Source organism: Moschus berezovskii, chromosome 13 (genome assembly GCF_049115385.1).
Source record: "Moschus berezovskii isolate FMDL1 chromosome 13, NW_MosBer_1.0, whole genome shotgun sequence".
Lineage (NCBI taxonomy): Eukaryota > Metazoa > Chordata > Mammalia > Artiodactyla > Moschidae > Moschus > Moschus berezovskii.
The window spans coordinates 81,181,234-81,469,591 of NC_142472.1; positions in this window are offsets into that span (position 1 = coordinate 81,181,234).

The following is a 288,358-nucleotide window of genomic DNA, read 5'->3' on the forward strand; positions in this document are numbered from 1 at the left end:
TTTGTTTATGATGTAGTTTCTGTTATGTGGTTTTCCTATAATGGGTATATGGAGATAAATTATATGCTGAATATATTTATTTGGCTTAAATATATTTAATATATCAATTTTAATTACAGTAATTTGGAAAATGTGATCATTAGTAAAAGGCTAATCTTGTGTATTTACTCCTATACCTTAAATCACATAGTATAGGTGTTTTTAATTTATTCCATTATGTTAACTTTCATGTTAAAGAAAATATATAATTTATACAACAGATATTTATTTATTGTTGCCTATTAGCAAATAACTCCACTAGGTGCTATGGATAGAAAATTATAAAAACTGTCCCTAGCTCTTAAATAACTAATAGCATATGTTTTTGTTTGTTTTAAATGAAGCTTTATATTTTTCAAAATGTGAGTTTATTTAGTGAGATAATTAATATTTAAAGGTGTAAACTAAGCCAAATTTCAAAGAGGTAAATTGATAGACATGTCTGGATTAATTCCTCTGATAAAGCTAAACAGCTTTTCATCGATCTTTTAATTTTTAAAAAAATTTTATATAGCTGTTAAAGGCTACTTTCATTTACAATTATTATAAAATATTGTCAGTGTTCCTCATGTTGTACAATGCATCCTTGAGTCTATTTCACATGCAGTAGTTTGCACCTCCCACTCCCCAACCTACCTCTACACCTTCACTCCCCACCTGACCAGTAACCACTAGTTCGTTCCCCGTATGTGTGAATCTGCTTCTTTATTGTTATCTTCACAAGCTATAGTTGTTTTTTTTTTTTAAAGTTAGTGTAAACTGTTGACTTCTTTCCTCAGAATCACTACAATCAAAGACTGAAATCATGGGAATAAGAATAAACTGAGCAAAAGCCTGGGAAATATATGTGTATTTTTTGAAATATTTCAATGGGGAAGGTACGTCCATTAGAGAATGGACTAGATATGTCCATTAGAGAATGATACAGGAAATGAACTTCTAATTCTGCTTATATTTCTCTCCTACCTTGTTTTAGGATAGTGACAGCTTGTCTTTCAAGTGCTATTTTATCCTTCTGCTTTTAGAACAGTATATAGTTAAAATGAGAAAAACTGAGAGTCTGGACAAAATGAGAAATGAAAAAAGAATTTGTGGATTAAGCTGAGAAATCTTAATCATGGACAGTGATGCTTGCACTTGGATGTACATTGACAGTACCTAGAAAGTATTTTTCTTTTTTTTTAATCCATACAAATCTAAGAGAACAAAATAAGATCAAAGAATCTCTAGATGAGATACTATTATCAGTATCATTTATACTTCTCCAGGGAATTCACTGGTGGTCCAGGGGTTAGGACTTAGCAATTTCACTGCCAAAGACCCAAGTTGAATCTCTGGTCTTGGAACTAAGATCTCCTAAGCCCTACAGAGTGGCCAAAACAAAATAGACTTTCCCATACAGATCCAGGATTCACTGGAAATTTGAGAAGCACTTATAAGAAGTGCCTCTTCTTAATGTTTTTTATCCCTGGGAAACTGAGTGTAAAACTTCCTCCCAAGAAGTTATTACGTGATATGAGGAACAATGAATATTTTTCCTTTGTATCTATAGTTCTCTACCCTAGAAATTATTTTAACCAAGCCTATCTTCCTGGCTACAGACTTGATGCAGACTATAGTGTATGCTTTGGACCTTAACTAATCTTTTGCAAGAAATAGCAGCTTATAAATAAATCTGTAGGCCATCTAAGGTATACATTTGTTTCAAAAGAAATCAGCAAACTGATTACAGATTCAGTGAGAAGCAAACTTTTGTTATTTTGAAGAACAAATAATAATAAAGCTTCATATACTTAGCACAGTAAAATACATGGGGTAAAAAAAGAGCTGAAATAAACATCTCAGTAGATAGGGCAGGTAAAGAATATTTGTCCACGCATGGAAAACAAACTTAAAAAAATAAATAAAAATTAAAAAAAAGAAAATTGGAATAGCAGAGAATTGAAAAATTCTTGCAGATGTATTAAGGAAAGATCTATCAATAAAAATTATATAAGATAATTGAAGGGAAATAAAATATAAGACAGAAGTTTTAATATCTGGATTACAGGATTTATAGAATGAGAGAAAAAAAATGGTACTCAGAAGGATTTGAAATAAATGTCCCAGAATAAAAAAGAAATATAATATACTTATAAACTTTCAAAGTTAAAGATGCCTTAAAATACTAAAAAGGAATGATAAGGAACATTTCAGAGCTCCCTGGTGGCACAGAGGTTAAAGCGTCTGCCTCCAGTGCGGGAGACCCAGGTTCGATCCCTGGGTCGGGAACACCCCTTGGAGAAGGAAACGGTAACCCACTCCAGTATTCTTGCCTGGAGAATCCCATGGACGGAGAAGCCTGGTAGGCTACAATCCACGGGGTCGCAAAGAGTCGGACACAACTGAGCGACGGAACGGAATGACTAAAATAAAATTACAAAATTTCTTCTTCTGTAAGAAAATAGTATTTTTATTAAACATAAATCAAAATTAGAATGTCATAAGATTTTTCAGTAACAACATTGACTAAATGAGAGCAAATTGTATAATTATAGGAGAACAAGATTTTAATAGAATTGTCATTTAAATATGAGGTTATATTAAAAGTGTTAACAAGCCTATAAGTTGTAGAATATTTAATATATATGAAAAATTATTGGAAAACAATTTTAGATATCTACAAAAGGAGATAAACATTCAAGAGATATTTGAAGCAAATTGATCACAAAATTTTTAAGCTTAATGATTATGCTAAAAATAAGCTGAGATCATAGAAAAAATACATAATAAACAAAAACAACTTCTAATATATATCAATCTATATCAGTGTCTGGGAAAAACAAAGGATGTGAGAGTATGCTAATTTCTTTTCTGGAATGTAGAAAGAAAAAATGTAACTTTTTAAAAATGGAAAGCAATTGGCATTATTTTGTAAAGTTAAAAAGCACGTACCTTGATTCAGCAATTATTTCTCTGAGGTACACTCTAAATAAGCTTTCTTAAGCTCACCAGAAAGCCTGTAAAAGGATGATTTTATAAATACTGTTCCCAATAGCAAGACACAAAAAGAGTCCAAATGAGAGAAGATTATATGTCTCATTTCATTCATACAACTGAAAATGATAAACTGGTGGAAATAAACAAAAAATAAACACTATAGTCAGAAGCGTAGACAAGTCTCAATAACTTAGTATCAGTTCAGTTCAGTTCAGTCGCTCAGTCGTGTCTGACTCTCCGCGACCCCATGAATCACAGCACACCAGGCCTCCCTGTCCATCACCAACTCCTGGAGTACACTCAAACTCATGTCCACAGAGTTGGTGATGCCATCCAGCCATCTCATTCTCGGTCGTCCCCTTCTCCTCCTGCCCCCAACCTTTCCCAGCATCAGAGTCTTTTCCACTACGTCAACTCGTCGCATGAGGTGGCCAAAGTATTGGAGTTTCAGCTTTAGCATCAGTCCTTCCAATGAACACCCAGGACTGATCTCCTTTAGAATGGACGGGTTGGATCTCCTTGCAGTATAAGGGACTCTCAAGAGTCTTCTCCAACACCACAGTTCAAAAGCATCGATTCTTTAGTGATCAGCTTTCTTCACAGTACAACTCTCACATCCATACATGACCAATGGAAAAACCATTGCCTTGGCTAGACAGACCTTGGTTGGCAAAGTAATGACTTAGTATAGGGAGAATAAAAAACATATTGCAATACAGTAAGTTTGATAAAATTTTATTACAAAGCTATGTACAGCTGAATAATATATTGTTTAGAGACATACACTTACCATGTAAGTGGTAATGCAATGAATAATATCTAAGGAATGATACACACAATTATGGGATTGAATTACTACTGAGGAATGAGGAAGGTAGGCTCCTTCAAAAATATGGGATTTCTAACAATAATGATAAAAGTTTATTTCTTGGGATTAGTGGTATTTATTAATTTAAATGTTGATGTACTTTTATCACATGTATTTTAAGTCAATTGAACAATATACATGGAGAGATATTCTTTGGAAATGCATTCAGAAAAAAGAAGATGTGAGAAAAATATAATAAAATTATAAAATGCTGATGGAGGACGGTTCTGGAGGGGGAACTCATGTTCACCCGGGGCGGATTCATGTCAATGTATGGCAAAACCAACCAATATAATATTGTAAAATAATTAACCTCCAATAAAAAATAAAATAAAAGTATATATATAAAATGCCTATATTCCTTTTACTAAGACTCAGTAGACAGTAATCAGTTTTCTTCTTCATTTACCTGGAAGACTATGGACACTCAGTATAACGTTCATTTTACCGAATCACTGTGAGTTAAGAACACAAAAACACTATGTTTCTTTTACCACATTCTGAGTTTGAGCTTTGGGGCTCAGACTGGAGGTATGTACATGGGACACAGTACAAGCTTTTCAAGTGTGGGCATCTATGACTATACGCAAGGAGAGCCACCATCAGCAGACCAGTGATCTAAAATATAAAATAAACCTTAGGAAATTTTCTCCAGGCTACATTGCTGATTACTGTACTTCTTTCATATATTTACTGTGTTCCCTGCATATACTTGGGCTTCCCTGGTGGCTCAAAGGTTAAAGCGTCTGCCTCCAATGCGGGAGACCTGGGTTCAAACCCTGGGTCGGGAAGATCCCCTGGAGAAGGAAACGGTAACCCACTCCAGTATTCTTGCCTGGAGAATCCCATGGACGGAGAAGCCTGGTAGGCTACAGTCCACGGGGTTGCATAGAGTCGGACACGACTGAGTGACTGGACGGACTGCATATACTTATTATTGCTCATCCCATTTATTTTGGCTTAGGTAAGACAATCATTGTTTTCATAGGTTTTGACAGTGCACCCATTTATTTTTCTTCATAATTTCCTAGTACATATGTAAAGAGGAAATAACAAAATCACATATAGAATAATCTTTGAAAATAATGGTAAAAGACATATTAAGCTTTCTAGGGCTTCCCTTGTGGCTCAGCTGGTAAAAATCTGCCTGCCAAGAGGGAGACCTGGGTTTGACTCCTGGTTTGGGAAGATCCCCTATAGAAAGGAAATGCTACCCACTCCAGTATTCTGGCCTGAAGAATTCCATGGATTGTATAGTCCATGGGGTCACAAAGAGGCAGACACAACTGGGCAACATTTAAGCTTTCTAAACCAAAGTAAGTTGGTAAGAGGTTAATATTATCAAGGACCTTAATTTTTAATTCAATACTGAGTAAATTTCATAGAATAAATGAAAGATGAATTTTTACGTAACCTAAAATATTTTCTTGAAATAACTCTAATTCCTAGAAAAATTATGATTAAAATTATTTTTGAAATTAATTTTACTTTAAAAATAAAATGAAATTTAACCACAAAGTAATATTTTATTGGAAGGATTTTCATGAATTAGCTGTCATTTAGATATTGAGTATGAACTATGGTGTTGGAGAAGACTCTTGAGAGTCCCTTGGAATGCAAGGAGATCAAGCCAATCAATCCTAAAGGAAATCAGTCCTGAATATTCATTGGAAGGACTGATGCTGAAGTTCCAATACTTTGGCCACCCGATGCAAAGAACTGACTCATTTGAAAAGACTCTTATGCTGGGAAAGATTGAAACTGGGAGGAGAAGGGGACAACAGAGGATGAGATGGTTGGATGGCATCATCGAATCGATGTATATGAATTTGAGTAAGCTCCGGGAGTTAGTAATGGATAGGGAAGCTTGGCATGCTGCAGTCATGGGGTCGCAAAGAGTCAGATGTGACTGAGCAACTGAACTTAACTGAACTGATGTTTTCTAACATAAAATTAAGCTTTAACTGACTTCATAAATGACTATTGATAAGGAGAGTAATGTGTAAGGTATTCAGCCTGTGCTCAAATTTTAGACTTGCTGGAATATAGAAGAATTACCTGGCATAGAAGCTCTCCAATGAAACCAGAACATCTAGAGAAGTCACAACATTTGATCATAGTGTTGCAAGTTTTATTGCATTAAACTGAAGGTGGAAATAATAGGTACTGTGTGTTTGTGTGTGTGTGTAGCCAAAATGATAGAGAAGTGGGAAAGATGCAAATAATTGATTTCTCATCATGTGAAGATTATCACATTTTCTAAAAATTACTTGTAAAATTTTAATTAATGAAAAAAAATTAAATGACACCTGAGGATACTGTAAGCATGTCTTTGCCCTGTGGTTTATGTTGATCCAACTATGAGGTGACATTGGTGAGAATAACAGAATAAAATAATCCAAAATCCTGTCTTTCATAAAAGGACCAAGAACAATGGAAAAATGGAGAATCAATGTTTCCAAAATTCTAGAAATTAAATGAAGTCTTGTGGCAATCTGCCAGATTTATCAAGAAAATACTTGATATTTATATTATATCATATTTATAATGTATATTTATATATTTATATTATATCAAGACTATATCAAGAAAATACTTAGCAACAACAGTGTGGTACATGGCATTTTGCCTTGCCATATTCAAATTCCCTTAACCCTAACTACACAGTAACTTGAAAACCAAAAGCAGATAATCATGGTGAAAACCAACAGCCATCTTGCCACTGATAGGGCACAATGGGTTAAAATTTTTCAAAGCCCTCTGTTTCATTGAATTATAATCTCACCTGTTTACTGGTTTTCTGAATGACCTCACTTGTATTACTCTTTATTTGACTACATGAGTGTGTACTAAGTCGCTTCAGTCATGTTCAGTTCAGTTCAGTTCAGTCGCTCAGTCGTCTCCGACTCCCCGCAACCCCATGAATCACAGCACGCCAGGCCTCCCTGTCCATCACCAACTCCCGGAGTTCACTCAAACTCATGTCCACAGAGTCGGTGATACCATCCAGCCATCTCATTCTCGGTCGTCCCCTTTTCCTCCCGCCCCCAACCTTTCCCAGCATCAGAGTCTTTTCCAGTGAGTCAACTCGTTGCATGAGGTGGCCAAAGTATTGCAGTTTCAGCTTTAGCATTAGTCCTTCCAATGAACACCCAGGATTGATCTCCCTTAAAATGGACTGGTTGGATCTCCTTGCAGTCCAAGGGACTCTCAAGAGTCTTCTCCAATACCACAATTCAAAAGCATCAATTCTTCAGTGATCAGCTTTCTTCACAGTCCAACTCTCACATTCATACATGACCACGGGAAAGACCATAACCTTGACTAGATGGACCTTTTTTGGCAAAGTAATGTCTCTGCTTTTTAATATATTATCAAGGTTGGTCATAACTTTCCTTCGAAGGAGTAAGCGTCTTTTAATTTCCTGGCTGCAATCAGCATCTGAGGTGATTTTGGAGCCCAAAAAAATAAAGTCTGACACTGTTTCCACTGTTTTTCCATCTATTTCCCATGAAGTGATGGGACCAGATGCCATGATCTTTGTTTTCTCAATGTTGAGCTTCAAACCAACCTTTTCACTCTCCTCTTTCACTTTCATCAAGAGGTTTTTGAGTTCCTCTTCACTTTCTGCCATAAGGGTAGTGTCATCTGCATATTTGAGATTATTGATATTTCTCCCAGCAATCTTGATTCCAGCTTGTGCTTCAATGTTACAGTAATCCAGGCCTATGCCCCAACAAGTAACCCTGAAGAAGCCAATGTTGAACGGTTCTATGAAGACCTACAAGACCTTTTAGAACTAACACCCAAAAAAGATATCCTTTTCATTATAGGGGACTGGAATGCAAAAGTAGGATGTCAAGAAACACCTGGAGTAACAGGCAAATATGGCCTTGGAGCACGGAATGAAGCAGGGCAAAGGCTAATAGAGTTTTGTCAAGAGAACACACTGGTCATAGCAAACACCATCTTACACCATCTTCCAACAACACAAGAGAAGACTCTACACGTGGACATCACCAGATTGTCAACACCGAAATGAGATTGATTATATTCTTTGCAGCCAAAGATGGAGAAGCTCTATACAGTTAGCAAAAACAAGACAAGGAGCTAACTGTGGCTCAGATCATGAACTCTTTATTGCCAAATTCAGACTTAAATTGAAGAAAGTAGGGACAACCACTAGACCATTCAGATATGACCTAAATCAAATCCCTTATGATTGTACAGTGGAAGTGAGGAATAGATTTAAGGGACTAGATCTGATTGATAGAGTGCCTGATGAACTCTGGACGGAGGTTCGTGACATTGTACAGGAGACAGGGACCAAGACCATCCCCATGGAAAAGAAATGCAAAAAACAAAATGGCTGTCTGAGGAGGCCTTACAAATAGCTGTGAAAAGAAGAGAAGTGAAAAGCAAAGGAGAAAAGGAAAGATATAAGCATCTGAATGCAGAGTTCCAAAGAATAGCAAGGAGAGATAAGAAAGCCTTCCTCAGTGATCAATGCAAAGAAATAGAGGAAAACAACAGAATAGGAAAAACAAGAGATCTCTTCAAGAAAATTAGAGATTCCAAGGGAACATTTCATGCAAAGATGGGCTCGATAAAGAAAAGAAATTGTAGGGACCTAACAGAAGCAGAAGATATTAAGAAGAGGTGGCAAGAATACACAGAAGACCTGTACAAAAAAGATCTTCACGAGCAAGATAGTCACGATAACGTGATCACTGAACTAGAGCCAGATATCTTGGAATGTGAAGTCAAGTGGGCCTTAGAGAGCATCACTACGAACAAAGCTAGTGGTGGTGATGGAATTCCAGTTGAGCTATTTCAAGTCTTGAAAGATGATGCTGTGAAAGTGCTGCACTCAATATGCCAGCAAATTTGGAAAACTCAACAGTGGCCACAGAACTGGAAAATGTCAGTCTTCATTCCAATCCCAAAGAAAGGCAATGCCAAAGAATGCTCAAACTACCGCACAATTGCACTCATCTCACACTCTAGCAAAGTCATGCTCAAAATTCTCCAAGCCAGGCTTCAGCAATATGTGAACCGTGAAGTTCCAGATGTTCAAGCAGGTTTTAGAAAAGGCATTGACACCAGAGATCAAATTGCCAACATTCGCTGGTCATGGAGAAAGCAAGAGAGTTCCAGAAAATCATCTATTTTTGCTTCATTTGACTGTGTGGATCACAATAAACTGTGGAAAATTCTGAAAGAGATGGGAATACCAGACCACCTGACCTGCCTCGTGAGAAACCTGTATGCAGGTCAGGAAGCAACAGTCAGAACTATACATGGAACAACCGACTGGTTCCAAATAGGAAAAGGAGTGCATCAAGGCTGTATATTGTCAGTCATGTTCAGCTCTGTGCAATCCTACAGACTATAGTCTGCCAGACTCCTCTGTTCATGGGATTATCCAGGTAACAATACTGGAGTGGGTTGCCACGCCCTTATCCAAGGGATCTTCCCCACCCAGGAATTTAACCCACATCTCTTATGTCTCCTGTATTGGCAGTGATTTCTTTATCACTAGCACCACATGGAAAGCCCCATTTGACTGATTAGGTCTTGCCAAATATCACATTACATCACATTTATTATTGTTGAAAATAATAAAAGGCAATTGATTTATACCATGGCTGTCTGAGATTGCAGACAACAGTCTGAGCACACAACTGGCTAATCAAAATACTTAATAAGAAATACCAGGTAAAGAGCAATGACCACAATAACACATTTCTCTGAAGAATATATGTATATCAGTTCAGTTCAGTTCAGTTCAGTCGCTCAGTCGTATCCGACTCTTTGCAACCCCATGACTCACAGATTGAGCCTGGGTCTCCTGCATTAGAGGTGGATTTTTTACCATCTGAGTCACCAGTGAATAACCATCATCAATATATCTATAAACAATGATTGCTGGAGAGGATGTAAAGAAGATGGAACCCTCTTGCATTGTTGGTGGGAATGTAAATTGGTACAAACACTATAGAAAACAGCATGGAGAACTTTAAATATCTCGGAATAAAACTATCGCATGACTCAGCAATCCCACTACTGACCATATACTCTGAGAAAACCATAATTCAAAAATACACATGTACCCCAATGTTCACTGCAGCACTATTTACAATAACTAAGATATAGCAGCAACTTAGTGGTCCATTGACAGATGAATGGATGAAGAAGCTGTGGTACATATACACAATGGAATGTTGCTCCGCCATAAAAGGAGCAAATTTAAGTCAGTTCTACTGAGGTGGGTGAACCTAGAAATTGTCATACAGAGTTAAGTAAGTAAAAAAGAGAAAAATGAATACAGTGTATTAATGCCTATAAATGGAATCTAGAAAAATGATATAGATGAACCGATTTGCAGGGAAGGAATAGAGACAGGCATAGAGAACAAACTTCTGGACATAGCAGAGGAAGGAGACAGTGGGAGGAATTGAGAGAGCGGCCTTGAAACATACGCTTTACTGTATGTAAAGTGGAAATCTAGTAGGAAGTTGCTGTGTAACACAGGGAGCTTCATCTGGTGATCTGTGACCACCAGGGGTGAGATGGGGTGGCAGGTGAGAAGGAGGTTCAACAGGGAAGAGGCATAGATACACTTACGGCTGAATGACATCATCATGTGGCAGAAGCCAACACAACATTGTAAAGCAATTATCTTCCGGTTTAAAAAAAAAAATGAAATAAAAAAGAAATGCCAGGTAACGAGATGCTCTTCAGGGGCTTTCAAAACTCTGAAATATTCCTGGGAATCTAGACAGCCATTATTATTAACAGATTCGTGATCTTAAATAGGATGGTGCTCATGCTTAGAAAATCCAGAAAAGTCCCTACATTCTTACCTCTGGCTTAAATTGAGGGTCTGTAAAATCACAGAGTAAATCTAAGGCAGAAGGGTAAATTGCTTGCCAGAGTGTAAAATGGGGGCCTAACAAACAAACTGAGACCCTCAGTTTCTAAGAAACTTACTGACGACAAACATTTGAATGAAATCCCTATCTTTGGAAATGGACATGGAAAAACAGACTGGTTCAAAATTGGAAAAGGAGTATGTCAAGGCTGTATATTGTCACCTTCCTTATTTAACTTCTATTCAGAGTACACAATTTGAAATGCTGGACTGGATGAAGCATGAGCTGGAATCAAGATTGCCTGGAGAAATATCAATAACCTCAGATATGCTGATGACACGACCCTTATGACTGAAAGGGAAGAAGAACTAGAGAGCCTCTTGATGAACGTAAAAGAGGAAAGTGAAAAAGTTGATTAAAACTCAACATTCAGAAAACTAAAATCATGGCATCCACTCCCATCACTCAAGGCAAATAAATGGGGAAACAACAGAAACAGTGACAGACTTTATTTTCTCAGGCTCCAAAATCACTGTAGGTGGTGACCACAGCCACAAAATTAAAAGACACTTGCTACTAGGAAGAAAAATTATGACCAACTTGCTGCTGCCAAGTCACTTCAGTCGTGTCCGACTCTGTGTGACCCCATAGACGGAAGCCCACCAGGCTCCCCCGTCCCTGGGATTCTCCAGGCAAGAACACTGGAGTGGGTTGCCATTTCCTTCTCCAATGTGTGAAAGTGAAAAGTGAAAGTGAAGTCGCTCAGTCGTGTCCGACCCTTAGCGACCCCAGGGACTGCAGCCTACAAGGCTCCTCCATCCATGGGATTTTCTAAGCAAGAGTACTGGAGTGGCTTGCCATTGCCTTCTCCGATGACCAACTTAGACAGCATATAAAAAAACAGAGACATTACTTTGCCAACAAAGCTCTGTATAGTCAAAGCTATAGTTTTTGCAGTAGTCATGTATGGATGTGAAAGTTGGACCATTAAGAAGACTGAATGCTGAAAAATTGAGTTTTTTTCAGCTGTGGTATTGAGAAGACTCTTGCAAGTCCCTTGGGCTGCAAGGAGATCATACTAGTCAGTCTTAAAGGAAATCAATCTTGAATATTCATTAGAAGTACTAAGCTGAAGTTGAAGCTCCAATATTTTGGCCACCAAATGTGAACACATAGCTCATTAGAAAAGACCCTAATGCTGGGAAAGATTGAAGACAGGAGGAGAAGGGGAAGGCAGAGGACAAACGGTTGGATGGCATCATTGACTCAATGGACATGAGCTTGAGGAAGCTCCGGAAGATGGTGAAGGACAGGGAAGACTGTCGTGCTGTGGTCCATGGGGTAGCAAAAAGTTGAACACGACTGAGCAGCTGAACAAAAACAACGATCTTTTCACTAGCAGACTACTAAGCTAATCGAGAGACTTTTAGTGACCTGGGTTGGGAAGATACCCTGGAAAAGGAAATGGCAACCCACTCCAGTATTCTTGCTTGGAGAATACTAGGGACAGCAGAGCCTGGATTGCTGCAGTCCAAGGGGTCACAAAGAGTCGGATATGACTGAAGCAACTTAGCACTTGCACCATGCCAACAAAAAATAACAAAGAGCAACCATAGAAAATCCTGATTTGCAGAGGGGTCACATTATAACATTTTAAATGTCTAGTTTTCAAGAAAAAATAAAACTGCAAAGCAACAAGAAAATAAAGTTATATATAACGACAAAAAATAAACCATACAAGTCATGAAAGCAAATCCCTGCAAAAGACCAGATATTGGACTAGCTCTACAAAGATTTGAAATAATCTGTTTTAAGTATTATCGAAAAAATCGAAGGAAATCATGTCTAGAGAAATAAGCTATGTATGTGACAATCTCACTAAGTAGAGAATATCAGTAAAGATGTAGATATTATAGAAAGAAATAAAATTGAAATTATGTAGTTGAAAAGTACAATAAATGAAATTAAGAATTTATTAGAAGTTCAACAGCAAATATAACCAGACAGAAGAAAAAAAGAAGCAAATGTCAGATTGAAGATCAGCTCAAATGATCATATCACAGGAGAAGAAAATATAGTGAAGAAAATGAAAGGATCCCTGAGACTTGTGGGAAACAATGAAGCACATTAATCTATATAAATTGAATGTCTCAGGTGAGGGAAAATAAAAAAAAAAAAAGAAAGAGAGAGAATATTGGAACAAATAATAGCCAAATAGTCTGAATTTCAAGTAGAATAGTTACAAAGAGATCCACACTTAGATAGACTATAATCAAAATTTTTCAAGTACAAAGAGAAACTTGAAAGCATCAAGAAAGAAAGAATTCATTTTGTACAAAGTATACTCAGAAAGATTAACAAAGATCATTTTCCAAGAAAGACTATATGTTAGCTAACAAAAACTATTAATAAATATAAGGAACTAAATTAGACAAAGTGTGTTCTCAGATCTCAATGAAATAAAATTAGAAATACAAAACAAAGAGATATAGATTGACAACTATATAAACACTAAACAGTACTCTTCTAAATATCAAGTATAACAATAAATGACAAGGAAAATTATAAAATATTTAGAGATTAATGAAAATGATTAGAGTAAAGGTGAAAAGAAAAATATGCCCACCTGAATGCAGAGTTCCAAAGAATAGCAAGGAGAGATAAGAAAGTCATCCTAAGTGATCAATGCAAATAAAAAGAGGAAAAAGAATGGGAAAAACTAGAGATTTCTTCAAGAAAATTAGAGACAAAAAGGGAATATTTCATGCAAAGATAGACATAATAAAGGACAGAAACAGCATGGATCTAACAGAAGACAGACATTAAGAAGAGGTGGCAAGAATACACAGAAAAACTGTGCAAAATAGATCTTAATGACCCAGATAACCATGATGGTGTGATCACTCAGCTGGAGCCAGACATCCTGGATTGTGAAGTCAAATGGGCCTTAGGAAGCATCACTATGAACAAAGCTAGTGGAGGTGATGGAATTCCAGTTGAACATTTCAAATCCTAAACGATGATGTTGTGAAAGTGCTGCACTCTATATGCCAGCAAATTTGGAAAACTCAGCAGTGGTCACAGGAATGAGAAGGGCAGTTTTAATTGCAATACCAATGAAAGACAATGTCAAAGAATGTTCAAGTTCAGTTCATTTAATCAGTCATTTCCGACACTTTGCTACCCCCATGGACTGCAGTACACCAGGGTTCCCTGTCCATCACCAACTCTCTGAGCTAGCTCAAACACGTGTCCATTGAGTCAGTGATGCCATCCAACCATCTCATCCTTATCGTCTCCTTCTCCTCCTGCCTTCAATCTTTCCCAATATCATGTTCTTTTCCAATAAGTCAGTTCTTCACATCAGGTGGCCAAAGTATTGGAGTTTCAGCTTCAGCATCAGTCCTTCTAATGAATATTCAGGACTGATTTCCTTTAGGATGGCCTAGTTTGGTCTCCTTGCATTCCAAGTGACTTTCAAGAGTCTTCTTCAACACCATAGATCAAAAGTATTAGTTCTTGGTGCTCTGCTTTCTAAGGGTTTCCCTGACAGGTCATTTGGTAAAAAATCCGCCTGCAATGAAGGAGGCAAACCCAGGTTTGATTCCTGGGTGGGTAAGATCCCCTGGAGAAAGGAAAGGCTACCCACTCCAGTATTCTGTCCTAGCAAATTCCATGAAGTGTACAGTCCATGGGGTCACAAAGAATCATACACAATGAGTGACCTTCACTTTAGTTCAACTTTCTTTATATTCCAACTCTCACATCCACATATGGCTAGTGGAAAAACCATAGATTTGACTAGATGGACCTATGTTGGCAAGGTAACCTCTCTGCTTTTTATATGCTGTTTAGGTTGTTCATAGCTTTTCTTCCAAGGAGCAAGTGTTTTTTTAATTTCATGGCTGCAGTCATCATCTGCAGTGATTTTGGAGCCCCCAAAATAAAGTTGTTCACTGTTTCCATTGTTTCCCCATATATTTGTTATGAAGTGATGGTACTGGCTGCAATCAGCATCTGCAATGATTTCGGAGCCCCCCAAAATAAAGTCTGACACTGTTTCCACTGTTTTTCCATCTATTTCCCATGAAGTGATTGGACCAGATGCCATGATCTTTGTTTTCTGAATGTTGAGCTTCAAGCCAACATTTTCACTCTCCTCTTTCACTTTCATCAAGAGGCGTTTTATTTCCTTATAGGGTGCCTTAACGGTGCCTGACAGATGACAGGGGGCGTGGCCAAGGCACCTTACATGTGTTCACAGTAAGATGGCGCCTGACAGATGTCAGGGGAGCGTGGCCCAGATAACCCCAAAAGGTTCTGAGTGGCTCCTAAACACCCCCACCCTTTACATGCTTTGATGTGAGTGGAAAGCCTCTTTTAAAAGTCCCATGCTTACCCCATGCTTGCATATATATATGAGAAGCTTACACCAATAAAACGGGAACTGCCTTGCCAGAACCCCCCACTGCGTCTGAGTGTCTCTCTCCGGGCGAGGGAGGCTGTGGGGCGGGAGGTTCGCTCACTTCCTCTTTGGGGTTTGCTCCTTCAGACCCAGTCCCCTGGAGGAGCTAATCTTGGGTGGCTTTCTTGCCAAGGCTGAGGCTCCCCTCAGTCTCTGGCTCCTGCCTTGGAGCGATACAGAGCAGAAGAGAAAAGGGAAGAGAAAGAGGAAGCCAGGCCGGACGCCGGGGAGGAAACCCCACATCTGGTGCCGTGACTCGGATCTTCTCGGTGAGAGCCACCCCCACTGCACGGTCTTAAGAGAGAGACTACGAGACAGCTCCCCAGCTTCAGTGCAGCGGTCCCACTGAGGACCACAACCCCAAGGTAAGTGTCTGCGGGTTGAAAAGAAACCCCCTGGAGTGAGCACAGCAAGTGACCCTACTTCTCCACGTTTTCATATTTTCTTCATTTTTCTCTCCTCCTGTTTCTTCCTCTCCTTCTTTCTAAGGAGTTCAGTGAACGGCAATCACTCAGAGGAGCAACTGAAGTTTCCCGCCCAGGGCACTCCCTGGGGGATAACTGAAGGCTCCCTGAGTTGGTGGTCTAGTAACGGGAGCCCAATCGGGTGAACTCCCTCCTTTCCTTTCATTGCCAGGGGCAAGGCCTATACCACCCTGTGGGCACGGGTCGGGCACTTAAGAGCCACTAGGGCGCCCGCCACTAAAAGACTCCCGTGATAGGATAAGGAGGTCACGGAACGGGCCAGAAGCCACCAGGGCGCCCGCCTCCCGGAAGCAAATTTCCGTGCAACATTCAGGCACACCATTGTTAAAGCATACCACAATCCCAAGACACAGGCCGCCACCGCACCCCGTGAGGTTTTTACGGTGGATATCCCTGGCAATCTTTCTAACTATCCACGCTCTCTCCCTTAGATCATGGGAAACTCTGTAAGCAAGGCAGATGAACCTACCTTTAAGGTGCTACGTTATATGCTTAAAAGTAGGGGACTAGAAATTTCTGATACCTAGGCCATTAAGGTCTGGGGAACTATCACCCGGTTAGCCCCATGGGTAGATTCGGCCGACCTATTCGCCTGGGACACTTGGGATAGAATACATGTCATAGCGAGAAAGAGGGAAATACAAGATGGGGAAGACCCACCCCTAGGGTTTTATCCCACCATTACTGCCCTTAAGAGTTGTTTTTCTACTAAATCTAGATCCCCCAGTGGAAAAGGGGCATCTATACCTGATTGTGATAAACAGTGGGAGCAAGTTAAAAAAGAGCAGCTGACCCCCGGTAGTGAGAAGAGAGAGAAGGACATCACCATAAATAATAACCTATGGCCACCAATGTGGGGGGAAGATAAACCTGATAACGGCGAAAGCCCGCCTAGCTCACCTGAGCCTGAGGTTCCCAAATCCCACCTCTACCCTCCACTAATGCCCATCCATAAAAAGGAGGCTAATGGAGCCCAGCCCCATCTGGTAGGAGAGTCCCCTTGGAGAAAAAAGACTTACCCAGAGGACCCTTGGGGAAGGCCACCACCTTTCACAAACTCAATACAAGCCTTCCCTGTTAATGTAAACCCTGGGGGCAATCGACCCACAGCTTGGTACCCCTGGGAGCCAAATGATCTCAAAGAGCTTAAAAAGGCAGTAGCAGAAGATGGCCCCAACTCCCCATGGGCAGAGACCATTCTCCAGGGCCTAGCCCACCAACCTTGTACGACACAGGATTGGAAAATGTTATGCAAAGTGGTCCTTCCTAGTAACTGAGAGGAATCAGACCGCCAATCCTGTTATCCCCATAACGTTTGGATGTGCCTCCATAGCTACCTCCCCTAGTTGGAATGATGGCTCAAAGTGGCTTGTCCCAAAAGACGGCGGGTGGTGGGTGTGCACCAAGACAGGCCTCACCCTGTGCCTCTCAACTTCAGTTTTTAATGTCTCTAAAGAGTTCTGCATTTTAGTAACTGTGATTCCCCGCATTATCTACCACTCTGAAGAAACCATGTATTCTCATTGGAGTAGAGGTACAAGTGGGAGAAGTAAGAGGGAGGCCATCACTGCACTAACCATTGCCACCCTGTTTAGCTTGGGAGTAACTGGGGACGGGACCGGCATAGCGTCCCTGATCAATCAACAAACAGGCATGACCTCCCTGAGGGCAGCCATCGATGAAGATCTAGAAAGAATAGAGACCTCTATTAGTCACCTAGAAAAATCCCTCACTTCTCTATCTGAAGTAGTACTCCAAAATAGAAGAGGGCTTGATTTGTTGTTCCTCCAACAGGGGGGGCTATGTGCCGCGTTAAGAGAAGAATGCTGCTTTTATGCTGACCACACGGGAATAATAAAAGAATCTATGGCCAAGGTTAGAGAGGGATTGGCGAAGAGAAAACAGGAGAGAGAAGCACAAAAAAACTGGTTTGAGACTTGGTTTAATAACTCACCCTGGCTGCTCTCCATCCTGGGACCGATAATGATCATTGTTGTACTTCTTTTGGTTGGACCCTGCTTTGTTAACCTTTTCCAAAAGTTCCTACAGGAGCGGATTCAGACAATATCCCGGGAACAAGTGAAGACCGTCCTCCTCGCTCAATTGCGGGGGACAGACCCAAAACCCCAACGAACCTCTGGAGACCGTCTGCCTCCTTTAGGCTACAAGCCTAAAATGGGAGGCACTCCAGCGGTCCCAATGAGCCAATCTACTCGCCCAGGACACAGAGGGCCCCAGAACCTCAATACCTGGTGGGTCTAGGGCCAAGCCCCTTGCCATAGAGCCTGGGTCCTGCCAGCCCTCCAAAAGACCTTCAAACAGGTCTCAAGCTGCCAGAGCCTATGCTTGACTGGATAGCCAATGACAGGTGAGATCCCCAAAGGGGGACGACCTAAGACAGGCACAGTCACTGAGTCTCTGGCGAGGTCATGCGGTTGGCCCCCGATGGCTCCTCCCCCCAAAAAAAACAAATAAAAAAGGGGGATATATAGGGTGCCTTAACGGTGCCTGACAGATGACAGGGGGCGTGGCCAAGGCACCTTACATGTGCTCACAGCAAGGTGGCACCTGACAGATGTCAGGGGGGCGTGGCCCAGATAACCCCAAAAGGTTCTGAGTGGCTCCTAAACACCCCCACCCTTTACATGCTTTGGGAAGTCCCACGCTTACCCCATGCTTGCATATATATATGAGAAGCTTACACCAATAAAACGGGAACTGCCTTGACAGAACCCCCCGCTGCATCTTAGTGTCTCTCTCCGGGCGAGGGAGGCTGTGGGCTGGGCGGCTTGCTCACTTCCTCTTTGGGGCTTGCTCCTTTAGACCCAGTCTCCTGGAGGAGCTAATCTTGGGTGGCTTTCTTGCCGAGGCCGAGGCACCCCTCAGTCTCTGGCTCCTGCCTTGGAGCGCAACAAGGCAGTAGAGGAGAAAAGGGGAAGAGAAAGAGGAAGCCAGGCCGGACGCCGGGGAGGAAACCCCACAGTTCCTCTTCACTTTCTGCCATAAGGGTAGTGTCATCTGCATATCTGAGATTATTGATATTTCTCCCAGCAATCTTGATTCCAGCTTGTGCTTCTTCCAGCCCAGGGTTCCTCATGATGTACTCTGCATAAAAGTTAAATAAGCAGGGTGACAATATACAACCTTGACGTACTACTTTTCCTATTTGGAACCAGTCTGTTGTTCCATGTCCTGTTCTAACTGTTGCTTCCTGACCTGCATACAGGTTTCTCACGAGGCAGGTCAGGTGGTCTGGTATTCCCATCTGTTTCAGAATGTTCCACAGTTTATTGTGATCCACACAGTCAAAGGCTTTGGCATAGTCAATGAAGGAGAAATAGATATTTTTCTGGAACTCTCTTGCTTTCTCCATGATCCAGCGGATGTTGACAATTTAATCTCTGGTGCCCTGGCATGCTGTGGTTCATGGGGTTGTGGAGAGTCAGACACGACTGAGCAACTGAACTGAACTGAACTGAGGGTACTGGATGCCATGATCTTAATTTTTTTAATGTCAAAACTACAGTACATTTACAGTCATTTCACATGCTAGCAAGGTCATGCTCAAAATCCTCCAAGCTAGGCTTCAACAGTACGTGAACTGAGAACTTCCAGATATACAAGCTGGATATGAAAAAGACAGAGGAACCAGAGATCAAATTGCCAACATCCGTTGCATCTTAGAGAAAGCAAAAGAATACAGAAAAGCATTTACTTTTGCTTCATTGACTATACTAAAACCTTTGACTGTGTGAATTACAACAAACTTGTGGATAATTCTTCAAGAGTTGGGATTATCAGACCACGTGTCCTACCTCCTGAGAAATCTATATGGAAATCAAGAAGCAACAGTTAGAACCAAACATGGAACAACAGACTGGTTTAAAATTGGGAAAGGAGTGTGTCAAGTCTGTATATTGTCACCCCTCCCTTATTTAACTTATATAGAGAGTACATTATGTGAAATGCTGGGATGGATGAAGTACAATATGGAATCAAGATTGCCAGGAGAAATATTAATGACCTCAGATATGCAGATAACACCACCCTTATGTCAGAAGAGGAGGAGGAACAAAAGAGCCTCTTGATGAAGGTGAAAGAGGAGAGTAAAAAAGCTGGCTTAAAACTCAACATTCAAAAATGAAAATCATGGTATTTATCTCATCACTTCATGGCAAATAGATGGGTAAACAGTGGAAATAGTGGTAGATTTTATTTTGGGGGCTCCAAAATCATTGCAGATGGTGACTGCAGCCATGAAATTAAGACACTTGCTCCTTGGAAAATAAGCCATAAAAAACCTAGACAGTGTGTTAAAAGGCAGAAAAATTACTTTTCTGAGAAAGGTCCATATTTTCAAAACTGGTTTTTCCAGTAGTCATATATGGATGTGAGAGTTGGACCATAAAGTAGTCTGGACTCTGAAGAATTGATGCTTTCAAACTGTGGTTCTGGAGAAGACTCTTGAGCATCTCTTGGACTGTAAGAAGATCAAACCAGTTGATCCTAATGGAAATCAATCCTGAATATTCATTGGAAGGACTGATGGTGAAGCTGAAGCTCTGATACTTTGACCACCTGATACAAAGAATGACTGACTGGAAAGGACCCTGATGGTGGGAAAGACAGAAGGCAGGAGGAGAAAACGACAACAGAGTATGAGATAGTTTGATGGCATCATGACTAAATGCACATGAATTTGACAAAGGTCAGGGAGATGTTGATAGACAGGGAGGCCTGGTGTACTGCATTCCATGGGGTCGCAAAGAGTAGGATATGACTGAGTGATTGAACAACAAAAAAATGAAAATACAACAAGGCCAACTTATGCAGTAGCTGGGCAGTATTTATGGGAAAATCTGTATTTAAAAAGAAGAAATATGTTCATGAATGACATAAACTTTTACATTTAATACATTATTTTTAAAAGCAGAGTAACTACAAACCATACAGAAGGAAGGGAAAAGTAAATAATACAACTTACATAATTAAAGTATAGAATTTAAAGATTAATAAATGAACTAATACAACCTGGTTCTTTGAAAAGATGAATAAAAGGAATATGAATTCACTATGAAAAATTATATGACAAGAAATTAGATAACTGAGGATATTAAAGTATTCCTATAAAAACTCAAATTATTAAAATGGCACACAAAATAATGAAAAATTTGAATAGATTTATAACAAGTAAAGAATTAAAATTTGTAAGCAATCTCTTTTTTCTTCATGAATGAAAGCACAAAGCCAGGTGGATTCACTGCTCAACTCTTTCAGTAAATCCAATATTACTCTGATACTAGAAACAGAGAAAGACATTACAACAAAAGAAAGTGATGAACTGGTATCCTTCATGAAATTAGATATAAAATTGCTAATCAAAATATTAGTAAAGTGAATCCAGGAACACACAAAATGTCTTATACACCATGGCCAAGTAGGATTTACACCAGAAATGCATGTTCAACATACATATGGAAAACAGTAAATAAATATTTCATATTATTGAAATAATTAGAAAAAAGACATAATTTCTTCAATAATTACATCAAAAATTTGGTAAAATCTAGTAACTTTCATTATCAAAATAACAACTCAAATAGGATTACAAGGAAATGTCTGATACATTGTGCATAAGAATACCCTCACCTAACATATTCAGTTCAATTCAGTTCAGTGGCTCAGTCGTGTCCGACTCTTTGAGACCCCATGAATCACAGCACGCCAGGTCTCCCTGTCCATCACCAACTCTCAGAGTTCACTAAAACACCTCCATAGAGTAGGTTATGCCATCCAACCATCTCATTCTCTGTCGTCCCCTTCTCCTACTGCCTCCAATCCCTCCCAGCATCAGAGTCTTTTCCAGTGAGTCAACTCTTCGCATGAGGTGGCCAAAGTATTGGAGCTTCAGCTTTAGCATCAGTCCTTCCAATGAACACCCAGGATCTCCTTTAGAATGGACTGGTTGGATCTCCTTGCAGTCCAAGGGACTCTCAAGAGTTTTCTCCAGCACCACAGTTCAAAAGCATCAATTCTTTCGCAATCAGTTTTCTTCACAGTTCAACTCCCACAACCATACAAGACCACTGGAAAAACCATAGCCTTGACCTGACGGACATTAGTTGGCAAAGTAATGTCTCTGCTATTTAAAAGATTGAAAATTGGATGGCGAGAATAAGATGGCAGAGGAATAGGACGGCGAGACCACTCTCTCCCCCACAAATTCATCAAAAGAACATTTGAACGTGGAGTAAAGTCCACAAAACAACCTCTGAATGCTGGCAGAGGACATCAGGCATCCAGAAAAGCAGCCCATTGTCTTCAAAAGGAGGTAGGAAAAAACATAAAAGACAAAAAGAGAGACAAAGAGGTAAGGACGGAGCTCCGTGCCAGGAAGGGAGGCTTTAAAAAGAGAGAAGTTTCCAAACACCAGGAAACACTCTCACTGCTAAATCTATAGAGAGCCTTGGAACCTCAGAGGGTCACATAACTGGGAGGAAAAAGAAAGAAATAATTAAAAGCCAAGGATTACCCACCAAATGATAACTCCCAGCGGAGAAGCAGCGCAGATGCCTGCATACGCCATTAGCAATGGGGGCTGGGCAGGGAGGAGCGGGCAGAACTGCTTAGAGAGAGGACTGGGCTTGAATGCTGTGAGAACAATCTGAGAGATATAACAGGGGATAGCAAAGCAGACTGGGATAGCTTCCCCACGAAAAGGCAGAAAGCTCTAACCTAAGACTCTGCCAGCCACATCACAGAACAAAGGACTGAGGAGAGCGAGCCATCCCCCATCCCCCGCCGAGACAGGCAAGGGAGGGCAGACAGAGCCAGAGGGGCAAACGCGGCCCAAGAATGGCATCCAATACCAAACTGCAGGCAGGCTTCGTTGCTAATCAAGACTTCTTGGTCTCAGGCTGGTCAATATTCTCCTGAGAAGGTGCACTGGTTGTACAACCAGAAAACCAAGTGGCAGGACTGGAGAGGCAATAAGTCACAGCGATCGTGGTTGCCAAACACCTGGTCACCTGAGCTACTCGGACTGGGGACGGCACAAAACGCAGGCCCAGCCAAGTCTGCGCCTTTGTGGAGTACCCAAGAACCTGAACTTGAGCCACTCAGGACTGGGAAGTGCATACAAACCAGTGCCCGGCTTGGACAGTTCCCGGCAGAGCAACCTACAGCCTGTGCAGTGTAGACTGGGACAGCACACGTGCTGTGAGCGGGAGCAAACCCACTGTGGCCGAGACGCTGAGAGCACTCCCCACAGATGACGGAGATATTTGTCCGCAGTGTTCCTCCCTTCCCAGAACAGGACTGAACAACTGAGCCTTAAAAAGCGTCCACCCACACCCTAGTGTCAGGGCAGAAATTAGACACTGAAGAGACCAGCAAACAGAAGCTAAAACAGAGGGAACCACCTTGGAAATGACAGATAGAGAAGCCTAGAGGCTACTCCAGGAATAAGACCAAAAACCAGAGTCAAGAGGCTTAACCCGAATCCTGAGAACACCAGAGAACTCCCGACTCCAGAGAACATTAATCGATAGGAGCTCATCAAACACCTCCATACCTACACTAAAACCAAGCACCACCCAAGGGTCAACAAGATCCAGAGCAAGACATACCACGCAAATTCTCCAGCAACACAGGAAAAGAGCCCTGAATTTCAATATACAGGCTTCCCAAAGAAACTCCAAACCAACTGACATCTGATAACACATTACTGGACATTTCATTGCACTCCAGAGAGACGAAATCCAGGTCCACCCACCAGAACACTGACACAAGTTTCCCTAACCAGGGAACATTGACAAGTCCCCCGTCCAACCCCACACACAGCGAGGAAACTACATAATAAAGAGAACTCCACAAACGACCAGAAGAGGGAAAGGCCACCCCAAGCAAAGCAATATAAGCAAGATGAAGAGGCAGAGAAATACCCAGCAAGTAAAGGAACAAGATAAATGCCCACCAACACAAACAAAAGAGGAAGATATAGGGAATCTACCTGATAAAAAATATCAAATTTGAAGATGAAAATGATTCAAAATCTTGAAAGCAAAATGGAGTTCCAGATAAATAACCTGGAGCAAAGGATTGAGAAGATGGAAGAAGGGTTTAATAAAGACTTAGAGGAAATAAAAATAGTCAATATACAATGAATAATGCAATAGATGAGATCAGAAACACTCTGGAGGGAACAAACAGTAGAAAAACAGAGGCAGAAGACAGGATAAGCGAACTAGAAGATAGAATTGTAGAAATAAATGAAACAGAGAGGAAAAAAGAAAAAAGAATTAAAAATAAATGAGGACAATATTAGAGACTTCCGGGACAGTGTTAAACGCTCAAACATTCGAATCAAAGGAGTCCCAGAAGAAGAAGACAAAAAGAAATACCATGAGACAATACTTGAGGAGATAATAGTTGGAAACTTCCCTAAAATGGGGAAGGAAATAATCACCCAAGGCCAAGAAACCCAGAGAGTCCCCAACAGGATAAACCCAAGGCGAAATACTCCAAGACACATATTAATCAAATTATCAAAGATCAAACACAAAGAACAAATATTAAAAGCAGAAAGGGAAAGCAGCAAATAACACAAAAGGGGATTCCCATAAGGATAACAGCTTATCTTTCAACAGAAACTCTTCAGGCCAGGAGGGAATGGCAAGACATACTTAAAGTGATGAAAGAAAATACCTGCAGCCCAGATTACTGTACCCAGAAAGGATCTCATTCATATATGAAGGAGAAATCAAAAGCTTTACAGACAAGCAAAAGCTGAGAGAATTCAGCATCACCAAACCAGCTCTCCAACAAACGCTAAAGGATCTTCTCTAGACAGGAAACACAGAAAGGGTGTATAAACTCAAACCCAAAGCAATAAAGAAAATGGCAATGAGATCATACTTGTCAATAATCACCTTAAACGTAAATGGGTTGAATGCTCAACGAAAAGACAAAGGCTGGCTGAATGGATACAAAAACAAGACCCCCATATATGTTGTCTACAAGAGACATCCTGACCTGCCTCTTGAGAAACCTGTATGGAGGTCAGGAAGCAACATTTAGAACTGGTCATGGAACAACAGACTGATTCCAAATAGGAAAAGGAGTATGTCAAGGTTGTATATTGTTACCCTGCTTATTTAACTTATATGCAGAGTACATCATGAGGAATGCTGGGCTGGAAAAAGCACAAGCTGGAATCAAGATTGCTGGGAGAAATATCAATAACCTCAGATATGCAGATGACACCACCCTTATGGCAGAAAGTGAAGAGAAACTCAAAAGCCTCTTGATGAAAGTGAAAGAGGAGAGTGAAAAGTTTGGCTTGAAGCTCAACATTCAGAAAACGAAGATCGTGGCATCTGGTCCCATCACTTCATGGGAAATAGATGGGGAAACAGTGGAAGCAGTGTCAGACTTTATTTTTGGGGGCTGCAAAATCACTGCAGATACTGATTGCAGCCATGAAATTAAAAGACGCTTACTCCTAGGAAGGAAAGTTATGACCAAACTATATAGCATATTAAATAGCAGAGACATTACTTGGCCAACCAAGGTCCATCTAGTCAAGGCTATGGTTTTTCCCATGGTCATATATGGATGTGAGAGTTGGACTGTGAAGAAAGATGATCCCAGCAGAATTGATGCTTTTGAACTGTGGTGCTGGAGAAGACTCTTGAGATTCCCTTGGACTGCAAGGAGGTCCAAAAAGTGCAATCTAGATGAGATCAATCCTGGGTGTTCATTTGAAGGACTGATGCTAAAGCTGAAACTGCAATACTTTGGCCACCTCATGCGACGAGTTGACTCACTGGAAAAGACTTTGATGCTAGGAGGGTTTGGGGGTGGGAGGAGACAGGGACGACAGAGAATGAGATGGCTGGATGGCATCACCGACTCGATGGACATGAGTTTGAGTGAACACCGGGAGTTTGTGATGGACAGGGAGGCCTGGATTGCTGTGATTCATGGGGTTGCAAAGAGTCGGACACGACTGAGCGACTGAATTGAACTGAAAAAGAGACCCACCTCAAAATGAGGGACACACACAGACTGAACGTGAAGGGCTGGAAAAAGGTTTTCCATGAAAATAGAGACCTAAAGAAAGCAGGGGTAGGAATACTCATATCAGATAAAATTGACTTTAAAACAAAGGTTGTGAAAAGAGACAAAGAAAGAAACTACATAATGATCAAAGGATCAATCCAAGCAGAAGATATAACAATTATAAATATTTATGCACCCAACATAGGAGCACCACAATATGTAAGACAAATGCTAGCAAGTATGAAAGAGGAAATTAACAACAATGCAATAATAGTGGGAGATTTTAATACTCCACTTACATCTATGGATAGATAAATAAACAGAAAATTAACAAGGAAACACAAACTTTAAATGATACAGTAGAACAGTTAGACCTAATAGATCTCTATAGGACATTTCACCCCAAAGCAATGAATTTCACCTTTTTCTCAAGCGCACACGGAACTGTTTCCAGGATAGATCGCATCCTGGGCTATAAATCTAGCCTTGGTAAATTCAAAAAAATTGAAATCATTCCAAGCATCTTTTCTGACCATGATGCAGTAAGATTAGCACTCAATTACAGGAGAAAAACCATTAAAAATGCCAACATATGGAGGCTGAACAACACGCTGCTCAATAATGAACAAATCATAGAAGAAATCAAAAGAGAAATCAAAATATGCATAGAAATGAATTAAAATGATAACAAAACAATCCAAAACCTCTGGGACACTGTAAAAGCAGTTCTAAGGGGGAAGGTCATAGCAATAATGGCACACCTCAAGAAACAAGAAAAAAGTCAACTAAATAACCTGACTCTACACCTAAAAAAACTAGAAAAGGAAGAAATGAAGAATCCCTGGGTCAGTAGAAGGAAAGATACCGTAAAAATTAGGGCACAGATAAATGCAAAAGAAACAAAAGAGACCATAGCAAAAAGCAACAAAGCCAAAATCTGGTTCTTTAAGAAGGTAAATAAAATGACCAACTACTAGCCAGACTCATCAAGAAACAAAGGGAGAAGAAACAAATCAATAAAATTAGAAAAGAAAATGGGGAGATCACAACCGACAACACAGAAATACAAAGGATTATTAGAGAATACTATCAGAAATTATATGGCAATAAAATGAATAACCTGGAAGAAATGGACAAATTCCTAGAAAAGTACACCTTTCCAAAACTGAACCAGGAAGAAATAGAAAATCTGAACAGACCCATCACAAGCACGGAACTAAGGGCTGTAATCAGAAATCTTCCAGCAAAAAAAGCCCAGGTCCAGATGGCTTCACAGCTGAATTCTAACAAAAATTTAGAGAAAAGCTAACTTTTTCTTCTACTTATTTTATTCTACTCAAACTCTTCCAGAAAATTTCTGAGGAAGGGAAACTTCCAATCTCATTCTATGAGGCCACCATCACCCTAATCCCAAAACTTGGTAAAGATCCCACAACAATAGAAAACTAAAGGCCAATATCATGAATGAACATAGATGCAAAAATCCTTAACAAAATTCTAGCAATCAGAATCCAACAACACATTAAGAAGACCATACATCATGACCAAGTGGGCTTTGTCCCAGGAATGCAAGAATTCTTCAATATCAGCAAGTCAATCAACGTAATACACCACGTTAACAAAGTGAAAAATAGAAATCATATGATTATGTCAATATATGCAGAGAAAGCCTTGGACAAAATTCAACATCCATTTATGATAAAAACCCTCCAGAAAGTGGGAATAGAAGAGACATACCTCAACAAAATAAAGCTGTATATGACAAACCCGCAGCAAACATTATCCTCAACATTGAAAAACGGAAAGCATTTCCCCTAAAGTCAGGAACAAGACAAGGGTGCCCACTCCTATCACTACTATTCAACATAGTTCTGGAGGTTTTGGCTACAGCAATCAGAGCAGAAAAAGACATAAAACGAATACAAATTGGGAAAGAAGAAGTAAAACTTTCACTGTTCGCTGATGACATGATCCTCTACACAGAAAACCCTAGAGACTCTACCAGAAAACTACTAGAGCTAATCGATGAATACAGTAAAGTTGCAGGATATAAAATCAACACACAAAAATCACTTGCATTCCTATACACTAATAATGAGAAAATAGAGAGAGAAATTAAAGAAACTATTCCATTCACTGTTGCAACGAAAAGAATTAAATACTTAGGAATATATCTACCTAAGGAAACAAAAGACTTCTACATAGAAAACTATAAAACACTAGTGAAAGGAAGCAAAGAGGACAAAAATAGATGGAGAAATATACCATAATCGTGGAATGGAAGATAAATATTGTGAAAATGAGTATACTACCCAAAGTAATTTATACATTCAATGCAATCCCTATCAAGCTATCAACGATATTTTTCACAGAACTAGAACAAATAATCTCACAATTTGTATGGAAATACAAAAAACCTCGAATAGCGAAAGCAATCATGAGGAAGAAGCATGGAACTGGGGGAATTAACCTGCCAGACTTCAGGGTCTACTACAAAGCCACAGTCATCAAGACAGTATGGTACTGGCATAAAGACAGAAATATAGATCAATGGAACAAAATAGAAATCCCAGAGATAAATCCACGCACCTATGGACAACTTACTTTGACAAAGGAGGCAAGAATATAAAATGGAGAAAAGACAGTCTCTTTAACAAGTGGTGCTGGGAAAACTGGTCAGCCACTTGTAAAAGAAAGAAAATAGAACAATTCCTAACACCATACACCAAAATAAACTCAAAATAGATTAGAGAGCTAAATGTAAGACCAAATTCTATAAAACTCCTAGAGGAGAACATAGGCAAAACACTTTCAGAAATAAATCACAGCAGGATCCTCCAAGACCCACCTCGCAGAATATTGGAAATAAAAGCAAAAATAAACAAATGGGACCTAATTAAAATCAAAAGCTCCTGCAGAGCAAAGGAAACTATCAGTTCAGTTCAGTTCAATCGCTCAGTCGTGTCCTACTCTTTGCGACCCCATGAAGCACAGTACGCCAACCTCCCTGTCCATCACCAACTCCCGGAGTTCACACAAAGTCATGTCCATTGAGTCGGTGATGCCATCCAGCATTTCTGTCCTTTATCGAGCCCATCTTTGCATGAAATGTTCCCTTGGAATCTCTAATTTTCTTGAAGAGGTCTCTTGTTTTTCCTATTCTGTTGTTTTCCTCTATTTCTTTGCATTGATCACTGAGGAAGTCTTTCTTATCTCTCCTTGCTATTCTTTGGAACTCTGCATTCAGATGCTTATATCTTTCCTCTTCTCCTTTGCTTTTCACCTCTCTTCTTTTCACAGCTATTTGTAAGGCCTCCTCAGACAGCCATTTCGCTCTTTTGCATTTCTTTTCCATGGGGATGGTCTTGGTCCCTGTCTCCTGTACAATGTCACGAACTTCCGTCCAGAGTTCATCAGGCACTCTATCAATCAGATCTAGTCCCTTAAATCTATTTCTCACTTCCACTGTATAATCATAAGGGATTTGATTGAGGTCATATCGGAATGGTCTAGTGCTTTTCCCTATTTTCTTCAATTTAAGTCTGAACTTCGCAATAAGGAGTTCATGATCTGCGCCACAGTCAGCTCCTGGTCTTGTTTTTGCTAACTGTATAGAGCTTCTCCATCTTTGGTTGCAAAGAATATAATCAATCTGATTTCGGTGTTGGCCATCTGGTGATGTCCATGTGTAGAGTCTTCTCTTGTGTTGTTGGAAGAGGGTGTTTGCTATGACAAGTGCATTCTCTTGACAAAACTCTATTAGCCTTTGCCCTGCTTCATTCCGTGCTACAAGGCCAAATATGCCAGTTACTCCAGGTGTTTCTTGACTTCCTACTTTTGCATTCCAGTCCCCTATAATGAAAAGGACATATTTTTTGGGTGTTAGTTATAAAAGGTCTTGTAGGTCTTCATAGAACCGATTAACTTCGGCTTCTTCAGCATTACTGGTTGGGGCATAGGTCTGGATTACTATAATATTGAATGGTTTGCCTTGGAAACGAACAGAAATCATCCTGTCATTTTTAAGATGTACCTAGTATAAGATACAGTTAAAATGAATTTTAGAAAATCTCTAGATAAAATAGTGCTTTGGAATCAATGTTTTAAATCCATGGAGCTTCAGCAGGACCTTTTACTTTTCTATTGATGTATATATATATATATATATATTATATGCTTTTGTTTTTTTTTTTTTATCTATCTACAGCATAGTCTTAGACAATACTTGTCAGAAATACAAAACATTTAAAAACAAACAAATGAAACAAAATAAATTGTTCAACAGTGTAAAACCTTTTATATGTCGCTGTACTTTCACTAGAATATGAACTTCTCTTTCAGATATATATATATACATACACATATATTTTCAAATAATAATGAAAATAGTACCACTGGGATATTTGTGTACATGTCTTTGTACTCTTAAATCTGTGAATGATTCATATTTTTCATTTTCTATTAAACAAAGCTGCTAAAGTTAGACATTTATTCAGTAAAGTATATTTAATTATGGTCTCAAATCATTACCTGTCATGCCTTCTTAAATATTGAAATGCTATAAATAAAAATGTAGCAGTATAGGCTAGTGAAAGAAGTCTAAATTAAACCAACAATGTTGATTTTGCTATCTTTGTTTTCCTTTTCTTTTTGATGTGTGTATTCCTTTTTCTTTTTCTTATTTGGTATCAAGCCCCACCCCACCCCCCTTTTATTGTGGGAAAACTTTGTATGGTGATGAAATAAATCTGGTAAAATATACTTTTCTTTTATACTTACTAGGCAGGGCCAATACTCGAATCCAGTTGTTTCTGGGAAAAGATAAATTGTTTTATCGTGTTAGTTGAGCTTATTTTGTATAACAACAGGTATCAGGTTAAAAACAAAAAGAAACGGAATGTTCTTATTTGATTTTGGATTTTATATTCTATACTTTTTCCCTAAAATGACTTGCACAGTTATGTTCAGAAATTCTTAAAAAAACACACACTTGGAAAGTATTATACATTTAATAATAAGACATTCAGATCAAATTTACAAATAGTAACAGGGGTCTGAATACTGGCTCCAAAAATGATTACATTTAAGCTATTGTATCTCCAGTACCTCTCATTTCTCAATCACACTATCTCTGAGACAACCACCAATATCCCCATGTCTTATATTAGAAATATTTCACTGAACAACGAAACTGTATTATTATAGTCAACTTTCATTTAGGGGAAAAATAATTTTACAATCAAAAGGAACAAAGAGTAGGTACAATATTAAAAGTAAAAAGTTATGAAGAATCCTAACTTATCCACATACACTTTTACATTATGCTTAACTCCAACTATAATATAAATTCCATGAATACTTTGATTAATGAACTAGTGAGTTGCATGGAACATGAAAGTGACTTCAATAGGCAAACACTGATACATCAGCATTCAATATCTTCCTACCAACAGAAACCTAATAAACAAAGGACTATGCAGAAAGAAGATAAAAGAAAGACAGCATGCATTGACACAATGTATTTTAAATCATTGGGACATTTTTCTAATTCTTGTTTTATTTAATGAAATCAAGGAACTGTTGTGACTCATTGCAAAGGAGCAAAAGTTATACTGGCATAGGGTTATTTCAAATTATTCACCTACAGCACGGTTTTGAAAACTAGTAAAACTGCTATATCAAACCTAAGAAAGTGGTTTTCCTGTTACTAATAAATGTCATTCTTAGAGCCTCATGGACTAAAACTTATCTTCTCAGGAATAAACTAAAAGTTTATCCTACAGAAATGTGCTTCACATTTTTCTGGTGTCAGAGAATGTGTGTGTGTATAATATAAATAAGGTAAAAAATTTTATATATATATATATAATACTATATACACTATTGGAGAAGGAAATGGCAACCCACTCCAGTGTTCTTGCCTGGAGAATCCCAGGGATGGGGGAGCCTGGTGGGCTTCCGTCTATGGGGTCACACAGAGTCGGACACGACTGAAGTGACTTAGCAGCAGCAGCAGCATATACACTATAATAATTTCATCGTATGATTTTTTATTAAATCCTAACTTTTTTGACAGACATTTCAAATTTATCTCACTTTAATGATGCTTTTGAACTGTGGTGCTGGAGAAGACTCTTGAGAGTCCCTTGGACTGCAAGGAGATCCAACCAGTCCATTCTAAAGGAGATCAATCCTGGGTGTTCATTGGAAGGACTGATGCTGAAGCTGAAACTCCAATACTTTGGAAACCTCATGCGACGAGTTGACTCACTGGAAAAGAGTCTGATGCTGGGAGGGATTGGGGGCAGGAGGAGATGGGGACGACAGAGAATGAGATGGCTGGATGGCATCACCGACCCAATGGACATGAGTTTGAGTGAACTCCGGGAGTTGGTGCTGGACAGGGAAGCCTGGCGTGCTGTGATTCATGGGGTCACAAAGAGTCGGACATGACTGAACGACTGAACTGAACTGAACTGAATGATGCCTCAGTTTTCAGTAATCTTATAATGTCATCATATTTTGTTAGCCTCTTTGCCTCCTTGTGTTTGACATAAGGCTAATAATGAAATCAGCACCTCTTCTTGCTCCCTCTTTTACACATGGATAGGTAGCCACTTGCAAATGGCTTTAACCTCCCTACAAATAGGGCTTTTCTTTCACACAGGGTGTTTCTATTTGTGGAAACTTTCCCTGATGATTTTACTAATCTTTCCACAACCTAATGGGAATTTTCGTACAATCTTTAATGGGAGCTGTGTTTGCATTTGTATGGAGTGGTTATGGGTGTTTTACTGGTTTTCCTGTGAGAGTTGGACTATAAAAAAAGCTAAGCGCTGAAAAATTGATGCTTTTGAATTGTAGTGTTGGAGAAGACTCTTGAGAGTCCCTTGGACTGCAAGGAGATCCAACCAGTCCATTCTAAAGGAGATCAGTCCTGGGTGTTCACTGGAAGGACAAATGTTGAAGCTGAAACTCCAATACTTTGGTCACCTCATGTGAAGAGTTGACTCACTGGAAAAGACCATGATGCTGGGAAAGATTGAGAGCAGGAGAAGAAGGGGATGACAGAGGATAAGATGATTGGATGGCATCATTGACTCAATGGACATGGGTTTGGGTAAACTCCAAGAGTTGGTGATGGACAGGGTGGCCTGGTGTGTTGCAGTTCATGGGTCCCGAAGAGTTGGACATGACTGAGAGACTGAATTGAACTGTATGTATAATCTGTGTATGATTCTGATATGACTCTTGGCTGTAAACCAAAGGGTACACAGTCACATACCAGCACTCCAAATGAATGAAGGTAGTGGAAGAGATCCACTTTACTGAAGGCTGGAGCTGAAGCATATAAAATGCATACACATCACAGTAGGCTGACTGATTGTTGTCTAAAGATACTGTGGTAACAATCTTCTCTCAGTTTTGATGTTTTCGAGAGAATCTATCAATCCAGTGTGTATTTGTTTTCATAATATTTAAAATGACAAATCCAGACAGTTTATTAAAAAGCAGAGACATCACTTGCTGATAAAGTTCTGTATAGCCAAAAGTATTGTTTTTCCAGTAGACATTTATGGATATAAGAGCCGGGCCATAAAGATGGCTGAAAGTCGAAGAATTGATGCTTCAAATTGTTCTGGAGAAGATTCTTGAAAGGCCCTTGGACAGCAAGGAGATCAAACCAGTCAGTCCTAAAGAAAATAAACACTGCATATTCACTGGAGGGACCGATTCTTAAGCTCCAGTGTTTTGGCCACCTGACGTGAAGAGCCAACTCATTGGAAAATACCCTGATGCTCGGAAACATTGTGGGCAGGGGGAGAAGGGCGACAGAGGATGAGATGGTTAGATGGTATCATCAACTCAATGGACATGAGTTTGAGCAAACTCCGGGAAGCTGGTGTACTACAGTCCATGGAGTTGGAGAGAGTCGGACATAATTTAGTGACTGAACAATAGCAACAGAATTATTTAAAATACATTTTATATGTAACAATTACGTGTGTTTCCCTTTCTAAAAATATATATAGAGAATGTTTTTATGGACAAAATATATATGCTTGGTCACTCAGTCATGTCTGACTCTTTGCAACCCTACTATAGCCTGACAGGCTCCTCTGTCCATGGGGATTCTCCAGGCAGGAATATTGGAGTGGGTAACCATTCCCTTTTCCAGGGGATTGTCCTACCCCAAGGATTAAACCCAGTCAACCACATTGCCAGAGGATTCTTTACAGTCTGCACCACAAAAGAAGCCCAAACAAAATACAGATATAAGCCAAATATAACATGTGAGCTCCTATTTGTTATTTCTCCCTTAGGATGTATTGAATAACTTCTATTTTATCAAGTTAAAACCCTTTATGATATTACATTGAGGTTCTCCATGATAACTCTGCCAAAGATTGCAAATTCATTTTAGCTAAAAATGTAATATTAGTTCAGTACTAAACATGTGGGATAAAATCTAAGATGCTTGGTTGTAAATCATTTCCGTAAATTCTCTCATTTTGTAGTTTCTATTAAATGATATGTTTGCATCTTAATGCAAAACTAACATTGACATTACTTACACTGATGAAACTAAGATTCCAGGAGGATAAGCAACATTTATCCTTTGCATCCCACAGCATCTGGTACAGTATGAAGGACTTGAATATGACTTGGATCTTACTTGGTTTGAGGCAATGATATCTACCAGATGATATCATATTTGCCATTGCGTACTGTGTGAAAAGTAAGCCATATGTGTTAGTTGCAATAAAATACCAAAGGACAAAACTTTGCCTTTTTGGATAATAGGTCAGGGATCCTGAATAGCACAAAAGTAACTGCAGTTTGTCCATTCTATAGAGAAAATTGCTTCTGGCTTATAGTACAGTCTCTTGAAAGAATCCACTGGCCAAGAATAAAATGGGAAAAGAGCCCCATTAGCAACCAGAAACCATGGGCAACTTTTACTTTACACCAATCCACCCTTCTATTACAGAGATAGTGTTACATTGATAATTTAGCTATATAAAATCCAATCTTTTCCTACAATGCTCAGATCTCTGAAAGCAGTATTACATTAAAATATTTCGTGTGCATTTTCTTCTTGGTTTTCATATCCAGTTACTTTAAGAATCCCTGAAATGATGACAATATGTCAATAATTTCAAATGACATCTTAAAGAAAATTAAAAATCAAGTTTCTCATTACTACAAATTTAAATTGAACTTATTTGGTCAAAAACATCTTGTTTACAGACAATTACAAGATAGAAACAGTGCGTTGAGGACATAGCTTCATATATTTATTTCAGTCCAGTCAGTGAAAATTCCTCATTTTGACTATAGTAATGAGTCCTTCAACTATTCCACTGCATTTCCTTTTCAGAATTTCCATTCATGGGTTCATTAATATTAACCTGGGGAAAATTGCTATAGAATATTTTATGTTCTACCTATTAAACAGGCAAGTATCACCTAGAAGAAGCCATTGTTTCACTCTAGTTATACCATTACACAGATTATTTCTCCCTCTTTTTTTTTCTGTTATTTGTTCTCTTTCTTTGTTTGCATATGTGTGTGTGTGCTTAGTCCCTCAGACGTGTCCCACTCTGAGACTCCATGGACTGAAGCCCGCCAGGCTCCTCTGTCCATGGGGTTTCTCCAGATAAGAAAACTGAAGTGAGTTTCTAGTTCCTCCTCCAAGGGATCTTCCCAGGTCTCTTGCATTTCAGGCAGATTCTTTACCATTTGAGCCACCAGGGAAGCTCTTGTTTGATTACAGGATACAAAATTCCTCCTTCTTTTAAAGGCTTTTAGAGTGTGCCTATGAAGACCACATTAAATGATTGTATATTTAGTTTAAAGCAAATGAAAAGCAAATTAAAATAGACTCAAAGAGTATGTGGTATTAATGAGCTTTCTAGAATCCATTTCATTGGTGGCTGTGGGGTTAGGGAAATCTCAGGAAAGGGGTTTAGGGAAAATCTGGCAACTTAGGAAATGTCTACTAGGAAATACACAAACTAATTTAATATATATAGTTGATTAAGTGTTAAGTAAACACTATCTAGAATGTGATTCCAGTGTTAGTTTTCTTTTTCAGTTCATATTGTTTCAATTTATCATCCGTGAGTTTAGTAATAGGTGTAATTTTGTTCCTGAGTAAAAATTTTAACATTGTTGAAACTTCATTGATTAGTTATTTTTTCTTTCAAACATTCTCATTCTGGAGGATGCAAAAACCTTAGATGTCAATTTTTCTCAAAGGGAAGACTGGATTCTAATGACTTGGAGTCCTTTGCTTAAGCTGACAATTCAGCTACATTTTATTTATTAATCAGTTTAATTTTGTTGTTATTTCAGTAGGTAAAAAATAGGTAAGTACATTTGTAAGAAGCAGTTTCTAAATGGTACCTATTATAAAGCTAAATTAAATTAGCTAAACTAAATTTTAGCAATACATTTGTGAAGTTAAAAGTAATTTAAAACAAATTCTAGCATGAGTAATGCTGCATAATCTCAATTTAGCTTTTGTTTTAAAACTAGTCATATGTATCAGTACTTGCATAAGTTTAAATTCATATATTTTCTTTATAATGAATATTTTCATTAAGTATCGCATTATGGTAAAACACCAATGATTGAATAAATTAAGCAAAATAAAAATATTTTTGTATAATATTCTACCCATATATCAGTTACTTGTGGGAGTTTATTAGAACTGAAATGGAATGGATAGCAAAGCCAGAATAAAATAAAGGTAGACATGCATCCACCTGAGTATAGAAGAAATAATATTTGATGTAAAAATCTTAGATGGGAACCAATATTTCATATAAAGGTTATCATAGGAAATAAATTAAATGGAATCCAGTTACTGAAACTGAATGAGAAATATATCTTTCCAAAACTTGTACTTTCTGTTGATTGCACTTGGATTGTACTTCAAACCATATTTTCCTCTCATATAATTAGATGAAAAGAAGGCCTACATACACTTCATAATTTGGCCAAGTCATATCTTTAGAATTAAAATCAGAGCAATCCAAATATGTGCATTCTGGTCCTTAAATATTTAAAAACCATGCTGGTCTAGATTTTCTTTTGAAAAGGACTAAAGAACAAGTGTTATAAAGGTAAATTTTACCTTAAAACTAAAAATATCCTGAAGCATCACCAATAATAGAATACGTCACAATGAAGTACAATGCATTGTAGTGGGTTATGAACACTAGTACAAAAGTGCTCCAATAAAATCAATTCAAATATTCTTATTAAGATTCTAGCATTATGTGACTTTAAAAAATAGTTTAAATTAAATATCCTGCTATTTAATTATATATACCTTTAATTAACAAAACTTCCAGAAATTGCACCTGATTATGTGTATATGTACAGAAGTTTTCACTGCATGGGTAGGGGAAGGGAACCAAATGCTAAAACAATTTCAAATTTTAAATTGAAAACTCCCTGGAGTATGTTGATATCTATATAGTTATATATACAGATACACCTTTATTTTAAAATTTCAGATGCATCTTTATTTTTATCTATATCTGTACCTATTTTTTTCTGCAAACACATATATGCTTGAATACATGTACACACAGAAACATATTTTACATCTTTGTTTCACAGTAGTTCCAGTTCTACAGACCTATTTTTCTTTTTCCCATTTTTCTTTAACCTTCATATGGCTACTTCAATAAAATCAAATTTATTTTCAATGATTATTTAGAGATAAACCTAATTATTAACTATTATGCTTCCTGTTAATTCAACTGCTAAAACTTAATTGTCCAGTCACTAAGATATGTCAAAATCTTTGTGACCCCATGGACTGCAGCACACCAGACTTCCCTGTCCTTCACTATCTCCTGAGTTTGCTCAAATTCATCTCCACTGAGTTGATGATGCCATCCAGCCATCTCATCAACTGTCATCACTTCTCCTCCTTCCTTTAGACTTTCCCAGCATCAGGGTCATTTCCAGTGAGTCAGCTGTTTGTATCAGGTGGCCAAAATATTAGAGATTCAGTTTCAGCATCAGTCCTCCCAATGAATATTCAGGATTGATTCCCTTTACGATGGAATGGTTTGATCTCCTTGCTTTTCAAAGGACTCTCAGGAGTCTTCTCCAATATCACAATTTCAAAACATTAGTTCTTCCACACTCAGCCTTCTTTGTGGTTCAACTCTCATAGCTGTACATGACTACTGAAAAGCCATGGCATTGACTATACAGAACTTTGTAGGCAAAGTGATGTCTCTGCTTTTTAAACTGTTGTCTAGTTTTGTCATAACTTTTCCTCCAAGGAGTATTGTCTTTTAAATTCATGGCTGCAATGAACATTGGAGTACATGTGTCTCTTTGAATTCTGGTTTCCTCAGTGTGTATGCCCAGGAGTGCGATTGTTGGATCATATGGTAGTTCTATTTCCAGTTTTTTGAGGAATCTCCACACTGTTCTCCATAGTGGCTGTACTAGTTTGCATTCCCACTAACAGTGTAAGAGGGTTCCCTTCTCTAGACACCCTCTCCAGCATTTATTGCATGTAGACTTTTGGATAGCAGCCATTCTGACTGGTGTGAAGCGGTATCTCATTGTGGTTTTGATTTGCATTTCTCTGATTATGAGGGATGTTGAACATTTTTCATTGTGTTTGTTAGCCATCTTTATGTCTTCTTTGGAGAAATGTCTATTTACTTCTTTGACCCATTTTTGATTGGGTCATTTATTTTTCTGGAATTGAGCTGCAGGAGCTGCTTTTATATTTTGGAGATTAATCCTTTATCAGTTGCTTCATTTGCTATTATTTTCTCCCATTCTGAAGGCTGTCTTTTCACCTTGCTTAGAGTTTCCTTTGCTGTGCAGAAGCTTTTGATTTTAATTAGGTCCCATTTGTTTATTTTTGCTTTCATTTCCAATATTCTGGGAGGTGGGTTTTGGAGGATCCTGCTGTGATTTATGTCAGAGAGTGTTTTGCCTATGTTCTCTTCTAGGAGTTTTATAGAATTTGGTCTTACATTTAGCTCTCTAATCCATTTTGAGTTTATTTTGGTATATGGTGTTAGGAAGTGTTCTAGTTTCATTCTTTTACAAGTGGTTGACCAGTTTTCCCAGCACCACTTGTTAAAGAGACTGTCTTTTCTCCATTTTCTATTCTTACCTCCTTTGTCAAAGGTAAGGTGTCCATAGCTGCGTGGATTTCTCTCTGGGATTTCTATTTTGTTCCATTGGTCTATATTTCTGTCTCTATGCAAGTACCATACTGTCTTGATGACTGTGGCTTTGTAGTAGACCCTGAAGTCCAGCAGGTTAATTCCTCCAGTTCCATTCTTCTTCCTCAAGATTGCTTTGGCTATTCGAGGTTTTTTGTATTTCCATACAATTTGTGAGATTATTTGTTCTAGTTCTGTGAAAAATATCGTTGGTAGCTTGTTAGGGATTGCATTGAATATATAAATTACTTTGGGTAGTATACTCATTTTTACAATATTTATTCTTCCAATCCACGAACACGGTATATTTCTCCATCTATTAGTGTCCTCTTTGATTACTTTCACTAGTGTTTTATAGTTTTCTATGTACAAGTCTTTTGTTTCCTTAAGTAGATATATTCCTAAGTATTTAATTCTTTTCGTTGCAACAGTGAATGGAATAGTTTCTTTAATTTCTCTCTCTATTTTCTCATTATTAGTGTATAGGAATGCAAGTGATTTTTGTGTGTTGATTTTATATCCTGCAACTTTACTGTATTCATCGATTAGCTCTAGTAGTTTTCTGGTAGAGTCTTTAGGGTTTTCTGTGTAGAGGATCATGTCATCAGCGAACAGTGAAAGTTTTACTTCTTTTCCAATTTGTATTCGTTTTATGTCTTTTTCTACTCTGATTGCTGTAGCCAAAACTTCCAGAACTATGTTGAAGAGTAGTGGTGAGAGTGGGCACCCTTGTCTTGTTCCTGACTTTAGGGGAAATGCTTTCAGTTTTTCACCGTTGAGGACAATGTTTGCTGTGTGTTTGTCATATATAGCTTTTATTACGTTGAGATATGTCCCTTCTATTCCCACTTTCTGGAGGGTTTTTATCATATATGGATGTTGAATTTTGTCGAAGGGTTTCTCTGCATCTATTGACATAATCATATGATTTTTATCTTTCAGTTTGTTAATGTGGTGTATTACATTGATTGACTTGCTGATATTGAAGAATCCTTGCATTCCTGGGATAAAGCCCACTTGGTCATGATGTATGATCTTCTTAATGTGTTGTTGGATTCTGATTGCTAGAATTTTGTTAAGGATTTTTGCATCTATGTTCATTCGTGATATTGGCCTGTAGTTTTCTTTTTTTGTGGAATCTTTACCAGGTTTTGGGATTAGTGTGATGGTGGCCTCATAGAATGAGTTTTGAAGTTTCCCTTCCTCAGCAATTTTCTGGAAGATTTTGAGTAGAACAGGTGTTAGCTCTTCTCTAAATTTTTGGTAGAATTCAACTGTGAAGGCGTCTGGACCTGGGCTTTTGTTTGCTGGAAGATTTCTGATTATTCCTCTAGTTCCATGCTTCTGATGGGTCTGTTCAGATTTTCTATTTTTTCCTGGTTCAGTTTTGGAAAGGTGTTTTCTAGGAATTTGTCCATTTCTTCCAGGTTATTCATTTTATTGCCATAAAATTTCTGATAGTATTCTCTAATAATCCTTTGTATTTCTGTGTTGTTGGTTGTGATCTCTCCATTTTCTTTTCTAATTTTATTGATTTGTTTCTTCTCCCTTTATTTCTTGATGAGTCTGGCTAGTGGTTTGTCAATTTTATTTACCTTCTCGTAGAACCTGCTTTTGGCTTTGTTGATTTTTGCTATGGTCTCTTTTGTTTCTTTTGCATTTATCTGTGCCCTAATTTTTACGATTTCTTTCCTTCTACTGACCCAGGGGTTCTTCATGTCTTCCTTTTCTAGTTCCTTTAGGTCTAGGGTCAGGTTATTTAATTGACTTTTTTTGGTTTCTTGAGGTGTGCCTGTATTGCTATCAACTACCCCCTTAGCCCTGCTTGTACAGTGTCCCAGAGGTTTTGTGTTGTTGTGTTTTCATTTTTACTCATTTCTATGCATATTTTAATTTCTCTTTTAATTTCTTCTATGATTTGTTCATTATTCAGCAGTGTGTTGTTCAGCCTCCATATGTTGGCATTTTTAATAGTTTTTCTCCTGTAATTGAGATCTAATCTTACTGCATTGTGGTCAGAAAAGATGCTTGGAATGATTTCAATTTTTTTGTATTTACCAAGGCTAGATTTATAGCCCAGGATGTGATCTATCCTGGAAAATGTTCCGTGTGCGCTTGAGAAAAAGGTGAAATTTATTCTTTTGGGGTAAAATGTCCTATAAAGATCTATTAGGTCTAACTGGTCTATTGTATCATTTAAAGTTTGTGTTTCCTTGTTAATTTTCTGTTTATTTGATCTATCCATAGATGTAAGTGGGGTATTAAAATCTCCCACTATTATTGCATTGTTGTTAATTTCCCCTTTCATACTTGTTAGTAATTGTCTTACATATTGCAGTGCTCCTATGTTGGGTTCATAAATATTTATAATTGTTATGTCTTCTTCTTGGATTGATCCTTTGATCATTATGTACCTTCCTTCTTCATCTCTTTTCACAGCCTTTGTTTTAAAGTCTATTTTATCTGATATGAGTATTGCTACTCCTGCTTTCTTTTGGTCTCTATTTTCATGGAATATCTTTTCCCAGCCCTTCACTTTCAGTCTGTATGTGTCCCTTGTTTTGAGGTGGGTCTTTGTAGACAAGATATATAGGGTTCTTGTTTATGTATCCATTCAGCGAGCCTTTGTCTTTTGGTTGGAGCATTCAACCCATTTACGTTTAAGGTGATTATTGATAAGTATGATCACGTTACCATTTTCTTTATTACTTTGGGTTCGAGTTTATAGACCCTTTCTGAATTTCCTGTCTAGAGAAGATCCTTTAGCATTAGTTGGAGAGCTGGTTTGGTGATGCTGAATTCTCTCAGCTTTTGCTTGTCTGTAAAGCTTTTGATTTCTCCTTCATATTTGAATGAGATCCTTGCTGGGTATAGTAACCTGGGCTGCAGGTTATTTTCTTTCATCACTTTAGGTATGTCTTGCCGTTCCCTCCTGGCCTGAAGAGTTTCTGTTGAAAGATAAGCTGTTATCCTTATGGGAATCCACTTTTGTGTTATTTGCTGCTCTTCCCTTGCTGCTTTTAATATTTGTTCTTTGTGTTTGATCTTTATTAATTTGATTAATATGTGTCTTGGAGTATTTCGCCTTGGGTTTATCCTGTTGGGGACTCTCTAGGTTTCTTGGACTTGGGTGATTATTTTTTTCCCCATTTTAGGGAAGTTTTCAACTATTATCTCCTCAAGTATTCTCTCATGGTCTTTCTTTTTGTCTTCTTCTTCTGGGACTCCTATGATTCGAATGTTGGAGCGTTTAACATTGTCCCAGAGGTCTCTAATATTGTCCTCATTTCTTTTAATTCTTTTTTCTTTTTTCCTCTCTGTTTCATTTATTTCTACAATTCTATCTTCTAGTTCGCTTATCCTGTCTTCTGCCTGTTATTCTACTGTTTGTTCCCTCCAGAGTGTTTCTGATCTCATCTATTGCATTATTCATTGTATATTGACTCTTTTATTTCCTCTGAATCCTTATTAAACCTTTCTTCCATCTTCTCAATCCTTTTCTCCAGGTTATTGATCTGTAACTCCATTTTGCTTTCAAGATTTTGAATCATTTTCACTATCAAAATTCGAAATTCTTTATCAGGTAGATTCCCTATATCTTTCTCTTTTGTTTGCGTTGGTGGGCATTTATCTTGTTGCTTTACTTGCTAGGTATTTCTCTGCCTCTTCATCTTGCTTATATTGCTTTGCTTGGGGTGGCCTTTCCCTCTTCTGGCCGTTTGTGGAGTTCTCTTTATTATGTAGTTTTCTTGATGTGTGTGGGTTTGGACGGGTGACTTGTCAAGGTTCCCTGGTTAGGGAAGCTTGTGTCGGTGTTCTGGTGGGTGGAGCTGGATTTCTTCTCTCTGGAGTGCAGTGAAGTGTCCAGTAATGAGTTATGAGATGTCAGTGGGTTTGGAGTGACTTTGGGCTGCCTGTATATTGAAGCTCAGGGCTCTTTTCCTGCGTTGCTGGAGAATTTGCGTGGTATGTCTTGCTCTGGAACTTGTTGACCCTTGGGTGGTGCTTGGTTTTAGTGTAGGTATGGAGGTGTTTGATGAGCTCCTATCTATTAATGTTCCCTGGAGTCAGGAGTTCTCTGGTGTTCTCAGGATTCAGGCTTAAGCCTCTTGACTCTGGTTTTTGGTCTTACTTTTGGAGTAGCCTCTAGGCTTCTCTATCTGTCATTTCCAAGGATGTTTCCCTCTGTTTTAGCTTCTGTTTGGTGGTCTCTTCAGTGTTTAATTTCTGCCCTGACACTAGGGTGCGTGTGGACACTTTTTAAGGGTGAGTAGTTCAGTCCTGTTCTGGGAAGGGAGGAACACTGCAGACAAATATCTCTGGCCTATGTGGGGAGTGCTCGGAGCATCTCGGCCACACTGGGTTTGTCCCCACTCACAGCGCATGTGCTGTCCCAGTGTACACTGCACAGGCTCTAGGTTGCTCTGCTGGGAACTGTCCGAGGCCAGTGCTGGTTTGTATTCACTTTCCAGGTCTGAGCGGCTCAAGTTTAGGTTCTTGGGTACTCCACAAAGGCGCAGACTTGGTTGGGCCTGCGTTTTGTGCCTTCCCCGGTCCGAGCAGCTCAGGCGACCAGGTGGTTGGCGAGTGTCGTGGCTGTGACTTATCACTTCCCCAGTCCCTGCCACTCAGTGTTCTGGGTGTACAATCGGCGCACCTTCTCAGACAGATATCGACTGGCCCTAACCCAAGAAGTCTTGATTAACAACGAAGCCTGCCTGCAGTTTGGTATCGGATGCCTTTCTGGGGCCAAGGTTGCCCCCTTCCGCTCTGGTTGCCCTCCCTTGCCTGTCTCGACAGGGGGATGGGGGATGGGCCAGCCACCGCAGGCTCGCTCTGTCCTTTGTTCTGTGAGTGGGGCTGGAAGAGTGTTAGGTTAGAGCTTTCTGCCTTTTCGTGGGGAAGATATCCCATTCTGCTTTGCTATGCCCAGTTACATCTCTCAGATTGTTCTTGCGGCATTCAAGCCCAGTCCTCTCTCTAGGCAGTTCAGCCGGCTCCTTCCTGCCCAGCCCCCACTTGTTAATGGTGGATGCAGACGTCTATGCTGCTTCTGCGCTGGGAGTTACCATTTGGTGGGTAATCTGTGGGTTTTAATTATTTCTTTCTTTTTCCTCCTGGTTATGTGGCCCTCTGAGGTTCCAAGGCTCGCCACAGATTCGCCAGTGGGAGTGTTTCCTGGTGTTTGGAAACTTCTCTCTTTTTAAAGCCTCCCTTCCCCGGACGGAGCTCCGTCCTTACTTCTTTTGTCTCTCTTTTTATCTTTTATGTTTTTTCCTACCTCTTTTTGAAGACAATGGGGTGCTTTCTGGGTTCCTGATGTCCTCTGCAAACATTCAGAAGTTTTTTTGTGGACTTTACTCCACGTTCAAATGTTCTTTTGATGAATTTGTGGGGGAGAGAGTGGTCTCGCTCTCCTATTCCTCTGCCATCTTGTTCTGGTCCTGCTACTCCCAGACTTTCTTTTCTCTCTCCCATCAATGGCCAGGTACACAAAATAGCAGATGACTTTTGTTCAGAATTCCCTTACCAGGAGACAATCTCCCCAAAATCTCCCACACCATCTGTAGCAATAAATCTTACCTTCATCTGCACATTTCTTAAAAATTGGTGGAGCTTGCACTTTTTCTTCTTGCTTATATCATTGCAGTAAGAGATTTAAATCTTGATGGTGACTTCAATTTGGTCTGTTGTTTTAACTGACTAATAAACACCTCTTTGCTCAGCTCTTCCCAGCTTAACTCAGCTCTTGAGAATTTATTTCTTTAAAATATCCTTGTGTGCGTGCTTGTTAGTTGTTCAGTCGTGTCTAACTCTTTGAGACTCCACAGACTGCAGCCTACTAGGCACCTCTGTCCATGGAATTCTACAGGCAGGAATATTGGAGTGGAGAAGATCCAGTTCTCCAGAGGATCTTCTCGACCCAGATGTCGAATCCAGGTAACCTACTTTGACAGATATTTTACCATCTGAGCCACCAGGGAAACCCAGTTAAAAGATCCTTAAACAACTTCAAAAAGGTACTATTGAATGCATAATCTGTTATAACAAAGATTTTTTGATGACAATTTTATGGATTAAAAAAGATATATAAAAATCCCATGATATTACAGTGAAAATAGTAAGGCTAATTGCACTCTTCTCACATACTAGTAAAGTCATGCTCAAAATTCTCCAAGCCAGGCTTCAGCAATATGTGAACCGTGAATTCCAAGATGATTGAGCAGGTTTTAGAAAAGGAGGAGGAGCCAGAGATAAAATTGCCAACATCCGCTGGATCATGCAGAAAGCAAGAGAGTTCCAGAAAACCATCTATTTCTGCATCATTGACTATGCCAAAGCTTTTGACTGTGTGGATCACAATAAACTGTGGAAAATTCTGAAAGACATGGGAATCCCAGATCACTTGACCTGCCTCTTGAGAAACCTGTATGCAGGTCAGGAAGCAACAGTCAGAACTGTACACGGAACAACAGACTGCTTCCAAATAGGAAAAGGAGTACGTCAAGGCTATATATTGTCACCCTGCTAATTTAACTTATATGCAGAGTACATCAGGAGGAACGCTGGGCTGGAAGAAGCACAAGCTGGAATCAAGATTGCTGGAAGAAATATCAGTAACCTCAGATATGCAGATGACACCACCCTTAAGGCAGAAATTGAAGAGGAACTCAAAAGCCTCTTGATGAAAGTGAAAGAGGAGAGTAAAAAGGTTGGCTTGAAGCTCAACATTCAGAAAACTAAGATCATGGCATCTGGTCCCATCACTTCATGGGAAGTAGATGTGAAAACAGTGGAAACAGTGTCAGACTTTATATTTTTGGGCTCCAAAATCACTGCGGATGCTGATTGCAGCCATGTAATTAAAATACGCTTACTCCTTGGAAGGAAAGTTATGACCAACCTAGATAGCATATTAAAAAGCAGAGACATTACTTTGCCAACAAAGGTCCATCTAGTCAAGGCTATGTTTTTTCCCGTGGTCATGTATGGATGTGAGAGTTGGACTGTAAAGAAAGCTGATCGCCAAAGAATTGATGCTTTTGAACTGTGGTGCTGGAGAAGACTCTTGAGAGTCCCTTGGACTGCAAGGTGGTCCAACCAGTCCATTCTAAAGGGGATCAGTCCTGGGTATTCATTGGAAGGACTGATGCTAAAGCTGAAACTCCAATACTTTGGCCATCTCATGCGACCAGTTGACTCACTGGAAAAGACTCTGATGCTGGGAAGGATTGGTGGCGAGAGGAGAAAGGGACGACAGAGAATGAGATGGCATCACCGACTCTGTGGACATGAGTTTGAGTGAACTCCGGGAGTTGGTGATGGACAGGGAGGCCTGGCCTGCTGTGATTCATGGGGTCAGAAAGAGTCAGACACGACTGAGCGACTGAACTGAACTGAATGCCATATTAAAGTTTCTCATATAATGATCAAATATATACACTCAGTTATGTTTGAAGTTTAATAAATTGATGTTTACTAAATAGCTAATAAATGTACTGATTAATGAAAGTACACATGGTAGAGAGTTAACTTTTCCCTGTTCCCTCTTAAAGAAGTCAGTAAAAGAGAGAATTTGTGGTCTTTCTTTGACTCTTCTTTCAAACTGAAAAGAATATATATGTGTTGATTTGTGACTGAATTTGAGTCACCATATTAAAATATGAGTGTCATTATGATATGCTAGGAACAAAGTCATTGATTAAAAAAAAAAGAATGTGTTTCCCTAAATGTTTAGTGAAACTGTCAGGAGCATTGGATTACATAATACCCACAACTCAACATTTTAAGCTATAGAATTGAATGTCTTTTAAAAATCACTGCTTATTAGGAATAAAAATTAATGCAATCCTCTCTCTCCTTGTTGCTATAAGTCTCTCTCTCACACACACACAGAGTAAATTTATACATATCACAGTTTCTGTACTATATTTTGCAATTTATTTTATTTTTTATTTTTAAATTATTAGAAGTCAGAATGTCCATGTTTAAATAGTGAAAGAACTGGACATACTTGTTATTGACTGGTCAATATATAAAATTTTCACTAGTAAATGGCTGGATGCAAGCATGCTAAGTTACTTCTGTTGTGTCTGACTCTGTGAGACCCCATGGAATATAGTCCACCGACTTCCTCTGTCTATGGGATTCACCAGGCAAGAATACTGGAGTGGGTTGCTGTGCCCTTATCCAGAGGATCTTCCCAACCCAGGGATACAACCCAAGTCTCTTACATCTAACCTGCATTGGCAGGCAGGTTCTTTATCATCAGCGCCCCCTGGGAGATGGAATAAAAAATGGATCTCAGTGAAATTTGAAAGAAAGTTCAATGACAACCAAGTTAAAAAATTATTTGAAAAAAAAAATGTTATTAAGCCCATTCACTTTATTTTGGAAAGTTGAAACTTTAATAACAAACTCACATAAGATTTTAAAAAGATTAGGTCTATGAGTGAGAAATAGCAGTGTTGCTTATGTTACAGATTTTATCAATTGACTCTTCTGTGGTTTTAATGCATCTCCCATCTTTACATATACTGGATATTTTAATAAAAATATGTTTAAATGGTGGCTTTAGGAATTGTTTGTGCAGATATTCCAATCATAAGTGATAAAAGCTATTGTTCAAAAAATACAGTAAACACTTTATCATAATTGCATTGTTAAAATGTTTTAATTGAAGATTGTTGTGTCGAGACTATATTATTAAAAACATTGAGAAAATAAATTAACTCAATTAATTATACTCTGATTTATATAGCAAGTGCTTTTGAGTCTCTATTATTAAATTATTTTAAATAAATATTTAAGAAAATATTACTTTATTGTCTATTTCATTGATGTTATAATGACACACATTAAATAATTTTAATGAATACTGAGTATTATATAAATTTTACTATGATGTTTGCAGTCTACACATCAACTTACTGAGTTGTTTGCTGATTGCTTATTTAGTGAACAGCATATCATTTTATACAGAAAAGGTGTTAACTCTTAACTAATAAAATTTGATCATTAAATAATTCATTATCTAAAATATTCTGCTGGTTAAACCAGTGATTGTAAGTATATAAAGAAATCAAGAAATGTTTTAATTATATAATTCACAGTGATATGAAGGATAAAAAATCAATTAATAGAAAAATCTTCTATATAGTTTATATAAAAATAAATATGATTTTATCTAGCTGCTCAGGAATCACAATATAAGAAACAAATTAATAATTTTGTCCAAAGTATAGTCAAGAATAATTCACACAATTTGGTTATCATACATTTTTGTTTTGATCTAAATTACATAAAATTGTGAGGTGAAAGTTTCAATATGTAACAGATACTTGGATATGTAAAAGTCTACATATGTAAATGATATTTGACTGATCAAAGCTACTAAGAAAAATCATATACTAATTTAGAATGCTTTAATTTGTGGAATATGAAGATATTTTCCCTTTAATATAAAAATATTGTGAATTGAATGAAATTTTATAATATTTAGAAGTGCTGAAATGTTACGAACTACTGTCGGAATGACATTAAAAGTTTAATCACAATTACTGAAAGTACTGACATTTCCTTTACATTATTTCTTGGCATACTAACTAAATTTCATGCTCCATTTTTTTGTCCATATATCAGTGTATTTATGGATAATATTTGCATACTTTCGGAGAATAGAATTCGTAGCTCAAATGATTGACGGAGCCATGTATGCAAGGCATTGAATGAAGATATGAAGGTTTGTTAAGAATTATGTCTTACTTTTGCTGTTTTAATGCAGACACATTGTTATTATTATTTACACAAGCTAAGCATGTCTGAGTATTCTACTCTCCCTGAGGAAATATTATACCCCTTTTTAAAATGCTATAGACTTCTTGGTCTATGTGTTGGTTTCAAACTTTTGGCAGAGATTATGTACAAAAATATTTCACTTTTGTCTAATTCTATTAGGATAAAATATATCAAGTGCAATGATGAATTTCAACTGAATTTATCACCAGGTCAGGGAAACTGCAAATAGTTATAAGAAGTATGATGAACTAGAGATCATGCCCTGTTTATGAGGGAAAACAGTTAACTGGACTCCTACCAATTATTATCTTTAAAGAATATTAGACCAGTATGGTCAGATAATCCAATGTTTCAAGAAAACCTAGAAAGCTTGATTCTTATGGGAAATATCTGAAACATTGGAAAATGTTTAATTAATCACTGATCACTAAGCTTCCAATGTTCTACCATCAACAGAGCACATGATTGACTGAATGCTCAGTTCTGCTGAGGAAGTGTGACCTCTGTGTCAAGGCTGCAAAGTTTATTATCCTTTATCACCTTTTAGAAAGAACCCTGACTTTAAAATTTTTGTTGATTACCCAACACTCTTTAACCTCACCCATGATGTTCATATTTTGAGATGAAATAGAGGCTAAATGACAATCAATAAATTCCCTAAGATTTTAAAATGTGTAAACTGTGGAGCCAAGAATGAATAAAGTCAATTTTCCTGATTTCACAGACTGATTTCCCATTGAGATGTGTTCTTCATTCAAAATATATTTGGCTATGCACATTCATTTATTTACAGGTAAATTGAGTAAATTGTGGAAAATTCTGAAAGAGATGGGAATACCGGACCACCTGACCTGCCTCTTCAGAAACCTGTATGCAGGTCAGGAAGCACCAGTCAGAACTGTACATGGAACAACATACTGGTTCCAAATAGGAAAAGGAGTACGTCAAGGCTGTATATTGTCACCCTATTTATTTAACTTATATGCAGAGTACATCAGGAGGAACACTGGGCTGGAAGAAACACAAGCTGGAATCAAGATTGCTGGGAGAAATATCAGTAACCTCAGATATGCAGATGACACCACCCTTATGGCACAAAGTGAAGAGGAACTCAAAAGCCTCTTGATGAAAGTGAAAGAGGAGAGTGAAAAGGTTGGCTTGAAGCTCAACATTCAGAAAACAAAGATCATCCATCTGGTCCCATCACTTCATGGGAAATAGAAAAAAAGTGGAGACAGTGTCAGACTTTATATTTTTGGGCTCCAAAATCACTGCGGATGCTGATTGCAGCCATGAAATTAAAAGATGCTTACTCCTTGCAAGGAAAGTTATGACCAACCTTGATAGTATATTAAAAAACAGAGACATTACTTTGCCAACAAAGGTCCATCTAGTCAAGGCTATGGTTTTTCCCATGGTCATGTATGGATGTGAGAATTGGACTGTGAAGAAGGCTGATCGCCAAAGAATTGAAGCTTTTTAACTGTGCTGCTGGAGAAGACTCTTGAGAGTCCCTTGGACTTTAAGGAGATCCAACCAGTCCATTCTAAAGGAGATCAGTCCTGGGTGTTCATTGGAAGGACTGATGCTGAAGCTGAAACTCCAATACTTTGGAAACCTCATGCGACGAGTTGACTCACTGGAAAAGACTCTGATGCTGGAGAAGGTTGGGGGTGGGAGGAGAAGGGGATGGCAGAGAATGAGACAGGGAGGCCTAGCATGCTGTGATTCATGGAGTCGCAGAGTGTCAGACACGACTGAGCGACTGAACTGAACTGAGTGAAATATGTTAATTATTTCTGTTCCCAGGGATCTTCCCTATCAAGCACTTCAACAAATACACCACTACTAGTTCTAAACTAGAACTACTAGTTCTAAAGCTACACATACTACTTTAAATAGTTATGCCACAAAATTATTAATATCTTATGATTTATTTTTCTAATGACCTTTAATAATACTGTAGTTATCAAAATTATTACAACCATAAAATCGCTACTCATTTATATATTGAAAACACATATGAATGCAAGCACAAATGTTTGTATATACACAATTATTCAATGCTATTTAGGCGGTGTTATACATTCTAAATAAATTATTCCTTAATTCTCATTTAATCCTTTAATATAATCTATATATGTACATATTATATAAAATTGTACATGATTATATTTGTCAGAAAAAGAGATAAAGTGGAGGGGAAGGTGAAGAACTTACCTATTTTTCAACTCGTCTCTTTATTTGAGTCCATGTGACAAGAAATAATTTTTGCTATCTTGTATTCAATATTTTTACTGCTTAATTCATAACTTGAGAGCAAATTTTTGCAGGATAGATTCAAACTACAGTATATTCTCCTTATGTAGAATGCAATCCTTGATTTTTTCAAATTTAAACCTGGTCAAGATACTTTAACAAATATGTAAAATAGCTTTATTTTGAATAAATGATATCAACAGTTTATTTATTTTCTAACCTTTAAATATTAATATCATACAAATGTATATTGTAGCTTTCACAAGTACTTCCAAGGACCTTTGAAGAAAACTCTGTGGAAGAATTCTTTATTGATTCTTGATGAAGCTCAGCTTACAGGCTCTTCTCTCTTGGGTTCACAGACATTTAGACATTCCACAAAAACTGCAGTATTTATTAAACATCTTGCTCCAGATTTTCAAGAAAGACAACTTTGCTGTCTCTGAAGTAATGTGCACAGTTTTTCTCTGGTGTGACTCAGAAATTTGAACCACACTTTTATACTATGTCTTACATCAAATTTTAAAAATTTTGAGAATAAATTTTTGATCATACTCTTACTTTTAGAAGTCCTACCATGCCATGCATTTTTTAGTAATCAGGCATTGTTTGTAGTCACTCTTAATCTACGTTCTTTCCCTGTTATTGTGCACTCTAAAGGCTTATAAAAATAATTTGTTTCTTTTGACATCTCGAAAAAATGTCAATTCCTTTATGAGAAATGTCATTATTTTAATATAGCAATTTATTTGCTGTGTCTTAAAAGAATGCCAATTTTCATTCATTTCTATGCATATTTTGATTTCTCTTTTGATTTCTTCTATGATTTTTTCATTATTAAGCAGCGTGTTGTTCAGCCTCCATATGTTGGCATTTTTAATAGTTTTTCTCCTGTAATTGAGATCTAATCTTACTGCATTGTGGTCAAAAAAGATGCTTGGAATGATTTCAATTTTTTTGAATTTACCAAGGCTAGATTTATGGTCCAAGATGTGGGGTTCAAGAAGGGGAACACATGTACACCCGGGGCGGATTCATGTCAATGTATGGCAAAACCAATATAATATTGTAAAGCAATTAGCCTCAAATAAAAAAATAATGCCAATTATAATTCAGTCAGTTCAGTTCAGTCGCTCAGTCGTGTCCGACTCTCCGCGACCCCATGAATCACAGCACGCCAGGCCTCCCTGTCCATCACCAACTCCCGGAGTACACTCAAACTCATGTCCACAGAGTCGGTGATGCCATCCAGCCATCTCATTCTCCGTCGTCCCCTTCTCCTCCCGCCCCCAACCTTTCCCAGCATCAGAGTCTTTTCCAGTGAGTCAACTCGTCTCATGAGGTGGCCAAAGTATTGGAGTTTCAGCTTTAGCATCAGTCCCTCCAATGAACATCCAGGATTGATCTCCTTTAGAATGGACTGGTTGGATCTCCTTGCAGTCCAAGGGACTCTCAAGAGTCTTCTCCAACACCACAGTTCAAAAGCATCGATTCTTCGGCGATCAGCTTTCTTCACAGTCCAACTCTCACATCCATACATGACCACGGGAAAAACCATTGCCTTGACTAGACGGACCTTGGTCGGCAAAGTAATGTCTCTGCTTTTTAATATACTATCAAGGTTGGTCATAACTTTCCTTCCAAGGAGCAAGTGTCTTTTAATTTCATGGCTGCAATTATAATTAGAATACTTTTAATAACCATTTGTTTTTCATGTTCTTCTCTCCATTATAGTTTAACAAACTTGTAGTTAGAGACTCTGTATTATTCATTTAAGCATCACCTTAGGCCCACATCTAATAAGTTTTCAATAAATGTTCCTTTAATTTAATTTGGGTTTTTCTTTTAAAAATATTCTTTCATTTCATAGGGACACAGTTCACAATTAAGTTGTTCTAATATAAATTGGAAATTAGTAATAATTTTTCTTTTAGTTTGGATGTCATCTTATAGAAAATAATAAAGTTTATTATGAAAAACATATTTCATTTGATGAGTAATCTTATTTGAAAAACTAATAATAAAATAAAATATTCATATTATTAGTACACAACCAGAAGATCTCATGTGCTACTACACTCCTGTATTAATCAAATATATCTCAGAATTGAAATAAACTTTTGAAGTTTATATTATTTTCTTCTATATAACATCTTATACCTTTTTCAGTAAAGTTGTTTAAATGAAAAATTCTAAAGAATAGGTGACAATTTACTCACTGTATATTTTCACAGATTAAAAATTGTAAAATTTGTTAGGAAATAATTAATGTCTTCTTTTGGATTAATAGCAACTCACTATTTCTTACATGGCATACAATTACTCCTTTAAGTAGAGGAAATGACTTAACTTATCCTATATGTATGTAAAATAATGGTACCAACAAATATACACAAGCTTTTAATAATTAGAACATTTCAAGTCTGTTATATTAATAATTACCATGTTCAAAATATTTACTGAAAATAATGTCAAGGATCAAATATATAACAAAATTTGTACTTGCTTTTATAACAGCTAATAATTTTCTAAAATTATAAGTTGCATGTGTACAAATATTCAGTATTTTATATTAAGTTGAACTTATATAACATGAATATTTGCCATAAACATTTATTTTATTATGAAGTAAAAATTAAAAGAAACAAACAAGAAAATGAAGCCCAGTGATAGGAGATACGGAAGTAAGATAGTATTTGGAAAAGTAAAGGAAGATGTTTTCATTTGCCAATTAACTAATAATTCAAAACAAAGTGTTTCATATATAAATTTAACTTTAAGTGGAAGACTGCACTGCAGCTTCCTAATTTAAATCTAAGAAGGAAGAAACTTTCCTGTCACATCATCATCCCCAAGCACAGGCTTGCAAATAAAAATGAATTTGATACTGTGTGACGTTCTTTTTAATCTGTAAAAAGAAACTCAGGATGAGAGCAATATATAATGCAACCAAATTCTGAGGCCATTCACCCAGTTACACATCTAAGAATTATAGACAATTTGCATTGTCACAAACAGCAAAAATCCTATGATAAAAATTATTAAAATGGTACTTGAAAATTTTACTCAATAAAAAATTTAAAAACATGAGACAAAATATCAAAGAAAGTAAAATAAGGATGAAAATGTATAACAAGTGCATGTCACTTAAATTTGATGTTTATTCATACACTCATTATCATCTCAAAAGAAATTTCTCATTTTATAAGCTATTATTAAATGTCATTAAAATCAGAAAGTGTGAATCTTTAACTATACTTCTATGATGAATATTTCAACTGTTTCTCAAGTTTGATTTAAGTATTTTGTTTATTATTTAAGTACAAAAGAGAATAGCTACTTGTTGAGTTGATAAACCGTAATATTAGTAGCTTACAACAATACTTATAGAGTTAATAAATAACTCATTCTTCACATTACATTACACTCTGCATTACGTTTTTATTTTAGAATGTTGTAAAGTCTCATGAACTATCTGTAAATCTATACGTACAGTATTTTTGTGATAGTTATAAGGATATACACATTTTTTTCTTTTTTTTTAAATTTTACAATATTATATTGGTTGGTTTTGCCATACATTGACATGAATCCGCCCCGGGTGTACATGAGTTCCCCTTCCTGTACCCACCTCCCACCTCCCTCCTCCCCTTATCCTCCCTCTGGGTCATCCCCGTGCACCAGCCCCGAGCATCCTGTATCATGCGTCGAACCTGGACTGGTAATTTATCTCACATATGATAATATACATGTTTCAATGCCATTCTCCCAAATCATCCCACCTTTGCCTTCTCCCACAGAGTCCAAAAGACTGTTCTATACCTGTGTCTCTTTTGCTGTCTCTTATACAGGGTTATCATTGCCATCATTCTAAATTCCATATATATGTGTTAGTATACTGTATTGGTCGGAGAAGGCAATGGCAAGCCACTCCAGTAATATTGCCTAGAAAATCCCATGGATGGAGGAGCCTGGTGGGCTGCTGTCCGTGGGGTCGCTAAGGGTCGGACACGACTGAGCGACTTCACTTTCACTTTTCACTTTCACACATTGGAGAAGGAAATGGCAACCCACTCCAGTGTTCTTGCCTGGAGAATCCCAGGGATGGGGGAGCCTGGTGGGCTTCCGTCTATGGGGTCACACAGAGTCGGACACGACTGAAGTGACTTAGCAGCAGCAGCAGCAGCAGCATACTGTATTGGTGTTTTTCTTTCTGGCTTACTTCACTCGGTATAATAGGCTCCAGTTTCATCCACCTCATTAGAACTGGTTCAAATGCATTATTTTAGTGGCTGAGTAATACTCCATTGTGTATATGTACCAAAGCTTTCTTATCCATTCGTCTGCAGATGGACATCTAGGTTGCTTCCATGTACTCGCTTTGAACATTGGAGTACATGTGTCTCTTTCAATTCTGGTTTCCTCAGTGTATATGCCCAGGAGTGTGATTGCTGGATCATATGGCAGTTCTATTTCCAGTTTTTTGAGGAATCTCCACACTGTTCTCCATAGTGGCTGTACTAGTTTGCATTCCCACCAACAGTGTAAGAGGGTTCCCTTCTCTCCACACCCTCTCCAGCACTTATTGCATGTAGACTTTTGGATAGCAGCCATTCTGACTGGTGCGAAATGGTATCTCATTGTGGTTTTGATTTGCATTTCTCTGATTATGAGAGATGTTGAGCAGTTTTTCATGTGTTTGTTAGCCATCTTTATGTCTTCTTTGGAGAAATGTCTGTGTAGTTCTTTTGCCCATTTTTTGATTGGGTCATTTATTTTTCAGGAATTGATCTCCAGGAGTTGCTTATATATTTTTGAGATTAATTCTTTATCAGTTGTTTCATTTGCTATTATTTTTACACATTTATTTTATTCATATTATTTTCCATTAAAATTACATATAGAATTATAACAAAACATTCAAATTTCATTAAATGTGTTTTTGAATATGCATTTCCTACATATTTCACTTTTATTGGAAGAGATTCTCATTAAGATGAAACTGAGAAACCCATATATAATATATAGAGAGGACCAGGCAAAGAAAACAAGTCTTGAGATCAATATTTATTATTTTACTGCACAGGAAGGAAAAAACTCATACTGTCTAGAGACTACTGATTTTTGTTCATTCTATCATATTTATTTTGAAAATGTTTTAGCAATTTCTCCTTATAATAGCATTTGTTATCAAGGCTTCTAACTCCGGATACAGTAGTATACCAGCCAAATAAAATATATTCTGGTAAATTTACACTTATAACCACAATCACCTAGATTATTTATTTAATATATATTATTATATATATAATATATATTTGATATATATACTAATATATATTATTTGATCTCTATTTTCTAAATATGACATAAAGCAAAGTATAGTGTACAATTTCAAAGAAAATACAAAAGATAGATAATCTTTGCTAAAAATTGGTTGAAGAAATATCTAATATTTATTTTCTAAAGGAAAATATTAGAAATAAGTGTTACTTTTTATATGGCAGAAATGTATTTTCATGCAATATTGTAGTTTGTTTAGAATTTGTATGCCACAATCATATTTTTTCAATTATCAATATTTTTGATTTGAATCATAGTAATTTGTCTATTTTTCTACAGACTGAATATAAAGAATATGATGTATTAGCTATATTTTGACACTTTGCAAAAAATATATATTTTAAAACAATCTAAAACTGTCAAAATAGTAGAAAGAAAATCCATGTATTGAGTGTTTTCTCAAGAATTCAAACCATATTTATGAAAAGTTGTTCTTGGAATGTTCTTTTATTTTGTGGAAACTAAATTAAGTTTGGCAATTGTTTTACTCACTGTAATATTAAAAATACAAACATGATTGAAGATAACTCAGTATTAATAGAAATCAAATGTATTTTACTCTTTAAAATATTTTTTCTTTAATCTTAAGTGGCATTTATCAATGTTGAGATTCATTCAGCTTAAATATTGCTTGTAAATAAAACCTGCCAAATACTTTTAAAAATTGTAGACTTTATATTTGGATAATAAAATCTGAAACACTTGTAAGGTGAGAGAAACTTGAACTACTTTAAGGAAACTAAGGGTCAAATTTTCTTATTAGAATTTTGGGGTAGGTGAAGTTATTTTATTATAACACACTTAGGTACCATTTCACACTCTTTCATTCCTCACAAATAAACTTTTGGGATGATGCAGAAAGGATCAAGAGCTGACAGATGTCTTCAAGGAAATATTTTGGTTTTAAAGTTGTTTTTTTTTTTTTTTTCTCTTTTAATTTATTTATTTTAATTGGAGGCTGATTACTTTATGGCTGGATGGCATCACCGACTTGATGGACTTGTGTTTGAGTGAGCTCCGGGAGTTGGTAATGGACAGGGAGGCCTGGCGTGCTGATTCATGGGGTTGCAAAAAGTCCGACACGACTGAGCGACTGAACTGAACTGAAATGATTGCATTGGTTTTGCCAAACGCTGACATGAATCTGCCCCTGATGTACATGTGTTCCCCATCTTAAACCTCCCTCCCATCTCGCTCCCCATCCGATCCCTCTGGTTCATCCCAGTACACCAGCCCTGAGCATCCTGCATCATACATTGAACCTGGATATGGTATACTAATGCATATATTTGGAATTTAGAAAGATGATAACGATAACCTTGTATACAAGACAGCAAAAGAGACACAGATGTATAGAACAGTCTTTTGGACTCTGTGGGAGAGGGCGAGGGTGGGATGATTTGGGAGAATGGCAGCATGATCACATTTAAGTAAAAATGTTAAAAAATCCAGTTGTTCAAGAATAGGAATAGAAATGATGTAGTTAACTCTGGAAAGGAAGAAAAGAGGGAAAGGAAGAAAAGAGTGAAAGGAAGGGTCTGATAGTGCATTAGTTTTATTTGTAACTTTTCTTTCAATGTTACAATATTCTGGGAAAATGAAATGTTTATCTCACTTTAGCTTATGTTGTATTAGTTTTATACATCTCTGTATTTGAACATTTTATTTTAAAGAAAATAATTTTTAAATGGTAATGCAAATTTTTAAACTATAAACATTATTAATAATATAAGAACACCCAAGAGTAAGAGCATTATTTTTTAATAAATGATGGAGCATTTACTTTCCAAAAGGAATTTTACTAAACACTTTACTTGCATTATTTATCAAATTGTTTCAATAATTATATGAGGTAGGCACTATTATAATACCTTTTACTGATAAAATTTTTGAGGGTTAAAATAGGGACCTTCTCCATCTTGCTAACTGCTATGTAAACCTGGCACTTAGAGATACATCCAGCTTTTAGGAAACGGATAAATATTTCAATTCAACTGCAAATATTTTATAAAACAAATATAACAAGGCTTAATTCTGGGGATATAAGAGTGAATAAAGCAAAATCTACTTTCCTAGATCTTGTGACCTGGGGGGAGTGACAGGCAACAAAATTGTGCCATACAGAAAAACAAAGCAACTTAAAAAGGAGAAAAAGTGAATGAATAAATAAATGAATGAAAATCATTTGCATATTAATGTGTTCGAAAAGACAGTACCCTGGGTCTTTGTGCTCTTACCCTTTTGCCAGGTATGCCAAATTGCAAGCCCTGATTGCTTTCCTATTTCTCAGATTTCCTTTTCAAGGTTGAGAACTAAGGAATCCTTCTCCTTGCCCTGCCTTGAAAGAAACCCAGACTTGCTAACTGACTTCTGTAAATGTAATGGATTCCCTGAACTGATTGCTCCTCAGCTGCGACACGAACTCTGTTTCTGTAGCTTCCATCTGGGTTCATCACACTGTCCTGTGACACATGGGTGCCAGAAGAATCAATGTAAATATGTTGACAGACTCCTTTTTGTACCATGAGGAGTAAAAGCTACTCTTCCTCCCCCAAGACTCTATGTTCTGTTGGCATCTATGAAACAGGAACAAGTTAAATTAGATTGTAAGCCCAGGAAAGTCAAGTTTCAGACTTAAAGTGTACAATTCAAGCTCTGTCACCAGGAGGATCTCCTTTTATCACGGTTTTTTATGGTCAAACTAGAATTTTAGGTCCTTAAGGAATGAATTGAGTTTCCCTGGTGGCTCAGGGGTAAAGACTCAGCCTACAATACAGGAGACTCTCGTTCAATCCCTGCAGGAAGATACCCTGCAGAAGGAACTCCAGGATTCATGCCTGGGAAATCCGGTGGACAGAGGAGCCTGGTGGGCTACAGTCCATGGAGTTGCAAGAGTCAGACAAGACTTAGCAATTAAACCACCACCACCACCACCACCAAAGAATGAATTGTATCTCTTGATGTACTCCTTACAACTATCTCAAGTAAAGTACTATATGATTGTATTATATGATTGTGCATATATGAATGCAGACAGAAAATGATATACTCAAGTAAAATACAATATGATTGAAAACAGTTTAAATTGTAATTCTAAATTTCTAACTGACAGGTTTCCAAAAAAGGAATTGATCAGTTAATTTGGCAGATTCCCAATTAAGATTTTGTTAACAATTTTTCTTTTGCCTGGAAAAGAAGATAGTCAGAAATATAATTTTACACTGATTCTGAGACTGTGATTAATGCTTTGGCTTTTAGTTATGAAGTTGGATATCAATGGAGAAGAGTGAATATCATCCAAAGACTGTATCCTTTTCTAAGCAAAGGCTTGTTATGCTTTTGATTGTATGATGGAAATTTATATCTTGTAAGTGGAAGTATTCATTTGTTATTGTTTATTAGGAGATTAGTCAGTCAGTCAGTTAAGTCTCTCAGTCCTGTCCAACTCTATGCAACAGCATGAATCGCAGCACGCCAGGCATCCCTGTCCATCACCAAATCCCAGAATTTACTCACCCATGTCCATCGATTCAGTGATGCCATCCAGCCATCTCATCCTCTGTCATACCCTTCACTTCCTGCCCTCAGTCTCTCCCAGCATCAGGATCTTTTCCAATGAGTCAACTGTTCACATCAGAGGGCCAAAGTATTGGAGATTAGCTTTAGTATAAGCCCTTCCAGTGAACACTCAGGACTGATCTCCTTTAGAATGGACAGTTTGGATCTCTTGCAGTCCAAGAGACTCTCAAGAGTCTTCTCCAAAGCCAAAGTTAAAAAGCATCAATTCTTCAGCGATCAGCTTTCTTCCTTCACAGTCCAACTCTCACATCTATACATGACCACGGGGAAACCATAGGCTTGACTAGACAGATCATTGTTGGCAAAGTAATGTCTCTGCTTTTTAATAAGCTGTCTAGATTGGTCATAAGTTTTCTTCCAAGGAGTAAGCATCTTTTATTTTCATGGCAGGAATCACCACCTGCAGTGATTTTGGAGCCCCCAAAAATAAAGTCAGCCACTGTTTCCCCATCTATTTCCCATGAAGTGATGGGGCCGGATGCCATGATCTTTGTTTTCTGAATCTTGAGCTTCAAGTCAACTTTTTCACTCTCCTCTTTCACTTTCATCAAGAGGCTTTTGAGTTCCTCTTCACTTTCTGCCATAAGGGTGGTGTCATCTGCATATCTGAGGTTATTGATATTTCTCCCAGCAATCTTGATTCCAGCTTGTGCTTCTTCCAGCCCAGCGTTCCTCATGATGTACTCTGCGTATAAGTTAAATAAGTAGGGTGACAATATACAACCCTGACATACTCCTTTTCCTATTTGGAACCAGTCTGTTGTTCTATGTCCAGTTCTATCTGCTGCTTCCTGACCTGCATACAGGTTTCTCAAGAGGGAGGTCAGGTGGTCTGGTATTCCCATCTCTTTCAGAATTTTCCACAGTTTGTTGTGATCCACACAGTCAAAGGCTTTGGCATAGTCAATGAAGCAGAAATAGATGTTTTTCTGGAACTCTCTTGCTTTCTGCATGATCCAGCGGATGTTGGCAATTTGATCTCTGGTGCCTCTGCCTTTTCTAAAGCCAGCTTGAACATCTGAAAATTCATGGTTCACGTATTACTGAAGCCTGGCTTGGAGAATTTTGAGCATGACTTTACTAATGTGTGAGATGAGTGCAATTGTGTGGCAGTTTGAGCATTCTTTGTAATTGCCTTTCTTTGGGATTGGAATGAAGACTGACCTTTTCCAGTCCTGTGGCCATTGCTGAGTTTTCCAAATTTGCTGGCATATTGAGTGCAGCACATTCACAGCATCATCTTTCAGGGGTTGAAATAGCTCAACTGGAATTCCATCACCTCCACTAGCTTTGTTTGTAGTGATGCTTTCTAAGGCCCACTTGACTTCACATTCCGAGATGTCTCGCTCTAGGTCAATGATCATGTTATCGTGACTATCTTGGTCGTGAAGATCTTTTCTGTACAGTTTTTCTGTGTATTCCTGCCACTTCTTCTTAATATCTTCTGCTTCTGTTAGGTCCATACCATTTCTGTCCTTTATCGAGCCCATCTTTGCATGAAATGTTCCCGTGGAATCTCTAATTTTCTTGAAGAGGTCTCTTGTCTTTCTTATTCTGTTGTTTTCCTCTATTTCTTTGCATTGATCACTGAGGAAGGCTTTCTTATCTCTCCTTGCTATTCTTTGGAACTCTGCATTGAGATGCTTATATCTTTCCTTTTCTCCTTTGCTTTTCGCCTCTCTTCTTTTTACAGCTATTTGTAAGGCTTCCTCAGACAGCCATTTTGCTATTTTGCATTTCTTTTCCATGGGGATGGTCTTGATCCCCGTCTCCTGTACAGTGTCACAAACCTGTGTCCATAGTTCATCAGACACTCTATCAGATCTAGTCCCTTAAATCTATTTCTCACTTCCACTGTATAATCATAAGGGGTTTGATTTTGGTTATAGCTGAATGGTCTAGTGGTTTTCCCTTTCTTCAATTTCAGTCTGAATTTGAATTTGGCAATAAGGGGTTCATGATCTGAGCCACAGTCAGCTCCCGGTCTTCTTTTTGCTGACCGTATAGAGCTTTTCCATCGTTGGCTGCAAAGAATATAATCAATCTGATTTTGGTGTGGACCATCTGGTGATGTCCATGTGTAGAGTCTTCTCTTGTGTTTTTGAAAGAGGGTGTTTCCTGTGACCAGTGTGTTCTCTTTGCAAAACTCTATTAGCCTTTGCCCTGTTTCATTCCATATTCCAAGGCCAAATTTGCCTGTTACTCCAGGTGTTTCTTGACTTCCTACGTTTGCATTCTAGTCCCCTGTAATGTAAAGAACATCTTTTTTGGGTGTTAGCTATAAAAGGTCTTGTAAGTCTTAGAGAACCACTTAACTTCAACTTCTTCAGCATTACTGGTCGGGGCATAGGCTGGGATTACCATGATATTGAATGGTTTGCCTTGGAAACGAACAGAGATCATTCTGTTGTTTTTGAGATTGTATCCAAGTACTGCATTTCGGAATCTTTTGTTGACCATGATGGCTACTTCATTGCTTCTAAGGGATTCCTGCCCACAGTAGTTGATATAATGTTCATCTGAGTTAAATTCACCCATTCCAGTCCATTTTAGTTCACTGATTCCTAGAAAATCTTCGTTCATTCTTGCCATTTCCTGTTTGTCCATTTCCAATTTGCCTTGATTCATGGACCTAACATTTCAGGTTCCTATGCAATATTGCTCTTTACAGCATTGGACTTTGCTTCGATCACCAGTCACATCCACAGCTGGGTATTGTTTTTGCTTTGGCTCCATCCTTTCATTCTTTCTGGAGTCATTTCTCCACTGATCTCCAGTAGCATATTGGGCACTTACCAACCTGGGGAGTTCTTCTTTCAGTTTCCTATCATTTTGCCTTTTGATACTGTTCATGGGGTTCTCAAGGCAAGTATACTGAAGTGGTTTGCCATTCCCTTCTCCAGTGGACCACATTCTGTCAGACATCTCCACTACGACCCCTCTGTCTTGGGTGACCCCAGGTGGCATGGCTTAGTTTCACTGAGTTAGACTAGGCTGTGGTCTGTGTGATCAGATTGGCCAGTTTTCTCTTATTATGATTTCAGTGTGTCTGCCCTCTGACGCCCTCTTGCAACACCTACCATCTCACTTGGGTTTCTCTTACCTTGGACGTGGGGTGTCTCTTCACGGCTGCTCCAGCAAAGTGCAGCTGCTGCTCCTTTCCTTGGATGAGTGCCCCTCCTGACCTTGAACGTGGAGTAGCTCCTCTCAGCCCTCCTGTGCCTGCACAGCTGATGCTCCTTGGATGTGGGGTTGCTGCTCTTGGCCGCCGCCCCTGACTTCAGGAACCGGGAAACTCTTCTTGGCCACGCTTCTGCGTGTATGAGTGCCAAACTGGCAAGAAGTGAGCTGTTAGTCAAAGTGACTAGGTTATCCTCTGTTCCTTATACTCTCTTCCTAGTGTGTCTGGATGCAGCTGCTGCTGCTGCTGCTAAGTAACTTCAGTCGTGTCCGACTCTGTGTGACCCCATAGACGGAAGCCCACCAGGCTCCCCCGTCCCTGGCATTCTCCAGGCAAGAACACTGGAGTGGGTTGCCATTTCCTTCTCCAATTTGTGAAAGTGAAAATTGAAAGTAAAGTCACTCAGTCATGTCTGACCCTCAGTGACCCCACGGACTGCAGCCTACCAGGCTCCTCCATCCATGGAATTTTCTAGGCAATAGTACTGGAGTGGCTTGCCATTGCCTTCTCCTGGATAAAATAAGCTATAATACATAGTTTTTTGTAAGTGCTGGAGGATAAAAGGGAATCAATCAGTAGTGTTTTGGTAGCACACACATGCTTCCCAATTACTCAAACACTAGTGTAAGCATTTCTAGGAAGGGATTTTTTTTTTTTTTTTAAGTGAAAGTAAACCAGTTTACCGGAGAAGGCAATGGCAAGCCACTCTAGTACTCTTGCCTAGAAAATCCCATGGATGGAGGAGTTTTGTAGGCTGCAGTCCGTGGGGTCGCTAAGGGTCGGACACGACTGAGTGACTTCACTTTGACTTTTCACTTTCACACATTGGAGAAGGAAATGCCAACCCACTCCAGTGTTCTTACCTGGAGAATCCCAGGGATGGGGTAGCCTGGTGGGCTTCTGTCTATGGGGTCACACAGAGTCGGATACGACTGAAGTGACTTAGCAGCAGCAGCAGCAAACCAGTTTACAGATATTGTGGGTTTAGTTTTAGACCACCACATTAAAGTGAGTCACATGAAAATTTTGGTTTCTCAGTGCTTTTAAATTTTGTTTCTTCTTTTTTTAATTTTTAAAAAATTAAAAATATTTAAATGCCTACATTATATTGCAGTCTATTAAATGTATAATGTCTTTATGTCTAGAAATGTACATATCATAGTCAAAAATATTCCTTGCTAAAAAGTGATAGCCATCATCTGAACCTGCAGTGTCATAATCTTTATGTAATATTGCCATCAAATATCATAGATTTCCATAACAAATACAAAAATAATGAAAAATATGTGAGAATGACCAAAAAGTGACACAGAGACATAAAGTGAACAAATGTTTTTTGAAAAATATCACCTGATACACTTACTTAATGTGGAGTTTGTGGGGTCATTGCAAGCCTTCAATTGGTGTGGGGGGAAGCAGTATGTGTGAAGCACTGTAAAGCAAAGTGTAATAAACCAAGGCATGTCTGCATTTTAAAACAGAGAGATTGTCCTGGGTGTATCTGTTTTAGTTATACATTTTAAAAAGTGTGAGTAGGCCCTTCTGATAGAGGAAGAGATAAACTCTCACCTGTTAAAACAGTTTTAGCCCATATCTGTGTGATTCCAAGGACTTCCCTGGTGGCTCAGAAGGCAAAGCGTCTGCCTATGATGTGGGAGACCCGGGTTAGATCCCTGGTTTGGGAAGATCCTCTGGAGAAGGAAATGGAACCCAGTCCAGTATTCTTGCCTGGAGCATTCCATGGACAGAGGAGCCTGGTAGGCTACAGTTCATGGAGTTGAAAAGAGTTGGACACAACTGAGCGACTTCACTTTGTGTGCTTCCAAAGCCTGGTCTTAACCTTTCCAGCTTTGGCTGAATTTTGATACCTATCACTAAGGATGCTGATTGCAGCCATGAAATTAAAAGATTCTTACTCCTTGGAAAGAAAGTTATGACCAACCTAGATAGCATATTAAAAACAGAGACATTACTTTGCCAACAAAGTTCTGTCTAGTCAAGGCTATGGTTTTTCCAGTGGACATGTATGAATGTGAGAGTTGTACTGTGAAGAAAGCTGATCGCCGGAGAATAGATGCTTTTGAACTGTGGTTCTGCAGAAGACTCTTGAGAGTCCCTTGGACTGCAAGGAGATTCAACCAGTCCATTCTAAGGGAGATCAGTCCTGGGTGTTCATTGGAAGGACTGATGCTAAAGCTGAAACTCCAATACTTTGGCCGCCTCACGCAAAGAGCTGACTCACTGGAAAAGGCTCTGATGCTGGGAGGGATTGGGGGCAGGAGGAGAAGGGGACAACAGAGAATGAGATGGCTAGATAGACATGAGTTTGAGTGAACTCCAGGAGTTGGTGATGGACAGGAGGCCTGGTGTGCTGTGATTCATGGGGTTGCAAAGAGTCGGACACGACTGAGTGACTGAACTGAACTGAAAGTCATTCCAGAGGAACAGAATCTTAAGTAAATGTTATTATAATTTTTTGTTTTTTCTGAAATGGACTTTCTAATATGAATAGATTGAAAGACAATAAAGGCCCTATTTCCAGTGTAAAGAGAACGTTGATAGTCCATGGTTGATATGATAAAGGAGTTACCCAAAGCGTTGCCTCTGGATACCTGTAACTGGTTCCCGGCAGAAGACAGGCTTATGTGAGGCATTTAAAAGAGAGGCTTGAAATTCAAAATGGAAGAAAACTCAAAGAGATTTGAAATAGGATAGATATTTTTCTTTGGATTTGAAGGAGGATGATTTTATGTTGTAGAGAGGCACACATGGGAGGGCCTTGAAGCTCCCTGCATCTGAGCACGCCAATCCTCTAACCAAAAAGGAGTTACTGCCAACGTTTGAGCTTTCAAGAGACCCCCAAGCATAATATGAACTTGCAGTCCTTTCCCAAGTGTTGATTTAAGCTTAATGAGACTGTGGACAGAGAACTCACCCAACTTGTGCCCAAAGTATTGACATAAACTGTGAAGCAATAAATTTGTATTATTTTCATGATAAGCTGTTTGGTTTGAAATAAGCATTATACAAGAATAGAAAGCTAATATTAAGGATAATATATGTATATTATTAATCAAATACTATATGCAAGATTAGGCCAATCGTATATATATATATATATTGGAGAAGGAAATGGCAACCCACTCCAGTGTTCTTGCCTGGAGAATCCCGGGGACGGGGGAGCCTGGTGGGCTTCCGTCTATGGCGTCACACAGAGTCGGACACGACTGAAGTGACTTAGCAGCAGCAGCAGCATATATATATATATACACTATATGATTTTATAATATAGTATATATATGTGTATAAATAAATGCACATATGATACATATATATTAGCAAGGAAGCACTAACTATGCACCAGTTATGTTTTATTTATTTTATATATTTATATACTTTATACAATATGGGGTCACAAAGAGTCGGACACGACTGAGCGACTGAACTGAACTGAACTGATGGTATATTTATATTATATTTTATGCTCCTGGACCAACAGGAAAATTGCATTCCCTAGTATCTTGCCAGGGAAGACAATGGCAACCCACTCCAGTACTCTTGCCTGGAAAATACCATGGGCGAACGAGCATGATAGGCTGCAGTCCATGGGGTCAAGTCAGACACGACCGAGCGACTTCACTTTCACTTTTCACTTTCATGCACTGGAGAAGGAAATGGCAACCCACTCCAGTGTTCTTGCCTGGAGAATCCCAGGGACAGGGGAGCCTGGCGGGCTGTCATCTATGGGGTCGCACAGAGTCGGATATGACTGAAGCGATTTAGCAGCAACAGCAGCAGCAGTATCTTGCAGTATGTGGAGACTATGCAGCTGGGTTCTGCTCAATAGAATACAAGAAGCTGTATATGCAATATCTAGTTGTGGCCATAAAAGATGTTTTGAGACAAAGTGGAATAACACAGGAGGAATAGCACAGTGTAAGAAATCTAGAGCTCTAGATTATCTTTTGTAGCTCTCAGTAGTGCATTCTCAGTTACAAAGGACTGGGATTTCGGGAAAATAAAACTTCTAAGCACATTAAGTCACAGAGAGTTGGGTTTGTTTGTTGTAGAAGCGAGGATCAATTTATTCAATCTACTATTGTATATGCGTTATCTAAAAGAAAATATGATACATAAAATCTGATTTTGAAACTTGAAATTCTGAATGAAATATAGGTATTCCATTTGCTAAATGTGGAACTTCGTACAGGGTGTTACACGACTACAAATTCTGCTTTCTGGAATATTTTTCATTCTCCATCTCCCCCGTTCCTTTTGCTCCTCTTCCTCTTCCTATGCCTTCCCCTCCCTCTTCCCCTCCCCCTCTTCGCCTCCTTTGTATCCACATCTCCTTCCTATTTTGCTGCTTCTCCTCCTCTCTCTTTTTTTCTCCTTTCCTTTCTTTTTCCACACTCTGTTCTGTTTGTCTGCAAGCATGTGTGCTAAGTTGTTTCAGTTGTATCCAACTCTGCAACCCCTATGGACTGTAGCCTGCTAGGCTCCTCTGTTTGTGGGATTCTTCAGGCAAGAATAATGGAGTGGATTGCATTTCCTGCTCCAGAAGATTTTCCCAACCCAGGGATCCAATGCCGCTGCATCGGCACACAGATTCTTTACCACTGGCACCACCTGGGAAGCCCATTTGTTTGCATAAGTTTTATCATCAACTTAAAGTTCACTGATTCTTTTCTCAGTCACATCACCCAGAAAGACATTCTTCATCTCTTTCTACTTTTGTTGATTTTATTGTCATTTGCAGAATTATTATTCTATTATTCCTCAAACTTACATTTCCTTGTTGAAATTTATCATCAGAACTTGTGTTATTTACCTGTTTCATCAGAGTTTTTTAACATATTATTTATTGTTATTTACAATTTTCTGTTTAGTTCTATCATCAGTGTCATAGCTGACTCTGGCCCAATGATTACATTATTCTCTCTTCAGTCCAATTGTATGTACTTTTTCATGTTTCCTTTTTGTTGTTGGTTTGAAAACAAAACACCTTGTAGTAGAGAGTAGTGTGATTTTTTTTAATTGAGATGTAGTTCACATATCAAGTAATTTATTCATTTCAAAAACATAATTTAGTGATTTGTGTTAACTCACATTTTTTTCAACCATCACTTCTATCTAATTCCAGCATATTCTTATAACTTGAAACTACCAGACCCATTAAGCTGTCACCATTCTCTCCTTTACCTTGTGCCTAGAAACCAATAACCCACTTTCTGTCTGTTGATTTGCATATTTTGGACATTATTTAAATAGAGTCATATAATATGTGCCTTTTTCTGTGTCATGCCTCTTTTACTTAACATGATGTTTTTAAGTTGTAACCACGTTGAAGCCTCCATGAGTACTTCAGTTCTTTTGTGTTAGTCATTCAGTCGTGTCCGACTCTTTGCGACCCCATGGACTGTAGCCCACCAGGCTCCTTTGTCCGTGGGATTCTCCAGGCAAGACTACTGGAGTGGGTTGCCATTCCATAGTGTAGATAGACTATATTTTCTTTATCAATTAGACTATTGATAAGCACTTTAATTGTTACCACATTACAGCTTATATGCTTAATGCTTCTGTGAACACATGTACACGTTTCTTGGATACAATATGTGGACACACGAGTTCATTTCTTTCTACTTATTTGTTTGGCTGCATCAGGTCTTGATTGTGGCACAGGGGATCTTAATTATATCATGCGAGATCTTTCCATTGTGGTGCATGGACCCTCTCATTGTGGTGTGCAGACTCAGTAGTTATGGCATGTGGGCTTAGTTGTTCTGCTGCATGTGGGATCTGAGTTCCCCAATCAAGGATCAAACTCACATTCCCTGCACTGCGAGGCAGATTCTTTACATTGGACTACCAGAGAAATCCCTGGACACACGTTTTCAATTCTCTTGTGCATATACCTGGAATGGAATTTCTGGGTCATATGGTAACATCTCTAGCAAGAGTTGTACAAGGCAGTTGTACCACTTAATATTCCCACTAGCAGTATATGAAAGTTCCAGTTTTTCCATATTCTTGTCTTTTCTTTTGTACATTCTGTTTTATTTACATTTCCAGGCAAATTTTCAGATCAGTTTGTTAATTTTGGCAACAAAGACATTTTGGATTTTGTAAGGAATTGTGTTGAAACTGCAGGTTAATTGGGATAGTCTTACATAGTTAACAATATTAAATATTCAGTTTTATAAACCTATAATATCTTTTCATTTACTTCTTTTTAATTTCTTTTCAAAATCATTATAGTTTATGTTCTATGAATTGCATTCCTTTTGCTTAATTTATTCCTATTTTATTACTTTGATGCAATTGTAAATAAATAAAGTTATTTTCTTGATTTCATGTTCAGATGTTCATTGCTAGGATCTAGAATTAAAATTGAGTTTTAAGTATTGATCTTCTAGCCTGCAACTGTACTGAATTTGCTTCGATCGAATATTTGTTGTATGCATGTGAATTCCTTACTATTTTCTCTATATACAATCATATTATCTGCAAGTAGAGTTAGTCTTATTTTCTCCTTTTCTATTTTGATGCAATTTTTTTTCTATTCCCCAATTCTTTTGACTGAAACTTCCATTATAATGCTGAAAAGAAATTTCAAGGGTGGACATTTTTGTCTTGTTCCTTATCTTAGCATGAGAGCTATGAGGCTTTCACTAGTAAGTCTAATATTAGATTTGGTTTTACATATATGCCCATTTGTTTTGCTTTGGGTCCATCACTTCATTCTTTCTGGAATTATTTCTTCACTGATCTCCAGTAGCATACTGGGCACCTACCGACCTGGGTAATTCCTCATTCAGTATCCTATCATTTTGCCTTTTCATACTGTTCATGGGGTTCTCAAGGAAAGCATACTGAAGTGGTTTGCCATTCCCTTCTCCAGTGGACCACAATCTGTCAGACCTCTCCACCATGACCCATCCATCTTGGGTGGCCCCACACGGCATGGCTTAGTTTCATTGAGTTAGACAGGGCTGTGTCCATGTGATCAGATCAACTAGTTTTCTGTGATTATGATTTCAATGAGTCTGCCCTCTGAGGCCCCCTCGCATTACCTACCAGGTTATTTGGGTTTCTCTTACCTTGGTCGTGGAATATCTCTTCACAGCTGCTCCAAGGAAGCGCAGGCGCTGTACCTTACCTTGGACGTGGGGTAGCTCTTCTTGGCCACGATTCTGCATGTGGATGGTTTCGTGTATCTCGCGGCTGCGCCACCAGAGCCAGAGTCTCAACTCCAGAAAGAATGAAGGGATGGAGCCAAAGCAAAACAAATATCCAGCTGTGGATGTGACTGGTGATAGAAGCAAGGTCCAATGCTATAAAGAGCAATATTGCATAGGAAACTGGAATGTTAGGTCCATGAATCAAGGCAAATTAGAAGTGGTCAAACAGGAGATGGCAAGAGTGAACACAGACATTCTAGGAATCAGTGAACTAAAATGGACTGGAATGAGTGAATTTAACTCAGATGAACATCATATCTACTACTGTGGGCAGGAATCCCTTAGAAGAAAAGGAGTAACCATCATGGTTAACAAAAGAGTCCAAAAAACAGTACCTATATGCAATCTTAAAAACTACAGAATGATTTCTGTTCGTTTCCAAGGCAAACAATTCAATATTACTGTAATCCAAACCTATGCTCCAACCAGTAACACCGAAGAAGCCAAAGTTGAACGGTTTTATGAAGAACTACAAGACCTTTTAGAACTAACACCCAAAAAAGATACCCTTTTCATTATAGGGGACTGGAATGCAAATTAAGAAGTCAAGAAACACCTGGAGTAACAGGCAAATTTGGCCTTGGAGCACGAAAAGAAGCAAGGCAAAGGCTCATAGAGTTTTGACAAAAGAATGCACTGGTCATAGCAAACATCCTCTTCCGAAAACACAGAAGAAGACTTTACACATGGACATTATCAGATAGTCAACACCAAAATCAGATTGATTATATTCTTTGCAGCCAAAGGTGGAGAATCTCTACAGTTAGCAAAAACAAGACCAGGAGATGACTGTGGCTCAGATCATGAACTCTTTATTTCCAAATTCAGACTAAAATTGAAGAAAGTAGGGAAAACCACTAGACCATTCAGATATAACCTAAATCAAATCCCTTAAGTTTATACAGTGGAAACGAGAAATAGATTTAAATGACTAGATCTGATAGACTGCCTGATGAACTATGGATGAAGTTTCGTGACATTGTACAGGAGACAGGGACCAAGACCATGCCCATGGAAAAGAAATGCAAAAAAGCAAAATGGCTGTCTGAGGAGGCCTTACAAATAGCTGTGAAAAGAAGAGAGGCGAAAAGCAAAGGAGAAAAGGAAAGATATAAGCATCTGAATGTAGAGTTCCAAAGAATAGCAAGGAGAGATAAGAAAGCCTTCCTCAGGGATCAATTCAAAAAATAGAGGAAAATAACAGAATAGGAAAAACAAGAGATCTCTTCAAGAAAATTAGAGCTATCAAGGGAACATTTCATGAAAAGATGGGCTCAATAAAGGACAGAAATGGTATGGACCTAACAGAAGCAGAAGATACTAAGAAGAGGTGGCAAGAATACACAGAAGAACTGTACAAAAAAGATCTTCACGACCAAGAAAATCATGATGGCGTGATCACTCACCTGGAACCAGACATCTTGGAATGTGAAGTCAAGTGGGCCTTAGAAAGCATCACTATGAACAAAGCTAGTGGAGGTGATGGAATTCTAGTTGAGCTATTTTAAATCCTGAAAGATGATGCCGTGAAAGTGCTACACTCAATATGCCAGCAAATTTGGAAAACTCAGCAAAGGCCACAGGACTGGAAAAGGTCAGTCTTCATTCCTATCCCAAAGAAAGGAAATGCCAAATATCGGGGTCCAGCCCCGATATGACCCAGGGTATCCTCGGGATGAACGGCGTCGGCGTCAGAGAGAGAGAGAGAAAGAGAGAGAGAGACAGGGGCTGATGATTCCTTGGTTTACGCTGAAAACCAATAAAACCCCAGCACGGGGCTTGCTCTGTTTACGTAGGCCGCAGGCGCCCTCTTGAATCACTTGAGGCACCCCACCAGGGCACCCCCTCGAGTGGGTCTTAGAAGCCCAGGCAGATAAGTAAACTCAGAGGGCCCAGTGCTCCAAGGATCTCAACCAGAAAAAGGAGAATAGAGAAAAGGATGGAAAAAGAGAAAGAACGACACGGGGAGACCAAGCTTCAGTGAGCAAGGCCCAAAACTTTATTTTCCAGTGTTGCTTTTATACCCTAAGTTATGCGCATAAGAAACAGAGAAAGGGAGGTATAGATTCACACCAAAATCACGTGGGGTCAGCAGTCTTGACCCTTATCAGGATCAGGGCTTATTTTTGTGTGATAAAAGTTTTAGGTGATTTACATCATCTTCTGGCCAGGGGGCCTGCTAACAGTTTTATGGCCCTCTCTCCTGACAATAGGTTAGTTAGCAAGTAAAAGACTTTTCTTTTAAGGTGACTTTCCTAAAGTTAGGTGGTAGACACATAACAAAGTTACATTCCTATAAGGCACCGGTGTAGTGAGCTGCAAGAAAGGAACTTATTAACTTAAGATCTGATGTGGTTAAGTCAAAGGATTAATATATTTCCAAGGATACAATAGATAGAGGAAACTGCAGCAAGCATTGATTCAACAATGAAATCTTTTCTAGTACTATTCTAATGATTTTAACTTCTTCAACAGATTCCTGTATTTTAGAATATTAGGCTTTCTGTCCTTGCATGGCTGGGAGGCTATAAACAGTCACACTCATAGTTGTAAGAGCCCAGACAAACTTGTCATGCAAGTTAGAATGCTATCAGAGGGGCTTGGATTGGAACACTCCTATTAAGCCGAGGAGAACTTTTAAACTACAGCTCTGAATTAATGTTTTCAGAGAAAGGTGATTGGGGGGAAGCCCCTGTAAGTATTAGAGGACTTGGTAAGAGGCGTAAGATAGTAAAGCAGTCAGATTCCGGTTTTCTTTGGGGTAGATGCTCAGGTAAGTTCAGGGAGTTCCTCGAGCCCTGATTAGCCTTTGCCCGTCAGGCCTCTTCCCCAATTGACCTTTGCCATGGGTAGGATTTCCCTCGCTGGCTCCCGGCAGCCAAAGAATGCTCACTACCGCACAATTGCAGTCATCTCACACGCTAGTAAAGTCATGCTCAAAATTCTCCAAGCCAGGCTTCAACAATATGTGAACCGTGAACTTCCAGATGATCAAGCAGGCTTTAGAAAAGGCAGAGGAACCAGAGATTAAATTGCCAACATCCGCTGAATCATGGAGAAAGCAAGAGAGTTCTAGAAGAAAAACATCTATTTCTGCTTCATTGACTATGCCAAAACCTTTGACTGTGTGGATCACAATAAACTGTGGAAAATTCTGAAAGAGATGGGAATACCAGACCACCTGACCTGCCTCTTGAGAAACCTGTATGCAGGTCAGGAAGCAACAGTTAGAACTGGACATGGAACAAGAGACTGGTTCCAAATAGGAAAAGGAGTACATCAAGGTTGTATATTGTCACCCTGATTCTTTAACTTATATGCAGAGTACATCATGTTAATGCTGGGCTGGAAGAAGCACAAGCTGGAATCAAGATTGCTGGGAGAATTATCAAAAACCTCAGATATGCAGATGACACCACCCTTTTGGCAGAAAGTGAAGAGGAACAAAAAGCCTCTTGATGAAAGTGAAAGAGGAGATTGAAAATGTTGGCTTGAGGCTCAACATTCAGAAAACAAAAATCATGGCATCTGGTCCTATCACTTCATGGGAAATAGATGGGGAAACAGTGGAAACAGTGTCAGGCTTTTTTTGGGGGGGATTCCAAAATCACTGCAGATGCTGATTGCAGCCATTTAAAAAAAGACACTTACTCCTTGGAACGAAATTTATGACCAACTTAGGTAGCATATTAAAAAGCAGAGACATTACTTTGCCAACAAAGACCTGTCTAGTCAATGGTATGTTTTTCCCCGTGGTCATGTATGGATGTGAGAGTTGGACTGTGAAGAAACTGATCGCCGAAGAATTGATGCTTTTGAACTGTGGTGCTGGAGAAGACTCTTGAAAGTCCCTTGGACTAGCAAGGAGATCCAACCAGTCCATTCTAAAGGAGATCAATCCTGGGTGTTCATTGGAAGGACTGATGCTAAAGCTGAAACTCCAATACTTTGGCCACCGCATGTGACGAGCTGACTCACTGGAAAAGACTCTGATGCTCGGAGTGATTGGGGGTGAGAGGAGACAGGGACGACAGAGAATGATATGGCTGGATGGCATCACCGACTCGATGGACATGAGTTTGAGTGAACTCTGGGAGTTGGTGATGGCCAGGGAGACCTGGCGTGCTGTGACTCATGGGGTTGCAAAGAGTCAGACACAACTGAGCGACTGAACTAACTAACTAATATGCCCATTATGAGGTTCTCTTCTTCTGAGAATGTCAAATATTTTTATCATGAAAGGGCATTAATTTTTTTTCATATCCTCCATTTCTGTGTCCATTGAAAAAATCATGTTCTTTTGTGTCTTTTTTTTGTCCCGACTTTGATATCTGAACACAACTTGTTTTATTATTCTATAAAACAACAACAAAAACTGTCTCCAATCTTACATGAATTAACTCTTGTTTAAACTTAGTGATTTTGAAAATCTTACCTTAGACCCATTTTGTGGTAAATATCATGCATATATTATATTCCTAGGTACAGTTTGAAAAATTAAGGAATATAATATTATTGCTTCAGTGTAATTATAATTAGCAGATCACTTTGCAAATAATGAACAGACTATAAGCTAAACTTCTTTTGATGCCCAAACCCATAGTTCCTTCCATTCTATCAAGATTTTCTCTATTGCATAATTTCTTTTCATTTTATATTTTTAAAGTTATTTTTAAAACAATTGAAAAGATAAATGAGACTAAAAGCTGTTTTTTTAAAAAATAAACAAAATTGATTAACCTTTAGCCAGACTCATCAAGAAAAAGATTATATCTTCAGAATTTACTTGTCTACTTTTATAACCTTAAATATTCCTCCAAACTTCTCCCAACTTCAAGTCCCTAGTAATCACCGTTCTACGCTCTGTTTTTACTGGTTCAAGCTTTTTAGATTCACATGTAAGTGACCTCATTGAGTATTTGTCTGACTGAACTTATTTAGCATAGTACCTTGTAGGCCCATTCATTTTGTCTCAAATGGTAGGATTTCATTCTTTTTTATAGCTGAACAGTATACCACTGTGCAGCATATATACATGAATATATAAAATTTATATATGTACATTTATATATATATTATATATAAAATCCTTCTTCATTCATCTATTGATGAACACTGGATACTTAGGCTGTTTATATATTTTGGTTATTGTGGATTATGCTGCAATAAGCATGATTGGTACATAATACATATTGATTTTTACACTTTGGAAATTTTATTTAGCACTTATTGTCATCTGAGTTGGGAGTGGTCACATATATTTAAAATATATTTTTCCTTGCTATATGATTTCCTCCTTGTGTTAAGCATTTGCATAGTAAGAAAATGTTTCTTATAAGCCTGGTAATTTGAGCTAGAATTTCTAAAGCAAAGTTCTACTCAGTTCAGTCGCTCAGTCGTGTCCGACTCTTTGCGACCCCATGAATCACAGCAGGCCAGGCCTCCCTGTCCATCACCAAATCCCGGAGTTCACTCAAACTCATGTCCATCAAGTCGGTGATGCCATCCAGCCATATCATTCTCTGTCGTCCCCTTCTCCTCCTGTCCCAAATCCTTCCCAGCATCAGACTCTTTTCCAGTGAGTCAGCTTATCCCGTGAGGTGGCCAAAGTATTGGAGTTTCAGCTTTAGCATCAGTCCTTCCAATGAACACCCAGGATTGATCTCCTTTAGAATGGACTGGTTGGATATCCTTGCAGTCCAAGGGACTCTCAAGAGTCTTCTCCAGCACCACAGTTCAAAAGCATCAATTCTTCGGTGCTCAGCTTTCTTCACAGTCCAACTCTCACAACCATACATGACCACTGGAAAAACCATTGCCTTGACTATACGGACCTTGGTTGGAAAAGTAATGGCTCTGCTTTTTAATATACTATCTAGGTTGGTCATAACTTTCCTTCCAAGGAGTAAGTGTCTTTTAATGTCATGGCTGCAGTCAGCATCTGCAGTGATTTTATAACCCGAAAAAATAAAATCTGATACTGTTTCCACTCTTACCCCCTCTATTTCCCATGAAGTGATGGGACCAGATGCCATGATCATTGTTTTCTGAATTTTGAGCTCAAGCCAACCTTTTCACTCTCCTCTTTCACTTTCATCAAGCTCTATTAGGTGGAGTCAAATATAAAGGACTCATCTACACTACTTATTTATTTCCACCATGTACTTATAGGTTGGGCTTCCAGGTGGCTCGATTATAAAGAATCCACCTGTCTAAAGCAGGAAATGAAAGCTGGATCCCTGAGTACGGAAAATCCCCTGAAGGAGGAAATGGCAACCCACTCCAGTATGCTTGCCTGGAGAATCCCATGGTTAGAGGAGCCTTGAGGGTTACTGTCCATGGGGTCGCAAGGTGATGGACACAACTGAGGTGAATGAACATGCCCCCACTTATGGATTAGCAATTTCTAATAGCTTTTTTATTATATTAAAATCTATGTTTTTTTCATTGAGTTAATTTCAAAAAATATTAATATACATTATTATTACTATATCATTCAGTTAAGTTCACTTCAGTCACTCAGTTGTGTCCGACTCTTTGCGACCCCATGAATCACAGCACGCCAGGCCTCCCTGTCCATCACCAATTTGACAGTATAAGAAAGAGCAATTAATCAATATTTATATTACCACCACAAGAAAATTCAGGTATTTTAATATTGAGTTAACTACATTTTATTTTCATGTTTAATACCCGAAATTAAAAGACTGAAAATCTTTGTAATTATATTCTGTAAATTGACTATCTTTCAGGATATCAAATGAAAAACATGAAATTTTGGAGACCCCTTCATTCCCATTTGTTATTTCACCTTACATAAGAGAATATCTAAAATTCTCAAAAGAAGTAATAAGAATGAAAAGAATCATTCAAGCAGACGTGCTTTAAATGGCTCCTCTTTTGCAAAAGGGATGGTTTAAAGATATACACCAAAATAAGGCAAAATCGTAAGATAATGAAACATAGAGGAGCTTAGAGAATGCATTTCAGAAATATGTTGGATCACATACAATGAAACACATCTTCAGTTTTAATTTTGGATTAGGATTTAGACAAGATCGTACTGCTATTGCAAAAATCACCCACTGAGTGAATACTACGCTGTGTGCTCCACAATCACCACCATCCCACAAAGTGCGGAAAGGCACAATTTTTTTTAGATGATTGAACTTTCATTTTTTCACACCTCCTTCACATGCAGCTGGAGTGGCTTAAAGTCTCAGTAATAGATTTGATTCATTGCTGCCGTGATAAAGACTTGGTTTTCATAATTTTAGATTTTCCTTTTGCAGGGATAAACCATATTAAGAGTTTATGTATTTCAGAAGGCAATTTACAGTAGTATTGATCTTTTAAATGTCTATGTATCATTATTTAAAATGTCCTTCCATGAAAGCAAAAATGGTCAAGTAATGTATTATATTGTACATATTATTTGTTTGTGTATATATATATATATATATGAGTGTGTACACACATAGGAAATTTAATATTCTACTAATTTAATATGTATGCCTCTATGTTGTAATATGTATGTATTTCAGGTCAATTTATCCCTCTTTCTCAATTCTCGTCTCATTACAAAACAACAACAAAAGAAGAGAACAACAGATTAAATGTTTTAAAGCAGCAGACATGCTATAGTTCAGTTAAACTTAAGCAGACAGATTTTTTTATTAGGCAGAGACTCCCAAGACATAGGGAGCACACCAACCCCAGAAGAATCATCCTCCTATTAACAATCCTTGTTGGCTTCTACCTTTTTATATATCCATTCCCTTTTGGTTGTTCAGTTCAGTTCAGTCATTCAGTCATGTCTGACTCTTTGCAACCCCATGAACCACAGCACGCCAGGCCTCCCTGTTGGAGTCTACCCAAACCCCTCTCCTTCAAGTCAGTGATGCCATCCAACCATTTCATCCTCTGTCATCCCCTTCTCCTCCTGTCCTCAGTCTTTCCCAGCATCAGGGTCTTTTCAAATGACTTAGCTTTTCTCATCAGGTGGCCAAAATATTGGAGTTTCAGCTTCAACATCATTTCTTCCAATGAACACTCAGGACTGATTTCCTTTAGGATGGATTGGTTGGATCTCCTTGCAGTCCAAGGGACTCTCAAGAGACTTCTCCAACACCACAGTTCAAAAGCATCAATTCTTCAGTGCTCAGCTTTCTTTATAGTCCAACTCTCACATCTATACATGACTACTGGAAAAACCATAGCTTTGACTAGACGGACCTTTGTTGACAAAGTAATGTCTTTGATTTTTAATATGTTGTCTAGGTTGGTCATAACTTTTCTTCCAAGGAGTAAGAGTCTTTTAATTTCATGGCTGCAATCACCATCTGCAGTGATTCTGGTGCCCCCAAAAAATAAAGTCATCCACCGTTTCCACTGTTTCCCCATCTATTTGTCTTTTGGTTGTGCCCTGTGCCAAACAGGGCTTGTACCCACCACCAGTCAATGCAAGAGAATGTAAATGGGCATGTGCTCAAGGCCAATTGACAATTGCAAGTTATATAAGAGCAGGTTCGTTTGTGTATGTCTTCTCATAGTTGAGTCTGTTATAATCAGATGTATATATGTGTAGAATATTTATGAACCCTTAATGAACTTAATGGAAACAGTGGCAGACTTTAATTTTGGGGGCTCCAAAATCACTGTAGATGGTGACTGCAGCCATGAAATTAAAAGACACTTACTCCTTGGAAAAAAAGTTATGACCAGCCTAGACAGCGTATTAAAAAGAGACTTTACTTTGCCAGCAAAGGTCTGTCTAGTCAAGGCTATGGTTTTACCAGTAGTCATGTATGGATGTGAGAGTTGTACTATAAAGAAAGCTGAGGGCCAAAGAATTGATGCTTTTGAACTGTGGTGTTGGAGAAGACTCTTGAGAGTCCCTTGGACTGCAGGGAGATCCAACCAGTCCATCCTAAAGGAAATCAGTCTTCAATATTCTTTGGAAGGACTGATGTTGAAGTTGAAACTCCAATACTTTGGCCACCTGATGCAAATATCTGACTCATTTGAAAAGACCCTGATGCTGGGAAAGATTGAAGGCAGGAGGAGAAGGGGACTATAGAGGACGAGATGGCTGGATGGCATCACCAACTCAATGGACATGAGTTTGAGGAAACTCTGGGAGTTGGTGATGGACAGGGAGGCCTGGCGTGCTGCGGTTTATGAGGTCACAAAGAGTCGGACACAACTGAGTCGCTGAACAACTGAACAACTGAACTGAAATGAAATGAATGGAGTCCTTGCTGTTTAGGCTTAAGCCCCTGTGGTTAGTTTGTATCCACTGTGTGCCTGGAAGGCATGTACAGGCGTTGGAAAAGTCTCTGTGGTTATTTTGCAGCATGTCTTTGGGTGTGTCTTGGGTGGGCTTTAGAGATCACCCTGCATCGTTTTGGACTAGACCACCCCTCTTTGCTTATGCCTAACTTCCTACCTACCCTGTACATGTGTATGTGCTCAGTCTCTCAGTTGTGTCTGACTCTTTGTGACCCCATGGACTATAACCCACCAGGCTCCTCTGTTCATAGAATTTTATGGGCAGGAATACTGGAGTGGGTTGCAAGTACCTATTCCAGTGGATCTTCCCAACCCAGGGACTGAACCTGTCTCTTCCATTTCCTTCATTTGCAGATAGATTCTTTACCACTATATCACTTAAGAAACCCTTATATTATATACACATATATGTTTTATAGTGATGTATATATATATATATGTACATATATGTGTCCATGTCTTATATATGTGTTTATGTCTATGTGTTTATAAACAATTTTAACTCCCAAGATATGGAATCAATGTGGAGTTAAATCTAGTAACAAAATATTGAAAGTGAAAAGTGAAGGTGAAAGTCGTTCAGTCCTGTCCGACTCTTTGCAACCCCATGGACTATACAGTCCATGGAATACTCTAGACCAGAATACTGGAGTGGGTAGACTTTCCATTCTCCAGGATATCTATCAAACCCAGGTCTCCCACATTGCAGGTGGATTCTTAACCAACTAGGCTATCAGGAAAGCCCTTAAACAAATATTAATCACATATATAAAATTGTACTCCAATCAGCTGCAAGTCTACATCTTGGTATACAGATAGAAAAATAAGAATTAACACAGTGTGGGGTAAAAGTAATGATATTTTTTTTCTTTTTTATCACAATTTATTAACCCTATAATCTAAATGTATGTCAATTACAAATGAATAGGATAATCAAGGTACCAAGTTAATGATTATATTTTTCTCTTCCATCAATGCACTTATTAATATGGAAATTTTGTCTTTTCTGGAAGCAGGCATAATTTATCTTCTTACGAATGATTGTGACTGAAGACTTTCCTAGCTAACAATTTCATTTAACATTAAATTTTCGTTCCTATTTTAGCACCCATATACAAATATTAAAACTAAAACTCTACTGAGAGAATGATGTTTTTAACTATTTGATCTAGAATGTTACTAACCTAATTGTATAATGAGTCTAAACGAAAATATTTTGTTAGGCTAACATTTATGAGCTAGATTATACTAAAATATTTTCTGTAATCAGTGACTTCTATCATATTATTTCATATGAATTATTTTACTCATGGTTCATATGTTCAAGTGTGTTATCATCATCCTAGAAAGGGGATGAAGCACCACCATGCAAATTTAAGTTCAAATGTCAGAACTAATGATGCTACATGCTTACCAATATATTATGAAGAGATTGCTCATATATTACGATTTCCTGAGGAGAACAGGACCAGCTCTTAAACAGCACTGAAAATGTTTGAGAGAGCTGGGAAGATCAGTTGGCTTTGGCTCCTGTTGCAGTTACAGGGCAGGGCTGACCTGAATTCCGATTGAGCAGAGGGTTGTGTGTATGTGCTTGGTCGCTCAGTCATGTCAAGCTGTTTGTGGTTTCATGGACTGAGGCCAACCAGGGTCCTCTGCCCATGGAATTTTACAGGCAAGAACACTGGAGTGGGCTACCTTCTCCTACTCCAGGTAATATTCCTGACCTTGGGATCTACTGGCACCTCTTGTCTCCTGCATTGGCAGGTGGATTCATCACCACTAGCGCCACCTGGGAAGCCTGAGCAGAGGCTAGCATAGTTTCCATTTCCCACTGGTGACATGAGTTTGAACAAATCCTGGGAGAGAGTGAAGAACAGGGAAGCCTGGTGTGCTGCAGTTCATGGGGTCACAAAGAGTCAGACACGACTTAGAGACTGAACAGGAACAACAGGTGCCCAAAGAAAGAGCACCCAGGCTCTCTTATTAGCTTTGCTAGATGTGGGAAAGAAGAACAAAAAGAAGTGATGGGGTGTGTGGTCTGTCAGCAGTCAAGCATCAAAAATGGAGTCAGACTCTACTGCAGTGTGATATAAATTAACTATCTGCGATAAAGTATTCAATATTAACAGAAAATTCTTTCTTAATTTAACTACAAAGAACATTCTTTAAAATAGTTATTGATTCAAAATATATAGTTATATTCCTTGTAATGAATAATATAGGATAATTTATGGATTCCACGCATCATATTTTAAACAAATTTGGTTAAAGAGCTTTGTCTATCACTGTAAAACTCTGTTTTTAACATAGGCAATATGTCTGTCTTGTTTGCTGCCAGTCTGCTTGGCATTTTCCAATTTTCTTAAGCATCTCTGAGTTTTGTCCTTAAGAAATAAAATTTTATTATTCCAGTTCCTTACAGGGTATCACCATCAAATGGATTTTCAATCTTATCTATGGGACTTCCTTTCAAAGCAGATGCTAACACCAAATACATTTTCTCTTCAACCTAAAATTATTTTTCTTGTCTTTTCATGTCTTTCATAGACCTCCTAATAGGATAAAAAATTGCTTTACCTGATGAATACTCAGTGATGTTTCTTCTTCTTCAAGATAGGCCAGGCATATCTTGCAGACATTTCAAAAAAAGAAAAAATGTTATCAAAGATATCAGAGTTAGTGTACTTATTCGTGAATTTTTTTCTTTTTCAATCTTCAAAATATATTCGATGCAATGTGTGGCATTTTAATATACTACTCCCCTTAATTAGGCTGTCAAACACAGCCTGTGGAATTGATATGTTTATAAATGCATAAAATTATCATAGTAATAATTTTAATGAACCTGAAAAAATTATTTATAGTAACATTAACTGTTAAATTAGTAAAAACGGTCAAAAGAGGCACTCAGACATAATTATCCTATACTCCTATTCTTATAAGGTAGTACTGTTTCTTAGACATATTTCCTTCATAACTTGTAGACCCATATATGTTTCAGAAAAACATTAAGGAGATATTACCCACTTAAGCCTTATGTTGTTAATAATAATAATTCTAATTTTTATCAACTCTTCACCTGAATTATCTTTAATTAGTATGAGAAAACTGATAATTTTTAGATTAAGAGCAGGTGTTGTTGAATTATCTTTTGTTGCTTTAGTCAGGGAGAAGAATATTTGACTAGACATGTAAAAGATTAAAATAAACCAGTGAATATTTCTAACTTTCTAAACAGGGGGCTTCAGGACAATCTTCTATTTGAACACCAGGAAAGATAGCACTGGTGGTACAGTCCTTAATTTATGTATAGAGTGTGGTCCTTTAGTGGATAAAATGACTATTTGAGATGGGAGAAGGGAAGGGCATTTGTTAAGATTATGAAATAAAAGGGTTCTGTATGAGAAAAGCCTGATATTATTCAACAATCAGTACTACAACAGGAAAATTCTCAGTATCATTTATGCTAAGTAGAAGCCTCCTCATTTGTTCTTTCCAGTTTACTCCAATCTCCCTGAAAATGGGCTTTACAAGGTATGTTGGGTAAAATGGATCTGATGTCCAACCAAACATAAATATTTCTATCATTTGGTAGATTTTATCAGCATCATGGAGGAGCATGGTTCTAAGATGTTCAACAGTTTAGTGAGGAATGAAGGCAGAAAAAAAGTTTTTATTTTTCTCACTTCTCTTCTTCACTAATCAAACACCACTTTAAATGGAAGGATTTAGGGAATTTGAACTTAGAAACTGAATGGCCTTCTGCCTAAAAAGAGACCATTAGAGTAGATATTTCCTTCAATAACCCACTTCCTTCTTCAGTTAGTGTTTTCCATTTATATATGTTCGAAAAATCTGATGGTTTTATATATGATACTCATCCTATGATTTAAGCTAATTGGTTCAGGTGTTAGTAATACACGTGAAGAGAAGGACATTAATTTGCTTTACTCAGATTTTAGAATATTGATTTAATAATGTCTTTTTTAGTGTTTCATTATGAGGTAAATATTTTGGGAATAATTAAAAATTATTTTTCTGACGTGTTCAAAGTCAGAAGAAAAATGAATGAAAGCAACAATTAGTTCAGAAGTGTAAAAATAACAAGATGGTTATCAAAATAGAGATATATATTAATATCAAAGTGAGGGGATAGAATAAACAGATACAGTGGAAGATTACTGAGCAGACAGTGTATTGGCCAGATTTTAAAGGATGCATATGCTTTTGCTGAGGAAACAAGAGAGATGGAGAACAAACTATTTACCAATATAGGAAATTTTGATAAAATGCTGTATATTCACAAGTAGTTTAGTATTGCAGAAATAAGAAATGTGTTTAAAGAAGTGACCGGAATTAAAGTCAAACAGGTAAGGAACTTTGACACTTTACATGAACCTGTATGAGAAGTGAAAAAACTTTACATTTACCTTGAAATGAGGAATGACATAAACATCACATGTGACAAATAACATCTTACACTCAAGGACCGAAAAAGATTAATTTAAATATTCTTAAAGGATAATATTCCATTATAAGTAGGTGATTTGGGGATAGAGATGAGTAAGGAATGTCTTAAACACTTAGAAATTTATATTTTGGAGGTTTTATTATGTGTTTGTGTGTGTGGAATTAGGATATAAGATGAGATAGTTGCTATGAGAGGGACAGATAGAGAAGAGGGAATCAGAGGATGAGATGGCTAGATGGCATCACAGATGCAGTGAACTTGGGTGAACTTCAGGAGATGGTGAGGGACAGAGAAGCCTATGTGCTGAAGTCCATGGTGTCATAAAGAGTCGGACACAATTGAGTGACTGATGAACACATTAACAGTTTGCATAATATTTATGGTTTTGGTGTTAAAATTTTAGAAATAAAGTTCCTAATCATGAGTCCAATGTTGGACATATTTAACTCTCAAAGTGTTAGTGGCTCAGTCGTGTCCAGCTCTTTGCAATCTCATGAATTGTAGCCCACCAGGCTCCTCTGTCCATGAGATTTCCCAGGCAATACTACTGAAGTGGGGTTGCCATTCCCTTCTCCAGGATTTCTTCCCAACCCAGGGAGTGAACCCAGGTCTTTGCATTGCATGTGGATTATTTACTGCCTGAGCCACGAGTGAATCTCATGTTTAACTTTAGTACTCACTAAGTTCTCCAAGAGAGTGTAATACACTCTTTTCATGCTCATAACATTTGAATTAGAAATTTGTAACAACTCCAACTACTACAGTCTTGACACAATGACATTTGTAACCAGATAATATGGCGCAGATGCGAGAGAAGCCAGCCCCAGCACAACGAACCACACAAAGAGGCGCGGCCTTGAGGAGCTACCCCACGCCTGAGGCGAGGGCCGGCGGCCGAGAGGAGCTACCCCACGTCTAACAGGCGGTGGATGCATGGGCGCAGGAGGGCCGAGAGGAGCTACTCCATGTTCAAGGTCAGGAGGGGAGGCCTTGAGGAGATACCCCTCGTCCAAGGTAAGGTACAGCAGCTGCACTTTGCTAGAGAGGCTGTGAAGAGATTTTCCACCACCAAGGTAAGAGAAACCCGAAAAAGACTGTAGGTATTGCGAGGGGACATCAGAGGGCAGACACACTGAAATCATAATCACAGGAAACTAGTTGATCTGATCACATGGACCACAGCCGAATGTGGTCCACTGGAGAGGGGAATGGCAAACCACTTCAGTATACTTGTCTTGAGAACCCCATGAACAGTAACAAAGGGCAAAATGATAGGATACTGAATGAGGAAATCCCCAGGTCGGTAGGTGCCCAGTATGCTACTGGAGCTCAGTGGAGATATAACTATAGAAGGAATAAAGGGAAGGAGCAAAAGCAAAACCAATACCCAGTTGTGGATGTGACCAGTGATAGAAGCAAGGTCCGGTGCTGTAAAGAGCAATACTGCATAGGAACCTGGAATGTTAGGTCCATGAATCAAGGAAAATTGAAAGTGGTCAAACAGGAGAAGATAAGAGTGAACATAGACATTCTAGGAATCAGTGAATTAAAATGGACTGGAATGGGTGAATTTAACTTGGATGACCATTATATCTACTACTGTGGGCAGGAATCCCTTAGAAGAAATGGAGTAGCCATCATGGTCAACAAAAGAGTCCGAAATGCAGTACTTGGATGCAATCTTAAAAATGACAGAATGATTTCTGTTCATTTCCAAGGCAAACCATTCAATATTACAGTAATCTAGGCCTATGCCCCAACAAGAAACGCTGAAGAAGCAGAAGTTAACCAGTTCTATGAATACCTACAAGACCTTTTAGAACTAACACCCAAAAAAGATGTCCTTTTCATTATAGGGGACTGGAATGCAAAAGTAGGAAGTCAAGAAACACCTGGAGTAACAGGAAAATTTGGCCTTGGAGCACGGAATGAAGCAGGGCAAAGGCTAATAGAGTTTTGCCAAGAGAATGCACTGGTCATAGCAAACACCCTCTTCCAACAACACAAGAGAAGACTCTACACATAGACATCAACAGATGGTCAACACCAAAATCAGATTGATTATATTCTTTGCAACCAAAGAGGGAGAAGCTGTATACAGTTAGTGAAAACAAGACCAGGAGCTGACTGTGGCTCAGATCATGAACTCCTTATTGCCAAATTCAGACTTAAATTGAAGAAAGTAGGGAAAACCACTAGACCATTCAGATATGACCTCAATCAAATCCCTTATGATTATACAGTGGATGTGAGAAATAGATTTAAGGGACTAGATCTGATTGATAGAGTGCCTGATGAACTCTGGACAGAGGTTCGTGACATTGGACAGGAGACAGGGACCAAGACCATCCCCATGGAAAAGAAATGCAAAATAGCAAAATGGCTGTCTGAGGAGGCCTTACAAATAGCTGTGAAAAGAAGAGAGGTGAAAAGCAAAGGAGAAAAGGAAAGATATGAGCATCTGAATGCAGAGTTCCAAAGAATAGCAAGGAGCGATAAGAAAGACTTCCTCAGTGATCAGTGCAAAGAAATAGAGGAAAACAACAGAATAGGAAAGACAAGAGACCTCTTCAAGAAAATTAGAGCTTCCAAGGGAACATTTCATGCAAAGATGGGCTCGATAAAGGACAGAAATGGTATGGACCTAACAGAAGCAGACGATATTAAGAAGAGGTGGCAGGAATACACAGAAGAACTGTACAAAAAAGATCTTCACAACCAAGATAGTTACGATAACGTGATCACTGACCTAGAGCCAGACATCTTGGAATGTGAAGTCAAGTGAGCCTTAGAAAGCATCACTACGAACAAAGCCAGTGGAGGTGATGGAATTCCAGTTGAGCTATTTCAAGTCTCGAAAGATGATGCTGTGAGAGTGCTGCACTCAATATGCCAGCAGATTTGGAAAACTCAGCAGTGGCCACAGGACTGGAAGAGGTCAGTCTTCATTCTAATCCCAAAGAAAGGCAATGCCAAAGAATGCTCAAACTACTGCACAATTGCACTCATCTCACACGCTAGTAAAGTCATGCTCAAAATTCTCCAAGCCAGGCTTCAGCAGTATGTAAACCCTGAACTCCCAGATGTTCAAGCAGGTTTTAGAAAAGGCAGAGGCACCAGAGATCAAATTGCCAACATCCGCTGGATCATGAAGAAAGCAAGAGATTTTCAGAAAAACATCTATTTGCTTCATTGACTATGCCAAAGCCTTTGACGTTGTGGATCACAATAAACTGTGGAACATTCTGAAAGAGATGGGAATCCCAGACCACCTGACCTGCCTCTTGAGAAACCTGTATGCAGGTCAGGAAGCAACAGTTAGAACTGTACATGGAACAACAGACTGGTTCCAAATAGGAAAAGGTGTACGTCAAGGTTGTATATTGTCACCTTGCTTATTTAACTTATATGCAGAGTACATCATGAGGAACGCTGGGCTGGAAGAAGCACAAGCTGGAATCAAGTTTGCTGGGAGAAATATCAATAACCTCAGATATGCAGATGACACTACCCTTATGGCAGAAAGTGAAGAGGAACTCAAAAGCCTCTTGATGAAAGTGAAAGAGGAGAGTGAAAAGGTTGGCTTGAAGCTCAGCATTCAGAAAACAAAGATCATGGCATCTGGTCCCATCACTTCATGGGAAATAGTTGGAAAAACTGTGGAAACAGTGTCAGACTTTATTTTTTTGGGCTCCAAGATCACTGCAGATGCTGACTGCAGCCATGAAATTAAAAGACGCTTACTCCTTGGAAGGAAAGTTATGACCAACCTTGATAGTATATTAAAAAGCAGAGACATTACTTTGTCAACAAAGGTCCGTCTAGTCAAGGCTATGGTTTTTCCCGTGGTCATATATGGATGTGAGAGTTGGACTGTGAAGAAAGCTGATCACCGAAGAATTGATGCTTTTGAACTGTGGTGTTGGAGAAGACTCTTGAGAGTCCCTTATACTGCAAGGAGATCCAACCAGTCCATTCTAAAGGTGATCAATCCTGGGTGTTCATTGGAAGGACTGATGCTAAAGCTGAAACTGCAATACTTTGGCCACCTCATGCGACGAGTTGACTCACTGGAAAAGACTCTGATGCTGGGAAAGGTTGGGGGCGGGAGGAGAAGGGGACGATGGAGAATTAGATGGCTGGATGGCATCACCGACTCTGTGGACATGAGTTTGAGTGAACTCTGGGAGTTGGTGATGGACAGGGAGGCCTGGCGTGCTGTGATTCATGGGGTCGCGGAGAGTCGGACATGACTGAGCGACTGAACTGAACTGAACTGAACTGAATACTTTGTTGTTCATGAGCAGTGAGGGTATCATACCTCTGTATTATAGGATGTTTGGTATCTTCCCTAGTCTCCACTCACTAAGTGCCAGTAGCACTGTCTTCTGGTTGCGGCAAACGAAAAATATCTATAAAGATTGCCAAATGTCCTCAGACATTCCAAAATATCCCTTGCAGGGAGGGGGGAGAAATTCTTTGGTTGTGAACCACTAATTTAGAGTAACAACAAAATAAGAAGAGTATATATCAAAAGGCATAACTCTGAAAAAAATTCATAGAATGGTAAAGAGAGGTGCCTTAGTCTGTTCAGGTTACTATTAAAAAATGACATAAACTAGGTGTTTGTAAACAGCAAAAATTATACTGCTCACTCTTAGAGGCTGAAAGTCTGAGACCAGAATGCCACTGTGTTAGGGCTCTGATGAAAACCCTGTTTCCTGCTACAGACTACTTGCAGGTACAGTTGCTCAGTTGTGTCTGATTCTTTGTGACTTCATGGACTTTAGCCCCTGGGTTCCTCTGTCCATGGAAATTTCCAGGTAAGAATTTTAAAGTGGGTTGCCATTTCCTACTCCCGGGTATCTTCTCAATCCAGGGATTGAACCCGTGTCTCTTGTGTCTCCTGCATTAGGAAATAGATACTTCACCACTTTGCACATCTCCTTACATCCTTGCATGGCAGAAAGGACAAAAGAATAGTCCAGGGTTTCATCCTAACAGCGCTAACATTAATTTCATTTATGGAGACTCCACCGTCATGAGATAATGACTTCCTAAAGGCCCAGCTCTTAACACTATCAATTTGGGCATTAAGTTTCAACACATGGATCTGGGAGGAACACGAAATTTCACTTTATAACAAGGAAGAGGAATCTGAAAGACTACTGAAAACAAGCAAATAGTCGTCTGAGATGGTTGAACAAAGAGATAACACAAAAACCAAAGGTTTTTGAGAGTCATCAGGAGACCAAAAAAAGAGCTACATAAATATTAAGTTAGAGATAAGACTCTGATAAAGTATGTAATGAAAATGTAACTTCAAAAGATATGCTATAGTCATATCTTTCAATTTCTAGATGTGATGATGGGATTCCCTGTGAGGAGGTAACCTGTGCTGAAAAGGAGGAAGAAGTCTCAAGATTATCATGATTATTTTTACAGCCTTGAAATGTTTAATTTATAATGTTTAGCTATTTTAGTGACATTTTAAAATTCTTAAACATATCTGCCTTATAAGAAGAATAATGCTACTTAATAATATACTCAGAAACAAGTGGGAGGAAATCATAAACAGCTTCAGTGAACATTTAGGTAGCATATAAAAATGAATGGATTTTTTCAAAATGTTGAGTTGATTTTTAAAATTAACTACAATTGCAAATAACTAAAATTAAATACATAAGCTAGAAATATTTCAGGTGAACATGTTATGTTATAAAAGACATAGCTTTGAATATTTATATTCAGACCGTACAAGTAGGTCTTTTAGAAGGAAACCAGGAACATTTCAGTATAACAAACACATGACATTTGAATATGTGTTTTTATGCTATGCTTTGTTAGAATCAATTTTATTGTTTTAAGAGAGTAGGAGTGAAAAACAAAAGTTTTCTGCATTAACTACCAGAAAAAGACAAAACTAGTTAAATAGCTTTAGCACCTATATTCATAGCAGGCAGTGAAGTAATGGGAACATCAGAACTTGCCATAAGCAGTCTCCTCGGATTTGGAAAAAGAATGGTCCCAGTAAAGAGTTTGGTGTCTCTCTGCTTATTTGGCACCAAGCAAAATATGAATCCCACATTTCTCCTTAGCCCGTTTAGTCATACTTAAAGCCCTCACTATTGGGCTTCCTAGGAAACATGGTGGTAAAGAATCCACCTGCCAACTCAGGAGATTCAAGAGATGTGGGTTTGAGTCCTGGGTCAGGAAGATATCCTGGAGTAGGAAATGGCAATCTATTCCAGGATTTTTCCCTGGAAAATTCTGTGAACAAAGAAGCATGGCAGGATACAGTCCCTGGAGTCACAAAGAGTCAGACAGAACTGAGAACACAGCACAACACATAGCCCTCACTGTGAGACACTGAAATATATTTCTACCCGAGTTGCCTAGTTCTTCTCTACACATTTGGCTGCATTCTCTTTCAGTATTGGTGGTTGTTGGAAAAATGTATATTGTATATAACTGTACCTCTTCTGCCCATGAAATAAGTGATTGAAAAGTCATTATCTCACATGAAAATATGTTTGTTTACATGTGTAGTAGATAATCTGCCATTTTATTTATGTGTGGCAGGGAGGAAGCTCTATCTTTTGCTTGGATTATAATTACGCATCTGGGGACTTCCATGGTGGTCCAGTGGTTAAGACTCTGCACTTTCACTTCAGGGAGTTCAGCTTACATTCCTGGAGAGTAGCTAAATCCCTCATGCTGTGCTGAAGAATCAGAATCAGACTTGATCCCTGAGTCAGCTCTACACCCCTCCCACCTTTTGTGGAGGAATTAGAGAAAAATGTCCTGGCCAAAAAAAAAAAAATCCCCAAACTAGCATTTCTTTTTGCCAAAAACCCCAAACCACCATTGCCATTTTAAGTACTTAATGAAACTTCTAGTGGGCATTCAGTTAAACATGGCCGATTGAATGTGTATATTGACCTCTGTGTGTGTGTGACTCCTAAGTCACTTCAGTCATGTCCAACTCTTTGCAAGCCTATGACTGTAGCTCACCAGGCTCCTCTATCCACAGGATTCTCCAGGCAAGAGTGCTGAAATGGGTTACCATGTCATCCTCCAAGGCATCTTCCCCACCCAGGGATTGAACGCGTGTCTTCTATATAACCTGCATTGGGAGGTTCTTTACCACTAGTACCACTTGAGAAGCCACATTGACCTCCACTACCTGCCAAAAGCATAAATAAATAAATATGTTCCCAACATTATTTAAGTAATGTGAGGTTAAAGAAGTAGTATATAGTTTAATTTTTATACTGTAATAGTTACAGATTTTTTTTGGTCATCTAATGGGCTTTAAAGCCAAGTGAGAATTATATTCTTTATAGTCAGCTTTTCTGTTCTAATGTAATATGGATCATTTTCTTAGCATATTGGTGGAGTGGGGATTCTTAGTGATTCATTATATCACATCAGATTTAGGAAGTTTAAATCATGGAAAAGTGCAAAGTGATTAAATTGGAATATTAATTAGATTGGATGAATATAGCAAATTAAGACTTGTAAGGGCTTATGACAGGTATGTAATTACTAAAGAAGTGAAATGCAGAATATGAGAGTCAATGTATACGCGGTGCAGACATGAGAGACGCCGGCCCCGGCGCATCTGACCACTCGAAGAAGCGTAGCCTAGAGGAGCTACCCCACATCCAAGGTAAGGTACAGCAGCTGCGCTTTGCTGGAGCAACTGTGAAGGGATATTCCACGACCAAGGTAAGAGAAACCTAAATAAGATGGTAGGTATTGCAAGGGGGCATCAGAGGGTAGACACACTGAAATCATAATCACAGAAAACTAGTTGATCTGATCACATGCACCACAGCCCAGTCTAACTCAATGAAACTAAGCCATGCTGTGTGGGGCCCAAGATGGACGGGTCATGACAGAATGTGGTCCACTGGAGAAGGGAATGTCAAACCACTTCAGTATACTTGCCTTGAGAACCCCATGAACAATATGAAAAGGCAAAATGATAGGATACTGAATGAGGAATTCCCCAGGTTGGTAGGTGCCCAGTATGCTACTGGAGATCAGTGGAGAAATAACTGCAGATATGAAGAGATGGAGCCAAAGCGAAACAAATACCCAGTTGTGGATGTGACTGGTGACAGAAGCAAGGTCCGATGCTATAAAGAGCAATATTGCATAGGAACCTGGAATGTTAGGTCCATGAATCAAGGCAAATTGGAAGTGGTCAAACAGGAGATGGCAAGAGTGAACGTAGACATTCTAGGAATCAGTGAACTAAAATGGACTGGAATGGGTGAATTTAACTCAGATGAACATTATATTAACTACTGTGGGCAGGAATCCCTTAGAAGAAATGGAGTGGCCATCAAGGTCAACAAAAGAGTCCAAAATGCAGTACTTGGATGCATCTTAAAAATGACAGAATGATTTCTGTTCGTTTCCAAGGCAAACCATTCAATATTACAGTAATCCAAGTCTATGCCCCAAACAGTAACGCTGAAGAAGCCGAAGTTGAACGGTTCTTTGAAGACCTACAAGACCTTTTGTAATTAACACCCAAAAAAGATGTCCTTTTCATTATAGGTGACTGGAATGCAAAAGTAGGAAGTCAAGAAATACCTGGAGTAACAGGCAAATTTGGCATTGGAGCACAAAAAGAAGCAGGGCAAAGGCTAATAGAGTTTTGCGAAGAGAACGCACTGGTCATAGCAAACACCCTCTTCCAACAACACAAGAGAAGACTCTACACATGGACATCACCAGATGGTCAACACTGAAATCAGATTGATTATATTCTTTGCAGCCAAAGATGGAGAATCTCTATAAAGTTAGCAAAAAGAAGACCAGGATCTGACTGTGGCTCAGATCATGAACTCCTTATTGCCAAATGCAGACTTAAATTGAAGAAAGTAGGGAAAATCACTAGACCATTCAGATATGACCTCAATCAAATCCCTTATGTTTATACAGTTGAAGTAAGTAATAGATTTAAGGGACTATATCTGATAGATAGAGTGCCTGATGAACTCTGGAAGGAGGTTCACCATATTGTACAGGGGACAGGGACCAAGACCATGCTCATGGTATAGAAATGCAAAAAACCAAAATGGCTGCCTGAGGAGGCTTTACAAATAGTTGTGAAAAGAGAGGCAAAAGCAAAGGAGAAAAAGAAAGATATAAGCATCTGAACGCGGAGTTCCAAAAATAGCAAGGACAGAGAAGAAAGCCACCCTCAGCAATCAATGAAAAGAAATAGAGGAAAACAACAGAATGGGAAAAACAAGAGATCTCTTCAAGAAAATTAGAGCTATCAAGGGAGCATTTCATACAAAGATGGGCTCGATAAAGGACAGAAATGGTATAGACATAACAGAAGCAGAAGATATTAAGAAGAGGTGGCAAGAATACACAGAAGGACTGTATAAAAAGATTTTCATGACCAAGATAATCACGATGGCGTGATCACTCACCTGGAACCAGACATCTTGGAATGTGAAGATAAGTGGGTCTCAGAGAGCATCACTATGAACAAAGCTAAGGGAGGTGATGGAATTCCAGTTGAGCTCTTTCAAATCCTGAAAAATGATGCTGTGAAAGTGCTGCACTCAATATGCCAGCATATTTGGAAAACTCATCATTGGCCACAGGACTGGAAAAGGTCAGTCTTCATTGCAATCCCAAAGAAAGGAAATGCCAAAGAATGCTCATTACAGCACAATTGCACTCATCTCACACGCTAGTAAAGTCATGCTCAAAATTCTCCAAGCCAGGCTTCAACAATATGTGAACCGTGAACTTCCAGATGATCAAGCAGGTTGTAGAAAAGGCAGAGGCACCAGAGATCAAATTGCCAACATCCGCTGGATCATGGAGAAAGCAAGAGAGTTCCAGAAAAACATCTATTTCTGCTTCATTGACTATGCCAAAGCCTTTGACTGTGTGGATCACAATAAATTGTGGAACACTCTGAAAGAGATGGAAATCCCAGACCACCAGACCTGCCTCTTGAGAAACCCATATTCATGTCAGGAAGCAACAGTTAGAACTGGACATGGAACAACAGACTGGTTCCAAATAGGAAAAGGAGTACGTCAAGGTTGTATATTGTCACCCTGCTGATTTAACTTATATGCAGAGTACAGTATGAAGAACGCTGGGCTGGAAGAAGCACAAGTTGGAATCAAGATTGCTGGGAGAAATATCAATAACCTCAGATATGCAGATGACACCACCCTTATGGCAGAAAGTGAAGAGGAACTCAAAAGCCTCCTGATGAAAGTGAAAGAGGAGACTGAAAAGGTTGGCTTGAAGCTCAAGATTCAGAAAACAAAGATCATGGCATCTGGTCTCATCACTTCATGGGAAATAGATAGGGAAACAGTGGAAACACAGTCAGACTTTATTTTTGGGGGCTCCAAAATCACTGCGAATGCTGATTGCAACCATGAAATCAAAAGACGCTTACTCCTTGGAAGGAGAGTTATGGCCAACCTAGATAGCATATTAAAAAGCAGAGACATTACTTTGCCAACAAAGGTCCGTCTAGTCAATGCTATGGTCTTTCCAGTGGTCATATATGGATGTGAGATTTGAACTGTGAAGAAAGCTCATCGCCAAAGAATTAATGCTTTTGATCAGTGGTGCTGGAGAAGACTCTTGAGAATCCCTTGTACTTCAAGGAGATCCAACCAGTCCATTCTAAAGGAGATCAATCCTGGGTGTTCACTGGAAGGACTGATGCTAAAGCTGAAACTCCAACACTTTGGCCACCTCATGCGACGAGTTGACTCACTGGAAAAGACTAGGAGGGATTGGGGGCGGGAGGAGACATGGACAACAGAGAATTAGATGGCTGGATGGCATCACCGACTCGATGGAGGTGAGTTTGGGTGAACTCCGGGAGTTGGTGATGGACAGGGAGGCCTGGCGTGCTGTGATTCATGGGGTCACAAAGAGTCAGACACGAATGAGTGACTGAACTGAACTGAACTGAGCAGATGAATACTTGGGAATAGTTGAGTGACTGTTGAAATAGATTTTGTATTATTTTTAGTTTTCAGTTTGGTTATGGATTATATGAAACATATGTTTGATTCTGTTGAAAAATTTATTTTTCAACAGAATCAACAAAATATTGATTAACCATTTTATTGTTCCTCTGTTCACCTTCTTTGCCTATTACCTTCTTGTTTCTTTGGAGAGCTCAGTTAATTTTACTAAAGCTATGTAAAGCCATATCTGAAATAAAAATAAATAAGTAATTGATTTTAAGTGAAAGTAATCTACATAACCAAAGAAACATCCTAAGCTTTGGCTATTACATCCTAATTGGATAGCACTGATTTTGGTCTGACTAGAATCAATAATTCCATTGACTTCAAGTTAAAGGTTATTAAGGTCTAGACTAGTGCGGTAAAATTAGTTATGACCTCCTATAAACATTTCCTCATTCTAATCCTTGGAACTTGCAAATATTATCTTATATGAATAAAATGAAAAAGAAAAAAAGATTTTCAGGTGTTAAAGATATTGATATATGGAGATGATCCTTGATTTCTAGGTGGGTTCTAAATGTAACCACATTTATACTTGGAAGAAGGAGATAGATTAGTGTTTGGTATTCAGGAGAGGAGAAGATAATGTGAACACAGAAGCAGAAAATAGACTGCTGTTTTCACAAACCAAGGGATGCCGCTGATCTCTAGAATTTATAAGAGAAGGAATAACTCTCCCCTATGATTTCAGAAGAAACCATGGCCTTGCTAATGCCTTGATTTTGATTGCTGAAACTTATTTGGGTTTTTTAGCATCCAAAATTGTGAGAATAAGTGCCTGCTTTTTAAGTTAGTCGTGTATGGTAATTTGTTAGCAATTTCAGGAAACTGATAGCAATAAGAGGGTTATTTAATTGCTGATTCAGAGACAATATTCACAATCTCTTATGACCACTATATCATTAATATAGTATTAAGGCATTCAAAAGTGGATACTTTGAAATATATCAGATATTTGAAAATCCCAACACACAACCTACCTTTGGAACTTGAGACAGGTTGCTTAATGTCTCTATTCAGTTCAGTTCAGTTCAGTTCATTTCAGTCTCTCACTCATGTCCGACTCTCCGCGACCCCATGAATCACAGCACGCCAGGCCTCCCTGTCCATCACCAACTCCCAGAGTTCACTCAGACTCATGTCCACAGAGTCGGTGATGCCATCCATCCATCTCATTCTCTGTCGTCCCCTTCTCCTCCCGCCCCCAACCTTTACTAGCATCAGAGTCTTTTCCAGTGAGTCAACTTGTCGCATGAGGTGGCCAAAGTATTGAAGTTTCAGCTTTAGCATCAGTCCCTCCAATGAACACCCAGGATTGATCTCCTTTAGAATGGACTGGATGCATCTCCTTGCAGTCCAAGGGACTCTCAAGAGTCTTCTCCAACACCACAGTTCAAAAGCACCAATTTTTCAGCAATCAGCTTTCTTCACAGTCCAACTCTCACATCCATACATGACCACTGAAAAAACCATAGCCTTGACTAGACGGACCTTTGTTGGCAAAGTAATGTCTCTGCTTTTTAATATACTATCAAGTTTGGTCATAACTTTCCTTCCAAGGAGTAAGCGTCTTTTAATTTCATGGCTGCAGTCAGCATCTGCAGTGATTTTGGAGCCTCCCCCCCCCAAAAAAAAAAAAAAAGTCTAACACTGTTTCCACTGTTTTTCCATCTATTTCACATGAAGTAATGGGACCAGATGCCATGATCTTCTTTTTCTGAATGTTGAGTTTCAAACCAACATTTTCACTCTCCTCTTTCACTTTCATCAAGAGGTTTTTTAGTTTCTCTTCACTTTCTGCCATAAGGGTGGTGTCATCTGCATATCTGAGGTTATTCATATTGCTCCCAGCAATCTTGATTCCAGCTTGTGCTTCTTCCAGCCTAGCGTTCCTCATGATGTACTCTGCATATAAGTTAAATAAGCAAGGTGACAATATATAACCTTGACGTACTCCTTTTCTTATTTGGAACCAGTTTGTTGTTCCATGTACAGTTCTGACTGTTGATTCCTGACCTGCATACAGGTTTCTCAAGAGCCAGATCAGGTGGTCTGGTATTCCCATCTCTATCAGAATGTTCCAAAGTTTATTGTGATCCACACAGTCAAAGGCCTTGGCATAGACAATGAAGCAGAAACAGATGTTTTTCTGGAACTCTCTTGCTTTCACCATGATCCAGCGCATGTTGGCAAAGTGATCTCTGGTGCCTCTGCCTTTTCTAAACCCTGCTTGAACATCTGGGAGTTCACTGTTCACATATTGCTGAAGCCTGGCTTGGAGAATTTTGAGCATGGCTTTACTAGCATGTGAGATGAGTACAATTGTGTGGTAGTTTGAGCATTCTTTGGCATTCCCTTTCTTTGGGATTGGAATGAAGACTGACCTTCTCCAGTCCTGTGGCCACTGCTGAGTTTTCCAAATTTGCTGGCATATTGAGTGCAGCACTTTCACAGCATCATCTTTCAGGATTTGAAATAGCTCAACTGGAATTCCATCACCTCCACTAGCTTTGTTTGTAGTGATGCTTTCTAAGGCCCACTTGACTCACATTCCAAGATGTCTGGTTCCAGGTGAGTGATCACGCCATCATGATTTTCTTGGTCGTGAAGATTTTTTTTGTACAGTTCTTCTGTGTATTCTTGCCACCTCTTCTTAATATCTTCTGCTTCTGTTAGGTCCATACCACTTCTGTCCTTTATCGCGCCCATCTTTGCATGAAATGTTCCCTTGGAATCTCTAATTTTCTTGAAGAGATCTCTTTTCTTTCCCATTCTGTTGTTTTCCTCTATTTCTTTGCATTGATCACTGAGGAAGTCTTTCTTATCTCTCCTTGCAATTCCTTGGAACGCTACATTCAGATGCTTATATTTTTCCTTTTCTCCTTTGCTTTTGCTTCTCTTCTTTTCACAGCTATTTGTAAGGCCTCCTCAGAAAGCCATTTTGCTTTTTTGCATTTCTTTTCCATGGGGATGGTCTTGGCCCCTGTCTCTTGTACAATGTCACGAACCTCCGTCGAGAGTTCATCAGGCACTCTATCAATCAGATCTAGTCCCTTAAATCTATTTCTCACTTCCACTGTATAATCATAAGGGATTTGATTGTGTTCATATCTGAATGGTCTAGTGGTTTTTCCTACTTTCTTCAATTTAAGTATTCTTTGCAGCCAAAGATGGAGAAGCTGTATACACTTAGCAAAAACAAGACCAGGAGCTGACTGTGGCTCAGATCATGAACTCCTTATTGCCAAATTCAGACTTAAATGTCTCTATTAATTTTCTCAAATGTGCAATGGAAATACTGATCCTATGCTCACAGTGTGTTGTTTCTGCTGCTGCTGCTGATGCTAAGTCACTTCAGTTGTGTCCGACTCTGTGTGACCCCATAGACGGAAGCCCACCAGGCTGCCCCGTCCCTGGGTTTCTCCAGGCAAGAACACTGGAGTGGGTTTCCATTTCCTTCTCCAATGTGTGAAAGTGAAAAGTGAAAGTGAAATTGCTCAGTCGTGTCTGCCTCCTAGCGACCCCATGGACTGCAACCCACCTCACTCCTCCATCCATGGGATTCTCCAGGCAAGAGTACTGGAGTGGCTTGCCATTGCCTTCTCCGCACAGTGTTAGGGATATTAAAATATATATATATGGTGTTCGATTTGCTACTAAAGATCTGTGGAGAAATGCCTACAGAAAGAATGAAGAGATGGAGCCAAATCAAAAAACAACACCAGTTGTGTATGTGACTGGTGACAGAAGTAAAGTCCAATGCTGTAAAGAGCAATATTGCATAGGAACCAGGAATGTTAGGTCCATGAATCAAGGCAAATTGGAAGTGGCCAAACAGGGGATGGCAAGAGTGAAGATTGATATTTTAGGGATCAGTGAACTAAAATCGACTCGAATGGGTGAATTTAACTCAGATGACCATTGCATCCATGAAATTAAAAGACGCTTACTCCTTGGAAGGAAAGTTATGACCAACCTTGATAGTATATTAAAAAGCAGAGACATTACTTTGCCAACAAAGGTCCGTCTAGTCAAGGCTATGGTTTTTCCCATGGTCATGTATGGATGTGAGAGTTGGACTGTGAAGAAAGCTGATCGCCGAAGAATTGATGCTTTTGAACTGTGGTGTTGGAGAAGACTCTTGAGAGTCCCTTGGACTGCAAGGAGATCTAACCAGTCCATTCTAAAGGAGATCAATCCTGGGTGTTCATTGGAAGGACTGATGCTAAAGCTGAAACTGCAATACTTTGGCCACCTCATGCGACGAGTTGACTCACTGGAAAAGACTCTGATGCTGGGAAAGGTTGGGGGCGGGAGGAGACGGGGACGACAGAGAATGAGATTGCTGAATGGCATCACTGACTCTGTGGACATGAGTTTGAGTGAACTCTGGGAGTTGGTGATGGACAGGGAGGCCTGGCGTGCTGTGATTCATGGGGTCACGGAGAGTCAGACGCGACTGAGCGACTGAACTGACCATTATATCTACTATTGTGGGCATGAATCCCTTAGAAGAGATGGAGTAGCCATCACAGTCAAAAAAGAGCCTAAAATGCAGTACTTGGATGCAATCTCAAAAACGACAGAAGTATATCTGTTCATTTAGAAGGCAAGCCATTCAATATCACAGTTATCCAAGTCTGTGTCTCAACAAGTAATGCTGACGAAGGTAAAGTTGAACAATTCTAGGAAGACGACAAGACCTTCTAGAACACCCAAAAAGATGTCTTTTTCATTATAGGGGACTGGAATGCAAGAGTAGGAAGTAAATACTTGGAGTAACAGGCAAATTTGGCCTTGGAGTACAGAATGAAGCAAGGCAAAGGCTAATAGAGTTTTACCAAGAGGATTCAGTGGTCATAGCAAATACTTTTTCCGAAATCACAAGAGATGACTCTGCACATGGACATCACCAGGTGGCCAACACCAAAATCAGACTGATTATATTCATTACAGCCAAAGATGGAGAAGCTCTATACAGTCAGCAAGAACAAGATTGGGATCTGACTGTGGCTCAGATCATGAACTCCTTATTGCCAAATTCAGGCCTAAATTGAAGAAAGAAGGGAAAACCACTAGATTATTCAGGTATGACCTAAATCAAATCCCTTATGACTACTGAGTGGAAGTGACAAATAGATTCAAAGGATTAGATCTGATAGACAGAGTTCCTGAAGAACTATGGACGGGAGTTTGTAACATTGTATAGGAGACAGTTATCAAGACCATTCCCAAGAAAAAGAAATGCAAAAATGTAAAATGGTTTTCTGTGGCAGTCTTACAAATAGCTAGGAAAAGAAGAGAAGAGAAAGGCAAAGAAGAAAAGAAAAGATATACCCAGTTGAATGCAGAGTTCCAAAGAATATCAAAGAGAGATAAGAAAGCCTTCCTCAGTGATCAATGCAAAGAAATAGAGGAAAACAAAAGAATGGGAGAAACTAGAGAGCTCTTCAAGAAAATTAGAAATACCAATGTATCATTGCATGCAAAGATGGGAAAAATAAAGGACAGAAATAGTATGGATCTAACAGAATCAGAAGATATGAAGAAGAGGCGGCAAGAATACACAGAACAACTATACAAAAAAGATTTTCACGACACAGATAATTAGATGGTGTGATCACTCACGTAGAGCCAAACATCCTGGAATGCAAAGTCAAGTGTGCCTTAGGAAGCATCACTAGGAACAAAGCTAGTGGAGATAGATCAAATTTCAGTTGAGCTATTTCAAATCCTAGAAGATGATGTTGTTAAAGTGCTGAACTGAATGTGCCAGCAAATTTGGAAAACTCAGCAGTGGCTACAGGACTGGAGAAGGTCAGTTTTCATGCTAATCCCAAAGAAGGGCAATGCCAAAGAACATTCAAACTACCATACAATTGCACTCAGCTCACACGCAACAAACTCATGCTCAAAAGTCTCCTAATTAGGTTTCAAGAGTATGTGAACCAAGAATTTCTAGATGCTCAAGATGGAATTAGAAAAGGCAAAGGAACCAGAGATCAAATTGCCGATATCCTTTGGATCACAGAAAAAGCAAGATAGTTCCAGAGAAACATCTATTTCTGCTTTATTGACTTTGCCAAATCCTTTGAATGTGTAGATCACAACAAACTGTGGAAAATTCTTAAAGAGATGGAAATCCAGACCACCTTACCTACCTCCTGAGAAATCTGTATGCAAGTCAAGAAGAAACAGAACTGGACACGGAAAAACAGACTGGTTTCAAATCGGGCACAGAGTACATCAAGGCTATATATTGTCACCCTGTTTATTTAACTTATATTCAGAGTACATCATGAGAAGTCCTGGACTGGATGTAGCACAAGCTGGAATCATGATTCCCGGGAGAAGTATCAATAACCTCAGATATGCAAATGGCACCACACTTATGGCAGAAAGTGAAGAACTAAAGAACCTCTTGATGAAAGTGAAAGAGAAGGATGAAAAAGTTGGCTTAAAACTCAACATTCAGAAAACTAAGATCATGGCATCTGGTCCCATCACTTCGTGGCAAATAGATGAAGAAACAATAGAAACTGAAAGGCTTTATTTTTCTGGGCTCCATAATCACTGCAGATGGTGACTGTAGCCATGAAATTCAAAGACACTTGCTCCTTGGAAGAAAAGCTGTGAGCCACCTAGACAGCATAACACCTAGAAAGAAGAGACATTACTTTGTTGCCAAAGGTCTGTCTAGTTAAGATATGGTTTTTCCACTAGTTATGTATGGATGTGAGTTGGACTATAAAGAAAGCTGAGCATTGAAGAATTGATGCTTTTGAACTGTGGTGTTGGAGAAAACTTTCAAGAGTCCCTTCAACTACAAGGAGATCCAACCAGTCAATCCTAAAGGAAATCAGTCCTGAATATTCTTTGGAAGGACTGTTGCTGAAGCTGAAACCCAAATAATTTTGCCACGTGATGGGAAGAACTGACTCATCGGAAAAGACCCTGATGCTGGGAAAGATTGAAGGCATGAGGAGAAGGGGACGACAGAGGATGAGATTGGATGGCATCACTGACTCAATGAACAAGAGTTTGAATAAACTCTGGGAGTTGGTGATGGACAGGGAGGCCTGGAGTGCTGCAGTCTGCGGTGTTGCAAAGAGTTGCACATGACTGAGTAACCAAACTGAACTGAACTGATGCTCACAGTATGTTAGGGAAATTTAAAATAAAATAAAAAAAAAAAAAGGTCTGTTTAGCCTTCACAGACAAAACAGAGCAAGCCTCTGACCTGGCTTCTAACCCACCTGGACACTGCCCCAACTGGGAGTGACTCTGAATGATTGCCTGCTGTGAGTACAAGACTTGCAGCACCATAGATAAGATGGGGGAGAAATTTTGAGGTTGCTAAGCCCCTGGAGGGTGCCTGGCCAACCAAGCCCCAAGTAGAGCGACATTCCAAGCTTTACACAACAGAACAAATAGCATTAACAGGATACCAGGCTTGTAATTTGGTCACAGATTGATGATGATATCAGTTAGCCTCTGTCCTGGGATTATAAGAGGGAACTCCTGAACTGCAGTCTTTGAAGTCTCACCCACAGGGTGGATGCACTGCCTTGGCTCTTGTCCAAACTTGGACTCCAGATATGCTGTGACACAGGACTTCCCAGCATTGATGAAGTCTGAAAGTGAAAGTTGCTCAGTCTTGTCTGACTCTTTGTGCCCCCATTGACTTCACAGTCCATGGGATTCTCTAGGTCAGAATACTGGAGCGGGTGAAGTGAAGTGACAATCCCTCGGTAGTGTACAATTTTTTTTGACCCCGTGGACTATACAGTCCATGGACCCCATGGACTATAGAGTCCATGGAATTCTCCAGGCTAGAATACAGGAGTGGGTAGCCTTTCCCTTCTCCAGGGCATCTTCTCAACCCAGGGATCGAACCTCAGTCTCCCTCATTGTAGGTAGATTCTTTACAAGCTGAGCCACAGGGAAGCCCAAGAATACTGGAGTGAATCGCCTATCCCTTCTCCAGGGGATCTTCCTGACCCAGGAATCACACTGGGGTCTCCTGCATTGCAGGTGGACTAAGTTTGGATTTTGATCAAAACCCAATTTGGTGATGTATTCTTTGCTCTTTTCCTTTCTTTTAATGTTAGTATATTGAAAATAAGATAGATAATTCTCTGATAAATATATGTATTATTTATTTGTATATAACAAGTGACTTGTTTTGTTAGCAAATTCTCTGAACTGGAGATGAAAGTGAAAACTTTCAGTAAAACACCGTATTATCATGAAAAGTAAATAAGAAAGCATATGTGACATAATTTGTAGAGCATAACTGTACCCCAGGTGGTTAAATATAATAATTGTATTATTTTTTAATCTATTTTCACTTCTAGATGCTTAATTTCACAAAAGCAGAATTTAGCTCTGCTTTTATTTATTGCATAGCTGATGTTCAATACATTTATTTTTTAATAGACAGATGAATAAGGAGAATGAATAATGTACATTTAATTTTTTTCATAATTTGCTTACAAACTAATATCAGGTGGTAGGTAAATATTTAAATTAGCTTTATTTCCATTTTGTTTTGCTTTAAAATATAGCTTTCTAATGATCCTGGGTTTTCATTGGAAGGACTTATGCTAAAGCTGAAAATCCAATACTTTGGCCACCTCATGCGACGAGTTGACTCACTGGAAAAGAGTCTGATGCTAGAAGGGATTGGGGGTAGGAGGAGACGGGTACAGCAGAGAATGAGATGGCTGGATGGCATCACCGACTCGATGGACATGAGTTTGAGTGAACTCCAGGAGTTGGTGATGGACAGGGAGGCCTGGTGTGCTGTGGTTCATGGGGTCGCAGAGAGCCAGACACGACTGAGCGACTGAACTGAACTGAATGATGGTTTAAAAAATTTTAATTGAATATTTCAAATTAAACATAGGGAAAGATTACACTGAGTTCTTGGTATATATTTGGTTTTGTGAATGGTGAAAATCTAAGGTGGGGGTGTAACAATACACAGATTGAGTACCTGGCAACAGATTTAAATCAAGTTTTAATCATCTAAGAAATGTAGAAATAGTTATTAAAATATGCATCAAAATCATGTTTCCTTTAGCACCTCTTCAAGTGATATTTTACTGTTTTTATAATGATTAGATTTGTTTCTGGAAAATTACCAGATGCTCATAACATTAAAGTCCGCTCAGTTTTTATTCCTTGTTGAGGGGGCCATGCGTCAATCACAATTTTCTGTATTCTTTTTTTGGGCTTCACTTGCATTTGATAAATTTTCCATCTACTGTTAGATTTCTAATTAGTAAATGTTTTGTCAACATTTACATTGCACGACTTCACACATTTAAGATTTTCTCGTGGCTCTCAATCAGATCCTGAACATATAATGCTACATGCTAGCCTTGTGAATGCACATGCTCTGTGTTATCAATCCCTTACTTGTTCAAGTTATCTCATTTTAGATTTACAGATAATGTCATGAAGCACTGGCTTTTCTTTTTCCACACAGTACTGTGCAGCAAGAGTTATTTTACCATCTTGGTGAAATGTTGTTAAGATGGAATGCAACTGTTTTGAGCTGTGTTATCAGCAGCAACCATATCTACCACAGTCAGAAGTGAAGTGGATAAAGATGACACACAATTATATTTCAAACAATTCAGATGGTTATTTAATAACTCCCTTTATCATTACCATATTTTTTTTGGTTCAGTCCTATATACAATTTTTCACATGCGTTATGACATGTGTCTTCTGCGCTGAAGTTCAGTTGAGTTCAGTTCAGTCACTCAGTCGTGTCCAACTCTGCTCTGAAGGGGCTAACATAAATGAATATCTAAAAATAAAATGCTGTCTTTTAAGTAGTCACATTACTTTACACTCAAAATATCACATATTAGAATTAATTCTAAATTAGATTAGCCAACCTGAAAAAATATTTATGTTAAGTCTTATATATAAGTCTATACAAAATATTACATGCCCTATAGAAATTTGATTGCAAATTATGGGTTAGATAAAATCTACAATGTATCCATTATAAAAACTCATTGTAGCTTTACTAAAAGTTGAATTTTTGCAAAATGACATTTCAGCTAGCATTAATATTTGCTGATTATCATAAGAAAATAGAGTAGTTTAGAAACTTGATTGCCAATTATAAACTGGTTAATTTACAAAGCATGCACTGCATTCCATCATTTACATGGAATCCTTACAACATATTCCTATCAGGGAAATTATACACTAAACTACTAATTCAGCTGGTTGAAATAAGCACTTTCGTAACACTAAGGCAAAATCCTTTTCGTGGTCTCAACCTCAGTTTTACACCTGCTTGACTCATTTGTTTGAACCAAAATGAAGTCATTTCAAAAAAATGTTGTCACATGATCAATATCTTTGAAATCATGCTTTGGCTGTGACTGAGCATTTTTGAAGAACCAGAGCCCATTATCTGGTGACAGGATGCCAGATCTGCTGACATTTACTTTCGTTTTAAATATCAGCATAACAATTTCCGCTGCTGTTGCTCACTAAATATTACACTAATGCTTTTGACATGTGAAACATTATTATTATGTCATTGAATTATTTATAGAACTATGAATCCTCAATATTATTTCCTTGTTCAGTTTCATATAATCACATGCACCAGAGTTTCTTATGAGTTATATAATTAGAGAATCATCAATATAAAATGTTTATAGGACAGTGATCACATGGATAATTTATAATCTAGATGAAGAGGAAATGGTGCAGGACACGAGTCCCTGATATCACTGCCTGGACACCTAAGGACATCTGATGTGACACTTAACTAAACATTACTGTGCTCAAATCGAGTTTCAGACTTAGCTTTTCATCACTCTTGATTCTCCTTGAAAATGCTGACTGGAGTGCCAGTGTTTTGTCTGGACATCTTGTATATGTTACTTGCAATCCTAAACCTAACTTTCCTTGGACCAAGATAACATTGCTATGTGGTTGTTGATACTCAGTCATTAAAGAAATTACAGGCCCTTAGATATCTGTTTGTTTCTGCTTCAAAAGATTTTCTTTCATCTTCTTGGTCATTTCTTTCCAAATCAGAGTCTGGCTTCTCACTTCTAGCCTCTTTTGTCTTGATCTAATCTAGGATTTTCATTCCATTATTAAGTCTCATTCTCATTCTCTTTACAGAAATGCCCTTCTCTTTCCATGCTTAATTAAAACTTGGCTCTCTTCCATTGATGGTTTTCTTCAGACTTGCCAATAGGAAACTGTGCTTTCTCCCATATCCTACTTAATAAAAAAACATAGAGGTGAAATTCGTTTACTATTATTTACAGACCACTACTTAGTTTACAAAAAATAAAATCTGGTCCTGTGGAATTTTATGCAATGTCATTTCATCACTTTTACTATGTGCTGTCCTTGACATCATTTAACTTTCAGGGTCAATTCTCTATATTCGTTGAGAATACAGGCAAAAAGAATTTCAGTTTTATTCCCTTCCACTAAGTATGTAATTACCCAATACTATTTGAAAATCCATTTAGAATACCAATTGAAATATAAAGGGAGAAGTTCCTGGGTTTCATTAAATTAGTTGCTTTCACTTAAATTCCGTAGCAATGATCACATTCTATACCTTTTCAATGAAAGCAACCAAGCTACTTTAAAAAATCAAAAATTTATTAGCCAAACATTTAATATAATTTCTTGTCTTTTGTTTTCTTTCTCTATATATGAAAACAACTGATCTTTAACTTTCTAAAGAAACTTTCTTTTCTTTTATTTTTGTCTCACAACTTCTTCTTGTACTTATATAAGGTCTAAGTTTCATGGACCCAATATTCAAATTCATGCATTAAGTTTTACATAGGAGAATGAGATAGACAAAGCTCAGGAAAATATAAGACCAATAACACTTCATGAGCTCATGAGATATACATTGGGAGAGAGTAGTCTATTGAAAAGTGAATTGATGATGAATGTGGACATTTGTGTTAATTTGGGTAAGGTAAAAAAAAAACAAAAAACAAACTGACAAAGTATTAATATTTCAGACATGTGTTTAATAAAGGGAATTAGATAATTAAATTTGTTGATATTTTAAAGCGCTGAAAGACCAAAAATGTTATGGTGGTTGCTGAAAGAGTAGACAAAAGGAAAAGTAATATTATCTGACCAGGCCTTACTTGTACCTTTCAACTGGAGCTCACCACCCCTACTGACCACTTCACTGGGAGCACTGATTTCTCAGTACTTGAACCACTGAATAATTGTTTTTTGTTTTTTTTTTTTCTGCCACTATTCTCATCTTCTCCATCAACTTCCTGCATCCATTTCTCTTACTGGAGTTACAGTTAAGACGTATTTCCTTTCTGATTTTTGATGTCTCCACAGAGTCTCAAATCCATAGAATCTAGTATGGAAATATTACACAGTGAAGACTGAGAAATGTAATTTAAATATTTTTCAGATCTAGCTCTACAAAATTTAGCAAACAGGGGTATGCATGAGGCTCAGTAGACACCAGAAAAATAACCAGCATAAGAGGTGATTGCAAAAGTGAGTAAAATATTAAAAAAAAAATAAAAATAAAATAATTAGTCCATATATACTATTATATTTTTCAGAGTTTAAATTCTCTCTCTTTTTCTATTTCTTAACCTAATTATTCATTTTGTGAGTGGTACTTCCTCTTATATAGGCATCATTTTTCATTTGAGAATCAATGAATTTGTGATTAGCAATTGGCACTTTTACAAGGCACAAAATCTTGAATCCTTTATTCTCTTAAATTGATAAATTATTCATAATAAAGTCATGGCAAATAGAACTAAACGTAACAACCTCTGCTTTGGATAAACACATTTGTGCAAAACAACACAATTTTGCTAAAAATTTCTTATAAATAAAATCCTATGGCATATTAATGAATAACTTTATGACAGCAGTAGAATTCACACTGATATATTAGAGCCTGGTGGATTTTGCTTGATACCAGGCATGAGAAAATAATAACTTCCAGTGCATCTAACTATTCCAGTACAAAATTCACTCTGATATTCCATTCTGATATTATTCTTATGAGAGAGATAATGATAAAGCTATCTTTTTAATTAGGCCAATAATTTACTAGAACCATTTAGTTTTACAGAATCAGTATAACTAATGTATGTATAATATTCCATTTTGTCTCTCTAACATTTTTCCAATTTTATTTATTTATTTTTGATTCATTCTTAATGTTTAGTATGTTTTCAAAGAATAATAAGGAATCAAAATAGCATCAGTGTCAACAATTAGATAATATAAATTATATACATATATAATTAAATAATTCAAAATTGTGTTTAGTTTTATTATCCTTAGAAGTAAAAACATTAAATGTTTCATATGCAAAGCTGATATTTTTCTCAATAGCATATGATCTGGTTGTTTTTCTACTAGAAATGACAGAATTACAAGGTCAATTGGATCTTTGGCCTTTGGTTATACAGAGAGAACTTTTCCTCCAAAAAGATTGGCTCAGTTCCTGAGGAAAAGGAGGAAATCATGCAAATCACAGTAATGAAAAACCATCAGAAATAGCTTCATTCAGAACCTTAGCTGTAACAGTACTTGAGGTCCTTGTAATCTCACTTATTCATGGATTTTTCCTTATTCATCTTATTCCAGGAATTCTGCTGAAAGAAACAGATCTGAAACTACATGAGAAACTCTTGCTTTCCAGGAAATAATTTTAAAATTCCATTCAAGGTCTAGAACTATTCTCTCTAATGCATTCACCAATAGCCACATGCAGCAACTTAAATTAATCTAAATTAAAGTACAAACTCCGTTGTGCAACTTACACTGTCATGGGTCCATAGTCATATGTGACTAGGGGTGATGACTATTGACAAGACAAATGAGGGAAGTCCATCATCTCTGATAGCTGTATTAGGTAGTGCTGGTCTGAAACAAGAAAAAGTGGGAGCATGGTAGTTTTACAGTTGCGATCCCAGGTACTCATTAGAGATGACTTTTCATGTAATAGCTAATAAACGTGTTGCCAAACAAAACATACCTGTTTTGAATACCTATCTAGAAAGGAACATATCTTTGAAGTAGACAGGAATAAAATAGGAGACATTACAGTCAGAATTTAGTTTGAAAACCTATAGCTTATTCTGAAAAAGTCATAACTTCCATATACTTTTTTTTTTTTTTTTAAGAAATAGAGACAACTTTTATTTAGTGGTCAGTTTTCATTCCAACCCCAAGGAAAGGCAATGGCAAAGCATGCTAAAACTACTGCACAATTGCACTCATCTCAAACGCTAGTAAAGCGATGCTCAAAATTTTCCAAGACAGGCTTCAGCAATACGTGAATCGTGAGCTTCCAGATGTTCAAGCAGGTTTTAGAAAAGGCAGAGTCACCAGAGATCAAATTGCCAACATACACTGGCTCATGGAGAAAGCAACAGAGTTCAAGAAAAACATCTGTTTCTGCTTCATTGACTATGCCAAAGCCTTTGACTGTGTGGATCACAATAAACTATGGAAAATTCTGAAAGAGATGGGAAACCTGTATGCAGGTCAGGAAGCAACAGTTAGAACTGGACATGGAACAACAGACTGGTTCCAAATAGGAAAAGGAGTACGTCAAGGTTGTATATTGTCACCCTGCTTATTTAACTTATATGCAGAGTACATCATGAGGAATGCTGGGCTGGAAGAAGCACAAGCTGGAATCAAGATTGACAGGAGAAATATCAATAATCTCAGATGTGCAGATGACACCACCCTTATGGCAGAAAGCGAAGAGAAACTAAAAAGCCTCTTTATGAAAGTGAAAGAACAGAGTGAAAAAGTTGGCTTGAAACTCAACATTCAGAAAACCAAATCATGGCATCTGGTCCCATCACTTCATGGGAAATAGATGGGCAAACAGTGGAAACAGTGTCAGACTTTATTTTGGGGGGCTCCAAAATCATTGTGGATGCTGATTTCAGCCATGAAATTAAAAGACACTTACTACTTGAAAGGAAATTTATAACCAACCTAGATAGCATATTAAAAAGCAGAGACATTACTTTGCCAACCAACATCCATCTAGTCAAGGCTATGGTTTTTCCAGTGGTCATGTATGGATGTGAGAGTTGGACTGTGAAGAAAGCTGATCACAGAAGAGTTGATGCTTTTGAACTGTGGTGCTGGAGAAGACTCTTGAGTCCCTTGGACTGCAAGGAGATCCAACCAGTCCATTCTAAAGGAGATCAGTCCTGGGTGTTCATTGGCAGGACTGATGCTAAAGCTGAAACTCCAATATTTTGGCCACCTCATGCGATGAGTTGACTCACTGGAAAAGACTCTGATGCTGGGAAAGGTTGGGGGCGGGAGGAGAAGGGGACGACAGAGAATGAGACGGCTGGGTGGCATCACCGACTCAATGCACATGAGTTTGAGTGAACTTTGGGAGTTGGTGATGGACAGGGAGGCCTGGTGTGCTTGTGGTTCATGGGGTTGCAAAGAGTCAGACACGACTGATCGACCGAACTGAACTGAAGCTTTAAAAATTAATACATCTTCAAATACCCATTTGAGAAGAAGCAATCTAATCATCTCAGTTCAGTTGCTCAGTCATGTCCGACTCTTTGCGACCCCATGGACTGCAGTACACCAGGCTTCTGTCTCCATGGCAACTCCCAGAGCTTGCTCAAACTCATGTCCATTGAGTCGGTGATGCCATCCAACTATCTCATCCTCTGTTGTCCTCTTCTTCCCTTGCCTTCAATCTTTCACAGCATCAGTGGCTTTTCCAAGGAGTCAGTTCTTTGCATCAAGTGGCCAAAATGTTGGAGCTTCAGCATCAACATCAGTCCTTCCAATAAAAATTCAAGACTGATCTCCTTTAGGATTGACTGGTTTGATCCCCTTGCAGTCCAACGGACTCTCAAAAGAGTTTTCTCCAACACCATAGTTCAAAAGTATCAATTCTTCAGCTCTCAGCTTTCTTTATAATCCAACTCTCACATCCATACATGACTACTGGAAAAACCATAGCTTTGATTAGATGAAACTGTCAGCAAAGGAATGTCTTTGCTTTTTAATATGCTGTCTAGTTTGGTCATAACTTTTCTTCCAAGGAGCAAGTGCCTTTTAATTTCATGGCTGCAGTCAGCATCTGCAGTGATTTTGGAGCCCAAGAAAATATAATCTGTCACTGTTTCCATTTTTTCCCCATCTATTTGTCATGAAGTGATGAGGCCAGATACCATGATCTTCATTTTTTGAATGCTGAGTTTTAAGCCAGCTTTTTCATTCTCCTCTTTCACTTTCCTCAAGAGGCTCTTTAGTTCTTCACTTTATTCCATAAGGGTGGTGCCATCTGCATATCTGAGGTTATTAATATTTCAATAACCTGGTTCTTTATCATGAGTTAATTAAAGTCTATAGCACAAGTTTATATTTATTTCTGCATGAATATATCTGGTTTTCAGTTTTTTCTGAAAATTATCTTCTTAATAGTTACTGGTAAAGTCAGTTTCCTTTTAGTAGCATAGCTTTTTGGCACAAAATTGAAAAAAGATATCTCAATATCCTGTGATATCTGTGATGAAATTTGCTTTTTTCTTTCCTTTGATGTCATGAACAGTTAGTCAGAAAACTGCTTTATCTCTTCATATCCCAACTAACTCAAGGCAAAAATCAACAACACTATCTTTCACTAACTATAAGTACTAAATGACTATGTCATCTGCATTCATTAGGAATAAAAGAACATATGAAAAGAGTTACATGATTCCTTGTTTGGGAACCCCAGGTGCTTTGTAGGGAGTATTAGAAATTTGAATTGGATATCAAAATCATTCATTCCTATATCAGTAACACTTCTTACTTCAAAAACCTAGAAAGGATTTTTGTTATTCCTTTATTTCTTATTGCTTGATGAGACTTTCTAGAATAAAGAGAATGACACCGGTTTATCTCATCACCAGTAAATACTTCATATTTTGTACTGTGCAATCCCAACAAAATATCTGATTGTACAGACTAGGTAGTTTAAAATAAATTAGAGACTTCTATCATATATATTGTCCACTTGCTCTGCAATAAAAAGGTTGTAAGTACTGGGGTTTCAACCATAAGCAAAAATAAAAAGTTAAATGATAAATAAATGCACTATAATATAAAATCAAATAGTGCTTAATGTTATAAGGAAAACTTTAGTATATAAGATATACCTAGTGTTACATGTAGAACAAGTCTTAAAACCAGATGATCAAGGAAGTTGCTGAAATTGTGAAAATTTGTACGTAAATTCAAATGAAAAGGCTTAAATACACTTAAGAAGAAGACTGAATTAAACTGCTGATTAAGTGTCTTTTGTCTTTATCAGTTCAAATGGAGAGAAAAATTTACTGAAAATAATACAAAGAATGAATACTTAGTCATACTCCATGATTACATTGAACTTACCCAACTGATAACTCCGCATTGATTTCAAATGATCTCTATGCCCAGGTCAAATTTACAGAGATGCAGAAGTAAGTGAGAAATTGAATTAAGAATACTTGACATCCAATATGTTTTATTTGATATTTTTGAGACAGTTGAACTTAACATTTTCTAAGGTTAAAAAATTTATTTTTTTTTTTGTAATTAATTTACTTTTTATTGGAGGCAAATTATTTTACAATATTATATTGGTTGGTTTTGCCATACATTGACATGAATTCGTCCCGGGTTTACATAAGTTCGCCCTCCTGAACCCCCCTCCCACCTCCCTCCTCCCCTTATCCTCCCTCTGGGTCATCCCCGCATGCCAGCCCCGAACATCCTATAACAGGCATTGACCCTGAACTAGTGATTCGTTTCACATATGACAACATACGTGTTTCAATGCCATTCTTCCAAATCATCCCACCCTCACCCTCTCCCACAGAGTCCCAAAGACTGTTCTATACATCTGTGTCTCTTTTGCTGTCTCGTATACAGGGTTATCATTTGCATCTTTCTAAATTCCATATATATGCGTTAGTATACTGTATTGGTGTTTTTCTTTCTGGCTTACTTCACTCTGTATAATAGGCTCCAGTGTCATCCACCTCATTAGAACTGATTCAAATGTATTCTTTTTAATGGCTGAATAATACTCCATTGTGTATATGTACCAAAGCTTTCTTATCCATTCGTCTGCAGATGGACAGGTTAAAAAATTTAAAAATGGAGAGTATTTGTATGGTGCTACTGAACTTGAAGTTATTTTTGAAAGATTGATGATTTTCTAAATAAATAATTAAAGAATTCTTATTTTTCTTATAATAAATTATTACTGAAAACTTTTGTGTAAGTAGAACAAATCCTCATCTCATATCTTGAAAAAAAGTTTGTTAAATACTAAGAAATGATTGATTTACAAGCCTAGGAGATATATTATAGTTGGGACATTTAATGTTATTATGCAGTGTAAAAAAATCCATGAACTAGATATAGTTCAGAAATTTTTTGTGTGTGTTCTTAAATAAATCTGTTCACAGTGGTAGTTATCCATGGGATCATGCAAATGTTATATGAAAATTCAACTTCATCCTCAAACACCATAAGTATCTCAGCAAATACCCTTTATTTAAATTAAAAAAATATAATTATACTCTTCATTGTTAGGGATTCTTCATCCCACTGAAGAACCTTTCCTTAAAAAAACATAGTAGGATTGAAACACTCATGCATGCTCCGTCGCTCAGTCATGTCCAGCTTTTTGTAACCCCATGAGCTATATAGCCTGCCAGACTCCTCTGTCCATGGAATTTTTCAGGCAAAAATACTGGAGTTGGTTGCCATTTCTTCCTTCAGGGTATCTTCTTGATACAGGGATCGAACCCACCTTTCCTGCATCTCCGGCATTGACAGGTGCATTCTTTACCACTGCTCCACTTAGGAAGCCTGAAATACTCATGCTGCTGCTGCTGCTAAGTCTCTTCAGTCGTATCCCACTCTATGCGACCCACAGACGGCAGCCCACCAGGCTCCCATCCCTGTGATTCTCCAGGCAAGAACACTGGAGTGGGTTACCATTTCCTTCTCCAATGCATGAAAGCGGAAAGTGAAAGTGAAGTCACTCAGTCATGTCTAACTCTTAGCGACCCTGGAGCCCACCAGGCTCCTGCAGCCCACCAGGCTCCTCTGCCCATGGAATTTTCCAGAAATACTCATAGACATCTATAAATACCATGTTTCTGTATACTTTTTGAAAGGGATAGAATCTCCTTAGATGGAAAATTTCAAATAATGCCAAATGACCTTCCCTTACCCCTAATTATCATCATACACTATATTTGTTTCCATAAATTCTCCTAATTTTAATATTCATTTGTATATCTATATGTTTATTGTCTTATTCTATTTGTAAATAGGTTTTGAGAATACTTATCACTACAATTTATTTTTATTGTTTGAGTCCTGAGATATCAGATACATCTTATCAAACATCTTTTAATTATCACATGAATAAAGAAATAAAACTTAATTCTGAGGAATTCATAATTGCCTTAAATATGCAATTTGTGATTAAAATAATAAAAAAATAAAAATAGTATTAATATACATTTTCAATTATATATAAGATTTAATTGACAGATAATTCTAATAGCATAGATGTACACACATATGCATTTGTATGATACAGACCTGTTACTCATTAAGCATTACCAGTCATGTTTTTAGTCTTATCTGTTACACACTTTTCTTTCCATTTCAATTACATTCCTAAATAACATTTTATATTTTTAAAATTTGACAGGTTGTTGTTTACCAAAAAAACATATATTCTTCACAAAAATGAAGGGACTGTTTTCTGTCTTGATCTATCTTTGAACAGAGAAATCCTACGATTTTATGATGAGCTTCAAGGGGCACAGAACAAGATGAAACAAGCCTAGAGCTACTGAGATCTGCCAGGATGCAGGCATGATGTGGTATATAACTGTGGTCTCTTAAAAGAGAACAATAAAATATAATGTTTGTGGACTTAATGCTATGCATTTCTCTCTGTTTATACTCACAGTGATATTTTCTGTGGGTGAATTTTCTTGTTCCCAAAACAAAATTTGTAATGACTTAAAAACCATTTTAGTAATGAAACATTTTTATAGCTAATAAAAGGAAGCAACATAGAAAACAGGAAAAAGTTATAATTGTTGATTAAATAATTTTTTGTGCTATTTAAGATAGATTCTGTATTGTCCTGGAAGTGTGCTTTTATACAGTCATTCAAAAATTCAGTCATTCAATCAATTTTTTCTGTAAAATTAACCAAGCTTTTTATGTTGGACTAAATAATAATGGTGCAAAGTTTATTCTCTGTGGATGTTTATAACCCTGCATGGAGAAGAAAAGAAATAAAAAGCTTGGTAAATATAAGTTAGTGTTTATCAGTAGAACTTTCTGCAATGATGGAATTATTTAATATCTGTGCTATTCATTAGAGCAGCCACTAGGCATGTGAGGATATTGATCACTTGAAATGTGGTTAGTATAATAAATAAACTAATATTTAGATTGTATTTAATTTTGAGTAACTTATAATAACCACAATTGTTTAATGGTCATCATTCTGGACAATGAAGATATATTATAAGAAGTCAAATGTTATTAAATATTGGGAAATAAGTATACACATTTTCATCAAAAAGCAAATCTCTTGATTTTTGAAAATACCCCTTCTTTGACTTAGAACTTTTCTAGAAGATGGAAATATATCAGAAAATAAGACCGAGAATAATTCACTCTTCACATCTAGAAGGGTGAAACAGAAAATAAATATATAATATGTCTGTTTGTGATAACTGTTATGATAAAAAATGCTAAAGGAAGCTAATACAATAAAAACTCTGTACACGATACACTTTATATATGGGAGCAAGTTAGGCCTTTATGATAAATCTGAGTACAAATTTCAGCAAAATGAGACTAGAGAGACATATTGATAATTAAAGAAAATTTTTTTCAGGGAAGATGTAATAAACACATGTGCAAAAGCCCAGTGGCAGACATATTCTATGGCGGTCCCATGATGCCCAATTCCTGATAGTTATGCCCTTGTGTAATCTTGATTGTGGGCAGAAATGTGACCTTCTATTAATCAACAGAATAATAAAAAGGTAATTGCATGTCACTTTTCTAATTATGTTGGGAAAGTATCTATTTCACTAGGACACTATATATCTGGTTTACTCTTTTGACATAAATAGCCACCTTGACGGAGAAGGCAATGGCAAGCCACTCCAGTACTATTGCCTAGAAAATCCCATGTATGGAGGAGCCTGGTAGGCTGCAGTCCGTGGGGTCGCTGAGGGTCGGACACGACTGAGCAACTTCACTTTCACTTTTCACTTTCCACTTTCACACATTGGAGAAGGAAATGGCAACCCACTCCAGTGTTCTTGCCTGGAGAATCCCAGGGACGGGGGAGCCTGGTGGGCTTCCGTCTGTGGGGTCACACAGAGTCGGACACGACTGAAGTGACTTAGCAGCAGCAGCAGCAGCAGCCACCTTGAAGAGGTTTATGTGGCAAGAAGCTGAGGATAGACTCCAACCAAAACTTAGCTAGAAAATGAAGGCGCTTCTGGGTAACAGACAGTAAAAAAACGAAGTCATCAGACCAACAATCCTCAAGGAACTGATTTCTGCCATTATGAGTTTCTGATCAGATCTTTCCAAATCCAACCTCAATGAGATGACCATCACAGCTGACATGTGGCTTGCAGCCCTGGGGATCCTTAAAGTTGATCCAGTTAGATCATGCCCAGACCCCTGATCTAAGATTTTGCTGTTTTTCAGTCTTTCAGTCATGTCTGACTCTTTGCAATCCCATGGACTCTAGCATGAAAGGCATCCTTCACTATCTCCTGGTATAGTCCTCCACTATCTTCTGGAGTCTGCTCAAACTCATGTCCATTAAGTCGGTGATGCCATGCACCATCTCATCCTCTGTCATCCTCTTCCCCTTCTGCCTTCAATCTTTCCCAGCATCAGTGTCTTTTCCAGTGAGTCAATTCTTCATATCAGGTAGCCAAAGTATTGGAGCTTCAGCTCCATCATCAATCCTTCCAATGAATATTTAGGGTTGATTTTCTATAGGATTGACTGGTTTGATCTCCTTGCTGTCCAAGGGACTCTTGAGAGTCTTCTCCAATACCACAGCTCAAAATTATCAATTCTTCAGCACTCAGGCTTCTTTATGGTCGAACTCTCACATCCATACATGACTAGTGGAAAAACCATAGCTTTGACTAGATGGACCTTTGTTGTCAAAGTAATGTCTCTGCTTTTTAATATGCTGTCTAGATTGGCCAGAGCTTTTCTTCCAAGGAGCAAGTGTCTTTTAATTTCATGACTGCAGTCACCAATCAGAGTGATTTTGGAGCCCAAGAAAATAAAGCCTATCACTGTTTCCATTGTTTCCCCATCTATTTGCCATGAAGTGATGGGACCAGATGTCATGATCATAGTTTTTTTAATGTTGAGTTTTAAGCCAGCTTTTTCACTCTCCTCTTTCATCTTCATCAAAAGGCTTCTTTAGTTCTCTTCACTTTTTGCCGTAAGGATTAACATCAAAATGGTGGAGTAGAAGGATGTGGTCTTCTCTTCTCCTATGACAGCACCAAAATCTCAGCTAGCTGATTAACAGCCACTGGCATAAAATGTTGGATCCCACCAACATCTGCAAAAGCCCAGTGGCAGACATATTCTATGGCGGTCCCATGATGCCCAATTCCTGATAGTTATGCCCTTGTGTAATCTTGATTGTGGGCAGAAATGTGACCTGCTATTAAAAAAAGATACCCCATGTTTAAGGACAAAGGAAAAGCCCCAACAAGAAAGTAGAAGGGGCACAATCACATTTAGAATCAAACCTCATACCTGCCAGAGGTAGCAGGAGAGGGCAATAGTAGTAACAAGGAAGACTGGTAGTTGGAATAATCTGGATGAAAATTGAAGATGGCCTGAACTGGAGTAATAGTAGTGAAAGTGCTGAGAAGTAAAGGAATTTTGAACAGTTTGCTAAACGTGGCACAAAGGATTTGCTATTACTAATGAACTGGAGTGTGGATTATGAAAGAGATAACAATGACCCTAAAAAATTTTGCTTTCTAGATTTGTACAGCAATTGTCATTGAATACATCTATTAGTGATTTTTTTTATAATTATCCAAACTATTTTGGTTACTTAGCTCTACTATAACTATATTTAACAGCCTACTAAATGTCAGAGTAAAGTAAATGACTCATTAAATATAAATGCATGTGTAATTTGTGCAGTCCTACCAAAATCTATTATCAGCTTTTTGTATTTCTATGTTTTGCTTCAGATTATTTTAATAAGGATTATTAATATATTTTTAGTGCATATAAACAATAAAAAAAGTGAATATATTATAATGGTTTACCATTAAGGAAAAAAAATGCAAAATTATTACGTTTTTAGCTGCTTATTAATTCATTCACATTTTCCATATAAAAAAATAAAATATATCCTATTATCTGCTAATATACCTGCATAGTTCTTTTATGGTTATATTTTTAAATTAAATACAAAGTATAAAATGAAGTGAAAAGTGGCCTCATGATTCATTTATTCTAAGAATAACCAAATGCTGATTATAAATGTATATTCACATAAATAAACACAGAAAGTTATTTTAAAGTGTTATTTTAAAGTGTTATTTTAAAGCGAAGAGTCAGATACGACTGAGCAACTGAACTGAACTGAACTGAAAAAAGTGTTTAAACCCCCAAATATATCTTGGATTCATAATTGTGCCTTCATTTATATAATTATGTGTTATTTTTGTCTATCTGTTTTCTTACAAAGCAGAACATATACAAAATTTTCAGTGAAAAAGTAGATATTATAACAATATTATAATTGCAAACTAAATGACATAGTCTTTACAAAATATGTAAAAATATATCTTCCTATACAGGTGTATTTGAAGCCATTTTCAGGCTCATTTAAGCCCCAAAATCTCAGAAAAAAAGATGAACTTCAGTGGTAACTTAATGATAACAAATTATGTAGGCAGGACTGGTCTTTAATCATTCAAGAGTCACTTTTTTATGAAATGATTTAGTATTTCTTCTTCAGAAATCCTCAGCACAGTAAAACAGAGGAAAATAAAATAGTATCTATAATATCTATCTTTCATCTATCTATCTATATGTACAATCATACAGACACATATATGTATGGAACAATATTTCATGAATTTATTTCTCAAATGGATGTGCATTTTCATCTTGACTTATTTAGCACAATAACAGTTTTAAATAATTCACACATGGTTGTTTCAAAAATGTTATTGATTTTTAAATAAAGGTTAACTACACTGGAAAGCAAGCATAAAATTTTTTGTAGTATAGACATTTGAAGATTAGCAACTCTTAAACAAACTCATATCTTAAGAAAATCAGAATAACATTTCAACTCATGGTATTTTAGCCACAAATGTACTTCATTGTTGTAGAAATATTATGATGGTAGATCCCTAAATCACTTGACTATGGATATAAACATATTACTAATTAGTGAAATGTGTTGTACAAGGTTGCAATGGGAGGGATAAAACAGGCAAAATCAAAAGTGTGAATATGCCCTTTATGGATTAAAAAATGTGATAGACTAAATTACTTTTAAAGCATATTTCATGGTATTTTGAAAAGGCATTATAATTTTACAGAAATAATTCCAATAACATCCTTCTAAGAATACATTTTGAAAAGAATAATAAGCTGTTTCCCTTTCTGAATTCCAGGATCTCTTATATATAATATTTCAGTGAAAAAAAATTCACACTATATTATATTTTTCTGGCAATAAATGAAATAGTTTTGAACTATTATTTGTATTTAGTATTTTTCTTTTGATATTTCTCTTTTAAAATACAATTACATATGATGCTATGGAAACCAAGAATTATATATACCCAGTCTAGAACACTGATGTCATCCTTTTGCTCCTTTAATCATGAACATATCAGTACAAGTATTAGGTAGGAAGTTAGCATGAGTAGCAATGGGTGGCCTATCTGAAAACAAGTTAAGCTGATCTCTAAACCCCACCTCAGTACCCCAGTGTGGCCCAGGAGACCTCACAAATATGCTACAAAATAACCACAGAGACTTTTCTAACTCTGGCATATCATCATTTCAAGCACAGAGGTCTTTAAGTGACCTTAGGTGGCCAGGAGCCCATTAAAAGTTCATAAATATTCTATACATGTATCCATCTGATTATAATATACTGGATTATGGGAGATATATGCACAACATTGTCTGTTGTTATGTAACTTGCAACTGTCAATCAAGACTGTCACTCCACACCCACCTAGATGAGTATGTAACAGCCCTGTCTTGAAAACCCCACACAACGTCATTCCAGCACCAGTGCCTCTCTTGGCTTGGCCCACCTCTCCCTTGACGTGTTCTTTCTGTTCTTGCTTCAATAAACTTGTTTTTCCCATGTGTAAGACCTCAGATTCTTCTTTGTGTCCTTACCAAGAACCAAGACCCTTGAGTATAGATCCTTGTATGGACAGAAAGTATGGCAATGAAAAGTGACTTTTGTCTGTCTTTCCCCAAATGTGACCTATGAAAATTCTGATAAACACCTACTATTTTATTATTTCATTAGCATTATGTTTGGACATCTGTGTTTTAATGCAATTGTTGCACACAATAACATTTAAGATGTACTTAATTCTGTTGTCAAAAAACATAGAGTACTTGTAAGTTGAATTTCATAATTTCATAATATCACCTTCCTAGACTCCCTTGTTGCTCTTTGTTTAATGATTACCTTGAAATACGGAGTCTCATCGATGGGAAATGAGGGCATTAAGAAATATACAAGCTTTGACCAAACTACGTGAATCAGAAATATTTTTAAAAAGCATCTTGTTTTATGAAATTGTCATGTAATTGTAGATAACATTAAGCAACCATTATCTTTCTTTGCTAAAATCAAAAGAAGAAAATATCTATGTCATTTAAAGCAGCTAACTTCTTTAAAGTAAACAACTAATTCTGAATGTCTTTGATTTTGAGTAAGATTTGGCTTTATTAGGAAAAAAAAAAATCCTAATGTACTCTCTCCAGGGAATGGTTATCAAGTGTTTATTTAGAAATTAAATTTCTTACTTAAGTAAGCTCTTACTAAAAAAGAAGCCTACATAAAATGCAGACAGAAGCACTGTGCCATTTTCTTCAGCTTCCCTTAAATCACCTTGTGAAATTCTCCATGACTTTACAGGGCAGTTTGAAAACTGTCCTTCTAAGCATATATGCAAACTAAAATGCCTCTAGTGTGTATAGGTAATAAAAATGTGACAAGAGATGGGTGTAAGACAGTAAATGTGTTATTGTTTATGTTTCAGTAAAGCATTAGAGTGGTTAGACACACTGTCTTTAAACACTGGAATCAAAAGCTAAAACATGTACAACTATTGGCAATTCATGACATTTGCTATCACTGTTTCTCTATGGTCTACAGAATATATCATGTCTGAAGCTTCAGCAAGTATACTGAAGTGGTTTGCCATTCCCTTCTCCAGTGGACCACATTCGGCTGTGGTCCATGTGATCAGATCGACTAGTTTCCTGTGATTATGACTTCAGTGTGTCTGTCCTCTGATGCCCCCTCGCAATACCTACCGTCTTATTTGGGTTTCTCTTACCTTGGGCATGGGATATCTCTTCACAGCTGCTCACTAGTCAATCTGATCACATGGACCACAGTCGAATGTGGTCCACTGGAGAAGGGAATGGCAAACCACTTCAGTATACTTGCCTTGGGAACCCCATGAACAGTAGCTATGGGCAAAATGATAGGATACTGAATGAGGAATTCCCCAGGTCGGTAGATACCCAGTATGCTACTGGAGATCAGTGGAGAAATAACTCTAGAAGGAATGAAGGGATGGAGCAAAAGCAAAACCACTACCCAGTTGTGGATGTAACTGGTGATAGAAGCAAGGTCAGGTGCTGTAAAGAGCAATATTGTATAGGAACCTGGAATATTAGGTCATGAATAAAGGCAAATTGGAAGTGGTCAAACAGGAGATAGCAAGAGTGAACATAGACATTCTAGGAATCAGCGAATTAAAATGGACTGGAATGGGTTAATTTAACTCAGGTGACCATTATATCTACTACTGTGGGCAGGAATCCCTTGGAAGAAATGGAGTAGCCATCATGGTCAACAAAAGAGTCCAAAATGCAGTACTTGCATGCAATCTTAAAAACGACAGAATGATTTCTGTTTGTTTCCAAGGCAAACCATTCAATATTACAGTAATCCAGGCCTATGCCCCAGCCAGTAACGCTGAAGAAGCCGAAGTTGAACGGTTCTATGAAGACCTACAAGACCTTTTAGAACTAACAGCCAAAAAAAAATGTCCTTTTCATTATAGGGGACTGGAATGTAAAAGAAGGAAGTCAAGAAACACCTGGAGTAACAGGAAAATTTGGCCTTGGAGCACGGAATGAAGCAGGGCAAAGGCTAATAGAGTTTTGTCAAGAGAACACACTGGTCATAGCAAACACCTTCTTCCAACTACACAAGAGAAGACTCTACAAATGGACATCAACAGATGGTCAACACCGAAATCAGATTGATTATATTCTTTGCAGCCAAAGATGGAGAAGCTGTATACAGTTAGCAAAAACAAGATCAGGAGCTGACTGTGGCTCAGATCATGAACCCCTTATTGCCAAATTCAGACCTAAATTGAAGAAAGTAGGGAAAACCACTAGACCATTCAGATATGACCTAAATCCAAACCCTTATGATTATAGAGTGGAAGTGAGAAATAGATTTAAGGGACTAGATCTGATAGATAGAGTGCCTGATGAACTCTGGATGGAGGTTCGTGACATTGTACAAGAGACAGGGACCAAGACCATCCCCATGGAAAAGAAATGCAAAAAACAAAATGGCTGTCTGAGGAGGTCTTACAAATAGCTTTGAAAAGAAGAGAAGCGAAAAGCAAAGGAGAAAGGGAAAGATATAAGCATCTGAATGCAGAGTTCCAAAGAATAGCAAGGAGAGATCAGAAAGCATTCCTCAGTGATCAATGCAAAGAAATAGAGGAAAACAACAGAATAGGAAAAACAAGAGATCTCTTCAAGAAAATTAGAGATTCCAAGGGAACATTTCATGCAAAGATGGACTCAATAAAGGACAGAAATGGTATAAAACTAACAGAAGCAGAAGATATTAAGAAGAGGTGGCAAGAATACACAGAAGACCTGTACAAAAAAGATCTTCATGACCGATAGTCACGATAACGTGATCACTGACCTAGAGCCAGACATCTTGGAATGTGAAGTCAAGTGGGTCTTAGAAAGAATCACTACAAACAAAGCTAGTGGAGGTGATGGAATTCCAGTTGAGCTATTTCAAATCCTGAAAGATGATGCTGTGAAAGTGCTACACTCAATATGCCAGAAAATTTGGAAAACTCAGCAAAGGCCACAGGACTGGAAAAGGTCAGTCTTCATTCCAATCCCAAAGAAAGGAAATGCCAAAGAATGCTCAAACTACCGCACAATTGTACTCATCTCACACGCTAGTAAAGTCATGCTCAAAATCCTCCAAGCCAGGCTTCAGCAATATGTGAACTGTGAACTCCCAGATGTTCAAGCAGGGTTTAGAAAAGGCAGAGGCACCAGAGATCAAATTGCCAACATCCGCTTGATCATGGAGAAAGCAAGAGAGTTCCATAAAAATATCTATTTCTGCTTCATTGACTATGCCAAAGCCTTTGACTGTGTGGATCACAGTAAACTGTGAAACATTCTGAAAGAGATGGGAATACCAGAGCACCTGACCTGCCTCTTGAGAAACCTGTATGCAAATCAGGAAGCAACAGTCAGAACTGTACATGGAACAACAGACTTGTTCCAAATAGGAAAAGGAGTACGTCAAGGCTGTATATTGTCACCTTGCTTATTTAACTTATATGCAGAGTACATCATGAGGAACTCTGGGCTGGAAGAAGCACAAGCTGGAATCAAGATTGCTGGGAGAAATATCAATAATCTCAGATATGCAGATGACACTACCCTTATGGCAGAAAGTGAAGAGGAACTCAAAAGCCTCTTGATGAAAGTGAAAGAGGAGATTGAAAAGGTTGGCTTGAAGCTCAACATTCAGAAAACAAAGATCATGGCATCTGGTCCCATCACTTCATGGGAAATGGATGGAAAAACACTGGAAACACTGTCAGACTTTATATTTTTGGGCTCCAAAATCACTGCAGATTATGATTGCAGCCATGAAATAAAAAGAAGCTTACTCCTTGGAAGGAAAGTTATGACCAACCTTCATAGTATATTAAAAAGCAGAGACATTAGTTTGCAACAAAGGTGCGTCTAGTCAAGGCTATGGTTTTTCTTGTGGTCGTGTATGGATGTAAGAGTTGGACTGTGAAGAAAGCTGATCGCCGAAGAATTGATTCTTTTGAACTGTGGTGTTGAAGAAGACTCTTGAGAGTCCCTTGGACTGCCAGGAGATCCAATCAGTCCATTCTAAATCAGATCAATCCTGGGTGTTCATTGGAAGGACTGATGCTAAAGCTGAAACTGCAATACTTTGGCCACCTCATTCTACGAACTGACTCACTGGTAAAGACTCTGATGCTGGGAAAGGTTAGGGGTGGGAGGAGAAGGGGACGATCTAGAATGAAATGGCTGGATGGCATCACCGACTCTGTGGACATGAGTTTGAGTGAACTCCTGGAGTTGGTGATGGACAGGGAGGCCTGGTGTGCTGTGTTTCATGGGGTCGTGGAGAGTCGGACACGACTGAGCGACTGGACTGAACTGAACTGAACTGAAGCTTCAGCAAACTCAGCTACTATTTCATGATCATTGCTACTTTTAAGTTTATCACAAATATTAATCTGAAAATTATGTTAATTTTGTTCCTTCAGAATCTCTAGTGTGGTGATGTTATTCATTTATTCACACTCAATAACATGTAACTAAATTTTCCTTAGTGTCTTTTAAAGAAAAGTCATCTTCCATAGTGAAATCAAAGTCTAAAACTCAGTTATATTTTTCATTCCAGAAATTAACTGGAGATTATTCAATGACATTACTATTTTTAAGCAACTGAACTACCATTACTGCATCTTTTCCATATCAGAAGGTATCTCTCACTACTTTTGGCTGCTCCCTAAGGAGAGCTGAGATGCAGGCAGCACTTAGATATATTTTCTTGAAAACATTTTCAAAATATCAATTTTTTCACATAGTCCAAATGAAACTTTGGTTCTTTTTGAGAGAAAACCTTTGAGGAAGGTCTGTTCTTGTGATCAGACACACCATTTAAGGACAGAGCAATAAGGCAGACATTTTCCACCCTAAATCTACCTTAAAATGTTGTCAATTAGGTATACAGACACTATAGCTGATTACTCTCTTATCCTATAGAACTATATAAATCTATTTTGATAGTCCAGGTTATAATCATCATATTTAAAGATTCAACATTACTAAGTAAACGATTAATATTTCTTAATGTTAATATTTTGTGAGTAAAATTATTATCTAAGTTTATAAGTGTATGTGTGTGTGTGTGTGGGGGGGTATGTCATGTCTGACTCTTTGTGACTCTTTGTGACTCAGCCCACCAGGTCCTTCTGTCCATGAAAACTACCAGGCAAGAATACTGAAGTGGATTGCCATTTCCTCCTCCGGGGGATCTTCCCGACCAACCCAAGCACTGAACCATGTCTCTTGTGTCTTGTACACTGGCAGGTAGATTCTTTACCCCTAGCACCACCAAAGGATATTTAAAGATACACAAAAGTATTCAAAATTGATTTTATTTTTCTAATATATAAGTGAATACACATTTTCAGATTCGTACTTTTCACAATGAAAAGTAAAGATATAAAGCTTAAATAAGCAATTCTCAAATGTACACTCTAAAAGCAGTAATTACTATATTAGAATATAATGTAAAAGGCAGAAACTTTAGTTAATAACCACAAATGTGTCTTACCCAATAGTAAAAATGAAAAAGGCATTTCATACTCAGTAAGAAACTAGAAGACATTTGCCACACAATACTAAAATAGACTGAAATTATACATACAATATCCACCCCCCCCAAGAACAAAGTATTTGATGATCAACTACCACTTTATTCTGAAAAATTCTGAAAAATCCTGTGATTAACAACTGCATAATATCACCCCCAATATCACCACCCAAGAAGGGTACTTAAGAAGACCATGATTCTTAAGACAACAAAGCTGACCTATTTGTCATAACTGTGATGGTCAGGCATTAAAAGTAAGACAGAACTTTAAGAACAGAAACAGTACTGTCTCTTCTGCCAATTTATGACAGTTTTCAGTGTCTTTAAAAAGCATCTTTTCTGTGAAGTCTAACAGGTACAGTCATTTTCTAGCTGGTGTACTGGAAACCTAGCTAAAACATTCTTCCCCTAATTGTGACTATAAGTTTCCCTGTACAGGTAAAATAAATTTTGCCATTTCTCTTGTTAGACTTTTAAGTCAATTTTAAAGCCCCCATAGAAGCTAAAACCAAGTCTTTTTTGATAGTTTCAGTTGTAGCTATGTTCTGAGTCCATGTTTCTATGACTTGGTGCACACAGACCAGTAAATCAAGAGAAGAGTTATGGAGGCAAGGAATAGAATTTCTCTTCAGAAGGCCAGAAGATAAAGATGACGGTGTACCAGTATCTTTAATAACCATCATGCCCAGGTTTAGATACTATTTTCTTTTATAGAACAAAGAGGAGGAGGTTAAGAGGTAAAATTTAAAAAAGGTGATAAGTTGTTGCAAACATTTCCTGATTCTGACCAGACCCCAGAGGGGGTATGATAATTCCTTCCTGAAACTAGTTACAAGTATGCCTAGTCAGAATGCTTCCTATGAAAGTAAATAAATCTATTTTAGTTTAATATTCAGGCAGGGGAGGCAGGGGTTCCTGGATGTGTGACATTATGTATGCATGTCCATGTGTGCTAACTTGCTTCAGTCGTGTATGATTCTGTGCAACACTATGGACTATAACCCAAAAGACTCCTCTGTCCGTAGGATTCTCCAGGTAAGAATACTGGAGTGGGTTGCCATGGATCTTCCTGACCTGACCGAGGGATAGAACCTGCATCTGTTTCATCTACCTGCATTGGCAGGCGGCTTCTTTACCACTAGCGCCACCTGGGAAGCCCTACATTGTGTATACTTTAAGCTATCTGCAATATCCCTTTAGTGATTAACTTGTAGAAAAAGCAAAAATTAAAGCAGAAGAAACACATCCAATATAGAATCAAATCTGTTCTTCCCTATTACAGCTACAAGTATAGGAAGGTGGTAACTTAGAATGTGGGCTTCCCAGGTGGCTCAGTGGGTAAAGAATTTGCCTGCAGTGCAGTAGACACAGGTTAGATCCCTGAGTCTGGAAGATCACCCGGAGTAGGAAATGGCAACTCACTTCAGTATTCTTACCTGGAGAATCTCATGGACAGAGGAACCTGATGGGTTACAGTGCATAGAGTCACAGAGTCGGACATGACTGAAGTGACTAACAGAGCATAAAAAGTAGTCAACTTCATAGAGAGATACACGGTGTCTCTGCAGTAGAATTACACAAAGCCCAAAGACACATTTTAATACAGAAACAGAAAAACCCTTTTGAACAAACAACTGCATTGAATAGAATGAATCCAGGAATTAGAGTGGCACATGCTAGATTAGCGTTTGCAATTATATTTACTCAAGAAAATAAGATTATATTGTGAATTGGAAATAAAATGTGTTCTAATTTGTCCACTTAGTCATAAATAATCCCTTTAGGTGACAATGTGGTATATTAATGTGACTCTTAACATGACACAGAAAATGGTCAAAAAAAGAAAATGTTAATACAGAAATTATACAAAAGAAGAATTGCATTAGACTTAATTTCCAGATCTCTAAATATTTTGTTTTAAAGCTAACACTAAATTTAAAAAAAATACTTGTTTCAGGAAATGAAATTATTTTCCCTTTAACCACATAATATTTAACAATCAGGAAATGTGCTTCATAGTACATATTTTGTTAGGCAGTCGCTAAGTCACGTCTTACTCTACGACTCTGTGGACTGCAGTGTGCCAGGCTCCTCTGTCCTCCACCGTCTCCCAGAGTTTGCTTAAACTTATGTTCACTGAGTCAATGATACTATATAATTCTCTCATTCTCTGCCACGCTCTTCTCTTGCATTCAGTTTTTCCTGGCATCGGGATCTTTTTCGATGTGTTGGCTCTTCACATCAGGAGGCCAAAATATTGGAGCCTCAGCTTCAGGATCAGTTATTCCAGTGAATATTCAGGATTGATTTCCTTTATGATTGACTGGTTTGATCTCCTTGCAGTCCAAAGGACTCTCAAGAATCTTCTCCACCATAATTCCAAAGCAACATTTTTTCAGAGCTCAGCCTTCTTTATGGTCAAAATCTCACATCTCTACATGACTACAGGAAAAACCATAGCTTTGACAACACAGACCTTTGTCTGCAAAGTACTGTCTCTGTTTTTTAATATCCCATCTTGGTTTGTTATAGCTTTACTTCCAAAGAGCAAGTGACTTTTAATTTCATGGCTGCAGTCATCATCCACAGTGATTTTGAAGCCCATTTAAAATAAACATATTTTATATGTTTATAAGTTGAATCCAGAATATTTTAGTGTGTTGTGTGTGTGGTTTTTTCTATAAAAGCAATAAACAACACATTAATGTTGCTTGATCTACTAAGATAGCTTTGATGAACTGCTTGTATTTATTCAATTCCACCTGGGCAATGAAGTAGACCATCTTCACTTTCTTTATCAATCTGAATTAATTTCATCCAGTTTAAAAATAAATTAATATTGAAAGCAAAACTTACAAAGCCAAGTATTAACTTTTATTTCAAAATGTTCTGCATGATTTAACTCTACCGGCTCAGAGGTTAAAGCGTCTGCCTCCAATGCGGGAGACCTGGGTTCGATCCCTGCGTTGGGAAGATTCCCTGGAGAAGGAAATGGTAACCCACTCCAGTATTCTTGTGTGGAGAATCCCATGGACGGAGAAGCCTGGTAGGCTACAGTCCACGGGGTCGCAAAGAGTCGGACACGACTGAGCGACTGAACAGAACGGAACGGAACTGAACGGAAAACATGCCTTGAAAGAATAAAATTTTTCTGCTTTTCTCACTGTAGCTAGTTATTTGGAATTACTATGAAATTTCAGATCCACCAACAGTCCAGGAATGATAAATATTGGAACTAAGATTTCATTGCTATCTGCTTATCTGATATTTTCCCCAATATTAAGATATTTAATTATGGAAAAACAGGTCACAAACGAAGTGGTTGCACTAAACCCAGTATCTGGGGTTCAGTTCTTAGTATATCCAGGACTCCTTTCTATGATGACCATGTCTGAGCAGTCATTCTTTGTAGATCTGTTTTTCTTTCCTTTTTGCTTTACTTTTATTTTAAAACGATCTTAGATTCACTGGAAAATTGCAAATACACTAGACAGAATCCATGTACCCTTCACTCTGTTTCTCCCAATGATTGTATCTTATATAACTAGAATTTAATATTAAGAGTAGGAAATTGACACTGATAAATGTATGCATAATTCCATGCAATTTCTCTTGTGTATAGATTAAGGTAAGCACTACCAGAAGCAAGTTGCATAACTACTTCCACCACCACAAAGGTCTCTCTTGCCACCACTGTATCTTTTTCCACTCAACCATCCTGAATCCCTGTCAAACACTAATGTAGTCTTCATCTCTGTGACTGTGTCATTTTGAGAATGCTATATAAATGGAACCATGCAATATGTAGCCTTTTCAGACTGGTTTTTCAGGAAACATAATGCCCTGGAGATTCATCCAAGTTGCTACATGTAATGATAACTCATTTCTGTTTTTTGCTGAATATCTCATGGGATTGATATATCACATATTGGATAAACATTCACATGTGGAGGAATATTCTGCTTGTTTTCTGTGCTTTGGCTATTAAATATGATAAAGGCCACTGCAAATATTATTATAAGAATGTTTTATAACATTCCTCAGTGATCAATGCAAAGAAATAGAGGAAAACAACAGAATGGGAAAAACTAGAGATCTCTTCAAGAACATTAGAGATAAACCAAAGGAATATTTCAAGCACACATAGCACAATAAAGGGCAGAAACGGTATGAACCTAACAGAAGCAGAAAATATTAAGAAGAGGCAGCAAGAATACACAGAAGAACTTTACTAAAAAAGATCTTCATGACCCAGATAACCACGATGTGTGATCACTCACCTAGAGACAGATATCCTGGAGTGCAACATCAAGAGGACCTTAGGAAGCATCACTATGAAGAAAGCTAGAAGAGGTGATGGAATTCCAGCTAAGCTATTTAAAACACTATAGATGATGCTGTTAAAGTGCTGCACTCAATATACCAGCAAATTTGGAAAACACAGCAGTAGCCGCAGGACTCTTAAAGGTCAATTTTCATTCTAATCACAAAGAAAGGCAATGCCAAAGAATGCACAAACTACCACACAATTGCACTCATCTCACATGCTAGCAAAGTAATGTTCAAAATTCTTCAAACCAGGCTTCAACATTATGTGAACAGTGAACTTCCAGATGATCAAGCTGTATTTTGAAAAGGCGAAAGGACCAGAGATCAAATTTCTAACATCAATTGGGTCATCAAAAAAGCAAGAGAGTTCCAGGAAAATATCTATTCTGCTTTATTGACTACACTAAGCCTTTGACTGTGTGGATCACAGCAAATTGGAAAATTCTTCAAGAAATGAGAATACCAGACCACCTTACCTGACTCCTGAGAAAACTGTATGCAGGTCAAGAAGCAACAGCTAGAACCAGACATGGAGCAATGGACTGGTTCCAAACTGGGAAATGAGTACAAGGCTGTATATTGCCACCCTGCTTGTTTAATTTATATACAGAGTACATCACGAGAAATGCCAGACTGGATGAAGCACAAGCTGGAATCAAGATTGCCAGGAGAAGTATCAATAACCTCAGATATGCACGTGACACCACTCATGGAAGGAAGGAAAGAGGAACTGAAGAGCCTCTTGAAAGTGAAAGAGAACAGTGAAAAAACTGACTTAAAAATCAACATTCACAAAACAAAGATCAAGGCATCTGGTCCTATCACTTCATGGCAAATAGATGGGGAAACAGTGGAAACAGTGACAGACTTTATTTTGGGGTGCTCCAAAATCACTGCAGATGGTTACTGCAGCCGTGAAATTAAAAGACTCTTGCTCCTTAGAAGAAAATCTGCAAAAAAACCTAGACAGCATATTAAAAAGCAGAGATGCTACTTTGCCAACAAAGGCCCATTTAGTCAAAGCTATGTTTTTTCCACAGTTAGACCATAAAGAAAGCTGAGCACTGAAGATTTGATGCTTTTGAACTGTGGTGTTGGAGAAGACTCAGATCCAACCAGTCAATCCTGAAGGAAATGAGTACTGGAATGACTTATGCTGAAGCTGAAACTCCAATACTTTGGCCACCTGATGCAAATCGCTGACTCATTGGGAAAGACCCTGATGCTGGGAAAGATTGAGGGTGGGAGGAGAAAGGGACGACAGAGGATGAGATTGTTGGATGGCATCACCAACTTAATGGACATGAGTTTGAGGAAACTCCAGGTGTTGGTGATGGACAGAGAGGCCTGGCATGCTGCAGTCCGTGGGGTTACAAAGAGTCGGACACGACTGAGTGACTGAACTTAACCGAACTGAACTAAAGTTTCATTTCTCTGTGATAAATTCCCAAGAGTGTGATTGTTGAGTTGTGTACAATTGTACGTTCTCTAGATAGTCAAAGTGTTCTTTCAGAGTTCTGTGCCAAATATGTTCCCACCAGCAATGAATGAGAGACTGTTTTTCTGTATTCTTGCCAGCATTATGTGGTGTCACATTTTTGGTGTAGGATGGGTTATTTTGATAAATGTGTCAAGATAGATTGTTGTCATCTAATTTGCATTATCTATTGGTAGCTAATGTTCAATATCTTAATAATGCTTCCACATACTTTTTGATGAATCAGTGTAATCTCTTCTTTTGCCAGTTTTCTAATAGTTTTTTTTTTTTTTTTTTTAGTTTTGCTAATTCTATACATTTCTAGATATTACCCTTGAATTCACAGGATAAATCCTACGGTAAAACTATGAAATTCCTTTTATATATGTCTAAAATTCTGAAACACATGGGAATACCAGACCACCTGACCTGCCTCTTGAGAAATCTGTATGCAGGTCAGGAAGCAACAGTCAGAACTGTACATGGAACAACAGACTGGTTCCAAATAGGAAAAGGAGTATGTCAAGGTTGGATATTGTCACCCTGCTTATATAACTTATATGCAGAGTACACCATGAGGAACGCTGGGCTGGAAGAAGCACAAGCTGGAATCAAGATTGCTGGCAGAAATATCAATAACCTCAGATATGCAGATAACACCACCCTTATGGCAGAAAGTGAAGAGGAACTCAAAAGCCTCTTGATTAAAGTGAAAGAGGAGAGTGAAAAGGTTGGCTTGAAGCTTAACGTTCAGAAAACGAAGATCATGGCATCTGGTCCCATCACTTCTTGGGAAATAGATGGGGAAACAGTCAAAACAGTGTAAGACTTTATATTTTGGGGCTCCAAAATCACTGCAGATGCTGATTTCAGCCATGAAATTAAAAGACGCTTACTCCTTGGAAGGAAAGTTATGACCAACCTAGATAGCATATTAAAAAGCAGAGACATTACTTTGCCAACCAAGGTCCGTCTAGTCAAGGCTATGGTTTTTCCCGTGGTCATGTATGGATGTGAGAGTTGGACTGTGAAGAAAGCTGATTGCCGAAGAATTGATGATTTTGAACTGTGGTGCTGGAGAAGACTCTTGCGAGTCCCTTGGACTGCAAGGAGATCCAACCAGTCCATTCTAGAGGAGATCAATCCTGGGTGTTCATTGGAAGGACTGATGCTAAAGCTGAAACTCCAATACTTTGGCCACATCATGCGACGAGTTGACTCACTAGAAAAGACCCTGATGCTGGGAGCGATTGGGGGTAGGAGGAGACGGGGACGACAGAGAATGAGGTGGCTGGATGGCATCACCGACTCTGTGGACATGAGTTTGAGTGAACTCCGGGAGTTGGTGATGGACAGGGAGGCGTGGCGTGCTGTGGTTCATGGGGTCGCTAAGAGTCAGACACAACTGAGCGAATGAACTGAACTGAACTGAAACACTATTTGCCAATATTTCTAGGATAAACAACTGTGTCTATATTTTTGAGAGATTCTGGTATTCATTATTTTCCTTTTATATTCTTTTGGTCTGGTTTTGATATGGAGATAATACCAGTTTCATTAAAACAGTCGATATGACTGTCAGATATTAAATTTTTGAATAGGATAGTTACAGAATGATTAAAAATATTTAAGATCACTCTCATTTTTATTTTTGTGATTTTTTATACATTAAATATGTTAAGACTGAGAGCAATATTAGTTTCAGAACAAAATTAAGGGGAAGATATGGATATTTCTCATATATCCCTGGTCTCTACCCAGGTGTAGGTACACAACTTAGCAACATTTCCCAGCAAAGTAGTATGTATGTTATAGATGCAAATTGATATCAGCACATCGTAATCACCTAAAATCCAAAATTTCCATTACATTTCACTTTTTGTGTTGCAAATTCTATGAGTTTGGATAAGTGTTTAATGACATTATAGTGTTGTGAGGAGCATTTTATCTGCCTTAAAATTTTCTGTATTCTTCCTATTCATCCTTCCTCTACCAACATCTTTCAACCACTGATCATTTTACTCTTTCCATTGTTTGGTCTTTTTCCAGAATGTCACATGGTTGGATTTGCACAGTATGTAAGATTCCAGTGTGTATGATCTTTTTAGATTGGCCTCTTTTCCTTAGTAATATGCATTTAAGATTTCTCCATTCATGCATTTCAATTCATCGATAGCTTATTTTAATAATGAAGAATGTTCCGATGTCTAAATGTACTGCAGTTTATGTATCCATTTACCTATTGAAGAACTCCTTAGTTGCCTCTAAGCTTTGGCAACTGTGAATAAAGCTACTACAAATACCTGTATGCAGGTTTTGTGCACATATAATTACTTTGGTTAAATACCAAGGACTGTGACTGCTAAATCAGATAGTAAGAGTATGCTTAGTTTTGTAAGAAACTCTCAGTCTTTCTAAGTGACTGTATCATTTTGCATTTCCACCAGCAATAAATGAGGGTTCCTGTTGCATCTCCGCAGCTTTTGGTATATCAGTATCTGGATTTTTGCCGTTCTACTCAATGTGCAGTGATATTTCATTGTTGTTTTAATTTATATTTCCCTGATGATATACAGTAAAGGACTTCTTTTCATATGCTTATTTGCCATCTGTATCTCTCCTTTGGTGTGGTATTTGTTAAGGTTTTTGGCCTGTTTTTAATCCAGGATTTTTTGTTTGTTCTGTATTATTATTGCTGTTTTAAGAGTTCTTCATATATTTGAGATGATCATCCTTTATCAGATGTATCTTACAGAAATATTTTCTCCAAGTATTTAGCTTGTCTTCTCATTCTTTTGACACTGACTTTCACAAAGCATAATTTAAATTTTAATGAAATCCAACTTATCACTTATTTCTTTCAAGACATTCCTTTGGTAATATATCTTAAGAACCTTAACTCTACATAAAGTCTCTAGTTTTTCTTCTAAGTTATCTTCTAAGGGTTTTATATTTTTTGTGTGGTTTTGTGCTCATGCTCAGTAGCTTCCATGGTGTCCAACTCTTTGTAACCCCATGGACTGTATCCTGCCAGGCTCCTCTGTCCATGGGATTCTCCAGGCAAGAATACTGGAGTGGTTTCCTATGTCCTCCTCCAGGAGATTTTCCTGACCCAAGCACTGAACCTGTTTCTCTTGCATCTCCTATTGGCAAGAGTGTTTTTTACCACTAGCACCACCTGGGAAGCCATTTTGTGTTTTTCCATATAGTTATATGATCTACTTTGAACTAATTTATATGAGAAGCACATTTTTGCCTAGAATGTTTTTAATGTGGGTGACTATTTACATTAAATATTTTAGCATTTATCTGTAATATAATCACCCAAATCAGTGAAAAAAAGAAAGCATACCAAGAATATTTAACATGTATAACTGAATATTTTTAAACATTGTTTGAATTAATGTATTTTATAATATAGCATACATTTATACATAAACAAAATTTTATCTTATATCTTACCCAGGATATATAATCATAGGGAAGAATGATTACTACATGTTTACTAATAGATGCTTTGCATTTATTTGCTAAGTGTTTGAGGTTAAAACAATATACCTACTTTGCTGTTATAATTTACTAACAGCAAATGCCTATGTTATGTATAATAGATAAAGTGGATTTCTATGCTTATAACCAGAAAAAAAATTAATTTAAATTTGTCATTGCACTCAATGATATATAAATTTAAAGCATGTTTACTTAAATAAGAACTTTGATTTAAATATTACTCCAATTCTCTCCTGTGACGTTAATTTTTTAATCATGAATTATTTATATTATAAAGCTGTGCTTTAAATTTCCTGTCTTAAAGTAGAACAAAATTTCCTGAAAAAACATTTTGTCTCTTACCCTTATCTTCCCTTTCTGTGATACCTCCTTACTGTATTCTCCAGAGCAGAAGTTCAGTGACAGTACCCATAGTTTTTCTCTTGACTTTTTCTCCTTTAATTTTTTTGTCAGCTACTCTACTTGCACTTTGACTCCCACTATTCTGCTGAATAGTATTTATCAATTTATAAAAGGCACCCCTATTATCCAGTCCTGTGTCCATTTCTGTTTTCTTCTCTGTTTAATGAGTTTTATCTATTTGCCTACATGTGCCTTCTTGAAATTTTTCTTTCTCTTGTCTTCATCCCTAAATTCATCATTATTATTGTTCAGTCACTCAGTCATGCCTGACTCTTTGTGGGCCCATGGACTGCAGCACATTAGACTTCCCTGTCCTCCATTATCTCCAGGAATTTGCTAAAACTTCCTGTCTGTTGAGTTGGTACTATCTGACCATCTCATCCTCTCCTGCTCCCTTCTTTTTGCCTTCAAACTCTCCCAGCATCAGGGTCTTTTTCCAATGAGTCATTGCTTCTCATCAGGTGGCCAAGGTAATTGCAGTCTAATCATGAGAAAGATATCACAAAACTCCACTAGGAGAATATTATACATGTTTGACCAGTATTTTTCAAAAAGTAGAAAGTCATCCAATCTAGAACCCTGAAATAGATTCACATAAATACAGTTAGCTGATCTTTCACAAAAAAAGCAAAGACAACTCAACAGAGAAAAGAAAATAGGCTTTTCAATAAATAACACTCGATGTCCATATGGGCAATTGGATGTCCATATGGGGAGGAAAAATACATATATATATATATATATATATATATACACACACACACAAGCATTATTCCTTTTACAAAAATTAAATGAAAATGGATCACAAACATTAATTTAAAGTGCAAAATTTTAAAATTTAACAAGAGTACATAGAAGAAGATATAGGTTATTATAGGTTTTGTGATGAGTCTTTAGGTGCAATACCAAAATCATAATTCATGAAAGGAAAAATGGTGAGTTGTAATTTAATAAAATAAACTCTTCCGCTTTTTGAAGATAATCAAAAGATAAGCCACAAACTTGGAGAAAAACATGACAAAGCACTTACTTCTGTACAATGTAAGTCAATAGATAAATAAACTGACAGATTCATACAGTTTAATGAAATGATGTTTCAAACCACAATATGACATTGATAAATTGAAAGAAACCATTCTGTATGCCTTCACTGCTCAAAACAGAAACTCATGAAAACGATTTGATTTAAAAAAAAAATTATGTTTTATCCACCTGAGCTTTAATTATGTGAAATTTTATGATTTACTACACGTGCATACCACTGGGGCTTCCCTGGCGGCTCAGACGATAAAGAATACACCTGCAATGTGGTAGATCTGGATTCCATGCCTGGGTTGGGAAGATCCCCTGGAGAACAGAACAACGGCTATACACTTCAGTATTCTTGCCTGAGAATTCCATGGACAGAGGAGCCTGGAAGGCCCCAGTCCATGGGATCCACTGAGCGACTTTCACTTTCAATTTTCACATTTGTACACAGTGGCTTTCCTGATGGCTCCTGTCAATGCGGGAGATGCAGATTCGATCCCTGGGTCATGACAATCCCATGGAGAAGGAAATGGTAACCCACTCCAGCAGTCTTGTCTGGAGAATTCCATGAACAGAGGAGTCTGCGAACTCCAGTCCATGGGGTCGCAAAAGTGTCAGACACAACTTAGTAACTAAACAACAACGCTTGAATGCAACAAAATTGTTCACTAACGTAATGAGATGGCTGGATGGCATCACCGACTCGATGGAGGTGAGTTTGAGTGAACTCCGGGAGTTGTTGATGGACAGGGAGGCCTGGCATGCTGTGATTCATGGGGTCGCAAAGAGTCGGACACGACTGAGCGACTGAACTGAACTGAACTGAAATAGTGAATAACTTTGTCAAATTAGTTGCTTTCTATCACATTCATCTTTATATGATTTACTCATTTTCTTTGTTTCAAAATGATCAGTCATCTGATCAGGATTGGTACAATATCTGCAGCAGTTTTCAACTCCTGGATACAATCATTTGACTATTATACAGAGTGAAGTAAGCCAGAAAGAAAAACACCAATACAGTATACTAACGCATATATATGGAATTTAGAAAGATGCAAATGATAACCTTGTATAGGAGACAGCAAAAGAGACACAGATGTATAGAACAGTCTTTGGGACTCTGTGGGAGAGGGTGAGGGTTGAATGATTTGGGAGAATGGCATTGAAACATGTATATTACCATATGTGAAACGAATCGCTAGTTCAGGGTCGATGCATGTTACAGGATGCTCAGGGCTGGTATGCGGGGGGGATGACCCAGAGGGAGGATAAGGGGAGGAGGGAGGTGGGAGGGGGGTTCAGGAAGGGGAACTCATGTACACCCGGGGCAGATTCATGTCAACGTATAGTAAAACCAACCAATATAATATTGTAAAATAATTAGCCTCCAATAAAAATAAAAAATAAAAATAAAAAAATAAAATAAAAGAACCATGAAAGAAAAATCCTAAATATCCTATCTTTATGATACAGGTTTACAAATACAATCAGAATGTAAAGTATTACTAAAAAAAAAAAAAAAAAAAAATCATTTGACAAATTTGGTATTGTATTTCCAAAGGGAACACTATGATTTTAAACACAAGTAAAATGGCTACTATTCCTTTCGTTATATAAGGCAGACCCTGTCATTCCCTTCCATTTTTGTACCTTATGATTACTTTTAACTATTTGAATTTTTTGTGTTCATTTTAAAATAGTCAACTTTGAAATTATATATTTCTTTAAAAGTAAAGACTTTTTGTGTAAAAAAGGACAATCTATTGATCTCTGAAAAAACATTGTAAAATCTATTTATATTTGTTTTCTACATACATAAGTCTGATTTTAAAAGACTGATTATGGAAAAGACATGCATAGTAAAGCCTGTTCTTATGCAACTTACCACTGTTAGTCTAAACTGTTAGTCTACTCCTACCTAAATGAATATAAAAACCCTGTCATAAACCTCACAAAGCATCATTCTAGTGCCAATATGCCTCTAGGTTTGGCCCACATCTCCTTTGAGGTGTACTTAAATAAACTTGTTTTTGTCACAGGTAAGACCTCAGATTCTTCTTTATTTCCTTCCCAAGAATGGATACCCACGAGGGAAGGTCCTCCTTGACTCTCCCTAAATCTGGTAACACTGACACACAGTATACATGCAATATTTGTTGAATTTAATTGGAATCAAATTTATTTGCTTTGTCTTCTTTCTGCACTCTAAAATATTGTGGTTATACCTCTAAACCAAAAAGTATCATATCCTCTTGTACTTATGCATCATTCCTTAATTGATTAGACAAATATTTGTTGTATGAATTTTTGCTAATTAGGAATTTGGAATGCTAAATTGAATGAAGCATAATTCTTGCCTTTAAACAGTTTACATCATATTGGGGAAAAAAAAAAATCTTCACAGCAAAAGAAACAACAAGAAAATGAAAAGACAACCTACACAGTGGGAGATAATATTTGCAAACCACATATTTGATAAGGGATTAATATATGAAATATATAAAGAACTCATAATTGGTTAACAAAAATTCAATTTAAAAATGGAAACTGATTGGACATTTTCCCAAAGAAGACATGCAAATGGTCAACACAGACATGAATGGTAGATGCACAAATTTTATAGCCACTATAAAAAACAGTATGAAGATCCTGCAAAAGTTAAAAATAGGAACTACCATATAAATCCATAATCCCATATCTGGGTATATATCCAAATGAAAACCATATTTTAAAGGGATACCTGCATTCCAATTTCATTAAAAGATTTTTCAATAAATAAAAATACTGAAGCAAACTGTTACCAACCTAGATAGCATATTAAAAAGCAGAGACATCACTTTGCCAACCAGGGTCTGTCTAGTCAAGGCTATGGTTTTTCCAGTGGTCATGTATGGATGTGAGAGTTGGACTGTGAAGAAGGCTGATCGCTGAAGAATTGATGTTTTTGAACCGTCTTGTTGGAGAAGACTCTTGAATCCATTATACTGCAAGGAGATCCAACCAGTCCATTCTAAAGGAGATCAGTCCTGAGTGTTCATTGGAAGGACTGATGCTAAAGCTGAAACTGCAATACTTTGGCCACTCATGTGACGAGTTGACTCACTGGAAAAGACTTTGATGCTGGGAGGGATTGAGGTCAGGACGAGAAGGGGATGACAGAGAATGAGATGGCTGGATGGCATCACCGACTCGATGGACATGAGTGTGAGTGAATTCCGGGAGTTGGTGATGGACAGGGAGGCCTGGCGTGCTGTGATTCATGGGGTTTCAAAGAGTCGGACACGACTGAACTGAACTGAACTGAAACTGACAATCAACACATGATTGGAAAAAAAGACATAGAATATATACAACAGAATATTATTCAGTCATAGAGAAGAAAATCCAGATATTTTTCCCACTCTTGATGGTCCTTGAGTACATTATGCTAAGTGAAATAAGTCAAAGACAAATAATGTATGCTATCACTTACTTATAAAACAAAAAATGCTGCACTGGTAAAAAAGAGTAGAATGGTGGTAACCAGGGTCTGGGGAATGACAGACATAGGAGGGAGGTGTTGATCAAAGGGTGCAAACTTCCAGTTAGAAGATGAGTAAGTTCTAGGAATTTAGCGCATGACACTGATTTAAACAATATCGAGGCATATTCATAAGGAAACATGAATAAGACATTAGACTCCTTTAATAAAACTGGAGAAATGTTTTTTCCCACCTTGAATTAAGGAGTATTTGTGTTCAGTGGTAGATTTAAACTTTAAATGAATCACCAAGAGTTTATAGATATGAGGAAAAGATCATTCCATGTAGGAGAACCAGTATATGCAAAAAAGTGGACTGGAATATATAATATAAATAATAATAATCACCATAATAGCCATTATTTGTGCTTTTCCTAAATGCTTTGTTTCTTATCTATACTTTACCCCAATCAGATTGATAATTTTGTTTGCTTAAAGTGATTTTCATGCAAAGTGTTAAGTACATTTGTTCATTTATTACGGATTTTTTTCTTAATTATTTCTGCTTTTCCTTTGGAAAAAGTCTGTTTTGTCACTATATCCCTACCCTCCCTACAAAGAGTGATAATTGTGTAATTTTAAAATTCAGAGTCAAGTCTTAAAAGTATGTTGATAATGAAACCATGACATCACGTAGGGATAACTTTTTAAAAGTTTATTTTTATAAGCAGAAATATGGATTTGAATATATGTAAATTACAATTCTCTTACTTTTATTTCCAAAAAAGAAAAATAGGCTGGCTGGAGTGGTATTTTTATATATATATATATATCAACAATTTCTCAATCTAATAAGCAATTTTGCTTGAACTGGGTGATTTTTGTTGACAGACCTTCAGTTCAGTCATTCAGTGTGTCTAATTCTGTTCATCATATTAACTTAAATGACCATGGTTAACTTAAATTTTGTTGTTTAATCAAAAACTTGAAGCTAACCCCTGCTATGCACTATTGCTGTTTGTTAAGATGACCATGCCCCACACATAAATCCGTTTTTTAATTCCTATTTGAAAAAAAAAAATACCACCTCCTATAATTTTTTCTAGGCAGTTAGAGATCTAGAGTATCAGGTTAAATATTTTAAATTAAAAATAGCTGAGTTGAAAATAAATTTAACACATTGTTTCTAAAATGAACATTGCTGAATTTTCAAATATATTGTTGGGTTAGTGTTTAATGGCTTTACAGATATACTGGATTTTCCCTAAATTATAATACAAGGTTGTAGAAACTGTGAAAGCAAACTGGTTTTTTTTGAGATCCTCTAAAGAGTCAAGCACAAGAAATAGAGATAGTCAGTGGATGTTAAATCTGCTCATTATTAATAGAACTTGATTATCTGATTTGCTTCCTAAGTGACCATTATAATAATGATGCAATGAAAATATCAGAGAAATATTTAATTATCGTAAGCATTTAATACAGGTGTCTATAATCTTACCATTATAGCTAATGTGGAAATATGCAGAAAATGAATTGCCTACCTCAGAGTAAAAACTCAGTAGGAGATTCAGTAAAGCACAAGACTTGTAAATTCCTTCCTTGAGATTGAGCCCTCCTACCCAGTCACAGCTGGAGCCCTTGGTAAACTTGGTTGTCAGCTATTCTATTTGCAATGATCTAATTGCCAAGGTCTGTTCCATGTAATCTTGTATTTAATCAAAAGTCAGTTTATGTTCCTTTAAATCAATTTTTAATGCTAAAGCGGATATTGGATGTTACATTACTGTTAGAAATAGAATTTGGCTACCTCACAGCTTAATTAGAATTGTGTGTGTTCCTCCTGGGAACTCATACTTCTATCTGGAATTAGATACCCATGATTAATTTATTTTTTAAATTCAAGTAACATTTTCCCCCTAAAAAGTTATTGAGAAATGATGCCGCACTATTTATGCATACAAATACAAAAAAAAAAAAAACTGCAAAATAATTGTTTGTGACTGTTTATATATCGCATAAAAACAGACTCATATATACATTTGTGCATACAAGTATGAATGTAATAAGAGATACATGAATTTGTGTGTACACACCTATAATATTTTAATGTGAAACACAGCATTTTAGTAATATTAAATAGTTTGTAAAACATTCCTTTCTGGTTTATTTTCAGCAACGTTTTCCTCCATACTGATACAATAACCCAACTTCACTGTAACTTACAAGTAAAAATATAGTTAAATTACACATATCATACTGAACACAATGTAATTAAGATGTGCAAATTCAAGTTTAGAATAGGAGTTGTTCTTGGAGCATTTCAAATAAAATCTTTGGGATATGAAGAGCAATCAAAGAAAAACTACTTTGCCACACTAGAAATATAAACACAAACATACATATATAGATAGATAGATAGCAAAGAAGCACATTTTCTTAAACTATCAAGAATAAAACATTATTTATTCATATGCTACAAATACCACTTTACATTTAAACCACAAACCATGATACATGGCTATATAATCTAATCCTACTAAATATAGGATCAGTTCAGTTCAATCGTTCAATGGTATCCGACTCCTTGTGACGCCATGGACTGCAGCATGCCAGGCCTCCCTGTCCATCACAAACTCGTGGAGTTTACTCAAACTGATGTCCGCTGAGTCAGTGATGCCTTCTAGCCATCTCCTACTCTGTCCCCTTCACCTCCTGCCAATCCCTCCCAGCATCAGGGTCTTTTTAAATGAGTCAGCTTTTCTCATCAGGTGGCCAAAGTATTGATATTCAGATAGAATTCCCAATTTTTGCCAATTTTAAGTACCATTATCATATGAAGTATGTCCAGTTATGTAAATCAGCTAAGTAAAGAAAGTGACGTACTGTCTGGACCTCAGCAAAGCTGGTTATTTACAACCACAGATACTCCTATCAATTAAAGACTTTCATACACATTAAAAAAAAAAATGAGATGAAATTTTTAAGTTCCTGTGTATCTAAAGAAATGTGATCATATAGTAGTTTTCATAACTACCTAAACTGCTATTGCAGATAGAAAAATTATTTCTCAATTCATACTGAGTAATCAACTTTAAAAAGAAAAAGTAATGAGCCAAACTGAAAGTTCAAACACCAAAACAAGTCTTCAACAATCAGCAATAATCAATAAAAGTAGCATTTTTCTTTCTTTATAGTAGTTATTGAAATCATTTCAGTGCCCCCAATCAAAATTGAAAGCATAACATGATACTGTTTAACAAACAAAATCTGTATAAATTTATATTTAAAAAATTGGCCTAATAGTTCTTAGTACCTTCAAAGAAAACTAAAGTCTGAAATAGGAATAGATGTCAACTTTATAGCAATAGCACTTAATTGGCAATTACTTCAGGTAGGGGCATAGAAAAGAATTACAAATACTGTAAAATTATTCCCTAGGGCAGCTATGTCATAAGACTGAAACTATGAATTCTTTAAAGGAAATTCCAATAATCACATTGTATTTTATCCATTAAAAGAGTGATGAATTTCAAAAAGAAAAGATAGCACAGTAAAGACTGTTTATGTATACATATATATGTAAAAAATATATATTCATATATTTATTATATATATTTTATATTATTGTTCAGTCTCAGAGTCATGTCTCACTCTTTGTTATCCCATGGACTGCAGCCCGCCAAGTTTCCTTGTCCTTCACTATCTCCTGGGCTTCCCCTGTGGCTCCACTGATAAAGAATCTGCCTGTGGGAGACCTGGATTCAGTCTCTGGGTTGGGAAGATCCCCTGGAGAAGGGAAAGGCTACCCACTTCAGTGTTCTGGTCTATAGAAATCCTTGGAGTGTATAGTCAAGGGGGTCTCAAAGAGTCAGACAAGACTGAGCAACTCTCACTTTCACTGTCTCCGGGGATTTGCTCAAATTCATGTCCATTGAGTCCATGATGCCCTGCAACCATCTCATCCTCCATTGCCCCTTCTCCTCCTACCTTTAGTCTTTACCAGCATCAGGATATTTTCCAGTGAGTCCACTCTCTACATCAACTGGCCAAACTACTGGAGCTTCAGCTTCAGCATTTGCCCTTCCAGTGAATATTCAGGATGGATTCCCTTTAGAATTGACAGTTTTGATCTGCTTGTTGTCCAAGGGACACTCAAGAGTCTTCTCCAGAACAGTCTTCCGAAAGCATTCTTTCTTCAGCATTCAGCCATCTTTATGGTCCAACTCTCACATCCACACACGACTGTGGGAAAAAAAACATAGCTTTGTCTATACAGAGTTTTGTCAGCAAAGTGATGTCTCTGCTTTTTAATATGCAAAGTGTGTCTTAGCTTTCCTTCCAAGGAGCACGTGTCTTTTAATTTCATCGCTGCAGGCACCATCTGCAGTGATTTTGGAACACAGGAAAATAAATTCGGTCACTGTTTCCATTGTTTCCCAGCTATTTGCCATGAGGGAGTCTTTGAAGTGAGACCCATATGCCATAATCTTAGTTTCTTCAATGTTGTGCTTTAAGCCAGTTGTACTTTTTCACTTTCCTCTTTTATCCTCATCAAGAGGTTCTTTAGTTCTTATTTGCTTTCGGTCTTTAGAATGGTATCATCTGCATATCTGAAGTTGTTGATATTTCTCCCCTCAATCATGCTTCCAGCTTGTGCTTCATCCAACACAGCATTTTACATGATGCACTCAGCATATAAGTTAAATAGGCAGGGTGACAATATACAGCGTTGACATACTCCTGTACCAATTTTGGATCTGTCCTTTGTTCTATGTCTGGTTCTACCTGTTGCTTCTTGTTCTGAATAGAGGTTTCCCCAGAGACTGGTAAGGTGTCCCGGTATTCTGATCTATTTAAGAATTTTCCATAGTCTTTTGTGATCCACACAGTCAAAGGCTCTAGTGTAGTCAATAAAAGAGAAGTAGATAATTTATTGGAAATCTCCTTTTTCTATGATCCAGCAAATGTTGGCAATTTGATATTGGGTTCCTCTGCCTTTTCTGAACCCAATGTGTACATCTGGAATTGTACTCTTGTACTGCCGAAGCCTGGCAGTATTTTGACCATAACCTTGGTAGTGTGTGAAATGAGAGCAATTGTACAGTAGTTGGAGCATTCTCTGACATTACCTTTCTTTGGGACTGGAATGAAAGCTGACCTTTTCCAGTCCTGCTGGAACACTACTGAGTTTTCCAAAGTTGCTGGCATATTGAGTGCAGCACTTAATCAGTATTATCTTTTAGGATTTAAATAGCTCAGATGGAATTCCATCACCACCACTAGCTTTGTTCCTAGTAATGCTTCCCAAGGCCCACTTGACTTCACACTCCAGGATGTCTGACTCTAGGTGAGTGACCACACCATCGTGGTTATTTGGGTCATTAAGACCTTTTTGGTGTGTAGTTTTCTTTGTATTCTTCCCACCTGTTAATATCTTCTGCTTTTGTTGGGTCCTTTATGTTTCTCTCCTTTATTGTGTCCATCTTTTCATTGAATATCCTTTGTTATCTCCAGTTTTCTGGAAGAAATCTCTAGTCTTTCCCATTTTATTGTTTTCTTCTATTTCTTTGAATTGTTCACTTAAGAAGATTTTCTTATATCTCTTTGTCATCTTTTGAATCTCTGCATGTAGTTGAATATATCTTTCACTTTTTCCTTGCCTTTCACCTCTCTTCTTTCTCAGCTATTTTTAGTACCCATGAACTGCAGTTTGCCAGATGCTTCTGTCCATGAAATTCTCCAGCAAGAATACTGGAATGGGTAGTCATTCCTTCTCAAAGGGATCTTCCCCACCCAGGGATTGAACTTGTGTCTACTATATTCAAGGCAGATGTTTTACCACTTGGACTACCATATTCAGTCACTCAGTCATGTCTGACTTTTTCAGCCCCATGGACTGTATACCCCAGGCTTCCCTGTCCATCACTCACAGAGTTTGCTCAGACTCCTGTCCATCAAGTTGATGATGCCATCCAAACATCTCCTCATCTGTCACTCCCTCAATCTTTCTCAGCATCAGAGTCTTTTCCAACGAAATAATTCTTTGCATCAGGTGGCCAAAGTATTGGAGCTTCAGCTTTAGCATCAGTCTTCCCAATGAAAATTCAGGATTGATTTCCTAAACGATTGATTGGTTTGCTCTCCTTGCTGTCCAAGGGACTCTTCAAGAGTCTTCTCCAACACCACAGTTCAAAAACATCAGTTCTTTGGCTTTCAGCATTCTTCATGGTCCAACTCTCACATTTGTATGTGGCTACTGGAAAATCATTCTTTGGCATTGCCTTTCTTTGGGATTGGAATGAAGACTAACCTTTTCCAGTCCTGTGCCCACTGATGAGTTTTCCAAATTTGCTGGCATATTGAGTGCAGCACTTTCACAGCATCATCTTTCAGGATTTGAAACAGCTCAATTGGAATTCCATCACCTCCACTAGCTTTGTTCGTAGGCCCATGTGACTTCACATTCCAAGATGTCTGATTCCAGGTGAGTGATCACGCCATCATGATTTTCTTGGTCATGAAGATCTTTTTTGTATAGTTCTTCTGTGTATTCTTGCCACCTCTTTTTAGTATCTTCTGCTTCTGTTAGGTCCATACCATTTCTGTCCTTTATCGAGCCCATCTTTGCATGAAATGTTCCCTTGATAACTCTAATTTTCTTGAAGAGATCTCTTGTTTTTCCTTTTCTGTTGTTTTCCTCTATTTCTTTGCATTGACCGCTAAGGAAGGCTTTCTTATCTCTCCTTGCTATTCTTGGAACTCTGCATTCAGATCCTTATATCTTTCCTTTTCTCCTTTGCTTTTCACTTCTCTTCATTTCACAGCTATTTGTAAGGCCTCCTCAGACAGCCATTTTGCTTTTTTGCATTTCTTTTCCATGGGGATGGTCTTGATCCCTGTCTCCTGTACAATGTCATGAACCTCCATCCAGAGTTCATCAGGCACTCTATCTATCAGATCTAGTTCCTTAAATCTATTTCTCACTTCCACTGTATAATCATAAGGGATTTGATTTAGGTTATAGCTGAATGGTCTAGTGGTTTTCCCTACTTTCTTCAATTTCAGTCTGAATTTGGCAATAGGGAGTTCATGATCTGAGCCACAGTCAGCTCTGGGTCTTGTTTTACTAACTGTATATACATTCTCCACCTTTGGCTGCAAAGAATATAATCAATCTGATTTTGGTGTTAATAATCTGGTGATGTCCATGTTTAGAGTCTTCTCTTGTGTTGTGGGAAGAGAGTGTTTGCTATGACCAGTGCTTTCTCTTGGCAAAACTCTATCAGCTTTTGCCCTGCTTCAAGTCGTGCTCAAAATTCTCTAAGCCAGTCTTCAGCAATATGTGAACCTTGAACTTCCAGGTGTTCAAGCAGTTTTCAGAAAAGGCAGAGGAACCAGAGATCAAATTGCCAACATTCGCTGGATCATGGAAAAAGCAAGAGAGTTCCAGAAAATCATCTATTTCTGCTTCATTGACTATGCCAAAGCCTTTGACTGTGTGGATCACAATAAACTGTGGAACATTCTGAAAGAGATGGGAATACCAGACCACCTGACGTGCCTCTTGAGAAACTTGAAAGCAGGTCAGGAAGCAACAGTTAGAACTGGACATGGTACAACAGACTAGTTCCAAATAGGAAAAAGAGTATGTCAAGGTTGTATATTGTCACCCTGCTTATTTAACTTATATGCAGAGTACATCATGAGGAACTCTGGGCTGGAAGAAGCACCAGCTGGAATCAAGATTGCTGGGAGAAATATCAATAACCTCATATATGCAGATGACACCACCCTTATGGCAGAAAGTGAAGAGGAATTAAAAAACCTCTTGATGAAAGTGAAAGAGGAGAGTGAAAAGGTTGGCTTGAAGCTCAACATTCAGAAAACAAAGATCATGGCATCTGGTCCCATCACTTCACAGGAAATAGATGGGGAAACGGTGGAAACAATGTCAGACTTTATTTTTTTCAGGCTCCAAAATCACTGCAGATGCTGATTGCAGCCATGAAATTAAAAGACACTTGCTTCTTGGAAGGAAAGTTATGACCAACCTAGATAGCATATTAAAAAGTAGAGACATTACTTTGCCAACCAAGGTCCGTCTAGTCAAGGCTATGGTTTTTCTTGTGGTCATGTATGGATGTGAGAGTTGAACGGTGAAGAAAGCTGATCACTGAAGAATTGATGCTTTTGAAATGTGGTGCTGGAGAAGACTCTTGAGAATCCCTTGGACTGCAAGGAGATCCAAGTAGTCCATTCTAGAGGAGATCAATCCTGAGTATTCGTTGGAAGGACTGATGCTAAAGCTGAAACTCCAATACTTTGGCCACCTCATGCGTCGAGTTGACTCACTGGAAAAGGCTCTGATGCTGGGAGGGATTGGGGGTGGGAGGAGATGGGGACGACAGAGAATGAGATGGCTGGATGGCATAAGCGACTCGATGGACATGAGCTTGAGTGAATTCTGGGAGCTGGTGATGGACAGGGAGACTTCGCGTGCTGTGATGCATGGGGTTGCAAAGAGCTGGACACTACTGAGTGACTGAACTGACTGACTGAAGGCAATAATATATGTCATCTGTACATACATATAGTTCAATTGCTTAGTAAAATTTACTTTTTGTGTCAATGAAATAAATATGACATTTTTATTTATCTCTATATATACTTATCTCAGACAGTAAAGCATCTGCCTTCAATGTGGAAGACCTGGGTTCAATCCCTGGGTCAGGAAGATCACCTTGAGAAGGAAATGGAAAGCCACTCCTGTTTCTTGCCTGGAAAATCCCATGGACTGAGGATCCTGATAGGCTACAGTCCATGGGGTCGCAAAGAGTCGGACACGACTGAGCAACCTCACTCACTTCACTCACTCATACTTATATTAGTACTTTAAAGAAAATCTACATCTTACTAAATAAAAACTAAAGTATAATATATGGCCAGGAAACAAATTAATCAGTACATATTATTGCCTTTAATTCTTTAAAATTTTCTATACTAATAACTGCAAGGTGCAACAAAAATTAAGTCTGAATTATTCCCCTGGAATTATCCATCTATTTGAAAAGGAAAAAAAAAACAAACTTTAAAAATTTAAATAAAGGCATTATATCTTTATGTGTTAAAATACATGTCAAAGGTCAAAAATGTGAGTTCAGACAGAAATTTTGTATTCAAGAGTTGAGAAAGTGCTAATATAATAGGTCTTTAATTAATAAATGGTGTTAAATACTTAGATGAAAAATTATGATAAGGAAGATTTAAGACAAGGGACGTAGGAGGGTATAGGGTGAAGAATACAGACTGACTGCTATGTTTTATTTTTTATAAGGGAACATCCTTTAATTTTTTATTTTAAAATATTGTTGATTGATTTTTGCTGCACCTAAAGGCTTGTATGTGGAAGCTTAGTTCTCTGCTTTCAGCAGTTAAAGCCTGTAGTCCTAATCACTGGACCTCCAGGGAATTCCCTTAAGCCATAATTTAAAGAATGAATCAGTTTATTGTGGAAATGAATTCCAAAAATTGCCTTTAGGAAGGTTTAACTGAAACACACAAGGAAACAGGAGCCAGTGCAATATGCTTCTAAAATACCAAATTCTTTGAAGGTGTGGGTAAACAATAATAGAAACCAATATTGAATATATGCAAAATAGTGGTCAGAATCATAGCAATTATAGAAGTTTTACACAAATAGAGAATCAAGAAAATTAAAATGGGCTCTGTTTTGGGGAGAATTACAGTTTCATTAGAGGAAAATTGAATAAAGCACTAAATGATCATAATTTTATTTTAATATGAAGATCATTTCCATATAAATTGCATGACATTCTTAGCCAGAATTCAAAAATAACATACTATTGTATAATGGGAAAAAAGTGATTTAAAATAAAAAAAAAGCTTGACTCTTTCCTTGACTCCTAATTTAATAACTATATCCAAAATTTGCTACTCAATGTTTTTTAATATCTACAAGTCAACAACATGTGTTTGAGAGCCTCTATCTGCAAAAGAGGATTTGTAACTCTTTCCTCTTCCTAACTTTGTTTTATGGATTAAATTAGGTAATGAATATAAAATAGTTGTAATTTAGACTAGGACACATATTTGGCACATGGAACAAATGTTATGCTAAAATCTCCTCTACAAGTTTCCTTCATTTTGATAAGATTTTTTAATCTTGACTCTAAACTGTGGTACCATTCGTTTGTGTATTTTCATATGTCTTTCCTCCACATTCCTATGAATAACTTACAAAAGAAAACAAATGTGTACTTGTTGACAAAATTGTGTGGAAATGTAACTCTGAAAAGTGCTACAAATTTTAGCAATCACCAAACAAAAAAATCAGCAGCAAGTTTTATTACATGACAAAAGAGAGCTCATATATCTTGATCTGGTGTCACTACTTCAGAACTCCTAATAAAAATGTGTGGGTGTTGTATGCAAAATGACATAAATTATTATTTATAATGTAGTACTATTGGAAGCAATTGAAATGTTCATGTAGAAAAATGGTTAATTAAATTATAAATTATGGCACATCTTAATGAAAAAATATATGCCTATTTGAAAAGGTAATTAGAAAAATTGTGAAGTATTATTGAAATTAATGTGATATGTTAAGTGAAAAATTGCATTATAGCATGATTGTGCATTAAGATGGTGATTTTATAAAGAATGCATGTGCATTTAAAAAAACACTGAAATAGGATGCATACAAAATAAAATATTAACTATGTTAACCTGGTGAAACTAATAAATATTTTCTATTTTCTAGCACTCTCTAATGTCTAAATATTCTTCACATAAAAATGATTATCTGACCTTCCCTGGTTACTTAAAGATGCAACACTAATTCCATAATATTTAAAAAGTTAAATATCAAATTATTTATGTCAGAGAAGTATAACACTAATTTTTCATAATCTACTTTATAGGCCAATATTCTATCATTCCAGTTCATGTGTACAATTTTTCTGTTATGTAAAGTTTCTCACTGCTTTTTAAATGTCACGCATAGAAAGTTCTGCTGTTGAAGGAAATTATGGATTAGCATAATTATGAATAATATGAATCATACTTCAGGATTCCTTATCTTTCCATGATATAATATCTATGCTTAATTTTGCTCAGGTGTAAAATAGGGATGAAGAATGTTAAAAGTATTTATAGCTTTGGGACTTCCCTGGTGGACTTCTCAGTGGTTAAACTCTGAGCTTCTACTGCAGGGGGAACTGGTTTGATCTCTGATCTCGGAACTAAGATCCAGCATGCTGTGCATTGCAGTCAAGGGATGGGATAGAGAGGGTGGTGGGAGGGGGTTTCAAGATGGGGTACATATGTACACCCGGGGCAGATTCATGTCAATGTATGGCAAAACCAATACAATAATGTAAAGTAATTAGCCTCCAATTAAAATAAATAAATTTAAAAAAATAAATAAAATAAAAAGTTAAAAAAGAAACAAAACAAAAATAAAGTATGTACAACATGTTCTTATTAGTATTAAAAGAATTAATACAAACAGAGCACTTAGAAAGGTGACTGGCATTTGATCAGTATCATCACAAAAAATAATTTTTTAATGTAAGTTAGTTTCATCAATGTACCTAAACTCTTGTAGACTTTTTTGTTTTTTTTGGTATATGTGTTTCCTACTTAGAAAAGTTCCTTTAGCATTTGTTGTAAAACTAGTTTGGTGGTGCTGAATTCTAATAGCTTTTGCTTGTCTGTAAATGTTTTGACTTTTCCATCAAATCTGAATGAGATTCTTGTTGGGTAGCGTTTTTCCCAATTCATCATTTTAAATACGTCTTGCTATTCCCTTCTGACCTTCAGAGTTTCTGCTGAAAACTCAGCTGTTAACCTTATAGGAGTTTCATTGCAGGTTGTTTGCTGATTTTCCCTTGCTGTTTTAATATTTTTTCTTTATATTTAAATTTTGTTATTTTATTAACTTATGTTAATAAAATGTGCTTTGATACATGTTTATGTATCTAAACTCCTTAAGTTTATCTTGCATAAGACTCTCTGTGGTTGCTGGACTTGATTGATTCTTTCCTTTCCCATATTAGGGACATTTTTGACTATAATCTTTCCAAATATTTTTTCAGACCCTTTCCCTTTCTCTCCTTCTTCTATGACTCCTATACTTCAAATTCTAATGCTTTTAATGTTGCCCAGAGGTCTCTGAGACTGTACACACTCTTTTCATTCTATTTTCTTTTATCCTACTGCTTAGCATTTATTTCCATCACTCTATCTTCCAGCTCACTTATCTGCTCTTCTGCCTCAGCTATTCTGTTATTGATTCTCTCCAGTATATTCTTCATTTCAGTTATTGGGTTGTTCATCATCAATTGGTTGTTCTTTAGCTATTCTGGGTCCTTGTTAAACATTTCTTATACCTTCTCTATCTCTGGCTCCACTTTATTTCTAAGACAAGAATATACAATGGAGAAAAGATATTCTCTTTAGTAAGTGGTGCTGGGAAAACTGAACAGCTTAGTGTGAAAGAATTAAATTAGAACACTCTCTAACAACATATGTAAAAATAAACTCTAAATGGATTGAAGACCTGAATATAAGACCACCAAGTATAAAACTCTTAGAGGAAAACATAAGCAGAACACACTTTGACATATTATAGATAAATCTTTTTTGACCCATCTCCTAGAGTAACCAAAATAAAAACAAAAATAAATAAATGAGATCTAATTAAATGTAAAAATTTCTACACAAAAAAGGAAATAATAAGCAAGATGAAAAGACAACCCTTAGAACAGGGGGAAACATTTGTAAATGGAGCAACTATCAAAAGATTAATCTCCAAAATATATAAGCAGCTCATGTAGTTCAATATTAGAAAAGCAAAAAAATGGGTGGAACATCTAGTAGACATTTCTCCTGACCAACAAACACATGCAAAGATGCACAGCATCCTGTAAATCAAAACTACAATGAAGCATCACCTCACCCATCATCAAAGGGTGTGGAGAAAATGGAACCTTCTTGTGTTATTTGTGGGAATGTAAATTGATATAGCCACTATGGAAAACAGTATAGATTTTCCTTAAAAAAACTAAAAATAGAACTAGTATATGATCCAACAATTCCACTACTGGGCATATACCCTGAGAAATTTCCAATGTTCAAAGCAGAACTGTTTATAATAGGCAGGACATAGAAGCAACCTAAATGTTCATCAACAGAGGAATGGATAAAGAAGAAGTGGTACATATATAAAATGGAGTATTACTCAGTCATAAAAAAGAACAAAATTGAGTAATTTGTAGAGATGTGGATGGACCTATAGCATGTCACAGAGTGAAGAAAGTCGGGAAGAGAAAAAACAAATATCATACGTTAACATGTATTTGTGAAATCTAGAAAAATGGTATAGATGATCTTATTTGCAAAGCAGAAAGAGAGACACAGACAAAAACAAACATATGAGTACTAAGGGGGACAGGAAGTCAGCAATTGGGAGATTGGGATTGACACATATATACTACTATGCATAAAATAGATTATCAATGAGAACCTTCTATAGCACAGAGAACTCAACTTACTGCACTGCGGCAACCCGAATGGAAAGGAAGTCTAGAAGGGAGAGGGTACATGTGTATGTGTGTCTGATTCATGTTGCTGTACAGTAAAAATCATTGCAACATTATAAGTCAACTATACTCTATTAAAATTAATTTTAAAACAGTTAAACTCATTGAGCATTTATTCTACTGAATATTGTATGTATCTCTTTTTAAGCAACTCCATGTATATTTCTGTTTAACCTTCTCAAGTAGTTTATGATATGGATACCATTATTATAGTGATTTAAATATGGGGAAATCAAGACAGGTGAGTTGAATAATTTATCTGTCATAAAGGAGCTAAAGTATATTCAAAGAAACAGTTTTTTACTTAATACCAGATATACTTTGTCATTATTTTTGCTATTATGAAAGTAGTGACCAAAGGAAAAGCTTAGTCAAGATTTTTTGACATCCAATTAGTTATTTTTCCCCATTATATCATACTACATTATTTAGTAGTCCTGGGGATAAAATGTTATTCTAATACATTTGAATATGGTGTCCATAGTAATATATATGTATATAATATATACATATATATACTGTTAATTTGTATTATTATCTAATGAAATTCTAGTCAATTCTTATTTTCAGATAATCTTTCAAGGTAATAGAAACTTTAAGTGCCCTGGGTCACGGGTGAATTTCTGTTCCTCAAAATTATCATTTCTTCTTCAAATATATATAAAAAGAGGTATGAGGCTTTGCCATTGCAATCATTTCTATGCAGAGTTGAGAGGTATTAACAGCAATTCATATTGTTTCAAAGCCATCAACACCACCCATCTCCAGAACTGTTTTCATATTACAATACAAGCTACAATCATCAAACAATAACTTCATATTACCAACTCCATCCAGCACTTGAAAAACACTATTCTAATTCTATGAATTTTACTATTCTAGCTACTTTATATAAGTTAAATCATACATTATTTGCTTTTATGAGATGAATTTATTTCACTTTGTATAATGTCCTCAAGGTTTATCCATGCTGTAGTGGTGTTTAATGGAAAACAAACCTGCTTCCACATTAAGTCTCTTCCTTATTGTTCTGTTGCCTATGCTAGTCACTGACTCTGTACATTTCTAAACGAATTTTGCCTATAGGCTGAAACATATATGATAGCCTATTCTCAAGGCTCTGCCTCCCAGGCTTGACCTTTAAAGCTATAACAAAAAAGGATTAAGGCACCAAAACGTGTGCAACAATCAGTCACACCTTTATCTCTTTTGGTATAAGAGAAGCATGAATTCTAACTCAGGTTCAGTTCAGTTCAGTCGCTCAGTCGCGTCCGACTCTCCACGACCCCATGAATCACAGCATGCCAGGCCTCCCTGTCCATCACCAACTCCCAGAGTTCACTCAAACTCATGTCCACAGAGTTGGTGATGCCATCCAGCCACCTCATTCTCTGTCGTCCCCGTCTCCTCCCGCCCCCAACCTTTCCCAGCATCAGAGTCTTTTCCAGTGAGTCAACTCATCACATGAGGTGGCCAAAGTATTCAGTTTTAGCTTTAGCATCAGTCCTTCCAATGAACACCCAGGATTGATCTCCTTTAGAATGGACTGGTTGGATCTCCTTGCAGTCCAAGGGACTCTCAAGAGTCTTCTCCAACACCACAGTTCAAAAGCATCAATTCTTCAGTGATCAGCTTTCTTCACAATCCAAATCTCACATCCATATATGACCATGGGAAAAACCATAGCCTTGACTAGACGGACCTTGGTTGGCAAAGTAATGTCTCTGCTTTTTAATATACTATGAAGGTTGGTCATAACTTTCCTTCCAAGGAGTAAGCGTCTTTTAATTTCATGGCTGCAATCAGCATTTGCAGTGATTTTGGAGCCCCCCAAAATAAAGTCTGACACTGTTTCCACTGTTTTTCCATCTATTTCCCATGAAGTGATGTTAGATGTCTCTTTAAGACACTAGTCCATTCTTCTCAGTCTGCTGACTTATCGAATAAAGTCTCTATTCTTTTCCTAAACACTCTGTCTCTCAATTTATTGGCCTGAGCTGGTGCAAGCACTGTGAGCCTGGGATCTTTAACAGTAGCATGCTTTAGAATTTTATTTTCCTTTTAAGGTTGAAGAGCCTTCCATTATTTTCATGTAACACATTTTACTTATCCTCATCTTTAGGTGAACAGTGGGTCACTTCCATCTTTTGGCTATGGGGAATAATGTCATTGTAGATACAGATGCTTACACATCTCTTTGAGCCTTATTTTATCTTATTTTAGCCAAGCTGTAAGGAATGTGGGATCTTAATTCCCCTACCAGGGATCGAACCTGCACCTCCTGCATTGCTAGTGCCGAGTCTTAATGACTGGACTGCCTTGGAAGTCCCTGAGTTCTGCCTTTAATTCTGTGGGTAGATACCTAGCAGTGAAATTATTGTATCATGTGGCAATTCTCGTTTACGTTATTGAGGAAACACCATCCTGTTTCCTATATGGCTGCACCCTTTTCACGATTCCACCAGCAGTGCGCAAGTCTTCCAGTTCCTCCATATCTTTGTTGACACTTGTTATTTCCTAGTCTTTGACGGTAGCCATCATAATAGATGTGAGGTAGTATCTCACTGTGGTTATTTATGCATTTCCCAATGATTAGTGATGTTGAACATCTTTTTGTATTTGCATGGCCATTTGAATGTGTTTGCTGGAGAAATGCCTATTTGAATCTGCGCAATTTTGATAAGGTTGTTTTCCTATTATTGAGTTTTAAGAATTTTCTATATATTTCAAGTATTTACTCTCTATAAGATATATGATTTGAAAATATATTATCAATTATGTGGGCTGTCTATTGATGAACAAAACTCTTTCTTTTTTCTTTAATATTCAAGTCTGTTATTTTTCTTGTGCTGACTGTAACTTTGGTATCATATCCAAAATGTTTTCTATCCTTTCATTTTTAACTTGTCTTTAGATCTACAGTGAGTCTTTTGTAGAGAGTAGTTGGATAACTTTTTATCCATTTTGCCCAGTTATATTTTTATCCTTAAAATAACATATGCATTATTTATTTTGTCAATGTTACTGAAGTATAGTTGATAATTTAAAATTGTATATGCTTACTATGTACAACTTAATGATCTGATGTGTGAATATACTATAAACATAACAATAAAGGTCCTTATCTTATCCAATATCTCATGTAATTAAGATTTTTTACTTCAGATTGGATATATGTGTTCAGGCATCAATTATATTTCTGTGTCTGGCTTGTTTCACTCCATGTTTTAATGGTGGGAATGCAAGTTGGTATGGATATTATGGAAAATGATATGGAAGTTCCTCAAAGGATTAAAGACATTATTATGATCCTTGTGAGCCACCTTGTCTTCTAAGTATATATCCAAAGGAAATGAAATCCATATCTTAAAAAGATATCCTCACTTCTATGCTCATTTCAGCACCATTCATAATAGCCAAGATATGAAAGCAATCTAAATGTCTATTGATAGATAAATGGATAAAGAAAATGCATATGTATATATGTACATATATTTGCAATTTTGACATGGATGAACTTGAAGTATATTATTCTAAGTGAAACACAAATTTCTACATACCATAGCTAATATTTGTTACCACATATTTATGTATACAGACACACATATATGTATATAATAACAATGATTGGTTTTCAGATGCAGCATTTTCTTTAGGACTTATATAGTTTTCATAAAGTGCAGGTCACTTCCTAAGTTTCCTGAGGCTATAGAAGGAAGTTCTGACACTGAAACAGCATCATGTTTGTGCTACAGGTTCTCAGGAATTGCCTTCACGTCCTAAATTCTCTAAATTAATAAATTGACTAGAGGGAGTTCCCTTGTTGTTTGTAGTTAGAATTCTGGGCTTTCACTGCTGTGATCTGGGTTATGGTTCTAAAAGTGAATATTGTTGGATGGCTAAGGTAGAATTTTAAGGAAAAGAATTCTACACAAAGTCATCCATCTAGCCAGATACATATACATATATACATACAAATATATGTTATTTATATGTTATAACATGTATACATATATAATAGCAATGATAGATTTTCATATTTTCCTTAGGACAGAAACTTATTGTTATTTAGTCGCTAAGTTGTCCCACTCTTTGCAACTTCCTGGACTACAGCCCTCCAGGCTCATCTGTGCATGGGATTTCCCTTACAAGAAAGCTGGAATGAGTTGCCATTTCCTTTTTGAAGCGATCTTCCCAATCCAGGGATTAAACCCATGTATCCTGCATTGACAGGCAGATTCTTTATCACTGTAGCCACCAGGAAAGCCCAGTAGTTATTCAGAGTCAAGATCATTGATTCAGCTAACAAAATAAATGTAAGTAAAGTAATGAATACAAAAAACTTAATTTTTCCAGTGCTAGATGTGGCATTCCAAAGAGGGTCTTCAGTCTGACCAATCCACTCTGTTCAAGTGAATAAGTTACATGAAAAGTCAAGCACTCATGATTTGATTTGGTGAAGAAAGAATTTGGGGAAAAAAAAGAGACTGAGAGGAAATTTGGAAAATGAAAAAATTTATATACCTTGTTAGTAATGAAACTCAAAGTTATAATGCCAGACACTGGAAGCTTTATGTACATATCTCTGGTATGGGATTATACTTGGCAGGCAAATCAGATGATGGCATCAGTCTGGCAAGCCATTCTCTATCTTAAACAGGACTTGAATGGATAAAGCCCTTCTGACTAAGTAAACATTTCAGTTAGACTCTGTCCTTGAATGTTATATTAACTTAACATTTTATTTACACTATGGTTTTTATTCAGTTGACAGATTTGTGTTCTTAAAGACAGTCCTTAGTATAATTTATACTGAAAGATAGTGAACTTAAATTCTCCAATATGAATATTTTCAGATTCTGACATGATTTGTTAATTCATGTCATTTAGCCAGCCTGTCTACATTTTTCTGATATATCTCTAAACCCATCTGCACCCTTGGATGCTATTATGTTGCACATGTCTGTTTTTCACATACATGCGGAGAGAGTGGCAATATTAATCATCACCAAGTTTAAATAAGTGTTTGAAATGTAACCACACCCTATTTGACAATAAGCAATATGGGTTCTATAGAAGTGGGACAGAAAGTACAATTGTTCAACTTATGGAAGGATAATTATTGAAATATAAGAGAAATCAATTGGAAGATCACAGGGATACTCAAATCTTGGCTGCCAAGGGAGCTTGAAGCTTTGAGAATATCCCTGCCCTACACAGTAGGAAAATATATATTATTCAGGTCACTCAGTCTAATATGATAGACCAAATTGAGCACTTTCAATTTCAGGTTTATTTACACTGACAAGGCATTCTAATATAGGGGATTACTAGTGTTTGAAGCCATGAAAATTGTTCCCCATTTTCAAACCATATAGCTTATCCTAGCTGTTACAGGTTTCCTCCTCAAGTTGGTTTTATTTAAGTAGTTTGAGTAATAGACTTATTTGAGCAAAGACTATAATTGAGGTTGATGTCTGCTCAGAAGTCATTTCAATATCACATGTTCTTACTTACCTTGAGAATTTGTTTTACATAGTTCAGAGAAGAAAGAGCTCCAAAATCTATGGTTAAATAAAAGCTATTGAGAAACCATAGATTAATGCTCAGTAACCCATTAGGCATCTGGTCCCATCACTTCATGGGAAATAGATGGAAAAACAGTGGAAACAGTGTCAGACTTTATATTTTTGGGCTCCAAAATCACTGCAGATGCTGATTGCAGCCAGGAAATTAAAAGACGCTTACTCCTTGGAAGGAAAGTTATGATCAACCTTGATAATATATTAAAAAGCAGAGACATTACTTTGTCAACAAAGGTCCGTCTAGTCAAGGCTATGGTTTTTCCCATGGTCATGTATGGATGTGAGAGTTGGACTGTGAAGAAAGCTGATCGCCGAAGAATTGATGCTTTTGAACTGTGGTGCTGGAGAAGACTCTTGAGAGTCCCTTGGACTGCAAGGAGATTCAACCAGTCCATTTTAAAGGAGATCAATCCTGGGTGTTCATTGGAAGGACTGATGCTAAAGCTAAAACTGCAATACTTTGGCCACCTCATGCGATGAGTTGACTCACTGGAAAAGACTCTGATGCTGGGAAGGGTTGGGTTCAGGAGGAGAAGGGGACGACCGAGAATGAGATGGCTGGATGGCATCACCGACTCTGTGGACATGAGTTTAAGTGAACTCCGGGAGTTGGTGATGGACAGGGAGGCCTGGCGTGCTGTGATTCATGGGGTCGTGGAGAGTCGGACACGACTGAGAGACTGAACTGAACTGAACTGAACCCATTAAGGCTTCCCAGGTGGTGCACTGGTAAAGAATCCTCCTGACAATGTAGGAGATTCAAGAGATGCAGGTTCAATCCCTGGGTGGGGAAGATCCTCTAGAGTAGGCAATTGCAACTTACTTCAGTATTCTTGCTTTAAAAATTCCAGGGACATAGAAGCCTGGAAGGCTACAGTCTAAGGGGTCTCAAAGAATTGCACACAACTGAGCAACTGAGCACACAACACAATCCATATCTACTCAGTTAAAAGAAAGAGATGGAATGGAAAATCCAGTTAGCTGAACAACTGGAAGGCAAATACATACTGGAAGGCATTCATACAAATGTACAAATGTACATACATATCCACGATATTCGTTGCCTTCTTCTTATTAGTTAGCATAATTATTCATGACTCTATGTTAGATAATACTTTGTACACTGTTCCTTTATTCTTGAAATAATTCAGATTTATAAAGTGATAGTAAGTTTGAGAATTGATTGATACCAAGCTTTTTGATTGGCAGTTGTGCCATATGAACTGACTAGCAACTTGGCTTTCTACAGGAATAACATAGTTTTAAAAATCAGTACCAAAGTGAAAAGCAAAAATTATGGATAAAAGGATAACACATAATTTTACTGATATAAATTTTAGAACTAATCAGCTTTACTCTATTAGAAAAAATATTTCTAGTCATATAGCATTTTCTAGGACATTATTGAATTTCATTATAGTAGGTTTTTATTATAATTTACAATCAATTCTAAGGTTTTGTAACAGGGGTAGACACATAGTAGGGGTAGATATGTCCATACTGCTACAACTCCTGATTTTACAAAGTCTTTAAAAAATAAATTACTGAGTAAAGTAAGATGAGGAATTTTCACCTAAACCCTCACATATTTCAATTCATTATTCATTCTTTGAATAATGAAATTAAAAAAAAAATATTTTAGAATTATTAGTCACTGCAACCAGAACATTGAGTTGTTTCCTCTGTGCTAAATCTTCAGAAGTAGTTTGTTCATCATCCACACTCATGTTAACAAAGGCTATAATTTTCTTTAACTTTTATGCAATTTTGAGAGATTAATTTTCATTTAAAATTATTACAAAATACTAGCTATATTCCCCTTGATGTACAGTATGTCCTTGAATCTGTCTTTAACTCAATACTTTGACTCCTGGTTTCCACATTTTTATGGTGCCATCCCCAAGCCACCTGAAATCTCTAAATTGTTCTTTATATGTGTGTCTGCTTAAAAAAAAAAAAAGTTTGTTCTTTTTTATATTCTTTATATAAATTACATTGTACAGTATTTGTCTTTCCCTGACTTATTTCACTAAACAAAATGCCATTCAAGTCCATCCCAGTAGCTGAAAATGGTAAAATGTTCATTCTTTTTTTATAGCTGAGTAGAATTCTACTGTGTTTGTGTATACATATATGTGTGGGTGTTTGTGTGTGCTCAGTTGTGTCCAACTCTTTGCTACCCCATGGACTGTAGCCTGCCATTGCCCTCTGTCTATGAAATTTTCCAGGCAAGAGCATTGGAGTAGGTTACCATTTCCTATTCCAGGAAATCTTCCTGACTCAGGGATCGACCTCACATTTCTGATTTCCTACATTGCCAGGTGGGTTCTTTACTGCTAGTGCCATTTGGGAAGCTCATATATACACATATTTGTGCACATACGTGTGTATGTGTGTGTGTGTGTGTGTGTGTATCCCCTTCATGGATCACAGCCTTGTCATGGCAAAGGAGACAGAATAACTCAGTAAACCTATAAGACATGCCATGCAGAGCCACCCAAAACAGACAGATTATAGTGAAGATTTTGACTGGTGGAGGAAATGGCAATCCACTTCAGTATTTTTGCCTTGAGAACCCCATGAAAACTATGAAAGGTAAAAAGATACGACACTAGAAGATGATACCCTCCAGGTTGGAAGGTGTCTAGTATGCTACTGAAGAAGAGTAGAGAGAAATTACTAATAGTTCTAGGGGAAAAAAAAATGAAGCAACCAACACAAAGTGAAAATGACACTTAGTTATGGATGTGTCTGGTGACAAAAGTCAAGTCCAGTGATGTGAAAAACAACACTGTGAAACCTTGTGTAGTGTAGTGTTCCATATGGTATACAATAGGTCTTTGTTGGTTATCCATTTTGAATAGAGCAGTGTGTACATGACCTTCCCAAACTCCATAACTATTCATCCCTCCATGCTGAATGGGAGGGAACTTTGGGGGAGAATTGATACATGAGTATGTCTGTCTGAGTCCCTTTGCTGTCCACCTGCAATTACCACAACAAAAATAAAAAAATCTAAAGTTTTGGGTAGAAAAAGAATATTGCATAGGAACTTGGAAAGTTAGGTCCATGAATCAAAGTAAATTGGATGTGGTCAAACACGAAATGGCAAGATTGAACACTGACATTTTAAGAATCAGTGAAATAAAATGGATGGGGATGGGCTATTTTAATTTTGATGGCCTTTATATCTAGTACTATTGGAAAGAATTTCTTAGAAGAAGTGGAGTAGCCCTTATAGTTAACAAAGGAGTTTAAAGTAAAGTATTTGAGTACAACTCCAAAAAGCACAGAATGATCTCGTTTCATTTCCGAGGCATAACATTTAACATCACAGAAATCTAAGTCTATGTTTCAATCACTTATACCAAAGAAGCTGAAGATGATAGGAACTAACACAGCCCCCCCCCCAAAAAAAAAATAAATGACTTTTTCCATCATAGGCAATTGGAATGAAAGAGTAGGAAGTTAAGAGATATCTGGAACGATAGGAATGTTTGGTTTCAGAGTACGAAATGAATAAGGGCAAAGGCTAACAAAGTTTTGTCAAGAGAAAATGTGGTCATAGCAAACACATTCCAAGCAACTCAGGAGATGACTCTACACATAGACATCAACAAATGGTCAACACTGAAAATGGATTGATTATATTCTTTGCAGTGGAAGATGGGGAGGTTCTATACTATCAACAAAAACAAGATTTGGAGCTGACTGGCCCAGATCATCAGCTCCTTATTGGCAATTTCAGGATTAAATTGATAAAAGTAGGGAAAACAACTAGGCCATTCAGGTATGACTAAACCTAATACCTTATGATTATCCAGTGGAGGTAACAAATACATTCAAGGGATTGGATCTTGTAGACAGACTCCATGAAGAACTATGGATGGAAGCTCTTAACATTGAACAGGAGGCAGTAAGCAAAATATTCTGAAAAACAAAAAAGAAATGCAAGGATGTAAGGTCTGAGGAAGTTTTACAAATAGCTGTGGAAAGAGAAATGAAATGCAAGGGATAAAAAGAAATGTACACCCAACTGAATGCAGAGTTCCAGAGAAGAGCAACAGGAAAAAAGAAAGTTTTCTTAATTGAACAGTGCAAGGAAATAAAGGAAAACAATAAAATGGGAAAGACTAGATATATAGTCAAGAAAATTGGAGATACCAAGAGAATATTTCATGGAAAGATGGACACAATATAGTACAGAAATTGCAAAAACCTAACAGAAGCAGAACACATTTGGCAAGAATACACAGAACACTATACATAAATGGTCTTACTGACCTGGTTAGCCACGATAGTATGGTCATTCACCTAGAACAGGACATCCTGTATTGTGAAGTCAAGTGGGCCTTAGGAAACATTACATGAACAAAGCTAGTGAAGGTGATGGAATCCCAGCTGAGCTATTTCAAATCCTAAAAGACAATGTTGTTAAAGTGCTGCACACAATATGTCAGCAAATTTAAAAAATTCAGCAGCTGTCATAAGACTGGAAAAGCTCAGTTTTCATTTAAATCTCAAAGAAGAGCAATGCCAAAGAATGTTCAAACTACCATACAATTGCACGTATCACACCTGTTAGCAAGTTTACACTCAAAATCCTTCAAGCTAGGCTTCATCAGTACATGAACTGAGAAATTCCAGATGTACAAGCTGGGTTTAGAAAAGGCAGAGAAACCAGAGACCAAACTGCCAACATTTGTTGGATCATGGGGAAAAAAAGAGAGTTCCAGAAAAAACATCTACTTCTTCTTCATTGATTAAGTTAAAGCCTTTGATTGTGTGGATCACAACAAAATGTGGAAAACTCTAAAAGAGATGGGAATACCATGCCACCTTACCTGCCTTCCCACAAAACTGTATGCATGTTAAGAAGCAACAGTTAGAACCAGACATGTTTCAAACTTGGGAAAGGAGTATGACAAAGCTGTATATTGTCTCCTTGGTTCTATAACCTCTATGCAGAGTACATCATGAGAAAGGCTGGGCTGGATGAATCACAAGCTGGAATCAAGATTGCTGGGAGAAATATCAACAGTCTCAGATATGCAGATGATATCACTCGAACAGCAGAAATTGAAGACGAACTAAAGAGTCTCTTGATGTGGGGAAAGAAGTGAGTGAAAAAGCTGGCTTAAAATTCAACATTCAAAAAACTAAGATCATGGCATCTAGTCCCATCACTTCATGGCAAATAGAAATGAAAGCAGTGACAGATATTCTTTTCTTGGACTCCAAAATCACTTCAGATGGTGACTGCAGCCATGAAACTAAAAGATGCTTGCTCCTTGGAAGAAAAGTTATGAAAAACCGAGGCAACATATTAAAAAGCAAAGAAATCACTTTCCCAGCAAAAGTCCATATAGTCAAAGCTATGGTTTTTCCAGTAGTCATGTACAGATGTGAGAGTGTGACCATAAAGGCTGAGTGGCAATGGATTGATTCTTTTGAACTGTGGTGCTGGAGAAGACTCTTGAGAGTCCCTTGGTCTGCAAGGAGATCAAACCAGTCAATCTTAAAGGAAATAAATCCTGATTATTCATTGGAAGGACTGATGCTGAATCTCCAATACTTTGGCCACCTGATGCAAAGAGCCAACTCGTTGGAACTGGAAAAGACCCTGATGGTGGGAAAGACTGAAGGCAAAAGAAAAAGGGGGTGGCATAGGATGAAATGATTAGATAATATTACCACCTCAAGGGACATGAATTTGAGCAAACTCTGGGAAAAAGGGAAAATAGGGTACCCTGAAGTTCTACAGTCTTTTGGGTTGCAAAGAGTTGGACTTTTCTAAGTGACAGAACAATATTATGCATGTGTATGTGTGTCTGTGTCTGTGTCTGTGTCTGTGTATCTGTATGTATAAGACACATCTTCTTTATCCACTATCTGCTTATGGACACATAGATTACTTCCAAATCTTAGAAATTGTAAATAATGCTGCTATGAACATACGGTTGATCTATATTTCCCAGCTATTGCTTTTGTTTCTTTGGATATATACATGGAAGTAGAACTGCTAGATTATATAGTAGTTCTATATATACATATATTTTTATATTTTAATATTTCATACTGTTTTCTATGGTTGTTGTACCAACTTACATTCCCACAATCAATATATGTGGTTTCACTTTTCTCCACATCTTCTATAAAATTTGTTATTTGTAGACTCTGATGATAACCATTTTGACAGGCAAGAGTTAATAGTTCACTGTGCTTTTGAATTATAGTCCCCTGATGATTAAAAGATGTTAAGCATCTTTTCCGGAGAAGGCAATGGCAAGCCACTCCAGTACTCTCGCCCAGAAAATCCCATGGATGGAGGAGCTTGGTAGGCTGCAGTCCATGGGTCAGACACGACTGAGCGACTTTGCTTTCACTTTTCACTTTCACACATTGGAGAAGGAAATGGCAACCCACTCCAGTGTTCTTGCCTGGAGAATCCCAGGGAAGGGGGAGCCTGGTGGGCTTCCGTCTATGGGGGTCACACAGAGTCGGACACGACTGAAGTGACTTAGCAGCAGCAGTAGCAGCAGCAAGCATCTTTTCATGGAATTGTTGGTCGTCTCCACTTCCTCTTTAGCAAAATTTAAATTAAATTTATCTGCCCACTCTTAATCAGGTTGTTTGTCGTTTTGATGTCAAGTTGTTATGAACTGTTTATATTTGTTGGATATTTATTCCTTATAGGTCACATCACTTGCAAATATTTTCCCCCACTCATTAGACTGTGTATTTCATGTTATGTTGATGATTTTTTTCCTGTGCAAAAGCTTTTACATTTCTTTAAGTCCAATTTTTAGGTCCCATTGCTTATTTTTGCTTTTATTTACTTTACTTGAAGACAGAGATTAAAAAAAAAAACAACCTAATTTATGTCAAAGAGTGTGTCCCTTTAAGAGTATCATCTGGCCTTGCATTTAGGTCTTTAATCAATTTTGAGTTTATTTTTTCAATATGGTCTTAGAGAATGTTCTAATTTTGTTCTGTTACATGTAGCTGTTCAGTTTTTCCAGCATACCAACACCACTTATTAAAGAGAATGTCATTTCTCCATTCTCTATTCTTGTCTTCTTTCTCATAGATCAATTGACTGTAAGTGGATATGCATATTTCTGGGCACTATGTGTCTTCCACTGATCTATGTATCTGTTTTTGTGCCAGTGCCATATTGTTTTGATTACTGTAGCTTTATAGTATAGTGTGAAGTGAGAGAGTGTGATTTCTCTAGCTCTATTCTTCTTTCTCAAAATTACTTTGACTATTCCAATTCTTTTGTGTTTCCATAAAAATTTTAAAATTATTTGTTCTAGTTCTTTGAAATATGACATTGGTATTATGGTTGGGTTTGCATTTCAACTCTAGATTGCCTTGAGTAGTATGGTTATTTTAATAAAATTGATTCATCCAATCCGAGACTATGGTTTATCTTTTCATCTTCATCGGCTCAATTTCTTTCACAATCACCTTTTAGTTTTTGGAACTACAGGTCTTTTGCACCTTAGATTTATTCCTACATATTTTATAATTTTAATGCAGTTGTGAATCAGATTGTTTTCCATTATCGGACACATTATTTCCCAGAAACCTTAAGTTCATTGATACCGTATATATCATACCAATCTAGTGAACTTGATAATATTCTGATTTTAAAGATAAGGATACTAAGACTCAAGTCAGCTTTCATAAAATTACAGTGTGTGGGAGAGAATACCAGGAATCAAATCCTTGGTTGTTTGATTCAAAAGACTATATTTGCTTTTCGTTTTGTTTTCTACATATAGCAAAAATGAAATCTGAACACTCTCTTTATTGACTATGCCAAAGCCTTTGACTGTGTGGCTCACAATAAACTGTGGAAAATTCTGAAAGAGATGGGAATACCAGACCACCTGACCTGCCTCTTGAGAAACCTGTATGCAGGTCAGGAAGCAACAGTTAGAATGGGACATGGAAAAACAGACTGGTTCCAAATAGGAAAAGGATTACATCAAGGCTGTATATTATCACCCTGCTTATTTAACTTACATGCAGAGTACATCATGAAAAACGCTGGGCTGGAAGAAGCATAAGATGCAATCAAGATTGCTGGGAGAAATATGAATAACCTGAGATACGCAGATGACACCACCCTTATGGCAGAAAATGAAGAGGAACTAAAAAGTCTCTTGATGAAAGTGAGGGAGGAGAGTGAAAAAACTGGCTTAAAGCTCAACATTCAGAAAACTAAGATCATGGCATCTGGTCCTATAACTTCATGGGAAATAGATGGGGAAACAGTGGAAACGGTGGATGACTTTATGTTTTTGGGCTCCAAAATCACTGCAGATGGTGATTGCAGCCATGAAATTAAAAGATGCTTACTCCTTGGAAGGAAAGTTATGACCAACCTGCTGCTGCTAAGTCACTTCAGTCATGTCCGACTCTGTGTGACCCCATAGACGGAAGCCCACCAGGCTTCCCCGTCCCTGGGATTCTCCAGGCAAGAACACTGGAGTGGGTTGCCATTTCCTTCTCCAATGTGTGAAAGTGAAAAGTGAAAGTGAAGCTGCTCAGTCTTGTCTGACTCATAGCGACCCCATGGACTGCAGCCTACCAGAATCCTCCGTCCATGGGATTTTCCAGGCAAGAATACTGGAGTGGTTTGCCATTACCTTCTCTAATGACCAACCTAGATAGCATAATAAAAAGCAGAGACATTACTTTTCCAACCAAGGTCCGTCTAATCAAGGCTATGGTTTTTCCAGTGGTCAAGTATGGATGTGAGAGTTGGACTGTGAAGAAAGCTGAGCACCGAAGAATTGATCCTTTTGAACTGTGGTGTTGGAGAAGACTCTTGAGATTCCCTTGGACTGCAAGGAGTTTCAACCAGTCTATCCTAAAGGAGAACAGTCCTGGGTGTTCATTGGAAGGGCAGATTTTGAAGCTGAAACTTCAATACTTTGCCCACCTGATGCGAAGAGCTGACTCATTTGAAAAGACCTTGATTCTGAGAAAGATTGAGCATGGGAGGAGAAGGGGACGACAGAAATTGAGATGGTTGGATGGCATCACTGACTCAATGAACATGAGTTTGGTTAAACTCTGGGAGTTGGTGATGGTCAAGGAGTCCTGGTGTGCTGCAGTCCATGGGGTCGCAAATAGTTGGACACGACTGAGCAACTGAACTGAACTGAGCTGAACACTAGCTAATACCATACACAAGAATAAACTCAAAATGAATTAAAGATCTTAATGTATGGTCGGATGCTGTAAAACTCTTAGAGAAAAACATAAGCAGAACACTCTTTGAAAAATATTGCAGCGATATTTTTTTTTTCTTGATTTGCCTCCTAGAGTAATGTATACAAAAACACAAATAAATATATAGGACTGAATTATACTTAAACACTTTTGCACAGCAAAGGAATCAGTAAAACAGAATGATAACCCACAGAATGAGAGAAAGAAATTTGAAAAAGAAGTAACATTATAAGGGATTAATCTTCAAAATAAACAGCTCATATAGTTCTTTGTCAAAAAAATGAATAACTCAATCAAAAAATGAGCAGATGTCTAAATAAATAATTCTTCAAAGAAAATATTGTTACTTTCGTTTAGTCACTAAGTTGTGTGTAACTCATTTATGACTCCAGGTTCCTCTGTCCGTGGGATTTCCCAGGGAAGAATATTAGAGTGTGTTGTTATTTCCTTCTTCAGTAGATCTTTCCAACTCAGAAATTCTGCATTGCTGGTGGATTCATTGTCACTGAGCCACCATGAAATCCCCAAAGAAGACATACAAATGGCCAAAAAACAAATCAAAATATGCTTAACATCACCAATTATCAGGGAAATACAAATCAATTACAATGAGATATCACCTCACACCTTTCGGAATGGTCATCACAGAACGTCTACAAGCAATAAATGCTGATTAGAATATGGAGGAAAGGGACCTCTCTTACCCTCTGCATGGTAATGTAAATTGATACTGTCAGTATGAAGAAGAGTATGGAGGTTCCTTAAAAAAACTAAAAATAAAAGTACTGTATGATCCTGCAATTCCACTCCTGGCATCTATCTGGAGGAAAACATGGTTCAAAAGGATTCAAGCACCCTCAATGTTCACAGTAACACTATTTACAATTGCCAAGATATGGAAGCAACCTATTTGCCCATCAATAGATGAATGAATAAAGATGTGGCACCTATAGACAAAGGAATATTACTTAGGCATAACATGAATAAAATAATGCCATCTGCAGCAAAATGGATAGACCTAGAGATTGTCATACTGAGTAAAGTGTGTCAAAGATAAATATCATATGATATTGCTTACATGTGAAATCTTAAATAAGTAACACAAATGAACTTATTTACAAAACAGAAATAGAGTCACAGAAGTAGAAAACAATATCGTGATTACCAAAAGAGAAATGATGGAGAGAGGAATCAATTGGGAGATTGGGATTGACATATATACACTTTTATATATAAACTTGATAATTACTAAGGACTTACAGTATGAAGCTTCCTAGGTGATGCTTGTGGTAAAGAGCCTGCCTGCCAATGTAGAAGACTAGATGTAAAAGATGCAGGTTCAATACCTGGGTCAAGAAGATACCCTGGAGGAGGGCATGGTAACCCATTCCATTATTTTTGCCTGGAGAATCCCATGGGCAGAGGAGCCTGCAGGCTACAGTGCATAGGGTCACAGAGTAGGACACAACTGAAGTGATTTAGCATACACACTTGCACAGGGTCAACTCAATCCTCCATAATGACCTATATGGGAAAAGAATCCAAAAAAATAGTGGGCATATGTATATGTATAACTGATTCACTTTGTTGTACAGAATAAGCTAGCATTTTAAATAAACTATAATCTAATAATTTTTAAAGACTATATTCTCATCCCCTTAATTTTCCTGTTTTCTGGTTATTTAGTCTGAATAGAGTTACACAACTTAAAACGTTGTAAAAGCCCAATACAGAACAAACTCTATATAATGCACTATTATATTCTTTAGGCTGACACATAATATGTACTTGGTCAATACGTGTGATTCTTTGTTCCTTATAAATGGTGTATCAAAGCTCTCCCCTACCCCACTCCTCGGGCTGGTTGTCTCTTATTATCAGCAATCTTCTGTCAATATACATTATATTTCAATTAATGAGAAACTGTTTGTTGGAGTCACACAAAGAATGTATAATCTATGTACACTCTATGTACTATGTACATTCTCTGTACAATCTCTGTACAATCTATGTACTCTAAGAGATGCAGCAAATTTAGTTCAAAAGTGTAACACAGAGACAACAGTAGTCAATATGAGATGTAATAAATGATGTAAAAATTCTATCAAAGTACTGAGAAGTAATTGATTTCTGCATATGAGTTTAGGGAAATGCTTACAGTTGGCTTGAATACTGAGGGATGAAGCCTATAAATGTTAGTTAATTAGTTTAATTTTAGTAACTGGTTTGCTAGAAAAGACCAATGCAATTGTTTTCTAAAATATAAATCTTATTTCCACAGAAACATGTTTTGGTTTGTTCAAATCCTATATGTTATTAGTAGCATTGTTGCCATTCAAAAAAGCTAACATTTTGTCAAATATATAAACTATTCTAACACTGAAAAACAAACACTACATCAAGAATGTGTGGGTGTGCATGCTAAGTCTCTTCAGTTGTGTCCAACTCTTGGCAACACTATGGACTGTAGCTCACCAGGATCCTCTGTCCATGGGATTCTCCATGCAAGAATACTGGAGTGGATTGCCAAGCCCTGCTCCAGGGGATCTTCTGTACCAGGGATTGACAGAACCTGTATCTCTTAGGTAACATGCATTGGCAGGCAGGTTCTTTACGATTGGTACCACCTGGAAATCCCAGATCAAAACTCTAAGACAACAAAAAGTGAACACCTTTCTGCTTATGATTTTCTATGAAATAATTGAAATTGGTTGGGGCAAAAAAGAGAATGTTTAACAAATGCATATTCAGACAGAAAAGAATGAAGTCAGAAGGAAGTAAAATCTCAGGGAGCATTTTATAGCAAGGCCTACGGTCAGAAATTCAACAGAGATGAGTGCTTTCAGGTCATTACAAGGTTTACTCCTAAGTCACATCTAAGCTAGTTGACTAGACTCATATATATATTGTTACATGGGAAATAAACTGCAAGGGCAAATGAAAAAGTCAGAAAACATTCTACATGTTGAAGCATTCTTTCTTCGGTAACTATATATATATATATTTTTTTCCAATTTGTAGTAGGTCCTGGCTCTTAAAGGCTCTAAACTGTGCTTTTCTGCCTCTGCTTCAGTTTCCAATGAAGTCATCTAATTTAACTTCCTCTCAGGGTATTCTGACAAGGCTTGGGTCTATTATGAAAGACATAAAGTAGAGGTATTTGTTATGTGACTTGCTCTCTTTTCCTGTTAAACTTGCTCTAATGGGCTAACTGAAACTAATGCCTGAACAAGCATCCTCTGGGCATGATTGCACCTTCTCTTTCTTCAAGCTGCCTAGTGTCTTGTTAGCTTCATGCATTTCTTTGTCCAGTTTCTCCTTTCATTTTATTGTAACACTCACTTTATTGTACAGCTTTTGTCTCTATAATTTTTTTTAATACATCCATCTTGGTTTGCCCTTCATGTGCATTGTTTCCTCCATATATTTAAAAATATCATGCCTTTTAAAAATTTATCTTTAACTCATGTCTTTATTCATCTTTGCTTCTCTTTTTATCCCCTTCTAATCCATCTTTGCTTCTTTTTCTTCTACAACTTCCCTTCTGTTCTGCTGCCTCCTTGTCGTCTTTTTTGATTCTGTAATTTATTATATTTTATCTTCCCTACTTTCCTTTTTAAAGGTAACTTCTAGTGTTCTTTATCTTTAGCATTTTCATTGTTGTCTTATTTTTGTTTTTACATTGCTTCAATGACACTATTCTTTTATCTTCTTGCTAGTTAGTCTTGTCCATTGCTTAATGCCATCACTAAGGAAGAAGATAAAATCAACTATAAGAAATTGATTGCCTCATATTTATTAATTTATATCATTTTATCAGCCTGACCACTATTACTCACTATTTTGAACAAAAGGGACATGAACTGGTAAGATTTCTTAGACTCAGAAAAAGTAAATGATATTTTAACTTAGAAATCACAAATGACAAATACAGTAGATTGTTTTTGTGAATAAAAATAATATTGTTCCATAGGAATAATAAGAGCTACAATAACCCATGTTAGCACTATTACTACAGAACATGCTATTTACTGTATAGAAAGAAAATAAATTTAGATTGAGATTATGTAAATGTATGTCATTGTCTAATTATAATTAGGAATTTCTATAGATATCTAGGGAGAAGGCAATGGCAAGCCACTCCAGTACTATTGCCTAGAAAATCCCATGGATGGAGGAGCCTGGTAGGCTGCAGTCCATGGGGTCGCTAAGGGTCGGACATGACTGAGCGACTTCACTTTCACTTTTCACTTTTACACATTGGAGAAGGAAATGGCAACCCACTCCAGTGTTCTTGCCTGGAGAATCCCAGGGATGGGGGAGCCTGGTGGGCTTCCGCCTATGGGGTCACACAGAGTCGGACATGACTGAAGTGACTTAGCAGCAGCAGTATAGATATCTAGAATTATGATTCTTCTTATTATTTTAATTAATTGCTTGAACATGTTGAAATATCATTACCCCATGCCACTGTGATGGAAAACATAGAATAAATATAGAATAATTAATAAAAGAACACCCAACAGCTTTCTGTAGGTTTTTGGTTGCAGATCTTAGCAGTGGAAGTGTATGAATATATGGGAAAGTACAAGGACATGGAGAGCTAAAGTGAGTTTGAGACACAGAAACAAGCTATTCATTAATTATTCAGTTATATATTGGACTGCAAGGAGATCCAACCAGTCCATTCTAAAGGAGATCAGTCCCGGGTGTTCATTGGAAGGACTGATGTTAAAGCTGAAACTCCAATACTTTGGCCACCTCATGTGAAGAGTTGACTCACTGGAAAAGATTATGCTGCTGGGAGGGATTTGGGGCAGGAAGAGAAGGGGACGACAGAGAATGAGATGGCTGGATGGCATCACCGACTTGATGGACATGAGTTTGAGTGAACTCCGGGAATTGGTGATGGACAGGAAGGCCTGGCGTGCTGTGATTCATGGGGTCGCAAAGAGTCAGACACGACTGAGTGACTGAACTGAACTGAACTGATTCAAAAAAGATATTTTAAAAAATTGCCTGATAATTGGAAGGTTAAATTAAAGCATATAATGTAAACCATAATACCTTGTGAAGTAAAATGATGAACTAAATGTTGATTACTAATATGAGAAGGAAAAAAATTGCAAATACTTACTTAAGATCCCTATTGTTGTTATTCTTCAGTTACTCAGTCGTGTCTGATTCTTTGCTGCCCCATGGACTGCAGCACACCAGGCTTCCCCGTCTTCACCGTCTCCTGGAGATTGTTCATACTCATGTTCATTCAGCTGGTGACACCATCCAACCATTTCATCCTCTGTCATCCCCTACTCCTCCTGCCTTCAGTCTTTCCCAGAATCAGGCTCTTTTCCAAGAAGTCAGCTCTTCGGTTCAGGTGGCCAAAGTATTTGAGCTTCAGCTTCGGCATCAGTCCTTCCAGCGAATAGTCAAGGTTGATTTCCTTTAGGATTGACTGGTTGGATTTCATTGCAGTCCAAGGGACTCTCAATTCTTCTCCAACACCACAGTTTCAAAGAACAAGTTCTTCAGTGCTCAGCCTTCTCTATGGTCCAAATCTCACATCTGTACATGACTACTATAAAAAACACAGCTTTGACTATATGGACCTTCGTTGGCAAAATAATGTATCTGCTTTTAAATATGCTGTCTAGGTTTCTCAAAACTTTTCTTCCAAAAAGAAAGTGTCTTTTAATCTCATGGCTGTGTTACAGTTTGCAGTGATTTTGGAGCCCAAGAAAATAAACTCTGTCACTGTTTCCATTGTTTCCCCATCTACATGCCATGAAGTGATAGGACTGGAGGCCAAGATCTTCATTTTCTGAATGTTGAGTTTTGTGCCAACTTTTTCACTCTCCTCTTTCACTTTCATCAAGAGGGTTTTTAGTCCCTCTTCACTTTCTGCTATAAGGACGGTGTCATCTGCGTATCTGAGGTTACTGATATTTCTCCAGGCAATCTTGATTCCAGTTTGTGCTTTACCAGCCCAGCATTTTACATAATGTACCCTGCTGAGAAGTTAAATAGAGTGACAATGTACAGCCTTGACATACTTCTTTCCCCATTTGGAAGCAGTCTGTTGTTCCATGTCCAGTTCTAACTGTTGCTTCTTCACCTGCATACACGTTTCTCAGAAGGCAGGTAAGGTGATCTGCTATTCCCATCACTTTAAAAATTTTCACTTGTTGTGATCCACCCAGTCAAAGACTTTACTATACCCAATAAAGCAGAAGTAGATGTTTTGCTGGAACTCCCTTGCTTTTTTTTTTTTTCAGTGGATGTTTGCAGCTTGATCTCCGGTTCCTCTGCCTTTTATAAATACATCTTGTACATCTGGAAGTTGTTCATTCATGTACTATTAGCTTAGTTTGAAGGATTTTGAGCATTACTTCCTTAGTATGTGAAATTAGTGCGATTGTACAGTAGTTTAAACATCCTTTGGCATTGCCCTTCTTTTGGATTTGAATGAAAACTGACCTTTTCCAGCCCTGTGGCCACTGCTGAGTTTTCCAAATTTGTTGGCATATTGAATACAGCACTTTAACAGCATTGTCTTTTAGGATTTGAAATAGTTTAGCTAGAATTCTATCTCCTCCACTAGCTTTGTTCATAGTGATGTTTTCTAAGACCCTCTTGACTTCACACTCTAGGATATCTGGCTCTAGAAGAGTGATCACACCATCATGGCTATCTGAGTCATTAAGATCTTTGTATAGTTCTTCTGTGTATTCTTGCTGCCCCTTCTTAATATCTCCTGCTTCTTTTAGGTCAATACCATTTCTGTACTTTATTGAGCCCATATTTGGACAAAATGCACCCTTGGTATCTCTAATTTCCCTTAGAGTTCTCTAGTCTTTCCTATTCCATTGCTTTCCTATATATCTTTGTGTTGTTCACTTAAGAAGGCTTTATTATCTCTCCTTGCTATTCTTTGGAATTCTGCATTCAAATGGGTATATCTTTCCTTTTCTCCTAGCTTTTAACTTCTCTTCTTTTCTCAGCTATTTGTAAGGCCTCCTCAGACTACTATTTTGCCTTTTTGCTATTCTTTTTCTTGGGAACGGTCTTGTTCCCTGCCTCCTGTACAATGTCGTGAAACTCCATAGTTCTTCAGGCACTCTGACTATCAGATCTAATCCCCTGACTCATTTGTCACTTCCATTAAGAGATTGATTTAGGTCATGCCTGAATGGTCTAGTGATTTTCCATACTTTCGTCAATTTAAGTCTAATTTGGCAATAAGGAGTTCATGATCTTAGGGACTGTCAGCTCCTGGTCTTGTTTTTGCTGACTGTATAGACCTTTGGCTGCAAAGAATTTAATCAATCTGTTTTCGGTATTGGCCATCTGGTGATGTCCTTATGTAGAATCTTCTCTTGTGTGCTGGAAGAGGGTGTTTGCTTTGACCAGTGCGTTCTCTTGGCAAAACTCTTTTAGCCTTTGCTCTATTTCATTTTCAGAGAAGGCAATGGCAACCCACTCCAGTACTCTTGCCTCAAAAATCCTGTGGACTGAGGAGCCTGGTGGGCTGCAGTTCATGAAGTCGCAAAGAGTCAGACACAACTGAGCGACTTCACTTTCACTTTTCACTTTCATGCAATGAAGAAGGCAATGGCAACCCACTCCAGTGTTCTTGCCTGGAGAATCCCAGGGACTGGGAAGCCTGGTGGACTGCCATCTATGGGGTCGCATTGAGTCGGACACGACTGAAGTGACTTAGCAGCAGCAGTTGCTTCATTTTGTACTCCAAAGCCAAACTTGAAGTACAAAAATCCATATATTCAAGGCAATGATTTTCCCAGTGATCATATATGGTTGTGAGAGCTGGACCATAAAGAAGGCAGAGTTCCCCAAAATTTATACCTTTGTACTGTGGTGCTAGAGAAGTCTCCTAAGAGTGCCTTGAACAGCAAGGAGATAAAAATAGTCAAAGGAAATCAACTCTGAATATTCATTGGAAGAAATTATACTAAAACTGAAGCTCCAGTATTTTGGTCACCTAATGAGAACAGCCAACTAGTTGGAAAAGTCCCTGATGCTGGGAAGATTGGCAGAAAGAGAAGAAGGAGTCAAAGGATGAGATGGCTGGATGGAATCACTGATGCAATGGATGTGAATTTGGACAAGCTTTGGGAGATGGTGAGGTACAGGGAGCCTTGGACGTTACATCCAGCCACAACCCTGGTGTGCTGCGGGTCATGGAGTCAGAAAGAGTCGGGAATGACTGAGCAACTAAACAATAGTCAACAAAACTTAAGATCCAGTTAGACTTCATAACCTCCAGAATTAAAGGCCTATCATTCTCTGTGCATTTATAATAGAGCTATTAATGGGATCATTAAAAAGTTTTATATGTTTTAGAAATGTATGTATTTGCTTTATTTGTATTATATAAATAATACCCACTGGGAAACAGTTTCTCAGGAATCAAACACCTTAAAGAAATTTAGCTAGGCTGATGAAAAATTCCAGATCATTATTTCTCATGAGTATTAGAAAACATTATGCAAACATGGCACAAATTACAAAAGCAATTATTTTTAAAGTATCAAAGTTAGTTTTCATAATTTTAGTAAGAATTAAACTCTCATATCAAGCTGACAAGAAGTTTCTGGTAATATGATTGCTTTGAAACTCAATCCTCAAATTATGATCACATTTTGACAGCCTTTAAACTGTAAATGACCTGCTCAAAATAATGCACAGTTTTTACTCAATTTCATAATTTTATTGGATATAATTTAAATAGTTTTTAAGATAATAAAGCTCATTATCACTTATCCATAGGGAAAATGTTCATTAGGCCCTAAATATTGCTTTGAACTCCACAAAGGAAACAAAAATTAGACTAATATTCACATAGTCATTGAATCTTGATCTTTTCCTTAGCTATATAGAAAATATCAACTATCCTTATTTTTCACAAATTAAGTGTATTTTAATGCTGAAATTTTATCTGGTTATTTTAGGGAGAAATTTTGAAACATTCCTTACCCAAAAGCCTGAAATCTACATTTAACCAAGACCTTAGGTATATTTATGTTTTTATATGTCTACACTGGCTTATTGAAAAAATACTGTTCTAGTCTATAGAGTGGCTTCAGTTCTCTCATTATATTTCTTTCATGTTTTCTGTGGAGCACAGAAGTTTTCTGTAAAGACTGGAATCCCACATAATGGGACAGGCTCCTTAGTCATACCACCCAAAATCAATGGCTACCTCTTTTCAGTATCATAACTGAATGGTCTTCACATTACTCAGTTTGTAGACTCCTAGAGTTTACATTCTTCCTCCCTAAGGTGGGTGGCTTTTCTTGTTTGCTTGTTTTGTTTAATTTTATAACAGAAAAATAAAATAAACCTGACACCATTTTGGATCCATTATTTTAGCTCCAACCTTTGTAATCAGTTGCCTGTGCTTTGTCTTGTTGGTTCTTTGTAAAAGAGTGTCACCTTTAGTTTGAAATATACATGATAGAAGGGTATACCTCTTCTCATTCACATAGAGATAAAAGCTGCAGAATAGAGAATAACATCTGTCTTGTTGGAAGTTTACAGAAACATTATTATCGGACCTAAATGGACAGCTGTAAGGACAAGGGATTCTTATACCAAGAAGCTTGCAGCAACCAGCCACTTGTCCTTCCTTTTTAGGATAGGAGAAGTCTGAAATCTAACTCAGATAAAATGGTTCTTCGGGACCTCGGTCCACCATCTTCTTGGTCTGCTAGATTTCGGAATAAAGTTGATATTACTTGTCCAAATGCCTTATCTCTAGATTTATTTGCCTGTCATTCTTGTGGAGAGCAGTATGAGATTGAACTTGGTAGCAACTGCAGTTAGAAGGTGTTGCTACTCATGTTTTACTTTTTCTCAGATAAGTTCCTAGTCTAATATTTTACTCCAAGTTATGAAACACGATGTCTAAGGGGTTTAGTTTGAATCTTTTGCAGAAAATTCTTTAGAAGAAAGGAAACCATTGGGGGAAATCACAAAGCAATCATAAATTTGACTCCGCTAACAAGGTCCTAAGGCTATGGTTTTTCCCATGGTCATGTATGGATGTGAGAGTTGGATTGTGAAGAAAGCTGATCACGGAAGAATTGATGCTTTTGAACTGTGGTGCTGGAGAAGACTCTTGAGAGTCCCTTGGACTGCAAGGAGATCCAACCAGTCCATTCTAGCTGAGACCAATCCTGAGTGTTCATTGGAAGGATTGATGCTAAAGCTGAAACTCCAATACTTTGGCCACCTCATGCGATGAGTTGACTCACTGGAAAAGACTCTGATGCTGGGAAAGGTTGGGGGCGGGAGGAGAAGGGAACGACAGAGAATGAGATGGCTGGATGGCATCACCGACTCTGTGGACATGAGTTTGAGTGAACTCTGGTAGTTGGTGATGGACAGGGAGGCCTGGCGTGCTGTGATTCGTGGGGTCACAGAGAGTCAGACACGACTGAGAGACTGAACTGAACTGAACTGAACTGAACTGAACACACTGGAAAAGACCCTGATTCTGGGAAAGATTGAAGGCAAAAGGAGAAGAAGACAGAGAAGATGAAATGGTTGGATGATGTCACTGACTCAATGGACATGAGTTTGAGCTAACTGCCCTTCATGTCCTTCAGACAGTGAAGGGCAAGGAAGCCTGGTGTGCTGAAGTCCACAAGGTTACAGAGTCAGATGCAACTTAGTGACAGAACATCAACAACATACATGCTTTCGTTTTTAAACCAACAATCTGGGCACGTTACACTGAGCACTAACATGAGTATGGCACAGAGACCAGTATCTCTACAATATTTGCTCCTTTTAAACATTTTTGCAAGTTAGAACTTCTGATAGAATATTTCTAAGAGCATCTGAGATCAGAAAGAAGATGAAGTAGTGTATGCTGGGCCTTGTTTTAATCATATTTTCCATAATATTATGAAGCAAATTATTTTTAAGTCATCTTGAGTCTATCGAGAGAAAGTTAAAATTTTAATCAATCTTTTCACCCATTCTTATGACAGTAGCATAAATATTATCATGGAAAAATGATGCCTTATTTAGATACCATTTTTCAGTTTGAATCTCTAGGAGATTTGTAAGCCTTGCTGTCTGCATACTAAGTGACTGTGTTTAAACTGGACATGAATACATCATTTTCAAAAAACATGTGCTGTCACATTAGATATTTTCAATCACTAGTCAGTCAGTTGGATCAAAAAAACAATAACCTGGAAATTCAAAGAATAGTCAATGTTTCTCTACCTAATCTTATAATAATCCTTTTCTTTCTAAGGAAACATCATAGTATCAATAGAAGAGAAGCTTGGGAATATGAAAAGGAACAATATTATGATAACTCCTCAAGTAATGAATAAATGTTTCACTTTGAAGCACTAAATATGTGCTGTTGTTCTAGTACACTTTGTTTTGATGAATGTGTATGTGTATGTGGGGTCTGTGTTTGGGGGAGAGAAAAATGGCAGGAAGACAGCATCGAGTTATTTAGCTTCCAAGCTCCCCAAATAACTCTGTTTATGTGGGTGCTAATGGTACAAACAAGGAAAAGATACTCAATCATCACCCAAAGATATCTACTATTGTCTATTTTTAAATCCCTGACAAAACCAAAACTCCAAATAAGCTAAGGCTTATTTGAAGTTAGTAGATACAATGGTCATCCGAGTTAAATTCACCCATTCCAGTCCATTTTAATTCACTGATTCCTAGAATGTCTATGTTCACTCTTGCCATCTCCTGTTTGACCACTTCAAATTTGCCTTGATTCATGGACCTAACATTCCAGGTTCCTATGCTATATTGCTCTTTACAGCACCAGATCCTTGCTTCTATCATCGGTCACATCCACAACTGGGTATTGGTTTTGCTTTTGCTCCATCCCCTTATTCCTTCTAGAGTTACTTCTCTGTTGATCTCCAGTAGCATACTGGTCACCTACCAACCTGGGGAATTCCTCATTCAGTATCCTATCATTTTGCCCTTTGATACTGTTCATGGGGTTCTCAAGGCAACTATACTGAAGTGGTTTGCCATTCCCTTCTCCAATGGACCACATTCGGCTGTGGTCCATGTGATCAGATCAACTATTTTCCTGTGATTATGATTTCAGTGTGTCTGCCCTCTAATGCCCCCTCGCAATACCTAGTCTTTTTTGGGTTTCTCTTACCTTGGTGGTGGAAAAACTCTTCACAGCCGCTCCAGCAAAGTGCAGCCGCTGTACCTTACCTTGGACGAGGGGTATCTCCTCAAGGCCGCCCCTCCTGACCTTGAACGTGGAGTTGATGCGAGAGACGCCGGATCATTATATCTACTACTATGGGCAGAAATCCCTTAGAAGAAATGGAGTAGCCATGATGGTCAACAAAAGAGTCTGAAATGCAGTACTTGGATGCAATCTTAAAAACGACAGAATGATTTCTGTTCGTTTCCAAGCAAACCATTCAATATTAGAGTAATCCAAGCCTATGCCCCAACCAATAACGCTGTAGAAACCAAAGTTGAACGGTTCTATGAAGACCTACAAGACCTTTTAGAACTAACACCCAAAAAAGATGTCCTTTTCATTATAGGGGACTGGAATGCAAAAGTCGGAAGTTATGAGACACCTGGAGTAACAGGCAAATTTGGCCTTGGAGCACGAAATGAAGCAGGGCAAAGGCTAGTAGAGTTTTGTCAAGAGAACACACTGGTCATAAAAAACACCCTTTTCCAACAACACAAGAGAAAACTCTACACATGGACATCATCAAATGGTCAACACCAAAATCAGATTGATTATATTCTTTGCAACCAAAGGTGGAGAAGCTGTATACAGTTAGCAAAAACAAGACCAGGAGCTGATTGTGGCTTAGATCATGAACTCCTTATTGCGAAGTTCAGACTTAAATTGAAGAAAGTAGGGAAAACCAATAGACGATTCTGATATGACCTAAATCAAATCCCTTATGATTATACAGTGGCAGTGAGCAATAGATTTAAGGGACTAGATCTGATAGATAGAATGCCTGATGAACTCTGGACTGAGGTTCGTGACATTGTAAAGGAGACAGGGATCAAGACCATCCCCATGGAAAAGAAATGCAAAAAACAAAATGGCTGTCTGAGGAGGCCTTACAAATAGCTGTGAAAAGAAGAGAAGCGAAAAGCAAAGGAGAAAAGGAAAGATATAAGCATCTGAATGCAGAGTTCCAAAGAATAGCAAGGAGAGATCAGAAAACCTTCCTCAGCGATCAATGCAAAGAAATAGAGGAAAACAACAGAATAGGAAAAACAAGAATCTCTTCAAGAAAAATAGAGATTCCACGGGAAACTTTCATGCAAAGATGGGCTCGATAAAGGACAGAAATGGTATGGACCTAACAGAAGCAGAAGATATTAAGAAGAGGTGGCAAGAATACACAGAAGAACTGTATAAAAAAGATCTTCATGACCAAGATAGTAACGATAACATGATCACTGACCTAGAGCCAGACATCTTGGAATGTGAAGTCAAGTGGGCCTTAGAAAGCATCACTATGAACAAAGCTAGTGGAGGTGATGGAATTCCAGTTGAGCTATTTCAAATCTTGAAAGATGATGCTGTGAAAGTGCTGCACTCAGTATGCCAGCAAATTTGGAAAACTCAGCAGTGGCCACAGGACTGGAGAAGGTCAGTCTTCATTCCAATCCCAAAGAAAGGGAATGCCAAAGAATGCTCAAACTACCACACAATTGCACTCACTTCACACGCTAATAAAGTCATGCTCAAAATTCTCCAAGCCAGGACTCAGCAATATGTGAACCATGAACTCCCAGATGTTCAAGCAGGTTTTAGAAAAGGCAGAGGAACCAGAGATCAAATTGCCAACATCCGCTGGATCATGGAGAAAGCAAGACAGTTCCAGAAAAACATCTATTTCTGCTTTATTGACTGTGCCAAAGCCTTTGTGTGGATCACAGTAAACTGTGAAACATTCTGAAAGAGATGGGAATACCAGAGCACCTGACCTGCCTCTTGAGAAACCTGTATGCAGGTCAGGAAGCAACAGTCAGAACTGGACATGGAACAACAGACTGGTTCCAAATAGGAAAACGAGTGCGTCAAGGTTGTATATTGTCACCTTGCTTATTGAACTTATATGCAGAGTACATCATGAGGAACACTGGGTTGGAAGAAGCACAAGCTGGAATCAAGATTGCTGGGAGAAATACCAATAACCTCACATATGCAGATGACACTACCCTTATGGCAGAAAGTGAAGAGGAACTCAAAAGCCTCTTGATGAAAGTGAAAGAGGAGATTGAAAATGTTTGCTTGAAGCTCAACATTCAGAAAACAAATATCATGGCATCTGGTCCCATCACTTCATGGGAAATAGATGGAAAAACAGTGGAAACAGTGTCAGACTTTATACTTTTCGGCTCCAAAATCACTGCAGATGCTGATTGCAGCCATGAAATTAAAAGACGCTTACTCCTTGGAAGGAAAGTTATGACCAACCTTGATAATATATTAAAAACCAGAGACATTACTTTGCCTACAATGGTCCGTCTAGTCAAGGCTATTTTTTTTCCCGTGGTCATGTATGGGTGTGAGAGTTGGACTGTGAAGAAAGCTGATCGCCGAAGAATTGATGCTTTTGAACTGTGGTGTTGGAGAAGACTCTTGAGAGTCCCTTGGACTGCAAGGAGATCCAACCAGTCCATTCTAAGGGAGATCGATCCTGGGTTTTCATTGAAAGGACTGATGCTAGAGCTGAAACTGCAATACTTTGGCCACCTCATGCAACGAGTTGACTCACTGGAAAAGTCTCTGATACTGGGAAAGGTTGGGGGCGGGAGGAGAAGGGGACGACCAAGAATGAGATGGCTGAATGGCATCACCGACTCTGTGGACATGAGTTTGAGTGAACTCCGGGAGTTGGTGATGGACAGGGAGGCCTGGCGTGCTGTGATTCATGGGGTCACGGAGAGTCGGATACGACTGAGGGACTGAACCAAAGTGAACTGAACTATTTGAAGTTAAGACTTGATTTGAAGAGGGTATTTAAGAAATAATACAGTTTACATTGATACAGGAAGTAAATTAGGAGGCACCCAGAGTAGTCCAAATAAAATTAAATATATGTATCGGACATCATGGAAAAATAAAAGAACAAGTAGATCTGATTATAAACAACAGGTTTTGTTGGCTAATTTAATATAGGAATAAGAAAGAAGGGAGATTGATTGTTGATTTTGAGTTTAGGAATTATTAGTACATTAATGGTAATGTCATTAATGACTAGTAATCACAAATGCTACCCTATGTGAAATACTCATGCTGTTTTTTTTTTATCATATTAATATGAGCTAATTTTGATTTTAGGCACACAAAAAATAAATACCATAAAATATCCCCCAGTTTCTCTTTTAAAACTGCTTGTGGCTGCTGTCTTAGTCCATGAAAATTGTAAACCGACTTCTCTGTGTATCTTTTTGAGCCCCTGTGCTGAATTAGATTTTGGTCACTCTGACCTTACTTATTGGACTGTGAAGGCAGCTATCCTACAAGGATGGTTTTCAGCAAGCTGCAAACTTTCCACTTTAAAGAGTCTCATCTTTTCACAGCACTTCAAATTCCCTGAGAAACCACCATATTTAGGGGCAGAACATGATGATACACCCTAAAAAATTAGTTTCTTATCATTGTCTTAAAATAACTTTTTCCTCATAGTTTCAGAATCTGCTACTTTTCTCAGCATTTAAGACATGTAGGCATAAAGACTTGCCAAAATATATATAACAAAAATTCTGATGAAAAATAAAATATCAGCACTTTTAAACAGGTTTTGAAAGAAATTTTAAAATTATTTTGTTTAAAAAAACATTTTATGAAGTAAATATAATACAATATGAAACATAATTCTATAGTAATACATAAGTTTTATATAAGCATTAATATTATACTATCACTGAAAAATAATTTGAGGTTATGTAGTTAGAAATAATCATGTATTTGTATACTAGTAAATACTAGGCTACAAAACCCTGTATAAGCTAATACTATATTTGACTAATGATGGTAACTAGAAAGCAAGGCATAATATGCAACAAATTTGAATGAATTTCTGCCTAGCACAAGTAGACAGGGTAAATATGAGTCAGCATTCATGCAACACAAACAGCAAAATATAACAAATTTTAATAAATTCTTATATAGTTAGCCTCAGTATATGCAGACTAGCAAATATTTCAGTAAAAAATAGTTTCCATTGTACAAAAAATTATGTATTTGAAGGAGTTCTAATGGCATGCCTGAGCCTTCAGTAGTATAATTAAAGTGTGTACGTAAAATTAAATATTAATTGGACTGTAAGAAATAGTAGGTATTTAAATTAGTGTTTACTAGCAACAGATGTAAAGGAGCATCATAGATTTATGACACTCTAGCAACAAGATTGATCTCAAAGATTCCAATGTTTATTTTTAAATCTAAGACATCACATCAGCAAAGCCAAGTCACCATAATATTAAGGCCTGAAACTACAATTGTATGTTAGCCATTTCTGTCGAATAATTTTATGACAGGAAGAAATCTGATCCACATTTGGAAAGGTCTTATAGAATATCGCAAATCTTCTCTGGAACAACTCCTCTCTCTCAAAAACATTCATTCAGAATCTAGAACTGGGGACTGGGGGTGTGGGGAGTATGCACAATTAATCAAACTCTGCATAGCAATTTGTATCTGTAATAAATCGCCATTTGGTGTAACATACTTTTCATCTCTTTTCTCTTGAGTGGGAGAGGATTCTATTTTTTATGATTGCAAATTAAATACTTAACACTGACACAATTTCACTTGTTGATACAGATCTTGGAACTCTTCAAATGTCTAGATCAAAGATAAAACAGCTCCAGTGCAAGCAGTGGGAATTATACCTTCTTGTTCTCTTCCTGTTTAGCAGCAAATTCTCAGTTCAGTTCAGTTCAGTCGCTCATTCGTGTCCGACTCTTTGCGACCCCATGATTCACAGCATGCCAGGCCTCCCTGTCCATCACCAACTCCCGGAGTTCACTCAAACTCATGTCCATCGAGTCGGTGATGCCAGGCAGCCATCTCATTCTCTGTCATCCCCATCTCCTCCCACCCCCAATCCCTCCTAGCATCAGACTCTTTTCCAGTGAGTCAACTCGTCGCATGAGGTGGCCAAAGTATTGCAGTTTCAGCTTTAGCATCAGTCTTTCCAATGAACACCCAGGACTGATCTCCTTTAGAATGGACTGGTTGGATCTCCTTGCAGTCTAGGGGACTCTCAAGAGTCTTCTCCAGCCCCACAGTTCAAAAGCATCAATTCTTCGGTGATCAGCTTTCTTCACAATCCAATTCTCACATCTATACATGACCACGGGAAAAACCATAGAATTGACTAGACTGACCTTGGTTGGCAAAGTAATGTCTCTGCTTTTTAATATGCTATCTAGGTTGGTCATAACTTTCCTTCCAAGGAGTAAGCATCTTTTAATTTCATGGCTGCAATCACTATCCGCAGTGATTTTGGAGCCCCAAAAAATAAAGTCTGACAGTTTCCCCATCTGTTTCCCATGAAGTGATGGGACCAGATGCCATAATCTTTGTTTTCTGAATGTTGAGCTTCAAGCCAACATTTTCACTCTCCTCTTTCACTTTCATCAAGAGGCTTTTTAGTTCCTCTTCACTTTCTGCCATAGGGTGGTGTCATCTAGATATCTGAGGTTATTGATATTTCTCCCAGCAATCTTGATTCCAGCTTGTGCTTCTTCCAGCCCAGTGTTCCTCATGATGTACTCTGCATATAAGTTAAATAAGCAGGGTTACAAGATACAACCTTGACGCACTCCTTTTCTTATTTGGAACCAGTCTGTTGTTCCATGTCCAGTTCTAACTGTTGCTTCCTGACCTGCATGCAGGTTTCTCAAGAGGCAGGTCAGGTGGTCTGGTATTCCCATCTCGTTCAGAATGTTCCACAGTTTATTGTGATCCACACAGTCAAAGGCTTTGGCACAGTCAATGAAACAGAAATAGATGTTTTTCTGGAACTCTTTTGCTTTCTCCATGATCCAGCGAATGTTGGCAATTTGATCTCTGGTTCCTCTGCTTTTTCTAAATCCTGCTTGAACATCTGGAAGTTCACGGCAGCAAACTCTATGTATCTTTAAACTTAAAACTCTGATGCTTATGTGATAATGGAATCAAGCATTTAGAACTGTATGTATGACTGTCGCTACTGAATTCTATTGTTGGAGACACAGAGAATGGTGGTTAAGGAGCCACTAAGCCATAAAAGCTACAAGAGATTAGAGGGATATTCATTCTATCAATTAATGAGTTCATTCCGTCCACTTATAAAAGCTCTTTGTCCCATTCTGCTTCATTTTTGTATAATAGTTGCAGAGAGTCCCTTGGACTGCAAGGAGATCCAACCAGTCCATTCTAAAAGAGATCAATCCTGGGTGTTCATTGGAAGGACTGATGCTAAAGCTGAAACTCCAATACTTTGGCCACCTCATGTGACAAGTTGACTCGCTGAAAAAGACTCTGATGCTAGGAAGGATTGGGGTGGGGAGGAGAAAGGGACGACAGAGAATGAGATGGCTGGATGGCATCACCAACTCGATGGACATGAGTTTGAGTGAACTCCAGGAGTTGGTGATGGACAGGGAGGCCTGGCATGCTGTGATTCATGGGGTCGCAAAGAGTCGGACATGACTGAGAGACTGAACTGAACTGAACTGAAGATATTAGATCCTTGAGCAGCAGTCACTTTATCACTATCTTTCACTTTACTCAAGTATTTATTCATTTCTTTCCCTTTTCATAGTTTTCTGTCTGCTAAACAGTAAAGACCTCTTATTGGGCTTCTCCAGTGGCTCAGCAATAAAGAACCCACCTGCAGGACAGGTTGAATCTCTGGGTTGGGACGATCCCTTGAAAGAACAAATGGCAACCCTGTTCATTATTCTAACTGGGAAAATCCAATGGCCAGATAAGCCAAGAGGGCTACAGTCCACAAAGTCTCAAAAAGTCAGATGTGACTAATCACGCATACAAACATCTCTGACTGGTTTCTGCATCTTCATTGCTCAGGTTATCATAACTATGCTGCTGCTAAGTCACTTCAGTCGTATCCGACTCTGTGTGACCCCATAGGCGGAAGCCCACCAGGCTCCCCCATCCCTGGGATTCTCCAGGCAAGAACACTGGAGTGGGTTGCCATTTCCTTCTCCAATGTGTGAAAGTGAAAAGTGAAAGTGAAGTCGCTTAGTCATGTCCTACCCTTAGCGACCCCACGGACTGCAGCCCACCAGGCTCCTCCATCCATGGGATTTTCCAGGCAAGAGTACTGGAGTGGCTTGCCATTGCCTTCTCCGTATCATAACTATAAGAGATCCTAAAACTGCTGTTTATCTACAGCCTCCACCAAGTAAACCGAATGCTCTCTTCATTCACTGTGATAGATAGTAATGACACTGAGTAAATACTTTCTAAATAAGTATAATATGCTCTTCCATTTTAAATCTGTCCCCATGTTGAGTTTTCTACCTGACAGTCCTGCTTGTTAGAGACAACCCATTTGTCATTAATAGTAACCTGTCACCTGCAGGCACAAAGGCTGAGAGCTGCCAAGTTCTTGGACCTGCCGGAGTCCTAAACCATAGGCATATCCTTAAGAGGTAGCTAAGTAAATAGTCATGCTGACACAAATTTAACTGTTTTGACCTCCAATATCAATTACAGAAAAGAGTCACATTTAGTTATCCTTCACGTGACATCCTGCTTTCACTAAGAATGCGCCAAAAGAGTGAAATGATCTTAGAATTTTCACAATATCATTAATTTCAAAATGTGTTTAATTTGATAAGACTTTTAACCTATTTACTGTTTATTTATTTCAAACATTACCATTGACTAAATTTATTTCAATAGCCATGCTAGATCATAAATTAACAACAAAATACACTTTATACTGTGAAGAAGTAATGAAACCTTACACATGATTCTTCTTAACTGACTCCTGGGCAGCACTGAGTGTATTGGTAGTGCTGATTCATAGGTGGTAAGAGTGAAGTAAATAGAGACTGCCAAGTATTTCTGACAGAATAGATTCTTCTTTTACAGAATAATATTTAACAAGTAGTTCACAAGAATCTGTTATATGCAGCCTACTGGATTAAACATTATAAGGATGTAGAAAAACACTGGCATTCACTTTCTAATCTTTATGATTAAGCTAGGATTATAAAGATTAAGCATCTGTGAGTGGATAAGAAAAGATGAGATAAATAAGTTGGCTAGAGAACTTTCATAGGAAAGCAAGCTTTGAATTAGTTTCTATTGAAAAGGATGGAAAGAAATCGTCAAAAATTATTTCATTTGGAGAAACAGCATGAAGAAGGGCATTCCAGGAGATAGTAAGCTGTAGAAGACACATTTATATAGCTGTGTGCTTTCTTGTAAGTATTCTTTGATAAAATACTCACTAAGGATATTTTCTCCTAAATTTAATTCTCTCTTCTTTTTCAGCAGAATCTATGTTAATATATCTTGTTCTATTTTTACAAAAGTGCATTAATATTTTATTGATCACTTCAAAAGAAAGGAGAGTAGCACCATCTTTACAAGGAATAAGACTAAATTCACCCATTAAATAACAAAAGCTTAGGTAAGAGAAAAAAATCAATCATATGGGCACATTTATATATAAAAATAAAGTCAAATGACTGCGGGATGGTTTTAGGAGAAATATAAGTCTTTTATTTTAGATGTTTAAGGAAATGGCAACCCACTCCAGTATTCTTGCCTAGAAAATCCCATGGACAGAGAAGCATGGCAGGCTGCCATCCATGGGGTTGCAAAGAGCTGGACATGACTGAGCGACTAAAACACAAAAAATAATCATCAATATAGCTTTCAAGTATCTTAGATCTGTTATCTTGGGTGTTTAGAAAAGTAAATTTAATCAATTGATCATATTTGAAATAAGCCACAAAGAGACAAATGTTTGTTATATTAATATATTATAATTAATCATGCTAGGAATATCCTAAAATATAATTAGGTATTAGTTGCAATTTATAAATTCAAAAAGAGAAAAGCAGATAATAAGTACATAAATCATTTTAAATTTTAATAGTAATCAAATAAAGCCAAGTTAAAAAGAGCCTATTATTGAAAAGCTGAATATTTTAAAAATGGTAATTATGAATGGTGATATGGTAGTGAAAGAAGAACTTTTATGAAACTGAGAGTAAGGGAAAACTAAACCAACAGAGGCTAGCAGATAGGAATTTATGTCTCATAAAACAAAACACTGTGAAAGACTCTGTTGCTAGGAAAGGTTGGGGGCAGGAGGAGAAGGGGACGACCGAGAATGAGATGGCTGGATGGCATCGCCAACTCTGTGGACATGAGTTTGAGTGAACTCTGGGAGTTGGTGATGGACAGGGAGGCCTGACGTGCTGTGATTCATGGGGTCGTGGAGAGTCGGACACGACTGAGCGACTGAATTGAACTGAACTAAAAACAAAACAGCTGAGGTCTAGCTATTCAGGTCAGGACTAGAATAACAGCTTGAAGATGCCAACCGCTAGGAATCAGTTTTTCACCTCCTTTTTCTCCACTGTATATATCTTTTGTCTTTATGTTCATCACTTCAAAATTACAAGATAGAAGCAGCAGAAGTTTACTGCTACATAGTTCTTTATCCATAAGCATGATAATTATTATCTTTTGTAGTGTTTATTTTATGAAAATAAAAGTCTATTTTATGTCTTCTAATGTTGCTCTTTTAGCTCAATTTTCTACCGCTTTGGGCTTCTCTTGTGGCTCAGCTGGTAAAGAATCCTTCTGCAAAGTGGGAGACCTGGGTTCGATCCCTGGGTGGGGAAGATCCCCTGGAGAAGGGAAAGGTTACCCACTCCATTATTCTGGCCTGGAGAATTGCATGGACAGTCCATGGGATTGCAAAGAGTCGGACACGACTGAGAGACTTTCACTTTCTCTTAGTTTTTGCATTGGTTGTATCTTGTTGCTAAGTGAAGCTATGATTTATTCTTCTTTCTTGTATGCTTGGTGTTGAATCTTCAATGGATCATCTCTCTTTTATGTATTTTCCATCTGTATATATATCTGTTCTTCATTCTTAATAATATTGTTAGCTATCTCCTCCAGATTATTAATTATTTCATTAGCTCAGTCCAAATTTCTGTTAAATACATCCCATGAGACTGTAATTTTAATGACTTTATTAATAATCTAGGTACTTTGTTTTTCACTAAAGCTTAATATTTCTCTTATTTTTAAGTATTCTTATTAATCTTCAATATTTTAAACATACTTAATTTATATCCTGGGACTGATAATTACAATATCTGAAGTTTTGCCGCCTTAAATCTATTTTTCCGTTAACGATTTGTGTGTCTTTCCTTATATGTTTTCTGATATTAGATGATGAAAATCTTATTTATCTTTGATTTTGGCCATTAGATTTATTTTCTTTAATTTTACTTATTTATTTATTTTTATTTTAATTTGAGGCTAATTACTTTACAATATTGTATTGGTTTTGCCATACATTGACATGAATCCACCCGGGGTGTACATATGTTCCCCATCTTGAACTCCCCTCCCACCACCCTCCCCATATCATCCCTCTGGTTCATCCCAGTGCACCAGCCCCAAGCATCCTGTATCATGCATCAAACCTGGACTGGCAATTCATTTCACATATGATAATATACATGTTTCAATGCCATTCTCCCAAATCATCCTACCCTCGCCCTCTCCCACAGAGTCCAAAAAATTGTTCTATACATCTGCGTCTCTTTTGCTGTCTCGTATACAGGGTTATTGCTACCATATTGGAGCCTATTATACAGACTGAAGTAAGCCAGAAAGAAAAACACCAATACAGTATAGATTTCTGAGTCTTAGTATGGAGGCAGTTTCCTCATACAGGCTTCACATTTATTTCTATCAGCTACCTAGTTGACCATTCCAGGAACCCTCAAACATAAATTCTGATCTTAATGATAATGGAGCATAGTAGCAGTGTTTGTTAATGCTACAGACCAATATCCAAACTAGGTTATGGATAAAAATTGTCAGGAAAAATTATTTGATCTAATATATCCCTTTTCCAACTTTGAGAGTAATTTTATTTCAATCATACAGTTCTCAGTGAGCAGAACATTTCAATTCTATTTAATTTGGGGGGAGGTTAGTTTCACGCAAGAACAGCTTAAGGAGAATACTTAGCAACTTACCCACTTTAATGGGTGAAACCTGGTTTTTCTTCCTAGACCTTGATTCTTGAGAGAGAGACTCTGCAGTAATTTCTTTGGTAGCTAAACATTCTTTTAACTACTTTTTGGTTCAGCACTTTATTAAGGCCTTTTTATTGTTATTTATTGATGACTCCTCTTCCAACAACACAAGAGACTACTGTTACACATGGACATCACCAGAAAGGACAATACTGAAATCACATTGATTATATTCTTTACTCCAAAGATGGAGAAGCTCTGTACAGTCAGGAAAAACAAGACTGACTGACTAAGGGAGCTCACTGTGGCTCAGATCATGAACTCCTTATTGACAAGTACAGTTCAGTTCAGTCGCTCAGTCATGTCCGACTCTTTGCAACCCCATGAACCACAGCACATCAGGCCTCTCTGTCCATCACCAGCTCCCAGAGTTCACTCAAACTCATGTCCACAGAGTCGGTAATGCCATCCAGCCATCTCATTCTCTGTCGTCCCCATCTCTTCCTACCTCCAATCCCTCCCAGCATCAGACTCTTTCCCAGTGAGTCAACTCGTCTCATGAGGTAGCCAAAGTATTGCAGTTTCAGCTTTAGCATCAGTCCTTCCAATGAACACCCAGGATTGATCTCCTTTAGAATGGACTGGTTGGATCTCCTTGCAGTCCAAGGGACTCTCAAGAGTCTTCTCCAGCACCACAGTTCAAAAGCATCAATTTTTTGGCAATCAGCTTTCTTCACAGTACAACTCTCACATCCATACATGACCACGGGAAAAAACATAGCCTTGACTAGACGGATCTTGGTTGGCAAAGTCATGTCTCTTCTTTTTAATATGCTATCCAAGTTGGTCATAACTTTCCTTCCAACGAATAAGCGTCTTTTAATTTCATGGCTGCAATAAGCATCCGCAGTGATTTTGGAGCCCAAAAAATAAAGTCTGACACTCTGCACTCTTTCCCCATCTATTTGCCATGAAGTGATGGGACCAGATGCCATGATCTTCGTTTTCTGAATGTTGAGCTTCAAGCCAACCTTTTCATGCTCCACTTTCACTTTCCTCAAGAGGCCTTTGAGTTCCTCTTCACTTTCTGCCATAAGTGTGGTGTCATCTGCATATCTGAGGTTATTGATATTTCTCCCAGCAATCTTGATTCCAGCTTGTGCTTCTTCCAGCCCAGAGTTCCTCATGATGTACTCTGCATATAAGTTAAATAAGCAAGGTGACAATATACAGCCTTGATGCACTCCTTTTCCTATTTGGAACCAGTCTGTTTTTCCATGTCCAGTTCTGACTGTTTCTTCCTGACCTGCATACAGGTTTCTCAAGAGGCAGGTCAGGTGCTCTGGTATTCCCATCTCTTTCAGAATTTTCCACAGTTTATTGTGATCCACACAGTCAAAGGCTTTGGCATAGTCAATGAAGCAGAAATAGATTTTTTTTCTGGAACTCTCTTGCTTTCTCCATGATCCAGCAGATGTGGGCAATTTGATCTCTGGTTCCTCTGCTTTTTCTAAAACCTGCTTGAACATCTGGAAGTTCATGACCGATTCACATATTGCTGAAGCCTAGCTTGGAGAATTTTGAGCATGACTTTACTAGCGAGTGAGGTAAGTGCAATTGTGCGATACTTTCAGCATTTTTGGCATTGCGTTTCTTTGAGATTTGAATGAAGACTGATCTTTTCCAGTACTGTGGCCACTGCTGAGTTTTCCAAATTTGCTGGCATATTGAGTGCAGCACTTTCTCAGCATCATCTTTCAGGATTTGAAATAGCTCAATTGGAATTCCATCACCTCCACTAGCTTTGTTCGTCATGATGCTCTCTAAAGCCCACTTGACTTCACATTCCAAGATGTCTGGTTCCAGGTGAGTGATCACGCCATCGTGATTATCTACGTCATGAAGATCCTTTTTGCACAATCTTTCTGTGTATTCTTGCCACCTCTTCTTAGTATCTTCTGCTTCTGTAAGATTCATACCGTTCCTGTCCTTTATCGAGATCATCTTTGCATGAAATATTCCCTTGATATCTCTAATTTTCTTGAAAAGATCTCTTGTTTTTCCTATTCTGTTGCTTTCCTCTATTTCTTTGCCTTGATCACTGAGGAAGGCTTTCTTATCTCTCCTTGCTATTCTTTGGAACTCTGCATTCAGATGCTTATATCTTTCCTTTCCTCCTTTGCTTTTCGCTTCTGTAAAGAGCAATATTGCATAGGAACCTGAAATGTCAGGTCCATGAATCAAGGCAAATTGGAAGTGGTCAAACAGGAGATGGCAAGAGTGAACGTCGACATTCTAGGAATCAATGAACTAAAATGGACTGGAATGGGTGAATTTAACTCAGATGACCATTATATATACTATTGTGGGCAAGAATCCCTTAGAAGAAATGGAGTAGCCATCATGGTCAAAAAAAGAGTCTAAAATGCATTATTTGGATGCAATCTTAAAAACAACAGAATGATTTCTGTTTGTTTCCAAGGCAAACCATTCAATATTACAGTAATCCAAGTCTATTCCTCAACCAGTAATGCTGAAGAAGCTGACGTCGAACAGTTCTATGAAGACCTACAAGACCTTTTAGAACTAACACCCAAAAAAGATGTCCTTTTCATTGTAGGGGACTGGAATGCAAAAGTAGGAAGTCAAGAAACACATGGAGTAACAGACAAATTTGGCCTTGGAGCACGAAATGAAAAAGGGAAAAGGCTAATAGAGTTTTGCCAAGAGAACGCACTGTTCATAGCAAACACCGTCTTCCAGCAACACAAGAGAAGACTCTACACATGGACATCACCAGATGGTCAACACCGAAATCAGATTGATTATATTCTTTGCAGCCAAAGATGGAGAAGCTGTATACAGATAGCAAAAACAAGACCAGGAGCTGATTGTGGCTCAGATCATGAACTCCTTATTGCCAAATTCAGACTTAAATTGAAGAAAGTAGGGAAAACCACTAGACCATTCTGATATGACCTAAATCAAATCCCTTATGATAATAGAGTGGAAGTGAGAAATAGATTTAAGGGGCTAGATTTGATAGAGTGCCTGATGAACTCTGGACGGAGGTTAGTGACATTGTACACGAGACAGGGACCAAGACCATCCCCATTGCCAAATTCAGACTTAAATAGAAGAAAGTATGGGAAACCACTAAGCCATTCAGCTGTGACCTAAATCAAATCCCTCACGATTATATAATAGAAGTGACAAATAGATTCAAGGGATTAGATCCGATAGACAGAGTGTCTGAAGAACTATAGACTGAGGTTTGTTACATTGTACAGAAGGTAGTAAACAAAACAAACCTCAAGAAAAAGAAATGCAACAAGGCAAAATGGCTGTCTGAGGAGGACTTACAAATACCAGAGGAGAGAAGAGAAGAGAAAGGCAAAGGAGAAAAAAAAAAGATATGTGCATCTGAATGCAGATTTCCAAAGAATAGCAAGAAGAGATAAAGAAGTTTTCTTAGTGTGGGCAAAGAAATAGTGAATAATGCAAAGAAATAGAGGAAAACAATAAAATGAGAAAGACTAGAGAACTTTTCAAGAAAATTTGAGATCTATACATCTGTGTCTCTTTTGCTGTCTCGTATACAGGGTTATCATTTGCATCTTTCTAAATTCCCGATAACAAGGGAATATGCCAAGCAAAGATGGCACAATAAAGGACAGAATCCATATGGACCTAACAGAAGCAGAGAAGATTAATGAGAGGTGGCAGGAATACACAGAATAATTGTACAAAAGAAAGGTCTTAATGAACTGGATAACAACAATGTTATGGTCCCTCAAATAGCGCCAAACATCCTGGAGTGGGAAGTCACTTGGGCCTTAGGAAGTATGACTATGAGGAAAGCTAGTGGAGGTGAAGGAATTCTAGCTAAGCTACTTCAAACCCTAAAGGATGATGCTCTTAAAGTGTTGCACTCAATATGCCCGCAAATTTGGAAAACTCAGCAGTGGCCACAGGACTAGAAAAGGTCAGTTTTCATTCCAATCCCAAAGAAAGGCAATGCCAAAGAATGGCCAATTTACTGCACAACTGCCCTCATCTCACACCCTAGCAAAGTAATGCTCAAAATTCTTCAAGCCAGGTTTCAACAGTATATGATCCGTGAAATTCCAGATGTTCAAGCTGGATATAGAAAAAGCAGAGGAACAAGAGATAAAATTGTAATCATCTGTTGGATCTTTGAAAATGCAAGAAAGTTCCTGAAAAAATCTGCTTTATTGATTATTCCAAAGCCAAATGGCAGTGAAAAGAAGAGAAGCGAAAAGCAAAGGAGAAAAGGAAAGATATAAGCATCTGAATGCAGAGTTCCAAAGAATAGCAAGGACAGATAAGAAAGCCTCCCTCAGTGATCAATGCAAAGAAATAGAGGAAAAAAACAGAAAAGGAAAAACAAGAGATCTCTTCAAGAAAATTAGAAATTCCAAGGGAATATTTCATGCAAAGATAGGTTCGATAAAGGACAGAAATGGTATGGACCTAACAGAAGCAGAAGATATTAAGAAGAGGTGGCAAGAGTACACAGAAGAACTGTACAAAAAAGATCTTCAAGGCCAAGATAGTCACGATAACGTGATCCCTGACCTAGAGCCAGACATTTTGGAATGTGAAGTCAAGTGGGCTTTAGAAAGCATCACTACGAACAAAGCTAGTGGTGGTGATGGAATTCCAGTTGAGCTATTTCAAATCTTGAAAGATGATGCTGTGAAAGTGCTGCACTCAATATGCCAGCAAATTTAGAAAACTCAGCAATGGCCACAGGACTGGAAAAGGTCACTCTTCATTCCAATCCCAAAGAAAAGGAATGCCAAAGAATGCTCAAACTACTGCACATTTGCACTTACCTCACACGCTAGTAAAGTCATGCTCAAAATTCTCCAAGCCAGGCCTCAGCAATATGTGAACCGTGAACTCCCAGATGTTCAAGCAGGTTTTAGAAAAGGCAGAGACACCAGAGATCAAATTGCCAACATCCGCTGGATCATGGAGAAAGCAAGACAGTTCCAGAAAAAAAATCTATTTCTGCTTCATTGACTATGCCAAAGCCTTTGACTGTGTGGATCACAATAAACTGGGGACAATTCTGAAAGAGATGGGAATACCAGACCACTTGACCTGCCTCTTGAGAAACCCGTATGCAGGTCAGGAAGCAACAGTCAGAACTGGACATGGAACAACAGACTGGTTATTTAACTTATATGCAGAGTACATCATGAGGAACGCTGGGCTGGAAGAAGCACAAGCTGGAATCAAGATTGCTGGGAGAAATATCAATAATCTCAGATATGCAGATGACACTACCCTTATGGCAGAAAGTGAAGAGGAACTCAAAAGCCTCTTGATGAAAGTGAAAGAGGAGAGTGAAAAGGTTGGCTTGAAGCTCAACATTCAGAAAACTAAGATCATGGCATCTGGTCCCATCACTCATAGGAAATAGATGGAAAAACAGTGGAAACAGTGTCAGACTTTATTTTTTTCGGCTCCAAAATCACTTTGGATGCTGATTGCAGCCATGAAATTAAAAGACGCTTACTCCTTGAAAGGTAAGTTATGACCAACCTTGATAATATATTAAAAAGCAGAGACATTACTTTGCCAACAAAGTCCGTCTAGTCAAGGCTATGGTTTTTCCTGTGGTAATGTATGGATGTGAGAGTTGGACTGTGAAGAAAGCTGATCGCAGAAGAATTGATGCTTTTGAACTGTGGTGATGGAGAAGACTATTGAGAATCCCTTGTCCCACAAGGAGATCCAACAAGTCCATTCTAAGGGAGATCGATCCTGGGTGTTCATTGGAAGGACTGATGCTAAAGCTGAAACTGCAATACTTTGACCACTTGATGCGATGAGTTGACTCACTGGAAAAGACTCTGATTCTGGGAGAGATTGTGAGTAGCAGGAGAAGGGGACGACAGAGGATAAGATGGCTGGATGGCATCACTGACTTATTGGAGGTGAATTTGAATGTATACTCTGGGAGGCCTGGTGAGCTGTGATTTATTGGGTCCCAAAGAGTTGGACACAACTGAGTGACTGAACTGAACTGAACCGAATCTGCCCAAAGGTCATGGGGTGTGAATGAAGGTTATCTCCTGTAACCTCAATTAAAAAAAAAAAAAAAGGTGGGGGTGCGGATATGCTGAAACAAAAATTATTTTGCCCAGGAGCCCCACAGAGAACTTTTTGGTTTGGTCAGTACAATTTGGCTTAAAAAAACATTCTTAAAATAATCTTATGTTAGATATCATCTGCCTATAGAAGGAGTGTGATGAGGTTTATGTCAGAGTATGTACTTAAAAAAAAAAATTGGTGATACTTAGTGTCTTTCATTTAGCTTAAGGTCCATATAAATATCTACGATTCTCTGATAAAAGCTAGCTTTCTTCCTTCTTACCTCTATATTTGACTTACTTCTATGATGCTGTATATTGTCTGGATTTCTCAACTGGATTTATTAGGAGTATCAGGAAAAAGTTTATCTACTCTCTTTTCCCAGAAATAATAAATCTTATCATGCTATTTTATATTCATACAGTTTATTTTTCATAGAGCCTGTAAGCATAAATAAAACTTCTTTTTCCCCCATTTAGAAAGAGCAAAGAGACCATTTTACTTCTTTCTTTTTTCTTACACTGTTTCTTTGGATACATGGTAAGTCTGGATCCTTATTCTAACCTTTGGGAAAAAGATAAATCTGCAGGGATTAAGCCGTGTGTCCAATTTTTATAATGTAGAAAAATCTCCAAAGTCATGGTCCAAATAACCTTTACATATGTAAACACACACCTCCAGAGTTAACTCAAGACTCTTTCTTCTGAGAGGTACTGGAGACTTTTACATGGATTAGGCTTAGTCTCCTGAGGAAATAAGATAAATTAATTTTATATCTGCTCCCAGTGAATTTTAGGTTCTTTCTCCATCACAAACGAATTCAGAAACAAAGCAGAGAGGTTAAGAAAGTAAAGTGAACATTTATTTTAAGGAGTATATGCTCTCAGAGGGAGAGTGGGCAAATAGGTGAAGAGCGGCCACCCTGGGTCTCTTTGGTAAGCCAGTTATGAGGGGAATACAAAATCAAGGGATATAATATTTACTGGGGAAGGGGGAATTTGGGGGTCATATTCGCTGATTTTTATTTCAACTGCATTTTCTGAAAGGGAGGAAGGATTATTGTTCTTATTTGGCTTGAACCTGAAGTGTCACAGCATCAGGTTCATGACATATACTTCTTATCTGTAAGGTTAAACTTATTGCAAGGAAAACAAAATGAGCAAAACATTACATTTGGATGCAGGAGATTTCTGAATTTCTCCACCTTTCTTTGCCTGCTACTCAGACTCTTATCACCCAAAATGTATAATTTCCTGTCAGTCTGAAGGTTCCTGCTTTTCATTGTCTTCCTGTGGACCCTTGCTCTTTACAAGATGCCTAATTTCCTGCCACCTGGCCCTTGCCCCCAATTCTCTGCTAATAGCTAACTACCTGTTTATTGAAGCATATCTTTCACTTTGGTACATAAAGTGTATGAGACTTTTGTCCTGATTTTGTGGTCACTTCTATGCTAACTTACATGTGTATAGTCTTTGTTTACTGCCAAATGAAAACTGTCACTTGCCATCTACCACTACGAGGATTAGGTCACTATTCACTTTCAACTTCAAAAGGAGCTCAGGGTAGAGATCAGGAAGGGGGCACTCTGTGCTCTGGGAAAAGCTGGAAGAACAGGCAAGACTTCAAATGTTGTTGTTGTTGTTCAGTTCCTCAGTTGAGTCCCACTCTTTGCTGTCCCATGGAATGCAGCATGCCAGGCTTCCATGACTTTCACCATCCATCTTTAAAGCTTGCTCGAACTCATGTCCAATGAGTCAGTGATGCCATCTAACTAACTGTCCTCCCCTTTTCCTCCTGCCTTCAGTCTTTCCCAGCATCAGGGTCTTTCCCAGCCTCAGGCTCTTTGCATCAGGTGGCCAAAGTGTTGAAATGGGAAACTGAGGTCTATTCATGGAGTCAAAGAATGAATTCCACAAACTTGGAAACATGCATACAGACGAAGTTTATTGTAGAGGATAGCGATACAAAGCTCTCAGCACAAACACTGAAATTGAGTGAAGAGCACCAAAAAGGTGGGGATTATAACAGTTTTATATAATTACTAGCATTGTTCTATATATTTTCGCTTTACTCATGACTTTGTCAGGGGAGTGTGTTATTTCCTTGGTTCTACCTCATCACAACAAAAATTTGAAGCGACTGACCACTGTTACAGATAGACCAGTGTTACAGCTTTCGGATGGACCATCTGTTGTAATAGCTTTCTGTTACAGCTCAATTTCATTTAGAAAATAAAGGAAAATACATCCTTCTCAAGGTGTGAGGGCATACTGACCCAAAAGACGCAAAGAGCAGAGAGACAGAACCCCAGCCCATTAGCTCCTCTTTTTATATCTTTTCCCCTCTCCCTGGGCCTGCCCTATGTAAACTGAGCTAGCCAGAAGTGCTGTTTGTTTTAACTGAGTTCCTCACTCCTGTCCTCGGACTTCCCTTTGTTCTATTTTTGTGGGCTTTTCCCTTCCTTGTCTTTAGCCACCCCCATTCTGGACTCCTTTTTCCTATTCTAACTACCTAACATTTCCCCCTCAAGAGATGGGAGGCCCAGTTCTTTGGGAATAGGGGCATCGAGGTCTCTCTGGCTACTTCCTGCTGAACTGAGACAACAAGGGGCATTGGTCCTCCCCTCTTGCTAGTCTCAGGCCTCAGAGTCCTTGAAGCAGTGTCCGTCTAAGGGTGAGTGATATTTTCTGTGATTGGCTCTAGTTTTATATTCCTTGTTGAACTGGCACTGCACATTGTAGCTTGTTTACCTGGGCAGAGACAAAATGGGTTAGACAATTGATAATACATGGAGCAATCATAAGCAGCGTCAATATGGTGATAACAAGGACTCAAATTTATTGAGTGTCCTCTTCTGTTTTCTTCCATGGCTTGACTCATGAGTAGTGAATCCAGGAATCATGTCTTGGTAACTTGACTGCTTTGGGGGTAGAAAGTATTACAAGGTAGGGGACATTCCTTGTGGGCTGGAGTGGAGCCTTTGGGGACCCATCTTTCCAGACTTTAATTAGGACTTGAGTCCCTGGGGCATATAGTTGTGACTCTTTAGAATTTTTTGGATCCTGATTGACTCCCCACAATTGTATATACTGTTGGAATTGTCCAATGGCCATGGTATATGACCAGAGGGTCTAAGCCTCTGGATTTAGGAAAAGGTCATTGACACAAACAAAAGGTCTCTCATATAGCATCTCATAAGGACTAAGACCAACCTGTTCCTTAGGGGCAATATGGGTGAGGAGGAGAGCTATTGGTAAAACCTCTTTCCATCCCAGGGAGGTCTCCTTGGTTATCAAAATTAGTTGGTTCTTTCTACTTTTCCTGAAGACTGAGGCCTCCAGGCACAATGGAGATAATAAGTAATGCCCAATGTTTTAGAGACTGCTTGGGTGACCTTAGAATTAAATGATTTTGCATTGTCACTTTGTAATGACCTGGGCAGACCAAATTTCGGAATGATTTTCATGGAACAGTTTTCTTATCACTTCCTTAGCCTTCTCAGTCCAGGTGGGAATGGTTTCAATCCATCCTGTGAATGTGTCTATCATGACTAATAGGTATTTATACCCTTGAGAAACTGGCATCTGGGTGAAGTCCATCTGCCAGTCCTCTCCTGGGTAGGTTGTTGAACAGGCTGGGCCAGCTGGGGTCTTCGAGCTCCATCAAGGTTGTTTAATTGGCAAGTGGGACAAGACAAGATATCTTGCCTTATAGTCCTTTGGAGGCCTGTGCCTCTGAAGGATCTTTCTAGTAATCTTTGGAGGGCCTTCTCCCCTAGATGAGTGGTGGCAGGTAAGGAGTTAACCAATTTCCATTGGAGGTTCCCAGGCAGAAAAAGGAGCCCTTCCCTTTGGTACTACCCTATATGTTCTCCTTAAAAGCCCTCACTCTTAGTTTTAATTAAGAGTCTAACCTTCAGTATATGACGTGGTTTCTGGCAAATCAGTCTGTGGACTTAAGGTGGCAAACCTTATTAGGTCACTGTTCTGTAATGCTGCTCTCTTAGCTGCCTGGTTCCCTTGTGCCACTTCCGTGCTCTCTTTTTGGTGTCCTTTACAGTGGGAGACTGAAACTTCAGTGGGCAGATGGACTTCCTCCAAGAGCCTAAGGGTTTGATCACCATATTTGATTGGGGACCCTCGGGTGGTGAAGTGACCCTTTTCTTTCCAAATAGCTGAATGCGCATGTAGCACCAGAAAGGCATACTTGGAGTCAGTGTAAATGGCTACTCTTTTTCCTTCTCCCAGCTCTAAAGATTGAGTCAGGTCTATGAGCTCAGCTAATTGAGCTGAAGTACCTGGTGGCAAAGGTTTAGCCTCTGTGGTCTCAAAATTGGAGACAACTGCATACCTGGCTCTTCTTTTTCCATCCAAGACAAAGATGCTTGCATCAGTGTACCAGATTTCCATGGGACTGGTCAGAGTATCTTCTGACAATCCCTCTCAGGGTTTTGTCCAGTGGTCCAAGGTTTCTAGGCAAAAGTGAAAGGGGAGAGAGCCCTCGGGGGTAGGCAGGAGGGTGGCTGGGTTAACAACTTCACAAGGGGATATAGTGAGGCCTGGATTTTCCATCAGCACTGCTTGATATCTGAGGATCCTTTGATCAGACATCCATGAATGGCCTCTCCCATTCAGGAGCTGTTTCACTTGGTGGCTGGTAAAAATAGTTTGCCCCCAAGAGAGAGTTTTATAGCATCTTCTCTCAGGACTGCAATAGCTGAAAGATTTCAAAGGCGTGAAAGATCTCTCCCTAGTTAGAAAATGGGACACTCAGGTCCCACCAGAGACAGGTAGGAAAATATTTGTCTATCACAGCAACAAAGAAGTGCTCAGGTGAATCTTTTCTAATTGCTTTTCCTGTAGAAACCAAAATAGTAGTTTTGGGTGGAGATGGCTCTGGAGTAGGAGGTCAGAACAGAGTAGGTAGCCCCTGCATCAACCAAGAAATTCTCGGACCTACCAGCCACATCCAGTTGCACCCTTGTCTCCAGCCCCATGATGGTTATCTGTGACAGGCTGGCTGGCTGGGGTGGGTTGCTTCAGTCCTGTTGAACCATCATGAGGGAAGGCTTGGCGCTTGACCTTGAGGCTCTTGGGTTCTGAGGGCAGAGTGTCACCCAATGTCCCAATTGATGGCATTTGTAGCAAGCCATTTTAGGAGACTTTCCACGGCTTGGACACTCTTTTTCCCAATGTCCCACCTGTCTATAGATTAGGAATTTGCTGGTGCCTTGTGCTTCAAGGGGCTTCCCTTGTGGCTCAGCTGATAAAGAATCTGCCTGCAAGGCAGGAGACCAGGTTTTGATCCCTGGGTTAGGAAGATCCCATGGAGAATGCAACGACTACCCACTCCACTAGTCTGGCCTGGAGAATTCCATGGACTGTATAGTCCATGGGGTTGCAAAGAGTCGGACACAACAGAGTGACTTTCACTTTCTTTCTTTGTCCTTCAAGGACTTGGGGTGTGCCATAGGGCTTCCCTGAAGGGAAGCCACCATCTGGGCTTGCCTTGTCTCTTTTCTTTTCTCCCTCTTCGGGTCCTTGGCTACCTTCTCCTATTTTCTATTATAAAAGGTATCAGTGGTTGTCTGGACCATCTCATCTAAAGAGGCAGCAGGGTCCTGCTGTTGTAGCTGTTGTAACTTTATCCCAATGTCTGATACGCACTGGGACAGGAATTTCTCCTTTAAAATCACTTGTCTCTCATAAGTCTAAGTCCATATTGGTAAACTTTTGGAGGGCCTCTTTTAGCCTTTCCAGAAAGGCAATAGGGTTCTCATTGAGCTCCTGAGTGATTGCTGAGACCTGGGCATAGCTGATTACTTTTTGCTGGGCTGCTTTCAGTCCTGCCTTCACACAGATCAGATAATGATCCCTTTCCCAGATGTGCCCACGGTCATTATAATTCCAATTAAGATCTGAGGAGGGGGCTGCAGTTTCCCCTACTGGATATTTACCACTTGACATGTGAAGCCCTGTTGCATACGTTCAGGCTTCCTTTAAGACCCTAGTCGGAGAAGGCAATGGCACCCCACTCCAGTCCTCTTGCCTGGAAAACCCCATGGACGGAGGAGCCTGGTGGGCTGCAATCCATGGGGTCGCTAAGAGTTGGACATGACTGAGCGCCGTCACTTTCAATTTTCACTTTCATGCATTGGAGAAGGAAATGGCAACCCACTCCAGTGTTCTTGCCTGGAGAATCCCAGGGACAGGGGAGACTGGTGGGCTTCCGTCTATGGGGTCGCACAGAGTCGGACACGACTGAAGCGACTTAGCAGCAGCAGGAAGACCCTAGTATGCTCAGGGTCAGACAAAGTTTGACTAAATATGGCCATGATGTCCTTCCATGTTAGGTCAAAGGCCAAGGTAATGTGTTGGAATGTATCCATATATTTGCCTAGGTCATCTGTATAGCTTCCCAGGTCTTGTTTGATCTGTCTTAGTTCTAAGAGAGAGAAGGGCTTATGGACCCAGCTTGGTCCGAATTCTCCTCCAGTTTCGACTAAGGGACATACTCTAGCTGGCTTTCGTGGAGGGGGCGCTCCCAGATATGGGGGCACATTTGGATACAAGAAAGGAGCACAAGACAACTGGGGAGCTGTGGGAGGTGAACCTTCACAGGGGGATTTCTTCTCTTGGTTGTCTGTACCTAACACCATTTACCTAATAGGCTCACTTTTAGGGCATACAACCATCCCATACTTAAGAGAGTGTTCCTTCATCTCTTAGTTGGAACAGTCTGGGCCCAAGCGACATGAATGGCTAACTCCCAAAGTGGCAAACATTCTTCCTGGAAGCCCAATTGCCTTTGAAGGAATGCCAACAGATGAACTTCTGTCAGGCATTGTGTGCCCTAGCGGGTTCACTGAGAGATGCTGATGTTGCCCATGTTGTAGGAAACATGGAAGATGAAGGCCTGAATATCTAGAGGGAGTGGATATTACACAGTATTTCCCTCTCAAGGACAAGCTATTTTCTGGTTGTTCCTCCAGAAGATTGTAGAGGTAACACTGTGGGCTTGGACGGGCTAAAGAAAAGAGCATAAAACAGGAGGGAAGGGGGCAGGGCCCAACGTTTGAAAGAATGGCATAGTGCAAGGACATGACATAAACTGATTAAAATCGAATGGATCCAAGATGACAAGTCAAATTCAACTAAACCTTGATACCCAGTTTGTAAGCTAAATGACACACCCAGGTGGCAGGACAGCTCCAAGGCACCAAAGATGGAGTAGTGGGTGGTTCCCCAATGGTTGGGATGATCCTCCCACTGTTTAGCATATGAATTCACCCAGGTCACAAAAACTAGTGACACCTCATTCCATTTAGCCACCACCATTCTGGACTCTTTTTTCCTATTCTAACTACCTAACAACTTCAACATATGTCATTTTGTTGCAGGAAACAGGACCCCTTCCAGGCCGGAAAGTGGCCTCTTGTTTAACACTCGGAAATGAATTTTCTGAGGAGACACATATGCTGACAAAGCAAAAGATTTTATTGGAAAGGGTGCCTGGGAAGAGAGCAGTAGAGTGAGGGAACTCAGGAGAACTGCTTTGCCATGTGGTTTTACGGTGATGGGATTAGTTTCCCAGTTGCCTTTAGCCAATCATTTTGACTCAGAGTCCTTCATGATGGTGCTCCCCTTGATCAGCCAAGGTGGATGCATGCCAGTGAGGATTCTGGGAGGTGGTCGGACATATGGTGTCTCCTTTTGTTCTTTCCCTAGCTCTTCCAGTTGGTGTTGGCTTATTAGTTTTTGTTCCTTACCAGGACCTCTTATCATAAAATAACTCATGCAGATGTTTAACATGGTGCCTGCCCAGGGTGTGTAGTTTCAGTCAGTGTGCTTCCCCTAACAGTTTTTGCCCAATCACTTTGAATGTTGTAACACCAGTTTGTCATTTTTATGGCTCTCTTTTGGTTCCCAGTTTCTCAGTTTTCCCAGACTATGTGATGCTATCCCTCAACCCTTTCTCAAGAACAGAAACCATTATTTATGAACCAGATGTATGTTTAAGAGTTAAGGACCTATCTTGAGTTCTCCTTGATAAACTGGACAGCTGTTAATGATTGTCGTATCCTGAGTCTGAATATTTTATGACCCACCAGACCAGGGGCATACGTCTGAATATGTAGAAAATGGATTTTTGGACTAATGGAGCAAAAAGTCTATGTGAGGGAATTAGTTGAAATTAAAACTGAAATTAGAATAAAACTGAAGCCCTCAACCCTACACTAACTACCTAACAATTTCTGCCTCAGTGTTGGAGCTTCAGCTTCAGCAACATTCCTCAGTGAATATTCAGGATTGATTTCCTTTAGGATTGACTGGTTTGATCTCCTTGCAGTCCAAGGGACTTTCAAGATTTTCCTCCAACACAAGTTTCAAAGAGTCAGTTCTTTGGCACTCAGCTTTCTTTATTGTCCAAATATCACTCCATAAATAACTACTGAAAAACAAACAAACAAACAAAAACGCATAGCTTTGACTATACAGATTGTGGTAGGTAAAGCAATATCTCTGCTTTTTAATATATTATCTAGGTCGGTCATAGCTTTTCTTCCAAGAAGCAAATATCTTTTTAATTTCCTGACTGTAGTCATAATCTGCAGTGATTTTGAAACCCAAGAAAATAAAGTCTGTCTCTGTTTAGATTGTTTCCCCATCTATTTGCCACGAAGTGATGGGACTGGATGCCATGATCTTCCTTTTTTTAATGTTGAGTTTTAAGCCAGCTTTCCACTTTCCTCTTTCATCTTCATCAAGAAGATCTTTAGTTTCTCCTCAATTTCTGACACTAAGGTGGTGTCATCTGCATATTTGAAATTAATGATATTTCCCCCAACAATCTTAATTCCAGTTTCTGCTTCACAAAGCCTGACATTTTGCATGATGTACTCTGCATATGATTCTGCCTTTGACTGTGGATCACAATAAACTGTGAAAAATTCTGAAAGAGATGGGAATACCAGACCACCTGACCTGCCTCTTGAGAAACCTATATGCAGGTCAGGAAGCATAGTTAGAACCGGACATGGAACAACAGACTGGTTCCAAATAGGAAAAGGAATACGTCAAGGTTGTATATTGTCACCCTGCTTATTTAACTTATATGCAGAGTACATCATAAGAAACGCTGGGATGGAAGAAGCACAAGCTGGAATCAAGATTGCCGGGAGAAATATCAGTAACCTCAGATATGCAGATGACACCACACTTATGGCAGAAAGTGAAGAGGAACTAAAAAGCCTCTTGATAAAAGTGAAAGTGGAGAGTGAAAAAGTTGGCTTAAAGCTCAACATTCAGGGAACTAGTATCATGGTATCCAGTCCCATCACTTCATGGCAAATAGATGGGGAAACAGTGGAAACAGTGTCAGACTTTAATTTGTGGGCTCCAAAATGACTGCAGATGGTGATTTCAGCCATGAAATAAAAAGACGCTTACTCCTTGGAAGGAAAGTTATGACCAACCTAGAGAGCATATTAAAAAGCAGGGACATTACTTTGCTAATAAAGGTCCGTCTAGTCCAGGCTATGGTTTTTCCAGTAGTCATGTATGGATGTGACAGTTGGACTTTGAAGAAGGCTGATCGCCGAAGAATTGATGCTTTTGAACTGTGGTGTTGGAGAAGACTCTTGAGAGTCCCTTGGACTGCAAGGAGATCCAACCAGTCCATCCTAAAGAGATCAGTCCTCGTTGTTCATTAGAAGGACTGATACTAAAGCTGAAACTCCAATACTTTGGCCACTTCATGCGAAGAGTTGACTCACTGGAAAATATCCTGATTCTGGGAGGGATTGGGGACAGGAGGAAAAGGGGATGACAGAGGATGAGATGGCTGGATGGCATCACCAACTCGATGGACATGAGTTTGAGTAAATTCCGGGAGTTGGTGATGGACAGGGAGGCCTGGCATGTTGCGATTCATGGGGCCGCAGAGTCATACCCGACTGAGTGACTGAACTGACTGACTGACTCTGCATTTGCGCTAAGTAAGCAGGGTGACCATATACAGCATTGACATATTCCTTTCTCAATTTTGAAGTAGTTCGTTGTTCCATTTCTCATTCATACAGGTTTCTCAGGATACAGATAGGATGGCCTTGTATTCCCTTCTTTTACAGAATTTTCCACAATTTGTTTTGATCCACACAGTCAAAGGCTTTATCTTAGTCAATGAAGCAGATGTTTTTTTTTTTTTTTTTCTGGAATTCTCTTGTGTTTTCTATGATTAGGTGGATGTTGGCAATTTCATCTCTGGTTGTCTCCATTTTCTACATCTAGCTTGTACATCTGGAAGTTCTTGGTTCATGTACTGTTGAAGCCTATTTGAAGAATATTGAACATTACCTTGCTAGCATGTGAAACAATTGCAATTTTGTGGTAGTGTATTTTCTCCTCCTGTGGCCACTGGTGAGTTTTCCAAATTTGTTGGAATATTGAATATAGCACTTTAACAGTATCATATTTTGGGATTTGAAATAGCTCAGCTGGAATTTCATCACCTCCACTAGTTTTGTTTGTAGTAACAATTCTAAGACCCACTGGACTTCACACTCCAGGATATCTGGTTCTAGGTGAGTGACCACACCGTCGTGGTTATCTGGGACATTAAAACATTTTGTGTGTAGTTCTGTGCATTCTTGCCGCCTCTTCTTAATCTACTCTGCTCTTTTAGATCCACCCTTTTCTGTCCTTTTTTGTACCTATCGTTGCATGAAACTTTCCCTTATTATATATAATTTTCTTGAAGAGATCTCTAGTCTTTCCCTTTATATTGTTCTTCTCTATTTCTTTACATTGTTCACTTAAGAAAGCTTTCTTGCCTCTCCTTGCTAGTCTCTGGAACTCTGCATTCACAAGGGTATATCTTTCCTTTTCTCCTTTGCCTTTCACTTTTCTTTAGTCAGTTATTTCTACAGCCTAGTCAGACGACTGTTTTGACCTTTTGCCTTTCTTTTACTTGGGGATGGTTTTGATCACTGTCTCCTGGCCTTCAGATAATTTGATATTTTCAGGAGAAGTTTTTATGAGCCCACATCCTTGCCTCTTCTTGTATCATTAGTGGAGACATCTGCACCTCTTGACTATCAGTAACCTTCATGAGATTAGCAGCAGCCGTCTGCTAAAATGTGTACTTGGCTACACTTATTCCCCTTCACTAATTTCATATATAAGACCGACCTTCAGTCCTTACTTCTTTGTAGCAATTTCTCAGAACAATTAGAGGCTGTCTTTCATGCTATAATCTTCATTTTACCCTAAATAGCACTTAACTCACAAGTCTCATGTGCTTTTTTTCTTTTCCAGTTGTTATTACTCAATAATAAATTGTACCTTCTCTCTCTTTCATACTGAAATATAATATTTTTATTGGCAGGATTGTTTTATTTGTCTAACAATATTTTGATTTGAATGGTTGTCAAATAGTTCCTGAATTGACTGAAGCAGATGAAGATTTTTATGGTCACTTAACAGTCAATCTGGAGAAGGCCATGGCAACCCACTCCAGTACTCTTGCCTGGAGAAACCCATGGACGGAGGAACCTGGTAGGCTACAGTCCATGGGGTCACTAAGAGTCGGACACGACTGAGTGACTTCACTTTCACTTTTCATTTTCATGCATTGGAGAAGGAAATGGCAACCCACTCCAGTATTCTTGCCCGGAGAATTCCAGAGATGGAGGAGCCTGTTGGGCTGCCATCTATGGGCTCGCACAGAGTCAGACACAACTGATGTGACTTAGCAGCAGCAGCAGCAGCAGCAGCAACAGTCAATGAGAGAAAATGATTTGCAAAATAGCTCTTCCAGCTTTCTGTTCTTTAGGGAATGCTATCAATATCATAGATTGCCCTTTCCAAACTCTAATTTTCTTTTAATTAAATGTATATGTATGTTTAATTAAATATGTAGTCTTTCTTCATCAGGATCACTATCAGTTTTAGTGTTAAAGGCTGATAAGTTTTTGTCATGTTAATATTGCCAAAAAACTCAGCCTCTGATCATGGGTGCCAAATAGAAACGTGGAGACAGAACTTTGGAGGAGTAGAAAGGAGCTTTATTACTTTGTCATGCAAAATGGGCCAAAGCAAGGTAATGCCCTCCAGATTGTGCTCCCCTACTTGGGAAATAGGAAGGGGAATTAGAGTTTTAGAGTGGTAAACAGGGCTGTAGCTAAGGATGGGGATTGATATAGTCTTATATTCTTCTTTGCTCTTGGAGAGTTGAGATTATTAGGGCTGGCATCAGGTGGTTATGGAACACGTTCTGGTGGCCCTTAAGGTTATTGTGCTGCGACCTTCTTTCTGGTATGAAGGATGCTCACAGAGGAAAGGAGTGTTAGGGAGTATTGTCTTGGAAAAGTAAACATCAGATGCATATTACAACTTAGCTAGAGGGCAATAATTTTCAGAGTGTTATTAAGCAAAAGTGGGAGAAAATTCTATAGGAGACTGATTGAATGGGTAGAAAGAATAAGGACTGAATAAGAGCTAACATAGTGCAATGAGAGTACTTCAAGCAGTCTTTATAGTAAGTAGCATTAAGTATATTTGTTGTTGTTGTTTAGTTGCTAATCTGTAACTGACTCTTTGTGACTCCATGAACTTCAGCACCAGGATTCCCTGTCCTTCACTATCTCCCAAAGTTTGCTCAAACTCATGTGAAATGAGTTGGCTATGCAGCCATCTAATGCTCTGTCACCCCCTTTTCCTCCTTCCCTCAATCTTTCTCAACACCGGGGTCATTGGCTCTTCACATCAGGCGGCCAAAGTATTGGAGCTTTAGCTTCAGCATCAGTCCTTACAATGAATGTTGAGGGTGAATTTCTTTTAGGAATGACTGATTTGATCTCCTTGCAGCCCGAGGGATTCTCGTGAGATTCTCAAGGGATTCTCCAGCGTCGCAATTCAAAAGCATCAATTCTTTGGCGCTCAGTCTTCTTTATGGTCCAGTGTTCACATCCTTACATGACTCCTGGAAAAACTGTACCCTTAACTTTATGGACCTTAGGTATACGTAAAGCAAAGGTGAAAGTGTTAGTCACTCAGTCATGTCCGACTCTTTGCAACCCTATGGACTGTAGCCCACCAGGCTCCTCTATCCATGGGATTCCCCTGGCAAGAATATTGGAGTGGGTAGCCATTTCCTTCTAAAGGGGATCTTCCTAACCCAGGGATTGAACTAGGGTCTCCTGAATTGCAGACAGATTCTTTACCACCTGAGTCACCAGGAAATACATGATATTGGCAAGGAAGTGCAAGAATTAAATGAATCTTCTTTCTCTGAAGGCTGGAACCCTATTACCTTCTATGATATCTCTGCTTTTCCATTTATCTCTGCCTGAGGCTGAACTCTGGAAATGTAAAAACAAGAGTCTTTTAGATGGACAATCCCTTTTTATGGAGGGTTCCCAACAGGGAAGGATAAGGGCTTAACTGCTTAAACAGATGATGAATTACCATCTCAGTCTGAGGACATTAGATTAGGCATCCTAGCTCAGATTCTACCCAAAAATGATTCCTTTCACCCACCAAGTATCTAAGGAGCAGAAATAATGAATCTATTCAAGTAGAAGATAAATGAGAACCTACACAAAGACAATGATCCTATAAAAATATGTCAGAATGGAGGGTAGTTGTGTTACTCATTTGGAAAAATGTAAACAAACAGAAGTGAGGTTAGACTTTATATGCTTCATGGGGTGGGTGGGGAAAGACAATACCTTATAACTGTACATTTTTTCCTGCCAAAATGCAAGGAAGGGAATCTTTTTAAATTTGGGTCACTAGTGAATCTGATGCAATTATAAAGCTACCAGAGGTCACCTGGAGGACATGAAATCTTAAGAGTGCACATGCCTTATCCCCAGCTGATATCACCAAATTAAACCTTAAGGTTTTCTTTCCACGATTCAGGAAGTGCCAGATGAAGCTGTTGAAACACTCTTCATACACACCTACACCTACATGCACACACTGCAAGGTTCCATATGTAGTGTGTTGAATCCTTCTGACAAAAGTCTTGCTACTTCATTGATTCAAACCCTTTGGGGAGCAAAAATAATCCACCATCTCAGGAGATTCCATGACCACAAAAGTTTAACTGTCTTTCAACAATGGAAACGAAGGCAGGGCTGAAAGCACAATACCCATCAAGAACACTGCAAATAACTACACTTCAAGCCTTTCTGCAAAATGTGAGCTGAGAAGAGTGTACTTTTATACTCAGTACCGAGCACGGAATGAAGCAGGACAAAGGCTAATAGAGTTTTGTCAAGAGAATTCACTGGTCATAGCAAACACCCTCTTCCAACAACACAAGAGAAGACTCTACACATGGACATCACCAGATGGTCAACACCGAAATCAGATTGATTATATTCTTTGCAGCCAAAGATGGAGAAGCTGTATACAGTTAGCAAAAACAAGACCAGGAGCTGACTGTGGCTCAGATCATGAACTCCTTATTGCGAAGTTCAGACTTAAATTGAAGAAAGTAGGGAAAACCACTAGACCATTCAGATATGACCTCAATCAAATCCCTTATGATTATACAGTGGAAGTGAGAAATAGATTTAAGGGACTAGATCTGATAGATAGAGTGCCTGATGAACTCTGGACGGAGGTTCGTGACATTGTACAGGAGACAGGGACCAAGACCATCCCATGGAAAAGAAATGCAAAAGAGCGAAATGGCTGTCTGAGGAGGCCTTACAAATAGCTGTGAAAAGAAGAGAGGCGAAAAGCAAAGGAGAAAAGGAAAGATAAAAGCATCTGAATGCAGAGTTCCAAAGAATAGCAAGGAGAGATAAGAAAGACTTCCTCAGTGATCAATGCAAAGAAATAGAGGAAAACAACAGAATAGGAAAAACAAGAGACCTCTTCAAGAAAATTAGAGATTCCAAGGGAACATTTCATGCAAAGATGGGCTCGATAAAGGACAGAAATGGTATGGACCTAACAGAAGCAGAAGATATTAAGAAGAGGTGGCGAGAATACACAGAAGAACTGTACAAAAAAGATCTTCCCGACCAAGATAGTCACGATAACGTGATCACTGACCTAGAGCCAGACATCTTGGAATGTGAAGTCAGGTGGGCCTTAGAAAGCATCACTACTAACAAAGCTAGTGGAGGTGATGGAATTCCAGTTGAGCTATTACAAGTCTTGAAAGATGATGCTGTGAAAGTGCTGCACTCAATATGCCAGCAGATTTGGAAAACTCAGCAGTGGCCACAGGACTGGAAGAGGTCAGTCTTCATTCCAATCCCAAAGAAAGGCAATGCCAAAGAATGTTCAAACTACCGGACAATTGCTCTCATCTCACACGCTAGCAAAGTCATGCTCAAAATTCTCCAAGCCAGGCTTCAGCAATATGTAAACCGTGAACTCCCAGATGTTCAAGCAGGTTTTAGAAAAGGCAGAGGCACCAGAGATCAAATTGCCAACATCCGCTGGATCATGGAGAAAGCAAGAGAGTTTCAGAAAAACATCTATTTCTGCTTCATTGACTATGCCAAAGCCTTTGACTGTGTGGATCACAATAAACTGTGGAACATTCTGAAAGAGATGGGAATCCCAGACCACCTGACCTGCCTCTTGAGAAACCTGTATGCAGGTCAGGAAGCAACAGTTAGAACTGGACATGGAACAACAGACTGGTTCCAAATAGGAAAAGGTGTACGTCAAGGTTGTATATTGTCACCTTGCTTATTTAACTTATATGCAGAGTACATCATGAGGAACGCTGGGATGGAAGAAGCACAAGCTGGAATCAAGATTGCTGGGAGAAATATCAATAACCTCAGATATGCAGATGACACTACCCTTATGGCAGAAAGTGAAGAGGAACTCAAAAGCCTCTTGATGAAAGTGAAAGAGGAGAGTGAAAAGGTTGACTTGAAGCTCAACATTCAGAAAACAAAGATCATGGCATCTGGTCCCATCACTTCATGGGAAATAGATGGAAAAACAGTGGAAACAGTGTCAGACTTTGTTTTTTTGGGCTCCAAAATCACTGCAGATGCTGATTACAGCCATGAAATTAAAAGACGCTTGCTCCTTGGAAGGAAAGTTATGACCAACCTTGATAGTATATTAAAAAGCAGAGACATTACTTTGCCAACCAAGGTCCGTCTAGTCAAGGCAATGGTTTTTCCCGTGGTCATGTATGGATGTGAGAGTTGGACTGTGAAGAAGGCTGATCGCTGAAGAATCGATGCTTTTGAACTGTGGTGTTGGAGAAGACTCTTGAGAGTCCCTTATAATGCAAGGAGATCCAACCAGTCCATTCTAAAGGAGATCAATCCTGGATGTTCATTGGAGGGACTGATGCTAAAGCTGAAACTGCAATACTTTGGCCACCTCATGGGACGAGTTGACTCACTGGAAAAGACTCTGATGCTGGGAATGGTTGGGGGCGGGAGGAGAAGGGGATGACGGAGAATGAGATGGCTGGATGGCATCACCGACTCTGTGGACATGAGTTTGAGTGTACCCCGGGAGTTGGTGATGGACAGGGAGGCCTGGCGTGCTGTGATTCATGGGGTCGTGGAGAGTCGGACACGACTGAGCGACTGAACTGAACTGAACTGAACTGACCCTACCAATGTTCACCAGCAGCGCTGACTTTTCCTCATTCCTTACAGAAATGGATCCAGGCAGAGGAGGGTCAGAATTTCTCCTGTGATCTTGTCCACTTTTTTGGTAGCACTTTTCATGTACTATTCTGCTTCAAGTTAGTGAAAAAGATAAAAGGTTGGCAAGAACAAATCTTAGTCCTAATATACCTACTCTGGTCAACCTACAAAGAAAAAGAAGGAAAAGGAAAATTAATGTGCCACTATAATGTGTGTTAGTCACTCATCATGCCCAACTCTTTGTTATCCCATGAACTGTAGCTCACCAGAATCCTCTGGCCATGGAATTCTCCAGACAAGAGTACTTGGGTGGGTAGTCATTTCTCCCCATAAGGGATATTCCTGACCATGGGTCGAACCTGGGTCTCCACATTGCGGGCAGATTCTTTACCAACTGAGCCACCAGGGAAGCCACCAGGGAAGTCACTATTGTAGGAAGTCAATATTTTGGAAAAGGGATTATAGAAAGAAGATGCAGATATTACGAGAGAAAGGGAATCAGAAAAGCCCAGAGATAGGGACATTAGGTAGGGAATAATTGAAAAATGACTCTGAATTAGCAGATTGGGAAAGTGTTGTATTAGGAACTGTTGGACCATATGTGTCTACTTTTCTTCTGGTTAAACATTCTTTGCCTTTCCTAATAGACACTTGTACTGTAACATTTCCACTGAAATTTCTCTATTTTTCCATCTAATGACAGATCAATAAAGGTCTATTGTAATTATGCTTACCCTTCTGCTTGTTCTTTTTCTACATGATTCCTCTACAGATACATAGGAGCACTGAAAATGGACCTTGCTTGCTTAATTTCTCCTGATTCTACTGTGAATATACTAAGGAAAATCCTACTGTGCAAATTAAAATCTACCATATTCAGTACTCAGGAATATGAAGCTTGATTTGGATATTAGCTTGACTTGGATATGAAGCTTGATTTGAATATTAAAAAATAAAATCATTTTAGTTTTTTATTAAAAAAAATAAAATGTAAGAGGGATTGGGGAGAGTAAATGTCTCATTCAGATCTCAGATGCTCTCTGAGCCAAAACATAGGTTTAAGCCATAGGGAATTATAAAACAGGTTTTATTTTGTTTGTTTGTTTGTTTTTTTTGGGGGGGGGTGTTGTTTATTTTTTCAGAATGATTAAGCTTTTATTTTAAAGCACACCATTTTTTAAAAATTGAAGTATAGTTGATTCATAATGTTGTGCTAATTTCTGCTGTACAGTCAAGTGATTCATCCAAACACATATATACATTTTTTTAATATTCTTTTCATTTATGGTTTATCATAGGAAACTGAACACAGTTCTCTGTTCTATAAAGTGGAATTTTGGTGTTTATCCATAATACAGAGTTAATCACAGTTACTGAGCCAATAAAGTAGTTTATCAAAAGGATAAACTATGGACATTTGTAACAATATCTTGTATCAAGAGCTCAATTAGAAGGAATCATACCAATTATAAAAGAATTAAAAGTACAAAGGATATAAAATCTTAGGGCAATAAATAAACTTATAATTCAGTTCAATAATTGCTTTAATCCATATAACTTGTGCTTTTTCAATTATCTTTTGGACAGCTTATGTTATCTGCTGATTCATCCACAGCACATAAATAAAGCACAAGTTTAACACTTGTTCATTTTCATGATTTTCTCATTTCCTGAAAACTATCTCTTAAGTTTTAGAGGTTTCCCATTGTTGCATCTACTGGATTCACCTGTCAGAGACTGGAAAACTTTGTCACCAGAAGTGTACCTGGGTGGTATAAAACCACTTATCTCTTCTCTATTTCTAGAGGTGAATCCAAAGCAGTAATATAATTGTACTGATTCTCTGGTTTTCAAATTAAAATTTTCCACTTCACTAATTTTGTTTTTGTTTCTAAAATCTAATAAGTTAATCCCCATTTAGAATTTGGCTCTAGGTTCTGTCACTTGACAATCTCTGTAAATTGATTGGAGATTTACGGAGATCTATTTTCTGTTGGGTAAAAATGGCATAATCTTCTGTCTTTTTTTTTTTTTTTAAGAGTTTTCTACTTGACTACTTGCTTCTTTCAATCTCAAATCTAATCAGAATTTTGTATCTACCAAAAAGTAAGTATCTAGATGCACTTATTTAACAAAATTAACTGGTTGGTGAATATTACATTTTAATGTTTGCATTTGACACATGACTAAAATTTTAGAATGGAAGAAATAAGTTTTATTTTCTGGTCTTTGTTTCACGTTTTATATTAATAACTCAGAAAGGTATTAGCGATTGTGTGAACACTTAATATTATCTTGCATCCTGATGATATTTATAAATTAGATTATTTCGTTGTTGTTTAGTCTGATTTTTTGTGACCAAATGGACAGTAGCACACTAGACTTTCCTGTCCTTCTCTTATCTCTCAGAGTTTGCTCAAATTCATGCCCATTGAGTATGTGATGCTATCTAACGATATCATCCTCTATCATCCCTTCCTCTGTTTGCTTTCAGTCTTTCCCAGCATCAGGGTTTTTTTCCCAGTGGGTTGATTCTTCATCAGGTATCCAAAGTACTGGAGTTTCAGCTTCAGCATCAGTCCATTCAATGAATATTCAAGGTTGACTTCCTGTAAGATTGATTAGTTTGATCTCTTCATAGTCCAAGGGAATCACAAGAGTTTTCTCCAGCACCACAATTTAAGAGTATCAATTCTTCAGCCCTTAGCCTTTTTATGGTCCAGAGATCAAATTGCCAACATCTGCTGGATCATGGAGAAAGCAAGAGAGTTCCAGAAAAACATATATTTCTGCTTCAATGACTATGCCAAAGCTTTTGACTGTGTGGATCACAATAAACTGTGGAACATTCTGAAAGAGATGGGAATACCAGACCACCTGACCTGCCTCTTGAGAAACTTGAAAGCAGGTCAGGAAACAACAGTTAGAACTGGACATGGTACAACAGACTAGTTCCAAATAGGAAAAAGAGTACGTCAAGGTTGCATATTGTCACCCTGCTTATTTAACTTATATGCAGAGTACATCATGAGGAACGCTGGGTTGGAAGAAGCACAAGCTGGAATCAAGATTTCTGGGAGAAATATCAATAACCTCAGATATGCAGATGAAAACACCCTTATGGAAGAAAGTGAAGAGGAACTCAAAAGCCTCTTGATGAAAGTGAAAGAGGAGAGTGAAAAGGTTGGCTTGAATCTCAAAATTCAGAAAACAAAGATCATGGCATCTGGTCCCATCACTTCATGGTAAATAGATGGAGAAACAGTGGAAGCAGTGTCAGACTTTATTTTTTGGGCTCCAAAATCACTGCGGATGCTGATTGCAGCCATGAAATTAAAAGAAGCTTGCTCCTTGGAAGGAAAGTTATGACCAAACTAGATAGCATATTTAAAAGCAGAGACATTACTTTGCCAACCAAGGTCCGTCTAGTCAAGGCAATGGTTTTTCCCGTGGTCATGTATGGATGTGAGAGTTGGACTGTGAAGAAAGCTGATCGCCGAAGAATTGATGCTTTTGAACTGTGGTGCTGGAGAAGACTCTTGAGAGTCCCTTGGACTGCAAGAAATCCAACCAGTCCATTCTAAAGGAGATCAACCCTGGGTGTTCATTGGAAGGACTGATGCTAAAGCTGAAACTCCAATACTTTGGCCACCTCATGCCAAGAGTTGACTCACTGGAAAAGACTCTGATGCTGGGAGGGATTGGGGGCGGGAGGAGACGGGGACGACAGAGAATGAGATGGCTGGATGGCATCACCAACTCGATGGACATGAGTTTGAGTGAACTCCAGGAGTTGGTGATGGACAGGGAGGCCTGGCGTGCTGTGATTCATGGGGTCGCAAAGAGTCGGACACGACTGAGCGAGTGAACTGAACTGAAGTTTGTCATAGCTTTCTTTCCAAGGAACAGGTATCTTTTAATTACATGGTTACAGTCACCATCTGCAGTGACTTTGGAGCCCAAGGAAATAAATTGAGTCACTGTTTCCACTTTTTATCCTTCTACTTGCCATAAAGAGATGGGAGTGAATGCCATGATCTTATTTCTGTTAATGCTGAATTTTTTAAATTGTTTTTGTTGTTGTTTTTTTTTTTGTTTTTACTGTGCTGGGCCTTTGTTGCTTTTTGCAGGCTTTCTTTGGTTGCAGTGTGTGGACTTTTCATTGTGGTAGCTTCTCTGTCGTGGCATGCAAGCTCTAGAGCACATGGCCTTCAGCAGTTGTGGCACACAGGCTTTGTTGCCCTTTGGCATGTGGAATATTCCCAAACCAGGGATTGAACCCATGTCCCTGCATTGGCAGACAGATTCCTAGCAGGTGGACCACCAGAAATGTCCTTAACACTTTTTTAAGTCATCTTTTTGTCCTCCTCCTTCACCAGCATCTAGAGGTTCTTTAGTTCTTCTTCACTTTTGGCCATTAGAGTGATATTATATGCATATCTGAGGTTGTTGATATTTCTACTGCCAATGTTGATTCCAGCTTCTGATTCATCCGTTCTGGATTTAAGCTAAATAAGCAGGGTGCCGTCAGTTCAGTTCAGTCGTGTCTGACTCTTTGCGACCCCATGAATCACAGCACGCCAGGCCTCCCTGTCCATCACCAACTCCCAGAGTTCACTCAAACTCACCTCCATCTAGTCGGTGATGCCATCCAGCCATCTCATCCTCTGTCGTCCCCTTCTCCTCCTGCCCCCAATCCCTCCCAGGATCAGAGTCTTTTCCAGTGAGTCAACTCATCGCATGAGGTGGCCAAAGTATTGGATCCACTGTTTCCCCATCTATTTCCCATGAAGTGATGGGACCAGATGCCTTGATCGCAAGGAGAGATAAGAGCCTTCCTCAGTGATCAATGCAAAGAAACAGAGGAAAGCAGGGTGCCACAGGCACTTTTGAAGCAATCAGTTTTTCCATGTCTGGTTCTAACGATTGCCCCTTGACCTGCAAACAAGTTTGTCAGAAGACAGGTGAGGTAGTCTGGTATTCCCATCTCTTTAAGAATTTTCCACAGTTTTGTGTGATTTACAATGTCCAAAACTTAAACATACTCAGTGAAGCAGAAGTAAATCTTTTTTTCTGGAACTTCCTTGTTTTCTCTTCAACTGGATTGGATTATTGAAATAAATATGTGATTTGTAACTTGAATATTACTAAATTTTCCCCAATGTAACAACTGTATTTGTAATTCATCAATGTGATAGGAAAATATTAATATACAAATAATTCCTAAATGTTTTCAGAATCTAAATTCACATACTTTAGGTAAAATTTTGGCTACTAAAACTTGTTTAATAATTTTGGTATATTAATAAAAAACACTATGCCATATGTGGCTATCAATAATATATATAGTACAAATAAAAATTAGCGTTTTGGTTGGATATGTTCTTTTTACTAATTAACTACTTCTATGTAAAATTTCAATTTAATGCTAAAATTATGAGAAAAATATGATTTTTATATAAATAACTAGTATTACTGCTCTGATAAACATTAATCCAACAGTAGTTACATTCTTAATATATAAATTAAAAATCAATTTCCAAGAGTTTTAGGAATCTTAAAATCATGAACTACTATTATATTGATTTAATGATACCCATTATTAATACCAAGGTAATGCGCTCGATAAAGGACAGAAATGGTATGGACCTAACAGAAGCAGAAGATATTAAGAAGAGGTGGCAAGAATACACAGAAGAACTGTACAAAAAAGATCTTCACGATGAAGATAATCACGATGGCGTGATCACTCACCTGGAACCAGACATCTTGGAATGTGAAGTCAAGTGGGCCTTAGAGAGCAACATGACGAACAAAGCTAGTGGATGTAATGAAATTCCAGTTGAGCTATTTCAAATCCTGAGAGATGATGCTGTGAAAGTGCTGCACTCAATATGCCAGCAAATTTGGAAAACTCAGCAATGGCCACAGGATTGGAAAAGGTCAGTCTTCATTCCAATCCCAAAGAAAGGCAATGCCAAAGAATGCTCAAACTACCGCACAATTGCACTCATCTCACACGCTACTAAAGTCGTGCTCAAAATTCTCCAAGCTAGGCTTCAGCAACACATGAACCGTGAATTTCCAGATGCTCAAGTAGGTTTTAGAAAAGGCAGAGGAACCAGAGATCAAATTGCGAACATCCGCTGGATCATGCAGAAAGCAAGAGAGTTCCAGAAAAACATCTACTTCTGTTTCATTGACTATGCCAAAGCCTTTGACTGTGTGGATCACAATGAACTGTGGAAAATTCTGAAAGAGATGGGAATACCAGACCACCTGACCTGCCTCTTGAGAAACCTGCATGCAGGTCAGGAAGCAACAGTTAGAACTAGACATGGAAAAACAGACTGGTTCCAAATAGGAAAAGGAGTACGTTAAGGTTGTATACTGTCACCTTGCTTATTTAACTTATATGCAGAGTACATCATGAGGAACGCTGGGCTGGAAGAAGCACAAGCTGGAATCAAGATTGCTGGGAGAAATATCAATAACCTCAGATACGCAGATGACACCAACCTTATGGCAGAAAGTGAAGAGGAACTAAAAAGCCTCTTGATGAAAGTGAAAGAGGAGAGTGAAAAAGTTGGCTTGAAGCTCAACATTCAGAAAACAAAGATCATGGCATCTGGTCCCATCACTTCATGGGAAATAGATGGAGAAACAGTGAAAGCAGTGTCAGACTTGATTTTTGGGGGCTCTAAAATCACTGCGGATGGTGATTGCAGCCATGAAATTAAAAGACACTTACTCCTTGGAAGGAAAGTTATTACCAGCCTAGATAGCATATTTAAAAGCAGAAACATTACTTTGCCAACCAAGGTCCGTCTAGTCAAGGCAATGGTTTTTCCCGTGGTCATGTATGGATGTGAGAGTAGGAGTGTGAAGAAAGCTGATCACTGAAGAATTGATGCTTTTGAACTGTGGTGCTGGAGAAGACTCTTGAGAGTCCCTTGCACTGCAAGAAATCCAACCAGTCCATTCTAAAGGAGATCAATCCTGGGTGTTCATTGGAAGGACTGATGCTAAAGCTGAAACTCCAGTATGGCCACCTCATACAACTAGCTGACTCACTGGAAAAGAGTCTGATGCTAGGAGGGATTGGGGGCAGAAACAGACAGGGACAACAGAGAATGAGATGTCTGGATGGCATCATCGACTTGATGGACATGAGTTTGAGTGAACTCCGGGTGTTGGTGATGGACAGGGAGGCCTGGGCCTGCTGTGGTTCATGTGGTCGCAAAGAGTTGGATACGACTAAGCGACTGAACTGAACTGAATTTTTAAAGTAAAAAATCATACTGAAAAATGAATTGGTAAGTACAGTTTTGTATAATTTTATTTTTTATTTTTATGATAAATAAAGACAGTTTATTTGAGTCTGTAAATAAATGTTCCTTTTTGCCACTTTTTGAATGTGATCACATTAAGAGGTGGGACTTTTGGGAAGTATCTAGGACCAGATAAGTTCATGAAGGTGGAGCCCTCATGAATGGGATGAGTACCTAGAGGGATGGGATGTGGATGGAGGTGGGAAGGCGGTTCAAGATGGGGAACACATGCACACCTGGGGCAGATTTATGTCAATGTATGGCGAAACCAATACAATAATGTCAAGAAGTTAGCCTTCAATTAAAATAAATAAGTTTAAAAAATTAAAAAAGAAATAAAAAAAAGAGCTTGTTTCCTCTCTGTACTTTCAGCCATAAGGGGAAAGAACAAGTTGGCAGTCTGCAAACCAAAAGAATGCTCTCACAAGAACTTGACCATGTTAGCTCCATAATCTTGAAAACTGTGAGAAATAAATTTTGGTCGTTTACCAGTCACCTGGTTTATGATATTTTGCTATAATAGCCTGAACTAAGATGCCAGCTTTATCTAAAACCTTGTGGCAAAAAAAAAAAAAAAAATCTTAACATCTACAGAAGCTATGAGTTTCTACTTACAGTTTTATATATAGAATTTGTGATATGTACATATATATATCACAATTTCTTTATCCATTTATACATCAATGAACACTTAAGTTGTTTCCATCTCTTGGCTATTGTTAAAATGCTGCAAAAATCATAAGGAGAATATGTCTTTCCAAGTTAGTGTTTTAATTTTCTTGGGATAAATACTGAAAATTTGAATTTCTGGATTTTAAGGTAGTTCTAAGCATTACTATGAAGAAAGCTAGTAGAAGTGATGAAATTCCAGCTGAACCATTTACAATCCTAGAAGATAGTGCTTTGAAAGTGCTGTGCTCAAAATGCCAGAAAGTGTGGAAAACTCAGCAGCAGCCACAGGACTGAAAACAGTTATTTTTAATTCTAATCCCAAAGAAAGGCAATGCCAAAGAATGTTCAAACTGCAGTACAATTTTGCTCATTTCACATGCTTGAAAGGCAATGCTCAAAATCCTTTAAGCTAGGCTTCAATAGCACATGAATAGAGAATGTCCACATTGTACAAGCTCGATCTAGAAAAGGCAGAGGAACCAGAGATCAAATTGCCAACATACATTGGATCATAGAAAAAGCAAGAAAATTTAAAAAACAAACAAACAAAAAGACACCTATTTCTGCTTCATTGCCTATGCTAAAGCCACTGATGGAGTGGATCACAACAAACTGTGTAAAATTCTTAAATAGATGGGAATATTAAACCACTTTACCTGCCTCTTGAGAAACCAGTATGCCGGTCAAAAAGCAATAGTTAGAATCAGACATCAAACAATAGACTGGCTCAAAATTGGGAAAAGAGTACTTCGAGGTTCTATGTTGTCACCCTCCATATTGAACTCATGAGCTTCCCTTGTGGCTCAGCTGATAAAGAATCCGCCTGCAATGTGGGAGAACTTGGTTTGATTCCTGGGTTGGGAAGATTCCCTGGAGAAGGGAAGGGCTACCCACTCCAGTCTTCTGGCCTGGAGAATTTCTTGTACTGTATAGTCCCTGGGGCCCCAAAGAGTGGGACACGACTGAGAGACTTTCATTTTGACTTTATTTAACTCATATGCAGAGTACATCATGCAAAATGTTGGACTGAATGAATCAGAAGCTGGAATCAAAATTGTCAGGAGAAGTATCAACAACCTCAGACATGCAGATAATATCATTCTAATGGCAGTAAGTTAAGAAGAACTAAAGAGCCTCTAAATGAGGGTTAAGAAGGAGAGTGAAAAAGTCTACTTAAAACTCAACAGTCAGAAAACTAAGATTGGGGCACCTGGTCAGATCTCTTCATGGAAAATGGATGGGAATAAAATGGAAGCAGTGATAGATTTTATTTTCCTGGACTCCAAAATCACTGCAGATTGCGACTGTAGCCAAGAAAATAAAGGATACTTGCTCCTTGGAAGAAAAGTTGTGACAAATCCTGACACCCAATTAAAAAGTAGAGACATCTCTTTGACAGCAAAGGTATGTATAGTCAAAACTATAGTTTTTCCAGTCGTCAAGTATGGATGTGAGAGTTGGACCATAAAGAAGGCTGAATGCCAAAGAACTGATGCTTTTGAATTGTTTTGGAAAAGACCACAAGTAGAAAAGACCCTGATGCTGGGAAAGATTGAGGGCAGGAGTTGAAGGGGGCAACAGAGAATGAGGTGGTTGGATGGCATCACTGACTCAGTGGACATGAGTTTTAAGCAAAATACATGAGATAGTGAAGGACAAGGAACCTGTCATATTGTAATTAATAGGGTCACAACAAGTCTGAAAAGACTTTGTGACAACAACACAGTAACTCTATTTATAATTTAAATTTTTTTTGAGAAATCTCAGTGCTGTTTTCCATAATGATATCAATTTACATTCCCACAAACTACATAAATGTTCCCATTTCTCTACATCATCGCTAACACTTGTTTCCTGTCTTTTTGATAATAGTCATGGTAACATGTATGAAGTAAAATCTTACTGTGATTTTAACTTGCATCTTTCCAATTAGAGAGGTTGAGACTTTTCAAGTACCTATTGACAATCTGTATGTCTTTTATGGGAAAAAAATATTTATTCATAACTTCTGCCCATTTTTTTAGATTGCTTAGTTGTTGTATTTATACCAGTTCCTCACTGCTTTGTATTTTGCTATGAACTTGCTAAATATTTCTATGGCTACATAACGCCCAGGAAACAGTAAATATCACAGTGAAAATCCTTAGAAAATTTTAACATTGTCATAAAAAATTACAAAAGAACAATTGCAAGGGTAAATGAAAATGATTTTATTTGTTTATAGAGACCAAAGAGACCACTTCCCCTGCTTTTTTCTCAGTTTGTTTCCTTGAAGACATGGTGAATCTGAGTCCCTGTTCTAACATTGAAAAATAGTAAAAACTCTCTTGGGATTAAGGTCAGCCTCAATTTTCCACAATTCAGGGATATATCCAAAGTCACATGCTAAGTAAACTTTAGATATGTATGCAAGTACCTCCAAAATTAAGTCAGGTTAAATTATAAATCTTGTTTGTTCTGACTTCTATATTAGTATGGAAAGATATTTTTGTTGCCAATATTGCTTTATTTTCCAAGTAAATTCCACTAAATTGTATTTTGAAATGCACAGCCTATATACTTAATAATGTTTTTTGAAGAAAGCACTTTCCTTTCCTAGGAAAATTTACACACCCATCTATTTTATTTCTTTCTGTAAAAAGTCGTGAGATATACTGTACTCTCTAATTGCTCCTCACTCCCTACTTAACTATATAATCTTAAGTACTATTTTACCCACTTACAACTAAAGTACAGACATAATTCATAAATAATCCTACATACAAGCTTAAAATGTAAAGATATTCTCCTACATTATTCGAATTGTCACATCTTTCAACATTATCCATAAATTCTTATCATCTGGTAATCTGCCCACATTAGGTTTGGTTTTTTTTTCAGTTTTATCTATAGTTCTATATAAACCAATTATTTATGTCCTTTCAACAACAGACTGGTTCCAAATAGAAAAAGGAGTACGTCAAGGTTGTATATTGTCACCCTGCTTATTTAACTTATATGCAGAATACATCATGAGGAACGCTGGGCTGGAAGAAGCACAAGCATGAATCAAGATTGCCAGGAGAAATATCAATAACCTCAGATATTCAGATAACACCACCCTTATGGCAGAAAGTGAAGAGGAACTTTGATGAAAGTGAAAGTGGAGAGTGAAAACATTGGCTTGAAGCTCAACATTCAGAAAACAAAGATCATTGCATCTGGTCCTATCACTTCATGGGAAATAGATGGGGAAAGAGTGGAGACAGTGTCGGGCTTTATTTTTTGGGCTCCAAAATCACTGCGGATGCTGATTGAAGCCCTGAAATTAAAAGATGCTTACTCCTTGGAAGGAAAGTTATGACCAAACTAGATAGCATATTAAAAAGCAGAGACATTACTTTGCTTGATGCTTTTGAACTGTGGTTTTGGAGAAGACTCTTGAGAGTCCCTTGGACTGCAAGGAGATCCAACCAGTCCTTTCTAAAGGAGATCAGTCCTGGGTGTTCATTGGAAGGACTGATGCTGAGGCTGAAGCTCCAATACTTTGGTCACCTCATGCGACGAGTTGACTCACTGGAAAAGACTCTGATGCTGGGAGGGATTGGCGGCGGGAGGAGAAGGGGATGACAGAGAATGAGCTGGCTGAATGGCATCACCGACTCGTTGGACATGAGTTTGAGTGAACTCCGGGAGTTGGTGATGGACAGGGAGGCCTGGTGTGCTGTGATTCATGGGGTCACAAAGAATCGGACACGACTGAGAGACTGAACTGAACTGAATTGCACTTCCTGCTAATTATTTCACTTGTGCATCGTAGAATTTCTTCTACTAGTTAACATCTTTGGAATACTATTACCTCTTTTTCAGTCTCTTCCAAATACTTTTGTTTAGCATATATTGGTATTGAATAAATACTGCCAAGGGATTTTACTATTTTATTTTATGCAAAGTATAAAGCAATCCCTGTCCAAAGAAGCATATTAAACTGGAATAAATATATTTAACTTTAAGGATAATTATATATTCTAAATATTAATACTATTAATAATAATAATAATTTAATGTCATATTTTGAAGTAAAATTTACATGTTGTTAATGAAATATTTTTAAATCATTTACTTTCCCTGTTTTGAGGTTGACGATCTGACTTCCCTGGCAGTCCAGTGGTTAAGAATCCAGCTTCCAATGCAGGGAACAAAGGTTTACTTCCTGGTCTGGGAAGATCCCACATGCCCACATGCCATGTGGCAAATAAGCCATGCTCCTCAACAAAAGAAAACACTGCAATGAGAAGCCAGTGTACTAGGAAAAAGAATAACTCCCACTTGCTGCACTAGAGAAAGCCAATATGCAACAATGAACATCCAGTATAGTCAAAAATAAGTAAATAAATCGATAAACAAAAAAATATTTATGATCTGAATTACTTTTCAGTGCAGCAAGATACATACGATCTAAAAAGATGTTCTCTAAGAGTCTGTATAGTTGGCTTACTTTATGTCTTTAGGCAGCTCATTACATATATTTATAATAACGTTATAAAGAAGGTGGTACAGTGGAAATAACATGTGATCATCATTTTGTTCAATTGTCTCTTATCATCTTCTCCCTAATATAAAGAAAATAAACCTATGAATGAAAAATCATCTACTTTCTTGCTTCTTTCCATGTAAAATATTTTTCCTATATAGAACATTATAAGATATTTTATGTCATTTATATTTTTTGTGTCATCTGCAAGATCATGTCTAGGTTTGTGTCTTTAATTTATATATACATATAAGTATATATTCAATCAATAAGCACAAATGTTTAAAATCTTAAGATGCACATCTTTCCTCAGAATAATGAAAAGTTCACCATTATTACTTCCTTATTGTTATCAACACAATCATCACTTCGCATATTCTAGTTTTGCTATCTGAATGCGTTATTATGTTACTAGCATATAACATCTTGGATTTTTTCCTCATAATTTTTTAACTTTTCACTTATTTCTATTTTGTACATTTTCTCACAATGAAATCTCCAAAATATTTTTTATTAAAAAGAAATTTTTATGAATGTATAATCCAAATTTATCAGTAAGTCAATGGATCATAAATATTCAGTTGAATGAGTTTTGACAATTGTATATATTTCTGTAAACACTTGAAACAACACAAACATTCATCACATATGATAGGCCATGAGAGAGTTTTCACAGGTGCGACCGTGGGTGGGACCATTTTTGATATAACCCCTTATACTACAGTGTCAGTTCAGTTCAGTTCGGTTCAGTCGCTCAGTCGTGTCCGACTCTCCGCGACCCCATGAATCACAGCACGCTAGGCCTCCCTGTCCATCACCAACTCCCGGAGTACACTCAAACTCATGTCCACAGAGTCGGTGATGCCATCCAGCCATCTCATTCTCCGTCGTCCCCTTCTCCTCCCGCCCCCAACATTTCCCAGCATCAGAGTCTTTTCCAGTGAGTCAACTCGTCGCATGAGGTGGCCAAAGTATTGCAGTTTCAGCTTTAGCATCAGTCCCTCCAATGAACATCCAGGATTGATCTCCTTTAGAATGGACTGGTTGGATCTCCTTGCAGTATAAGGGACTCTCAAGAGTCTTGTCCAACACCACAGTTCAAAAGCATTGATTCTTCTGCGATCAGCTTTCTTCACAGTCCAACTCTCACATCCATATATGACCACGGGAAAAACCATAGCCTTGACTAGACGGACCTTGGTTGGCAAAGTAATGTCTCTGCTTTTTAATATACTATCAAGGTTGGTCATAACTTTCCTTCCAAGGAGCAAGCGTCTTTTAATTTCATGGCTGCAATCAGCATCTGCAGTGATTTTGGAGCTCAAAAAAAGAAAGTCTGACACTGTTTCCACTGTTTTTCCATCTATTTCCCATGAAGTGATGGGACCAAATGCCATGATCTTTGTTTTCTGAATGTTGAGCTTCAAGCCAACCTTTTCACTCTCCTCTTTCACTTTCATCAAGAGGCTTTTGAGTTCCTCTTCACTTTCTGCCATAAGGGTAGTGTCATCTGCATATCTGAGGTTATTGATATTTCTCCCGGCAATCTTGATTCCAGCTTGTGCTTCTTCCAGCCCAGCGTTCCTCATGATGTACTCTGCGTATAAGTTAAATAAGCAAGGTGACAATATACAGCCTTGACGTAATCCTTTTCCTATTTGGAACCAGTCTGTTGTTCCATGTCCAGTTCTAACTGTTGCTTCCTGACCTGCATACAGGTTTCTCAAGAGGCAGGTCAGGTGGTCTGGGATTCCCATCTCTTTCAGAATGTTCCACAGTTTATTGTGATCCACACAGTCAAAGGCTTTGGCATAGTCAATGAAGCAGAAATAGATGTTTTTCTGGAACGCTCTTGTTTTCTCCATGATCCAGCAGATGTTGGCAATTTGATCTCTGGTGCCTCTGCCTTTTCTAAAACCTGCTTAAACATCTGGGAGTTCACGGTTTACATACTGCTAAAGCCTGGCTTGGAGAATTTTGAGCATGACTTTACTAGCGTGTGAGATGAGTGCAATCGTGTGGTAGTTTGAGCATTCTTTAGCATTGCCTTTCTTTGGGATTGGAATGAAGACTGACCTCTTTCCAGTCCTGTGGCCACTGCTGAGTTTTCCAAATCTGCTGGCATATTGAGTGCAGCACTTTCACAGCATCATCTTTCAAGACTTGAAATAGCTCAACTGGAATTCCATCACCTTCACTAGCTTTGTTAGTAGTGATGTTTTCTAAGGCCCACTTGACTTCACATTCCAAGATGTCTGGCTCTAGGACAGTGATCACGTTATCGTGACTAGTTTGGTCGTGAAGATCTTTTGTGTACAGTTCTTCTGTGTATTCCTGCCACCTCTTCTTAATATCTTCTGCTTCTGTTAGGTCCATACCATTTCTGTCCTTTATCGAGCCCATCTTTGCATGAAATGTTCCCTTGGAAGCTCTAATTTTCTTGAAGAGGTCTCTTGTTTTTCCTATTCTGTTGTTTTCCTCTATTTCTTTGCATTGATCACTGAGGAAGTCTTTCTTATCTCTCCTTGATATTCTTTGGAACTCTGCATTCAGATGCTTATATCTTTCCTTTTCTCCTTTGCTTTTTGCTTCTCTTCTTTTCACAGCTATTTGTAAGGCCTCCTCAGACAGCCATTTCGTTCTTTTGCATTTCTTTTCCATGGGGATGGTCTTGATCCCTGTCTCCTGCACAATGTCATGAACCTCCTTCCAGAGTTCATCAGGCACTCTATCAATCAGATCTAGTCCCTTAAATCTATTTCTCACTTCCACTGTATAATCATAAGGGATTTGATTGAGGTCATATCTGAATAGTCTAGTGGTTTTCCCTACTTTCTTCAATTTAAGTCTGAATTTCGCAATGAGTTCATGATCTGAGCCACAATCAGCTCCTGGTCTTGTTTTCGCTAACTGTATACAGCTTCTCCATCTTTGGCTGCAAAGAATATAATCAATCTGATTTCGGTGTTGACCATCTGGTGATGTCCATGTGTAGAGTCTTCTCTTGTGTTGTTGGAAGAGGGTGTTTGCTATGACCAGTGCATTCTCTTGACAAAACTCTATTAGCCTTTGCCCTGCTTCATTCCGTGCTCCAAGGCCAAATTTGCCTGTTACTCCAGGTGTTTCTTGACTTCCTACTTTTGCATTCCAGTCCCCTATAATAAAAAGGACATCTTTTTTAGGTGTTAGTTCTAAAAGGTCTTGTAGGTCTTCATAGAACCAATTAACTTCGGCTTCTTCAGCATTACTGTTTGGGGCATAGGCCTGGATTACTGTAATATTGAATGGTTTGCCTTGGAAACGAACAGAAATCATTCTGTCATTTTTGAGATTGCATCCAAGTACTGCATTTTGGACTCTTTTGTTGACCATGATGGGTACTCCATTTCTTCTAAGGGATTCTTGCCCACAGTAGTAGATATAATGGTCATCTGAGTTAAATTCACCCATTCCAGTCCATTTTAATTCACTGATTCCTAGAATGTCGACGTTCACGCTTGCCATCTCCTGTTTGACCACTTCCAATTTGCCTTGATTCATGGACCTAACATTGAGAAGTATTATCAGTCTGTTACAGTTCACTCTAGTTTCTCTCATGTCATTTATATCAGATACCTCCTGCTATTAGTACTGTAATAAGAAAGAGAGCAGTCTCTTCTCTTCTATGAACAACTCATTATTTTCTTGAATTTGCTTAATTTTGAATTCTTTATATCCATAATTCTCAGGTGGGCTTTAAACTTAACATTTTGTAGCTTTTGTTTGCTTGCATGAAAAGGATGATCTCTTGTGACTATATAAATTATAACCAGAAATCAAGGCCCTAATTATAACTAAAACCAGTTATAATCCCCGAGTTTAATTGTTCTATTTCTCATATCTACTAGGTAACACCGTGTTTATCTCTAGGTTCTTGTCCACAATATCTGGGGACAATTTTTTCAAGTTTGTACTTCACAAGTTAATTTTTTATTAAGTAAAAATCCTTACCCTATTTTGTCTGAATTTTTTTTCCCTTTTATTTCACTTTATATTTTCTTACAGCTTTCTTAGTGTCATTAGTGTGTTTTTGAACTATTTAATCTTTTCCTCATATGGATTTCTCATCCTATCTAAAAACAATGCTGTGGGGCTTCCCTGGTTGTCCAGTGGTTAAGAATCAGCCTTGCAAAGCAGGGGACATGGATTCAATCCCTGATCAGGGAACTAAGATCCCACATGCCACTGAGCAACTAAGCCCACATGCTCTGAAGCCCACAGCTACTAAGTGTCTCCACTAAGACCTGACACAGCTAAATAAGTAAACACATATTAAGGGGAAAAAAATGTGTGCCACTAAATGGCTTCAGTCGTGTCCAACTCTTTGAAACTGTGGACCATACCCCACCAGGCTCCTCTTTCCATGGGATTCTTCAGTCAAGAATACTTCAGTGGGTTACCATTTCCTTCTTTCACGTCTCCTGCATTGGCAAGCATGTTCTTTACCACTAGCAGCAATGAAAAACACTAGAATTGATTAAATCTACTAGGATGTTCAACATTTATTATATACTTTTGAGAATGACGTCAGAAGAATGCTACTAAAATCAGTCAAAATAAGAGCTAAGGGAATGCATTCATACAGTTTGTAGTTAACCACAAGAACTATGGGCCTATCTGGTAGAAAAATATGAAAATATTTCAGAACAGAATGAATCAATAAATATTGATCTAATTAATTGGTAAGGAGTTTAGATTGAAGCTAAATAATTTTAAATACCCTAATTAGACAACACAGTTGGTAAGAAATGAAAATTAAAAAAGCAATTTGTATGTTTTATCTACTTAGGCTGCCGTAAAAATATACTATAAATTGGGTGACTTAAACACACACATTTATTTTCTTAGCTTTTTGGAGGCTTGAAGTTTGAGATCAGAGTGCACATTTGTTGTTTTCTGGCGAACCCCATCATCCTGAATTAGGCACCCACCATTTTGTGTGCTCACATGGCTTTCTTCTTTTTTGCACATTACGGGGGAGGGAGAGAGACAAAGCTCTAACGTTTCTTCTTATAATGACGTTAATTCTATCCTACAGAGCCCCGTCCTTATGATCTCATGAACCTTAATTACCTTCGTATAGGTTGTATTTCCCAATTTAGTCACTTCAGGAATTAGGTCTTCAATATATGAATTTTGAGAGGACACAATTCAGTCCATAGCATCATGTTGGCATAAAAATTTAAAAAAAAAATTGATGTTGCAGTCTTGCACATGAACTAAAACTTGTAGTAACTAACTCCAGCTCTCAATCCCTGGCAAAAAATGTGGTTTGTGTGACTCCTTATCCAGCTAAGAAGTTAATCAAAAATCTCTTAAAAAATAACTTTTGTTTATTCTTAATACTGTAAGCTGTGGTGATGTTAGGAAGAAATAAGACAAAATTACAGTGTTCATTTTATGTACATAGTTTAGAAATGGATGGCTCTGGTAATTTAAATTCTTTAAAGAAAAGATATCCAGAGGTTTATCAAATTATTCTATTACTAAAGACTTGATTGAATAATTAATTGTAATTCATTTTAAGTGAAAAAGTATAAGCAATTCAATAATTTCTTTAAAATGTTTTAATAATTTCTTAAAAAATAATAGGGGACTATTTAAGACAACTTGAATTTTACTATATTCAAAGTTTGAATTTATCATGTACAAGTAATATTTTGTTGTTGTTCAATTTCTCAGTCATGTCCAGCTGTTTGCAACCCCATAGACTGCAGCATGCCAGGCTTCCTTGTTCTTCACCACTTCCCAGAACCTACTCAAACTCATGTCAATTGAATCAATGGTGCCATCCAACCATCTCGTCCTTAATAATAATAGTTTTGTCTTAGATTTTTGCTTATGTAACCCCAAATTTTATGACCGAAATAGCTTTATTTTCCTGATTCAACCCATGTAGAAACTATGTCCCGAAATGTTACATGTCTTCTTAATGCCACACATACACTAATGAATGGAGTTAAGATTTGGAGCCAGACATCTAAATCCAGAGTTCATACTCTAAATAAATATGTAATACTGCTTCTTACAGTAAGAATTGCTCTCATTGTCATTAAATGTTTAATGTTATTGTTACTGATTAATATTAACATTAAAAATGAATAAATGATTACATAAACTCTAATATGATTTTATTTTGCTAAAGGCTATGTTACTTAAAATGTTTTCAAATGTAATGTATTTTTAAAAAGAATAAATACATTTATAGTCCAAATCTCAACACTTAATGAAACTTATTTTTAATTGACCACTTACGTTGATCATTAATTTTGAAAACAGTAGTACCCCCAAATAGTCACTTATTCTTATATAGTTGCTAAGCACATATTGACATGATTATCTTCTGAGAATTTAGACTGTTGTTCTATATCTTTTTTGTGCAGTAAATGTGTTATGAAGTTCAGGAATGTATTTCTTTATTTTTGACAATTAAATGGAATCAACTTAAACTAAATTATCTCAGGCGGGATATCTGGAACATATTTTTCTGCTCACTGTCTAAGGATAATCAAAATGATTTATAGGATTTATAATTGAAATAAATGAAGATGAACACAATTCCCAAAATATTTGCAATTAGCAGAACTCAAATAGCATAGTTCTGCTTTACTGTTGGGACAGGATACTGAACACTCTCAAAGTCTATTAAACTCTATAATTCATTGCACCCACAGTAGCCTCCACAAGTCCCACAGTTACCACTGATTCATATTCTGTGTACACTTGTGTCACCCATACTTTGCAGCTTGCAGGGCAGTACTAAAAATCTCCATGTCAACCTTGGTTCCATATGGTTTCCATTCCTAAGCATTTTGGGCCTATCTTATAGTAGTGCACCTGATCAAATTTAAATAGATTGATGTTTTTTTTTTCTTTATGAAAGCAACAAAATAAAATACACTGATAAATATTAAAGAAAAGATGAATACAAAATATATGTGAAAGGGGAAAGTGAGATTGGCATATAGCAAGGTGAAAAGACAGCCTTCAGAATGGGAGAAAATAATAGCAAATGAAGCAACTAATAAAGGATTAATCTCCAAAACATACAGGCAGCTCCTGCAGCTCAATACCAGAAAAATAAATGACCCAATCAGAAAATGGGCCAAGGAACTAAACAAACATTTCTCCAAAGAAGACATAAAGATGGCCAACAAACACATGAAAAAATGCTCAACATCCCTCATAATCAGAAAAATGCAAATCAAAATCACAATGAGATACCATTTCACACCAGTCAGAATGGCTGCTATCCAAAAGTCTACATGCAATAAATGCTGGAGAGGGTGTGGAGAGAAGGGAACCCTCTTACACTCTTGGTGGGAATGCAAACTAGTACAGCCATTATGGAGAACAATGTGGAGATTCCTCAAAAAATTGGAAATAGAACTGCCATATGATCCAGCAATCACACTCCTGGGCATACACACCGAGGAAACCAGAGTTGAAAGAGACACATGTACTCCAATGTTCACTGCAGCACTGTTTATAATAGCCAGGACATGGAAGCAACCTAGATGTCCATCTGCAGACGAATGGATAAGAAAGCTTTGGTACATATACACAATGGAGTATTATTCAGCCATTAAAAAGAATGCATTTGAACCAGTTCTAATGAGGTGGATGAAACTAGAGCCTATTATACAGAGTGAAGTAAGTCAGAAAGAAAAACACCAATACAATATACTAATGCATATACATGGAATTTAGAAAGATGCAAATGATAACCCTGTATATGAGACAGCAAAAGAGACTCAGATGTATAGAACAGTCTTTGAGACTCTGTGGGAGAGGATAAGGGTGGAATGGTTTGGGAGAATGGAATTGAAAAATGTATATTATCATATGTGAAACGAATCACCAGTTCAGGGTAGATGCATATTACAGGATGCTAGGGGCTGGTATGCGGGGATGACCCAGAGGGAGGATAAGGGGAGAAGGGAAGAGGGAGGGGGGTTCGGGAGGGGGAACTCATGTACACCCGGGGCGGATTCATGTCAATGTACAGCAAAACCAACCAATATAATATTGTAAAATAATTAGCCTCCAATAAAAATAAAGAATAAAAAATTATCATATGCATGATGATTTCCCATGATCAGACTGGCATGTACCTAACATGAAATAGAGTGGAAACTGAGAAAGAAAATATTCTGAAGAATTTTACCCGAGGCTAATTCTCTTTGAAGAAAATTTTTTCTTCATGTTTAACATAGATATATTTAATTGATCAAGGTCTAAGAAAACTTGTAGAGTACTTCTAAGAAAGACAAAGATATACTTTATTTCCTTTCTTAAGGCTTCCCAGGTGTCTCAGTGGTAAAGAATCTCCTACCAAAGAAAGAGACACAAGAGATGTTGGTTAGATCCCTGGGTTGAAGGTCTCCTGGAGGAGGAAATGGCTACCCATTCCAGAATTCTTGCCTGGAAAATCTCAGGACAGAGGAACCCGGAGGGTTACAGTCCACGGTGACTCAAAGGGTCAGACTCGACTGAGCATGCACACACTCACTAGGAACACACATTTGGAGGAAAGAAAAAAAAAAAAAAAAACAGCTTTAATTCCCATCCCCTCTTCATAATAGATGGATTTGATCAACTAAAGTAATGTTTCTGAAGTTGTATTTCTGATGCATTAAACAAGTGTACTTCACTTCATACTTTTAGAATTTAAAAGATTAAATATATGTACTTATATATAATATATATAATGCATAAAATTATATAAAGATATACATTTTGCACAGTATGCTGCATATAATAAAGACTATGAGGGAAAATTGGAAAATGTGACAGATTTTATTTTCTTGGGCTCCAAAATCACTGAAGATGGTGGATGCAGACATGACATTAAAAGACACTTACTCCTTGGAATAAAATCTATGACAAACCTAGACAGAGTATTAAAAAGCAGAGACATTGCTTTGCCTACAAAAGTTCATAGAGTCAAAGCTATGGTTTTTCCAGTAGTCATGTATGGATGTGAGGGTTGGACCATAAAGAAAACTGAGCACCAAAGAATCGGTGCTTTCAAACTGTGTTGCTGGAGAAGCAAGGAGATCCAACCAGTCCATTCTAAAGAAAATCAGTCCTGAATGTTCATTGGAAAGACAGATGCTGAAGTTCCAATACTTTGGCCACCTGATGTGAAGAGCTGACTCATTGGAAAAGACCCTGATGCTGGGAAAGATTGAAGGCAGGAGTAGAAGGGGATGACAGAGGATGAGATGGTTGGATGGCATCACTGACTCAATGGACATGAGTTTGGGTAAACTCCAGGAGATAGTGAAGGGTAGGGAAGTCTGGCGTACTGCTGTCTATGGAGTCACAGAGAGTCAGACACAGCTTGGCGACTAAACAACAACAATAAGGATTACGCCATGTTTTACCTTGTAGCTGTCTTGACATTTCCAGATCATAGATGTCCAGAAACTTCTCTGAAGTGGTGGGCACCTGAATCTTTGAGAATCGTATCTCTTTTCTTATGTCTCACCTGTCTTTTTAAAAATACTTTCACCAAAGTATATAAAATGTTTCTCACTTCTTGGTTATTAGCTTCCATCAACTTAATATACTCAATATAGTGGACAAATGAGGGGCCTCCCTGGTGGCTTAGTGGTAAAGAATCCATCTGCCAGTGCAGGAGATGCAGGTTCCATCCTTGGTTTGGGAAGATCCCCTGGAGAAGGAAATGGCAACCCACTCCAGTATTCTTGCCTGGGAAATCCCATAGACAGAGGATCCTGGTGGGCTACAGTTGATAGGGTGCAAAAGAGTCGGACTTAACTTAGCAACTAAACAACAACATAAAGTGGACAAATGTGAAATTTTTAGGAAAAAGACAATTAAAACCTCAATTAAGACAATATATTATGAGAGAGCAAAGAAAAATTGATAAAAGTTTGTAAAAGTCTATTATTGGCCCTGCCATAGTAAAAAAAAATGACTGTTTTAGTCTTTGGAATTTTTTGAAAATAAATAAAAATAAAAATTTTCCCTATTTAAAACTATAAACTAGGTGCCAGATGCTATGTTTGCTTTAGTAAGGAGTTCTAGCTGGATCAGGAACTAAAATTGTCATCACAACCTGATTATGTATATGATAAATCATAATGATTCACTGATATCCACCTGTGTCCTATATAAACCAATCAGATGAGCTGACAGGGTTGTGGTGGTATTGGCTCCCCTTTCCCTTGGGTCTTTTACATCAATGTTTGTGGCACTTTTCTCTACAATTTCTGAAAATAGTTTTTAGGAGGGAAGGGACATTTCAAAGGCTTCTACTTGACCTTTTCCATTATTAAAATATGCTATCTATGGTGCAAATTACTTAACAAAGGACCACTCTCAGTTGCTGACTATTTGAATTATACATTTAGGAACCGAAGAAAAAACATCAGCGTGTTCCTGTGGGCCTGTTGGAAGTATTGGAATTTATATTGTCTCTGTTATCTATCTTATCGATAAAAGACAAGTAACTCTAAATGTAGTAGATTAACACAATAATGCTTCTCACGTGGCTCAGTGGTTAAGAATCTACCTATCTATGTAGGAGCTCCAGGACACGTGGGTTCAATCCCTGGGTCAGGAAGATTCCCAAGAGGAGGAAATGGCAGCCTGCTTCAGCATTCTTGCTGGGATAATCCCATGGGCAGAGGAGCCTGGGACCTACACTTGCAAAGAGTCTGATATGACTGAGCATGCACCCATGCAAAAAACACAGTAATCACTTATTATCTCTTAGTTTATGTTGACAGTATTTTGAGAACTTGGCTAAACAACTCATACAGGGTTTCCTTAATTCCAGAGCTATTTTATGATGGCTATCAATCCTGGGTGTTTATTGAAAGGACTGATGCTAAAGCTGAAACTCCAATACTTTGGCCACCTCATGCGACGAGTTGACTCACTGGAAAAGACTCTGATGCTGGGAGGGGTTGGGGGCAGGAGGAGACGGTGACGACAGAGAATGAGATGCCTGGATGGCATCACCAGCTCGATGGACATGAGTTTGAGTGAACTCCGGGAGTTGGTGATGGACAGGGAGGCCTGGTGTGCTGTGATTCATGGGGTCGCAAAGAGTCGGACACGACTGAGAGACTGAACTGAACTGAACTGAACTGATGGCCTCATTCATGTGAAGGTTTGACGGAGGCTGGAAGAAGCCTCACAAACATGCCTATATAATGAGTATCAGTCTCATATCTCTTATGACTCCTCACCTGAAATCAGTTGGCATGGCAATTATTGCCATGATAATCTTCGTTATTGTTGGCGTTCAACTCCCAATGAATATTTGTGGCAGTTTTGTATGTTTCTCCTATCACCCAATATTCATCACTGAGATGTCCTTTTTCCTTCGCCACATGGCACTTCAGATATGGACCTCATTGTTGTTTCCACATCATTAGTGAGGCAGGAGAACCTGTGGATCTGTCCTAACAGAAGGACTTTTCAGTCTTTTCTTACTTGAGTTTTGTTATATCGTGAGGTGTTAGCTGAAAACTGAGTCTCATTCCTTTCTTACAAAGGACTTATAGAAACCTCCCTTTGTCCCAGCCCATACAGAGGAAGTTAATTTTAACTGCAAATCCATTTTTCAATATGTACCTTTGAGACATTCCACCTCTTCCTACAATATTGTTTTTCCCCTTTTTTACTACTATACAAACCACATGTATGCTTCAATATATTTAATTTCACTAGCAGATGCCAGAGTTCTTCCTTGTTTTGTTTTTTCTCCTTTATAACTTTTGCTTTCTCTATGTCTTTTGAACAGCAAAACACTGTTACCCTTTCTGGCTATGTAATCTTGAACAGAGAGTAGACCCTTTTTGTACCTCCACTTCTTCACGCATGCATGTTTAGTCACTCAGTCGTGTCTGACTCTTTGCGACCCCGTGGACTGTAGCCCACCAGGCTCCTCTGTCCATGGAATTCTCCAGGCAAGAACACTGGAGTGGGTTGCCATTCCCTTCTCTAGAGGATTTTCCCAACTCAGGGATTGAACTCATGTCTCCTGCATTGCAGGCAGATTCTTTGATTCTTTACCATCTGAGCTACCAGGGAAGCATGGTCACTTCTCCATAGTGTACTGTAAATAATATTTCTACTTCACAGAGCATTTAGGTGGATTAAATAAATCAATGTGAAATTATAAGAGGAGTGACTGGCATAGAGTAATCCCTATATGTTTTCATTATTTTATTATAACTATGTAAATAATATTAATTAGCATTACCTTCATCAATGGGGGTGGTATGAACATATTTACTAAAAATTATCAACATCCTCAAATTCAAATATCAAATAGATATCCTTATTTTGATATAGTTGAAATTTGTATGGAAAAACAAAATTGAAAATTGTACTGTGAATTGACGGGCTTCCCTGGTGGCTCAGCGTCTGCCTCCAATGCGGGAGACCTGGGTTCAAACCCTGGGTCGGGAAGATCCCCTGGAGAAGGAAACGGTAACCCACTCCAGTATTCTTGCCTGGAGAATCCCATGGACGGAGAAGCCTGGTAGGCTACCGTCCATGGGGTCGCATAGAGTCGGACACGACTGAGCGACGGGACAGACGGAAGGACTGTGAATTGACAAATATAAAAAAGCAATCCAATCAATTTATATCAAATAAAAGCTTACAGCTAAATAATCCACTTAATTGTCTCCATTCTATAATTTATTTTATCAATTAAGTTCTTACCCCAAATAATAATTGCACTAGTTCAATATTTTAATTTAAGGATACAAAAACAAAAAAACATTACCAAGATTTATCAAAGATAGTCTTTACAATGCTTCAGAAGCTCTTTTATTCACTAATGAATACTAAACACAATGCTATGCTATGTCTAAATCTATCTGTTAAAAAATTCACATGGAAACTCCCTTTGGTTATTAGATTTTGAATTAGGTAGAGTACATCATTTATAACACCCAGGCATGTAATCATTCATTGATTTAATATGCATTGTAGGAGAGCCATCAAGGGAAATACAGGGTTGATATTAGAATGTGAAATTGCATAAAAGCAGATGAATGATAAAAAATTAACCATAACTATATGTGTTTTCCTTTTTATTCCACACAGAGTCTGCTCAAACATAAAACTCTATAAGCAGAATTTAAACACTTTATATTGCTGAAGGGTTATATGACATTTTCAATCTAAAATGCTCAATTGTGAAAGAAACAAACCATTTAAGAAAACTGAAGTGCTTTAAAATGCTTTTCAGATATGAGTCTATATATATTTTAAAACTAAATTGTTGAGCATAAATGGATTTATACAATGATAATGGGATTTGTAAAAAATTCATAGGTAGAGATTTGTATTTTTGTGCCCACCTTCCCCACCTCAACATAGACACACAACTTATAAACTATAGAATCACTGGAGAAATAAAAATAAGGGAAAATTCCTCACTTCTCCCAACAAATTTGTCAGAACTCAGCCTGACAGTTTATGTGTTTGGTAAATTTTGGTTGTTTTTATTATATTGGTTTCGGAAAAGGTTCACATGTGGAGTATTAGACTAACCAGGCAAAATATTTTCCTATGACACAAGGTTTGAAAGGAAAGTCTGTAGTTGACCCAGCTAAGTATGGATGAGGTTATTCAGAGAGCCAGAATAACGTTTTGACTAAAATAATAAGATTCATACAAGAATTCCAAAGGAGAGTGTAGTTCACACCATCAAGAGCTTATAATACGTAGGATATTAGAGATGAGAAAATGAGTCTATTTTCTTATAAAACAATTAAAACAAGTGAGATTGAGTTTTGTCTTAATTTCACACAGTTCAAAAGTTTCAGAGAAGGAACTTGAACTTAGGTTTTCTCACTCAGGAGCATGCACTCATTCCCTCGCTGAAGCCTAGACAACATCTGGTTGAGGACTGAGAATGGTTTGAATTTAATATATTGTATCTGCACCAGGAGAAATTTACTTCAGTATGGACTTCAGCCAGGGGATGAATTAAAACAATCAGCATAAGACAAGAAAGTGTCAAAAAGCAAGGAATTCATTTATCCCCAAACCATCAGATCGACGCAATGATGTCACTTCTGCTTCTCCTCAGGATATGACAAGATAACTGGGTCTGAAAGAAAAACAATTACTCATTTTTACTCACACAATATAAGACATAATGAACAGATAAATGTTAGCCAGAATGCTTGTTGTCCTTACTTTTTTCCAATCCATTTTATCTGAGATCACCTCCTTCCTTTCCTCCTCACTTCAACTAAATCTTCAAAATAAATATGGATAACAGTCTTTGTGTAATTCTTTTTAAGTTACCTCCTTTCACCTAGGCCACAGTTAAGGAGTCAAATCTCTCTTCTTTGTCCCATCATGGTATCATATGTATATATCTCATATATCTGGTCTCTATTTAATGAAAATTGCTCAGTCAAATACGACTCTTTGTGATTCCATGGACTGTAGCCTGCCAGTTTCCTCTGTCCATGGGATTCTTCAGACAAAAATACTGGACTGGGTTGCCATTACCTTCTTCAGGGGATCTTCCCGACTGAGGGATTGAACTCGAGTCTCCTACATTGCAGGCAGTTTCTTTACCATCTGAGGCACCAGGAAAGAGCATATATATATATGTATATGTGTGTGTGTGTGTCCGTAACATAGTAATAGCAACTTATTGCATATTTGGCTTTCTCAAGAAATCCTGAACTAATCTCTACAAAGACTGCTTTATTTACCACTAGGCCAAGAACAGAAGTTATTTAGAACTTAGAAGTAGAATTTTTTAAAGCACTGTCATTGATATTAATAAAAATTATAATAAATGATAGTTCTTTTAAAAAATCAAAGTTTAGGGACTTTTCTGATGGCCTAGTGGCTAAGAATACACAGAAGAACTGTAAAAAAATAATCTTCATGACCCAGATAATCACTATGGTGTGATCACTCACCTACAGCGAGACAACCTGGAATGTGAAGTCAAGTGGGCCTTAGAAAGAATCACTACAAACAAAGCTAGTGGAAATGATGGAATGCCAGTTGAGCTATTTTAAATCCTGAAAGATTATGTGGTGAAAGTGCTGCACTCAATATGCCAGCAAATTTGGAAAACTCAGCAGTGGCCACAGGACTGGAAAAAGTCAGTTTTCAATCCAATCCCAAAGAAAGGCAATGCCAAAGAATGCTCAAACTACCGCACAATTGCACTTATCTCACACGTTGGTAAAGTAGTACTCAAAATTCTCCAAGCCAGGCTTCAGCAATACATTAACCATGAACTTCCAGATGTTCAAGCTGGTTTTAGAAAAGGCAGAGAAACTAGAGATCAAATTGCCAACGACGTACAGGGAGGCCTGGCATGCTGTGATTCATGGGGTTGCAAAGAGTAGGACACGACTGAGCAACTGAACTGAACTCAACTGATGGATCATCGAAAAAACAATAGAGTTCCAGAAAAACACCTATTTCTACTTTATTGACTATGCCAAAGCCTTTGACTGTGTGGATCACAATAAACTGTGGAACATACTGAAAGACATGGGCATAACAGAACACCTGACCTACCTCTTGAGAAACTTATATGCAGGTCAGGAAGCAGCAGTTAGAACTGGACAGGGAACAACAGACTGGTTCCAAATAGGAAAAGGAGTACGTCAAGGTTAAATATTGTTACCCTGCTTACTTAACTTATATGCAGAGTACAACATGAGGAACGCTGGCCTGGAAGAAGCACAAGCTGAAATCAAGATTGCCGGGAGAAATATCAATAACCTCAGATATGCAGATGACACCACCCTTATGGCAGAAAGTGAAGAGGAATTAAAAAGCCTCTTGATGAAAGTGAAAGAGGAGAGTGAAAAAGTTAGCTTAAAGCTCAACATTCATGGAACTAGAATCATGGCATCTGGTCCCATCACTTCATGGAAAATAGATGGGGAAACAGTGGAAACAGTGTCAGACTTTATTTATGGAGTGGCTCCAAAATCATTGCACATGGTGATTGTAGCCATGAAATTAAAAGACGCTTTCTCCTTGGAAGGAAAGTTATGACCAAAATTGACAGCATATTAAAAAGCAGAGACATTATTGTGGAGCTCGGTGGAGTTGCTTCTGAAAGAAGGGATACGGACAGCTTTCTGGAGACTGACAATTTGCTTTATTCTTCAGGCGTTATTATATACTTTTACAAGGAAGTAGGACTTCAAAAACCAGAGCAACATGACAAAAACCAGAAAATCTGTGGCATGTTGACAACATCAGGTTTACTAAACATGTTGTCTCCACCTTTAAGCTTAATCAGCTTCCCAAGCCCCCAAGTTAGATATTGATCATGGCTCCCGGCATAGTTTTTGATTATCTCAACGACTACAGGCACAAGGAATGTTCCTTAGGCTAAATGGAAAGAGCAGGGAGTGTTCCTTAAGCTAAATGCCAAGAATTGTTAAGGGCTGAGTGAGACAGCTTCAAAGGACAAGATGTTTATGAGAACGTTGGAGACATGCCAAGTGAGGCTGGCCCTTTGCCATTGCCTATGGTGAGGACCTTCTCCTCTGGCAACCTCTTCTTCAGATTCTCAACACATTACTTTGCCAACAAAGGTACATCTGTCATGGCTATGGATAAACGGGGATCAAAACTGAAATTCATTCAGTTCTGTCACTCAGTTGTGTCCAACTCTTTGCAACCCCATGAATCACAGCACTCCAGGCCTCCCTGTCCATCAGCAACACTTGGAATTCACTCAAACTCATGTCCATTGAGTCGGTGATGTCATCCAGCAATCTCATTCTCTGTCGTCCCCGTCTTCTCCCACTCACAATCCCTCCTAGCATCAGACTCTTTCCTAGTGAGTTAACTCATCGCATGAGGTGGTCAAAGTATTGGAGTTTCAGCTTTAGCATTAGTACTTCCAATGAACACCCAGGATAGATTTACTCTAGAATGGACTGGTTGGATCTCCCTGCAGTCCAAGGGACTCTCAAGAGTCTTCTCCAGCACCACAGTTCAAAAGCATCAATTCTTCGGCGCTCAGCTTTCTTCACAGTACAACTCTCACATCCATACATGACCACTGGAAAAACCATAGCCTTGACTAGACGGACCTTTGCTGGCAAAGTAATGTCTCTGCTTTTTAATATGCTATCTAGGCTGGTCATAACTTTCCTTCCAAGGAGAAAACGTCTTTTAATTTCATGGCTGCAATCAGCATCTGCAGTGATTTTAGAGCCCAAAAAAGTAAAGTCTGACACTGTTTCCACTGTTTCCCCATCTATTTCCCAAGAAGTGATGGGGCCAGATGCCATGATCTTCATTTTCTGAATGTTGAGCTTCAAGCCAACCTTTTCAATCTCCTCTTTCACTTTCATCAAGAGGCTTTTGAGTTCCTCTTCACTTTCTGCCGTAAGGGTGGTGTCATCTGCATATCTGAGGTTATTGATATTTCTCCCGGCAATCTTAATTACAACTGGTGCTTCTTCCAGCCCAGTGTTCCTCATGATGTACTCTGCATATAAGTTAAATAAGCAGGGTGACAATATGCAACGACGTACTCTTTTTCCTATTTGGACCCAGTCTGTTGTTCCATGACAAGTTCTGACTATTGCTTCCTGATCTGCATACAGGTTTCTCAAGAGACAGGTCAGGTGGTCTGGTATTCCCATCTTTTTCAGAATGTTCCACAGTTTATTGTGATCCACACAGTCAAAGGCTTTGGGATAGTCAATGAGGCAGAAATAGACGTTTTTCTGGAACTCTCTTGCTTTCTCCATGATCCAGCAGATGTTGGCAATTTGATATCTGATTCCTCTCACTTTTCTAAAACCTGCTTGAACATCTGGAAGTTCACAGTTCACATATTGCTGAAGCCTGGCTTGGAGAATTTTGAGCATGACTTTACTAGGGTGTGAGATGAGTGTAACTGTGCGGTAGTTTGAGCATTCTTTGGCATTGCCTTTCTTTGGGATTAGAATGAAGACTGACATTTTCCAGTCCTTTGGCCACTGCTGAGTTTTCCAAATTTGCTGGCATATTGAGTGCAGCACTTTCACAGCATCATCTCTCAGGATTTGAAATAGCTCAATTGGAATTCCATCACCTCCACTAGCTTTCTTCGTCGTGATGCTCTCTAAGGCCCACTTGACTTCACATTCCAAGATGTCTGGCTCCAGGTGAATGATCACGGCATTGTGATTATCTTCATCGTGAAGATCTTTTTTGTACAGTTCTTCTGTGTATTCTTGCCACCTCTTCTTAATATCTTCTGCTTCTGTTAGGTCCATACCATTTCTGTCCTTTATCAAGCTCATCTTTGTATGAAATATCCCCTTGATATCTCTAATTTTCTTGAAAAGATCTCTTGTTTTTCCTATTCTGTTGTTTTCCTCTATTTCTTTGCATTGATCACTGAGGAAGTCTTTCTTATCTCTCCTTGATATTCTTTGGAAATCTGCATTCAGATGCTTATATCTTTCCTTTTCTCCTTTGCTTTTCACTTCTCTTTTCACAGCTATTTGCAAGGCCTCCTCAGACAGCCATGTTGCTTTTTTGCATTTCTTTTCCATGGGGATGGTCTTGGTCCCTGTCTCCTGTACAGTGTCATGAACCTCCGAACAGAGTTCATCAGGCACTCTATCTATCAGATCTAGTCCCTTAAATCTATTTCTTACTTCCACTGTATAATCATAAGGGATTTGATTTAGGTCATATCTGAAAGGTCTAGTGGTTTTCCCTACTTTCTTCAATTTCAGTCTGAATTTGGCAATAAGGGGTTCATGATCTGAGCCACAGTCTGCTCCCGGTCTTGTTTTTGCTGACTGTATAGAGTTTCTCCATTGCCTCCCTACCCATCACCAACTCTTGGAATTTACTCAAACTCATGTCCATTGAGTTGGTGATGCCATCCAATATCTCATCCTCTGTTGTTCCCTTCTCCTCCCAACTTCAATCTTTCCCAGCACCAAGGTCTTTTCAAATGAGTCAGCTCTTCACACCAGGTGGTCAAAGTATTAGAGTTTCAGCTTCAACAACAGTCCTTCCAATGAATATTCAGGACTGGTCTCCTTTAGGATGGACTGGCTGGATCTCCTTGCTGTCCAAGGGACTCTCAAGAGTATTCTCCAGCACCACAGTTCAAAAGCATCAATTCTTCGTCGCTCAGCTTCCTTTATAGTCCAACTATCACATCCAGATCTGAAGCTTCACCACAAATTAGAATGGGGAATTGTGAGCCTGGCAGAATGGTAGCCAGCTGCTAGAAGAGCTGGCTAACATGAAAGGCATCTGGGTAGCATGGCCAGAGACCCGAGAAATCAGTATGAACTCCAAAATTTCAACTCACTGATAAACCACCATTGACAGGATAATGATGGATCCTACTAAAAAAAGATATCCCACATCCAAGGGTAAAGGAGAAACCCAACAATACAGTTCAGTTCAGTTCATTTCAGTCGCTCAGTCATGTCCGACTCTTTGCGACCCCATGAATCACAGCACGCCAGGCCTCCCTGTCCATCACCAACTCCTGAATTTCACTCAAACGCATGTCCATAGAGTTGATGATGCCATTCAGCCATCTCATTCTCTGTCGTCCCCTTCTCCTCCGCCCCCAACCTTTCCCAGCATCAGAGACTTTTCCAGTGAGTCAGTTCGTCACATGAGGTGGCCAAAGTATTGGAGTTTCAGCTTTAGCATCAGTCCCTCCAATGAACAACCAGGATTGATCTCCTCTAGAATGGACTGGTTGGATCTCCTTGCAGTACAAGGGATTCTCAAGAGTCTTTTCCAGCACCACAGTCCAAAAGCATCAATTCTTTGGCGATCAGCCTTCTTCATAGTCCAACTCTCACATTACATGACCACGGGAAATACCATAGCCTTGACTAAACGGACCTTGGTTGGCAAAGTAATGTCACTGCTTTTTAATTTACTATCTAGGTTGGTCATAACTTTCCTTCCAAGGAGAAAGTGTCTTTTTTAATTTCATGTCTGCAATCAGTATCTGCACTGATTTTCAGTTCAATTCAGTTCAGTTCAGTCGCTCAGTCGTGTCCGACTCTCTGCGACCCCATGAATCACAGCACGCCAGGCCTCCCTGTCCATCACCAAATCCCGGAGTTCTCTCAAATTCATGTCCACAGAGTCGGTGATGCCATCCAGCCATCTCACTCTTGTTCATCCTCTTCTCCTCCCGCCCCCAACCTTTCCCAGCATCAGAGTCTTTTCCAGTGAGTCAACTCGTCGCATGAGGTGACCAAAGTATTGCAGTTTCAGCTTTAGCATCAGCCCTTCCAATGAACACCCAGGATCGATCTCCCTTAGAATGGACTGGTTGGAGCTCCTGGCGGTACAAGGGGCTCTCAAGAGTCTTCTCCAACACCACAGTTCAAAAGCATCGCTTCTTCGGCGATCAGCTTTCTTCACAGTCCAACTCTCATATCCATAAATGACCACGGGAAAAACCATAGCCTTGACTAGATGGACCTTTGTTGACAAAGTAATGTCTCTGCTTTTCAATATATTATCAAGGTTGGTCATAACTTTCCTTCCAAGGAGTAAGCGTCTTTTAATTTCATGGTTGCAATCAGCATCCAAAGTGATTTTGGAGCCCAAAAAATAAAGTCTGACACTGTCTCCACTTTTTTTCCATCTATTTCCCATGAATTGATGGGACCAGATGCCATGATCTTTGCTTTCTGAATGTTGAGCTTCAAGCCAACCTTTTCACTCCCCTCTTTCACTTTCATCAAGAGGCTTTTGAGTTCCTCTTCACTTTCTGTCATAAAGGTTGGAGGGACAAATTTGCATTTAGTACCAAAACCCATATCCACCAGAAATGCTCGGAGGGCTCAAACCAAACCTTGTGAATTCCAGGACCCACAGACCCCACAGAGACTGAACCAGACCTGCTTTTGAGTGTTTCAGTAAGGCACAGGTCAGCAGCGGCCTGCCACTGGGACAGGGGCTCTGGCTGCAGAAGACCTGGGACATGTAGCATGTGGCATAAGGCCTCTTGGAGGAGGTCGCCATTTGCCCCACCACAAAGCCAACAAGCGGACAACCCATGAACTGCTGAACAATTATACCAAAGAAACTCTCACATTGTTAAGAAAGTTCTAGGATGCACAATAGATTTCTCTACCCAGGGATCTGGCAAAGGGGCTGAGAAACCCCTGGGAATCTGAATTTGGAGGCCAGTGGGATTTGATTACAGAACTTCTGCAGGATTGGGGAAAAAGACTCTTGGAGGTCAGAAATAAAACCTTGTGCACACCAAGAGCCAGGAGAAAGGAACAGTGTCCCCACAAGAGACTGAGCCAAACTTCCCTGTGAGAGTCCAGGAGTCTCCGGCACAGGCGTGGGTTGACAGTGGCCTGCTGTGGTGTCAGGGACACTGACTACAACAGTGCAAATGAAAGTCCTTTTGAAGGAGATTACTATTACTATCATTAGCCCTTCCATAGTTTGGCTTCAGGTCAAACAAAGGGAAGTGAACACAACTCCACCCTCAACAGAAAAATGGATTAAAGATCTACTGAGTATGGACCCACCCATCAGAACAAGACCCAAAATCCCCCATAGTCAGTCTCTCTCATCAGAAAGCTTCCACAGGCCTCTTATCCTTCTCCATCAGGGGGCAGACAGAATGAAAACCACAATCATAGGAAACTAACCAAACTGATCACAAGGATCACAGCATTGTCTAACTCAGTGAACCTATGAGCCATGCTGTGTAGGGTCATCTAGGATGGACGGGCCATGGTGGAGAGTTCTGACAAAACACGGTCCACTGGAGAAGAAAATGGCCAACAACTTCAGTATTCTTGCCTTGAGAACCCCATGAAGAATATGAAAAGGCAAAAAGATAGGACACTGAAAGATGAACTCCTCAGGTTGGTAGGTGTCCAATAAGCTACTGGAAATTGTGGAGAAATAACTCTAGGAAGCATGAAGAGACAGAGCCAAAGCAAAAACAACATCAAGTTGTGGATGTGACTAATAAAGGAAATAAAGTCCGATGCTGTAAAGAACAGTACAGCATAGGAACCTGGGATGTTACATCCATGAATCAAGGTAAATTGGAAGTGGTAAAACAGAGGATGGCAAGAGTGAACATAAACTGATTTTAGGATCAGTGAACTAAAGTGGACTGAAATGGGTCAATTTAATTTAGATGACCATTATATCTACCACTGTGGGTAAGAATTCCCTAGAAGAAATGGAGTAGACTTCATAGCCAGCAAAAGAGTCCAAAATGTAGTATTCGGGTTCATTTTCTAAATTATGGGATGATCTCTATTTGTTTCCAAGCCAAACCGCCCAATATCACAGTAACCAAAGTCTATGATGACCCAAACACTAATACTGAAGAAGCTAATTTGAACAGAAAAACATCTATTTCTGCTTCACTGACTATGCCAAAGCCATTGACTGTGTGGATCACAATAAACTGTGGAAAATTCTGAAAGAGATGGGAATACCAGACCACCTGACCTGCCTCTTGAGAAACCTGTATGCAGGTCAGGAAGCAACAGTTAGAATGGGACATGGAAAAACAGACTGGTTCCAAATAGGAAAAGGAGTACGTCAAGGCTGTATATTGTCACCCTGCTTATTTAACTTATATGCAGAGTACATCATGAGGAATGCTGGGCTAGAAGAAGCACAAGCTGGAATCAAGATTGCTGGGAGAAATATCAATAACCTCAGATATGCAGATGACACTACCCTTATGGCAGAAAGTGAAGAGGAACTCAACAGCCTCTTGATGAAAGTGAAAGAGGAGAGTGAAAAGGTTGGCTTGAAGCTCAACATTCAGAAAACAAAGATCATGGCATCTGGTCCTATCACTTCATGGGAAATAGATGGGGAAACAGTGGAAACAGTGTCAGACTTTATCTTTTTCGGCTCCAAAATCACTGCAGATGCTGATTGCAGCCATGAAATTAAAAGACGCTTACTCCTTGGAAGGAAAGTTATGACCAACCTAGATAGCATATTAAAAAGCAGAGACATTACTTTGCCAACCAATGTCCATCTAGTCAAAGCTATGGTTTTTCCCGTGGTCATGTATGGATGTGAGAGTTGGACTTTGAAGAAAGCTGAGCACTGAAGAATTGATGCTTTTGAACTGTGGTGCTGGAGAAGATTCTTGAGAGTCCCTTGGACTGCAAGGAGATCCAACCAGTTCATTCTAGAGGAGATCAATGCTGGGTGTTCATTGGAAGAACTGATGTTGAAACTGAAACTCCAATACTTTGGCCACCTCATGTGACAAGTTGACTCACTGGAAAAGATTCTGATGCTGGGAAGCATTGGAGGTGGGAGGAGAGAGGGACGACAGAGAATGAGATGGCTGGATGGCATCACCAGCTCGATGGGCATGAGTTTGAGTGAACTCCGGGAGTTGGTGATGGACAGGGAGGCCTGGCGTGCTTTTATTCATGGGGTTGCGGAGAGTCGGACACGACTGAGCGACTGAACTGAACTGAACTGAACAAGACCTTCTAGAACTAACACCAAAAAAGAAACTCAGTTTCATCATATGGGACTGGAATGCAAAAGTAGGAAGTCAATAGATACCTTCAGTAACAGTCTAGTTGGTCCTAGAGTAAACAATGAAGCAGGTCAAAGGCTAACAAAGTTTCGTAAGAGAATGCAAACACCCTCTTCCAACAACACAAGAGACGACTCTACACATGGACATCAACAGATTGTAAATACTGAAATTAGATTGGTTATATTCCTTGCAGTTCAAAATGGAGAATCTCTATACGGTCAGTAAATATAAGACAGCGAGCTGACTGTGGCTCAGATCCCGAACTCCTTATTGCTAAATTCGGACTTAAAGTGAAGAAAGTAGGGAAAACCAGTATACTATCCAGGTAGACCTTAATCAAATTCTTTGCAATTATACTGTGGAAGTAACAAATAGAGTCAAGGGATTAGATTTGATAGACAGAGTGCCTGAATAACTATGGATGGAGGTTTGTGACATTGTATAGGAGGTGGTGATCAAGACCATTCCCAAGTAAAATAAATGCAAAAAGGCAAAATGGCTATCTGAGGAGGCCTTACGAATAGCTGAGAAAGGAAGAGAAACTAAAACAAAAGGAGAAAAGGAAAGATATACACAACTAAATGCAAAGTTCCAAAGAATAGCAAGGACACATAAGGAAGCCTTTCTCAGTAATCAATGTAAAGAAATAAAGGAAAACAATAGAATGAGAAAGACTAGAGATCTCTTCAAGGAAATTAGAGATAACAAAGGAAAATTCATGCAAAGATGGGCACAATAAAGGACAGAAATTGTATCAACCTAACAGAAGCAGAAGATCTTAAGAAGAGGTGGCAAAAGGACACAGAACTATACAAAAATATCTGAATGACCCAAATAACTACGATGGTGTGATAACCCACCTAGAGTCAGACATCGTGGAGTCCAAAGTCAAGTGGGCCTTAAGAAGAATCACTACAAGCAAAGCTAGAGTAGGTGATAGAATTCCACCTGAGCTATTTCAAATCCTAAAAGATGATGCTGTTAAAGTGCTGCACTCAATATTCCAGCAAACGTGGAAAACTCAGCATTGGCCACAAGACTGGAAAAGGTCAGTTTTCACTCCATCCCCAAAGAAAGGCAATGCTGAAGAATGTTCAAACTACTGCACAATTACACCTTTCTGATGCTAGGAAAGGTTGGGGGAGGGAGAAGGGGATGACAGAGAATGAGATGGCTGGATGGCATCACCAACTCTGTGGACATGAGTTTGAGTGAACTCCGGGAGTTGGTGATGGACAGGGAGGCCTGGGGTGCTGGGATTCATGGGGTCACGGAGAGTTGGACATGACTGAGTGACTGAACTGAACTGAACTGAACATACTAGCAAAGTAACGTTAAAAATTTTCCAAGTGTGACTCCAACAATATGTGATCTGAGATGTTCCAAATGTTCAAGATGGATTTAGAAAAAGGCAGAGGAACCAGAGATCAAATTTCCAACATCCATTGGATCATGGCAAAAGCAAGAGAGTTCCAGGAAAACATCTACCTCTGCTTTATTGAATATGCCAAATTCTTTGACTGTGTGGATCCCAACAAACTGTGGAAAATTCTTAAAGAGCTAGGAATACCAGACCACTTTATCTGCTTCCTGAGAAATCTGTATGCAGATCAAGAAACAACAGTTAAAAGGGGACATAAAACAACTGACTGCTTCCAAATAGGGAAAGGAGTACATCAAGGCTGTATATTGTCACCCTGCTTATTTAACTTCTATGTAGAGTACATCATGAGAAACACTGGGCTGGATGAAGCACTAGCTACAATGAAGATTGCTGGGAGAAATAGCAATAACCTGAGATATGCAGATGACACCACCTTTATGGCAAAAAGTGAAGAGGAACTAAAGAGCCTCTTGATGAAAGTGAAAGAAGAGAGTGGAAAAGCTGACTTGAAACTCAGCATTCAAAGAAGGAAGATCATGGCACCTGGTCCCATCACTTCATGGCAAATAGATGGGTAAACAATGGAAACAGTGACAGACTTTATTTTGGGGGACTACAAAATCACTGCAGATGGTGACAGCAGCCATGAACTTAAAAGATGCTTGTTCCTCGAAAGAAAAGTTATGTACAACTTAGACAACATATTAAAAAGCAAAGGCATTACTTTGGAACAAAGGTCCATCTAGTCAAAGCTATGGTTTTTCTAGTAGTCATTATGGATATGAGAGTTGGATCATAAAGGAAGCTGAGTGCCAAATAATTGATGTTTTAACTGTGGTGTTGGTGAAGACTCTTGAGAGTCCCTTGAACAGCAAGGAGATCCAACTAGTCCATCCTAAAGGAGATCAGTCCTGAATATTCATTGGAAGGACTGATGCTGAAGTTGAAGCTCCAATACTTTGGCCACCTGATATGAGGAACTGACTCACTGAAAAAATGCTGGGAAAGGTTAAAGGCAGGAGAAGGGGACTACCAAGGACGAGATGGTTGGATGGAATCACCAATTCGACGAACATGAATTTCAATATTCTCCAGGTATTGGTGATGTACAGGGAAGCCTGGTATGCTGCAGTCCATGGAGTCACAAAGATCCAACACAACTGAGGGACTAAACTGAACTGAATCTCATCAGTTCAGTTCAGTTCAGTTGCTCAGTCGTGTCCGACTCTTTGCGACCCCATGAATCACAGCACACCAGGCTTCCCTCTCCATCACCAACTCCCGGAGTTCACTCAAACTCATGTCCATCGAGTCGGTGATGCCATCCAGCCATCTCATTCTCTGTTATCCCCTTCTCCTCCTGTCCCCAATCCCTCCCAATATCAGAGTCTTTTCCAGTGAGTCAACTCGTCACATGAGGTGGCCAAAGTATTGGAGCTTCAGCTTTAGCATTAGTCCTTCCAATGAACACCCAGGACTGACATCCTTAACAATGGACTGGTTGGATCTCCTTGCAGTAAAAGTGACTCTCAAGAGTCTTCTCCAGCACCACAATTCAAAAGCATCAATTCTTCGGCGATCAGCTTTCTTTACAGTCCAACTGTCACATCCATACATGACCATTGGAAAAACTATAGCCTTGACTAGACGGACCTTTGTTGACAAAGTAATGTCTCTGCTCTTTAATATGCTATATAGGTTGGTCATAACTTTCCTTCCAAGGAGTAGTCATCTTTTAATTTCATGGCTGCAATCACCATCCGCAGTGATTTTGGAGCCCCCAAAAATCAAGTCTGACACTGCTTTCACTGTTTCTCCATCTATTTCCCATGAAGTGATGGGACCAGATGCCATGATCTTTGTTTTCTGAATGTTGAGCTTCAAGCCAACTTTTTCACTCTCCTCTTTCACTTTCATCAAGAGGCTTTTTAGTTCCTCTTCACTTGCTGCCATAATAGTTCCTGCTTCCTACAGGGATTTACAAACTGTCCTTGTAGAATATTACTCATGAAGAAGGACCTATATAAATGCAATGATACTAGTGTATTGTTGTGTTCTTTAAAAAAATAGCCTATTTATAGAAGTGTACTCAAATTATTCAATTTAATTGATGTAAACTACAAATTAAATTTTGACACTTGATAGCACTTTAGAGGGTAAAGAAATCTCTGTAAGTAAAAGACAAAAAGATTTGTTTCACGGTTTTTTTTTTTTTTTTTGATTACAGATTAGCAAAAAAATCTATTACCTGTTTAGAACAAAAGTTGTTTCATGGTTAAACTTTCAATTTACCTGAGACTCAGCACAGCAAACAAGAAATTCCAAGTTTCAATTTCATTCCTATTGTATAAGTTCAATTGTATATCTGAAACACCCCAAAATGTATTCCATTTATTCCTTGTTTTGTTCCTCAAAGAAAACAGAACAATATAAAATATGCTTCTCATGAAATGGAAGGGCAGTACAAATGAAACATACTTCTGGATATAACCACAATTTGTTTCCATAATTTCAGTATTACTTTCTTGCAAAACAGAAGCCTCAACATATGTTACACATATTGATATGCTAAATACAGATATATTTAAAGTGTTTTCTATCGCTTCCCTGGAGTTGAGAATTCTAGTATGCACAGTGCATTATTTATCATAATTGGAAATGATGGCATACAATATAAATTTGATGGTCAATTATGGAATATAAATTTGTAAGCCATATTATAATCAGTCATAAAAAGAAAATACTTAGAAGGATATGCTCTAAATTTCAGATTTCAATTAATGTAGTTTATTGATCTTAAAGTTTATGCATATTTAAGAGCTTTCATAGGTTTGCTTTTATCAAGAAGCTGATTCTCTAAAATCATGTAGAGGAATATTTGCAAGTGAAATTCTTTTATTTATTCTTATCTACAATAGTCCCAATTAAAGTAGTATTTTCTTTTAAATATTCATAAGTGATATATCTCTGAGTAATACTTAGAAATAGGCAAAAGACAGGCTGATTTTATGCAGCTTTGTAATTATAATAATTTGCTCTGACTAGTTTCATAGGATGAGACCCATAATCTTACTTCCTTACAATTTCAATTAAACCACAGATTAATTGATGACAAATTCCTTCACTTTCTTATATAAAAATAATGTAAAAATAATAAAAACTATTTTACATGGAGCATAACAATATAACAGTAGACAGAACAATGTACATGCAATTTTAAGTACAGCAAGTCTTCAACAGCGAGTTGAAAAAGGAGCAATCTAGCCTGTTCTTCTTACTGTTTTTCCTTTAAATCTAAATATTTCTATACCTTGTGAAGCACTTAATATTTGTTTTTTTTTCCCTGAGTGAAAGAATGGGAGAAATCCAGAATTCAGTGACAGTGAATGCAAAAAATCTTCACCAATAATCATTATAACATTATTTTTTTATTTTATCTTATAACCACTGAAAATGGGATGTCAATCATATTGTCAAGTTTTGATTCAATTGCCACTATTTCTCCTAGCAGCACTATTACTACTATTTTCCTACATAATTTACTGATTCACAATTAACAGAGAGAAAATTATTCTGAGTCTGAAAAGGAGAAAAAGGCCAAGTGGACCGGGGTAGCTCCAGGAGAGTTTTGTGGTAGAGAAGCCAAAGGAAGACATTTTAACAAGAAAAATTGGTCAATAGTGAGGGTTTCACAGAGAGAAAAACCAAACAATGTGTATGCCTTATACATGATCCCTGAAATCATAGACAGAAAGAGTAGAACGGTAGCAGCCATGGACTGGGGAGATGGTACTTGATGGGTCTAACTTTACAGTTACTCAAGACAAATAAATTGTAGAGTCCTGTTGTACAACATTGTGTTTTAACAAAACTTTGTTGTACACCTTAAAGTTTGTTGAAGGAATAGATTAAATAGATTCATGTTAAAGATTTCCCTCAATTAAAAAAAATAATGAGTGAGGAGTAACAATATCTATTGGCTTTAGAGACATAGCTGTGTGTAATAATGTCCATATGAGGCTTTTTGAAAATATGGTAGCATGAATGCCATTCCAGTGGATTGTTGAGTGAATGAAGGGTGATGAAACAGAGAAACTATAGGAAAGCTTTTACCTAGCAAATCTAGGTAAAAAGAAGAGCTTAAAATTATTCTTCAACAATGCCAGTTTTATTTTTTCAGTCAGTCAGTTCAGTCACTCAGTCGTGTCTGACTCTTTGCGGCCCCATGAATCACAGCACACCAGGCCTCCCTGGTATGTTTCAGGTATTAAATATTAAACAGATATCATAGGGCACAAATAGCAATATTGGAAGAGAAGCTTTTGTGGGTTGGAAAATTTGAATAGGGCAGTCATTCAGTCAGTTTAGTTGCTCAGTGGTATCTGTTTGTGACCCAATGGACTGTAGCCTTCCAGGCTCTTCAGACCATGACATTTTCCAAGCAAGAATACTTGAGTGCATTGCCATTTCCTACTCCAGGCAGTCATCCTGACCTAGGGATCAAATTTGTGTCTCCTGCATCTTCTGGATTGTCAAGCAGATTCTTTACCATTATGTCATTTAGGTGTGTATGTGCATGTGTGTGCACACTCATATCAGCCATTTCTGACTTTCTGTGATACCATAGAATGTAACCCGCCAGGCTCCTCTGTCCATGGAATTATCCAGGCAAGGTACTGGAGTGGGTTGCCATTCCGTTCTCCAGGGGATCTTCCAGATCCAGGGATTGAACCCATGGCTCTTGCCTCTCCTGCACCAGTAGGCTGATTCTTTGCCACTAGAAGTACTACCTGGGAAGCACTTATATATTATTTGTTAATAATATTCTTTGCAAAAAAAAAAATTTGTACATACCTTCAGAGTTTTGAATTTACTCTTAGATATATCAGCATTTTATGTTACTTCTTTACTAATAAGCTACATTATGGGTATTGATTTTTAAATCATTTATAGACAAGTTTTATTTTTTAATAAGTCCTTTTATATCAAGAATGTGAAATGTTCCTTTGGTAGCGCATATCGCTTCACTTTTGCTTAAATTCTTCCTCTTATCTTTTGTCTTCCTCTCAGATAAAATTTAGAAAATCATTTTGCCAGGAGAAAATCAACAGTGGGTTCTGCATAGTAAAGTGTACTAACTGAAGTAGAGATTTAAAATATATATTCTATTTTATGATGCAGCATTGCATGGTATGCCTGACTAGTCAGTCAGCTGTGGCAAACTACCTGGGCTAGCTGTCACACTGCACATACAGGTTAATTATTTAATTTGATTGAAGGTTAAACTTTTTGAGCTACATGGAAATCTAACCAAGTAGCAGAATAAGATATTTTGTGGCAGGAGATAGATTGGCTTTAGGCCAAACACTTACAACAAACCTACTGTTTGCTTTTTCTGAGAGGAGATTGGTGGACTCCAAATCAGGAATTTACAATCAGCCTGCTATTTACTCTCGGAAACAGCAATAGGATAAATAGCCAGACTTTGTTTCCTGTGGACACTTTAAGATAACAGTTATAGCGGGGACATAGAGGGGCTAAGCCCTGTTTGAATAAAAGATCAAGAGGTTATATATTTTCCCTCTTTGGGCAAGAAATACACTACACATGTGGGGCAGGAAGTTGCATTGGGAGTCAAAAAGAAGGGGCATAGTAGGTGATGCCAAGTGTCCCACATCCCCCCAGCACCACCACTGTCAACTCATATCCTCTGAGCTGGAAACAAGCTGCACACACATAGGTGAAGGTCCTATTGCAGGTCAGGTGTAGAAAAGCAAACCTGATAATTGGTCACAGGTAAACAAAGACTGCTTACAAAGTGGGAAAGGAGTATGTCAAGGATGTATATTGTCACTCTGCTTATTTAACTTATATGCAGAGTACATCATGAGAAATGCTAGACTGATTGAAGCACAAGCTGGAATCAAGATTGCCAGGAGAAATAGAAATAACCTCAGATATGCAGATGATACCACCCTTATGGCAGAAAGTGAAGAGGAACTAAAGAGCCTCTTGATGAAAGTGAAAGAAGATAGTGCAAAAGCTGGTTGAAAACCCAACACTCAAAGAAAATCATGGCATCTGGTCCCATCACTTCACGGCAAATAGATGGGAAAACAATGGAAACAGTGACAGACTTTATTTTGGGTGGCTCCAAAATCGCTGCAGATGGTAACTGCAGCCATGAACTTAAAAGATACTTGCTCCTTGAAAGAAAAGTTATGAACAACTTAGATAACATATTAAAATGCAGAGGCATAACTGTACTACAAAGGTCCATCTAATAAAAGCTATGGTTTTTCTAGCAGTCATGTATGGATGTGAGAGTTGGACCATAAAGAAAGCTGAGCACCGAAGAATTAATGCCTTTTAACTGTGGTGTTGGAGAAGACTCTTGATAGTCCCTTGGACTGCACGAAGATCCAACCAGTCCATCCTAAAGGAAATCAGTCCTGAGTGTTCATTGGAAGGTTTGATGCAAAAGCTGAAACTCAAATAGTTTTGCTACCTGATGTGAAGAACTGACTCATTGGAAAAAAACCTGATGCTGGGAAAAATTGAAGGCGGGAGGAGAAGGGGACAACAGAGGATGAGATGGTTGGATGGCGTCGTCAACTCAATGGATATGCATTTGGGCAAGTTCTGGGAATTGGCGATGGACAGGGAGGCCTGGCGTGCTGCAGTCCATGGGGTCACAAAGAGTCGGACCTCACTGAGCAACTGAACTGACTGAACCGAAACAGAGACTGGAAGGCCTACCCGACATAAACGACATCACCACCTCTTTACTGTGCCCCTCCTAATTGAGGGGATGCTCACAGCATTCCTCTCTGGATGTGTATTTCTGTCTTGCTTCTTCTTAATTAAACAAACTGTTTCTCTGTGTGCTCTCCCACTTGAAGTGCTATGTCTCTAATAAACTTTGCATCTGTTTTTGCAGTTTTTGCCTCTAAGAAATTCATTTTTCAGTGGGGTCAGAGCCAGAGGGGCTTCCCTGGTAGCTCAGCTGATAAGGAATTCACCTGCAATATAGGAGATGCTGGCTCAAATCCTGGGTCAGGAAGATCCCCTGGAGAAGGGATAGGCTACCCAGTCCAATATTATTGGGCTTCCCTTGTGATTCACATGGTAAAGGATCTGCCTGCAATGCGGGAGACCTGTGCTCAATCCCTGTGTTGAGAAAATCCCCTGGAGGAGGGAATGGCTACCTACTCCAGTATTCTGGCCAGGAGAATCCTCATGGCCAGAGGAGTCTGGTGGGCTACAGTCCATAGGGTCAAAAAAAAGTCAGACATGACTAAATATGTACACATATGCACATACACACAGACCCAAATGGCATAATAATAAAGAATCTACTTGGCAATGCAGAAGATGCAGGGACGTCCAGACATGACTGGGTGACTAAGCACAAGAGACGGGGAAAACTTGCCTCTAGCCTCTAGCCCTTGCTGATCTGGTGGTTAGGATTCTTTATTTTCATCCTGGCTACCCAGTTCAATTCCTGGGCAGGGAGCTAAGGTCTTGCTTCAAGTCACTACTCACTGCTGCCTCTCTGAGATCAATCTGGAGGATACAAAATCAGGTTTATTTAAGAAAATATTTGGTATGTCAAGTAAAAAGTACATTTCAGGCCTAGGCCTGCAATGGCTTAAAGTGTGGCGTGGGTTCCCGCTGGATACTGAGCAGATCGTGGTGGTGAGAGCACCAAATCCTAGCCACTAAGGCAGGGATTAGGGACATGGCCCTGCATTTCGAATTTGCTAGAAAGAATTCCCACAAAGAAGGAAAGCAGTGAAGTAGGTAAAGTATTTATTAGGAGGAAAAAGAGTACAGTACATGTGGATAGAGACATGGGCAGACTCAAAGGGAGTGTTCCTGAGTCACACCGTCCTGGCAGTTTGAATTACTTTTATGGGGGCATTTCTTCTGGATTTCCTTTGGCCAATTCTTTTGATTTGCCTGGTTCACAGTCCATATTCGGTACATCTCAGGATTTCCCCATGCATGTACACACATCTCTTAGGCAAAATGGGTTTTATTACAAAGGCCGATGGGTAGAGCATCCCTTAGCATCACTCCCCCTTTGATGTCCAAGGAGCCTTTCTGTGCACGTGTAGCTGAGGAGGTCCCCTGACTTTGAGAATGAGAACTAACTGGTCTGTCAGGGTTGAGCCTCCTCCTTTAATTGTCCTGATAGTCTTGCCTTGGAGTTTCAGTCCACAGGGAATGAATACCCAATGGCTTTACCCTGGGGGAAGAGGGAGCATCTACCTCCAGCCTTCTGCTCACAATTTAAAAACTGAGAATTATGTTTTGCTCAGTGGGAAATTTTAGGACTTCAGGCCTTGAGGCAGCATCTCACATAACCCTCAGAGAACTGCTCCAAGGAGGCAAGGGCAGGGGGGAGCTAGGGTATATAGGAGTTTTGCAACAAAGGGCAGGTAGTCTGAACATCAAAAGAGTATTATTAACTAAAGAAACCAGCTATGTCAAGTTAAAGAATTTAGCATTTTTCTGTGTATGGGAAGATATAAGAGTCTAGGCACTAAAATCAACCCTTTGATAAACACTTCAGCTGTCTGGGGCCAGCATCCTGTGTTTTCACACCCTGAATTTCCTCAGGGCTCACCACAGGGAGTGGCTACAGTGGATGCCTGTTAGATGGCAGGTATTCTGTTTATTCCTGAGCTCCCTCAGAGCACACCAGCTCACTGTTGACAGTGGCTGCAATCACTGATGACTCTTACATCATTTGCTTACTGATGTGGTAGGTAGTATTCCATTTATCAGGTAAAAGCAGTCCAGTGAATAATGGGGATGAATTAGACCATGGCAGGGCAGGATAGTGGCAAAGGCTGGGAAGACAGTTCTTGGTCCTCAGTGACTAGCAGAGACTTTGTCACTAACTAGTTTACAAGAACAAGACTCAAGTTTCTAAGCATTGGGTAACATTCAGATTTATGAGGTGCTCCAATCTTGGAATAATCTAAACTGTTAATATAAAGCATTGGCTCAGGTGTATAAAACTGAAATTTAGTACCATAACTTGAGCAAGAAGTCCCCAAAGTTGGGGAAATTAACAGAGCTAGCTATATATCTGGATACTCAAAATTAAACTAAAATTATTCATTATTTATAGAAAAATATAAAACTTCACAGAAGTATGTCTTGTTTGTTAGTCTTACTAGCTCATTGAAACTATATGGGACCTCCCTAGGAGGAGGTGGCGATTAAAAAGAATCCTGATAGAACAAGTTCAGGAACTGAATATCCTTACCAATGTTTCTGAGACAATTTCCTGCTTGATATTTTATAATTTTGGTTCTGGTCGATACCTTAGTTTAATGGATGGATTCTATTTATATCCGATGGTGAAGATTAATGAAATGGAGTCTTGAAAACAGAAGGTCAGTGAATATATTTTACAATTATGCATACTCTTCCTCTTTTCCACCTGTAAAAATATTTTAATTTTAGGCTTTATTATTCTGCAAAAAAAAGAAATCACCATAAGAAGATACAGATACAAAAGTTATCTAAAAAGATATAAAATAATATTCTAGCTCCATCAATCAATATGATATATCAAAACTATACACTCTGATTTAATAATTTTAGAGCACATGATTAGAGAGGCTAATCAAAAATAAGGGTGTAGTTATTTTTCTGTTGGTTAAAAGAGATCTTGGATATTTTTTAAAGGAGACCAAAAAAATTACAACTTAATTCAATCATGTGACTTTTTACCCTCATTTATTGTATGTGAACAAAGGATGAGTGTCATTAATTTCAATTCAGTTTCCAGATTCCTGTTGATATATCGCACAAACAAGGCAACGCTGTAAAGCAATTATCTTTCAATTACAAATAAATAAATTTAAAAAAGATTAAAAATAAGAGTTGAGAATTGGCCTTTTTATTTTTTTTTCAAAATAGCATATTATTGTATTAAGATTCCTGTTATTGCTGCAAATCAATGCCATAAATAGTTACTTTAAGCAAATAAGTTTTACTACTGCATTTTTGAGGCAAGAAGTACAAAATGAGTTTTTCTAGGTTCAAGAATCAGTGATCAAATGATTCTATTTTTCTGGAGGCTCTAGGAGAAAATCCATTCCCTTTCCATTTCCAGATTTTAAAGGTTGCCTGCATTTCTTGGCTTCCATCTCCCTTCTTCTGTCCTGAAAGTCAGGAAAATAACATATTGAAATTTCTCTCTTAATCTGCTTCTATTCATATATCTCTTCCTATGACTCTTTTAAGGACCTTGTGATTACATTGGACCAACTCAGATAATTCAAAATAATCTTTCCATCCAATGGTCCTTAACTCAATCACAGCTGCAAAGTCCTTTGTTGATATGTAAGGTAACACACCCTCAAGTTCTTGAGATTAGGTGTGGACATCTGGGCAGAGGAATTTTTGTGCCTACCTTAAGTATTACATTCCTTTTCCATGAAAAAAAAAATTACTTATTAAGTAAAATGAAAAAGAAAATTATGAATTTCAGCATCTATTTAATGAATCCTCATTAACAAGATCCTCATTATCACTTTTTCCTTGAATACCTGAATCCTCTTTACCCCAGTTCCTTGTTAGCACTCCATTGGCAACTCCTTAGCATATTTCTATTAGCATTTTTGCAGCTGCATGAATATATACATAGTTTTATATGGGACATGGAACAACAGACTGGTTCCAAATAGGAAAAGGTGTACGTCAAGGTTGTATATTGTCACCTTGCTTATTTAACTTATATGCAGAGTACATCATGAGGAACGCTGGGCTGGAAGAAGCACAAGCTGGAATCAAGATTGCCGGGAGAAATATCAATAACCTCAGATATGCAGATGACACTACCCTTATGGCAGAAAGTGAAGAGGAACTCAAAAGCCTCTTGATGAAAGTGAAAGAGGAGAGTGAAAAGGTTGGCTTGAAGCTCAACATTCAGAAAGCAAAGATCATGGCATCTGGTCCCATCACTTCATGGGAAATAGATGGAAAAACAGTGGAAACAGTGTCAGACTTTGTTTTTTTGGGCTCCAAAATCACTGCAGATGCTGATTGCAGCCATGAAATTAAAAGACCCTTGCTCCTTGGAAGGAAAGTTATGACCAACCTTGATAGTATATTAAAAAGCAGAAACATTACTTTGCCAACCAAGGTCTGTCTAGTCAAGGCAATGGTTTTTCCCGTGGTCATGTATGGATGTGAGAGTTGGACTGTGAAGAAGGCTGATCGCCGAAGAATCAATGCTTTTGAACTGTGGTGTTGGAGAAGACGCTTGAGAGTCCCTTATACTGCAAGGAGATCCAACCAGTCCATTCTAAAGGAGATCAATCCTGGATGTTCATTGGAGGGACTGATGCTAAAGCTGAAACTGCAATACTTTGGCCACCTCATGCGACGAGTTGACTCACTGGAAAAGACTCTGATGCTGGGAAAGGTTGGGGGCGGGAGGAGAAGGGGACGACGGAGAATGAGATGGCTGGATGGCATCACCGACTCTTTGGACATGAGTTTGAGTGTACTCCGGGAGTTGGTGATCGACAGGGAGGCCTGGCGTGCTGTGATTCATGGGGTCGCGGAGTGTCGGACACGACTGAGCGACTGAACTGAACTGAACTGAACAGATATGATATAATCTCAAAGATTTAGCTATCAAATCAAAATGTGTATTAATTACTTAAGATTACAGAAAAAGTATTTAAAAAGGAAAAACATCATCCAAAAGGTAAACAACATACTCTTCTCATTATCATCTTATTTTAATTTGAATTTTAAATTTTTTAAACCATGACAGGTGCTGAAAGCTAATAAAACATATTCTAACAACAGATATTTGAGGTCATTAATTTTGGAGTTAAAGTACAGAACCAAATGCCAGATGAAGAGATTTCCTCCAGAATATTTGGTGTATCACTGAGTATCTAGTATCACAACTAGGCCATTTGTTACATTTAAATTTATAAGGCAAAAAATGTTACATAAGTTTGGAGTGGTAAAGAAATGTAAAATTAAATAAATAAATAAATGAAATTTAAGGTTTTAATAAAAAAAAAAGCTGATTTGTGGACAAAAGTGGATCCGCTCTTTCTAGTTATTTTTAATTATAATAAGTTTTGCTTTCAAAATGCAATCATTTGATATACTTTTGTGTCTTGAAACCTTTAAATAATGATATAACATTTATAAAGATTTAAAATAGAAAAAAAACTGAAAAAAAATTTTGACGTATAGTCTGTTATATGCCACTTTGTAGATAGTTATATACATCCTTCTTCTGAATTCTGGAAATAAGATGTTTTAATATTTTTTTTTAACATGATACATTCCCCCCCCCCACAGGTGTGTGCATGCATGCCTGTATGCTCAGTAGTGTCCAACTCTTTGTAACCCCATGAAATGTAGCCCACTAGACAAGAATACTGGAGTGGGTTGCCATTTACTTCTCCAGGGGATCTTCCTGAGCCAGAGATCAAAACTACAACTCCAGCATTGACAGGCAGATTCTTTACCACTGAGCCACCTGGGAAGCCAAAGGTACAGAGGAATACAAATTGTTTTTTATCTTAACCACATATCTTCATAAACAAATTCACCTTTATGTGAAAGCTTGGAAAGTAATCAAAATCAACACCAAGGTCTAGAAAACAAGGGATGAAGGTGACCAAAATGAAGTATCCAGGAATAATAATTTAAAAAAATAATTTGAAAACCAATTAGTACTCACCAATTGGAATAAAAATCTGGAGTTAGTAATTCTGAGATTCTGAGGAACAGAGGTTTGTTTTGTTCATATGTGTATCCACCTCCAATGCAGTAGACCCTGGTTCAATTCCTAGGTTGGGAAGATCCCCTGGAGAAGGGAAAAGCTACCCACTCCAGTATTCTAGCCTAGAGAATTCCATGGACTGTACAATCCAAGGGATCGCAGAGTGGAACATGACTGAGCAACTTTCATTTCACTATATCATTCAGAATATCAGCCAATTATCTTTAGTAGATCCACACTTTTACTTATTTACACATGACCTGTTTTTTCTAAGCTCAAGCTTAGAATTTCTGCTGTACAGCTCAGTTTTTCAGATACTTGTTCACTATGTCCAACACATTTTGTTTGAGGTTGTTTTCATTCATTCTTTATTTTTGAAGGCTATTTCTCATGATATAGAATTCTAGGTTGGTAACTCTTTCTCTCAACACTTCAATATTTCATTTCACTGTCTTTTTGCTTGCTTGGTTTCTGAGGAGAAAAGTGAAAGTTGCTCAGTCAAGTCCATCACTTTGCAACCCCAAGGACTTATCTACGGACTTCTCCAGGACAGAATACTGGACTGGGTAGCCATTTCCTTCTCCAGGGATCTTCCCAAACCGGGTATTGAACCCAGGTCTACCACATTGCAGGCCGATTCTTTATTTTTTAGCCACAACTGGATATAACTCTAGTGTTTGTTCCTCTCTACATGGAGCATTTCTTTTTTCTTTGGCTTTTTCAAGCTTTTTTCTTTTTTTATTTGATTTTATTTAGTTTGAAAATTATATGCTTGAATGCTGGAGGGTATTTTTTGACGTTTATTCCACTTGATGTTCTCTGAGTTTGCTGGATCTATGAATTGCTGTCTAACAATCTGTAGAAATTCTCAGTCATTATTTTTTCAAATATTGCTTTTGTTCTTTTCTCTTTTTGTTCTCTTTGTACGCCCATATTACACTTCTGTTACCCTATCTTTCAGTTCTCTCATCAGTTCAGTTCAGTCACTCAGTCGTGTCCGACTCTTTGCAACCCCATGAATCACAGCACGCCAGGCCTCCCTGTCCATCACCAACTCCCGGAGTTCACTCAAACTCATGCCCATCGAGTCGGTGATGCGAACCAGCCATCTCATTCTTTGTTTTCCCCTTCTTCTCCCACCCCCAACCCTTCCCAGCATCAGACTCTTTTCCAGTGAGTCAACTCGTCACATGAGGTGGCCAAAGTATTGGAGTTTCAGCTTTAACATCAGTCCTTCCAATGAACACCCAGGATTGATCTCCTTTAGTATGGACTGGTTGGATCTTCTTGAAGTCCAAGGGACTCTCAAGAGTCTTCTCCAGCACCACAGTTCAAAAGCATCAATTCTTCGGCGCTCAGCTTTCTTCACAGTCCAACTCTCACATCCATACATGACCACGGGAAAAACCATAGCCTTGTCTAGACGGACCTTTGTTGGCAAAGTAATGTCTCTGCTTTTTAATATACTATCTAGTTTGGTCATAACTTTCCTTCCAAGGAGTAAGCACCTTTTAATTTCATGGCTGCAATCAGCACCTGCAGTGATTTTGGAGCCCCCCAAAATAAAGTCTGACACTGTTTCCACTGTTTCCCCATCTATTTCCCATGAAATGATGGGACCAGATGCCATGATCTTAGTTTTCTGAATGTTGAGCTTCAAGCCAACCTTTTCACTCTCCTCTTTCACTTTCATAGTCCACCATAATTTTGTTTTGTTTTGCTTTTAGGATTCCGTTATTTCATTTGGACATATTCAAATTGGTTGAGTCATCTTGACTTATCTTTCCTTTGTGTCTGATACAATCTCGCTCATAACAGGCAGTCTCAGTGATGTGGTCAACTTGTGTTTAGTATTCAGATATCTCCTTTCTAAATGGCCCCAAATCATGCAAAGACTTGTTAAAAAAATTCTCATCAACTCTTTTTTTTTTTTATTTTACAATATTATATTGGTTGGTTTTGCCATATATTGACATGAATTCGCCCCGGGTTTACATAAGTTCCCCCTCCTGAACTCCCCTCCCACCTCCCTCCTCCCTCCTCCCTTTATCCTCCGTCTGGGTCATCCCCACACGCCAGCCCCGAGCATCCTATAACATGCATCGACCCTGAACTAGTGATTCGTTTCACATATGACAACATACGTGTTTCAATGCCATTCTCCCAAATCAAACTATTAAAAGTTACTTTTCCCAGTACTCAACCCCCGCATAGAGAATCTCCTGAATTGTATTGCCCACCAGGAAGGGTGAGTGAACTGCAGTATAGAGTTGCCATACAGCCTCTTCCTGTTAGGAGTCCTACTCAAAGAGAAATCTGCTTTAAACAGAGAAGTCTGCCACCTCAAAAGCCGGAAGAGGCAACTTTTCTATATCTTATAATGTATAAAAAGCCATTTTGCTTTTTACTCTCAAGTGGATATGCTTACCTGACATGGACCACTGCAGGCTGCTAGATCTTCACCGTTTACCTTTCGCCTGCGAAAATGCAAGTGCCTTTAGAAACAACCAGTGTGCCTTTCTAAAAATCCACTTGCTTATTCTGACTGGTCTGTATAATACTATTAATGAATGGTTTTCAGTGGTACTGGTGTCTCCACAAGGATAATTCTCATAACCTTGTTAAATGGTATCTCTGGAATTTCCCATGGAACATAATCTTCTGATAGGTCTTCCAGTCATGCATATAATATCCATTTCAACATGCTTTCTCCCCTGAAACATATATCATGGCAGTTTGGACATTTTAACTGTGTTCAGTATGGGGCAGTCTAGTAGCAATTCTCATCATTGCCTGGAAAATGGTTAAGGTGCTGCATCCTGCATACTGAAAATATACCTCTCAGATTGAAAAAAAAAAAAAGCTCTTCCTTACTGAATCTTATGTACTGCTTTCTTGGACGCTCAAACTTTATTCTCCTGCACATTTCATCAGAAGCTGCTGTTATATAAAGTAGGTATATAGGTATTATAGGGAAATTATATATAGGCATAATATCTATATGTAATAACATATATATTATATACATATATATGTTAGTCATATATATATTATACTGTATAATCTACTATTATATTGTAATATATACTATAAATATACTATACTATCAGTTCAGTTCAGTCACTCAGTCGTGTCTGACTCTTTGCGACCCCATGAATCACAGCATGCCAGGCCTCCTGTCCATCACCAACTCCTGGAGTTCACTCAAACTCCTGTCCATCGAGTCGGTGATTCCATCCAGCCAGCTCATTCTCTGTCTTCCCCTTCTCCTCCTGCCCCCAATCCCTCCCAGCATCAGAGTCTTTTCCAGTGAGTCAACTAGTTGCAATACTATATTAATTATATTTATTATATTATTATTATACTATAATAATATGTATAATACCTATATATAAGTATTAAATGGGAAATAGTCATTTTTATCCCTTATGTGGATTGGGCATATTTCAAATTGAGTTCTGGTGAACTCCCAGATGTTCAAGCAGGTTTTAGAAAAGGCAGAGGCACCAGAGATCAAATTGCCAACATCCGCTGGATCATGGAGAAAGCAAGAGAGTTCCAAAAAAAAAAAATCTATTTCTGCTTCATTGACTATGCCAAAGCCTTTGACTGTGTGGATCACAATAAACTGTGGAACATCCTGAAAGAGATGGGAATCCCAGACCACCTGACCTGCCTCTTGTGAAACCTGTATGCAGGTCAGAAAGCAATAGTCAGAACTGTACATGGAACAACAGACTGGTTCCAAATAGGAAAAGGAGTGCATCAAGGTTGTATATTGTCACCTTGCTTATTTAACTTAAATGCAGAGTACATCATGAGGAATGCTGGGCTGGAAAAGCACAGGCTGGAATCAAGATTGCTGGGAGAAATATCAATAATCTCAGATATGCAGATGACACCACCCTTATGGCAGAAAGTGAAGAGGAACTCAAAAGCCTCTTGATGAAAGTGAGAGGAGAGTGAAAAGGTCTGCTTGAAGCTCAACATTCAGAAAACAAAGATCATGGCATCTGGTCCCAACACTTCATGGGAAATAGATGGAAAAACAGTGGAAACAGTGTCAGACTTTCTTTTTTTGGGCTCCAAAATCACTGCAGATGCTGATTGCAGCCATGAAATTAAAAGACGCTTACTCCTTGGAAAGAAAGTTATGACCAACCTTGATAATATATTAAAAAGCAGAGACAGTACTTTGCCAACAAAGGTCCGTCTAGACAAGGCTATGGTTTTTCCCGTGGTCATGTATGGATGTGAGAGTTGGACTGTGAAGAAAGCTGATCGCTGAAGAATTGATGCTTTTAAACTGTGGTGCTGGTGAAGACTCTTGAGAGTCCCTTGTACCGCAAGGAGATCCAACCAGTCCATTCTAAGGGAGATCGATCCTGGGTGTTCATTGGAAGGACTGATGTTAAAGCTGAAACTCCAATACTTTGGCCACCTCATGCGACGAGTTGACTCACTGGAAAAGACTGATGCTGGGAAACGTTGGGGGCGGGAAGAGAAGGGGACGACCGAGAATGAGATGGCTGGATGGCATCACCGACTCTGTGGACATGAGTTTGAGTGAACTCCAGGAGTTGGTGATGAACAGGGAGGCCTGGTGTGCTGTGATTCATGGGGTCGCAGAGAGTCGGATAGGACTGAGCGACTGAACTGAACTGATAATTTCATCTTGATTTTAGTCCCAATGGCCAGGAGGAAATATAGGACCAAATCCTGAGTGGCCATATTCTTTTTCTTTTTCACTGTATGGTAGAGGATTCTACCGTTGTCTTTAAGTGCAAAACAGAGAGAAATGCTAGTTTTTAACAGGTAGGAATGGATTACATGAGCAGGCTCAGAGATTCAAAGAAATTTTCAGAATTAAAAGTCCAAGGCATCCATGCAGATGTAATCATTTCATGTGTCAAGAAACAAGGCTTTTCTAATTAGAACTTGAGCTTGTCATAAAGAGTTGCTTTTGTTGGACATTTAATCATAAATGATATTTAGCCACACACTCTTACATCCTGGACTTAGTCTTGAACTTATTCCTTGGCTCTTTCATTATAATGTAAAAGATGTGAACTTCTTTGCATGAAATGAAGGGTTCCCTCTAACTTTCACACCTTGCTTTGAACCTGCCAGTAGCCCAAGTCTTCATTATCTTGCTTTAGAGCACTAATGGGCTTCCCTGGTAGCTCAGCTGGTAAAGAATTCACCTGCAATGCCCGAGATCCTGGTTCAACTCCTGGGTTAGGAACTATCCCTGGCGAAGGGACTGGCTACCCACTCCAGTATCCAGGCTTTCCTGTGGCTAAGATGGTAAAGAATTTGCCTGCAATGAGGGAGACCTGCATTGAATTCCTACGTTGGGAGGATTCCCCTGGAGGAGGGAGAGCATGCAACCTACTCCAGGATTCTTGCCTGGAGAATCCCCATGGACAGAGGAGCCTGGGGGGCTACTGTTCACAGGGTCGCAAAGAGTCGGACACAACTGAGTGACTAAGCACCCACGCACAGAACATTAATGAGAAACAGAAAGAACACTAATGGCATTTAGCAATTGTCACCTGATCCTATTTTACTTACAACTTTGATTTCTTCTTTATATGCAAACATTTGATACATAGCATCATCTATTTTTTTTCCCCCTTTTACCAATAAACCCTACCAATTCTCCATCTGTAAGGGTTTTAAAGAGGTTCCCAGGTTCCACTAGTGGTAAAGAATCTGTCTGCAATGCAGGAGACACAGTAGACGGTAGACGTAGGTTTGATCCTTGTGTCGGGAGGATCCCCTGGTGGAGGAAATGGCAAACTACCCCAGTATTCTTGCCTGGGAAATCCCAAGGATACAGGAGCCTGGTGGGTTGCATTCCATGGGGTCTTAAATAGTTGGACACGACTGAAGCAACTGAGCGCAAGGGTTTTAAAAACTGAGAAGCCAGGGGCTGTCTGTTTTCCATTTCTACTAGTTATCGCAGTTAGCATTTCAAACGATTATTTTAAAATTTATTTTCTCAGGCTTCTTCTGGCATTGACTCTTGTAGTTCTCTAGAAGCAGAAGTTGGAATGGAGTTTGGGGTACAAATTATCACTATTTTATGTAACAACAGCTGTACACAGAAGAAAAAGAGGCAGGAATGGTTTAGCAGTCATAAACCTTGGCCAAATTAGTAAGGTGTGCCCATGCATGCTAAGTAGTTTTCATCGTGTCCACCTCTCTGCGACTCCGTGGACTGTAGCCTACCAGGCTCCTCTGTCCTAGGGATTCTCCTCTGGAGCAGATTTCCATGGTAAGCTGCAAAGTCCAGACATTCAGAGTGTTACACTTTTCAGGAAATGACCTCAGAGGAGGCAGCTAGTTTCTGAATTTGAGTTAGACTTTGAAGGAACTAAAAATGGAGTGTGCAAGCTGATCACATTTCCCATATTTAGACATCAAATTTTCCCTTAAAGGAGAAAGATTTCAGGCATGGTATATCTCTCTACAACAATGGTAAAAGTAGTTGCAATGTGAAGAGAGTTTAACATATCTTTCTAGAAATGATTTGTTAAATGAGCTTGAAATATTTTCTTGCTTATATTCTTGATATTTATTTCAAGAATTCAATAAAATCTTCTTAAATTCATTAGAGAAAGTGCTATCTATTTCTACAAATTATTATGGCAGCCAAAGAATTGGGGATATTTGGGAGATGGAGGGAAAAGTCACATAAATAAGGTTGGGATGATGGAGAAAATTGAAATCAAATAATAAAATGTTGTGACTAGTTTCTGATCTGAATTTTGAAGGTAACTTTTTTTTTTTTCCTAATTATTGTTTTAGAAATAAGATAGGAAAAATCACCCAAGTCAGGGGAACAGGATTGGCAGGATCAAATTTATAGTATACAATTGGCCAAAGCAATGCACACAAACAGTGAAATATCTGCTTTAGCAAGAAGCATTAAGCCAGTAGTCTATTTAGACCCTTGTTTGAAGGCCCAGTTAACATTTTGAAGAAATGCACCAAGAAACAGACACCAGAAAACTTATGCTTATTGACTCTTCGGGGGTTTGTTGAGGAGTGTTTAAAAACTAAAATGAAGAGTTCTAAATCAGCTTAATAATTTATGTGCTATTGCTTTTGGTAACATTGAAAATAATCGCTACAAAGTGACTTTGGAGATACACAGTCAAGCCTGATGCAGCTGGCTGTTTATGTTTTATATTTTCAGGGAAAAAAGTGAAATAAAAAGCATGATTGCTTACAGGTATTCTGATCATAAAATATGACTTGAAGAAAAAGTTTTTTCTACATCTTGAATTTAATTTGAGTTACAGAACATATATAAATTATACATTAAATATTATAATAAATTTTCAAAACTATCTAGAGAAGTAAACATCTTACAAAATGCAAAAATTGATGGGTTTTTTTTTAATGCCTAAACTTAAATGAAAAGCACATAATGGAGCTTTCTACACAGGATCTTAGTTATTTTGCTGCTTCTGTTTATGAAAGGTATACTTTTGTCTGCATGAACTTTGAAAGTTAATATAGCCATATATAAAGAAAAAAAATCAATGCTACATGTCAGCATGTGTATATTGTAGTTGAGCTTAGAGAAAAGGAAGTTTATATCTGTGTGCTGATTTTGAGGTCTTAAACTGTTAAAATGCTCTATAATTAAAACAGTCTTCCTAAGAGAAATTATTCTTCATTTAACTATCATTTAATAAACTAAATATGACAATGCCCTTTTACTATCTAATAGGCATATTGAATTTTATAATTTTATCTCATTATGAAAAGACTGTAAACTCAACATTACCTTATAAAAGTTGCAAATGGTAGAGTATCTTTTATCAAAAATGTTCATTTTATTTCTCCAAATGTTTATTATTCAGTTGTCTCATAATTATCCAATTTTTAAGTTTTTTTTTTTTTTTTATTCAGTTGTCTTGGGTTCTTGAGTAAGAATATAGCATGAAGGAAAAATATCATTTACTGAGTGCTATCACAGTCCTTGGGCTGGGCTAAATCTTTTAGCAACATCATCACATTTATTCTTAACAATACACTTTGTGGGGTCTTTTTTCTTTTTTTTCCCCTTTTTGGAAAGGAAGACAAATTCTCCTTCTGCCTTCCTTAAATTAAGGGTGGGCTGCTCTCAAGTTCAGAAGGAGGAACGGGTTTTCATAAATTCCAGAGAAATTCAGGTGAAAAGGAAAAAGTAGCGAAAACAAAGAAAAAAACCTTAAATTTTTTGCAAGATCATCACTGTTGGGACATAATTTCATGAGTCTCTTGCGAGCAGAAGCAAAGGCCTTATAAAATTTTTTCAGAGTATCTTTTCAAGACTTTTGATTCATAAACAGTTTTGTAGTTTAATATAAGAACTCCAGTTCCACTGTAGTCTCACTAATACAGACATTGCCAGTTTTTATTCTTTGCACTAGTGTTTCTGATTGGGATACAGAGCTGTGTCACTGTGGTTTTAATATTTGGTGCCTTAATGATCAACCATTTGAACATCCATCTCCACGCTTATTGGTATTTAGGATAGGCTCTTAAGGACAATGTCTTTCAATTTTTTACACTTTTTTTGAGGGGGAGGGGGATCCCGAGGAGACCAGGTTACCGCAGTTCTCCAGCATCACATGTTGGTATAAGTGTCTCTGAGAAGGCCTCAGATTTCTTCACTCATTCCGGGTAAGGAGCACAATCACGTCCTGGAAAATCATTCACACCTGAGACTTTGCTGCTATCTGTTCAAAAGCCATAGCGTCTTCCCAGCATCTTTCCTCTGTAAAGGGACAGAGTTTCCAGAATGCAGATCTCCCTCAGGCCTCCGGAGTTCTGCAGGCCTCCCTCAGGCCTCCGGAGTTCTGCAGGCGAGAGGCTCCTGAACTGCCCCAGCTGGACTGCAACCTCGGGGTGGGACTCCGCCCAGATAATGCCTGGGTCAATATGCTGGAAGCTGCTCACTCCAGTGGCAAAACTCAGCGTCCCTCTATTGATGCTTCTAAAAATGGATGGTCTATCTTAAAAAAAAAAAAAAAGAGTGTATCTTACATGTTATGTGTAAGAAATTTTTTCAGATAGATGCAAATACATATATGTAGCTAATATATTCTCCTTTCTGTGATTTGCTCTTTCATTATTTTATTTTTAAATTTCTCATTTTATTTTATTTAAAAAATTCATTCATTCATTTTCTTTAGGGTTTTTCTTATGACTAACTATAAAAATTATGATATTTCAAAGGAAAGATTCCATTGAAAGTGGTACCTTCTCCCTCCTAATACATTTTTTAGGCCAATTTTTTTTTTAACTTTTGAAATTTCTCTAATAATTAGTGATTGTTTATTGGAGTATAGTTGATTTACAATGTTGTGTTAATTTTAGGTATACAGCAAAGCGAATCAGTTATACACATAGATATATCCACTCTTCTGTGAATTCTTTTCCCATACAGGCATTACAGAGTATTGATTAGAGTCTCCTGTGCTAATGCTATATTTAAATATGTTGTTGTTGGTTAGTCACTAAGTCATATACGACTCTTTGTGACCCCATGGACCAGAAAATAATAAATTAATGAAATATATTTTGTAAATCTTAACATTTTTGGTTTGCATTGTGTGTCCTGGATTTTAAAAATATCTCTTTGACCTCTCCCCAATATCATAAAAAATATTCTCCTATATTATCTTTCAGAAGACTTAATTTTATCTTGCAACAAACTCAACCTGATTATGGAATTTTAATTTTTCAATATATAGCATATAATTTCTTTATATAAATTTTGTTTTTTGTGTTTTCACCTATTTTCATGACAAATATTCAACTATAATTTTTCCTTTTTTAATATCCTTATCTACTGAGCTTAAAAATTTTATTCACTTTTACATATTTTAAGTGTTTTTTTTCCTTTACTATGAAATAACTTATATACATTTATTATTACTTTGTCCTGAATGTTTGCAAAGTAATGCAAGTCTGGAATTTTCTTCTTTAAAATGTTTTTACATTTGATTCAATTTTTAATAAAGTTATCCATATGTTTGCTTCTCTTCTAGTTTTTATGTGTTGTGTTTTTCACAGAATCCCTCATTACAACTAAATTCTCAATAATTGTACTTACAAAGAATATATACCTTGGTCTTTTGAAATCACTTAAAAACCTCAATAGCAATACCTCTTCCTCTTTTGATTTGGAAATCACTATCTTATCGCATTTTTCCCTTGAAAATATTACTAGAGTTTTAGCAATTATTTAGCTTTGGTGGATATTTTTACATCACACCCAGATTCTTTTACCCTTAGTTGCTGAGATTACTGCTGGAAGATGAACCAAGGTGATCAACCATCCCTGTTGATTGCTCAAGAATTGGAGTATTACTTCATTAAAGGTCATCAGTCTTTCCAGGAACACCTCTGAAGAATAATCAAAACAAAGTTACAAAATTTAGCCCATCAAACAGCTGGGGATAAATCGAAAAGGTTTTCCTAACTCCAATGCTTCCCATGAGTACAACTAAAACCTTCATTAGAATGTATGGTTCTATAACCCTGGAACCTAGAGGACTGGAACATAAATTTAATAATAAAGAACCTATCATATGTAAACTCACTCACAATATACATGTTTCTTATTAAAAAGAAATTTATAAACTTGCTGATAATACAAATCTGTTTTGTAAATAGAGGCACAAACTTAGGTATAGCAACTAGAATAAACTAACACTCTCAAATTATTCTAGAGAATAGAAAAGTAAAAAGAAAAAAAAAGTAAACAGCTGATGACAGCTTAATCTTACCATCCATGATATAGCTTAAAAAATAAAGTATTCTATCAATGAGCAGCTCCCATTCCTGTAACTCTTGTAACCCAGTCATTCGTGTGCCTCCTTCATGAGGATTCAGTGCAGCTGTGGTGCTGTTATCCCTCTGATAGGAACTCTAACTCAGTGTAAAGCCCCAAAGATCTGTTACTTATTTTTATTTTATATTGTACTATATTTTATTTACAGTGTTGTGTTTGTTTCAGGTGTATAGCAGAGTGATACAGTCATATATATATATATATATATATATATATATGAATTAACAAAAGCAGTTCTTTTCTTTTGATGGAGAGCTCGTGGTTTATAATACAAATGGCATTATTTTGAGAGAGGGATAACTTAGGTATGGCATTGGGTTTTTTTCTTTTTGCAGCTTGAGGCAGTTGCAAAATAACTTAATGTAGCTTTTTGCAACTGTGTATTCTATAGTATTTTTTTTCATTTGGTTAAATTTTAACTGTTAATGTTTATGGCATTGTATCTATTGTTAAAAATTTTAAATTAAAAAAAAATAGAGAATTCTATCAGAGGGATAAATATGCTCCCTAAAACAGAATATCTTCATTTTGATAACACCAGAAGCGATTCATCCTAGTATGAGACATGAGGCATATTTAACATTAGGATAATATTTACAAAAGACTCCCCAGGTAGCAGTAGCAGTAAAGAACCTGCCTGACAGTACAAGAGACATAAGAGATGCTGGTTCAATTCCTGGGTCGGGAATATCCCCTGGAGGAGGGCACAGCAACCCACTCCAGTGTTCTTGCCTGGAAAATCCCATGAACAGAGGAGCCTGGTGTGCTACAGTCTATAGGGTTGCAAAAAGTCAGACGTTACTGAAACGACTTAGCCTGCATGCACACGTACTTACAAAAAGACCTAGTTCAACTCATTAATCTTAATGATATAATAAAAACAGAACTTCTCATGTTTTAGCATTTCTGCTTTTATAATTTTTAAAAATAATGTATGGCAAAACCAATACAATAATGTAAAGTAATTAGCCTCCAATTAAAATAAATAAATAAAACAAAAATTTCATGATTTTGAAAAAAAAATTTTTGAAATATGTTACATTAGGGGCTGATTATTTTCATTGTTGGAAGTCAAGTCAGTGAATTAGTGATCTAAAATTCTCTTCACAAATACTCCATTTTAACATGATCAAATTAGCATCTAAAAATATATGAATAAACTCTTAAGTGTGAATATTTGCATCTTCTCTGCTTAAACGATTGACAGAAAGGTACTTAAAAAATAAGAGCAGCTTCTTCTCTCATGCATATGCCACATAATAAACGTGCTAAGAAAAGTGAGAGTACATTTGTCTTCTCTGTTATTGGTAATTTTTCCCCAGGACATTGCTGCAGATACATAGATTATTTTGATGTATTTTTAGAAAAATAACATAAACAACTATAGTTTCTGTTCCTTTGGTATGGAAGTTATCTTTGATATGAAGAATTCTGGAGTCTCCAGACTTCAGCAACTTCAATTCAGGCTTCCGACTTCTGACATGGCATCACATATGATTTTCAGCTAACATAATCTTGAAATTTTCTAAATGAGGTCAGATAGAAGCTAGGTCTGAAGAATCAACAGAGTACCTAGAAAAAAGGGTTAACTCTTTTCCCAGAAAATTTATCAGTTCTCAAGGGCAAAAGGTACACAGAAGGTTCTGGTAACTGTGTTCATATTTGATTTGCTACTTTTATCTTCTCCTACAACACTACCATAAGTCCTTCAGTCACTCAGATACACAGATAAAAATAACAGTATGCATTACCTCTGTACTCAGTCTATAGGCTACCTGGTAAATGATTATTGACAGTTCATGTGGTTTTGCCTCTTGTCATGTTTGATTTATGACTATTTCTATTTCATTATTCTGTTTAAAATTAAAAATATAATAAAATTAAATGTGATTTGAAGAACATGTTGATTACAATATTAAATATTATAACAAGTTCTTTTAAGGTGCAATTATTTTTCCACATTATAGGTTGCTATGTTTTATATTATGAAATGTCTTCCTCAGTTCTAAAAATAGCTAATTAGCATGGAATACCTAAACCAGGTACAATATGCTCTATACTGAGGAACATTTTGAGGAAAAAAATGAACAAAGTCAATCACTTTATCTTTCTTAAGAGTTATAAAAGGATTACTGAGGTGAGGATATTGTTAATATCCAAAGCAAAGGTGAACAGTCTGTAAGAAAACTGATGAAAGCAGCATGGGGCAGAGGAGTTCGGCTTAGCCATCTCAGAAACTCTGAATTACAAAAATGCAGTGAATATGAGTGACAAAGAAGATATGATGTGAAAAAAATTACATAAAATATATAGAGACAGTGTGACCCCAAATGAGACTTAAATATCATGAGAAGAGAGAAAAGTCATTCCATAAGAGAAAAAGAATTCCCAAATTTTCCTCAGCTCCTATAAACTTTTTTTTTAAGAAGGTGTATGACTGGTTGCTTTATGTTTTCAGTCTACATAAGATGCTATAGTTTTAAATGTGGTAGATTAATATTTCAATTCCAATAAGTAAATGTGAAGATTTTTGTGTTGAGATGTTGAAGAAGGTGTAAGTTTTTGTACTTTCCCGACTGTCCCACATCAAGAGAAATATTTACATATTGACACATTACAGTAGCCAGTGACTGGAGTCCATAACTATACTTTCAGAAATAAGGAAGCTCGTTGCTTAAGAGTTTCTGCACCAAAGATTCGACACTAATGGTATTTATCCATAGGTCATAATATATGTGTTCCTTTAAAGGTGAATTAAAACTAAGTAGAAATTATAGCACTATCTCTGAAATTCAAAACCAATTCTGAATAGTCAGAAACATTAAGAAAGAAAGTCTCAGGAACATCTCCTATAGTTTACCCTGAAATTCAATAGGATCTATTTTTTGTTGTCTTGTTTAGTCACTAAGTCGTTTTGGAGTTGAGGCCATGAGGACTGGGGCCCATGAAGCTCCTCTGTCCTTGGGATTTCCCAAGCAAGAATATTTGAGTGGGTTGTCATTTCCTTCTCCAGGGGATCTTCCCAACACCCAGGGATTGAACTTGTGTCTCTGTCCTCTCCTGCATGCAGGCAGATTCTTTACCACTGAGCCACCAGGGAAGACCTTTCTGCTCGTTAATGAGGGGCTTCCCTAGCAGCTCAAATGTTAAAGAATCCATCTGCAATGAAGGAGACCTGGATTCAATCCACGGGTAAGTCAGACCCCCTAGAGAAGGGAATGGCAAACCCACTCCATTATTCTTATCTGAAGAATTCCATGAATAGAGGAGTCTAGAAACAATCCATGGAGTCATAAAAAGTCAGACATGTCTGAAGGACTAACTGGTATTTAAGTAGTATTTAGCTACTGTGTTCAGTTCAGTCAGTTCAGTTCAGTCGCTCAGTCGTGTCCGACTCTCCGCGACCCCATGAATCACAGCACGCCAGGCCTCCCTGTCCATCACCAACTCCCGGAGTACACTCAAACTCATGTCCACAGAGTCGATGATGCCATCCAGCCTACTGTGTTAGTGCAGAAGATATCACACCTAGTTCAAACTAAAGGATAAAGGCTTTCATAAATGGAATCAATAAGTATGTTTTATTAGATAAGAAGCCCTAAAAATAACTTCAGTTTTCTTGCTTGGGAAATTCCATGGACAAAGGAGCCTCATGGGCCTCAGTCCATGGGGTGGCAAAAAAGTTTGGCATGACTTAGCAACTAAACAAGGCAACAGACAATAGATCCTACTGATTTTCAGTATAGGAGGTGATCCTGAGACATTCTTTCTATCCTTTCTCCAGTTAATCCTAATACATTTTAAAATTTCATCAAGATATTCTTAGAGACCCTCAATGTTTTAAATCTAGTTTTCTTAACTAATGCCATGCAAATGGGAACGTTTCTTAGAGTCTGAACTGCAGGTACTCCGTGTATGTTTTTGTTCCTGCTTTCTACTCTCAAAATATTTTCTAGACCCTTTAAGCCAACTTACTCCCTATTTTCTAAAAATATTGGCTTTCACCCTGAACATTCCTTAATTTTATATAACATATCACAAGACTAATTGTATTGTATGTGTGTATGTGCATATACATTCCAGCTCAACTTGGACCCAAGAGTGGCAACAAAAATGCCAAGAACCTCACATATACAGATTATACCACTCTAATGGCAGAAAGTGAAGTGGAACTAAAGAACGTCTTGATAAAAGTGAAGAAGGAGAATGAAAAAGCGGGCTTAAAATTAAAAAAGTATTTTTAAAGAAACTATGTTCACCCAGGCCCATCACTTCATGGCAAATAGAAGGAGAAAATGTGGAAGCAGTGACAGATTTCCTCTTCTTGGGCTCCAAAATCACTGTGCATGGAAACTGCAACCATGAAATCAGAAGATGATTGCAACTTTGCAGGAAAGCTATGACAAACCTAGACAGTGTGCTGAAAAGCAGAGACGTTACTCTGCTGATAAAGGTCAGTATAGTTAAGCCTATGGTCTTTCTGGTGGTCACGTACGGTTGTAAGACCTTCTCTGTAAAGAAGGCAGAATGCCAAAAAATTAATACCTTCAAACTGTGGTGCTAGAGAAGACTCCTGAGAGTCCCTTGGACTGCAAGGAGATCAAACCAGTCAATCTTAAGGGAAATCAACCCTGAATACTCATTGGAAGGACTGATGCTGAAGCTGAAGCTCCATTACTTTGGTCACCTGATGAAAAGCCAACCCTTTGGGAAAGACCCTGATGCTGGGAAAGATTAAGGGGATAAAAAGAAGAAGGCATTGGTGGTTGAGATGGCTGGATGGTATCACTGATGCAATGGACATGATCTTGGTCAACCTTTGGGAGATGGTGAGGGATAGAGTACCTGACGAACTTTGGATGGAGGTTTGTGACATTGTAAAGGAGACAGGGACCAAGACTATCACCATGGAAAAAAAAATATGAAAAAGCAAAATGGCTGCTGGAGGAGGCCTTACAAATAGCTGTGAAAAGAAGAGAAGTGAAAAGCAAAGGAGAAAAGGAAAGATATAAGCATGTGAAAGCAGAGTTCCAAAGAATAGCATGGAGAGATAAAAAGCCTTCCTCAGCGATCAATGCAAAGAAAGAAAGGAAAACAACAGAATAGGAAAGACAAGAGATCTCTTCAAGAAAATTAGAGATACCAAGGGAACATTTCATGCAAAGATGGGCACGATAAAGGACAGAAATGGTATGGACCTAACAGAAGCAGAAGATATTAAGAGGTGGCAAGAATACACAAAAGAACTGTACAAAAAAGATCTTCTCAACCAAGATAATCACGATGGTGTGATCACTCACCTAGAGTCAGACATCTTGGAATGTGAAGTCAAGTGGACTTTAGAAAGCATCACTACAAACAAAGCTAGTGGAGGTGATGGAATTCCAGTTGAGCTATTTCAAATCCTGAAAGGTGATGCTGTGAAAGTGCTGCACTCAATATGCCAGCAAATTTGGAAAACTCAGCAGTGACCAAAGGACTGGAAAAGGTCAGTTTTCATTCCAATCCCAAAGAAAAGCAATGCCAAAGAATGCTCAAACTACCACACAATTGCACTCATCTCACACGCTAGTAAAGCCATGAGCAAAATTCTCCAAGCCAGGTTTCAGCAATACAGGAACCATGAACTTCCAGATGTTCAAGCTGGTTTAGAAAAGGCAGAGGGATCAGAGATCAAATTGCCAACATCCGCTGGATTATGGAAAAAGCAGGAGAGTTCCAGAAAAACATCTATTTCTGCTTCATTGACTATGCCAAAGCCTTTGACTGTGTGGATCACAGTAAACTGTGGAAAATTCTGAAAGAGATGCAAAAACCAGACCACTTGACCTGCCTATTGAGAAACCTGTATGCAGGTCAGGAAGCAACAGTTAGAACTGGACATGGAACAACAGACTGGTTCCAAATAGGAAAAGGAGTACGTCAAGGCTGTATATTATCACCCTGCTTATTTAACTTATATGCAGAGTACATCATGAGAAACGCTGGGCTGGAAGAAGCACAAGCTGGAATCAAGATTGCTGGGAGAAATATCAATAACCTCAGATATGCAGATGACACTACCCTTATGGCAGAAAGTGAAGAGGAACTCAAAAGCCTCTTGATGAAAGTGAAAGAGGAGAGTGAAAAAGTTGGCTTGAAGCTCAACATTCGGAAAACAAAAATCATGGCATCTGGTCCCATCACTTCATGGGAAATAGATGGGGAAACAGTGGAAACTGTGGCAGACTTTATTTTTTTGGGCTCCAAAATCACTGCGGATGGTGATTGCAGCCATGAAATTAAAAGATGCTTACTCCTTGGAAGGAAAATTATTACTAACCTAGATAGCATATTAAGAAGCAGAGACGTTACTTTGCCAACCAAGGTCCGTCTAGTCAGGCTATGGTTTTTCCCGTGGTCATGTTATGGATGTGAGAGTTGGACTGTGAAGAAAGCTGATCACCGAAGAATTGATGCTTTTGAACTGTAGTGTTGGAGAAGACTCTTGAGTCCCTTGGACTGCAAGGAGATCCAACCAGTCCATTCTAAAGGAGATCGATCCTGGGTGTTCATTGGAAGGACTGATGCTAAAGCTGAAACTCCCATATTTTGGCAACCTCAAGCAATGAGTTGACTCACTGGAAAAGAGTCTGATGCTGGGAGGGACTGGGGGCAGGAGGAGAAAGTGACGACAGAGAATAAGATAGCTGGATGGCATCACCGACTCGATGGACATGAGTTTGAGTGAACTCTGGAAGTTGTGATGGACAGAGAGGCCTGACGTGCTGTGAGTCATGGGGTTGCAAAGATTTGGACACGAGTGGTCTACTGAACTGACTGTACTGATGGAGGCATGGCATGCTGCAGTCCATGGAGTCGCAAAGAGTTAGACATGACTTTTTGACTATACAACATACACATTTATATACTTGTATGTATATAAATGTATACATATTTATATTTATATATTTTGACATCTTAAAAACTCTTTCTGGCAGAAGAGAAATTCTCCCTTCATAGGCTAGTCATTTCTTAGACATAACGAAGTTTCCAGCTGAAAGCATTGGGTGAGACTAGCCAATCCAGAGCCATAATTCTTTCTGACTCAGGTACCTTCACATGGAATATTTTTTTGTTATAATCACCTCCGAGCTAGGCACCAATCAGCTTGATACCACTCTGATAACCCAAAGTCCACTGAAGAAATTACTCAACTATCCAGCTTTAAGTTGTCTACTATGGCCCAGAGAGAAGCCAGTAAAAAATGCTCTAAGTATCCCCACTCCCACTCCTGCCTCCTGCCTTCTGACCACACAGCTGTTTTCCCATGTGTTTCTGCATGTCAGGCCATACCTCCTGTCTCTAGACTTGGGAATTTAAATAACCTTGTTTTATTAACGAACAAAGAAACCTCAGAAGTGTTTTTCAATTCTATCAATTCAGAAAATTTAAATTTAAAATTTATTTAAAATTCAGTTTGTATATGTGTTCAAAATGAAGTGCTATGCTTTCCCTTTTTTATTTTTTTGGCTGTTGGGAATAATTAACAGAGATGCATAAATATCCTGAAATGAGTATTTACACTTATACAAGTTTACTATTTTTAAAAGATTATTAATAATCTTGTTAACTCCTTAATAACTTTTAAAACGTTCATCAATAAATGTGTACATGCTCAGTCATATCTGACTGTTTGCAACCCCTTGGACTGTAGCCTGTAGCCTGTCAGGATTCTCTTTCCATGGGATTGCCAAGGCAAGAATACTGGAGTGAGTTGCCATTTCCTCCTCCAGGGGATTCTTCCAATACAAGGATTGAATCCCCCTTACCTGAACGAGGATTCTTTACCACTGAGCTACCTGGGAATCCAGGTGCCTCTCATCAGAGAGCAATTCCCTTTGATAGCTAACCCAACCAGAAAAAGGCTTAATATAAGAGAAAAACAATTTCAAATAATAATAATAATTGAACTGATAGAGGTCTAGGAAAGAAAAATGCCCCACATATGAGTTGTCATAGGCATTAAGATACATACCTAAATTTTTTTTCATTCTACTGTGCACATTGGAAATGAAAGTCACTCAGTCATTTCTGACTCTTTGTGATGTCATGGACTTTACAGTCCATGGAATTCTCCAGGCCAGAATACTGGAGTGGGCAGCCATTCCCTTCTTAGGGGATCTTCCCAACCCAGGGATTGAACCTAGGTCTCCTTTATTGCAGATGGATTCTTTACCAACTGAGGTACCAGGGAAACCATCCTAAACTTGAAGTCACTACTTGAAATGAAATTTATAATTTCTACCTTCACTGAAGGAGTCCTCCATATGTTGACTGCAAACAATCTCCCAAAAGTAATTTTCCTCCTTTATTTCTGGGTCAATACTGGTACTTGTAATATTTCCTCTTTAATATGTTTTATTCATTTATATATAAGCTATTTTATCCCTGAAGGATCCTAAACATGTTTGTACTCATTCTACTATCAAAATTCTTTTACACTTTTTCTCAGTTCAGTTTAGTCGCTCAGTTGTATCTGACTCTTTGCGACCCCATGAATCACAGCACGCCAGGCCTTCCTGTCCATCACCAACTCCCGGAGTTCACTCAAACTCACCTCCATCGAGTCAGTGATGCCATCCAGCCATCTCATTCTCTGTCGTCCCTGTCTTCTCCCGCCCCCAATCCCTCCCAGCATCAGAATCTTTTCCAGTGAGTCAATTCATCGCATGAGGTGGCCAAAGTATTGGAGTTTCAGCTTTAGCATCAGTCCTTCCAGTGAACACCCAGGATTTATCTCCTTTAGAATGGACTGGTTGGATCTCCTTGCAGTCCAAGGGACTCTCAAGAGTCTTCTCCAGCACCACAGTTCAAAAGCATCAATTCTTCGGCGATCAGCTTTCTTCACAGTCCAACTCTCACATCCATACATGACCACGGGAAAAACCATAGCCTTGACTAGATGGACCTTGGTTGGCAAAGTAATGTCTCTGCTTTTTAATATGCTATCTAGGTTGGTCATAACTTTCCTTCCAAGGAGTAAGCATCTTTTAATTTCATGGCTGCAATCAGCATCTGCAGTGATTTTGGAGCCCAAAAAAATAAAGTCTGGCACAGTTTCCACTGTTTCACCATCTATTTCCCATGAAGAGATGGGGCCAGATGCCTTGATCTTTGTTTTCTGAATGTTGAGCTTCAAGCCAACATTTTCACTCTCCTCTTTCACTTTCATCAAGAGGCTTTTGAGTTCCTCTTCACTGTCTTCCATAAGAGTGGTATCATCTGCATATCTGCGGTTATTGATATTTCTCCCGGCAATCTTGATTCCAGCTTGTGCTTCTTCCAGCCCAGTGTTCCTCATGATGCACTCTGCATAGAAGTTAAATAAGCAAGATGACAATATACAACCTTGACATACTCCTTTTCCTATTTGGAACCAGTCTGTTGTTCCATGTCCAGTTTAACTGTTGCTTCCTGACCTGCACTTTTTCTTCCACACTTTTTCTAGTGTTCTTTTAATAATTGCAAAAATTATGTAACTTTCTGTTACTGTATTGGTTCAAATTGATTTGAACATGATAAAATTTAAAAAAAAATTAGCAAATCAATTTTTTTTTTTAATTCAAAAGTTACCATACTTTGCAGTATGTAGAGGTTATACAGTTTTACTCTGCTTATGGTTTTTGGAAAGACAAGAGAAATTTCATATTATAAAATATTTCATGTTTATGAAACATTGCATACAAAAATAAAGTCATAATGAAAATAAGAGAATAAATTATTTTTGTTCTTTTTTTCAGTCTAAGAAGAAATGAAAACCAATAGTTTTATTTACATATTTAAAATGTAGAGAACTGTCCAATCAATATTTAGCTGTAGTCACTGTAAGCCACTAAACCAAAATAAAATTGAGCACTAGAAATCAAAATTCACACATTATTATAAGACATTTAGCTATTTTTCTATACTTCTAGAAAAGGTTTCTAAAATTTTAGACATTTAGTGTTGTAGTAAAGTATATTGTTGACATATTTTCTCTTCTAGTGTACTTGAGCACCACCTGATCCTTTGTATTTTGGGAAAGACTGGCTTGTTCGGCAAAGCAAATGCAAGCTTAAATTTTAAGCATTGACTGAAATGCTATTACGTAATTTTCAACAAACACTAAGTCTGCAGCTTTTTCAGCATCCTACAAACAGCAACTCTTGACTCTTGTAAGATCTTAACTCTACCACTATTGGTTATATTCAATGACTAATGCAAAATTAGTAAACAGCATATACTACAAGGTTGACTACCTTAATACAGCCACTTGGTATACTGGTTGCTTATGAATAGAGCAATTATACACATCAAATATCTGAGTGTATCAAAGATTATAATAAGACAAATATTATTTCTTAATAAATAATCACCTAGTATATTTCATAGGTGTAGAAATGTACCCAGAGAAAAATAAACAAAAAGAAATTTTCTAAAATATATTTCTTAAAATGATGCAAAGTTTTGAATAGTTTGATAGGAAAACTTGAAGTCTATAATTGCCTGTTTCAAAGTGTGTGAAAGTTCCTAGTTATTTATGAATATTTGAAGTTATTTTCTTCATTCCTTGTTAATTGCTTGTGACAGCCAAGAGTTAAAATATGGGTATCCTATTATATAATGTAGGAGAACAGCTGCAACACAGTCTGCTTCTGCTGATGCTCTTGACAATGTGTCTCCTAATGCCCTAAAAACAGCTTCTTCAGGCATTGCTGTTACTTCACACTTTCAGGCTCCAACAATTGGCCTACTGAAATATTCAAGTGCCACATGAAGAAAATCCATTTCCACCCATCACAAACAGATAGCAAGACAAATTTGCAGTGAGGACAGAAAAACAAAGCAAATTGTTGACAGTCGTGGCTGTACTGGTTTCTTGAAGAAAAAACCAAAAAATTAACTTTTTGAAGAAATCATCACCTCTGTTCTTATGTAAAATCATTTAGGAGAATTATTTAAGATATTCAAAGAAAGAAAGAGATTATAAAAAAGTCAAAATTAGTATTGCAAAGATGAAATAGATAAAAATTAAATTTAACTCTAGTGTAAGTAGTGATTCACTTGTTAAATTTATGGAGGTCAGTAACAGGAAATTCTCTGAAGATATTTTGATCTTTGGGAACTTTCAGGTGAGCCTCTATAACAGATCAAAATTTATCTCTAGACAGGTTTCATATGACTTGAGTCAGAGACCTTTCCTCATTCCACCAAGATAAATTCTTCCACAGATTAATATCAGAATCAAGATTTTCAATGCATCTCCTGCTAGTGAGAACTTAGTTCATGAAATAATTTTCCTGAGGAAATGCTTGTAACTACTGTCTTTAATCTTTTAAACCTAGTCTAAACAAAACTTTTAATATAGCATAGAAAAATACACTACCTGATCAGATGTGAGCTTGGTGAATCCAAGAGTCTTCCTTTTGAAAGTCATTATTGTTGGATATACATAAGTCTTGATTAGGAATTCTTGGATCTTCATGCAAGTCTGTAAAATCAAAATCACAGTGAAAGGAAATGCAAATATATGTTATTACTGCACATATGTTTAAATTGACCGTCACATTAGGGCAACAGGAAAACCACTAAATCAAAAAGTTTTTAGTTATACAGAACTCATATACAATCATTTTCATTCATCATTAAGAAATGGGTTTCGTTCCATTCCGTTCCATCGCTCAGTCGTGTCCGACTCTATGCGACCCCGTGGACTGTAGCCCACCAGGCTTCTCCGTCCATGGAATTCTCCAGGCAAAAATACTGGAGTGGGTTACCGTTTCCTTCTCCAGGGGATCTTCCCGACCCAGGGATCGAACCCGGGTCTCCCGCATTGGAGGCAGACACTTTAAGAAATGGGTTTAAATCTGCTTAAAAAAAAAAAAAACAAGTCTAATTGACATGCTTATATAATGAGGCTCAGGAAAGACTGAAAATATGATAAATTACTTGGAAAAAATATCTCAGGACAAAAGAGGAAGTAGGAAACACACTACACCTAAATAAATTTTAGAATATGTAAAATGTAATCCCAAAGAAATTAATCCCAGAAAGTTGTGAGCAAAGGTATTTCTCAACAGAGACCACCAAGATCACATATATATAGGAGATAGTAGTAGATTTTTAATAACAATCATAAAACTTATTAAACTTTTTAAATTTAAATAGAAACATCAGATAGTATTTATAACTGAGCAGTTTATAAAAATAGAGAAAACTCATTGATAAAA